The sequence below is a fragment of the Strix uralensis genome, chromosome 10 (genome assembly GCF_047716275.1).
Source record: "Strix uralensis isolate ZFMK-TIS-50842 chromosome 10, bStrUra1, whole genome shotgun sequence".
NCBI lineage: Eukaryota > Metazoa > Chordata > Aves > Strigiformes > Strigidae > Strix > Strix uralensis.
In genome coordinates this window covers 1,498,670-1,784,627 of record NC_133981.1, presented here as the reverse complement: position 1 = coordinate 1,784,627, position 285,958 = coordinate 1,498,670, and the positions used below count along the sequence as shown (strand labels likewise).

Below are 285,958 nucleotides of genomic sequence, written 5' to 3'. Positions count from 1 at the left end.
TGTGCTGTAATTAGTGACCGTGCATCTTGCACCAGGGCCAATTACTTCTCCTAAATACATTGTGAAGCCCACGTCGACATTAATTACTGCACCGGGTCAGCAGCGAGGGGAGGCTAAGGTCACCCCCCTCCTTTCTCTAATCAAGAGCGGCCTCGGCAGCCCAGCAAACGAGAAGCCAATTGCTGTGCAATTGCACGCACTAAATTATACAGAGGTGGGGAGGCCGGGCGAGGAGAGGGAGCTGGTTTGGGGAGCAGGGGAAGGATGCCAAGGATGGGTTCTGCACGGGGAAACGGAGCCAAGTAAGCAGGCGAAATCGGACAAGCTTGCTAGAAACGAGTGGCCGGTCAGGCATCAAACAAACCCAATTGCATAAAGCAAGTGCTGTAGAAAATGACAGCAGCAATGATATTAATATAAATATTGGTATTAGTGTCAGAGAGCGCAGTGACCATTTGGCAGCCGGTCTGCAGCCGCGTTGGCTGCCGCGTGGCGAGAGGCTCTTTGCCGCACCAGGCCGGGCCGGTGTCCGACCAAAGTGTCTCTCCAGCCCAATGTGTGGGGCCTGGGGACTCATGCAAGGGCACATCCCAGCGTGAAACACCACAGAGACACACAGAACCATACCTCCATCTCCTTCAGCACGGGGTGATCTTCTATCCCGGGGAAGAGAACCCGCATGGCGTAGGTGCGGTAATCCAGAAAGGGGATGCCAGCCCCGTCCAGGTCGTTGGTCAGCTCGTTAATGTCGGTCTGCAGCTCAGCGAAGGCTGCGGTGGGAATTAAAGCAGAATTAAGCAACACATCCCAAAGTCCCAGCACCCAGCATCGACACCCAGCGCCCACCGCACCCCTCAGCACCCCATGAGTGGGACCCCCAGGCGTGAATCAGCTCCCCGCAGCAGGCTGTGATCGCTGTCTCCATCTCACTGATGGAGAAGCTGAGCTGTGGAGGGTGGGGATGACTTCCCCAGAATAAATCAAGTGGCAGATTTGGGAATAAGGACCACCAGGTCCTGGGGGGTTCAAATCCTCCTTGCTCAGCACTTGCAGCCTCCCAGGGGTGGTGGGGGCAGCAGGGAACTGCAAGGCTTGAACAAAGCCAGAGCTGCTGGGGGAAAACATTAGCCTAAACCACAAGAATGTACTCATTTCTTTTTGACCTAAATACTACTCGAGAGAGAAAAGCTTGAACACACCCACCCCGGCACCTCCCGATCCGAGCAGAGGCAGCCGTGACTCCCAGGGGAGCGCGATGCAGGGGGGGTCCTGAACCTTTAATTGCACCTACAGGGAAAAGCTGACGGGAGAGGAGTCCTGGAGATGCACCAGGGAAAGGGGTTGGTGGGGGGAGAAAACCCTCAGAAAAATCAAATTAACAGCACTTTAAAGGGAGCTGAAAGCCAAGCAGAGGACTGCAGGCTCGTCAGCCTGATGAGAAAAAACAAACCGTCAGCTTGAAAGGCGTGCTATCTTATCTGTAACTAGTGGGACTAGAAAAGAGAAAAGGCAGGGAAGAGATTGTGCCTTTTAATTAAAAGCAGATCCTTTTATCTGCCAGCTGTGGAAGACAAGACACCATCCCCTCCACCAGCTCCCTCCCCTCTCCCTGTCACCAGTGCCATCCGCAGGCGTGTGCAGGGATGGGGATTTTGGGGAGCAAAGGGTTTTCTTTCTTTCTTTCTTTCTTTCTTTCTTTCTTTCTTTCTTTCTTTCTTTCTTTCTTTCTTTCTTTCTTTCTTTCTTTCCCCTTTTTATGATCTTGTTTTTGGTGCCTGCTCCATCCGCAGCGCCTGGGCTGGTTGTGGCTGTGGCTGGCAGGGTCGGGGCCTCAGGAGCCAGCTCAGGGGGATAATGGGCAATTAGGTTTTATCAGCAGGATCATACAAGGAATTCTGTCCAATTTCACAGCATCCGTCTGTCACATAATGAGAGACCGACTGCCCGCTCACAGGCAGCTCTCGCTACCCTCCTTGCTCTCTTTTCTCCTGTTCGGAGAAACGGAGGGGAATTTCTTAACTGGAAAAATCCCCAAATCCCACCCAAAATGAGTTTGCTTCCTCTGACAAAGCAGCTTCGCCCGTTCCCGTTCCCCCTCTGGAAGGCAGCAGGAAAAGGGTGGGAGCACACTGAGCCTCAGGACAGTTAATGGTTGGACTGGATGATCTTCAAGATCATTTCCAAGCTGGATGATTCTGTGATTCTGGGATGGTACAAGATCCTCCAAGACCCCCACGTTAACAGCACAGGGATCCCTCACCTTCTTTGCACTCCAAGGCCACCCGGGACTCCAGGTTGTCCATCTGCAGCTGGAGGCGTTTCAGGGTCCGGTCGGCATCCCGGGACTTGCGCTTGTAGGCGATGAGGACGATGATGATGATGAGGAGCAGCAGCCCTCCCCCGCCGCCAATGCCGATGATGGCGGGCAGGGTGAGCAGGCTGTCCGAGTAGATCTGCAGTGTTCCTGGGGAGAACTCGAACCCTCCAGCCTTGATCTGCACCGTCATGGGGGGAAAAAATGGACCTGGTGTCAGGGGGGGGAATGAGCTCAGGGCAGCCCTCCTCACCGTGCCAGGAATGGGGGGATGACTCCCAGCCCGGGGCAGGAAGGATGAAGAAAAACACAGGAATGCCAGGAGCTGAAGCACCGCGACGCGGCGTGCTGTAATGGGATGCAGGACACACGCTGCCAGCACGCGCACAGAGCGGGCAGAGAGTTTGATGTCTCATTCAGACAACATTACAGTAACAGATGGGATGTGAAGCGAGTTCCCCCATGGGTGGGGAGCCTGGGGGGGGACCGTGCTGGGTCCCTTTCAACCTGGCAGGGTCCTGGAGCGTGAGCGCTGCTGCGCTACAACCCCACAAACAAAGGAGTCTTCCTCACGGTGTGAGCCAGCAGCGGGGGGACGGGGTGGGAACCCCCCCCTTGCCTTGGCACAGGCTGCACCTTGGCATCCAGCAGGGAAGGGAGGCTGTTGGCAGGACCAGCCAGGGCACAGGAACTGAGCAGGCCGGGGAGGGGAAAAAGTATTTGGTCCTACCAAACACATAATTAGGGAGAGTGATGCCCAGGGAGCAGGAAGATGCTCCTGAGAACGCTCCTGTGCGTGCACAACTATCTGGTCATCATCATGGGACCAGCGCCAGGATGAAGACTGAACCTCTGTGGCACATGGGACATGAGAAGCAAAGGTACCGTGTCAGCACTTACCGTGACTTTGTGCTGGCCGGTGAGGTTGGGGGACTCACAGAGGAGCTGGGTCTCGGAGACGGTCAGGGTGCAGGGAGTGTCTCCGATCAGCACCGTGTAGTTCAGGCGGGAGTTACCACCAGCCGGTGGAAGCAGGTTCCTGCCCTTTGAGGGAACGAGATTGTCAGTTCTCCTGCAATAGGGAACGCTTAAAAAAATCCAACATAAAGCAAATTTGTGCTCTCACGGTGCAGGACTTTGCCACCTCCGCAGAGGGACACATCCCTACCCCTCTGCCCCTGGGCACACGCTGCCTTACCTTGAGGATGAGGGGAGAGCTGGGCTTCAGCTCCAGCATCCCCGTGGGGCTGAGCGGCTCAAAGACAGGGTCTGGGTAGTAGACGAAGTTGGTGGTGTTGATGATCAGCAGGGCCTGGACGTTATCCATGACGAAGCCGATCTCATCGGGGCGGTCACCGACTTCCGGAGGGCTCCGCACAGGGTTGTCGATGGAGGGCGCGTAGCACACCATGGTGGTGTCGTTGTAGACGGTGCAGTTCTGCGGGAGGCAAGGATGGAGGTCAGACCCAGCTCCCAAAAGGGACGTCAGGATCAGATCCCACAAGGACATGGGGTTTAGACTTGGGATCTTCTGTCCTGTGTTGTTACATCCCGCCCCGGAGCAGAGAGAGACTCCCGTCCGCAATGGATGTGGGGTGGGTGGCAGGTCGGAGCTGGCTAGGGATAGGCTCTTTCTGTCACTACCCTGCAACCATCCCACTTAGCTCCCATCAGTTCTGCACGCTCAGATCTCAGCCCTCTCCAGGCAGCACCTGGCCAGAGGCTCTGCAGGGAGATCGGTGTGGTGGCAGCCCCCAGACCTCAGCCTTTGCACACCCCAATGGGCAAGGAATGGGCTTTCTGCCCTGCGTTGCACAGCTACAGCATCCCTCCTCCTTCTGCTCTGCCCCCAGCCCCAGCCAGCACCACTTACATTCTCCCTTTCAGAGCTGCAGTACTTGGCCCGGATCCTGGGCTCTTTGATGGTGGCCAGGTTGGTGCCGGTGACGGTCAGCAGCGTCCCACCGCTAGAGACATGCAGGCAAGGGGTTAGGAAAGGCAGCGCAGCACTGGGTCCCCACTTCGGGGAGGGAAGCACCCATCCTCGCCAGCTGGACACCCATCCGCCCCAGCACGGGTGAACCACAATGCCCTGGGAATCTCTTATCCCACCCAGATGTCCCCACCGCTGGCAGGATCTGGCGTGCATCCCTGCCAAATCATCTCAGCTGATCAACTAGAGATATAAAATCTGCTAATTAACACCAACATCCCACCCTGCATCCGCGTTTGGGGCCTGAAGGCAGTTCCCAAGCTAAAGGAGACCAGCAATGGGAAAGCATCCTGAGGAGGAGGAGGAAGAGGTCCTCTGTGCCACCCCCTCCTCCACCGCACAGGCAGTGGGCCGAGGGCAGGCTGAGCCCTGCTGGGTTTTCTCCATGGTTTGGTGTTAAAAGCCCCGTGGTCCCGGGGAGCTCGGCCATGCCCCTGGGGAGCTCGCTCCTCATCAGCACCCTGGGGAAGGCTTCCCTTGGCACTAGCTCTTAATGGATTCCTTCGCCTCCTCTGCAGCCAATTCAAACCTTTTAGAAAAATATGTAAACATTTAAAAAAAAAAAATCCCCTGGCGGGAAATATTTTAATTTTATTTGTCGCCGCCAAATGTCAAGCTGAAATTAAGCAGATCCAAAAGCGCTCTCTGCTCTTGCCCCCTGCCAGGCTGAGCACTGCAGGCCAGGAGTTAGCAGGGCCCCAGTGCCAAGCCATCGCTCATACTCCTCGTGCCATGTCTCCGGAGCATGGCCTGGTGGCTATCACAGCAGCACTGGTGGCTGTCGCAGCAGCACTGGTGGCTATCGCAGCAGCACTGGTGGCTATCGCAGCAGCACTGGTGGCTGTCGCAGCAGCACGGAGCTGTACCCATCCGGAGTGGGGGGGATCTGTGCAGCAAACAGCCCCCCAGCGCATCCCACAAGCTCCCTGCGGGCATCCCACGACTCACCTGTTGATGCTCCACTCAGGATCGATCTTCTGGATGGTGGGATCCTCTGTGTAGTTGTACTTCACCTCCGGGTTGCTCAGCTCTGCCCGGTTGATGTTGATGAGGATGGGGGAGCCGCCAGGGGTGTGTCCAGGGGGGGTCCTGCACCGGATCTCACGAGCGCTTCTCCTGGGGCAGAAACACACAAACTGTCAGTACCTGGGCAGGGGCGGGGTGAGAGTGGGGGTGCTGCCCATGAGCCCCCTTCCCCTTCCAAAGCTGCCAGGGGAGGGGGTAGGGGGCCGAAGAAAGAAAGGAGGAGAAAAAGAAAAAACAACCAACAAACCAAGAAATGAAACAAAAGGCAGCCGGGAAAGGCTGAGCAGCTCCTGAGCGTTCCCATCGCGCGGCTGCTGCAAACAGCAGCGATTAGGGCTGATAACCAGTAATTACCGCAGGAAAATATTTAAAGAGCCGCTCCATTATCATCCCTAATCTAAAAATTATCCACTTCATGCCTCAGGGCTTTGTGCTTTTAGAGAAAAATCTGCTCTTCCTGAAGCCTCTGACACACAGAGGTTTCGGAGGAAGACATCTCTGGCCACCCGTGGGGTTTGGCTCCTGGGGTCCCTCCTGGCTGCTGCTCTATCTGGGGGTGCCGTTGCCTCCAGAGCAGCCCGTTGCCTGTCCTCCACCACCCTCTGTGCTCCTCACCATGAAAAAGCGCAGGGCCGTCCCCCAATGGTCACAGAGACGTTGCTGCCAGCGTTGAGGTGGCTGCCTTCGATGGCGATCCAGGTGCCGCCGGAGAGAGGACCCCGGGCTGGGACCACGCGGGAGAAAGTGGGCGTCTGTCCAAGGAAAAGAGTCATCCCTGGGGTTAGGTGGGCTGGATGGAAACCTGAGTCTCCAAGCAGCCCTGAGCAGCCGCGGAGGAAAGGGACGTGTAGGACAGTGGCAGGGCACGGTGCTAAGGGCTGGCAGTGCCGGCGGGACTGCGGAGAGGCAAAGCAGTGTCAGCCTTGGAGAAATTCAAAGGGCATGACCCAACACCTGCCATCTGGGGAAATGCTGGCTGATTTTCCAACTCACCACCCAAAACCACCCGCCATCACCTCCCTCTGGCAGTGCCAGAGCTGTCCCCCGGCACAGGGCTTACCACGAAGGTGAAGCTCTTGGGGGACACGGCCCGGTAGCTGGGCGAGCAGTTGCGGATGCACACTTCCACCCGCGCCTCATGGACCTTGCTGGGGCTGGCATCGCCGATTTCACACACGATCCTAAGGGATGCGAGGAAGGAGCCCTCAGTGTCCCAGCACTGAGATGCTCCCTGTGCCACAGCACGGACGGGTCAGCTTCAGGAAGGGATAGATCTGACACCAACCAAAGTTCCCAGGTGTCAGCAGGTTCATGAGAAACCAAAGCAGTGGCGTTGCCTGGGGTGAGCTCCCCGAAAGCCTTTAGGCTCCTCCCAGAGCAACCACAACCAGCAGGTACTTCTCTCCCAGTTCAGCCCAGTCCACTCCATGCCTTCTGCAGCCACAGGCACCCCTTGCCCCCGACCTACCGAGGTGATCTGGAGCACGGCCACCCCTCGCCGGACACTTACTGCTCGGCGCTGATGTACTCGCTCTCGATGGGGATGCAGATCACTTTGCCAACTCGAACGCCCCAGCGAACGTCTTCAAACTTCAGGCCCAGGTTCTCACCGGTGATGGTCAGACGGGTCCCTCCTTGCCTGGGGCCAGTCTCAGGGGACAGCTAGGAAAGAGCAAGGCCCATCAGCCGTGGGGACACCTCACTTGGACAGGCTGCAGCCCGGGCAGCCGCGGGATGTGTGTTACCTCCCTGCAAGCAGTGAGGAACAGATGGGTGATGATAAATGTCAGCGTGTCTGTAAGAAGCCCACAGAGCAGGAAAGACCTCTCAAATGACAGCCACATCCACAAATCCCCCCAGGAACAAGCCAGGAGATGTGTCCAAGCAGAGAGTTGGGATTTGGACACCTTGCTGCAGACGGAGCCACCTTGCAGGTGACAAGGACATGGGTAGGAAGGAGACAAGGCAGTGTCAGCCACGGCACCAGCCAAGCTGGAGAGGAAGCACATGGATCAGCCTGACTTTTGGCCAGGTCCCATGTCCCCAGGGATGAGGTCCCCATGTCCAACATGTTCTCAGAGAAGAAAATATCTCCACCAGGTCCCTGCACGAGGCAGGCAGCGGGGAAAAGGGTTTCTCTGCACTGGCAAACCCTGTGCTGAGCCCAACTAGGAAGGGAGAGGAGCTCACCCTGGTGCTACACCTCATTTACCAGGATGATGCCCAATAAAGCAGGCAGGTGTGGCCTGACAGACGGCAGCGGGATGAGGGATGAGCAGAGGTGCGGGCCCACCGCTGCCTCCAACCAGGCAATTACAGGCAGATTTACACCAGCACTCACCATCCCCAGGGCCCAGCGCCCACCTGCAGCACTAACTGGGATGAATGAGGGAACTGGGGGGGTTTAGTCTGGAGAAGAGGAGGCTGAGGGGAGACCTCATGGCCCTCTACAACTACCTGAAAGGAGGGTGCAGAGAGGGGGGATGAGTCTCTTGAGCCAAGGAACAAGCACCAGGACAAGAGGGAATGGCCTCAAGCTGTGCCAGGGCAGGGTCAGACTGGCTCTTAGGAAGGATTTCTTTGCAGAAGGGGTTGTTGGGCGTTGGAATGGGCTGCCCAGGGCAGGGGGGGAGTCCCCATCCCTGGAGGGGTTGAAGACTTGGGTTGAGCCAGCGCTGAGGGATCTGGTGGAGTTGGGAACAGTCAGTGTGAGGTTCATGGTTGGACTGGAGGATCTTCAAGGGCTTTTCCAGCCTTGATGATTCTGTGAATGGCAGAGATGTGTGTCCTGGCTGGGACAGGGGACAGCGCTGGGTCCCCGGTGATGCCGAGACAGAGCAGGGGAAAAGGCAGCTGCAGGCAGCAGGCAAGGAAGAGAGTAATGCAGGCTGGGTCAGTCGAGGAGGAAGGTGCATCCTGAGCCAGGAAAAGTGACCGTTTTTCACAGGTGATGCCCTCTGCTCGTGCTCCTGCGGTGCTGGCAGAGATCCCCTCTAGCACCGGAGGCAGCCCTGCCAGCGCTAAGCCCGGCACCTCGGCAAGCTCTCGCCACGGCCATGCCCACGCCGCGACCAAGCTCTTTGCATTCCTGGCAAATCTGGGCGGCTGCAACCCTGGGGCCTGAGCCAGTTGGAGCCTCCTCCTCCTCCTCCTTTTCCTCCTTCTCCCTGCACAGGGTTCACTCCTGGACATCACCCCCACAGCGAGGAAAGGCGGATGAGTGGAGCGGGGGGAAACACGCAGCATCAGGCGTTGTCCACATCCCCAGCCCCGATGGACCGCAGTGGGCCAGGGGCTGGTTCTGCACAGTCCCGCTGCAGCCATCGCGTCTGGGGTGAGCTGCTGTCCTGGAGATTTGCAGCAGGCTGATCACCTTCAGCAAGCTCAAACAGGGGCAGCCAGGCCGGCCCACGTCCAGGGACAGCATCAGAGCTGGGACCAGCACCCGCTGAGGAAGCCCCAACTCACAATTAACACGGCAACAAAACCCTCCAGGGCTGCAGGGAACCGCTGTTTGCCTAAACCCAGCTCAACCCCTGCCCAAGTCCAAGATCAGAGCTCATTATGGCAGCTGCAGCCAGCATCAGGTTGGGTCTTCCCCCTAAATCAAGCTCCGCTGGGGTGGCTGGCAATAGGCAGCTGTTTGTTTGGTGTTTCTAAATGAGTGTTAAAAGCTGCTCCAGCATGTTCGATTCCTCCTCCTCTGCGGCAAAGCTGACAAGGGCCACGCGTTCGGGGAGGAATGAGCCCAGGAATGAAATGACATCGCTGGCCACCCAGCACAGGGAGGTCATGGCTAAACAAGGTGTGTGGGAGGAGGGAGCTGGAGAGCGGGGGCTACTCGAGCCTCCCCCTTCCCCTCTCCACCTCCAAACCCCTGGCCCCGACAAACACTGCTGCTTTTCTGCTAATTGGTTTCACAGGATCCTTTTACATCAACAAGCAAACGGCTCCAGTGGGCACAAGCAGTGGGTTTGCTCCCAGCTCCGGCAACCACAGCAGGGCCAGGAGGTGCCGAGGCTGAGGGGTTCCCCCTTCCTGGGGGAAGGGATATCGCTCTGAGAGCCACAGCCAGCCGTGGGCAGGACCCTGCAGAGGTTTGGAGGCAGCTTGTCGCCACCACCGAGCGATGGCTAAGTGGTTCTTCACTCCACAGGTGAAGAATGGGGTTCACCTCCCAGCCCAGCCCCACCACCCTGCAGCTGCACCTCGGTGGGCTGGGCAGGAAGGAGGCTCCAGCTCCTCCTGAAATCACCGTTCGAGACCTTTCCCCCCTCACCCTGTGCTGCCCTCTCTGCACCAGGCTGCTCTCTGGACGGTTTCCAAGCCTGCCCACAGCCCGGGGTGTGGGACAGGGGCTGTGGGAAGAAGCAGTCACCAGGCAGGCTGCCAGAGGAGCATCACACCAACAGCCACGCACATCCCTGCTGACCGCCAGCTCCCAGGGCACTAACGCAGAGCGGCACCAAGGTCAAGCTCACCTGTTAACAGATCTGTTTCTGCTGCACCTGCCATTACTGCAAAATTTCCTAACGATTCAGGGTGGGAGAGCTGCTACAGACGCTGGACACCACCAGCTGCTGGGAAGCTGCTGTGAGCAGGGCGTGTGTGGATGTCTGTAGCCCCGGCCACGCGAGACAAGAGGACAAGGACCAGCCAACAGCCAGGCCACCCTGGGCATGGCCCAGCCACTGCCACCATCCCCAGGGGTCCAGCTTTGGGAAGCTCAGCCTGAGCCATCAGGGACAGGGAGCCCTGCAGTCCCGCACACAACAGCAGGCCTCCGTGTAGGGATGCAGGCTCTGGGGCTCGACCCCACTCCCCCAGGAGCAGATCCCTTCTCCTGCCAGCACTCCACCAGCCCCAGGCAACTCTCTGCAGGCAGTATTTCTCACAGGCAGGGCTTTTGCAGGCAGGGATGTGCCCAGTGGGGGAGCACCCCCCCCCCTCCCCACATGGCTGCCACCCAGCACACTGCAGCGCCTGTGCCCTGCGAGAGGCAGGTGGTGCGGGGAAAACACACAACTCTCATTTCCAGCTTCCATCAGATAAGACACTGAAACCCAAACAGATCAGATCCTGCACTAAGACTCCAGTAATTAACACCAGCGAGGCCCGGCCAGCTGTGGGTAAACAGAAGGTATCCAGCAGAAATACCCACCAGTCCCTCCCCGTGCACTTGGAGCCCAGCCTGACAGGCATGTGAACATTAATATACACAATCTTATTAAGCGAAGGTCATAAAAGCTGTCAGGGAAGGGAGGTGATGATGGTGATGAACTACTGGCCCCAGTGAGCACGGTGACACGAGGAGGAGCAACACAGAGTCATGGCTTTCCCGGGATCCTTCAGTCACGTGTAGGAGTGGTGGGAATCTCAGAGATGGGCCCGAAAGCCCAGTGCACGGGGGTGGTGGAGAGAGTATTTTAGCCTTGGAAATGAAAGTACCGACAAGAGATGCTCAGTCCTAAACACCGAGTAGATACGGCTGCTGTGAGATGCCATCGGAGGGCCCCATCCCCATCTCCCATCTCGGTCCCCCAGCATGAGGCGTCCCCGCCCGCCCCGTCCCCGCGTACCTTGGTGATCTTGGGGTCGGTGCAGCGGCTGTTGCCGCTGCTGGCGTGCATCCAGCTGCTCTCGTAGGCCAGGCAGTGCTGCCGCAGCGAGCAGCGCTTCTCCGACACGCACCAGCCGCACTCAAAGCGCGGGTCAGCCTTGAGGCACAGCCCGCAGCTCTCCCGCAGCGCCGAGCACTTGTACAGGTGGGCTGGAATGGGAGGAGGAGGGCAGGGGTCAGTGTGGCTCCCCCAGCCCACGGGCACAGGGGTTTGGGGACAAGGCCATCCGCTCTCACCCCCTGGGGGACAAACCCCCATGGGCAGGAGGCACCAGCACCCCTGGGCTCTCTGCCAAAGCTTCTTGGAGAAAAACCTCTTGCTTAGAAACCCGCCTGATGGCTGCAGCCGGAGCATCGTTCACTCCCCCAAGGCACTGGTGCAAACCGCAGTTGTGGCGGAGGAGAGGGGTGGGCTGGAGGCTGCAGGGGGCAGCCGGCTGCTTTCCCACACCCCGGGGCCCATCCCTCACTCACCCTGGATGTTCTGGGGGTTGTCAATGACAAAGTTCCCATTCCAGACCACGGACAAGTTGACTGGCAGGTCGCTGATATCGTTCCCTTCATAGAAATACTGCAGGAGGGGACAGAAGAAGGCAGAGCCCGTTAATCAGCGAGGCGAAATACCCTGGTGAGGGGCACGGAGAGGTGTACAACCCCGCTACATGGGTGACTCCCCTCTGGGTTGATGGGGCCCTGGTTCAGACTCGCTGGCTAGGAACAGACAGGTCTAACAGCCACTGCTCAAAGCATTAGACACAGCACAAGCAAACCAGTAGACTGGACCGGCAAAAAAAAAGATAAATAAGCAAAATAGAGGGTTTCTAAACAGACCCAAAACCCATTAACCCAAAGGTCTGAAGCTGCTGCTACTGGGAGAGTAAGAAACAGATGGTGTCTCTGCAGCACACAGGTACCTCTCCCTGTGAAGCACCCAAGCCCTCCCCCATGTTCTCCCCACTCCAGGGAGGCTCAGTCGGATGTTCGGGACCACATTTGGGATCACGCTCATCACTAGTGAAGCTCAGGAAGGAGTGGTTGGGCACGCAGCAGGAGCAGATTCGGCAGAGCCCCCCCCGACACCCAGTGGGAGGACGTCCCCCATGGTCCCCTCCAGCCCCACCGCCCATCACACAATGACATAAAGCTGCAGCCACAGGGCTGTGGGTGGGACAGAGCCAGGCACCAGCCTGGTACCACACCGGCCCTTCGAAAGGTCTTGGAGAGCACCCTGCCCTCCACACAGCACCCTCACAGCTGCCCCGCTCCCAGCCCCACCCTATGCTGTACCCCACTCCAGGACAGGCACCACCACCCTGATGCCACAAGCTCCCACGCAGGGAGGTGACAGCAGGGGATCCTGCCCCCCAGCTCCAGGGGACTCCAAACTCAGGCCCCAGCACCCACTGCTGTCTGGACATACCCACCTCCGTTGCTCCTTCCAGCCCAGCTAGTGCCTCCTCCCCACAAACCCCCCTCTCCCCCGCCTTGACACCCGAGCCCCAGCCCCAGCAGCCCCATCAATATTCCCTGCACAGTCCCTGCACGCAGGCAGAAAGGTTTAATCGATACGGAGGCAGGAAGGCAGTCGGAACCGTCCCTGACAGCTAATGACCTCCTTCGGCAAGAGATTCCCTGCTCCTCGCCCGAGAAAATGACAGGCGTGTCAGGAGAGATTAAATGAATGATTCATGGGTTGCTGGAGTTTGTTAGGGAGCGGCGGACGCGCTGGCAGCGGCTCACTGGACTGCGGGCTGGCCGCAGCCTTGCCATCACCTCTGGCCAGCACGAGCATCACCTTTTGGAGCTGGTGCCGTACCCAGAGGAGGTGGACTCAGCATCTACTCCAGCACTGCCCCAGCTGCTGCCCCACAGAGCACATTTGTCCCCTGCCAGTGCCAGGGGCCACCCCAATGGGTCTGCTCTGCTTGACACCCTCCACAGGAGGCAGGGATGTGGCCCACAAAGGAAGTCAACATGCCCAGGTGGCTGTGGCAAGCAAGAGACAGAATCCCAGAATCATCCATGTTGGAAAAGCCCATGAAGATCCTCCAGTCCAACCATGAACCTCACACTGACCGTTCCCAACTCCACCAGATCCCTCAGCGCTGGCTCAACCCGACTCTTCAACCCCTCCAGGGATGGGGACTCCCCCCCTGCCCTGGGCAGCCCATTCCAATGCCCAACAACCCCTTCTACAAAGAAATACTTCCTAAGAGCCAGTCTGACCCTGCCCTGGCGCAGCTTGAGGCCATTCCCTCTTGTCCTGGCGCTTGTTCCTTGGCTCAAGAGACTCATCCCCCCTCTCTGCACCCTCCTTTCAGGGAGTTGTAGAGGGCCATGAGGTCTCCCCTCAGCCTCCTCTTCTCCACACTAAACCCCCCCAGTTCCCTCAGCCACTCCCCATCAGACCTGTGCTCCAGACCCTGCACCAGCTCCGTTGCCCTTCTCTGGACACACTCGAGTCATTCAATGGCCTTTTCGGAGTGAGGGGCCCAAAACTGAACCCACTCATCGAGGTGCGGCCTCACCAGTGCCAAGTACAGGGGTAAGATCCCTTCCCTGTCCCTGCTGGCCACGCTATTGCTGATACAAGCCAGGATACCATTGGCCTTCTTGGCCACCTGGGCACACTGCTGGCTCATTATCAATCAACACCCCCAGGTCCCTCTCTGACTGGCAGCTCTCCAGCCACTCCTCCCCAAGCCTGTAGCGCTGCTGGGGGTTGTTGACACTTGAGTCCTTCTTGCCTCACCATCAAAGCTGGTCCCCTCCATGCTGACTCTCTCCCAACCAGGCAGCAGCACCAGCCACAGTCCAGCATCAGACACGGCACCAAAACAGGGCCCACACCCAATGTGTGACATGGCCACGGCAAAACACCCCTCCCTCAACGCTACAAGGTGCGAATGAGAGGCCAAGCCGGGTCCTCAGTTACACCTCCACAGCTTTTGGCTAGTGGTCCAGGGACCACCCCACACAAACGCAGGGTGGAGGACCCAAAACACAGCCCTCCCCTGGGGAGAAAGGCTGCTGCCCATCAACCGTACATGGCAGCTGTAAGGTGTAAGACATCCAACTGCAAAATCAACCCTTTCTTGAGCACCCAACGGCTCCACCACCATATCCCCTCCACAGAAAGAGCCCCATCCCGCCGCATCATGCAGAGCCTCTCAGACACGGCACCTCTTGCGGTGTTTAATTTAGAATAATAGAACAGAATCATAGAATCATCTAGGTTGGAAAAGACCTTGAAGATCATCTAGTCCAACCATTAACCTAACTCAGAGGACATTCAGCCATGTCTCCACCACATACCATCTACAACCAGAACATCTCATCAACGCTCCTGTCACTAGGCCTGGGATGATGGGGCCAGAACCGGGCTGGGAGTCCAGATCTGTTCACCCTCCCCTATACAACACGCACCCAAGGACATTTCCAACAGGGCGATGAGGAGGAGCTGACCAAACCCGCAGCAGTGAGCAGGCACCTTCCCCTGGCAGCAGGAGGGAGCGCGTGCTGGGAAGGAGGTGGCGGCTCCGGAGCAGAATTTAGCTGTGACGAGCCACGTGGCAGCGTAAGTGAAATTGGCATTTTCAATTTGTACTCTGACATGTCTCATTTGGGGCCCTGGCATCTCGGGAAGGCATCCAGCCTGCAGCTGTCCAAAACACTTATTTGCATCTCTCTGCCCCGGCTGCTTTTGGAAATTAGTTCTTCTGGGAGGTGGGCTGGAGGAAGAAGAATAGGGGAAGAGGGAGAGAAAGCATTAACTCTTCATGCACCAGCCCCGAGAGAGCAACAGGGCAATTGCACGAGAGACGGTATTCCTCTGGGAAAGGATCCTGTGCTGAGGCTGCTGAATTTGCAGCGGCACAGAGCTGGAGTGGGCAGCTGGGAGCAGCTGGGAACGCAGGACTGCACGGAGGGAAGCAGCAGGCAGGAGCAGGAGCCATCACCCTGGCTGGCACTGGTGGTTGGGGGATCACCAAGGGAACAGGGATATCAGTGAAAAACGTGTCCTTGGCGTCTGCACGTCCATCAGCAGCCTCTCACCTGCCCTGCAGAAACGGGCAGCTGCTCCGCAGCTTGGATGCCGTTACCGGTCCCTGTAGGATGCCGGAGCTGGAGTCCCGGCGCGGCAGCGTGCAGGCAGGAGCTGCAGCCACAAGGGGCTCAGGGCTCGGCCTCCTGAGACGGTGAGATCCATCAGATCCCCCTCTGATTTCCACAGTACGTCTTATTTTGAAGGACATTTTCAAAAGGCCTCCTCGCAGCTGCTTCTGCGATAGCATGGGCAGGAAGGTGCCCTCTCCACCCTGCCTCTCCACAGCCGGGCAGGCAGCAGCATCCAGGCCGCAGCAGCTGAGCAAACCAGTGGCCACTTTCCAGCTCCGGAGACCCCACAACCGGTGGGGATCAGGCTGGGGGTTGCTCACCAATCTGTCCATCCCATGGGATGCAGATGAGATCCCCTGGCCAGCCAGCAGGTCCCATCACGCTGGCTCCTCCCTGCTTCTAGCTAACACATTGCTAAGCATCCATTAAACATTTAACTGTTATTAACTTCCTGGTTAATCAATTGCTGTGGCTAGCAGCAATCTGGGATGAGCCACGGGAAGGGAGGCCAGGACAGGTGTGAGCGAGGCGATGCACCTACCCAGGCAGTCCTGCTATCAGACTACTTTTTGCTCTGCAAAGGCACCCAGGACCCCCAAGCTGTGCCAAAGGATGATGTGACACCACAGCTGTCACGAGGCTGAGTGATGGGAAAGAGATGTTTCCTCTGGGGCAAAACACACGTGGCACAGCCCCAAGAGCAAACCAACAGCACCCAGAAGAGAAGTGTTCTCACGCGGCATGGTCCACACATCAGGATGGGAAAAAAGATGTCACTGAGTGAGTCAGCAAGTGAGATGTGAGCTGCTTGGCTCCTGAGCTAACCCTCCCAGCCTTTCTGTCCCTCTCTGGAAGAGCCTAAAGGCAAGCATGGAAGGGCTGATGGAGGATGCATCAGCCCCATCAACCTGCATACAGCTACTCCCAGCAAGGTCTCCTTCTGCGAGGACGTGGTTCAGGCAAGAGGACTCCTTGCTAAGCCCTTGTCAAGACTCTTCACTCAAAACTTATCTCAGGCATCTTCCCAAGTAACAGCCGACAACCTCATGTGCTTCTCATGTCTCCGATTCGCACACCCGCTCCGTTCCCGTGCGGGGGATGCCCACCAGCCCAGCACGCTGCGAGAGATGTGAGTGCCACCTCCCCTGAAGGTCTCACTTTTGGTTCCAGCAAGCCCACTGCTTGCCCACCAGCTAGCAGCAATGGGCACCGAGAGCTGCCCAGCTCCCCTTGGGGTGAGGGATTCAGCACTCCCAACAAGGTGCCTCCGGGGACCTGCACTCCCAGCGGACAGAATCACAGAATTATCTCGGTTGGAAAAGCCCATGAAGATCCTCCAGTCCAACCATGAACCTCACACTGACCGTTCTCAACTCCACCAGATCCCTCAGCGCTGGCTCAACCCGACTCTTCAACCCCTCCAGGGATGGGGACTCCCCCCTGCCCTGGGCAGCCCATTCCAACGCCCAACAACCCCTTCTGCAAAGAAATCCTTCCTAAGAGCCAGTCTGACCCTGCCCTGGCGCAGCTTGAGGCCATTCCCTCTTGTCCTGGCGCTTGTTCCTTGGTTCAAGAGACTCATCCCCCCTCTCTGCACCCTCCTTTCAGGGAGTTGTAGAGGGCCAGGAGGTCTCCCCTCAGCCTCCTCTTCTCCAGACTAAACCCCCCCAGTTCCCTCAGAGCCACAGCCAGTGAGAGGGCACCCCAAATCTGCGGGCAGATCACACTGAGATGCGCTTCGGGATGCTCCTGCCAGCACTGTGCCAACTAGCCAAAGCACTAGCCCCTTCTAGCCCGGACAAGGCCCCGCAGCCATCACACCCCTTGCTGCGGGGCATTCACCCCACTCCAGCCACAGCCTCCACAACCACAGCCTGCACAATCCAGCCCTGAGGAAGGCAGCGAGGGGCTGCTCCTCTACGAGCAAACCCCCATATCCAAATTCCCCCTGCAACCCCCCTCCCTCCCACACGCACCATCCCCCTGGGCTGCGTTGCTGGAGGAGCGCTTGGGCTGCAGCTGTGTCCTATTTTTCTGTAGTTGATGACCTCAACTCCTTCCCCGCACTACGGGGACAGCAGTAATGTACATCGCGTCTCGCCAGGGCTCAACTGCAATTCATCATTATTTTATCTGCTGGAATTTAATTGGATCCTATCAAACTCTCCTGATACTCCCTTTTCACTTTAAACACTGCTGCAGGAAAGATAAATGTAGGCACTGCTAGGATGGAGAGCACGGCTTTGTTGGCGAACAGTGCTGGGGTTGTGGGCTCCCATCCTGCTTCCCGCTCCATGGCTGGTTAATTAGAGATACATATACTGGAGGTGTGCGGCGCTCAGAACAGGGCATGTGCGTATGATTTATGTTCCTCTATAAATACACCCTAGGCCTAGTAAAATACCGTCATCCACACAACAGCACAACTTGACGGTAACACTTGGCCCCTGATTCTGGATCTCCTTTTGCTCTTTTCACATAAATCTCTTCTCTTCCTCCCCCATCACACACAAGCTTCTTTGCCTGGATTCCTCCTGCCCGAAATTTGGCAGGGTGTACGTGAGAACCCGAGACCCTGGGAAGATGTCAGAGCAACACCCAGGCTCCACCACAATAAAAAAAAAACCCAGAAAACATGAATCTACCAGGTCTTGCCTGCCTTGCCAGCATCCACGCCTGGGGCTGGGTACCGCTCGCATGCCCACCCCACCAAGTCCAGCTTAATCTGCACCCACATCACTTCGCCATGGGAATAAACCGCTCCTGGGGGAACAACCCGACCCGAGCCTGGCCAGAGGGGAGCAACCTCCAGAGCTGCAGCTGAAACGGGTGGGCAGGGTGGGCTGCCCGTGCCCAGGGGATCGGCGAGGAAGGAGCCAAAAGGGAACCAGGGAGGTGACACAGCTGCTCCGCGCCACACGGGGCTTTGGTTAAAAGGAAAAGGAAATAATTGAGGCGTGAGGCTTATTTTAAAGTGCTGAGACGACAAACTCAAATGCTCATAGGAAGGAGATCAGGGGTTCTTCGTATTTTTACATTTAAAGGGAAAGAGAAGCTCTGGGGCTATTTCAGCCTTAAGAGGAACATTCTGGAGGGAAAAAGCCAAACTCTTGGCAGCAAGAAACACCTGTAACCATTTTGCCAAGGCCTGGACTAAACCAGATAAAGTCCAACGTTACAAACAGTAGTGCAGATTCAGGACTGTGGTACCTTGCAATAGCAAAATTGTCTATTTTTTGCAGCAATAAGAAGGATGAGCCCCCTTGAGGAATGGCAGATGGGAAAGAACAGGAAAAGGCAGGAATGCTTGGGAAATGACACTCAGTAGCATTACCTGCACACATTAAGACAGGTGGCCGTTTCTCCATCCTCCGCTGAAAGAATCAAGCCTGGAAATGTCTGCCTCCAGAAAATTACAAGTAACCAATTAACAAAAAAATAGTTTACTGGCAAAGAATTTAATTTTCTTAGTTAGGCTTGTCTTTCCTTTTTGCTTCTTTACAATGCATGTGGAAAACCTTTAGGGTTGCTTTCCTTTTGAGGAGCAGAAAGAAACCAAAGTGAGGGGGCAGAAAAGGATTTTTCCTGCTTGGTTTTTGCCCTGGGATGCTGGGGAACACCAGGCCTGGTCTCCCTTGAGTTTGCTGAAGATCCATTGGGTGTCTCAAATGATGTTTATAGTCCACACTCAAACCTTTATGAATGGACTGCTGAATATTTAACTAAGATGTCCTTTCTTCAAAGTGCTAACAAGTCATTGGAGTTTGACAAGCACTAAAACTAAGCAAAAGACAAAGGTTTTAAGTGGGCTTGACTTATTATCCCTTCCATTCACCCACCATTCAGGAAAGCATCCCTAATTCCACAGAGTAATTAACCTCTTGTTTAGATCCCATTGAACTCCTGGAAACAAAGTGTGCCTAAATGCCTTCCAGAGGAGAGGACACCCATTCCTCACTCGCTGGCTGGGAGGCTGTCATCCTCTCTCTATTTCTCCACTCCCCTGTGTCTCCCACACCAGGCAGGACCCAAAATCCTAACCCGAAGGATGAATCGCAGTGGAAGAACACGGTGGGTCATGGGTAGGGGACTGTGCAGAAGCCTGAAGTGCTATCAACCAGCCAGATGGACTGCAAAAAAAGACGGGGAGGAGGCAAGCATCACAGAAGTGTGAATCCGAATCCCCCACACCATAAAGCAGCCTGGCTACATGCCCTCAAATGTTAAAACAGACAAGCAGACCCTGAAAGCAAGACAGCTTCTTTCAAGCCAAAACTCCCATCTTCCATCTGTGAAGCCACCCTGTGCCTGAAAGCCAGGTCTCCTGCCTAAGACCATGGCCCTGCGGAGCTGCTGCTGCCCGCTCCAGTGCCCACAACACCTCCTCATGCGCTCTCCAGCTGATTTGCTTTGTTTTCAGGGCATCCCTGGCAATTTTCAGGTCAAACATCCATCACTGTCAGCCCAGGAGAAAGTGTCGGTCACCTCAGCTCTGCGTGGAGACCATAGCGTGGGCAGGCACACCTCAAGCTGTCCTGTCCCTTTGGAGGAGAGCTGCAGAGGCCGTGCAACTCATCACACTGGCAAGGGCTCACAAGGGGTCCCCACAAAACTGGGGACCAGCAACTCACAAGGGATGAAAGTCTGCCAGCCAACATCCACTTCCCCCAAGGACTTCCCGTGCAGCACGGTTTTGGCTCCCGGGTGCTGATGCAGCTCTGCACCCAGCCAGGATCCCCGCAGGGACAAAGAGGCCACATTTCTTCCACACTCTGCAACAGGGCCACGGTTCCTCCGGCCCATTTACAGCCACAGGTGCTCTGGCAGCAGGGCCAGGCACGGGCACGTTGCAGAACAGTTCTCGAATGGCCAAGCAGGTACCTGATGTTAACCAGGACAAGAGTGGCTCAGCTGAGCCTCAAGACATGTCCCATGTGGCTGCAACAGAGACAGAGCAGCCAAGCTTGGCTACCAGCAGCAACGAGACCCCAGCAAAGGGGCCCCTATGACCACGATGTCTCTTTACACACACATCCCTCACGTTCCCCTTGAAGCACTAACGCCAAGCCACTCAGGCGACAGGCAAGACTGGGTCCGTGGGCAGCTCTGTGTGACAAAACCCTGGTGAGGGTGACAATCAACACCAGGGACCAGCAGCCAAGCCAGCTGCACTGGGCAGCACTCCACCTGGCTTCTTCTCTTCCCTGAATGCAGCAGCAAGACGACAAACCCTTGTTTAATCCGCCTTGCTAATGGGTTCTTGCAGCAGAGCCCTTCAGACACCGCTCTGGTCACAGAATCACAGAGTCACCTCAGTTGGAAAAGCCCTTGAAGATCCTCCAGTACAACCATGAACCTCACACTGACCGTTCCCAACTCCACCAGATCCCTCAGCGCTGGCTCAACCCGACTCTTCAACCCCTTCAGGGATGGGGACTCCCCCCCTGCCCTGGGCAGCCCATTCCAACGCCCAACAACCCCTTCTGCAAAGAAATCCTTCCTAAGAGCCAGTCTGACCCTGCCCTGGCGCAGCTTGAGGCCATTCCCTCTTGGCCTGGCGCTTGTTCCTTGGCTCAAGAGACTCACCCCCCCTCTCTGCACCCTCCTTTCAGGGAGTTGTAGAGGGCCATGAGGTCTCCCCTCAGCCTCCTCTTCTCCACACTAAACCCCCCCAGTTCCCTCAGCCGCTCCCCATCAGACCTGTGCTCCAGACCCTGCACCAGCTCTGTTGCCCTTCCCTGGACACGCTCGAGTCATTCAATGGCCTTTTTGGAGTGAGGGGCCCAAAACTGAACCCACTCATCAATGGGCGGCCTCACCAGTGCGGAGTCCTGCTGCTCCCTGGAGCTTTGCACTTTGTGTCGCTGCCTGCGTTCGCCCCCAGGCCAAGCACAGACCCACTGACAACTCAGGACTCAGGCCCGGGAGCATTTCTGCTCCTCACAAACTGCGTTTTTCCAATAAAGAGCCCCGAGAGCGCAGCATCCCCCTGGCACTGCTGCTCAGGGCAGGAGGCAGCAACTCAGGTTGCTCCTCCAGCCCAAAGGCTCCGCAGGCGCAGGAGCCCAGGGGGAGGGAGGGAGCCAGGGCTTATCTTCAACAGCCTCTAAATGTCACTCGTGCTACCGAAGGACAAGGGAGCAGGGATCGGTGCTGCAAATGAGCTTTCACAGTGTGAGTGATGGAAAACAAATTTTCAAAGGATTAAATGGGAGGGAGACAGAAAGGGCCGGCTCCATGCGGATGAGGGCAGGTCGGGGGGCAACGCCAGCTCCCAGGGGGGTCTATTAACACCCAGGGTGGGTTTGCTCGTGGGCTTGGTGCTCCCTGCATGGGATTGCTGCACAGCAAGGGGCAAACACATAGCTCATGGAGGGGCCACAAAACACCCTCTCGCTTAGGGATAAGGCAACTGGAGAGGACAGAGCTGCCTGCAGGAGAAAGCTTAAGTGACAGAGCTGCAGGGACCAAGGACAGGGAGGCAGGAAGGATGCACCAGAAGGGCTGGGATGAAAGGCATGCAGGGGGATGGAGGGCATGCAGGGGGATGGAGCCCTGGTTGGAGCCAGGGATGGATGGGGGCTGCAGGGGGTGGAGAGGGGCTGCAGGGGGTGGAGAGGGGCTGCAGGGGACAGAGAGAGGCCACAGGGGACAGAGAGAGGCCACAGGGGACAGAGAGAGGCCCCAGGGGAGGAGGGGAAGTGCTGGCAGGGCTGGCAGGCACAGCTGCAGGCAGGAGAGCATGTACGCAGAGGGACAAGGAGATGGCGGTAGCTCCATCCCGCCTGTAAAGTAGGACGGTTTGGTGTCAGGGGGAAGCAAGAGCAGGCAGAGAGAAGGGGGAGGCAAGGCACGTTCGGGCCAGCTGGCTGCGGCCCAGGCAACTTTCTTCAGCTTTCCAAAGCCAATTTCCTTGGAAGTGCTCCTAAAGCCTGGCAGCTCCCCCGGGGCGGCTCTGGCATTGTTCCTATCCAGAACGACCCTGAGCAGCAGCCCCCCGCCCCATACACCAAGGGGAAGTGGGGACCTTGCACCCCACAAGCACCAGAAACCCCCGTTACCTGCCCGTGGGAGAGCAAATCTGGCCATGCAACGAGCCGAGAAGGTCCCGGGGCAGGGCAGGAACGAGCAGCCCGCTAACAAAGGCTGCGCCGAGGCGAGCCGCACACTCACCGAGGTGTTCTGGCACTGGATGCTGGTGCTGTTGAAGCGCAGGGCGGTGACACGGGTGGTGCTGCCGGGGATGTGGAAGATGCACTCGTAGTTGCGTTGGCCCGACTGCGGCTGGGGCAGGTTCTTGGCTGTCAGGGTGATGGGCTTCACCACGCCCACAGGGATGTAGATCTGGGTGGAGGGCAGGATCTGGGGACAGTCCTGTGAGGGGAGCAAGGGGCGGATGATGAGAGGGCAACACCGCGCAGCCTCCTCCAGCACCCCCACGGCCCTGCCTTGGCTGGCAGGCCAGGCAAAGTGCTGTGAAAATACCACCCTGAGCACACGCTGGACTGAATCCTTATGTGCAGCCAACCCCAAACCAGCATCTCAGGGCTGCTGTGAGCAAAGCCCTGAAGAGAGAAAAGGAGAGCACAGAAGAACCCGGTGGCAGGGTGGTGGGGTGTTTGCCACAGTTTGGGTCAATCCAGGCGGGAGGCGGGGAGAGGATTCAGCTATGGGACCTGCAACCTGGCACTGTGACAGCAGCACACATTTTGGCAAAATGACTGATAACGAGATGGACGTTAGCGCCACCATTTCAGTCAGTAGGTTTCAGAGTCAACGCCCACTTGGCTGTGCATGTCAAGCTACCCTCTCAGCCCTCCTGTTTCCCTTAGAGCCTCCATCCCTCTTCTTTCACGAGTGGACAGAAAAGCCTTTTCCACCTTTGACACCTCAACGTCCTTCTGCAATGTTGCAAAGAACCTGCTCTGCAGTGAATTCTGCTGCTGCTTCTATCTGCGGCCAGCTCAAAGCAGCGTCACCCTGACCAGCCCAGCTGCAGGCTGCCCGGAATACAGCACCTCTGGCGAGGGGGATGCTGGTGAGTCCAAGCCAGGGAGGAAGGCAAGGGCAAGGGAGTCAGCACCACCCTGCCAGCCCCCCACGCTCCCAGAGGAGGAGCTGTTGGGAGGGCAAAGCACTTGGCTTTTAATAGCCACTGGTTCCCAGCTGCTCCAGGGGAGCCGGTGAGCCTTGTGCACAAAGCACAGGGGAGCAGAAGGGAGCAAAAATAAATGAGCTCAGGCAGCAAAACAGCTCCACAGCCCCACTGGGTGCCACTTCGGCGACAGCAGCCTGATGCAATCCCACGACGGCTTTGCTGAGCCAGGTGGAGGTCTCGCACCTACAGGAACGACTCCTGGAAGCGTCGCCTTGAAATAACGTCAAGCAGGAATAACGTGAGCTGAAACGAGCCGCTCCGAAAACAGAAATGGCAGCAGCAGCAGTGCTGGGGGTGGACGCAGCCACCCTGCTGCTCTCGCAAGGCTGCCACAGCCGCAGGGGCAGCTCTCGCCCCAGGGCCACCAGCAGCCACGAGTGGCCAGCGCTGCCCAGCCGCCTCTTGCCACCCCGCAGCAAGCCAGCACGGACCCTGCACAGCATCGGGCTTTATCTCAGCTGGTAGGATTAATCTAACTTTCAAACAATGCAAAGAAATGAAAAAGAAATTGTTTCATTTAGTAAATATTGACAGAAAACTCCCAACTCATTTTTACTCTAAGTTTCCAGTTCTTCACAAGCCTATATTCCCCAAAAGCACAATTTTTAAGGGAAGAAACTCTTTATCTCCAAAGCATGCTAAACACAATGAAAGCAGAGAGGAACAGTGGTGCCAGCCCCAACCCAGAGGTGGTGACAGAGCTGGGACACTCTGGGGACCGTCGATGTTGCTCTGCCACCTCCCTGCTCTGTATCACGGTTGCCCCTCTGCAAAGGGGGGCTTCAGCTGCTCCCCCTTTCACAATGAGCTCGAGGCTCACAGCAGGGAGACCCTGCATGCCCGCTGCCATTTATAACGAGTGGCTCCCACTGCTGCAAGGTGGTTGCTCCCCACCACCTCTGGCTCAGAAGCACTGATGGAGGGAGAAGTTCGCGCCTGCTTGATCCCCCTCCACATTGCAGGGGGACCCCATGGGTGGCACATGTCTTCCCCACAAGGCACACACATATGCGGCACGTACTAGCTCCTGGCTTGCTCCCCAACCCCTCCACCTCACAGAATCCCAGAATCATCTCACTTGGAAAAGACCTTGAAGCTCCTCCAGTCCAACCATGAACCTCACACTGACCGTTCTCAACTCCACCAGATCCCTCAGCGCTGGCTCAACCCAACTCTTCAACCTCTCCAGGGATGGGGACTCCCCCCCTGCCCTGGGCAGCCCATTCCAACGCCCAACAACCCCTTCTGCAAAGAAATACTTCCTCATAGCCAGTCTAAACCTCCTCATTTTTCTGTAATTATTGCTGCCGATCCAGCCAGGGCGGTGGGTAAACCCATGCCACCCCAGCTAGGCTCACCAGGGATGCTCACAAGACCAATGCCTGGGGAGCATGGCGGGCACGTGTGTCCCTCTCCCCGCACAGGCAGGCAGGCAGGCAGGCTTATTTTGCTGACTCGAGGTTTGAGCCGAGTCCCCCTGCGACGTCACATGTTCCACATCTGCCGGCAGAAGTGTCTCATCCAGCAAAAATGTCAGCCTGCGCCCAAACAGGAAGCACCTGGTGCTGGTGGGCGCCCGGGGTGCCCGGAGGGGTGGGGGCACTGGGACAACACACTTCCCCTACGAGTAATTCCAACCGCTGACAAAACTCGCCCCAGCATCGTGCGGCACTGACATCCCGTGGGAATGCCCCGCACAGCCCACTGAGCTCCCCATTGTGCCCAAAACAGCCCCCCCAGCAGAGCCCCACCTCCCCGGAGCAGGGAGCTGCAAAGGGACAGGATGAGGAGAAAAGCAAGACCCGACACACGTGCATTCCAAAACATCGCACAGCACAGATTTTCTCCATTAATACTGTTTTTCTAGCTGGATGAGAACGTGACAAGGGTGTCCAGGTTTGCTTGGAGAGGTAGGAGCTGCAAATCTGGCGTTTTGGGTTCCTCTGGCAGCTCCCAGCTCCAGCTGCAAGGCTGTGCCATCAGCAGAGATGAAGCCAGTCTGGGGCTGGGCTTGACCCTGGCTTTGAGGTTCCCTCACAAAATCCTCAGCCATTCCCACTGGTGGGGGAACGAAGAACAAGCACAAGCCGAACCTGCTTAGACTGAACCAACACACTTGGTCCCCACAGGTCGGGAGCTTTTCAGCCCCCACAACAGCTCTGCGTCAGCAGGGACTGTCACGGGAGAGCAGCTTTTTGGGATGGGAGACTCCAGCATTCAACACCGATCGCCCCACAGCCACCACTGGGCACCACCAGTGGGGAAAAGCAAACAGCCTGTGTTGCTTCATCACCCCTTCCCCAGCCCCGTACCCAGAGCAAGCACAGCAGAGGGCAATCTCCAGAGACCAGGCTTCAAAGCCACCACAGCCGGTGGGCAGGGACATCCTTCCTCCTGACGCCGATCCCAGGCACATTTATGTGAGCGGTGGTTCCTACCCACACCATGTTCCTGCCCTGCCACCCCCAGCAATCCAGGCAAACACCCCCAGCACGCCCAGAACAGAGTGCTGTGGGTCACTCCTTACATTCTCCTACAAAACAGCTGCTTTCCCAGCCAGGAAACCATGGTGAACCACCGTGGGAACCAGCAGAGACGGAGTTAAGCGCTGCTGTTAACCCCTGTCCCTGCCTCTCCTGACCAGTGCCAACACTCCAGCCAACGCACACGGACCAAATCCTCCTTAAAATAACCCTCCTAGTTAGACATCCTCCCACGGAGGGGATGGGGCTGGACATCTACCATTAACTCATCTAGCGGGGCCACGGGCTGGCACCGAGTTCCCCCACCATCCCGCTGGGGACCGAGATGGCCAGGGCCGGGGACGGGATGTCTCATCCCAGCCCGGATACACAACTCACAGCAGCAGCTGGTCTGAGGGTGTCTCACCATCCCCGCCGGGAACTGCTGAGGCCACACCAACGTGCAAACAGGCTGAGCCAGGCGCTCCAAACCTCAAGTCAGGCACCGCTCCAGTGTGGCCAGAAGGTCTGCTGGGGGACAGCCGGCCCATGGTCGGAAGCGACGCGAGTCCCCAAGCAGCTGGTCCAGGGGAGAGCTGCACGTGGGTTGGGAGCAGCGGCTGAGGGAACTGGGGGGGTTTAGTCTGGAGAAGAGAAGGCTATGGGGAGACCTCATTGCCCTCTACAACTCCCTGAAAGAAGGATGCAGAGAAGGGGGATGAGTCTCTTGAGCCAAGGAACAAGCGCCAGGACAAGAGGGAATGGCCTCAAGCTGCGCCAGGGCAGGGTCAGACTGGCTCTTAGGAAGTATTTCTTTGCAGAAGGGGTTGTTGGGCGTTGGAATGGGCTGCCCAGGGCAGGGGGGGAGTCCCCATCCCTGGAGGGGTTGAAGAGTCGGGTTGAGCCAGCGCTGAGGGATCTGGTGGAGTTGGGAACGGTCAGTGTGAGGTTCATGGTTGGACTGGAGGAGCTTCAAGGGCTTTTCCAAGTGAGATGATTCTGATTCTGTGTCCCAAAGACAACACCCCTGGGGGGTACAGCCAGATGCTTTGGGGTTCGCGGGGCAGGGAAGGGGGAAGAGCCCAGTAGCCTCACCATGCCCTCAGTGAGGGGAACGGGCAGACGAGAACCACCAGGCTCCAGTGGTCTGGACACCACACGCTGTGTTTGCAGAAGCAATGCCAGGGCTGGCTGGAAGCACGACCTCAAGAGCAGGCTTCTGGGATGCCTCGGACAGGCCAATCCCTCACTGGATTTTTTCAGGGCACAAGCGAGGAGAAAACAGCTTTTTCTGATCTCCTCACATTACCAAATCCCTTCTCGCGTGGGCTGGGCTCATTCTGGCCCATGCCAGACATGCTCCAGCACACATGAGCACAGTGCAACCCCCTTGCACTTGGCTGATACCTCCAAGAAGGTGAGGGAGAGTGTCAGAGCCTGGAGTTTGGTCATTTGGTGGAAGGCATGGCAGAAAGCCATCACTGCACCATCCAAGAGGTTGGCAAAGGGCGGCACAGACCCAGCAGCTGCACGCTCACCAGGGACAAGGGGGCAGGAGGGGCTGTTTGACGAGCAGAGTGTCGTTCCCAAGGCCTGCCTGTTGCCGTGCAGAAATGACAAGCACCAACCCTGCCTGCCCATGCCTGGGAGTGATGGTTGGGCTTTTCCAGCTCTCCCAATGCGCTTGGCTAAGAGGCAGATTCACTCAGCTCCATGCTCAGAAGGATCACGAGAGCCCAGCATGGCCCCACGCAGGGACACCACCATCTTCTGTGAGGCCATCCAATCCTGAAGTCCTTGGAGGCTCCAAACTGGGGAGCACCCAAATATGAGACCCAAGCAGCTCTCTTTGCAGGTTGCAAAGTCCAAATGCTCCCCCACCAGACACAGCAGCTCCCCTGGCAGAGGCAGCAGGACCAGGCGATCTGGCTTTCCACAGGGATGTGGTGGGTTGATCCTGGCTGGGTGCTGGGTGCCCACCAAACCAGTTAGGTGGGGGCCAAGGACAACGCGCCCCAAGGAAGCAGGGGAGCCATGCAGGGCTCAGCCCCAGTACATGGGAAGATGCTCCTCCATCCATCATCCATCCATGCATCCATCCCATCCCTGGCACAAAAGCCATGGGTGCTGCTGGTGGCTGGAGAATGGTTGAGTAACAGCCCAGCTCTCCCATTCTCCCTTGTGAGAGAGCTCTTCAAGTGATGAGAGAGGCTGAGGGGTAGGAAGGGGAAAAAATTGGGGCGTATCAGCCAGAGGGATTTGTCTGACTCCACAGAATCACAGAATCATCCAGGTTAGAAAAGACCTTGAAGCTCCTCCAGTCTAACCATGAACCTCACACTGACTGTTCTCAACTCCACCAGATCCCTCAGCACTGGGTCAGCCCGACTCTTCAACCCCTCCAGCGATGGGGACTCCACCACTGCCCTGGGCAGCCCATTCCACACATGCTCCCAAGCCCAGCATGGATGCAGGGGGACACAGGGAGGACAACAGCCCTAATCTAGGACAGCCATGAGCCCACCAGGCCTCACCAAGGATGAGGGCAGACCTCACCAAGGATGAGGGCAGACCTCAGAAGACACAATTTAAAGAGGATGGAGATTCACTCGGAGACACTGCTCCTCCCGAGGGGGACATGCAGAGGCAGGCTTCCTCTCGGTGCCAGCCAGGACATCGAAGACCTTGGGGGACATGTCAGTTGCCTTCACACATGATCTGTGAAGCAAAGACAAGCCATCCTTCTTCGCCTGCTCCTGGGGATCAGTCCTGGCCTGGGAGGCTGCTGGGACACGAGCTCTGCCAGAGCTCAGAGACTGAACTTTATTTGAGATCATCTGGACAAACGCTTTCTCCAGAACAACACCTGTTTGGGCCATTCCCGTGAGGACAGCGTATGGTTTTGCTCCCAGCAGCAACCATTAGGCAGCAGGACCCTTCCCACTGGGCCCCTGCACAGGCAACTGGAAACCCAGGGAAGTTCAACCCGACCCTTTTTCAGGACAGGGACAGAGGAGAAACTCTGCTTCCCAAAACTCTCCCTTCAGGACCCAAATCAGTGTTGACTGTAGAGCCAGCAGTTGTTTGCAGACATTCAGACCCAACCCAAGCAGCCAGAAATGCCACCACAGGTTGGGGACACCAGGACCTCCTGCAAGCACCCTGCCAGTGGCAGGTTTCCCTGGTGGGTGGCACAGATGCTGCGCGGGATGAACCTCCACAAAAGAACACGTTTTTTAGAAAAGCATTTGAGACGAAGGAGGCGTGAGGTGTAGCAAAATGGTTTGTTTTACGGATTTCAACCTTCCCCTCTCTGAAAACAAGGTGTTCTGCAATGACAGTTCAAGCTTGCTCCCTTCAAAAACATCAAAGGAAAATGCTTTAGCGTCTCTGCCTTTGTTTTTCCCTTCATTCAGCCTAAAGTGTTCTGGCTGCACCCAGCTTCCCAAGCAGCCTCTCCCCACCAGCACATGGTCCAGCAGCACGTCCCACTCCTCCCTCACTGCTTCCCGGGCAGCTCCAGCACCCCGGGCAAGGTAGTGGGAAAGGTTTTCCCAAGCGGTTTACCCTCTTCTAAACCCTCTCCCCTAGGGCAGGGGTCTGGGACAGGACGGGGACAACGGCTCACATCGCCTTACCTCAGAGAGCTTGACACGTCCCTCCAGGAAGGAGCAGTCAGCGGCGTTGTGGGTGCAGATGTGGCGGTACTTGCACCAGTGGCAGGGGAAGGAGCCGTTCACACAGGACAGGCAGCTGCGGGGAGAGAGAAGCAAGGCAGCGTTAGGGCAACGGCGAGGCAGGTCCGCTGGGGCAGTTCTCGGGGTGCTGCAGCAGGACAGCATCCATAGGCCGCCCCGTATCTCCGGGTGGGAAGGACCCCCCATGCGTGGGGCGATGGCTGTGCACCAGTGGGCTGGGAGGGGACATGCCTGCACACCCTGGAGCCCCGGGTTTGCCCGTGGCAGGGCGAGGGGAAACGGCCCTTCCGGCACCGCAGGGTTTGTGCCCCAGCCGGAGCGGCCACGCTCCCTCCTCTGCTTGGCAAGCTTGACCCTGCCCGCCCCACGCCTGGGCGGGGGCCGAGCTCCAGACTTTGGGAGCTTTATTTGGGTTTGCTGAAAGGCGATTTTAGCAAGAGGCAGCAGAACAAGAGCTCTGCACCGCGGGGGGACCGGGGGAGAAAGGGCCAGATTAATGCATGCTCATTGAGAGGAAAATTATAACTGGCGAAAGGTTGGGTCAGATTAACATTTCGGGACTGTAGCGCCTTTCAGCCGCTCACAATAGGTTGTGTGTGACCCCCTCCCTCGGCCCCAGCCCTCCGCAGCAGCGCGTGCGTGCGTGTGTGCGCTTCCACCCCCTCCCTCCAACCCCGAAACGTTTCTGTCTCTCTCCCCAGCCTCCTCTCCAGGCTCTTTGTGCGGTGGGATTGCACGTGCCCCCCCCCCCTCTTCCTCATCTCTCTTGGGGGATGCACTCAGGATCCAGCGCTGCCGGGAGCCCCATGCTCTGTTCTGCACCCCTCTCCCCAAAGAAACTAGCCCCAGAGACCTGATGCCTCTCCCCCGCCAAAATCACACCCTCCCAGCACCACGAGGCACCCCCGTTTGCAAACACAAGGGGAGCCCGTGGACCCCCACAGCAGCTTTTGGGGTTCTCATCCCTGTGCGGATGGAAGGGGCTGAGCCCTCCCCACCATGCTGTCACAGGGCAGCAGCAACGTCCCAAATTAATGCAGCGAGACTTCATGGGACAGGTCTGCACCAGGCATGTCCCGTGCAGCCCAAGCTGCCCTCCCGAGGAGATGGGAGAGCTGCTGAGGCATAAGCTCCAAGGCAAGAAAAATAATGAGGCTTGCTTTAAAAAAAAAAAAAAAAGCATCAGCACCGTTTTTCTCCCTACAAGGCTCATACCTGCTGTCACTGATCCGAGCATGAACAGGATCAGGCCCGAAGCAATTATATTTAAACAAAGGCAGGATATTCCCCTGAACACAGCTCTGGCAGGAGGCAGGCAGCCCTGCCCAGCCTGATCCCACTCCTAAATCACAGCTACCTCTCTGCCTCTACCCCCCAGGAAATGACAGGGAAAACACAGCATCACCATGCGAGGTGGCAGGAAGAAAACCTTCCTGGAGAGGGTGGCAGGGCCTGGCACACTGAATGCCTCACCCTCCGGCAGACTTGTCACTTTGGAGGTGTGGAGAGGGCGCACGAGGGAGCCGCAGGGTGCAGGCAGCGCAGGGTGCAGGCAGCGCAGGGTGCCAATGCACACCTAAGCCACCGCTCCCTGCCCGCCCTGGGGTTTCACACACCATTACATATACAGCAAGAGCTTCCCAAATCCATGCGCACACACTAAGGAAATATTTAATTAAGCTGCTTGCAAAGGGGGCTGGAAGTCATTTCCATGTTTCGCTCACATTTTCACTTCCAAATGAACAGCCCTTTTAGCTTTACCCACAAATATGCTAATTGAGATGCTCCTTATGCAAATATATGCAATTTTATTTCAGCTGCAGAGATTCAACTTAAAAGCAATGCCATAGCCTCCTATCTCTGGTTGCTTTGATGGAGGGAGGTGCAGAGGGTGGGGGGAGCGGGGGACACAAACAAAGCGCAAGGATGGCTCCTGCCCTCCTGATAAGGGCTAAGCAGCGACCAGTGGGCAGGTAAATCCGAGATGTGGAGGCAGCAGGGCAGGGACAGCAGGGGTTAATCCTCACGCAAGTTGAGCAACCACAGAGAGGTCATGTAAGAGAGGAGCGTGGTCCAAGCAGCCACATGCCGGGGCATAACCACCAACCCTCCCATGAAATCAGCCCTCTGCCAAGGAGAGATTTCACAGCCACCAGGTCTTTCAGGGTCTGCAAAAAGACTCCCCAGTCACCCTCTCCACCACCTTGCCAGGCACCTCAAAGCAGTCAGGTGAAGCACCAGGCACAGCCCTGCCTCAGGGCACCCCAGCACCCAGAGCTGCAGCTCTGCTCTGCAGTTCTTCAGGGCCAATGGCCCAAATATTGGCTATTTTGGGACCCTCCTCACCTGAGGGTCTCCTCTGCCATTTAACTACTGCAGGTCCCAGCTGGTCTCCACTTGTCAAAGGACCTAAAGCATCTCAGGTTATCCTCCTCATATGCCCCAAGGTGTGTGGTTCCCCCTGCTTCTACTTCAGCCCTCCCAGCTGCTTGTAACTTAAGCGAGCCACCCCTCAAGCCCCATGCTCAGAGATGGTTTTCACACTCTCCCTTCTGCCGAGGTTCTCCATCTGCCATAAGGACATCAAACGCTGCTGTAAGAGCACTTGCCGCCACACATCTCGCTCCAACAGCATCTCACAGAATCATTGAGGTTGGAAAAGACCCTGAAGATCCTCCAGTCCAACCATGAACCTCACACTGACCATTCTCAACTCCACCAGATCCCTCAGCGCTGGCTCAACCCGACTCTTCAACCCCTCCAGGGATGGGGACTCCCCCCCTGCCCTGGGCAGCCCATTCCAACGCCCAACAACCCCTTCTGCAAAGAAATCCTTCCTAAGAGCCAGCCTGTCTCTGCTGCATTTAGAGACTGTATTGGGTCAGCACCCCCCAGCTGGCCAAAAACTCTGTAAAGTGGCAAACAAGTCAGTGCCCGGGTGCCAATAACACAGTGAAACCCCATTTCCACCCTGCCTCGGTCCTACTGGCCTTGGCACGTCCATCTGACCGCCCCAGCACCCTGCAAAGCTGCCCAACACCCTGGGCAGGAGCCGAGGCAGGGTGCTCCTGGCTGGGCAGCGTGGCCGGGGCCGTATCCCCAGCGTGTCCGTGTGTCGCTGCTGTCTGTTCCCGGCGCAGGAGCAGGTTGCTCGGCAGCATGATGCCATCTGTGCCGTCTCTCTCCTTCCCACGGTCAGGCACTCTTCCCTCATCACTTCTTGCCTAAGAGGCTTTCATCACTCCTGATAATTAGAGGGAGGCTCTCCTTCATGTGTTGAAGTCCCCCCCTCCTCCCCGAAGCGTGCCGGGAGTGCAAGAAGCCCAGCCAGGCAGAAACCTGATGCTGGGGGGGTAGCGCAGACACGGACCTACAGCTTGCTCCCCATCTGCCTCCTCCCCAGCCCTGCCAGGGGCCAGGAGGAGACGAAGCCCAGGCTGGGCAGGGGGAAGTGGGTCAGACCCACCAGCAGTGTCCCCCTTGCCTCCTAATGCTCTTGGGTAAGAAGAGTTGCACCAGCCTCAGCCACATTTCAGGATCACTCTGGGCAAAGTGCCCCATCCCAAAACAAGTCCAGGCTCACTGCTGGCCTGCAACCCCCACCCAGAAAGAGCAGGCAGCCCTGCAGGCAGCAGCTCTGCTCACCTCTGAGTGATCCAGGGGGAAAGCTGGAGCCTCCCCCCAGCCTCCACGCTTGCCCCCAACTCACTACACAGCTGGGTCAAGATCTCCTGACGCTGCGTCCCTCCACCTTCATAACCGAGCTCAAACTTGCTAAGGCCATGCTAAGGAAGCACCTGATACAGCTGTGCAGAAAAGCAGCAGCGGGAAGAGTGCAGCAGGACAGAGGAGCTTCTCAGAGCTGGGTGCATCTCCAGGGTGGGTGCTGGGCCACAAGCATTGCTGCAGGACAAGCCCAAGGGTGGCTTTGAGGACTGGCTCCTCGCTGGGGGCAGCGCTGCAGAAGGCACCTCGCTGCTGTCTCCACACCTGATCTGAAGCACGGGAAGCCCAGGAAACCAGGCTCCTCACCCACTCTCCTTCCCACGCTCCCAGCCCCAGGTGTGCCACGTGCCCAAAGAAGCCCAAAGCACTTCAGCACACGGAGCAGGGAAGGCAGAAAACAAAACCAGCATCCACAGGGGTGAGCTAAGCCTGAGCAGCAAACTGGAGAGGGACGGGGAGTGCGAGCACTGCGCACGCGCGGGGACTCACACACACAGACACCAAGGCTACTTCCGTGGAGCAGCACATTCCTGGAGAAAGGACACGGAGGAGGGATGGGGGAAGCTGAGCAGGACCAAGAGCAGGACCAAGAGCAGAGCCGGGGAGGGCCATTGAGAAGGGAAATTATAAACACGGTGCTAACGGAAACAGCACAGCCTGCCTGTGAGCCCCCCCGACTGCTCCTCAGGCCTCCTCTTGGCAGGAGGATGCACCCTTAGCAAATACACAGCTCCTGCGCAGCCTGCGTCAGGGGTGAGAGGCTGCACTGCAGCGCTTTGGGTTTTAGATCCATCTCTCTGCCCCAGAGCAAGAGGGAAACCCTGAAAAGCAGTGGGAACAGTGTCCCCCGAGCCCCCACACAGACCAGCGGGTAGCCCTGCCCTTCCCCAAAGCCAGGAGGGGTGTGAAGTGGGAGATCAGCTCTCCCCTCCCTCCATCCCTGCCTATCTTAAGCCGTTTCTGCCCTTCCTTTCATGCCAGCCCAATGCTTTTCTGCCCCTGCTGGGTTTTGCCAAGGGCCTTACTCCCAGGGTAGAGGGGGTGGGCACGTTGACCTGCTGCAGGGTGCCCGGGGCATCCACCATCACACTGGTTGGAGGATGCAGAATCAGGCTCCGGCTTTTAAGATAATCCACTTAAAACACTTCCAGCTGCCTCCCCGCACTGGAACACACCACCAGACTGTACCAGCCCCCCTCATTCACAACAAACATTACGTAAACCAGGTTATCCCGAGCGCTCTCTGGAGCCATCCTATAGGATTTTCCACCTGCCCCAGCCCAGGAATACACAGGGATCTGTTACCACCTCGCAGCTCAGCCGTGCTAACTCAGATACACTCACTCAACTGCTTGCAGCCATCTGTCCATGCCTTTGAAAAAAAAAAAAAGAACATGTAGGCATCTGGAAAGGAACAGTGCTGGGCCAGCAGAGAAGCCGCCACGCCATGTGCGGATGGTGCAGGCAGCCAGAACGGCTGCAGCGAGGAGCCCAGCGACATGAGGGCCCACGGGTGCCAACGGGTGCTTCGGACATCAGAGCGGCCCAGCCCTGCCCTCCCTCCCAGCCCCTGGGACATGCGTTAAAATCCCATTTACTTAATGGGGGCTTATAGGGAAAGCCTGACCTGTGGGACAGGGCCACAGCAGAGTCACATCTCTCCAGCCAGGAGCAGCTGGAGCCGTTTGGCACGTCTGCCCCTTGCTCCAACCTCAGAGAAATTCAACACCCTGCAGCTGATGGGACCCTGGTGACACAACCATGAGGCTGGCAGCATCACGACCACCTCCTAGCACAGGTTTCCAGGCTGCTCAGATCCCCTCTCAGCATCAGACCCACAGACATGTGATTTTCCCCCTTTCCCTGCGCCACCGCCTGGATTTTTGCTTCATGTTGCAATGGCTGGTCATGCTGGCGGGGAGCTTGGTGATGCTCTGGGCATACCACTGCTCAAAAAAACCCAGCAGTGCTACAAAACAGATGGGGATGAGTCTCTTGAACCAAGGAACAAGCGCCAGGCCAAGAGGGAATGGCCTCAAGCTGCGCCAGGGCAGGGTCAGACTGGCTCTTAGGAAGTATTTCTTTGCAGAAGGGGTTGTTGGGCGTTGGAATGGGCTGCCCAGGGCAGGGGGGGTTGAAGAGTCGGGTTGAGCCAGCGCTGAGGGATCTGGTGGAGTTGGGAACGGTCAGTGTGAGGTTTGTGGTTGGACTGGAAGATCTTCAGGGTCTTTTCCAACCGAGATGATTCTGTGAAAACCTACCCATAGCATCAAAGGAAGCACCAAACCTTCCCTGTCCCCCTCCACTCGCCAGCCCCATCCCTGCAGCCACACTCCCCAAAAAGCTGAATGGCAACAGGATTTATGGAGTGGAGTTTCCAGGGGAGAAACCCAGAGAGCAAACATGGAAACAGTGGGAAGAAACGCATCTTGATATTCGCTGCAATTGCTCACTGGCTTTCTGGAAGGATTCCCCCCTCGCCCACCTCGCCAGCAAGCGCAGGCAGCCGGAGACAGGCAGGGAGTCTGGTGTTAACATCTTTATCTTGAAAGGGGATTCATTTCCCCATGAATGCTTTGAAAAGGGAGTTTAACGCTGACAAAGACAACCTTAACATCTGCCTGCACCTTAACATCTGCCTGCGCAGGCGCTGGACATGGGCTGATTCATTAGATGATAAAAGGCACTGAGCGGTCTTTAAATTCCTGCGCTTGATTAGTGCCCCATAGGAAACCCCCAAGGGGAACCACCCTGGTCCCTGCCACGGGGTTTTCCATTCCACCCTCCACCGCAGGAACCAGAGCCCGTCCCCAGGAGCTGCGGGCGAGCTTGTGCGGGCAGCCCTGCTCCCCCACCGTGGGCTGGCAGTGACCCTCAGACACCCACGTGCCCCTTCGCAAGGGATCCACCATTTTCCTGCATTGACCTCCAGGTTTCCACTCCCCCGTTCAACGCATCTGTCACAGCTCAGCCAGAAACATCCCCTGCCTGACGCATGAGCCTCCAGGAGCCAGAAGCCCAGAAGATGCCACTGCCTGGAAATACCTGCCTGCGCCCCACGGGAGCCCCAGGGCTACCAGGGTGCAGCTGGGATGCCCAGAAGCTTGCCAGGTGACCCTGCTGTGCCCCAGAAGCTGCGAGTCCCAGACCAGAGCTCCCAGGGACCCCGCACGGAGAAGTATCCTGGGAGCCAGTGATGCTGGTCTGTGATGGGGACTGTCCCGTCGCAGCGGGTGACGCTATAAAGTCCTGCAATAACAGATGGGACAGCAACGGAGCTCTACCCCCTCGGCCTGGACCATCACAAGCCAAACAGACAGGCAATGCAACCTCCTCCACACCCCTCCTTCCCTGTAGGAGAAGGGATTAAATGTATCTTCCCTTCTGCAACCCCTCCCTGGACCAGGTAGGTTCCAGCAGTCCTTGAAAACACATGGGAAGAAGACTTTTGCAAGGTGGTGAGAAACAAGAGAGCCGGGATGCTCGCGCGGCGGCAGGATCAGCCCCGCTGCCTGCAAAAGGGCTTTAGCGGCGTGTTTTGCTGATGCCTTTCCAGATGTCTGCTGAAAATAAGAAGGATCAGACTCTCCCCGGTGTACACGGTGGAGATGCGTTGGCTTCCCTGGAGCTACCCCAGCTGACACCAGTGAAGCGCTGCCTTATAATCCTCCCATCTCTCCACAACCATCTGAAAAATCTCGCCTAAACGTTTCGTCCTCAGCTGAGAAATGATTCGACACGCAAGCCTCTGGCTTCCAACCTAAGCAAAGACGCCCAAATGTAAAGAAGAAAACGTAATGCAGAGTGATCAGAGATCTCCACAGGAAAAATATTAGCCTCATGGAAAAGCATATTGTTCCTAATACAGAATTTATCAGGCTGACGTATAGATTTTCCTCCACAAAATATGAAACCTGGATCTGAAAGGCTATTAACTCCGAAGAGATCCATTAAAGACGCCTGTCTGCAAATGGTATTTAAAAGTATTGCATCATCCTAGGTATTGTCATGCTCTTTGGCTATGACTCGACTGCAGGTCACATAGTTAAAACTGCCTCCAAACCCTAAAATTCTTGACGTAAAGAAAATAATAATAATGTTCACCAGCCTAGAACATGGACTTTTCTATCAGCTCCACCCGGAGCCCATAAATATTAATGCATCCATAATTAGCCTTTTTAAATAATGCATCCAAAATTAAACATCAACGCAGTAATAAATCAGTCAGGGTTCTTTGTTGTAGGTTTGTTGGGGGGGGGGGGGGGGGTGTTGGGTTTTTTTCTCCCTCCTGTGTCAAGCACATAAAATAAAATGCCAATTCCCTCACCACCTCTTCCCGCTGGACTAAAATGCTGGAGCCCCGATTGGATCAAATCCGATGCCATTTGTACTTAAAAGCCTTCTTTCTTTCATTTAGAAAAATAAAAGTCACATCTGCTTTTTGATTTGCGAAATAATGACATGCAGCCAGCCCGAGCCAAAGCTGAGCTAATGTTATTGAAACCACACGACGTGAAGGGAGACAAAGCTCATCTCAGGGAGTCAAGGTGAGGGATAAAGTCAAGTTTGCAAACTCTCTCCTCCCTCGCCACCACAGCGCTGCCAGGAGCTGAGACCCGCTCGCTGCGCCAAGAGCAGGCAGGGCAGAAATCCCTGCGAGGCCCAAGGTTTGTGGGGGCTCTCCTCTGACGCATCCCCCCGCAGCTCATGGACCAGCCAGGGCACCCACATCTCACCTGCTTTTCCCTGATCAAAGTGGAAAATCCCAACAGGCTTTTGGAGGAGCAACCCGCAGCAGAGCCCCCCAAGCCAGGGTAGACACTTTGCACAAAGCCATCCGAAAGAGATCACTTGGCATTTGCTTATCTATAATTACTGATCAGCCAGAGCGCCACCATCCATGGGAGGTTTCTGGCAGGGTAATGAAATTGCTTGCATTCTTGAGCTCCAAATTCTTTGCCCAAACACACCCCAGCTTCTCCTCCGACGTGCCCGCAGGAGAGCCATCTCCCCGCCGCTCAGGCACACCGGCCGCAGCTCCTCACCGGGAGCTCACTGTCAGACACACTGCTTAGACAGCACATCAATAATCCACACCTCCTCTATTTTATCACACGCATATCTCAAACTGCCTAAAAACCCCTTACGTGGAGTAGATTGCGCGGCAGCCTGACAAGAAAGCAAATTCACAATTACTTCCAGTTAGGAAATTCTCGGGTAGATGCCTCAGGACATGCAGCATGTTCTATCCCAGGCTGCTGCAACTTTCCAGCTCACTCTCCTGCAAGCCTGGGAAGCAGGTACCTTCGCTGGAAAACCCAAGCTTTTCCTTTTGCATCGCCCAGTCACTCCTATTAACTGTTTCCAGGAATAACAAGATGCTTGGCATTTTCAGTCACATGGATTGCTACAGTCTGCAATGCAGTAAACTTGCTTTTTCTCCCAAAGCTTTGCCAAACCCAAAGCCCTGTTTTTAAGTGAGTTTCTGCCCCTGATGCTACATGTTCCCACACGCCCAAACCAACTGTGGGTGCTCTGGTCATCGTCCCAGTTTACAAGGGCAAAAGGAGGAGGTTTCCCACTGCAAACACCACTATATTCAACTGCCCTTTCCTCTTGCAACATCAGCACCCACAAAGCTGAGATCTCTCTCTCCCAGCCTCACACTGCCCCAGCAATCTGCTCCCGGAGCGCTCTTAACAAAGCCCAGGCCACTTACGATTGATGGACGCTGCAGTTGTAGAAAACAAAATCCACAGAGGCAAACTTCTTCCCCGTCTCCTTAGATTTCAGGTAGAGCTTCACCACTCGCTTGTCCCCTGGGGAAGACCCAGGCAGAAAAAGACATCAGAAAGGACACAGTGTGCAGCCCAGCATTCAGCCCAAGGTTTGCAATGGGCTGGAGGGAGCTGAGCATCACCACTCAGCCCAGTTAACTAACAAAATCCCCTGAATCTGGGAATAAAAAGAGTGTTCACCCACCCCCGCTCAGCCACCAAAACAGGCCAGCAGAGCCCAAGTACAGGTCTGAGCCCCTACAGCTAACTACAACCTGCTGGCACAGAGGCAGGTGCTTTGGGCTGTAGTGGTGGTGCTGAAGGGGACCTTAACAGTTCTGGGGTCAGCAGAATGTTCTAGAGCCCACAGCCACCTACAGTACATCTGCCCAGGAATGGTCCATAGCTGGGAACGAGACCAGGGTGCCCAAGGTGCTGGTGCACAACCACTACACTGTCAGCAAGTAGCTGTGCCCGTGGCTTGGAGGAGGCCAAGGACCAGTCCCGCCATGAGCAGTAACGTCCTTCTCCTCCTACACGCCGAGAACCCAACTCAGATCCTGCTCGGGGTCACAGGCGGACTGTTCTCCACATCTGCCTGTGGGGCAACAAGTGGGACCAAGTTTGTCTCGGGCTTTCTTCCCACCCCACGGCACAAGCTCACCGCGGCCCCGGGTGATGGGGATGACATCCTTGGCAGAGGGAGAGCTGCAGTAGATCTTCCCATCTTCGATGCGGCTCTCGGATTCGGTGAAGTCTTCAAAGGAGCAGTTGACTCCTGCCGAGAGGTCTGGGACATTCCAGGCCTGCAGGACCAGCTGGGGAGGAGAGGCAAGAGCATCAACACTGAAAACTAGCAAAAAAGACTCCTCTGTGTCTGCTAGGTGTAAGTCTAGCCAACAGAAAAGACCACGGGTGCAAACCCTCCTCTGCCACCCACACGCGGTGGGGAAACATGCTCTGGGCTTTTGCAAGCGAGTCCCATCCGTGGACCTCCCTGCTCAAGCAAGGAGTGTGGATTTAAACGGGTTAAAAGATGGAATGACTCAGAGCCTCCTGCCCTCTGCCCTCGCCATACCACAAGCCATTACGCCTCACCTCTCTACAGAGACCCAACACAGCGTCAGGGCTAAAGAGTGTTTCGCGGAAAGGCGCCCGCTCCGGCAGAGCCGGGGAGGGGAGGAATCCACCTCTTCTTTCACAAAGTCATTCCCAGGGTCAGCAGTTCTCACTTTACAAAATGCTTGCCTTATTTCTAATTTGAATTTTTCACAGCTTCCAGCCATTAGTTCTTGTTATGCCTTTCCTTGATAGATTAAAAAGCCCTTTAGTCCCTGATATTTGCTCCTTGTAAAGGCACTTATACTCTGTAATCAAGTCACCTCTTAATCTTCTTTTTGATAAGCTAAGCAGATTGAGCTCTGGAAGTCTCTCACTGCAAGGCATTTTCTCCAGCCTTCAACTCATTTACATGATGTTTACGGGAGGTTTTCAGCCTCTCCCTTTAAAAGCTGGACTCCAGCCTGAGCGCAGCGTCCCCGTGTCGACGACACCAGACCTCATGCAGCACCCTGCTGTCGGGCAGGGCGATAACCACCAGAGAGGAGAAAACTGCCTCAAGAGCCCCGCAGCCAGGGCTCAGCCCCGACACCGCTTTCCAGGACACTGGGCGAATGCCTGTCTTCTGCCTCCATGTCTAACTTCAGACGTGGCAATACCAAACCCCAAATTTTTGCTAAACCAGACCTACTCAAACCCAGCTGCTCCGAAGGAACTCTCATGCCACACCACCCCTGGGTCCCAGCAGGTCCCACCCGCAGCCATCTCACATTTATCTCTGTGTTACCAGACAACGTTAGCCCCTGCAGAAGCGCTTTCCAAACCATTTCCATCCGGTGACAACTCCCCTCTGACGAGGACTTTTTGAGATCTGTCAGGGAGCCAGTTCTTAATCCACTTAACACGTGCTTTATCAATATTGTATAATGCTAATTTTTAATCAGAACATTGTGTTGTACCAAGTCAAATGCCTTGTAGAAGCCTAAAGACATCACATCCCCGCAGTCCCTCTTCTAATTCAAGTCATAATTTCATCAAAGAACAAAATGCGGTTTGTCTGACATAAAACCATGTTGACTGGCATTAATTATATTCCCATTCTTAAATCTTTATCAGTTGTATCCTGCACCAGTTTTTTTCCTTTGGTTTTTCGAAATCTGATATCAAACTAAGCAGTCTCTGACCATTTGGTCCTTTCTGCATCTGGGCAAAAAACAAACACCTTTTCTGTTTCTGGGGTTTTTCTCAACATTCACTTATTTATTATGAAGCCATATTATTACAAATATCCGCAGGCCACAGAACATCTTGGCCAACTCTTTCAGGACTCCCGAGCGCCAGATATCCAGACATGGCAGTTTTCAAAACTTTATTGCTAGTACACGCTGTTTCATATTCTCTTCACGGTGCTAATGGCCTGGAAAATACTTCGGGGAAGTCCATCATCCTTTCTGTCTGCACAGAGAGCGCAGTGAGTTGTGCATCGGAGTCTCATCCCAAAATATCTACTAAAGGCCAGGGTCAGAGACAGGCTATTGAGCTAGACAGATCGCTGGCCTACAAATGGCATCTCTGATGTTGGTGTTTGTATTATGGAGAAATATTTATTGCTTGGTTATGTCTTTTCTGAATAATCATCAACTGGTTTATTATCTCCATCAATAGGCCAGCCCTCATCAATGCCCTGCACTTCGCTATGTTTTATTTGTCTCGGACCTCTCTTCCCCTTTCTCCCTATCTGTCGTATACTCATTAGTTATTTTTAATTGCCGTGGCTCCCCGAGGGTCAGGAGGTGGCTGGGGAGGGAGGGGGTCTGCGGGCAGCAGGGGTGGCTTACCGGGACCTCCGACATGGTGACCGAGATGTTCTTGGGCTGGACAGTGAGCTGGACGCACTGCCGCAGGTCGGAGGCGAAACGCTGGGGCTCGTCCGCCCGCTCACACCGGTCCTTGCGTGAGCATCTGGAGGGGGGTGAAACCACCACGGTGAGGAGAATTCTGAGCTGACCACAGCAGACAGACCCTTTGGCACAGCGGTGATGCTCAGCGAGAGGCCTTGGGTGCCTGAGGCCCGTATGGGAGCTCTGCCTTCCGCTGGTGCCAGCCCTAGGGGTCTTTAACATTCAGCTTTTCTTATCGGCAGAAAGACACCGAACCCAGGAGCCTGTGGGCAGGATTAGAGGGGCCCTGCCGCACGCCTGGGTGCCCTGGGAAGGGACGACAGATGCCTCGGACCTCTCCATCCCCACGAGATACGTCCCCATGGAGATCAGCGGTGGGGATGGAGATGGTTTGCGGGACTTACATGTTGTGGAGGACGCACCAGCCGCAGTGGGGGTCCCGGGAGCCCAGGCACAGCTCGCAGCTCTCGTACTGCTCACAGCTCTCCACCGGCACCCGCGTCACCTGCGGGGAACAGGCAGGGAGGGAAGGGGGATGGGCTGTGTGTTTCCCTGCTGTGTCCATGCCTAGACCCTGGCAGAGATGGGGCTCACCCTGGCCCACGGCTCCCACCCCATTAATCAGAGAGGAGGCAGAGGTGAGGAGCAGGCTGAACCCCCACCACGATGGGGGCAGCACATTTGCAGGAAACGTTTCCATGCCAGGGAGGCTTTTACCCCAACCAAGCTCCTTCCACCGTTGTATCTTTGCAGGGCTGCAGGACAGGGCTGTGCTGGCTCCCAGTACCAGCTCCCAACACCAGCCAGGCACCCTGGAGCTGCCACAGCCCTGCTCTGAAAGGGTTACCAGTCCTTTATTAATTGCTCCTCCAGATTTGATTAAAATCCCCTCATTCTCTGAGCCCTTCGAGCTCTGTTACAACTGTTCATTTAATTACTTTCCACCAGCACTCTGATAACACTGAGCCGTAGTAGGGAAGCGAGTGGGTTTTATTAAGGAGAGGGGAGGAGAAGAGGGGGGGACGGGGAGGGGGCGCAGGGAGCTGCCTGCTTGCCTGCCATGAGGAGCCGGCAGCACCGAGCAGCTGCCCGCGCCTGCTGCGCTCGTGCCTCAGTTTCCCCACTGCTCCCACAGGGCAGGACTCACTCGTTAATTAAAATCTACAAACTTCTCTACTGAAGGCTAAACCCGGGGTGCTTTTCCTCGTCCCAGCCCAGGGGGGCAGGGCATGGGCTCAGCAAGATGCCTACAGGGCTGGGATAAGGCTGGCCCATCAGTACCCTCCAGTTTGCATTCCGATGAGGATACTGGTAGCGTTCCTCGTTGTTTGTCCCCTGACTTTGCTTCAGGTGGGCCGTGGCGAGGGGGTCGGCAGCGGGTCCCCACCCCAGGCAGATCCCACACAGACAACTGTGGTGGCCCATGGGGGAGATCCCCCATCCAGGTCAGCATAACCCAGCATCCACGTCTCCAACATCTCCCCCGCTGAGGGGAGGCTTAGCTAAGCCAGTCCTGGGACAGAAACACAGCCCAGGACAGCTGCAGGGAGGAAGCTAAATGCAGTTTCTGCCTCGCCTGAAAAGCCACAGGTTTCCTGCAGCAGAGCAGAAACCAGAGACAGGCACTGGGAGGAGGAGGGAAAGGGCTCTGCTGTCCCCATGGGGCTGTCTAGACAAACCCACGGCCCTACTCCAGCATCCTTCCTCCTCGCAAGCCCCGGGGCTGGCGGCCAGGAGACCCGTGAGGCCCCGAGCTCTGCGGCACTCCCGCTCACACACACCTCTGCTGGACAGAGGAGCAGAGACGCTGCGAGACACAGGCACGCCGCGTCCCAGCACAGCCACCCTGCGTCACCCCACGGGGCACAGCATGCGTCCCCGCTGACCCTGGCTCCAAAAAGTGCCACCACTCTGGCATGGACCTGCTTCACCTGCTCCAGCGCAGCCCATGGATAGATTAACTCACACCAGCAAGCTCTCCCACACATCAAGGATCATGCAAACGCCCACAAAGCCAACGAAAACTTCCTATCGTGAGCCCTGAGCTCAGTGCCAGGATGGCAGCACCAGATCTAGATCAGGTCTGTACGTCTGGTTGGCTCAGCATGAGCAGAGGCAGGGACCAAAGGGCCTGGGGACACACCAGCCCCATGTCCCCTCTGCCCTGAGTTGCAAAAGCTGCTGCCCCAGAGGAGAAAAAGACATTTGGAGCAAGGAGCTTCTGCTAACCTGCAAAAATCCTGCTCAGGAGGGGATGGTCAGAGCAGGGAGGAGGGTGATGGCCAGCCCCTTGCAGCAAGGAAGGGTCAGGATGCCCTTGGCCCCAACCACGGGGATTTCAAGCAGCCGCTGCTAACAATGAATGACTTGGGGCAGAGGAACAGCAAAGAGCTGCCACTGGTCCCCTCAGACACGCAGCCCCAGGCAGCCCCGATCCCAGGAAGCAAAAGTCGTGGAGCTGCCTGAAAGGCTTCCCAGCGCATGGGATGGGAGGCTGGGATGGCAAAGCGGGCTGCCAAGTCAGGAGAGCAGAGGGGCTGCCATCCCCTCCCCTTACCTGTTTCTCGGTCATAGCATAGATGTGCTGGCGGTCAGGGCTCAGCACCAGGTCTCGCAGGATGGAGCTGCCCTCGTGGGCCACGACGTTCTCGTACTGCAGTGCTTGGTGCTTCCTCTCAGCCTGCAAATCCACCAGGATCTGTGGGGAGAGCAAGGGGGGGTGAGCACGGGGCTACACACACCTCAGCCCCCACCCAGTGAGCAGGACGGGGGATGCCACCCCTCTGTCCCACACCAGCGTGGTCACCCCATGGCCACCACAGCACGGCAAGTAGCAGCCGCTTTACAAACAGCCCGACCCTTTGCAGAAGAGCAAACTTAACGTTTTCTTCCCGTTTTTGCATTTGTCCAGTGCATTTGCACCATGTTTACGCTGATGGAGGTCACCTCTCTCCAGGAAATGAAGCCACACCCGTGGTTTTCATGCTGCCCCCCACTCTCTGCCACCCTGCTTCCCCCACTGCTGCTCAGACCCAAACCCCTTCAGCTCGCAGCACAGCACAGACGAGCCCCCAGCTTGCAGCAGAGCAGCAAACCCCATCCTGCCGCAGCGGTCCTGAAAGCAGCTCACATGCCAGACCACAGCAAGCCCCAGCCGGGCAGGACGCTGCGGCGCATGCAGGCAGGGCTCCCGTCCCCCCATCCATCAGAGGAAACGCTTGGGCTCGTGACCGGGGAAGTCAAGAGGGTCTCAAGGAAGCTGAGGGTCAACAGAGGTTCAGAAAATGCCTTTGTTCCCTGAGCAGGAACGTGGCGAAGGCTTTAATCCCCTCACAGCTCGCAATTACATTAAAGCTCTTCCTAAGTACGCTAGTTTCTGGCTGTACCGTTGATAACCACATCAGGAGGCACCACGGGGCTGGAGGCACCCACCGAGCAGGAGCTAAACTCAGCTGCGCCACTTGCTGTGACCTGACTGCCACCTGCCTGAGCGAGGGACCTTCCTGTTAATGCCAGCGCTTGTGATATCCCCAGATTCAGGCTGTCCCCTGGCATGGGGCAGCCTCAGGGAAGACAAGGCCGGAGAAATGGCTTAGTGGGTCTGGTCTGCTGGGATGGGATGGGATGGGATGGGATGGGATGGGATGGGATGGGATGGGATGGGATGGGATGGGATGGGGGCCATGCCAGCAGCACATTCTGCATAAAACCCAGAGGCAGCAGAGAATCGGAGAATCACAGAATCATCTCGGTTGGAAAAGACCTTGAAGATCCTCCAGTCCAACCACGAACCTCACACTGACCGTTCTCAACTCCACCAGATCCCTCAGCACTGGCTCAACCCGACTCTTCAACCCCTCCAGGGATGGGGACTCCCCCCCTGCCCTGGGCAGCCCATTCCAACGCCCAACAACCCCTTCTGCAAAGAAATACTTCCTAAGAGCCAGTCTGACCCTGCCCTGGCGCAGCTTGAGGCCATTCCCTCTTGTCCTGGTGCTTGTTCCTTGGCTCAAGAGACTCATCCCCCCTCTCTGCACCCTCCTTTCAGGGAGTTGTAGAGGGCCATGAGGTCTCACTGCTGCCAGCACACCCAGGGCGCCATCCAGCACCATCATCTCCAGGACTGGGGATCCCCCCACAGGTCCAAACACACTGCTTTGAAGCACCCCTCAAAACACAGCCTGCAGCCCTGCCCTGATCATCTCACCCACTCCAACAGCCATGCCCAAGCCCTTGGGCCCCCACGACAAGCCACCCCAGCCATCTCGTCCCCCTCCCGCGATAAATCGCCGTTGGCATTTGCATAGTTCCCAATCAGGAGGATACGGGCCGGGAAAGCAGGATCCCGGTGTGCAGCTGATTAGCATGGAAATGTATGCGGCTCACAAACAAACCGGGGCCCGTTTAATTAGAGCGGCGCCTTTGATTCACTGCCAGCCTCCTGCATGCACCAGCCCCGGATTATTTTTAGGCAGTTTTACAAAACAAATGTATTTAATTAAGAAAGAGACCCCTGAGCAACCAGAGAGCGACGAGTCCTGCACAGCAGCGAGCAAAGGGGCCACCCTCTCCCCGGGGGACGTGGTGACCGGGCTTGCAGGGCCAGGCTAACGCTTGGGAGCCCACGGCACAGCCAAAACCAAAGTCCCTGCACCTCCTGCCGCGGGGCTGAGGAGCCTTCACCACAACGCAAACTGGTCCTGGTACTTACCCACCTTCTCAGCATCATTTGCCAGACCCCTGCCAAGACTCTGCTCCCCATCACCCCCACCCTGGGTACCGCTGGGGAACCCAGAGATGTCAAAAACCCATCCTAAAGCTTCTGCCTGCACTTTAGGGGCGTGTTGAGGGGGGGGGTCTTTCTGCCCAGGTCCAGGACCACATCTGCTCCTATTCCAAGCATCAGAGGTCAAACCCCAGACACGTGGGGTGTGGTGCCATGCAGCACCCCCACCCTGCAGCACCCCTCACTCAGTGGCACCCAGCACCATCCCCAGAGCCCAGCCCTGCCTCCCCACATCCCCTCGCCAGTCGCTTCCCTCCTCCTCTCAGCTTCTCCCCTAAAAAAGTCCTGTCCAACTTTCCAGAGGAGGGTAACAGGGAGCATCCCCCCTCCCCAGCAAGGCACCGTCTCCCCCTCTCGCTACGGCAACGTGACAAACGCACCTTTCCAACCCTTTTATGGGCTGCAGTTGCAGCACAGAAGAATCGATAGAGTTTTACCCTGGTTCTAAAATAGATCTATGGCTGGATGTCGCGCTGGCAGTAATTTTTAACTAGCGGGGTAATTTCCCCATTACATTATTACACTGCGCAGTGCTGGGAAAAAGAAAGAGATGTATTAAAAAAACCCAACAGACGTGAAGCACTTCCAGTTAATTTGAGGCTCCAGGAAGAACCTAAAAATACTCCTGGTAGTCAAACAGGGCTGGAGCTCAGCCTGCCACACATCAGGGTGCTCTGGTGGGTGGCATGGGGCCACCCCAGGCATGCACATGTGGGAACTCCTCTCCCTGGCACCTCTCCTCCCAGTAAGGATGCTCTATAGGCAGGTTTGGGATTCAGAAAAGTGAAATTTGGAAGACTTGGCCATCAAGTTGTTTTCTGGTTGGCCAAACGGCAGGGCACAGAGGGAGTTTTTGAGTTAGTTGGTGGTAGGCAAACCCCTCCTACCGCTCCTACCCAGCGCAAGGTGACCAGCAGATAAACCCCAATGTCATCCCACGCCAGGAGGACCCGGCTGCCCACAGCACCCGCTGCTGTGCAGGCAGAGCTGGAACCCAACATCAGGGCCCTTCCAGCAGGATTAGCCCAACAGGAACCTACCCACCCCGGCTGGCGGGAAGGGGACGGGCTGTTTGGACCAGAACACGGCAGAGCAGATGCACAAGGTGCCTTTCACCTCTTACAGATGTGGGGAGGGACCATTTCCACCCCCCCTCTCCCCACGCCCGCAGGGTAGCTGGGGGCAGGGGAAGGGGGAGAGGATGTGGTTTAATCAGAGCAGCCCCCTTCGGAAACACGCTCCTTCCTGCCCACCCTGCCTGCCTTCCCACCCGGGGGAAAAGACATTTACAATAAATAAATAAATAAATAAACCTATTAACCTTTCTCCTCATCCTGACGCTGATATAATTACCCAATACTAATAATTACTTACACTAATTTCTCGCTCAGGATTCCTGCCCTCGCTCTTGCCTGCCTTGGACCAGCTTCAGGCAGTGGCTCGGCGGCGCTGCCTCCCGCGTGGGGCTGGCAGGAGCCCCCGGGGGCAGCTGGACTCCAGGGCCATGCCCAGGCAGAGGAACAGGAGCAAGGGTCAGCTTGTTGGGCTGCTCCCTCATAAACACAGGAGATCAGACGCAAGAAATTACAAGCTCCCTGCTGGGGTGAATCATCTTAAAGCAAGCCCAGAGGCTGCTCTGCCAGAAAGCCACGTGCACACCCTCCCCAGCCAAGCGAGGAGCCCACCCCGCAGGGCCAGCACCCAGCACAACTTCTCTCTGAAGAGGGGAGGTTTAAGACCCAGTTCCCCAGAAGCCGAGCGGGCTGGTGGAGGCAGGGCAAGTCCAGGAAATCATAGAAGCACAGAATCATCTCAGTTGGAAAAGACCTTGAAGATCCTCCAGTCCAACCATGAACCTCACACTGACCGTTCCCAACTCCACCAGATCCCTCAGCGCTGGCTCAACCCAAGTCTTCAACCCCTCCAGGGATGGGGACTCCCCCCCTGCCCTGGGCAGCCCATTCCAACGTCCAACAACTCCTTCTGCAAAGAAATACTTCCTCATAGCCAGTCTAAGATGGAGAGGTGTCTCACCTTACCAAGAGGCTCCTCACCTCCCAGGCCAGCCACCGAGAACCCCGGCAAAGGAAGGATGAGGGAAAGGATATCGTGCAATGCTTCAACCCCTGGGCACCTCGGTGTCCTGAGTGACAGCGCAGAGGCCAAGTCCTCCCCCAGGAGGCTCGGAGAGTGTTCCTGGGGATGCTCTTGTCTTGGCTGTCCTCTCCCACACAGGTTTTGGAGGAGGAGAGCACACTGCCTTGCCAAGAAGCATGCCGTGGGGCAGGGTCATGGCTGGACAACAGCACTGGCCAGTCCTGCTGCTGCCTCGAGCCCGCTGCTCCCTCCTAAGCTTGGTTCTCCTTTACAAACCACGATGCTAGAGCATCCAGAAGCTTCTGCACAGCTCAGACCCCACCCCAGCTGGTGCTAGTGAAGAGCCGCTGCCCTGAGGAGCTGTACAAGACAACGCTGGGACCTGAAACCCACATGAAAGGCAAGGAGAAGGGAAAGCACTGGGAGGGCAGACAAAACGTCAGAGGAGAGACAGCTCCTTCCATGGCACTACGCTTGCTCCCCTGGGCAAGACATCCTCCGGGCTTGTCCAGGTGAGAAGGCACCTCCCCACTGCCCAACTCACCAAACCACCCCAGGGAAAACCTCCCAACATCCTCACAGCCACCAGCAACGGGCATAAGGCAGAGAGGAGCATCTCCCCAGGGCTGCCTTTTGGAAAGATGGGTGATGAGAGGAATGAAGGGCAGCAGCCGTGATCTGGCAGCCACCCAGTGCTGGCAGCAGGTCCGGAGGAGGATGGCGGCGGAGGACGGGGCTTTACAGCTCAGCCTGGGCCAGGGATGCCAGGCGGAGAGGGAGGAAGCACAGCCGGAGAGGAAAGGCAGCTGCAGACATGCCAAGGCTGCTTTTAGATTTAACACATGCTGGCAGGGGTCTGGCTGGGGTCCGGGAGGGTGCTGGGGTGGGCCACCGGCTCCCCAGGGGACTGAAAACACACGCTTGGGGGCACAGGCAGAGGGTCTCACCGCAGGGGACACCCCCCAAGCCCATCATGGGGAAGAGGGGGCTCCTCACTGCCCCCCAGCCAGTCCCCCTGAGGGGCTTTCCCACCCCAGCCCTCCATCTCCTCCCCTCCCAGCTCTCAAGCCCCCATCTCCTGGGTCCCAAGCGGTCCCCCCCCAGACCCCTCCTCCGGGCAAGAGAAGTGCTCAGCCACGCTTTGTACTCTTATCTGTACAGGGCTGTGATTAATTCGCAGCGGCTGGCAGCAGCTACAAGAGGAGGGCGCTTTTGCCCGCCTGCCACACTTCAAAGGCAGGGACTTATCTGCCTGAAACACACTCGGCAGCCTTTTCACGGGGACCCTTTCCAGTTCCACGGGGCTCGCACAGCGCTGACGGGCAACGCGAAAGAAAGGCTTATTTACGGGAGTGCATTTCAAAGCCTCCCCCCTTCCCTCTCAACACTCGCTGGGGGAAGCAGAGAGTCCCCCCCAGCCCCAGGGATGTCCACTGGGGACAGAGACTGAGCAGGGGAGGACAAGACAGGGCTGTGAGGAGAGGATGCGGGATCAAGTTCCCTGTCCCACCTTTGCCTGTGTCCTGTTCCTCTCCTGACCCATCCTCTTGCCAGTGAGCAGCTCTGTGGCACATCCCTGAGTTGGGGGAAGGAAAAAGCTTTGACATGTGTGGAGAGCAGAGCCCAGCCCTGGGATGGAAACCTCCTCCACCTGTACCACTGGTGCTTGGGCATCACCGAAGCCCCAGGCTCCCACACCCAAACCAGCGGGTGCACATCCCCGCTCCACGGGAGCAGGGCCATGCTAACACCCCCAGAGTTCTGCTTTGATTTTGGCACCATCCGCCCAAAGGGTACAGGACAGAGCAACCTGGAGAGGAGCAGGTCCCAGCCGAGCTGACCCCCCAAACCATGGGGCCACCTTCCAGAGGCAACGGAATCACAGAATCATCTCGGTTGGAAAAGACCTTGAAGATCCTCCAGTCCAACCATGAACCTCACACTGACTGTTCCCAACTCCAGCAGATCCCTCAGCGCTGGCTCAACCCGACTCTTCAACCCCTCCAGGGATGGGGACTCCCCCCCTGCCCTGGGCAGCCCATTCCAACGCCCAACAACCCCTTCTGCAAAGAAATACTTCCTAAGAGCCAGTCTGACCCTGCCCTGGCGCAGCTTGAGGCCATTCCCTCTTGGCCTGGCGCTTGTTCCTTGGCTCAAGAGACTCATCCCCCCTCTCTGCACCCTCCTTTCAGGGAGTTGTAGAGGGCCAGGAGGTCTCCCCTCAGCCTCCTCTTCTCCACACTAAACCCCCCCAGTTCCCTCAGCCGCTCCCCATCAGACCTGTGCTCCAGACCCTGCACCAGCTCCGTTGCCCTTCTCTGGACACGCTCGAGTCATTCAATGGCCTTTTTGGAGTGAGGGGCCCAAAACTGAACCCACTCATCGAGGGGCGGCCTCACCAGTGCCAAGCACAGGGGTAAGATCCCTTCCCTATCCGTGATGGTCACGCTATTGCTGATACAAGCCAGGATGCCATTGGCCTTCTTGGCCACCTGGGCACACTGCTGGCTCCTGTTCAGCCGGCTATCGATCAACACCCCCAGGTCCTTCTCTGACTGGCCACAGAAGACCCGTGCAGCCCGGCCACCCCGGGGTGGAGGTGACAGCTGCCGGGTAGTGTCACACAACACCATGCCGACAAGCCTACAGCCGGAAAGGGAGTATCCTGTGTCCATCCAGGGGGGCTGGCAGGGGAGAGGGACCCCCCTGGGGTGTCAGCCTGCACAGCCCCTCTTGGCACATGGCCCGGGCTAACCCCAAGGCAGGGTGGGGACGGGGACACCGGCTGCCCCTCCACATGCTTCCCCCGCCAGCCACTCCCTGGGGACCAGCAGCACCAGCAGCTGCCACCCACACGCCCCTCTCTGGTTTCCAGAGGAGGGCAAGGGGTTTAAAATGAGGTTCCCGGATCAGCTGCTCCGGGGAACACATGCACACACACACACTCCTCTTTTCCCCCCACCGAGGGGGGACTGCCCAGAAAAACATGAGGCCATGGAATCATTTGTTGGGGGGGCACAGCTGGTGGGGGGGCACTGACATGCTGGGGGACAAGAGCGGGGAGGAGGCCGGGGCGGGGAAGGATGTGGCTCCTGCTCCCTCCCACTGTATTGCAGGTAACCAAACTTTGGCATCCAAGGTGATGAGGATTCACCTCTGGTTTTGCTCAGGCATCAAGAAAATCGCCACCAGGACAGTTCTAGCCGTGCTTTCTTAGGGCTCCCCGTACGGCTGCTCTGTGCCACCCGCGGGGCAGAGCCCAGCACCCAGCCAGAAGGCACAGGCAGCCGGCGGCAGGGGCACAGGCAGGGCTTCGGGGATGCATCACCCAGGGGCTCACACCCAGGCCTGGCGGCAGGATGGCCCCGCAGAAACATCCCAGCTATGCAGGGCGGGCTGGCAGCCAGCACCCCAGCTACCTCCGCTCCGCTGGCGGCCACCCTCCCCGCCGGCCCCGGCAGCTGCCCGCGCAGGAATGCGCCAGCCGGGCGCGCATCAGACACATGCCTCCTCCCAGACGGGCAGGCAGCTGCCTGCTCCTTGAAGCCGGCATGCCAGGCCCCTGCCTCCCGGCCTCCTCTGCGGGGAGGAGGTTTCGCCAGCCCCTCGCGCAGGGCTGGGATGCTCCTGCCTCATCGCTAACCCACCAAAGGGAAAGCGGCGAGACAAGCTGCCTGCTTCCATTCAGTGAAACCCATCCGCTTCATAAATATGAATACAAGCAAGACTTTCATCCTGGGCCCAACATCGCCCTGAGCTGGAGAATATTGGGACTCTAATTATATCAGTATAATAAAGCAAAAACCAAGGAGATACTTAATCTAAATCAATGCTTGTAACAGCAACAAATGCCAGCAACTCGCCGACACTAACAGATACGACACCGGTTCATCCAACCGCTTTCGAAGCGCACATCATTGCTGGTGTGCTGTCCCCGGGTGGTATCCTGAGCTCGAACACACAGGCTGAGGACAGACGCACTCGCTGCACCTCTCTGGGGAGGTGGGGTGGGAAGTGCATGAAGGCGCTGGGGTTCGCCATCGGAGATAGAGAGGGGGACGACCCTGCCCAGCAGGAACCCGAAACACAGCCCCACCTTCCTCGAAACTCCTCAACTGCCTTTTTCTTTTGCTCAAACTTATTTCCATCTTTTCCTCTTGTTCAGTGACCCCTACCAGCGCCAGCCCGCACGGCACCGACCAACCCTGAGCTCACCACCTGCAAACCTTCCCAAAATTTCCCCTGCCCAGGTCTGCCCACACTGCTCCAGCAGCAGGACGGGGAAGTGCAGTCCAACACATCATTCCAGTAATTTTGACAGAACTAAAACACTGTCAGAAACATCTTTTCGATCTTTCTGTCCCAAAACTGAACTGCTGGAAAGAGGAAGCGAGTGCCAGGGCACCACATGGCAGCAGCACCTTCGCCAAAGTCAAACCCGGGTGCAAGAGGGACTGAAGGAGACAATGAGTAAGGGAAAGGAATTACAAGCACCCCCCGCACTGGCAGTGGGACGGGTAAAAGCGCTTGCCTTGCTTCCCTCCCCAGGAAAGCCCCAGGTCCCAGCCCCCCCAGCCCCACGGTTGCTCCGGCAGTCTCGAGCCATTGATTTCCCAGCTTTGCCCTTCAAAACTCTCCTGGCTCAGCGCCCGGTTTGTATCATCTAGTCACTCAGGAGCAAAATATCTCTATTATTATTGCAATTATTTCCCAATCAGCATCGCTCAGGGCTGTGGCGGTCAGAGGGGGGGCTCCCCGACAAGCAAATCAATGGGCAGCCTCTGCCCTGGGGGCTGCTGGGGACGGGGCGGGAGGCGCTGGCAGCTGCCGAGCTGCACCGGGAAGGGCGGGCAGAGGACGGGGGTCGCCCAGGACCCCTCCATGTGTGATGCCGTGGCCCGGCAGGGTGTCAGTCCTCGGTCTTTGCTGACCCTCAACCCAAGCAACGGTGATGCACAACAACCCGTGCGCAGAGCTCACGCTCTCTGGATGCTGTGCAAGGGCTTTACCTCTGAAGTCCATCCCAAAACTATCCCTCCAGCAGCACCTCACTGCAGACACGTCCCTCTCGAGGGAGGAGAACGCAGGCAGGGAAGTGGGTCCCGCTGTTCCTCAAGCCACGGGAAGAGAGGAGGGAGCTGCGGAGGTAGGGGAGCTCTGTAATGGATGGGGAAGGAATTTTACCCCTGCAAAATGGAAGGTAAAGGCAGAAAAAGCACACAGCAAAGCGGGATGTGGACCTTCTCGCTGCATCCCACTGTTCCCCTCTGTGTAGGAGAAAGCCCTGGGTGACAGCAGTGAAGGGCAGAGCACGTCACAGAGATACAGGATTATTTTTTCCCCGTTTATTAATTAATGTAGGCATCCCAAGCGTCCCAGCAGGCCCCGGGCACACTGAAGCCATGGCAATGTGTCACCCTCCCAGCTCCCACGGGACTTAGACTACCCGTGACCAGCCTGGGGCAAGTTAATACCTAAACGGCCCAGGGAAGGCCCTGGGAAGAAAGCTCTTGCCTGAAGGACTCCAAACAAAAGCCATCCCTTCACTGCCAAAGCACCAGCTCCTCCAAAGAGACCACAATCCTTCTGCCCCATGCCCATCGCCCTGGCTGATGAGCAGAACAGTCTCTCCCCAGCCTCTCCACAGCTTAGAAGTTGCTATTTCTCCAGCAAACATGAAGCACCACTTATTTTCCTAATAATGCTGCTTAGCTCAACAGGGTGGCACAAGCCCCCGTTCCCAAGCCTTGCCACACTTCTGACCACGCAACCAAACCAAGATAATCCCAAGACGAACACTGAGGGCTTGTCCCATCACCCTCGCCCTCCTGGCCGCTTGGGACGTGCCTACAGCCAGGGAATCAAAGCCCCGCTGCCCGCCAGCAGCGATGGGGATGCTCCCCTTTCCAGATCTCCATCAGGGGATCACAAAAGGCAGGGAGGAGGCAGCAGGGCTTTGCCAGAGATGCAGTGAGGAGGAAGGACAGGCTCCCAGGGCTGCAGCACAGCTGGAGATCAGCTGAATCCTTCCTCCCCCTCAGCTCCAGGAAAATAGCAGTTTCCTTCCTGGTCCCTAAAACAACACAGCAGCAAGAAAGGAGCTGCCTGAGGACAAGGCAAGAGCCGTGGGTCTTGCAAACAGATGAGCCAGAGGCAGGAAAACCCCTCGCAGAGGAGGCTGCGGAGGGACGGACCCCAAGGGGGGGGATCTGCTTCAGGGTAGCCCCACTGTCGGGTCCCCTCCCACCCCAGTGCCCACATGCAGACTCAGCACCAGCCAAGCCCCCATTTCAGCGGGGCTGTCTGTGCAGGCTTGTGTCTGGATTTATCCATCCATCAGACTCTAAAGCCTTCCACGGCCCCATCTCAGCAGTTTCCAATCCATCCAGCTCCGGCCGCGTAACTTCACCAGCCGTTATTTCCACGGCGTGCAAGCTGAAAGCCGTCTGCTGCAGCAATACGGTGCAGCAAGGGAGGTACAACAGGAACTAAATCCCCTGCCCGTTCACCTCCACCACCCAGAGAGGACAACACTGATTGCACGGGGAGGAGGGGGAGGGATTTGACTTCACCCGTTTAACACCGGCTTTGATCTCTTTCTACCGATCAGGCCTCTTGTTACCGCAGCTCCGGGCTGTGCTGGTGTTTTATCTCCATGGTCAAATCACACCAGACTGCGCAGGAAATGCTGATAAGCAATAAATGATCAGGGTCTAAATATCACAGGGCACAGCAACAACATTAAATATTAACACCCAGCACAGGCAGCAGGACCGGACATGCAGAATCCCTTACAAATTCACTGACAAAATCCTGCATCACATGATGTACTTCACAGGAATGTAACCCATGGCATCAGGAGGAGGCAGAAAGTTACAGCCACACTTTTTTTTTTTTTTTCCTTTTTAGATCAACATCTCCACTATTGACACACCACGATCAAAACTCCAGGCTCTGCCTTTCCTCCTGAAACAGTTCCTGCTCCAAACATAAGCACCTCCAAGATTAGGGAAGAAATCTTCCGCCATTCCGTGCCCGGTGTTCCAGCGATAACAGCCAGCTAAGCCTGGCTTCGGGCTGAGCGCACTGGAGAGTGCCTGCAAATATTTTTTTTCAAATACACTCAGACCCTCTCGCTCGCTCCACCTTCAGCTCTTGACATGTTTGCTAAATTCCCTGCTCTCACCTTTCGTTTGCATTTTAAGGCTTCATTCCCACACCCTGAACCTCTGGCCCTCCTACAGCATCTCCAGCCCCATGAGCCACACCCCTGGCTACACTACAGCCTCCTCCGTGTCTCTGTAGAGCCAGGGGAAAGCTATGGGGCCATGGCTCCCCACCAAGCAGAACCCGGGGCGACGAAAACCACTTCTCTGCAGTGGGCGCTCTGTTCAAAACGAGGATGAAAAGCAGGCTCTTCAGTCTGCGGATAGGAGCAATTCCGAAGGAGAGATTGAGAAGATTTAAATATAGAGATTGCTTTCCCTAAGGATGCTGCTCAAGATATTTAAGAGCTCAGATTTTACATGGCACGGATTTCCTTTGGCACCAATGCAGAACTCCCTGCCCCGCTTCCCCAGGCAGCAATCCCTTCTTCAGGCTGTCAGGAGCGCAGGGCTGACGTGGGCTCCATTGGTGACCGCAGGGCTCACAAGGGGGGCTGGAGTCCATCCTGAGCTTTCCAGGTGTGGCAGCACTTGGCCACAAATTGTTGTAACCTCAGCTCTTGTAGATCTATGCAATGGGAAATGAAGAGCCCAGCTAACTTCTTAATAAAATACTCCTGGGGATGCAGAGCTGCTCTCTGAAAGCCTGGCTCTTGCTAAGACCAGACCAGAACACACACCACATTCACAGAACCACAGAATCATCGAGGTTGGAAAAGACCTTAAAGATCCTCCAGTCCAACCATTAACCTCACACTGACCGTTCTCAACTCCACCAGATCCCTCAGCGCTGGCTCAACCCGACTCTTCAACCCCTCCAGGGATGGGGACTCCCCCCCTGCCCTGGGCAGCCCATTCCAACGCCCAACAACCCCTTCTGCAAAGAAATCCTTCCTAAGAGCCAGTCTGACCCTGCCCTGGTGCAGCTTGAGGGAAACCAAGCTCTCAAACCCAAGTTCTCAGAAGATCTTTGAGGAACACCTACCACCCTCCCCACCATTCCCACCGGAGCTGCCACCCACCATGACTTGCCAGCACCGTGGCCCAGGGGCTGCTCCCAGCCAGGGATGTGGGTTGGCACCCGACAGCCCGGCAAGAGACGGGCAAGCACCAAACACAGCCAGACCTCACCAGTCCAATGCTGGAAGGAGTGGAGACTGGGTCGGGCAGATAGCCCCCAGATAAATAGCTTTATCCTGAGATGCAACCCTGGCAGGCACCCATCGCATGCCTGAGTATCTGTAGAGGGAGACCAAGGGGTGGGAAATGATGTTAATTAAAGTTTTAATTACTGTAACCAAACGAGTAGTATAATTACTTTATTCTCACAGAGACTTCAAACTGATTAAGGACCACGTGCACAATCTTCGGGTTGATGTGGTTTTTAATTAAACCTGCCGTCAAAGGCGGCAAGAGGGGCGGGCAGGACGTTGGCTCAGCCCTGCCTGCTCCTGCCTGGACCCCCCCCAGAGACCTCGTGCGAGGAAGGAGCCCAGGCTGGCAGAGACACGAAGGTCAAGAGCAGCAGAAGGCTGAAGACAGCTGCTTTGGTAAGACTGAAGCACACAGGTGTCTTGAAGGAGAAGCTCCTCTCCTAAACATCAGCCCTCAGTTTCACATTCCCCCAAAACATCTACCTTCACAAGCATCTCCAAAACAACCCCGCATGGGCCCTGAAAATATTAATGAACTGGTGCTGCCAACTGGAGGGAATGATTAAAAAACAATTTTGCAAAGGTATCCTTTTCAAATAATAATAATACTAAAAGACAAAGCAGTAGAAATTAAATTCCCAGTCCCCTACCTCAAATAAATAGTATCAGAATTTGAAATGAGACATAATTACCCCGGCAAGGTTAAAGCCGCTAATGCACACGGAATACAGAATCACCATCCATCATAATCATATCTCATATCGCAGCCATTATTTATAATTAGGAGGCACGGTTTAAAAAACACATAAAGACGCCCATGCAATGCAGTAATTCTTCTGTTATTGCTCCTGGAGGGCTAATCCTGCTCCGATTTGTGGAGTTCAGGATCAGGCGAAAGTAATGCCCCAATACGGCCCAAAAGCCATTCCCAAAAAGCTCCTCACTGGGAAGGGAAACCCACCTCAGCCCACCCGCGAGCCCTGCCTCAGCACCAGGCTGGCAGCAGTGGGACACAGCCGGGCTGCACTGGGTCCCTCCTGGCCATTTCAAACCTAAGCAGAGCACCCAGATAGTCCTTCTCCCTTAACTATATTAATTTTTACATTTTTTTCCCCAAATGCCAGTGCAGGAAGAGTGGAGCTAAGCAGACACCAGAGCCACAACCCGGCTCAGCAGCATGCAGGCGATGGCCAGCCTGGTGGGCTTTGCCCAGGCTGTCTCCTCTGCTGGGTGTTTTTTTTACCTATTTTTAAAACCACAGAACAAGTTATAGCAAGAGCTGGGGAAACCAAAAGCTAACCCCAAAGCTGCTGAAAGCTTCCCTCCTTTGAAGCACAGGCTTTGCAGGCTGCCCCCATGTCCCAGTGAAATATTAACAAGCTCCCAGCGAAGCAGGAGGAAATTACGCTTAATATATTCTGGGGAAGTCCGCAGACGGCAGTGCCTACGCGGCAGAGCCTGGCTCTAGAGGGTCCTACCTCCAACCCCTTCTCCTCCCAGCAACGAGGAGCAGCGAGTCTGGAGCCACAGCACGTCCCCGCGGGGCTGCATCGCATGCACACAAGTGCTGAAGCCAGAGCAGAGCCCTGGCGCAGAAAAGCATAAAACCCTGGGAGGTGGTTTTGTACCTGTTGGTGGCGAGTTAGAAAGCAACAGTGGTTGGAGAAGGTGTCCTGGGGACACTGAGCCACCACAGCTGAGGTGACAGTCAAAGCCCAGGGATGCGACCACAGAAAGGACAGACACACGTATGGGTAAATCTAAGCTACGGCGTATTCGGAGATGGAAAAAGAGGCTGGGATAAGGACAGGGGAGGGCTGAGCCACGTCCAGAGAGGCACAAGTCCCAAGCAGAACAAGCTCCCTTTCTTGCTCAGCCCTGCCACTGGCTGTGAGCAGCCTAAGGGAAACAGCCGAGGCCGGCTCACCCCACCAGTCTCATGACTGTTACTCACAAGCAGAGCTGCACTTTCTCAGAAGTTTCATTAAGCTGTAAAACAAGAAAAAATAACACGCAAAAAAACCCAAAGCCCAACAAAAAGCCAGCTCACAGATGCATGTACAAACACTGCTCTCCAAAACCCAGGAAACACGTTTCTAAGGAAGGTTGTGGCCAATGTAACGCAACGCCAGCCGAAGCTTCCAGGCAGGGTCCCCCCACTGGAGGTGCCATGCTCCTGTGGCACGAGGGGACGATGGCACAAGGGCACAGGGCTAAGCCTGACATGTGCAGAGAGAGGGGCTCTGTGTGGAGCACCAGGAAAGAGAGGGGGGACGAGCCTTTTTGGGGTTTAGGCACCTGGCTATCCGCTCCCCAGGGCAGGTTGCCTTCCCCACCACTGCTCTGACCTCTGAGGTGGCAAGCAGGGTACGTGGGGCATCTCTTGGGCTTGCCCTGAGCATTTTCCTGCTCTTCCTCTGTTTCAGACAGCCAGCACTCTACCCAACATGCCAAGGATCAGGTAAGCTGGGGGAAGACCACCTCAGGATGCAGGAGAGGGGATGCTCCCCACAGGGCTAAGGTGGGGAAGCACTGCAAAGCCGAAGGAGACTGGGTCACCCCCTGGCAGACAGTGCTTGCCCAGGCCCTGAAACAGCCACGGCCACCTCACAGGGCTCTGGCTGCTGTTCTTCAGCTGCCCCAGCCCCGATGGCACACGTCAGAAGGACTTTGAACATCGGTGGCAGCGAGTTTACTGCGACCAAAAGGAGCAGAGAGAGGAGGTGGTGCTTTGCAGGATTGAGCAGAGGATCACTATTTGCCCTTCCAAGTGCTGAAAACTAATCCCCCCCTTCCCCCTTTTTATCCCATTGAAAACTTGACAGAACCTCCTAGCGCTTTGCAGTTGAAATTGGCAGGTCTTAAATTAATTGACTGCAATTTTACACAACAACATGTTTAGCTGCGAGCTGGCCCGCGGCCCGCTTGGCTCGCCACCGCTCCCCAGACACTTTTCAAGCAACCTCCAAAACTTCATAACACATCTAAGGCAAAGCGAGCAGGCTGCCAACGTGACCCACTCCCTGCCAAAAACCAGCCCTGCCTCCCCGCGCCCCCGCCCCGACCCTGCTCCAGCTCCTCCGGTGTTTTCCCCCGCTCTCATTAATGGCTTGTTAAATTATTCTCATCGTCTCCGAGGATTTTTGCTCCTCCAAACGGCGAGGAGCACAGGGCGGGCTGGGTTACGGGCCCGCTGCTTTGCCATGGAAACGGCAGCAATGGGACCGATGCACGCAACAGGGGCGAGAAAAGTCAGGGGTTTTTTTTATTTCAATCCACCCTGACGCATTCCTGCTCTCCTTCCACTTAATACCCCGAAGGACAAAGCCCAAAGCAAAGACGATGATCAGTGGCAGGTCTGCAACGTCCCCATCCGGGGCTGGGTGCTTGGGATAATGCAAACCCACACAACCCCAGCACCCTGGGACAAGACAGCTCCTGCAATCCACCCCTGACCCACCCAAAAAACAACCGTGTTCTTCCTAGGAGAGGGTCTGAGCTGGCATCGCGGCTCACACAGAGCCTGACTCCAACCCAGCCCCCAAAACATGGGGCTGGTCGCGCCTGGTCCCGGCTCAAGGTCTCTGAGCCTCCCCGCGAGCTCCCGCGAGACGCTGCCACCGCCTCGGCCAAGCGCGAGCCCCAGCAATGAGTCAGCCCCGGCTCCCAGCCCTAATCTAATCCCGTCCCCGGTGCCGGGCGACTTTCCAGGGCATGTCCGCAACATGAAAGGCGCGCTCTCGCCGCGCTGCTGGGTCGAGAGCCGGAGGAGGAGAGGGGAGGATTGCTCCAGCTCTGCCTAGGACTTGGGTCGAGCAGCTGATGCTCTGCGAAAGCCAAACTGGGGGTGGGTTGTTTGTGTGATTTCATTGCTTGAACAAACAGAAACATCCTGTATGTGATTAAGAGCCTTTATGAAAAACACACCAGCGCCGAGCCCCACAGCTGGGGCCGAAGGTACGGCTGCGGCTGGAAGGCAGCGCGCAGCAGGGCTCGGCAGCACTGGGGCGAGAGGAGCTCCCAGGCAGATTCATGCAGCCACAGCATCCCAGGGATGTTTGAGAGCCTGCACGGAGACAGACAACCCCCCTAGGAAATCATCTCCCCCATAAAATGTCATTTATTTCATGCCAACCTCCCCACGCCCTCACTTGCTCCAGGGAGCAAGAGGCACAGCGGGGTTACCAACAGCCCACCAGCCGCAGACGATGGCTGCCCAGGGAGAGGCAGCCGAGGCACTCACATCACTCTGAAGCATTAATTCTTTCCTTTATCACCTTCTGCCCCAGGATATCAAAGTACTCCGCGCATGTCTATAGCTTGCTCCTCCTTTTGGCTGTGGGCATGGCACGGAGGAGAAATGGGCAGCACAGGCAGCAGAAGCAAACTGACCACAGTCTATCCTGCCCCCCCCCCCCCAAAAAAAAGGGAGGACTCCAGCTCCTGCCAAAACCCAGGACTTGCCTGGACTCGTGCGGCCGTCACCTCCGCAGCCCTTGCCCTCCGCTCCGGCAGAGCTGCCTCTGGGGAGCTGCGCCAGGAAAACACATGTTTTTGTTTAAGGAGCACAGGCTGAGGAGGGAAAAAAAGCACTTAAACCTTACACACACACCCCCCAAAAAAAAAAAAAAAAAGGAAAATTGGAGTTTCAAAGTTGTTTCTCTCTGGCAAAGTTCAAAATAGGGCAAGGTTTTTGTTTTTGCTGGGAGGCTTTAAAAAAATGTATTTCATCCAAACCATCCTTGAAACATTCTTGACATTTATTACCATAAACTCTTCCTCCAATTAATTGCTTCTATACAACTATCATTTTCCTGATGGAAAACACCACCAGAAACTCACAAGCCATTAAAAAAACGCTCGCTCTCCCTCTCTGTCTCTCCCTGCTCACCAGCATAAACAGAATTAGGGAGGTTAGGGGGGGTCAGAAACAACAGTTTTTACTCAACAGCCTTGGCCGGCGAGAGCTGCCACCCACAGCAGGGACACCAAGGGCAAGACTCACCGCGTGCTTGCAAAGACTCACTAGAAGCTCGCTAGATGCCTGAAAAAATACCCTGGCTCCACAGGTATGCACTACCACCTCCGGCACTGACTCAGAAACGCACGGTGGGCCAAGTCTCAGCTGAAAAAACGATGTTCTCAGAGATTTGGGCTGGGTTTATAGCCAAGATTTTCGCAGCACAGCGGTGAGGATGCTCGCACGAGGGAGGCAGCACATGGTGAGGGGGAAACAAAGCTGAGCAGAGGAGAGCAGAGATGCTTCCATCCCAGTGGGGACGCACCGACAGCCACCTGGGTGGATAGGATGTCAGGGAGGACCGGAGCTGTTTGCATGCTCTTTAATTGCTTCCATTCCCAAAATGAAGCCCAGGTCTCATTTAGGCAGCCCGGGTGAGGAGGCGTGGGGCAGAAACACATCCCCGACCACGGTGACAGGGGACGGCTGCAGAGGAGAAGGTGAGCCATGATGTTGGACTCCACAAAGGGGCACAGAGGAAGCCCCTCCACCTCTCCTCAAGCCGGTGGGACTCAGTTGCTCTCTCAGTTGCTCTCCACCTCTGGGATGGATCAGTGGCTAAAGAGGGAACGAGGCGCCAGGGGACGTGCTCAAGGCATCCCAAGCAGCACAGCCCACGGGGACCACGGGCGGTAGGTGCACCCTGGGCTGTGCCAGCCCCCACACAGCCTCGGACCAGAAACACTGACCTGCCACACAACCACGTCCCCACAATTTAACGAGCCCTCCTGCAGCGGCACCACATCGTCACACGGCGTGTCCTCCATCACCAAGATGAACCACACTTGGAAGCTCGAGCAAGCACGTCTTCTCCCCCCATTCCCTCCTCCTCCATCCCCAGGTAGCAATTTTTGCCCTCTTTTAAAACAAGAAACCACCGGAGGAAGAAGCCAAAGCTCACACATCCCACATCGAAGCCGACTCATCCCCCTGGGAGGAGAGCCCAGGCATTTCATTCCCCGGTTATTTGCTCCAGCCGTGGGCTTGTACTTTCCCACCGGCAGAAATCGAGGGGGGAAGGAGAGGCAGGAAGGAAACCCCCAGCTGAGATGGGGAGTGTTTATCTCACCTGCTAGAACAGAAACACATCTTTAATTTTAAATGTTGAGCGTAAAAACAGATCCCTCGAGGCTCATAAACATACCAGAAAGAGAGGGAGAAACCCTGCAGAAATAAACGGAGAATTCAATTTGGGAAGTTCCCATCCCTCACGCGGGGTGGGAATCAGCTGGCGTGGGCCACGCCAGCGAGGTGCAGTTCTCGGATTTTTGGGTCTTTTTAAAGGACTCTGCTCATTTCTCACAAAAAATATCACATTCTTCACCCCTCCCAGGAAACCAAGCATGGTGGCAGTGAGCCCAAACCCATCCAGCATCTCCATCCAGAGGGGTGAGGCTGCTCCCCTCCCTCTGCCACAACAGCTGCCGGTACAGAGCACACCGGGGGAGCCCACTGCCTGCACCCCCCAGCCCTCCAGCCATGCCCACCACCCCCGAGGTCCCGCATCCTGATCTCCTCACCAGGGATGCTGACCCTTTCAGCACGGCTGCGTACACACCAGCCTCGTTAAAGCACCTGCTCTCATAGCTAATTACAGACACAGTCACCCTGGCCAAGACACAGGCCTATTTTTGGAAGCCTTTAAAGAAAAATACATATATATATATACACACACACACACACAGAGGCACATCAAAACTGCATATTTTTCCTCCAGATTTTTTCAGTTGCATTTCACTCAACACCTACCACTTCATTTTTGACCACCGACAATGGAAAGCAAAAAGCCAGGGGAGCCAGGGAACAGCCAGGCACTGAGACAGCCTCCAACACCAGCAAACCTGCTGCCTTCACAGCTTCCAGGACTGCAAACTGCTCTACAGACCTCAAGCTTGCCTGTGAGCACCCCTGCTGAGCCCAAAATCCACCCTCTGAACGATTTTGCTGCAGCTTTCAATGAAAATTTAGCTTTAATTCCTGGCTGGGGAGAGCACCACCAGTGACACGAGTTTGGTGGACCTCAGGTTTTGGTAGGGGTTGCTGCTGAGAGGACTGGGAGGATGCAAGAGGTCCAGGGAAGACTTCTGCAGGTGAGAAAAGCCCTGCTGGAGACACATGGATGCCATCTCCTTTGGGGAGACCCCATTTCTTGCCCCAAAGGAGACGGCATCCATGTGTCTCCAGCTCCCTCCCCGCCAGGTTTCACCAGAGAACATCCACGTGTACATTTAACATCGTCCCTTCACCCGCCACTGCCCCAGCTCCCACCCACACAGCTCCAGAGATCTGTCACACCCAGCAAGGACAACAACTTGCCCCCAGCAAGGCAAGGAAGCCCCTTACCTCAGCAGCCACTCGGCCCAGCGAGCAGCATTGCCAGCCTTCAGCCTCCAGCTACCGCAGCACCAGGTTTGTTCTGTGGATGCTGGCACATAATTAAGATCTAACGGGGCTCTGTCAATCACCGAGGGGAAAGAAATGGCAGGGAAACATCTCCTGGTGCCACGGTGCCCGAGGGATGCTGGTGGGGTGGCACAAATCCAGTCCACCCCTGGAGCAAGCAGCGGGGCTCTCCGCCCTCCAGACTGCTTCTTCTTCACCTGCTTTGCGAACTGTAACTCCCCCAAAAACAAGCCTGTGCTCTCCCTGTGCAGCACCGCTCCGAACTCTCGCTACGAAGGGAACAGCCTCCATCGACAGCCCTGTGGGTATCAACCCAGGGTGGCCCCAGAGGCAATCGCTGCTGCATGCACGGGAGATGGGGTGCTAAAGCATTTGAGACTTCAAGCTGGCACCCCAAAGCAGGGGCTGGGGGAGGAGGGTGTGTTTGATCGGGTCTCCTTAGGTTAACGGTTGGTTAAGGGTTGGTTAGATGATCTTCAAGGTCTTTCCCAACCGAGATGATTCTGTGATTCTCCTCACCCGCAAGGAGCAGCCCTCCAGGATGCAGATCCAGGACAAGGAAACAGCGCCTCTCCCCGCTCTGCCTGTCCTCGCCAGACACCATCCCCAGGACCAGCAGGGACAAGAGGTCTCCAGGAGCAGCTGGAGATCAGCAGCAGGATGGCCACGAGCCCTTTGACTTGACTCATCCATTGCCAAACCCTCAGCTGGTGCCCAGACCTGGGGGGCAATTCCTTGGCCCTGCCCTCAGTAAACGGACTCACCCCTGCTAGGGGTCTGGGGGGGTGAAGGGACATTCCCGGGGCTCCAGACAAAGGGAGGAAAGGACCAGGGAAACAATCCCCCTCCTGCCCCAAAACACTCTCATTAACCCTTCCCCTCCCAGCCAATCCACAGAGCTTGGACCCACTGGGTCTCAGCTCACAGCGCAGCATCGGGGAGTGGAAGGGGAAAGCTGCACCCCAAGAGCACACACAGCCTAGAGAGCAGCAGGACAACTCCCCTCATTTCCCCCAGAGCATCAGCCTTTCCCCAGTTCATCCCCAAAGAGGGATGGGCCCAGCGGGACAGAGCGGCATCCTCGCTACCCCGGAGCCGTGCACAGCCACGCTAACGCACAAATTGCTTCATTAAATGTCGTCACATTAAGCCAGTTTCATGAATTTAACATTGTCCCTGGACTATTGTTTGCCTGAAAATTAAATTACGGCAACATTTGTTGTTTCAATGAGTCTGTCAGTTAAGAATGGGGCCGGAGGAGAGGATGCAGGCGCGGGCGGGGGATGCCATTTTGGCGGCAGGGCTCCTGCAGGCAGCGAAGGTGGGAAACACAGCCCCGACTTCCTTCACGGGGGAGGGAGAAGGGAAGAATTAAGCTGATGTGCTGTTTTCAACCAAAGCCAACCACGCCAGATGCGGAGAACTGAGACAAGCTGCCTGGGGAGGGAAAGCATCACCACTGTGGAGCAGAGAAAGGCTCTGCCCGGTCCCAGCAGCCACCGGCCAGCAGAGCAGAGCATCACCCCGTTCCCCCGCGGGCAGCACAGACCCTGGCTACGTCCGCACGAGGAGCTCAGCGTGGCAGTCCAGGGCTTTTTGATCTTTCCAGATTACAAAGCTTTGCCGCATACAGGAACGCTCTGAAAAATTTCTCATTTATTCTTCCTTTTCCCTTGAGCAGCTCCTCTCTGCAGTATCAGAAACAAAGGTGACAACCTTTCGCTTTGTAAAGAAAACCATCAAGCGAAGCGGACTATAAATAGCACCCAAAACTGACCCGCATCCCCAGCCGAGGGGAATGAAATGAAGACGAGTGAACGAACAGCTTCAAGGTCAGAGAGACTTTTTTTTTTTTTTCCCCCCCTTTGTTCAAGGTCTGGTAATTTTTATCCACGCAGGAGAACAATCCAAAACACATCATTAGGGTTGTAGCTAATAAAAACCACACAGGCTTTTTTCAGCCCGGCGTCGTTTCCGTCACCCGTACGGGGATTACGGCACAAAGTAGATGTTTTCCCCCGGTGCTGGCTCTACCAGCACGACCCCTCCTTGCATCCCTGCACCGAGCATCCCGGCCATGCCAGATCCGTCCCAGCACAGAGCAACCAACCGATGCTGCTCTCAAGAGCATGAAGCATGGCAAAATTAAAGCACTATCACATTATCCTGCCTTTCTCTGCCAGACCGTAGGGATGCTCCCCACCACCCTGTCCTCAGTCTGCAGAGAGCCGGCTTGCCACACAGCGCTGGCTCTCTTCTTTCTCTCCAGCTGCTAAATAGCATTAAAAGAACTAAGCATCCATTAAATAAAACTTTCCCACTATTGCTTCCCATGTAGACAATTGCTCTCACTGCCACGAGGAGGTTTTGTGTCCATGGCTGGTCCATGGGCACACAAAGAGTGGGGAGGTGCCAGGATCAGTTCTGGTACAGCACGGGCCACCCATGGAAAGCGCCTGGGGGCCCCGAAATCCAGCGCCAAACCCCAAACAATGGCACTCCCCCTGCCCGGCACGTTCCCCGCTGTGTCTTGCTGCAGCCCCAATCTCCCCCTCCAATTGCAATGGCTAAGGAAAGGGAGAGCAGGGGTTGTGGGGAAACTTCCCAGCTTGGAAGCAGCTGGGGAGGGTTCAGGAAGGTTTATTCAGTGCAAAGCCCTTCATCACTCCTCTTCCCATCAGTCAGAGGTGAGATACCAGAACCTCAAGGACCCACCAAAGGGCAGGAAAGGAAGAACCTGTGGCTGCTGTGCAGCAGCCAGGGCTATTTCGAGCACTGGGCATGGTAGGAGAGATAAAAGAGAAAGGCAAAATGGAAGAAAAAAGTAGGAATGGGAAATGTTTCCATTCTGGGTAGAAAGGGGACAGAAAGTGGACATGGTACCTGCAGTCCATGCCATGAACTCAGGGCTCTGATGCTCCTCCTGCCCCTCCTGGGATGCTCTGCCCTGCTGCACCACCCCAGCTCTGCCCCCCAGCCCACTCCAAGTCACCCTCAGCCATGCAACCACATCCAACTGAGGGATGACAGCGAGAACACATTCATCAAACTCATTTCATCCCGAAGCACCATCGAGTAAAATGCCAAGCATTATCCTTACCACGGTGGCCTAAGCCAGGATTAGCATGCACGTCCCCAAGCCTGGGAGACCCCTTTCCTTAGCTGGGCAGCACATCTAAACCCTGACGCCACGGCTCCGGCTCCGCTGCCCTTCGAGGAGTGGAGCTCCCAGGTGTTTGCTCATCCACGGGGCACGGCAGGATGACCTTGGGTTTGTTTGCCCTGTATCATGCAGGCTAAGTCTGACCCAGGCAAGATACAAGCTGAGCACTACGGTCCCACCCCGGGTGCTTCTTGGGTACTCAATGGGACGGGGTTTAACTCCTGTCCCACACCCCACCACCCAGCAAGGTCAGCCCCCAGGAGAAACAGGGCACCCGCCCTGGCTCTCCCACCTCTGTATTTCTCCTCACAATGCTGATCCTGTGGGGGACCTTCCGGCTGCCTTTCTCTGTCAATACCAGGCTGCCATTAGCATCCGTTCTCCTGCTCCATAGAGCTTTCAGAAAAGCCCATAATTAACCAGGGTAGGGGATAACAGAGGCCAAGCAGCAGCTCTTCCAAGCACTCTGGGGCTAAGCCGTCCCCGCCCAGACCTGCAGTGGAGATGAATGACCCCCACGTGTATCAAAGCCTCAGAGATGGATGATGGGCTCCGGCAGCTACCAAGGGGCAGCTGGAGTCCACATCCTGCATCCCCAAGTGCCACACTGCACCTCCACCTTATGATTTATGACGGATTTTCCTCCCAGTCCAGAGGGGAGAAGCGGGGAGGTCAGCTCACGGGGACTGGGGACAGCTGACCTCTGCTGTCACTACCTGAGGCAGTGCGGGGACACACAGGGACCCAGACATCCAAACCAGCTCGGCCCCTGCTGAGCACACATCCTCCCTCCTCCAGCAAGCCACGGGCTCAGGGCAAATTCCTCAGGCACCGTTAAATCTGGGTTAATGGGGCTGCACAAAGGCCAGGCAGGACACCAGCACTGCCCCTTCCCACCCAGGCATACCCGCAGCCCCTGCCTTCCTGAAGAGTGTGGGGCTCCAGGCATCCTCCCTCTTCTCCTCTGCCTTTGGTGGGAGGCCAGGGCTATTCTCCCACCTGAAAAGCCAAAATTAGTCAGTGTTTGTGCCAGTGAATAGGCACAATAGCTCCAACAAGAGCGACCCAACAGAGCTGGTGCCTCCAGCTCATTTCCATCTCAATGGGGTGGCTTTTCACCCTGCCCTGTCCCCATGGGGCCACGGCAGAGGTCCACAGCAAGAGGCAGGTCCAAAGCAAGAGTCATGCCCCTGCTCTTCCCAGCAGAACAGGGGTGGCAGACAGGGGCCACAGCCCCCCGTTCAGCAGCAGAGAGCTGCAGACGAAAACCCTCAGCAGCTTCATGCTTCACCAACCAAACCAACTCCACCGGCCAGGAGGGAAAACCCAGCGCTCGCTGCGGGGACTGGACTGCCCGCCCTCCGCGACAGGCAAGTCCGCACATCCCTTTTCCTAATGCAGGCCCCTAACAACACTTGCCCAGAGGTTTATGGGTGCTCAGCATCCCCCCCAGTGACTCCAAAGCATCACTCTTCTGCCTTGCTGAGTCACAGCCACCACTGCCTTACACAGCCCCACAACAACAGGGGCAGGACCAGCAAAGGCACGCAGGCCCAAACCCACAAACTCTTGCTTTTTCCTTTTCCAGCCCTATTTCCACCCTATTTCCAGGCACGGGATGGTCTGTGGGGACCAGCTGCAGAGGTGATGCTGCTGTATTTGGCCAGTACAGACCTGCCAGTTCCTGAGCGTGCCCCATGGGGTGACATGAGCTGGCTCAGGGGGCTGTCAAGAGACGTTTTGCCCTCAAACCCCTTTTTCAGGGCCATTACAGAAGTCAGGTTTGCACCCAGCAGCCCTTTTGAAGACGGGGGATGCCGAAGACCTCCAGCTTCTGCAACACGCTGCTCCCCAAAAGTCACCTTGCCCCAACACCGGCAAAGCCCGGCGGCGACATTGCCTTACCCGTCGTCAGTGGTGGCTCCACGGCAGGCGGAGCGGGCTGATGGATGGGGGTTAGGCAGCGTGCTGCCTGCGGGCGCCCGGCGCCGGAGCCAGGGAGAGGCAAGACGTGCACCGTCAGCGCTTTCAGCGGAGAAGGTTGGAGCAGGGTTGGCTGCTGCTGCCTCCCCGGCTGGCTGGGTGCCAGGCTCCCAGGCCCCGCTCACCTGCCGGCTTTGTGCGGAGAGCAGAGCAGATGGGGGAAAAAAAAAAACAACAAAAAAAACCAAACCAAAAAGAGGGTTATGGCTTGTGAGTCAAAAAGCCTGGGGGCACTGGAGTGGAAGGAGCGAGGTTTGGGGGGAAGGAGCCCCCTGACACTTCCTCTCCTTCCCCAAGGCTGCATGAGCACGCTGGAGCATCCTTCGGAGAGCCAAGAGCGTGGAAACCTTCATCCCCATCCCGAACCCCGGCGGCATCCCCCTCCAAGAGTCACTCGAGGACGGAGCTGGCAGCTGCCTGCAGCCCCGGCCCCGCCGCCCTGGCCGGCCCCGGAGGCCAACGGTTCACGATGAATTTCTAATTGTTTCCTCTAACAATGAGACATCCTGTTCGGAGCCAGGCGGCTCAACAAAGCCCGACGACGATGGCGGCAAGCGGGGCCCCTTCCTGCTCAGCAGGAATGAGGCGATGCAGAGCACTCCCCGCCACGAGCAAGGGGGACGGGGAAGGCTCCACCACCCCCTCCCCACCACCCCATCCACTTAACACGCCAGTTCTCCAGCCTCCACCTTGATTAAAACAGCTTAACGACTCTGGCGAGAGCTCTCGAGGGGGCGGGAGCCACCGAGAGGTAGTTGATGGATTCACTTTGGCAACCGTCAGCTACCTTGTCATGCCAATAAAATTATTGCCATTGATTGGGGAGAGGCGCGGACGCATGCTCCGAGGAGCAGAGCTCCCTCCCGGGGCTGGGCGCAGGCGCCCACGGGGACTGTGTGCATGTGGGGAGGGGGCGAGGGGTCCCCAGGGGATGGGATGGGGACAGAGCGGGAGAGGGCACAGGGAAGAGGCAGGAGGAACAAAAGGCCCTTGTGCCGGGCAGCCAGCTGGGGAGAGGCAGCAACACGGGCAGGAGAGGATTTCCAGGGGCTGCGCCGGGGTCGATGCTTGGGGAGTCCTCAAGGGTCACTGGCTGACACCGCCGGGGCCAGGGCAGGCTTCGTCCCCCAAATCCGCTCCCCCCCAAAAAAAGCCCACTGAGGCACAGGGTAGCTGGCAGCAGGGTCATGAGGGGGAGCAAGCCCTCCCGCGCACTCTGGGAGCCGGATTTCACGCGCCGAGACACAAAGGGCCCCTTTTCAGCCAGAGCCGCTTACCCTGAGCGCTAAGCAGCGGGCGATGCGAAAGGACCCACGGGGACGGGGACCAGCAGAGCGGGCTGGGAGCCTGACGGCTTCTCCTTCCAGCTCACATGGACCACGACCAGGTCATGCCTCATACCGAGAGCTGGACACATGGGGGCTTTTGTGATGGGAGGAGAGCCAGCAGGCAACAGGGAAATTCCTGAAAAGCCTCCGCTCAGCAGCTCCCCCTCCCTACAGCACCTATTTTTGGGTCATACTGCCTAGACACACTAGGGGTTGTGAACGCAGCAAAGCATCCTTCCCCCAAGGCTTGAAGAGAAACCTACTCAAAGGGGGTGACTCCCCAGGCTGCCAAATCTGGTCCCTCAAAGCACCCCAATCTCCCAGCCCTCGGCAGGACAGGGGGCTGCCGGGGAGCCCCTCGACCCTCCTCAGAACGGGAGAGGAGCACCGCGTCCCATTGCGTTGGGATGGGGATGACCCACTTAGCATTAAGAGTTTATTTATTCCTATTATTATTATTATTATTATTGAAGTGGAGAAGCCAAAGCAGCCAGACATGGGGCCAGCTCAGCTGTGCTTTCCGTGGGAGAGAATAAACAAGCTGCGGCAAGCGTGAGCCCCAGGGGGGAGCAGATTCCCAACGGAGACACGTCCTGATGCGTTCACGCCTGAGGCCAGCCGGTTTCAGGACAGGGCAGGGAGCTGCAGGGATTATGGTGGTGACTGGGCAGCCAGATAATCCTCAAAAAAATCCTCAAAAAAAATCAAGCGCTCGGCTGACTGTGAGGGATGTGTAGTCCGCTGCTATCCTGGCTGGGGTGCACGGGGGGCCGTGGCCGTGGCTGGGTATCTCACAGCTCGCAGCCGCCTTCCTCCGCAGCAGCCGGGGACGGCAGTGGGCAGGTTGCCACCAGCTGCTTCGAGGGAGGAGCTCAGTTCACCCCCTCCAAAATAACCAGGCGACACCCAAAACTGGGTCAACCAACCCACAAGGGCCACTCCAGATCTCAGCAGAGGCCTAAAGCAGTGCCTTCTTTGCATAACGAGGAGCAGATGGCAAACTAACGAGGGCAGTGCCATCTCCAGGATGCCCCACAGCCCCAGCTTCGAACCACCAGACCAGCACAGGGCAGTTACTGGGAGGGTATCTCCAGCATCGTCCTTCCTCCCTCTCTCCACACACAGCACACCCAAAATCGAGTCCTCACCACACACGGGTGAAGAGGTGGCAACGGGTGCAGGGTCAAACGTGCCTTTCTAGCGTGGGACTGAGCCTCCCACTGCAATTACACACGCAGCTTTCTGTCCACCCGAAAAATAGGAAAGATGACCTGGGAGAATGACAACCGCCCAATAAAAAGATTATCACAGAATCATCTAGGTTGGAAAAAACCTTGAAGATCATCTAGTCCAAAAGGACAGATGGTTTCCAGGAAAAAACCCAAGAATTAGGAAGCAAGCCTCGCATCCCTTGCGCAAATAAATAGCCCCTGGATATCCCCACTACAGCATGCTCGTGGCTCATGTCCCCGTGTCACTTCCCCATCCACAGCACCCTCTGAGCACAGGGTGCAAGGCCGGTCCCCGACGCACGGCCTCGGGAGCAGGGAGGAAGCGGCTCACCGCCAGCCCCTGCACACGAGAAGTCATCCCCACACGGCTCACCCGGGCAGCTGCAGGAACTCCCCGAGCACCCCAGTCCCATGACTGCTGGCACAGAGGACAGCAAGCACGAGGGGCCGAGGGCTTTCCAAGCCTGGCCTCTTGGCGTAACGCAGGGCCAGCCAAAGATAACTGCCTGCCTGGTAACCCTGTGGGGAGGAGCTGAGAGCAGGCTGCTGCAGGCTTCGCTGCTGCGACCCGCTCAGCATCATCATACCTCGATGAGTGGGCTCAGCTTTGGGCCCCTCACTCCAAAAAGGCCATTGAATGACTCGAGTGTGTCCAGAGAAGGGCAATGGAGCTGGTGCAGGGTCTGGAGCACAGGTCTGATGGGGAGCGGCTGAGGGAACTGGGGGGGTTGAGTCTGGAGAAGAGGAGGCTGAGCGGAGACCTCCTGGCCCTCTACAACTCCCTGAAAGGAGGGTGCAGAGAGGGGGGATGAGTCTCTTGAGCCAAGGAACAAGCGCCAAGACAAGAGGGAATGGCCTCAAGCTGCGCCAGGGCAGGGTCAGACTGGCTCTTAGGAAGGATTTCTTTGCAGAAGGGGTTGTTGGGCGTTGGAATGGGCTGCCCAAGGCAGGGGGGGAGTCCCCATCCCTGGAGGGGTTGAAGAGTTGGGTTGAGCCAGCGCTGAGGGATCTGGTGGAGTTGGGAATGGTCAGGGTGAGGTTCATGGTTGGACTGGAGGATCTACAAGGGCTTTTCCAGCCTTGATGATTCTCTGACTCTGCATGCCAGGGGTCCTGTATCTCCATCCCCCCTGGTGCCCCCCCATCCCAGCCTGCAGCCCCCGTCCTGCAGCCAGTTTTGCAAACCTGACATTGTTTGCAATATCCTCCTTCCACCCCCCCAAAATCAGGGTCCCCCGCAGCTGCGGCGGCAGCAGGTGCTGCCCAGCACCCCAGCCCCGTGGCGGCAACTGTTAGCGGCAGGGCCGGGGAGAGGCTGCAGCGCAGCCAGAGGCTCGCGTGGCTTTTTTTGGGGGGGGACAAAGGGAGGCTCTGTCTGCACGCAACAGCCTGGACAAATGCTGGGCATGGGAGCTGCCATCCAAGGAAAATCCAGACGCAGCAGTGACTCTGCCCTGACCTTACCCTGGCCCAGATGGTGAGATCGGTGCCCCGCAGCAGAGCAGCAGCCATTACAGGGCTCCTGGGGATGGGGAGGGGAGCACCCAGCTGTCAGCACAGCCCCCCCCTCCCCAAAGGAGATGGCGGGGGTGCCGGCAAGAGGCAGGGGGACCAGCAGGAGAGCGCAGAAGCCACCAGGCTGCTCCAAGCCTAACACAGGTGCTTGCCAAGGGAATGGGAAACGCTGATGGCTTAAAACCAGAAGGATTGGAACTGCTGCTGAGGGATGCAACCCCCCCTCCACCCTCTGCCTGGGGAGCCTCTTCGGCCACACTGCTGCACCCCTGCCAGGCATCCCGTCCCCGGCTGGGGACACGTCGGCACCACTCGGGGACAGGTCAGCAGCCCCCCTCTCACGGTCCCCAGGCAGAGGGGAGCCCTCCCCTCCCTCCAGCCCCACCGGCAGTCAGGCAGCAGGATCAGGTAGCTGCTGAGGCAGCGCTTTGCTGGGCAGGCCAGGCAGGGGCTGCCGCAGAAAGGCTGGGCTGCCCACCCCAAGGTCACAGCAGGGGACAAGGGGGGGACCTGGCAGCGCAAGGCCTGCAAAGTGCTCTCCACGCTGAGACCCCAGGGGTTTTGGGGGCTCCAGGCAGGCTGAGCCTACAAAACCTGCCCAGCATCCCCATACTGGGGCAGGACCCAGACCCAACTCTTCGTTCCCCATGGAGCTCCTGCTCTGTGCCCTCTGCTGGGCCAGAGCAGCCCTTTAGGACATCCAGTTTAGAGATCAGCAAAAAAGAAAGCTGGGGAAAGCCCTGCAGGAGAGGAGGATGCTCAAACCACACCTGGGCTTCCACTCCTGGCCTCAGCCATGACTTTGTAGCATGCAGCCCGCACCCCGGCCAGACACCCACCCTAGATCGCCACTTGCAAGAAGCTCTGAAGGTGCAAAGACCAGAGAAAAACTGAAAAAGGAGGGAGAGGAAAAAACAAATCGGCCGTGTAAAAAGCAACTGCAAGCCCCTCTACATAAATAAGGAACTAGAGGTGTAACACTGTTCCTGTGGCTTTGTGAACCCTCCTCCCTCACGCTCCTTCCTTCCCATCCCCATTTAAAACCTCCCATCTGGAGCCCAGCGGCAGGAGAAGCCGCCAGCAACGCGACACCAGTCCCTGCGGATCCCTCATCGATCCGGAAGGGAGGACGAGCTGCCTCCGTCAGCTCCCCGCAGCCCTGCTCAGCCCTGGCGCCGCTGTGCCCCCCGCCCCGCCCAGGACCGCAGGAAGCCAAGCAGAGAATGTGGGGCTGGAGAGGACCACGAGCATCCTGCCCCCCACCCCAACACTTGTTGCCCGTGTTCCCCCTTCCCCTAAACACGCTGGTAAGAGGCAGGGCCACAGGGGAACACGGGCAGGGCAAGCAGGACCTATGGGGACCATCACCCACAATGCCATCCTGCTCCTCATTCCTGCCACCCTGGCTCCTCTAAGGCACCCTGACCAGCAGAGAGCAGGAGAAGCAGCAAAAAATGCAGGGTGCTGTGCCTAGAACAGGGTGCTGGAGCACCTTGCAAGCCACAGAGCAACAGGCCAGACTCCCCGGCCAAGCCCTGGTCCTCCTGCCCATGGCAGAGACCATATGAGGACCTTTGCGCTGCCTCTCCCCGGCAGAGGATGCCGTTAATGCAAGCTGTGTTTATACAGGGCATGTACAGCTGTAATTATAGGCACGATGTTATGATAACAGGAAATCCGTGCCCCGTGGAGATGCAGGCAGAGAAAGGCATACATGGAGCTATTTCCTAATTGCCACCAACAAGCAGCCTTTTGTGCCGTGGCAGGGTACGGGAAGAGAAGTCTCCCCCACGCCGGAGCCATCGGAACCCCCCTCTGCCCAGCCTGCCCAGGGCAGTGGCAAAGCCATATGGACCCAGACACGGCCCCGTAGCAGCGATGGCACAAACCCACTTGCCCTGAGACACAGCGGGATGGGCTCTGATCCACCAGCGGCCAGGACTCAACTTCCCTAGGTTACAACCCTTCCAGAAGTTTTGTAAATTCAGTTGGCGGAGAGGAGCAAGGGGAAATTGTCCCTCACTGGCCCCTTGCACGTTACCCCCAACATATCAAGTCAAGCTGTGACAGAGGCACAGCCCTACCTGTACCCCCAAAGGGCTGGCGACGCGAGCGGTCATTGCTCCCCGTCAGCGTCACCGAGGGCTTTCCTACCTTTTTGATCTTCCCGCTCCGTGTGCCCGCAAAGACGACGGTTTGTCCCCTGTAGTCGTAGGCAGCCACCGAGGTCATCCCATCCTCCTTATCCACAAAGAGCGGGGTCCCCTCGATCGTGACTGTCCCACCCAGCGGCTGGTTAAAATCCTGGCCACAGAAATTGTCATCGATCTGCAGTGGCTGTTGGAAGAAAACGGAGGAGAGATGAGCTTTTTGCCAACGCCCTGACATGCCGGACCTCCCAGATGGCCATCAGCTACCTCCACCCCATCACCAAGGCAGCCCCATCCCTTGCCCCTCCTGTGCCAGCCACCCCACCTCACCAGTTGAGGGAAGGGATGAGCTGATGCTTCCCTAAAATTCCCTACACGCTGACGTAAGGCGCTTGGGACACATCCAAGGCACGCAGCCCCTCTCTGCATCTGAACGAGCTTTGCAGACCAAGGCCAAGGCTCTCGGTCCTCTGCATCATACAGAGCAGCACTTACAAACCCGGCGCAGCGTCCCCGGCTCCCCCTCCATCCCCACCACTGCCATCTCAGACACATGGGGTGCTGGCATGAGCTCCCCAGAACACACACCCCTCCCTCTCCTCCTCACCCTGACGCCAGCTTCAGAAAGAAAGTAGCTTGGCAGTAAGGCAGGAGGGGCTGAATCCTGCACCTCAGCCTTCCCCCAGAGACAAAACACTTCCCAGCCAAGGCCATGCCAAGACAAACAGGTCAGGGCTCCTGAAAGAGCCTCACTTCACATAGCAGAGCCTCCAGCAAACACACTACCCACCTGCCAGCCCTGCTCCTCCTCCCGCAGGAACGTCCTGGGGAAATCCCCACATTTTTTTCATGCCGCCTTGCCCCAGACAAGGTGCCTGGCTCAGCCAGCTGCCTCCTCGGTTCAGCAGTCGCCCACGGGTCTGGGAGAAGCTTTTATAATCTCTGCCCAGGGAGAGGCAGAGGTAGGGCTGCACCGGCCCCTCTCTGCCCTCGGGACCTCCAGCAAGGATGGTCACAGCAACGGGCAAGGCAAAGCCAGAAAAATACCCCCTGTGAAAGCCGGGATGCAGGCAGGGGAGCTGGCCCAGCTGCACAGCACTTGCCCCCACCCTAGAGCATCCTCACCACATCACCCTGACCCTGCCCACACGTATCTGGCCTGGGCACATGGGCCTCTCAAAGGTCCCACACTAGGCAATGGCCTCATGTGGTCGCACAGCACCAGCAAAATCCCCCCCCCAGCAGCCCTGGCAGTGAGGGGCTCAGGCCAAACCCCCAAGGGTGGCGGTGAGCGTGGGTGCAGGAGGTTGGGGGGGCAAGGCAGACACTGCTGACAGGGAGACAGCCTGCTCCGGCCATGGGATTCTTCCGCTTCACAAGGCTCCTTATGTAACTTTAAATTTAAAGAGGAGAGAGATTTTTTTGGCAAGCAGTGGCCTCCGAATGCATGCCAGTCCCCAAGGGGGTTTAAATCCATACAGCATGTGCATGAAGCATATGGGAAAACGCCGAGCTCCCGAGCTCCACATATGCAAGGGCAGGATGTTCTGGGTTGACCCAGCGCTGAGGGATCTGGTGGAGTTGGGAACGGTCAGTGTGAGGTTCATGGTTGGACTGGAGGATCTGCAAGGGCTTTTCTAACCTGGATGATTCTGTGATGTAGCTCCACAATTCCCACACAGCGAGGGTCAGCCCAGCCCAGCAGCCACCTGCAGTCACCCACAGGGAGGATGAAAAACACGGCACTTTTCTGTGCCCCAGCACAACGCACTCACAGCCCCGATGGCTTCAGGCTCCCTCAGCCACGGCGAGGCTGCTCACCCTCCTTGCTGCGCGGCCACGCCGGCCCCAAGGCCAGTGGTCCCAGTGGTGGCTGGAGCAGGGGGACTCAGCACTGTGCCAGCCTTCCAGCTGGGGAGGAGCGGGAATGATGCCAGGTGGTCACATTCGGCCTCCCCAGGGCAGTCGGGGGATGCTGGGCTGCTTCCTCCGTTGCTGTAACTTCTGGTTTTGCCGGGTGCCTGAGTCAGTGTACAGCTGAAGATCGACTCCCTTCCCCGCCTGACCTTTGCTTGTCCTTCCCTAAACTAGGGGAACTCCTGCAGCCAGGCATGAGGGGATCCCCCAAACAGGACCACGTGCCTCTGCAACCACAGGAAAAGGGGGGAAGGGGAATTCGGACCTCTCCACCCATCCTCTGAACGCCGCAAATGTCCTCTCCTACCCATCAGCCAGCACACGCCGCTAAGCAGCCTCCTCTGCATCACCCAGCTAGACATTTTAAAACAGCAGATCTGAGAAAATTATCTCCCCAATCACAGAGTGAGACAGAAGAGATGCTCCAGTTGATACCCAGCTCCCATCCGGATACCTGGGATCCTTCAGGCATTTTGCTGGGAAAAAACACTCCCCGGCCCCGACAGCCCTTCTGCTCCGGTGAAGCACCGCAGCACCTTCCAGCCAGCCGCCAGCAGCAGAGGGGTTCAGGGCAGTGCCATGAAGGGATTTAAGCCCCTGGCAGCCCCTGGGTGCAGTTTCTGCTCTCTCCACACTCAATCTGCAGCTTCCCCAACCCCTCGGCTGCTGAATATGCAAGAGGAGAGATGTTTATGGTGTTTATTCCTCTCTGCTTTGTCTCAACAAACTCTCTGGGAAACGACAAATACAGCTGCGCTCCGGGACCATGAGGAGCGCCCGCCGCCGCCGCTGCGCTGCCGACACCACCTCGATAAATAATTACGCCGACAATTAGCTCATTAACAGCAAACTGCCTCGTTAGGGAAGCGCAGGCAGGCAGCACGGCGAGGTCGGGCCAAGGGCAGCAGTACGGGGTAACGGCACCAACCCACATCTCTGGCGGATGCGGGATGCGAGGAGAGGAGGGGCGGAGGGATGGAGGGATGGGAGGACGGAAGGACAGAGGGACAGCTGGCCCCTGGCCGGTGTCAGCAGGGACCGACACGCACCACGGCACGCGAGGGCCAGTGACCTTGCAGCGTTTCAGCTTGCAGATGCTGGGATCTGCGGGAGGTTTCAAGCCCTGCCTGCTCTCCCATTTGCATGGGTGTTTGCAGGGACCATGGCTTCAGTGCACTGCAAGCAGGGAGGCTGTTTATTTTGTGGGGTTTTTTTCTTTTTTTTTTTTTTAATTTTTTTTGGCTTTTGTTTTTATTTCAGTGCTTTCCTTTGGCACTCCTCTCAGCTCCCTCTGCCCCCCAGGCCACCACCTCCACAGAGTGGCAGTCTTCTCTCTCCCAGCACTGCCCCCCCAAAATAGGGTCAGGAAATTCGAATTTCCCAGGGGAAGCGGCCTGCAGGAGCGGGGAAAGCGGGCCCACAGCACTGAGAGAGCAGGAGTCTCCTTGACGTGTCTTGTCTCATTGCCTCCCTTCAAGCCCACTTAGGGGAGCAATGAGGGAGCAGACAGCAGAGGCGAGGCTCGCACTGCTCGGTGTTATTAATTAGCCAGTAATTCACCAGTTAACACCATTACAGGCTCACCCCTGTGCCCCCCGCAGGGGCTGCGGTGGAGGATGCGGTGTGGGGGGACACAAAGAGCCAGGGAGGGGGTTGCAGGAGGCAGGTCCCAAGTGCCAGGTTTCCCCCACGTTAATCACTGCCCAGGGATAATCCCAAGGTGGTGCAGTTCGTTAACACCTGCATTTCTCTGGCTGCCCCTGGCAAGGATCTGGCTCATCCTGGCCCGGTTTGGGTCAGTTTGTCACCAGCCATTGCCCTGTGCCACCAGGCTGGGCAGCAAGCCCCACCAAGGACTCAAACTTCATTTTCTTCCTGGAGCAGCCCAGGGAGAGCTGCTGCCCACGTCCTCTCGGCTCTGCCCAGGGGTCAAGGACTCTGGGAACCCTGAATCGCTCCCCACTGCAACATGTCTACTCCAGCTCCAACCCGCTGCCCTTCCCCAGACCTGCTCCATCAGACCCTTGTACCCCTGTTCTGGGGACGGGCGCGCGGGGCGGATGCGCTGAGCAGACCTCCAGTCCCTGCGCTGCACTGGGGAAGCAAAAAGCTGGGCTACGCCACATCAAACCCCACTTTAGTGAAACCCCATGAGCAGCAAAACTGGGCTCAGGAGCGATTCAGGCAGTGGGGCTGGAGCAGGGGAATGGACTGGATGGTCCCCCCTTTGCTGCGTGTGCGAATCCGTGCTCAGGTCCAAGTGCACCGGCACGAGGGTCTTGCTCCCGAGCTGGCTCCACTCCCCTTCCCACTGCTGGATCCCAGAAGGGGAGAGAAAAAAACAGGAGACAGGAATTCTCTCCGCTCGCCAGCGCTGGGGAGGAACCACTAACATCTCCCGAGCTGGCTGCCAAGCCTGGAGGCCTCTCCCCCTGGCTCCGGCGTCAGCTCCAGAGAATCGGAGCTGCCCTGCAGCGCTGGGGGATGAGCATCCCTCGGCCCCACGCTGCTCAAGGTCTGAGACTGGGGTGCTAAAGCCCCCTCCAGCATGGACCAGCCTCAGCCCCTTGCTGCCACAAAGGAGAGGAGCATGAGAGCTCCTGGGACATTTTCCATATGGATGGGGTGTAAATCCCAAGCAACTACCGACTTGAGCAATTACATTCTGCCTGCTTACAAATAAAAAAAAAAAAAGCCCTTTATTTTCTGGCCATCCCTCACCACTGAGAGATCCGTCACTGCCACGACCCACCCCAGAGGTGGCTGCATTTTATTAGGGGCACAGAAATTCCTGCCAGAAAGAGGTTACATGCTCCACAGGGTCTGGTTTGGCTTGCGCTCAGCACAGCAAGGGGCTGAGGGCTTGACTCATGATCCAGTCATGCCTTTCCTGGCTCTGCTTGGCAGCTGGAGCAGGACGGGGACAAAAATCACCACCTGGCTCCCCTGGGGGAGGGCGGCACCCCCCAGCCCAACCCATTGGAAAGCAGGAGCCACCCCATTGTGGCACACATCCTTCCACTCCGCAAGAGCCACGTCTGCAGGGCCCAAAGAGTACCTTGAGATCCACCTACTCGTGTGGGCTGGATAACAGGCAGCAGTCCCAGGACCCTCCGAGCATGAAACCACCCCCAAAGTGCAGGGGGGCAGACCCCCCTCCCCAAAGCCGGGGGGCACGGCGCTGGGAGAGGCGAGCTGGGACTGCGGGAAGAAGCAGCGAGCATCTTCGCCGCCAGAGCCAGCAGCTGCGCGACCCAACAGGCAGCAGTGTAACGATTTCATCATTTTCCAGCAAAATTGAATTAGTTCAAAGCCAAAATCTGATTTGCAAGCCCAGCGCTCTTGACAGCAAACCCTTTACTTTGTCAGGCAGCTGTTAGCTGTCTCCTCCGGAGCTGCGGGAGGACAGCGGGAGGAAAAGCAAGGCTGCTCCGCAGGGATCCCCTACCCACCTGCCTGCAGCACCAGACACCCAAAATCCTGCTCGGGCAGGGCTGGGGGCTTGGTGATGGGTGCTGAGCACCAGCAAAAGGGGCTGGGGGAAGGTGGCCGATAGCAGGGCTGTCGAGACCTCCACCAGACCCTCCCAAACACACACACCGGCACCCCAAATGCCCTCTCTCTCAGGTATCTGACCCTGCCCGGGGACTACCCAGCCCAGCCTGGTGATGCGCAGTGTAAGACCTCCCCATCACCCAGAGCCGTAGCCTCCCTGCGGCCGCTCGTGATTTATAACGTTGCCTGAAAAAAAAATCCAGCTATAGTAATCATTCAGCTGGAAAACAAACCCAGAGAGCCAAGGGAGGGGGAGCTCTCCCACTCCCCACCGCCTGCTGGACCCACAGAGAGAAGCTGAGCCACAAGCAGGGGCCAGATGGGCCCACGAGAGCCCCAGGCAGGAGGACACATCAGCTGGGAATCACTGCTCAGCACCCACCTCCTGCTCCTCTGGACAACAGTTCATCCCGGCCACGCTCCAAACCCACCCCACTGACAGCACTTTGTGCCCTCCACCCTCCTCTCCAGCGCCCCATGGAGAGGATGTGGTCCCTCCGTGCTGAGCTTCTCACCAACTTCTACTGGGACCAACAACCTCCCCGCCTCTCTCCACCACGTCTGTGCTCCCCGTCCCCCCCATCCTACCACCCCCAACTCTTGGACACCGCCAAGCCCCAAGTTACACGACACTCACAAACTCCTCCGTGCCATTGGCAGGGGACTCCCAGCAGAGCTGCATCAGCCCTCCCACCGGGAAAACACAGCCCAGGTCCAGACAGAGAGAACCACCAGGAGCCAGGAACAGCCTGGCTTGGGTAGAGACAAGCGGGAACTTACCGAGTTGATGCAGCCCAGCTCCTTATTCAAGAGCCAGGGCAGCGAGAGTTTCCCTTCCCCTCTGTAGCACGACTGGATACGCTCCTTGATCTTATCCTTGATCTTCTTCAACGTGAAGAGGCAGAGCACAGACTCCTTGGGAGGCTTAACCCTGTTTTTCTGGCCCTGGGAAAAGATGGTGAAGAGGATATCCTCCTGCTCCGAGATGCCCAGGTACTTGGCCAAAGCCTTGCCAGGCTTGGTCAGGTAGGCGTCCTGGATCAGGCGGTACTCGATGCCGTCCTGCACGCAGCCGATGGGGAACTCCACGTAGGAGTAGAACTTGGGGTCATCCACGCAGAGGCGGACGATTTTGGAGGTGAAAAACTGCTCCCCAGTGGAGTCGGGCGAGGTGAGCTGGGTGTCCAGCTGCAGGGTCAGGTAGTAAACAAATTGCTCGCTGCTGAAGCTGTAGATGTAGTAGATGTCAAAGGTGGGGAACTTGGAGAGCGTATCCGAGGGGATCTTGAGCTGGGAGGAGACAAACTCATCCTGGTAGACAAAGCCAAACATCTCCGCATTCTCCTCGTTGGCCATCAGCTTGCGGCTGGAGAGGGTGGGGAAGTACTCCGACTTCCCATCGATGGGCGTCCCAATGAAGAGCTTGTTCTGCCCATTCAGCACCTCAATGATGACCCCAGACATGGTGCCTGACTCGTTGACACTGGAGAGGTAGTGCTCCTTGCGGTGGTGGGGCTCACCCAACTTGAAGAGGTCGTCCAGTCGCAGGAACTGGCAAATACCCTGGGAGGCACTGCCACAGGCGATCAGCCGGTTCCCCGAGTAGTCCACCAGAAGCAGTTTGTTCACGTTGTTGGTGGTGACCAGCCCGTGCGGGCAGGACTGAACACTGGGTGGAGGGTAACACTTCTCATTGTCCTCCACGGGCCCCGTCACGTGGGTCCGCAGCAGCGTGAGGTTATTGGAGAGCTTGTAGATCCGATTGACAGCCCCCACGTAGACCTCCCCGGTTTTGTTGTGGACCACCAAGTGCGTCAAGCTCCAGTCTGTAACCGGGAAAGTCCTAAAGGGAGACTTGGGGCTGCCTTCCGCCAGCGGTAGCCAGGTGCTCCCCAAGAGCAGCAAGGTCCAAACGTTGATGGACAAGTGGTGCTTGAGCCAAAGGAGCCACATTGCAGCAGCCTCACACCCAGCCAAGGCCATGCCCAAACCCAGCCACAAAATAAATAGAAACAAACCCAAACTAAAGGGATGAGGGAGGGGAGGGAGCAGCAGCTAACGGGACACAGTCTCCTCTGCTTCTGCTGCGCTCGGCATTCAGGGCATCGTGGGCACAGCCATTCCAGTCAGCCCTAGAGGGAGAAAGACAAGAAGAGTGGGGTTAGGAGGCTTTCCTGCACGGTGCTGAGCCTGCTCCACCCCACCCCGCAGAGACTCTGCCACTTCACACTTTTCTAGCAGCTTAACAAAACATCCCCCACCGCCTCCTGCCCCAGAGGAAGACACATCGCCAGCGCAGGAGCCACAGGAGTCTACGAGACACTAAGGACAACCTCACCGGGTCGCACATTGCTGTGCACAGCCTGTCCCAGCCATGCACTTCATCTCACCACCCCAGCCTCAACCCCCAGCCCCAGCAGTCCTCTCTGAGGGGCATTCCCCTGCCCTCACCCCAACCCAAACCCCCATGCCTGAGCGTGCCTGAAGCCACTGGTTGGACCAGACCAGCACATCCCTGCATACAAACACCTTGGCAGGGCATAGCTGGCCCCAACCTGCTTTTAAGACCACCAACAGCACCGAAGCATTAGCCAGAGATGGCTGCTAACAAGCCTCAAGAGTAGCCCCCTGGCCCGTTGCCCCTGCCCCGCTCCACCACAGCACTGGGAGTTGGTGCAAAAACCCAGTTTGCAGAAACCACAGTCCGAGCCCCTGCACAGAGGGGGGAATCTCGAAAGAACCTTTTAAAGGAGCTGGGAGAGCTGAGAGCCCTGGCACGCTGCCTGCCATCCCTGTCACCTGCCTGCCTGACAAACCCCAGGAGGGCCATGGACAGGAGGGGAGCAAGCGGGCATGGCAAGGAGAAGCACGTCCTTCTGGCATTTATATGCATTAAGAAACACAAGGCCAGCCATCAGGCAGTCGGCTTGAGAGGCTCCAGAGGGACGAGGGGGCACACGCAGGGAGGATGGAGAGCTCTGCACACTGCTGTGCCACGGCTGGGACTCACCAACAAGGAGCAGCAAAGCAGCCAAAAATCCCACCCCCGGCAGTGGGGAGGAGATGGCCGCAGGTAGCTACTGATGCTCTGCTCTCTGTGTCTGCTCACCGTTACACCCCACTCCTGTCTTCTCCATCCCCCTCCACAGGCACAGGCACCCCTGGGCTAACGTGGGGTTGTGCAAACCCCCGCTACCAGCACACGCCCTGTCCCACCAACACCATCACAACCCCCCCACTCAGGGTGGGACCACCACTCCCAAGGTCGGGACATGGGCTCAGCCCTCAGTCCCCCACCCCAGCCGCTGCAAATAAGCAGCTTGGAAGAGAAGAAGGAAGAGGAGAGGAGCCTCCCTCTCCTTATCACCGCTCATCTCTGACTCAGCCCGGGATAACCTGCAGGAAGATCCCCACCAGGGAGTGGTGCAGGTAGGAAATATGGCCGGCGGTGACTGCGGGGCCCTGCCAGCACCCCGGGCCGGGCAGGGTGTCATCAGAGGGCAGCTGGCTGCACACGCCGTACGGCAGGGCTGCGTGGGGCCGAATGGCTACCCCAAGGCTTGGCAGCCTGCTCGTAGCAGGGCTGTGGGACCCGCCAGCCAGGCCCCACGCAAACCTTGGGGGGCTGCATCGTCACCCAGCCAGCGGCTGGGCCATACGGGTACCCCGACATCCCATATAGCATCCTTCAATTCTGCTGTCCCCTTCCCAAGCCACGGAGCCAGCCAGGGAGAGACTTTTCGGCCCCTTCTCCCGCTCCCAACAAACACAAAATCCCCCTCTCACTTCCCAGGGCAAGCCCAGCCCCAGCCACCCCTGGAGCACCTGGCAGTTTGGGCAAAGCTTCCACAGCATTTCCAAACCCTCTCTGCAATGGGCCACCTTCACCAGAGCACAGCCCTGCCCGCGTGCTGTCACCCTGCTCCCTTCCACCCCCAGCGCGGCCATTGCCAAGGCCAGAGCCTCAAGGGAGGTTTGAGCAACGTGTACAAGCAACGCTGAGACTGAAGCCAGGTGCCACAAAGCTCTATGGGTGTGAAGACAACCAAAACGTGAAGCCACCAGCCCTGGAAATCATCCCCATGGTCTAATCCCCCATTGCTACCAACATCGGGAGCCTCTAGCAAAGAGCACGCAGCCACACCACTGCCGGGAGACAGCCACGCCGCCCAGCATCTTCGCTTTTACGAGTTTATCGGTAAGAGCAGAACCACGAGCACCCCAGATCAGAGGTTATTAGCCCCAAAGCACACCGAGGCGCAGGACCAAGCAGCGCTGTCGGCACAAACCCATCGGTTAGCTCAAAAAGCCGCCAGCCCGGCAGCAGCAGGCAGCGCGGTTTCCTGCCGGGTTGCCGGAGGGATGTTTCCCACCCCAAGAAACAGGCACAGCTCTCACCAAACCGCCGAGAACGGCGGGGCTGAGCCCCTCCAGGAACCATACCACCGGCTGCCTCGCAAGGAGATCACCAGCAACACAAATCTCAGTGCCAGCGACACGCCACAGAGAGGAGGAGTGGGAACGGCGGCGGAGGTGAAAGGGGGAGCTGAGAGCAGCGCGGGGATGCCAGCCGGACATCGGGCGGGCGAGCGGGACGGGGAAGTCGCTTTTTCTCAGTGGGTTTCTATGATTCATCGCTTCTATTTCAGGAAGCAGGCAGGAGAGCAGGAGGGTTGGGCTGCTGCCACAAAGCAAGGCTAGAAAGCCCAACAGGAGATTCCCAAATTAACGTAGGGAACTGCGACTCAGGAGCTGGAACGAGAGCAAAGCGAGGCAGAGCTGGGGCAAGCCGAGAGCAGAGAGATGACACTCTGCAGAGCTCCTCTGAGATTTCTGCTCCTAAATATACTTCAGCAGCAAAATCGCATCCTAGTGACCTGACACCAGCGGGGGTTTTGACCAGTGCTGCTTCAAACCATCAGCAGCGATTATTAAAAAAAACGCAGCAGGAATAGTTACGTTTTTCTGCCTTCTTCAGGATTAAATAATTTGGGTTGCTGAGCCGTGGGTCGAATTAAAGCAAGGTTTGAGCCTGCTGCAGCGTGGGCAGCAGACAGCCACACACCAGAGCACGGGTGCCTGCACAGCCCCAGCTCCCTGCCCACAGGAGCAGCCGGGGAGGAGCAGCGCGGGGGCCAAAGGACGTTTCCCTCCTGTGACACTGCCTCCAACGCCCACGGAGAGTTATGGCTAACGGCAGCTCCTCTGCCAGCACACGCTTTAAACCACGCAGCACCCAAACCCCACCGGGCTGCACTCAAGTAGCATCTCGCCCCAGGGAGGACCCAGCCTTGGGAGCACCCCGCGAGTGCCACCAGGAAGCAAGACCCGTGAACGCCAACGCCGCGCTCCAAAAGCATGGAAAAAACCCCAAGCAGACACCCCGGAGCCAAGCCCAGCCCTGAAACAGGGCGCCATAAAATAATACACCCCGGCCTGGATGCACACGCACCAACTGGGAGAGTAGGACCGAAAATACAGCCCAGTACATTGCCTGGGTGGCAAGTGATGCAGCCAGAGCATCCTGCAGCGCAGGGCTGGTTCACCCCACAGAGGGGTCACGCCGTCAGCGAGACAGCACCACAGGCTCATGTTTTGTTTTCCGTGCACACACACACATATATACACACGCGTACACCCCCATATACATAGAGCAGGAAACCTGCCATCAGAAATGAAGCCAGTGAAACAATCGCACAAGCGCCGAATCCACCCCGGCTCCTTTCATCCCAAGACGGAGAGGACATTTGCTCATGGTTTCACCTCAAAAGTGGCCACGCTGAGTCGGTCACAGCTGCGGCACGACCTGGATGGGGCTGCCCGCCTTGCCATGGCCAATGCTCAAAAGAGCCTTTCATCAAAAAAAGCCATCGACATGTCCCGCAAATGCCTGCGTCCCGCTCGCTCACTGCTAAGGAGGTGGGCAAGGGGTCGCAGCATTCACCCCCCCAGGCTGAGAGCTTCCCTGTCCTGCAGCACAAAAACCTGGGGCTGGGACAGGAGATCACACTTTGGGAAAATAACCACCACTTTTGATAGCACAAAGCAGGAGTGCTGGAATGGAAAAACTAACCTTAAAAGGCAAAGACTGGACGGAGCATTAAGGACCAGCTCTCCACTTGGCCGGGCAGCGAGTCCAGAGCGCTGACGGATGCCGAGTCAGCACGGGCGGCTGGGCTACAAAGCAGCAGCCAAAGCTGGGGTTTAAAACATGCCGACAAGCACAGAGGTGCACCCACCACCCGCCTGCCATCCCCATGGCCCCGGCCGGCTCACATCGCCGCTGGTGCTGCCTGCCACCATGCAATGCCCCAGCAGGAGCCCTGCACGGTTCCTGGGGTGCCAGGCAGGTCTGCACCCCCAGCGTTAGGGAAAGCATCGTTTGTCTTGGAGACAAGCTGCTCTTGAGCAGTGGGATGAGGTTGCAAACTGCCCCAAGAGCTTTACAGCCTTGTCCTTTGCAAGGGAGGCTGGAAGAGTGAAGCAATGGGATTGAAAACCCTCATATCACCGACCCCCGAAAGGAGAAACAGCATCTAATGGGTCTTCACCTGCAATCTCCCTGAGTCACTTGCTGCTCAGCGACAGGGAACAGTCCGAGAAGGGACCGGCTCCATTTTCAAACCCACGAGCTGCTGAACTGCCAGTAATTAGCAAAGTGGAGAGAGAAAAGCCCACAGGCCACAGGAGAGTCCGCCTCGCTATACAGCTGGTGTATTTTTAGGTTCGTCTGCCTGGGAAAAGCCTTGCAACAATGAGGAAAGGCTGATGGTGGTACTGAGTTAGAGCTGCACTACATATGCAATCGTCTGCAACCGGGCTAAACTTTAACTCCTTCCCTCACTGCACACAGTCATTAAAAACTATTTGGCTGGGGTCTCTCCCTAGCAAGTTAAATCATTACAAATCTCATCCCTGGCTCGAACCACACCCTGATGAAATCACCGGCAAGCTCTGAAGCTGCCCTGCTCCAATCTCCATTACTATCACCCGCATCAGGAATATCTTTAGCATCTTCAGTTTCCTCTCAGGCTCCTGCGACCCCCCCGGGACAGAGGCTGAGGACCTCGTCATGCACCTGGGCACAGCAGCTTCCCCTCCTGTCCTGCAAGGATCTTCTAGGCAAGGAACTCAACCTCTTCTGTCCTGAGAAACATGACAAGGAGAAGCAGCCATCTAGTGCCCAAGGGCTTCAAGAAGCAGCTTGAACCTCAGCAAAAAGGGGCACAAAAGAACAAGTAGCGAGGAAATTAAACAGCGTTTCTCAAGTGCGCAATTCCCCTTCTCCAGTCGCCCACAAGAAGTCACGTCACACCCAGGAGAACAGCTCTGGAGCCACCACGTGCTCCCACCACCAAGAGACTGCACGCTGCCCGGCAGAGAGGGGTTCCCAAACGGGCTCACGAGCATTCCCGAGATGGAAACGCAGGTTTCCCCCAGCCACCACGTCCCACGGCAGAGCCCCTCATCCCTGCCATGGAAACCGGGCATGGACTGAGACCTTACACATATCCCCGACTCCATTCAGCTCCGCTGGAAGCGAAAGCTGATGGTTGCCCTTTCCTTTATTCTCACAACTCATCTGAGTATCACAGTCCCTGTATAGGGACCCTATAAGAGCTGCCGAGGGGCTTTCTATACAGAGCCCACGTGCTGGATGTGTATTTCCCAGGAAGAGAGCGCACCCCATCCTTCCCTTGAGCTCCCGCAAGCCAAGGGAGCAAAATAAAGACCTGGTTTGACTGATGCCTGGGATGGAGACCAACGCACAGCCCGCGGCCAACCACCTGCACAGAACACAGCCTGCTGCCTCCCCACACTGCTTCAGGAAGTTCGTCCATCAGCGTCCACGGAGCAGAACACCTCATCCCAAACCCCTCCACACCTCTCGTCACACTGCAGACCCTGACCCGAGGCACCAGGACCCCAGATATGGGACTGCAGCTTCCTGCTATCAACACTCAGGCCAGCTCAAGGCTTCAAATCCCGCACTGATGTGAATTTTGCCACCTCGACCGGGGCCAATTAATATTTTGTCCCCAGTTTCAGAGCAAAGAAGCTAAGACCAAGTCCTCTGAAGGCAACCTTCCACCTTGGCTTTGGCCCAAGCACTCCAGACCCTGGTTCTCACACCCCATCAGTCCACTGCCCCATGTAAATGTCCCAAAAAACAGCCTTGGCAGAGGTCACCTGTGTCCAGCTGACCCTGCAGAGACCCAGGTGGTCACCCACAAGCCAGGTCTCCCAACAGCTAGCAGAGAAGTCCAACAAGAGGTCCTTTTGGCCACCATCATCCTTCCCTTGTCCAATCTCACTCCTTGCAGCATAACACACCGCTCCTTGCTCCTGAACCCACTGCTCCACGTCCTTCACCAGGCCTGGGCAGCCACAAACCCAAGCTGATGACCTGACCCTCCCCAGAACAATCCACCTCTTCCAGCCCGGCTCTCCAGGTTGGGTTTTCCTCCCTCCAACACACACGCACACACCTCCGCACCTCCTAACCCCCTCCACAAGGCCAGCGGGAGAGCTGCTCTCCCCACAGATCTCAGAGGGAATCCAGGGAGCTCCTGCTTTGCAACGAACCACTGCCACAGGAAGGTTCCTGATCGCTGGACCTGCTCTGCTCTCAGCAAAAGGAGATTGCTCTGGGGCTGGTTTAATCCCCGCTGAGCTGAAATTCCCATGCTTTCGCCTGGTCCCATGCTGACATCAGTGCTCTCACTGTCACGTGGCGAGCTGAGCATGACTGCCGCCAGAGTTAGGTCCGATTAAAACAGACCACAAAACTTCTCCAAACAAGGTTTCCCCAGCTAAACCCCCACGCCGTGCCTGCCTTTCCTGCCCCACAACCTCCCGTCCTTCCCTCTCTGCCATGCCAGCTGTGCTGCCCTGAGCGCTGCGGCTGGAATCAGCTCAAATCCCAGCTCCTCTTCCTCTGCGGAGGTCCTGGCTCATATTTTATTTGCCCAAGGTGGAGTTGACCCAGGAGATGTGAGACAGCCAGAGAGCTAGCAGAGCCTTGCTCGGCAGCAGAGAGGGGAAGAGACAAAAAGCCTTCCTGCAGCACCACCATCACAGGGGGAACTGTTCTGAGAGACTAACAGGGGCTTCATTGGCAGCACGATGGGCGCAGGACACTCGACAGACCGGGCAGCAGTGTGGGCACCGCCGCAGGGGCTGTGCCTGAGCTCTGCCCTCCTGCTGGCACTGCCACCACCCTGACCAGCAGCTCCAGAACAGCCCCGCCACTCCAGCACACCCCCAGCCCAGCTGCCCGCAGCAAGGGGGCCTTACCCAGCCAAGCTTCAGCCACTTTGAAGCGTGGGCGCAGCACTGCACGTGGGAGCAGAGCAAGGCGGCTTCTCTCCCTGCAGATCCCGGCTGCAGCCCCAACCCACGCTGGACACAGACGTGCTGCTACAGCCTGGCACTGCGCACGAGGGGCCAAGACCCCGACAGGCATCGGTGCACTGGATCTGCTCATTCGCCGCAAAACCGAAGAGGTGGCAGCTGCCTGTCTGCGCTGGGAGGGCTGCCCAAGCTCCTCTGCCAAAAATCCACTTTCGGCTAATGAAGGTGGCTGGATGGCGGCTCCAGCGAGTGTTGTCACCCCACAGAGGGTCAGGGAGCCCTGCAAGGCACAGCCAGCGAGCTGAAAGACATCCTGCTCGGGGGTCCCAGCGCAAGCTGACATGCACCCCTGGCACGGGCACGTCCCTCCCGCCTCTCAGCCCCGCGGACACGAGGCCGTGCAGAGCGGGACCTCTCCCACGCGTGCCGGCAGGCCCGTGGGCATGGCCGCCGTGCCGATAATAAGGAATAATAGTGGGTGTTGGTGGAAGCCGGGGCTGCCGGCGGGGGCTCGGCAGTGGCTCTCCTTCGGAAGCAGCGCTGCCTTCCTGCCTTCCTCCTCCCCCATTTCTTCCCGATGACATCAGCCTGAAAAACAGGTTCTTGACTTCAGAAGGGCTCATCGGGCCGATTCTGGTACCACCAGAGAGGGGAGAGCCCCCGTGACTCCGGAAAGGATGCAGCCACCCAGGAGCCAGACCCTGAGATAAGCAGCAGCAGGCGGGCAGGCGGCAGGCAGGGACCCTGCTGGCATGCCACCACCTCTAGGAATAAAAACCACCAAGGAGGAAATGTGGGTGGAGGGAGTGCAATGGTGGGGAACAGATTTTAAATGTTTTACAGAGGCCTTGGCAGCTGTAGGCCTGAGTTTGGGCTCACGCCCCGGCTCTGCCACTGCTCAGGTACGGGGCAGCCCGACCCACCCAGCGCAAACCCAGGGCCAGGTGCTGGCCCCCTCCAGCTCCCAGAGCCTGACAGCAAGTCCTCAAGCTGACCAAAATGACAAGACAGGACCTAATACCGCCCGGCAAAGCCTTCTGAGGGCCACAGGGCTGGACTTGGACCAGCAGGGAAACATGATTCTGCGAAACATCCTGCCCACCGGCCAAGCTCTAAGATTATTTTTAAACTCTTCCTAAAATATTTTTGGGTTTTCCTCTTCCCCTGTTGAAAACTAACAGTCTGCACAGGAAGAGCAAAGCAGCCGCCCGTGCAGGCAGAGCATGGCCGCACACACAAAGCAAACAACTTATTGCCATTATAATTACCCGCGACGTTACTGGCAGCTCTGCTGGGGTCGGCATTCGCAGAAGGAAACGCGGTTTTCACATCGTGTCGTTCGAAACGTGAGCCCATCCTTCCTCCCACCCTGCCCACGGGGTCAGCCACCAGCAGCACCCACTTGCGCCAACACGACATTAACCGGGGGGAACAGCCCCTGAAGACGACAGGGCTACATCACGCAGGAAATTTCTTCCCCCAAGACAAGTACCGACGAGAATCTGCCTTTCCTCTCGCCAGGGATTTACTTCTGCAAGAGCCTGAATATTTTGACACACAAGCAGTTGCTTAACTAAGCACGTAAAGCAAAGGGACTCGCAGGGCTCCTACAACGACACCAAGATTTCCCTGGATGGAGGAAGCATTGGTTGTATCCAGGGCCCGATCCTCTGCTATTGCTCCAGAGGACCTCGAAGCATCCCAGGAGGGGGAGCATCCCAACCGGCCACCTGATAACGGTGAGCAACCAGCCCCGCTCCTAACTCCTCACACACCACACCACAGCTCTGCTCCACCAAACTCCCAAGAAAACACGAATCGCTCAACATTTATCAGTTCAAAACACCCGTGCAATTAGCAAGATTTTTTTTTTCTCCCTCCAGTATAATTATATACATTTTAATGCAATTACCACCCCTGTATTTTGTACATTAAACAGTAGGCAACTGAAGGAAGAGAGAGGCTTTATTTTTCTTGGCTTCGTCTTTCTGAAAATAATAGTATGTTGCAAAACAGCTCCAGCAGAAGAGCTTATCTTCACCAGAGAAAGAGGGGGAACAGATGGAAAATGAGAAGGGGAAAGGAGGGATCTGCCAAAGGGAGAGCAGAGATTGAAGTGACCCTCCATGCTGCCCTCACCCTCCGGTCCCTAAACGTACCTACACCCAGAAACCGTCCCTGATACCAGGGGCAGGACTCGGAAACAGCCTCAGCTTCTGTCCTCCACCACCAACAGAAAGGAAAACCAAATCAAGCAAATGGCCATCGGTTACTCAGCCCCCAAAGCCAGGGTCATTAGCTGGATTAAAGCTCCCAAGCTCCAGCCAGCAGCACCGAGAGCAAAGTGCAGCTAAACTGCCCAGATTGGATTACTACCGCTCCCGGGTCTCCATGCCAAGTTGGCCAGAGGATTGCGGGATGCTCGAGATGGGGAGGCTGGTGCTGAGCCCCAGGGCTGATTCATAGGCTGCCGGGGAGAAGGAGGAGAGATGGGGAGGAGATGGTCCCCACCGAGCAGGTCTCCCAGAGCCACGCAGACTGTCCCCGCCATCCCTGCCACGCTCTCACCCTGGGCACTTTCTCCCGTGAAATCCCTCACAAGCTCAGCTCAAGGAGCAAAGAGGATATGGCGCCGTGGCTCGCGCCCCGGATCGACCCCAGCGATAACAGATCTGCTTTGCGGAGCGGGAGGCTCACAAGGGTCTCAGCCCCTGGGGCACAGACCAGCACAGGCAGGGGTGGACTCAGCCCCTTTCACACCAAGGCACCCCACACCATAGAGACAGAGGGGTCACCCAAAATAGTCCACCTCATGCCACGCAAGGGGACTGCAGAGGAAAAAGCAGCCCGAGTGTTGGCGGAGTGCGAGCCCAACAGTCTGGACGTGCAGTTTTTCTCCAGGCTCAAACATCTCAGCACACCGGCAACAAGGAGGAGGTTTGCCAAGCCTTGGCTAAAGGGAAAACAAACTTTTAAATGTTTTTAATTCAGGGTTCTAAGTGGTGGCTTCCACCTGGAACAAGGGCTGGAGGCAGCCGCGGACGTGGGATGCTCAGGGAAGGCAAACGAGGACACCCCACCGTGCCCGGCCGCGCTCTGACAAGCCGGGGGGCAGATGTGTGTTTTGGCTACACAACACACCGAGTGCAGGGGAGAGGAGCCATGTCTGCCCCTGCCTGGCACGGAAACCATCGAGATTTATTTATTGGCTGGAGCTTTTCTCCTCCACGGTGCACAAGATGTTCGCTCAAACTTGGCTTCCAAGCATAGCTGGAGGACCACGTCGGGGTGTCTACGTGGCTTCCACGCTGCTTTCTGGCCAGGACTAAGAGGGGCAAGGCTGAGGCTGCGAGTCAGAGACGGTGTCAGAGCACACACGTTCTCACCACATCCCATCCATCCGTAGTGGGACATTCCCCGTAGCATTGCTCAGAACATGTCACGGGCTACAGCCAGAGCAGCAGCTGGTTGTCTCCAGCCTGGAGCCAAAACAGTCACCCCAGCCCGGGACGGTGGCAAGCGCTCACTCCTCCCCATTTTGTATGGAGCCACAGCGCCTTGCTGGGAAAAGGGGCCCCAAACCCAACCCAAGAGAGGTATAAGGGATCATGTGCCACATTGAACCAAGCTCCCCATCATTCATGATTCCCAGCCCTTGGGCCTTCCTCCACGCTCACGGCACACTGCCGAGCCGCTCACCGGTCAAACCCTGGCCAGGAGCCCTCTGCCCACCGGTTTCTTCCATACAGCACACAAGCATCTAACGACACAATTTGGAGAAGACGCCAATGGCTCACAGAGAGCAGCAACCCAAGGTCTCCACGCATTATATCCCACCAACCCAACACAATCTAAAACCCGAGCTTGCAGAATGCGAGGATGGCATCTGGGCAGCGGGGTGACCCGTGCCCACCTTCCCATCGCTGCACAGAGTGATGGCAGCACCTCCCCTGCCCCGATTCTTCCAAGGTCAGGGGGTGTGGTGTGCTGGGGGTGCCAGAAAACACAACCGACCCTTCCCTGTGGACACAAACGACCCTACCACGGAGAGGCGGTCACGGTAAAGCCCCGCAGGACTCAGCACAAGCCCGATGCTGCAGGCAAGGCTCCCCCCCGGTTTGCAGGCAGCCGCCGGTGCCAGCACGGCAGCACCAGGCACTCCCGCTCGGAAATTCCCAGCTCAGGGCCGAGTCCAGCTCTCGCCAGCGGTTAGCGCTACAGCCAGGAGCGAGGCAGGCAGCAACAAAGGCCCTGACCCGCGCTCGGCCTCGAGAATAAACACGTACAAGTCTCCTTCGTTAAGTCCGATCCCAGGGCCGGATCCTTCCCTTTGTTCAAGAGATGTCAAACGCGGCGAACCCACCGAAATAAATTGCCTGGCGTGACATTTACACCCAGGGAGCAGGGCAGGGGCCGGCCCCGGCTGCTGCCGGGATGGAGGAGGGGAGGAAGCCCTGCCAGCACGCAGCAGCGCCGCTTTTATTACCCTCTTCCATTTCGGCTGTGCAAAGCTCCAGCGAAACAGCGCTCACCCGGAGCCGCCGGCGTGGCCCTCGGCCCCGTCTCCACCGGAGTTCAGAGCAGTTTGTTTATCTCTCGCACAGGAAAAGGGCTTGGTGTTATGGAGAGGCACGAGGGCTCTTCTCCACGGCTCCGCGTGAGCGTGCACGAAGGCGGATGCCTCCGCTCTGCTCCAAATCTGAAGCATCTACTGAGAAAGAAATAAGCCAAGAGGGGAAAACTCTCACCGGTGCCGCTACCGCTGTGCTAACAAAAACACGACCACCAAAACTTTAATCTGCAGGATACCAGCTGCAGAAAAAGCCCAGCCACCCCCTGGAGCAGGAGCCAGGCAGCCCCCGCGCTGCCGCCCCGCAGCCCCTGGGGAAGGAGCGCATCCAGGCTCGCCGCTCTCAGAGCAGCGGCACCGGCTGCCGAAGCCGCGGGCAGATGGGGAGCACCGGATCGCCCGCACGATCGGGTTATTTTGAATCCAAACTTCCTTACCAGCCTTCCTCACAGCCCCATGCCGCCACGCCGCTGCCAGTGCCGGCATCCACCGGCACCAGCAGACCGCACCGCGGCAAGCAGGCAGAAGGAAAAAAAACCTTCCCCCCCCTCGCAGCCGCTTAAGAAATTATCCATGCAGCCTCCCAGAGGCTTCTGCCCCGCTGCTTTTCCTTGGCTTCTCCACCTTTCCACCCCGTTCGGTCACCAGTGTCTTGAGAGACAGACATGGAGTCACTCATTTTGCCCACTGAGTATATACAAAAGACCCTGAGATTGTTCAGGAAGCAATTAGCCGCTGTTCAGAGGAAAATGGTGTTTTCAAATGGATAACCTTTGATGTAGTCAATAGCCTCGGCTCCTCTTTTTTTTTCTTTTTTTTTTTCTTGCAGCCGCACACAAAAGAAATAAAAAAATTGGAAAAAAAAAAAAAGATCCAGCGAAAGGCTGGTAATTCCCCCTGACACGGCCCTCGCTCAGCAAAAAGGGATTTTCTCGCAAGCCGGAGGAAAAGCAGCTTCGGAAAGGCAGCTCATCTGCTCAACTTTTCTCCCCTCCACGTCCCAGAGCATAGGAGAAGGATCATGAATATTCATCCCTCTGTTAGCAGGTTCTGCTTTTGTTTTGTCCTCCCCAAAGCAAGGGAAGGGGGGAGCTAACAAGTGAGGTTAATGCCTGTCTTTTCTCTCCCATCCATCTCCTCTTTAACCAGTGACCTTCATGTTAAGCCCTGTTTACACACCAGCCCCCCTCTCCTGGCTCCCCCCACCCCGGCGCTCAGCCAGGGGCAGAAGGAAGAATTTCCCCGCAAGGAGGACAAGGGAGAAGCAGGGATTTCGGGATTTATTTCAGCATGCCACAGAGATTTTGCAAAAATCCCTTCCCGCTTGCATGCCGGAGCTGCCGTGTGCGATCGCAGGGCAGGAACGGGAAAGCCAGAGGGGTGAGGGACACCAAGAGGCGCAGCCAGATTTATCCACCAGCTTTATCCGCCACCTTCCACGGGAATATCAGAGGCGGCGGCGCGCAGCCCCGCACACGGGTGTCGCAGCCTCCCGCGCTGTGGTCAGAGAGGGTGGCCCAGGCGCTGCAAAACTACGACAGGATCACGATAGTAACGGTTATAAAGGAGGGCGACGGCAGCCACCCCGCAGGGAGCCCTGGCCTCGCTGGGCAAAGCCACGGCTCGCTCCGCCAGCATCCCCACGGCAGAGGGGTGGCGTGAGGAAAGGGAAGCGCAGGGTGGGGGGGAAAAAGCTGGTGGGTTGGGGGGGGAAACTGGTCGGTTGAGGGGTGAGCCCAGCCTGCGTGCAGCACACCGCACCCCGGCAGGATGCGGGGATGGCAGCGGGGACGTGGGGCTGGCAGCGAGGGTGTGAGCGGGGATGGGGGGCTGGAAGCCGGGATGGGGGGCTGGAAGCCGGGATGGGGGGCAGCGTGGATGCAGGGATGGCAGCAAGGGCGTGAGCAGGGATGGGGGGCTGGAAGCCAGGATAAGAGCGAGGATGTGGGGCTGGCAGCCGGGACGCGAGCAGGGATGAGGAGGTGGCAGCAAGGATGTGGGGCAGCGTGGACGCAGGGATGACAGCGAGGGCGTGAGCGACGATATGGGGTTGGCAGCCAGGATATAAGCAGGGATGTGGGGCTGGCAGCAAGGATAACAGCGGGAATATGGGGCTGGAAGCCGGGCTGCGGGTCAGCGTGGACGCAGGGCTGGCAGCGAGGGCGTGAGCGGGGATGCGGGGCTGGCAGCGAGGATAACAGCGGGGATGCGGGGCTGGCAGCCGGGATGCGAGCGGGGCTGCGGGTCAGCGTGGACGCAGGGAGAGCAGCGAGGCTGCGGGGCGGTGCGGCTGCGGGGAGCCGGGGCGGGGAGCCCGGGCAAGGCTGCGCCCCGCTCACGTCTCCGGCGGTGCCGGACTCGGGGCGGGGAGGGCGGGGGGGGGGGGGGTGTTCCCCGCGGTGCGGCACCGGGGAAGCAAACCCCGCCGAGAGCCGGGGCGGGCGGGCTGCAGGAGGGAGGGAGGCGGCCAGCCCCGCCGCCGCGCCGGGCAGGGAGGCACCCCCGGCACCCCCCGACCAGGGAGGTGCCCCCACCCCACCGCTCGGGTCCAGCCCGCACCTGCCCGGTCCCCGGCGCCCCGCTACGAAACCCGCGTGGGGCGGATAAAGAACAAGGCTCGGTGCCCGGCGGGGTTTTTGTCCCCCCGCGGGAGGCGGTTCCCGCGGCCGCGCTCCCGGAGCCGCGGGGCGCAATGCGGGGCTGGCCCCGGGCGGCAGCAGCGCGGCCCCGGCCCGGCCCAGCCCAGCCCGGCCCCCCCCGCCCTGCCCGGGCCAGCCCCGCGTTTCGCCGCCGCCTCCGTGTATTTTTTTTCTGTGGGGGGGACACACACAATAAAGGCAAATCCGCGTATTTTTAACAAATCGACCGATCGGGCACATAAAGGCGCGCGCCGCGCCCGCGGAGGAAAGTTGCACCCGGGTTACTCACGGCTCCGGTCCCCGCTCGCCTCCGCCGTGCCAGCCATAACCGCATTCCACACCGAGCCGCCCGCCGGGCCCCCGCCGCCGCCGTCTCCTCCTCCTCCTCCTCCTGCGCTCCCGCCTCCCCCCCCCGCCGCCGCCGCCGCCGCCCGGGGCTCCGCTCCCGCCTGGCTCGCGCCGCCGCCGCTGCCCCGCATGAATGGGACGGCGGCGCGAGGCCCCGACCGAACGCCGCCCGCCGCGCGCCCCCGCCGCCGCGCGCACGCGCAGCCCCTCAGCGGCGGCGCGAGGGGGGAAAGGGGCGGGAGGGGCGGGGGCGGCCGCCGCCTGCAGGGGGCGCCCGAGGGGAAGGGAGGGGAGAGGGGGCGGAGCCCTTAAAAGGGCGATGGCGCAGGGGAGGAGCTCTAAAAGCGGCCATGGGGAGGTGGGGACCGGGCACTCAGAGTCACAGACACACACACACACACACAGACACGCACACAGACACACACAGACACGCGCGCACGCACACAGGCACACACACAGACACACAACACAACTGGGGGGTAACGGGGGGGGGCGCCTGGACCCACCTGAGGGCGGAGCAGCACGGAGGGGACTCCTTGACACCCCCACAGCAAGACTGTTCCCCAGGGGTGTCCGCTCGGCATCTTCCCACTGGCACTGCAGCCCCTCCGCCTAAAAATAAAATTACAAAGGGGTAAGGAAAAAAAAAAAAAGCAGCCATGAAAAAAGATTAACTGGGGGCCTGAGGTGATTGGCTTTTTAAAGCGAGCTCGGTGCCAGCCACTTTCGCAGCCTTTGCCTCCCCCTCGTGCTCTCTCTTGCTTTTCCCTCCCGGAGGCAGCGATGCCGCCCTGCCCACCCCCAGCACTGCACACCCCCGTGCAAGGGGTCCTGCTTGTTTGTGTAGGCCCTACAGAAACGCTCCATCATCTCTCAGTTGGGAAGGGATCTTTGTAAAGACCAACGGCAATAAATACAGTGTTTATAATCAGGACTTCCACTGATTCCACGAGCAACCTTTGGGATGGAAAGGGCAGAGAGCGGCTCTATCCACACCCACCCACCAGGAGGTGGAGCTGCAGATGGTTCTGGGTTACTGGGACCCCCCCTGTGCTGCAGCTGCACCTCTCCATGGGCAATCAGTGCAGGGTGCCTTGTTCACCCAGGTTTTTATGGATGCACCCAGCCAGATCTTCATCCCCGCCAACCCTCAGTGCTGGGACACGCTTTGCCCTTTAGCCGAGGACACGCCATCGGAGTTTGGGGGTCGCCCCCATGGGTGATGGAAGGCACACGTGTGCAGACCTCCTCCTCCGACATCCCAGCGGGCGCCCGTATGTACGTACACACGAGGGATGGACTCCCGGAGAGACCGAGAAGCCTCCTTCAGCGAGAGCAGTGCAGAGGGCACGGCAGGTCCTGTGGGAGAGGATGAGAAAGGAGAGCCGGGGGCTCCTAGTGAATCTCAAGCACCAGAATGGAGAAGGAAAAGGGCCCTAAGAGGCTCCAGCAAGAGTAGGAAGGAGGATGGAGGAGGAAATAGGTGATTTGGCTGAGTACAACAGCAGAGGTGCTCTTTCACAGAATCATCTCGGTTGGAAAAGCCCTTGAAGATCCTCCAGTCCAACCATGAACCTCACACTGACTGTTCTCAACTCCACCAGATCCCTCAGCACTGGGTCAACCCAACTCTTCAACCCCTCCAGGGATGGGGACTCCCCCCCTGCCCTGGGCAGCCCATTCCAACGCCCAACAACCCCTTCTACAAAGAAATACTTCCTAAGAGCCAGTCTGACCCTGCCCTGGCACAGCTTGAGGCCATTCTCTCAAGTAATTTCAAGTAATTTCCTTCTGGCCCTCAGCACCTTCAGCCCCCCAGTGCTCAAACCTTGCTCACAGCCCACCTGAGAGCCAAGATGCGACTCGAAGAAGAGGTCCCTTCTGACACAAACAGGGTTTTCTGCTCGTTTATCCCAGGCTGCCCCTGCCAGCATCACTCTCCTGGAGGCTGGGCACATTCCCGCAGGACACGGCGTCGCTGCCCGCCATTCTCCCACCTCTTGCTCATGCACACACACACACACGGGGCCCAGCCTTAAAAGCTTTTGAGACAGAGAAGAAATCAGCAAGCTCTGCCGGCAGGGAAGTGACTGGGGTTTGGATTGCTTCCCCCGGTTTGAAAGAAATACTTCTCCTTTTTTTTTTTTTCCCCTCTCCTTTTTTTCCTTCCTCCAAGAGACTAAATTTAGTGAATTCCTTTCACATTAAAAACTTGTCAGGTATTCACATCCAAAGAGGCAGCTGCTCAGGTCTCTCAGGGGAGTTAGCAAGACAGCAAAACCTCTTAAACGTATAAAGAAGAAGGGAGAGATATTCAGGCAATCTCCCACCACCGCTTTTAAATCCGCTCTCTCCCAGGACCAGTGCCCGGGCCCCTTGGTCCCACGGCTGCCATCTCCTGCTGCAAAGGCAAGAGGAGAGGGATGAATTCTTCCTCCCCGGGGCAGGACCAAGAGATGCAGCAGCACCAGCCACCGCTGCCGCTCCCGTGTGCCCCTGCTCAGCACCAGGAAGGAAACCGGAGTGATTTGTTAGGAAAAATGATTTGTTAGGAAAGATGGATTGTCAACATCTATCCAGCGATGAGGGAAACCAAGGTGGTGGAGCTGAGAAAAGAGCAGCCGTCCCGGCTGCGGGCACACTGCCAGCCCCCTCCTGAACGCCGAGAGAGGGGAATAAAGCAAGACAGCAAGAAAAACTCAAGCCTCCCCCGTGCCAGGAGCACAGGGCAGGGAGCGGCCCAGGTTTGTACCGCACAGCCGGTCCGACGGCGCGTCCAGCACGGTGCCCGGCGGGCACTGGGACACGCTTGTCACTCCCGTGGCTCCCCCAGATCTGGGCACCTCACTCCCGCAGAGAGACCCTCGTTATCTGAGGAAGCTTGGCCTTTTATCCTGCCTCCCACAGGGCTTTAATTGCTCTGTTCCTTCCCCAGCCTCCCCGCGCATCCTCCCCCCCCTTCCCCGCCGAGCCCCGCGGGCTGACAGCCCGGCCGTGCCCCGAGGACTGCCGGCTTGAGTAGCACCTCAAAGGCACCGGGGAGCTGCACGCTCGGCAGGGTGCTGGGAGGAAGGGCTGGAGGCAGAAGATGGCTCCGAGGGCAGCTGGACCCAAAGCCCAGAGGTGAGGTGCTCGCCCGGCTCCTTCTCATTACGCTAAAAGCTGACTCAGCACCTCCGACCCACAACTTTGACCAACATTACATTGAGAGACGGTCTGTTCTCGGGGTGCCTGCTGCGCTTTCCCCACCTTACCGAAGAGACTGAGGGGCATTTTATTCTCAAAAAGCAGCCTGACAACTACTTTGTAAAAAAGAAACGAATTGGGAGAGGATGAGGTCACTGGAGAGACCCTGGAGAGATGGGGAGGCTCTTCTGCTCAGCTCACCGGGTTAACGCAGTCCGAGCGGTGAGAGGCTAAAAACAATCAGCGACATTCACAATTTTTCAACTGTTTGCTATTTTTGACTGCTAAAAATTTCTGCTAAAAGGCACGGTGCCCAGGTCCTCAAGCACACGCCACCTCCCTTGCTTATCACCCCTGAACCACCACAAAAGGACACACCCCCCCCCCCAGAACCTGCGAGCAGGATTTAACCCCCTGCGCTGAGCGACAACGCAGAGGGATGAGAGAAACCCAGCAGACTCAGCCCAGAGGCCTCTTGGGCTGTGAAATCTGGCTGGCCCAGAGAAGAGCCTGCAACACAAACGTGCGCCCTGGGGACCCTCACACCCCAACTGTGCAGCTCAGCTCTGCCCAGCTGGGCGAGGGCACCCTCCCAAAGGAGGGGATCAGCTCTGCCCCCATGGCAGCAATGGGGTTTTTTTCCTCCTCCCATCCTCACATCAAGATGGGGGAGCAGAAAGGCTGGGCACACCGGCTGGGGAGGCAGCGCGGGGTCCAACCAGAGGGTTTGTCAAAGTTTTCCAGGAGGCATCAGCAGCTCTTTAAGCTTCTTGACAGCCAGGATAACAAACTGTGTCTGCGGAGCTCCGGGGATCCAGGGTGAAATTAAAACAGGTAATGAACAGAGCCGCTTTTCAGGGGATCGGAGCTGCAGAGGCTGAGATATGAGGAAATATTTCTGTCCAGAAGGGGTTGTTGGACGTTGGAATGGGCTGCCCAGGGCAGGGGGGGAGTCCCCATCTCTGTAGGGGTTGAAGAGTCGGGTTGACCCAGCGCTGAGGGATCTGGTGGAGTTGGGAACGGTCAGTGTGAGGTTCATGGTTGGACTGGAGGATCTTCAAGGGCTTTTCCAACCTGGATGATTCTGGGATTCTGAGGCAAGTGGGACCAGTGGGCAAAAGATGCTGAACAGGCACATGGGGAAGGGATCTGGGGTGGCACAGGGGCTGTCACCAGGGCGGTGTGTGTTCCTCCTCTCCCAGCTCTGCCCGAGAAGGAGGCATTTTCTGCCTGCCAGCGCAGCTTTTATCCTGTGCCTGCTGCTACGGGCACCCTCCAGACCAGCGGCATGAACAAAGCATTGCTAGTGAGCCACCCCTCCCTCCACCCCACCATGCCTGTGTTCCTCAAAATGGGGAATTTTCTGTTAAGAGGCCTCGGTGGGCAGACAATGCTGCTGTTAATCACAGCAAGAAGCTGCTCCCCTGCCAGGGCCAGGAAGAAAGAGGTCTGTGGGCGAAGCGGGTTGTCCTGAAGGGGATCAGGAGAAAGAGGGGGCTGGGAGCATCCTTGTTGCCCCAGCCTGTCACACGGGCAGTGATGCGCCCTTTGATTTGGGATGAGGTTTGGTGGGACGGGTGGTGGGAGCTGTGGTTGTGGGAGATGCTCTGGGGGACCCTGCCAGGTCTGTAATATCGCTGCCAGCACGTGAGACCCAGGGGAAGACACACAGCCACGATGGGAGAGGACAGACACCCAGTGGGGACGGCTTGCTCCGCTCTGCTCAAAGCTGATCCCCAGCTCCCAAAAGTCTTGCCTGCCCCGGTGACTGCGTCTCTGCCAGCCGACAAGCCATGCATGCACCAGTCCTTCCCTGATGGGCAGGGAGGTCCTGCAGAGATCCCCCCCCGGCCATACCTGCACCGGCTGAGCTCCTTCTCAGCTCCTTCTTCCCTCGGCCCCATGACTCACAACAGCGCTTAATTAGCAGGAAGCCTGATGCAGACACCTGTCAACTCCTCCGAGACAACCAGCATTTCACGTTAGCTGCCCCGGGGCTGTTCGGCAGGAACAGCTCGCTCTCCATATTGATATTCCTTCATCTCAGCCTATTTTCCAAGCCGTCAAGCTGCCATCTCAACCCTCCCAGGCCCAGCAGTGCAGGGGAAAGCGGCCTCATGTCCGTCAGCTCCTGGACTCCCATCCCAGCTTTGCGGCTGCCCAGGAGTGCTGGAACAGCTTTGTGCTTCCCCCCAGCAGCCTGAGGGCTCCTCACCAAGGAAATCAGGCAGCCCTTGATGAGCCAAACCCCGGCGTCCCTGCACAGCGTGCAAACGCAGACTCTGAGTCAAGGCAACTTTGAAGGTAAGAAAGAAACTCACTGCCCGACTCCCCCGCTCCGCAGAGAGTCTCCGGACCTCCACCAGTGAGGATGTGGCATCACCACCCCTGGGAGCCACAGCGATAGAGGCTACACGGCTGCTTTGACTGATCGCAGCCAACAGCAGGGTGCGGTGCCATCACCAGCGTGTTTCACACCGGGAGCGTTTTGGGACGCAGCGGTGTGCTGGCTCCGGTGGCAGCTTACCTGGGCTGGGCTGAGGTGTGCGGCCAGTCTTGCAGAGACAGGAAAAAGCAGGACAGATTGACCCAGCAGTTCTAATTGTGGTATAAAGAGATTCCCTGTTAATTGCAAAAGGTGTTAACCCTGAAACCTAATGGTTGAAGGCTGAATAGCAACCTGAAGTCAGTGCTCACTGCCTTGGTTGGCCTGTCACCAGCTGGAACCAGGCAGAGCGTCCCTTCTGGGGAAATGCCGTGTCCTTCGGAGCACCCCTCCAGCCCCCCTCCGCCGTAGTCCACTGTACTGCTACTTACTTCTGCCTGCCCTGTGTCCTCCCTCACCGGGGCCAGCTGAGGACGCCTTTCATGGAGCAGATTCGCCTCCTCCCTCACCATCAGGATTGCACGTGGCATCATCTGCTTCCCAAAGGCTTTCTGGTCTTCCACCATTGCCAGGAGGAGAGATTCTGCGCTCAGCATGCATAGGGACAAGGAGGGGTTGCAGTGGTCTAAGAGCACCCCCCCTCCATTTCACACATGGGGAGAAGACAGAAAATGACACAATTAAGACCCGGTGATGCATCAGCCAGACTAATTCCCAGGCTGTAGCTGCCCCTCCTTCCAGGTGACAGGCTCCATGCCCAGGCTGGCTGTTTCCTCCATGACTCAAGTCAGCGGAAAGATCAACACCAAATCCTTCAGCGGCTCAGAAATTCATCTCTCACATGGAACAAGTGGGTGGCCATGAGACGCCAAGGAGTCCCTTCCCTTTCTCCAGTGCCCATGTAAAATTAAAATGGACAAGGAAGAAGCTGCTGTAAATAATGCATTTGTGGTGCACTACACGGCTTCGGGAGCACATATTCATTGTCTAGTCTTATTTAAAGAAACCCAGCCCTGCCTGCATCATTAAAAATGTATCCTGGTTTCAGCTTCATCCCATATACACTCACCACTGTGAAGCAGGTGGCTCAGTGGCTGTTTTCATGCCTTCCCACTCAGCTGGTCGCGGGCAGCCCCATGCTGGTACAAGCGAGGCCTCCGGGTCACATGAAAAATTCACTCGCTTGGCATCAGGCGTTTTCCATCCCTTTGCTCCCTGCTCCTCCCTCGCACCTGGGCCCGAGGACCCGGCTCTCTGCCGCTGCCTCCCAGACCCCAGCAGCATCCTCCAAGCTAATAAAGGATGCTAATGAGAACCACTAAGCCCCAGCCTGGCCACAGCATCAATCCCACCACTTTCCCAACCTGCTGCCTTTTCCCCACCTCCCTCTGGCCACTCTTAATTCTCCCTACACGTTCCCCTTGCTCCCCTCCTCCCCACCCACAGCCCGCCGTGCCCCAGGTTTCACCAGCTCGTGGCCAGTGGTAACGGCTGGCGGGAGCCGGGCCCGCAGGGAGGCAGGTTCCCTGCAGCATCCTCCTGCCTCGCCGGAGACGACAGCGAAGACTCGGGCCCCATCAGACCCGCACGCTGCGGCCTCGTGTTTGCTCTTCATTTTCATTCCAGCAACGTGGTGCTGGCATCATGCACAGCTCCTGGCAGGCACTGGAGGAAATTTAATTCTCCCTTGGTGCTCTGGAAACAGTGGCTGGGGGTAAGGAGGAGAGGCTGGGGATGAGGAGAGGAGGGTGAAGTCACCCAAAGCCTGGCTGAAATCTGCCAACAACGAGGCAGCCACAAGCCCAAATTCTCTGTTAATGGGGCAGCACTTCAATTAACAGGGCTGAAGCAACAGCAGCTCCTTAACGATGAAGATCATGAGCTGAGGCAGGTCAGTAGCAGCAGGGCTGCATGTGGTGCGACAGGGAGGGCAGCCCCCAGAGCCCTGGGCCAAGGGCATGTGCCCCTGGCCCATGTGGTGCCCAGGAACCACCCGTGGGGCACTTGGCTGCAGATGCAGGGCAGCTCCAGCAACTCCTGAAACAGCCCTGGGCCACAACTAATGCATCTGCACCCACCCCTGCAAGGACAGACAGGTGCCCTGGGGTGCTCCCAACCGTCCAACTGCACTCAGCCCATCTCTGCCTGTTGGAGGGAGCACATGGCCGACCGCAAGCGCATGTGAGAGCCCAGCAAAGCCTGGGTCAGAGACAGCACAGAATCATAGAGTCACAGAATCATCAAGGCTGGAAAAGCCCTTGTAGATCCTCCAGTCCAACCATGAACCTCACCTTGACCGTTCCCAACTCCACCAGATCCCTCAGTACTGGGTCAGCCCGACTCTTCAACCCCTCCAGGGATGGGGACTCCCCCCCTGCCCTGGGCAGCCCATTCCAACGCCCAACAACCCCTTCTGCAAAGAAATACTTCCTAAGAGCCAGTCTGACCCTGCCCTGGCGCAGCTTGAGGCCATTCCCTCTTGTCCTGGCGCTGGGTCCTTGGCTCAAGAGACTCATCCCCCCTCTCTGCACCCTCCTTTCAGGGAGTTGTAGAGGGCCAGGAGGTCTCCCCTCAGCCTCCTCTTCTCCAGACTCAACCCCCCCAGTTCCCTCAGCCGCTCCCCATCAGACCTGTGCTCCAGACCCTGCACCAGCTCCGTTGCCCTTCTCTGGACACGCTCGAGTCATTCAATGGCCTTTTTGGAGTGAGGGGCCCAAAACTGAACCCACTCATCGAGGTGTGGCCTCACCAGTGCTGAGTACAGGGGTAAGGTCTCTTCCCTGTCCCTGAAAGTCGCAGCTTATAACACTTATCCCTGCTTGCTGCTCATTGCCTCCTCCTCCCTGGGAAGAGCTGAGCCGCTGGCCAGCTGGGGGCAAACCGCGGGTGGGGTAAGCTGGCAGCGTGGCTGGGACACAGGGACACCCACCCACAGCCCCGCACACAGCCTGCGCCCACCCGGGCACCCACCTGGATCCTCCACATCTCCCCGCATCCCCCCGCAGAGGAGCTCCTCCAGAGACACCGCAAGAAAACCTGGGAGATAACACATGCCTGCGACATTAGCAATTAAGGAACATTAATTATAATAATAATAATTATCACAAAATAGCATTTTTATGGCACAATATTATGTTGAAGGATTTACAACATACTGAATCATGAAGTTCGTAATTAAAGTTATTTTAGTTTCTAATTTCACTTTAATTCTATTCCAATAAAAGATATCATAAATATACCTTAAAAAAAAATGCAGAAACCATTACTTAAGACAATTTCCCTATACAGTGATGTTATATCGCAGCACAGAGATCCCTCAAGGAGCATCACAAAACTCGGTGAGGAAGAAGTGTCCGGCCCTGTGAAATACGGAGCCCCCGCAGCCTGCGGTGCATCCACGGCCCTTGGCTTTAGCTCCCCGGCCACAAGCCCTCCCAAAAAGGTTTTTAAGTCACTGTGTTTCTTCCGCTGGTGGGATGGGAGGAACTGGAGAGCCTGGTATCCACGCGCAGCTCCACAGGAAGAGCTGAGCTGGGTTTATTCCTCACGCTGGAGGACTCCTGGCATCACCCCCGCGTGCGTAAGGCTGCCGGACGGAGCAGGGACCTTTCACTGTGGCTCTGACTTCAGTCCATGCACCTGTAACAGTGGGTAGGAGAAAGAAAGCAAAGACAAGACCCAATCCCAGTCTTCCTAGCCTTGGAAGACTTCCTTTTTTTTCCCCCCGTCCATGAGAAAACGTTGATTGACTAAACTAAAGAGGTTTTACAGAAAAAAAACCCAACAGCCTGCAATTGTTTTCATGAAAGTTCATCACCACAGTAAGAAAAGGATAAAAAAGAACAGGGAAATCTTTAGACATGGTCAAAGCTCTGTATCTTGGAAGAGATGTTACCGTTGTAAAAGGATGTTTCAGTGCCATTTTGTAAATAAACTCCATAATATAAACAAAGCCAAAATCAGAATACAAAGGTTGACGCTTACCACAGCAGCCCACTCTGACCAGCCCCTATCTTGCTGTACAAGAATTTTGAGTAACAGATTCTTCAGGTAACAAGTGGGGTTATATAACCCCACTGTGGAGCAAGAAACATTTTGAAATCTCAGGTTCTTCCCCCAAACAAACAAGTCAAGCCTCCGCTTTGCTGGACACGCACCGTGACCCAGCCGGACCCGCGCAGGCAGTGGGGCTCGTGCCAGCTCAGCCATCCCCACCCTGAAGCCTCAGAATGACAATCACAGAGTCACCTCGAGTTGGAAAAGCCCTTGAAGATCCTCCAGTCCAACCATCAACCCAACATTAACAGTTCCTAACTCCACCAGATCCCTCAGCGCTGGGTCAACCCGACTCTTCAACCCCTCCAGGGATGGGGACTCCCCCCCTGCCCTAGGCAGCCCATTCCAACGCCCAACAACCCCTTCTGCAAAGAAATACTTCCTAAGACCCAGCCTAACCCTGCCCTGGCACAGCTTGAGGCCATTCCCTCCTGTCCTGGCGCTTGTTCCTTGGCTCAAGAGACTCATCCCCCCTCTCTGCACCCTCCTCTCAGGGAGTTGTAGAGGGCCATGAGGTCTCCCCTCAGCCTCCTCTTCTCCAGACTAAACCCCCCCAGTTCCCTCAGCCGCTCCCCATAAGAGGCCTCACTGTGTTAGGAGACATGGGGCCACCTTCAGCGGGTCCAAGCCCCCCTCGTCTGGGAGCCACGCCCCGCTCTTACTGCCGACAACAAATGGCACAAGAGGAGGGAAGGGAAAAGAAGGATTTGATGGGTTTAAGAGGCCATTTGCCTCCAAAGCCCCCAACACCGTCCCTACAGCCCCAACAGCCCTGGCTGCGTCCCAGCAAAAAGCCACCGCGGGGTCGAGCAGCCGAAGGTCAGTCACATCCCCCCCTCGAGAGCCAGCACGGACCCAGCTGGCAGCGCTGCCGTCCCACGGCGGCACCCATCGAGATCTGAAATTTGAAATCTAGAGACTGTGCTGCATCCCCATGCCCCACAGCATGGTCCCGGCTTCCTGCCTTTAAGGACACCCCTCCACCTGACCCCCGCGGAGCTGTGGTCTAACGCTGGGGCAACTCATCACACCGATGGAGCAGCCACAGGGCAAGGCTGGCAGATCTTCCACCCCTCCCCTTAGCTCTGCCCCTGCCCAAACCAGTGCCCAGCCTGCAGCCCCGCTTCCCCAGGACTTAATTCTTCATAACTAATTTAAGGGCGTTGTGCTGGCCACCGGCTCCTCCCGAGCACAGATTACTCACCTTGCTGCAGACGCAGGGAACGTTACGAGGAGATGATAGGTCTTGGCTCCCTGACAGCCCGTAAGCGATGGCTGGTTTAGGAGGCAGCCAGGGCAGCACTGATTCCCAGAAAAGCAGCAGGTCTGCTGGAGGGTGATCCCAGCACCCACACTCCTGGATGGAGAGGGACCCGGCCTTGGCTGGGAGGGAGATGGGAACTGCCCAAAAGCAGAGCAGGGACGGTGGGGTGTGAGTTTGAGGTGAAGGCTTTAACTAAAAGAGGTGCCTGTATTCCCAGCAAGGTCTTTAATTGATTCTGGGAGAGTGATTTCTAAATTATATCCTGATGTGTACACCACAATCAATGAAAGTATTAAAGCAGAAGGAGCCTTCGGTTGTGCGGCTCCACGCCAGCCCCGCAGCCCGTGCCCTCTCCGTGCCCCACCAGGGCTGCAGAGGAATCCCCCCGGGTGCTGCAGCAGCTGGGAGACGTGCAGGCACCCCAAAATACTGACTTCTTCAAGGTTTGGCACCGTGGCTTCGTGGCAGAGCTAGAAATAAACCTCCCTCTGCCACTGGCGCTCCCACTGCGGCCTTGGGCTCCTCCTCTTATCCCACTCCCCATCTCCCGGCTGCTTCTTGCAAACTTGTTTGATCTGGAAAACCAATACCAAGGCAGAGCAGTCCTTTCCATAAGGACACACCAGAAATCCTGAAAAGCTCAGCTGCCCACCTCTTTAGGATGACAGATTTAGGGTTTTACCATCCTTAAGAAGGGTTTAGTAACGTGAAGAAGCCACCGGGAAGTTCCTGCTGTCCCTGAACGCTCCCCTGGCACATCCCCGCTGCCCGAAGGGAGAGCTGGGAGCTGGAAAAACAAAAGCAAACACAAACACTTCAGCCTGTTTATAAAGAAAGTTTACAAAATGATGACTGAAAGACAGCTAATGATGCATCGTATGGTTAGTGCCAGGGAAAATGTGCTAAATTAAAGTCCTCAAATATGAAAAGAATCAACATTTAATAAGACAGTTAATGTATGTTATTTAAATGTCACTTCATTATTAAAAGTGTATATTTTTTGAGGTTTAATAACCATGTAATTGAGGCATCTTTTCTATAGTTAAACCTTGGCAAATATGTTTTTCATAATTAGCTGGTATTTATTTAACATGCAATAACCATCCCATTAAATTTAATGACTTCAATTAATAGGTACAGAGGGGCCTTTTTTAATGTCAATATGTATTCTTAAAGATGGTTCCCGATGGGGTGCCACGAGGAAGCTCAGCTACCTGGGGGGTGACCGGGGCGGTCAGGTGCCCGAGGCGAGCCACAGGGCTTTGCTGTCACCCCACTGCAGGAACAGGGACCCCCGCAGAGCCCCCAGTCAGGGAGGGGCCTGTGTGAAACAGCCAGGGCTCGGGGTGCACAAGGAGGGGGATGCCAGCGGGCACCCCATGGGGACCCCCAGCCCATCCACGCCAGGCACCTCCTCACCTCGCCGGGTACGAGGAGCGAGGCCGAAGGGCAAACTTTGCTGGGACGGCGAAGCAGGAGAGGCTCAGCCCGACGCAGCTGCAGCTGAGCCTTGCAGCCCAAACTAGAGAACAGCCCAGGGTAAATTAACTCCTTTAACAAACCATCCAGCACAGAGTTATTAACTGGCTTGTAATAAAGCGCAGCACGCTGCAATCCCGCTGGGCTCCAGGCTGTAAAACCCCACACCGTCAAGAGGGAAACCTCCACCCCACAGGTCTGCACCACCTCCACCTCCCCGGCCCGGGGCAGGGGCTTTGCTGCCGCCTCCCAAGGCCCTGCACCCCCGGGGGCTCCCCCTGCTCCCCAAGCCCTGGCAGGACCCTCCAAATGCCTCTTCCCCATCCTTCGGGCTCCTGCTCTCCCCATGGACCTCAACCACATTGCAGGGGACTTGGATTTTCCTGAAGGAGCACCCAGGGAGCCGAGCGGGACGAGCACATGTTTCCCCGTGCAGCAAAATGGAAGCGCTCTCGGGAACGCGGCGCGAACCCCTCGGACCGCAGTGACCGCTCGCGGGAAGCAGCACGCTAGAAACACGTCACTTCTGTGCTTCTGTGCCGGGGTGCGGAGCCACGGGCAGGCTGCAAGGGAGGTGCTTCCCCGGAGACCCTGAAGCCACAACGGCCTGCCCCACGTGCAGCTGGGGGGACCCCAGTGCCCCCCAGTGCCCCGCGGCCACCCACCCACCCACCCATCCCTGAGGCCATCTCAACTGGGGACGTGGTGCTGGCTGTGGGCACTGGGGCAGGGCACATCCTCCTGTCTTGCAAACTGGTGAGAGGATGCTGGAAGCGCTCAGGGCAGCCAGGGACCCCTGGGGAGGCTGTTTCAAGCTCTGCTCCGTTTTTCCAGTTGTCTTGAGCCAGAACAAGGCTCAAGAGATGTGAAATCCTTGAAGGCAAAGGATTATAAATTGGGCCTCTGGCCGGGCTGGCCTGGGTTCAGGGTGATTTGGTTCAGCCTAGGGCAGAGATCCAGCTCTAGCAGAGCCCACACTGCCAGAAACACCCAGCACATGGCCCTGGGGTTTTCCTTCCACCTCCAACTTCTCCCTGCCCCTTCCAGCCTTTTCCATTGCAGTATGACAGGGGCTGGGGGGCAGCCACCACCTCACTGCCTTGGTGCCCCCAGCACCTCCTTCCCCAGCTAAAACCCTCCGAGGCCATTTCCAGGGGATGGCCAAAGTGCACCAAGGATCGAGCAGCTTGGGGAAGCACATGTCTTCACCCGTTTCCCAGGGCATGGAGCAAGGTGCCAGCAGCACTGCCAGCCTCCGCGGGGCAAGACACCGCCTGCCTGTGCTCGCCTGCCCCATGTGCAGCGAGGCAGAAAGGCTTAGCAGTGATTAGCGAATCGCATTTAATTGTGGCATTGGTATTTAAGGGACCCCACTGGTTGCTCTGAGGAGGCCGCCGTGAGCTGGCTGCAGCCAACTGCTCCCTTGGCTCAGGGACCCCATTGCCTGCGGGGCTGGGCCAAGGATTGCTGGGGCTGGGGTCTGGGTGGGTGAACCCCCACCCTCCTACCTGCAGCTGGCTGGGGTGGCCTGGCCGGGATGGGGAGTGCAGCTGACGGGGTTATTTAGTGCCTCAACCCAGGCGCAGGTGCCCGGTGGCAAAGCTGCCAACCCGCAGTTGCCTGCACCGCACCGACATGGTCATAAATTACCCGCAGAGCCATGGGGGGCTGGTGCCGGAGGGCAGGCAGCAGCGGCGCAGGAACCCAGCACAGGAACCCAGCGCAGGCAATTAATCCTCGTTAGCAGCCTGATGGGGAGATGGGCTTGCCAGGCGTGTGGCACAGGGCGGCTGCTCCTGCAGCAGGGCTCACTCCTGCACCCCTCCTGCCCCAGTGTCCTCCTCTCTACGCAACTCCCCCTTCCCCTGTCCCACCCCTGCCCCTTCTCCTTCCTCTGCCCTGTTGCCCTTGTCTCCTCCTGCCTCTTTCCATCCTTTTTTCCCACCTCTCCCACCAGCAGCCTCCAGAGATGTTCCTGCAGCACTGCTCCCAGACCCAAAGCAAGGGGGAGGCTGGGCCCCGCTGGCCACGCTCATCTCCCAGTGAGTGCACGAGAGCCCTCACAGAATCATGTCTCTTGGAAAAGCCCTTGAAGATCCTCCAGTCCAACCACGAACCTCACCCTGACCGTTCCCAACTCCACCAGATCCCTCAGCGCTGGGTCAGCCCGACTCTTCAACCCCTCCAGGGATGGGGACTCCCCCCCTGCCCTGGGCAGCCCATTCCAACGCCCAACAACCCCTTCTGCAAAGAAATCCTTCCTAAGAGCCAGTCTGACCCTGCCCTGGCGCAGCTTGAGGCCATTCCCTCTTGTCCTGGCGCTGGGTCCTTGGCTCAAGAGACTCATCCCCCCTCTCTGCACCCTCCTTTCAGGGAGTTGTAGAGGGCCAGGAGGTCTCCCCTCAGCCTCCTCTTCTCCAGACTAAACCCCCCCCAGTTCCCTCAGCCGCTCCCCATCAGACCTGTGCTTGAAATGGGGCAGCCACTGGGACTGGGGCATCCCGTGCCACAGCCTCAGCCACCCACCTCCTGGCTAGTTCTAGGGGAGAAGATAAAACCGAGACGTGCCAAACCTCAAGGCCAGCTCCAGAGCACAGACCTGCCCCGCTGCACCCCAGCCCCGGGCAGGCGCGGCTCGCCGGGCGCGGGCAGAGCACAGCCCAGCACTGCTGCGCAGCGACGTGTCATCCCCGGTGTGACATCCCTGAAGCAAGCAAATGCCGCTTCTCACACAGCAGATGGCAAATCCTCCAGCAGGGAGGGGAAGCAGGGTGCCCACCAGCACCCCCAGCTATCGCCTTAACTCCGCACCTCCCTTTTCAGGGCTGGGAGCCAGCGCTGGGCTCCCAGGCTCTCCCCTCCACCACTCTCCTCTCCCTGGCTCCAGATGTCCCCAAGGACACCCCCCAGGACTGGGGACCAACCTCTGCCTCCTGCCCCCCCCACCCGCTGCACCCAGGTCCATCACCCACTTCTCCAGGAGGGAGCGTCGAGCTGAAGCAAAAGCGGACCTTGATTTTAAAGAAAATAATAATCCTAGAATAAATAAATAAATAACGAGCGCAAGCCTGCTTTTAAATTCAAATGTGCAATATGGCCCAGAGCCTCGGAGCCAGAAGGGAACTACAGATTTGGGCAAGGAAACAGGGAATATTTCACTTCAGCTCAGTCCAAGCCGTCATGATTTACACAGCAGCGAGGGAGGTGGGGAGCGCGCTGCTCCCGGGGGGCTCTGCAGCTCCAGCAGCCACCCCCTGCCCGCCAGCCCCGGGCTGCTATGGCTGGACATAAAAAGTTTCTCGGGGCTCTCTCACATCCCCATCGTCTCCGTGTTGGGGCTGCGGTTGTGCCGAGGGCAGGGGGTTCTCCCTGGGGCTCCAGCACCCCCTGGCTCGGCGCACCCAGGAGCCAGCACCCTCCAGGCCGAGCGGGGCGCGGAGCCGCGCAGCGTGGGCACCCCAGCAGGAGCAGTTCGGGGTCCCAGGAACGTCGGCGGCCCCGTCCCGCTGGGGAGGCTCCTGGTGCTGCCGGGAGGGGGGTGGCAGCCGCCCCCCGTCCCAGGGACCTTCTCCTGAACCCCAGGGCAAGCAGCCAGCCAGCAGCGGTGGCCAGTTCTCGGGCCGCTGGGTTAAAGCGCCTGCCCAGGAGGCCGGAGCCGTCACCGGGATTCCCGGGGTCACAAGTGACACGAGTTTAGACGGGCCTCAGCCCAAGTCCCGCAGCTGGGGCCCAGCCGGGCTTTTTTCCCCCTCCCGTAGCGGGGAGGCAGCGCCCGGGACGCCCGCGGAGCCGCTCGGTGTTTGCGAAGCGCGGACCCTCCGCCGAGGGCAGCCGGGGGGCACGGCCCGGCCCCCCCCCGCAGCCCCGCGGCCTCGCCCCGCTCCGGGAGGCGGCGGCAGATCCGCGGCCCCACAGTGCCACCTTGTGCCGCCCGCCAGAAGGGAGCCCCGGCCCCGCCGACCCACGGGGGGACCCCGGCCCACGGGGCGGGGGGTGCCTCCCCCCCAGCGCCACGGTAACCCCGCACCCACAGCGGGGCGGGACGGCCGGGGGGGGAACGGGCGCAAGGAGGTGGGGGGGGATGGATGCGGCAGCCGCGGGACCCTGTGACCCCAAAACCAGACCCCCCGATGCAGACACGGGCCACGTGGCTTCCCACGGGGACACCCCAAAAGAAACCCCTCGGGCTCCGCGCAGGGAGGGTCAGAGCTGCTCCCCGCCCCCCCCCCCCCCCCCCCCGTCCTGCAGCACGGGGGCTGCGGCGGGGCCCCCTCTGAAAACAGCGGGTACCCCAAAAAACACGGCATCCCCTCAGTGCGGAAAGTAGGGGTGCAGGGGGGCTGCCGGGGGGGGTGAGGGCACAGCGTGTCACCATGCCACCCCCTCCCATGGCACTGAGGCAGCGGCCCAGGACCATGGGGCTGCAAAAGTGACATCCCTGCCGTGTCCCCGTGGCACACGCACGTCCTCCCCCACGAGCACGGAGAGCAAGGGAGGGGGGACCGGCCGCGGGGTGGGGGGGGAAATCTGCTTCACAAATTACCGTTAGTACCAAATGTCCCTTCTTATCAAGACTGGACGGGTATTCAATTTTCTCTTCAAACGGCTGCCTTCTGAAATGGTAATAGAATTTCAAATCTAGGGGAAAAGGGAGGGGAAAAACTGAATATGCAAGGATTAACAATGAGAGAGAGAGACAAAGGAAGAAATTATACCAAAAAAATATAGTCAGAGCCTTTGCAGGAATTAATTAAATACAAATATAAAGAGAAAATTAACAGTCTCATGCTTAGGAGGGGGGAGAAAAGGGATATTTTCTGAGTTTAATTAACCTTTTTTTGCCAAGAACAATGAAGAGGAAGGGGGAAGGGAGGGAGAAGAGAGCAAAGACTCCTAATTGTTTTGCCTTGCAGGAGATAATTACAGGAGCCAGCCGGGTCGGGGTCTGCCCACGCGGGTTTGGGGTGTGTGGGTCCAGCTCGCGCATGTGCCAGGACTGTGTGTGTGTAACAACTCATGTTGGTCCTAAGGGGTAGGTGGGTCAGGAGGAGGAAAGGCAGAGATGGGGAGAGCTGTGCCCCCCTCAAATGCCAGTGGGCTCGAGGCTGGTAGCGTCAGGGGGAAGGGGAGAGCATTGGGCATTGGTGGGAGGTGGCTGGTGGCCACGGTGGCCAGCAGGGCTGCAGGACAACCTCCATACCCATGCTCCCAAATGTCTTGTTTGCAGGTTTGGTATCTGCAGTGCTGAATCATCAGTCACAGGGCGACAGCTCGGGGGTAGGATGGGGTTTGGGAGCATCTGGATGCCAAATTAATGGTCTTTGTCACCACTGTCCCCTCCTGGGGAAAGCAGGGGAGCCAGGCAGCGAGAGCAGGGTGGGAAGCAACAGGACAAGGAAAGACAAGGCGATGCCAATGCCAACGTGAGCGCCCGCCTGCCGAGTCCTTGCTGCCCTCGTGCTCCTTGCCCCGGTGCTTCTACCCACGTGGGAGCTGTTTGGCCACAGCGTGAACTCCGAAAGAGGGGAGGGGACAAAGCCAGACCTGGAGAGCAGCAGCTCTGGCAACTTTCGCAGCAGGTCAACATCATGCCCAGCTGTAAGGAGCAGCACAGTGCTCCTTCCAGACTGTGGGCACTGCCGGGCACCCAGGCTTACACCTGCAAGCCCCACAATAACATTTATAGCAACTCGCATAACACCTGTGACCAGGAGCAATGGAAATGGGCCAGTCAATGCCCCACGGGCCACCAGAACAAGGGGCGATGAGCAGCACCATCCTCCTCCTCTGGGTCTCAGCGCTGGGGCCGCTGGCAGGGAGCAGCTCCCCAGAGGGAAGGGCCAAGGTGCTGCCTGCAAGGCGCCGTCAAACAGGCAGCATGGGGGGGGTTCCCTGTGCCTCTCTCAGCCTTTCGACGCCTTGGTGCCACGAGGGCAGGAGCAGGACCTGTCTCCCTCTAACCCCTGGCCGGGAGCAGCAGAGACTGCCCAAGGACACACACACGTAACTTCCTCGGGTCACCACCCATGGGGATGGTCTCTACCCCGTACTGCCAGCTCTCCCAGAGACACACAAAGCGCCCTCCTGTGCCCCCAACGCCCCTCACCATGACCACACCACAGGTGCTCGGGTGGGCGATGGAGACGCCGGGGTCCACGCTCCTGGACGAGGCCGCAGGCAACAGAGCTGGATCGGCTGCGTTGAAGCCCAGTTTCCACCCGGTGACAGAGGTAGAAATTCATCGTTCCCAGGCAGGAGGCTCCTGAAAGGCACAAGCTGAAGACCTGGACCTCTGCAGGGGTCTGTCCCTGCCAGCACCGCATCGCCCAGGCGGACGCACACACGGGCAACAGGTCACCCGGGAATCAGGACGGGGTGATTAATAAGCTAAAACCAACACCAGCAAGCGTTTATTTAACAAACACAGCTCCTTATCTGTCCAGGAATAGATTGCAAAATTATTCAAGAGTCTTCAGTGTAAATTATTCTCGGTATAAGGATTGTTTAAATTGCAAGCTGGGAATATTACTGTGAAGTGTACAAGGTATGTGGTAAATTATGTAACCAATTTATGTAATTTATAAATTGAGTTACATAAATTAGCTACACAAGGTACAGCATGAATGTCAAATTGTATACTCAATTGTCACAATAATAGCTCAGCATCAGATTATCTTGAGGATTAATCCAGACAGTACAAAGTCTGGATGTTACAAATAAATAAATATAAATATCAAACTGTATACTAACAGCTCAAACTAGGAAGTTATTGGCATTAACAAAGTGCTACCACTCAATTACTTGTCAGGGAGGAAAAAAAGAGGCAGAGGGAGCAGAATCAGTTTGCTTTTCAGTTTGCACAGAAGTCCCGTTGTCAGAGCCCTGCAGAGCACTTCAGGAAGGGCAGAAACTACCTGAGCCTTCTCCAGAAGTCTACGTCTCACTCCTGGGGTAAGGAATATCTCCGTTAACAGCAAGGGGCTACAAAATCACTGATGAATTTGCAATTAAGAAGTTTAGACTAAGGGCTTACACTACTTATTCACAGCTCACAAGGCCACGAGCATGGAAAAGTCCGTGAATTCATTGCACAGCTCTGATACTCACCTGCCATTACTCACTAATCCACATTTTCAGGACTTGGAGGACCCGTAGGAAACCAGAACCAAGGTTATTAGTTTTCCCCAAGCTAACAGTCAAAGGTACCTTTTCAACCACTCCTTTTCCATGAGCGCTGCCCCTCCGCTCCCAGAAACTCCTCAACCCGCAGGCTCAGAGCGCCAGCGCTGCGCCGGGCACGGCTTTTAGACATACAGGCACAGGGAGGTGAACGGCGCTTCCCTTGCAGCCTTCTGGAGGGCTTTGATATTACTTGAAAACCTGGAAAGGGTTTTTGGGAGGCTACGCGGGCCCGTGGAGGAACGAGAGGAAATATTACAGACTGGTTTGTAAATTACATAACCTAAAATCTAGGGCTGGATGGAGATAATTGCTCGGGCCCAGACGAGGCAAGGAGAGCCAGGAGCTCTCCCCAGGCAGCCCAGCTCACAGGGCAGCCCCGTGGGCACCCTGGGCAGTAGCAGGGCTGAGCCACAGTTTCATACTGTTTGCTCCACTGCCCACATTCTCAATGGATGTTAAGGGGTTCCGAGTTTCAGAACTTTTCACCTGTACTCCTCATCAAAAACCTAATTTTCTTTCAAGTTGAGAACACCAGAATTCAGCTCTCCTGAGAACAGCTGTGATTATATTGTCATCTACTCACCCAGGAGTGCTGCAAGGTGTGTAGCCATGTTAGAGCATCAGCTTCCAGTCCCAGCAGTGACTAAAAAGCAATCTAGAGCACAACTCTCTTGAGTACAACTTCTTAAAACCTTCCTGTGGATGGGTGAGCTTGGTTTTCCTAGAGAACAGAGCATGGACCTCCCAAGCAATCCCACAAGCTTAAGCACTGGTTGGCAGTGACCAAGTTTCAGTCAGAAGGATGATAGAGGTTGCCTTAAAATCACGGCATGCACATGGGTCTCATTTTTCTGTGCAACTCCTTGCACCGTTGAACAGAGATTTTTTACCCAGCAGAACCACCGCTCCTTGAAACATCTGCCCATCAGCCACAAAGCAGCAGCGAATGGACCTCTTTCTCCTGATGCCACACTTGTATACTGCCGCCTTGACAACCGATTCCTATAACCTATATATATGTGACCCCATCCATTGGCTGAAAATAGCCTCAAATAAAGCTACTTCAGTTTTGTATCAGCAACAAGCAATGCAGGACCACCCGCAGCCTCCGAAGAGGACATCTGCTTTGTTCTTTGAGGAGCTGAAGAACCAAACCCTGCTGTCTAAGAGTGCTTCCAAGAAGATTATCAGCTTAGACTCTAAAGCATCATTTCTCTTCTCTGTTTGGCCCCAGACTAAATTGCAACCCTTTCCTTCAGACAGCACAGTTCATTTTTCCTGGCCACGCAGAGGTCAGGCCAACCAGCGGCTGGGTGGAACGGGCAGCTGGCACTGAGGTTTGACGGCTGGGTTGCATTAGGGAAAGCAGCCATGAATATATTAAATATATTAAATATATTACTGTGGATATTCCATTTTCTAAACCGCCCTCCAGCCTGGGAATGTATACTTCAGGGTACCCGAAGGCACTGTATAAAATAATTAGAATGTAGTCTTGAACTAAATGGATGAGCATTTTCTCTTTTTGTAACCTCTTTAACTTAAAGATCCCACAGCACTGCACAAGCACCTGATTTAAGTTTGGAACAAGCCTCGCAGGCAGATAAGCCTACTGTTCCCAGCTTATACTCTGGACAACCCTGTCTGCCTTCCCAGGCGCAGCCCCGAGCTGCTGTCGCAGAGTCGTGCCCGGGAGCGGGCGCAAACCTCACGGCAAAGGTTGGCTTCGGCCTCCCGCAACGCACGGGGATGCCAGGCTCAGCCTGCGTGGCCACCACAGATGCACAGCGCCGAGCCACTGAATCCAATAAACTGCAGTCCAAGGAAGCGATCGTTAGCTGGCAACAGCGCGCTGGAAGGTAAGGAGTAGAGGGGAAAAAGTCCCAACACAAAGGCTTGCAGAAGAAGAATAAGTAAATAAGGATTAAAGGGACTATGAAGGCTGCTTCATTGAAGCAGCCCATAAACAGCAATTTCTCGGCCCTTTGTAAGCTTTTATTTTGGCCAATATGATTTAAGCTAAACCCTGAACTGGCATTTCCCCTCCGGCTCATTAAGAGCCACGAAGCTTTGCTGCAGTCACCAGCCAGACTTCTTCAGCAGTCGAAAGGCTACTGAAGGAAAAATAAAGAATTAATTTTTAAAAAGCCACGTTCGCACATGGCTTCATCAAATGGCAAAAATTCAAATCTCTCCCTTAGTTCAGACGCTCGGAGGGGGAATGCACGGCAGCACTGGCAGAGTTCCTGTTTACTTGTTTTATGATGGTTGTAACGAGGAACCCATTAAATTAATAGCCGTGCTTTATTTTTAATGTTATGTTTAGCTAATCCTGACTTACAATGGCACCCCCATTCATAGAAAAGAAAAATCAAACTCACTATGACCACGAACTCCATCACCAAGAGAATGGGTACGGAGAGATGTTCAAGCGGTCACAGGAGGGAAAAAACACCCTTCTGAGGGAGCGTCACTCACGTGCCTCAGCTGGTGCCCGCTACAGAAACTAGCTCAGGCAGTTCAAGGACTAGATATTACAAAACTGGTTTAAAAAAAAAAAAAGTAATTGCCAGATAGGCCCATTCCAGCTCCACTGAGACATGGGGAGAACCTCCCGTCCTGCCCCTGTGAGAAAGCAACCACTCGGACGGCTCAGAGCTGGTGATATTCTCCTTACCCGTGAGGTTTAAGTTACCCTTTCACACACGTCAGAGTACGTACTCAGGTTGATGACACACCTGGATCAAAATAAGCCTCCTTAGATCTGAGATGGATCCTGGGAAGAGCAGCCTTCCACTTGGCTGTTGAGCTCTGCCCCGCGCTCAGGAGGGAGCTGCCCGCCCGGAGAGTCGTGCCGAGCCCCCAGGCCCCCACGCAGAGGGCACGGCTGGAGCGTGGCCACGCGGGCACAGAGAGCTCTCAGCCGCATCGCCCCCCAGCACAGCGCAGCACTGACCGAGGACAAGCACGCACACGGCTGCAGAGGGATCTCACCAGTCGGGGACAAGCATCCTCACTGGGTCCACCTCCCGCGTCCCCACGAGCGACAGGCTGAGGGACTCCGAGCACCCAGCGTTCAGAAAACAGCAGCTGCCTCAGAGCAGGTACAACTCCAGTAAAACAAGCCCTTTTTATTACAGAAAATATGGGTAAGGACCAAACGCAGAGAACCCAGGAGGTCGCTGAGCTTCCAGCATGATGCTCAGAAAGCCACTAACCGCGGCGAGGCTGCATGAACCCTCCTGGAGCAGCTCCTTGCCCTTCTCCCACTGCAGTCTGGGTGACCCAATTATCCCTCCTGGTCTTAAACAGTGAAGATAACATTTTATTTAATTCTGTAGAGGAGGAAGTAAGAAGTGTATAGGACTGAACTGCATGCACCAGTCTGCTGTGAATGTTAGCAGTAGATGGGAACAAAGACAACTTACCCTGCCACAACCCAATATTAACTCAGTATTCAAAAAGGATTTTGAAATTAAACCTTTAAGGGATCCATAAGAAAGGGCAGCAGATCCTAACTCTTCAAAAAGAGCCACGTGAGCCAAAGGGCTTTGTTTGGGCTCATGCTAATTAGAAAACCTGCTCCAATGAGATCAGAAATTATGTTTATTTCTAAAAAAACTTTCTGAAAACCAAGGAGGATGAAAAGCAGGAATCAAAAGACGACTCCTGCACTCCCTGGGACAGCAAGTCTTCCACGCAACAGCTCCCACAAAAAGCAATACAGGGCAGCAGGAACCAGACACAAGTCCTATCGGCATCTCATAGCACATTGCACAATGAAATGCCTGGATCAAGCACAAGCTACTCCACTGAGTGCAAGCAGGAAGAGCCTCTAATTTATGCCATTCACAAGGGGAAACCAGCTCCAGGAGCAGTTTGTTACATAGCCCAGAGGGAGCAGCTGATTTCATCTTCAACTTGGAAACAAAAGTTTGCTTGCTGCTCTCCCTAGAAAGGTGACAAAGGAAAGTTCTCTGCCATGTGCTGACCTCTATAAAAAGAGTCTGAAAAGAGCACATGTGTCATTAAATCCAAGATACACTTTTGACACGGAGCCCTCCTGAGACCAGTGGCTGCTCCATTTGCTCCCTCTGGCTTTGCCCCAGGCTGTGCAACCACCACTTGCCAGCTAATTACACACCAGGGTGGGAGTTGGAGGGGGCTCATTACCTCCCCGAACAACCTCAGTACGAGGGGGACTGCTGGTCCAGGCCAATCACTTCAGTCTGCATCACCCTTCGCTCTCCCAAGGCATCAGCCTGGGAGAAACCACCACACATACCAAGAGCAGCGTGATAAGGCTGAGAGATGAGGGCAGGCGGGTAGTTCAGGAATATCCCATCCACCTTCTCCAAGGATAAAAGAGAAAGGGAGCAGGTAGGGGGGCTACAAGCCTGCAGGACTCTGATGGCACTTCAGGCTCCCAGGGGTTTCTAAAAAAAGGCTGATAAACTCTACAGTGCTGGGTGACACAGCTGCCCGGGGTGGCCAAAAGAGCTGTTGCAGTTGTAGGCTGCATTTTATCCAGGTACACCCAGTTACAGCAACTCTTAGAGGGAGTGGGAGGGAACCAGTGGAGAGTCCTTGTACCTATACTGCTTCTAACTCCAAAAGACCAAGTCACCTGGCAAAGAGAAGAACGACATGGTCCTGAGACGCGTACAAGACTGGCAATGAGGTGTTTTAGGGAATCAGACATAAACAATTTATCAACAAGCTACAGACAAACACTTTTAACCAGTTTGGAAATAAAAAAAACAACAACAACTTGAAAGACAAATTGAAAAATTCTGCTTGGAAAAGGAGCACACAGCATGAGATCACAGGATTCAGCAGACTATAAAATAGGAAATGAGACTTACTCTTCCCCTACAGCTACACAAAACCCTCCGACATAGATTACAGATGCGCTTGGCAATTGCCTTCCTCCTCCAGCCTCTCCCATTATGGACAAGGCAGAGTTGGTAGAAGCCTGAATGCAGAGAGGATATTAGATAAAGCATCTTGCAAAGCCAAGTGTGAAATATTAACAACAGGAGGCAATGGGTTGTGTTTTTATGCAAGATCACAAATTTGGCGCTTAGAGAGCCCGAGATGTTCTTGCACACTGGAATCTCAAAGTGCTTGTTGAACGTTTTATTTAAAAAGCTGTTGAAGCCTACTGGAAAATTTCTATGTTCTGTTATTTGCTGTATTTTCTCTAACTTTGTTGGGTTTGTTCTTTTTCCTTCCTGCAACACTAAAATTATTCATGAATAGAAAGGTTGTTCCTTCCATTCATCTGGCCAGTTTTAAAACAATTCATACTTGTGGAGTGGGCACTCTGCAAGCCTGTATTGTCACATGAATCGACCACAACTGCGCACATTGCACCCGAATTACCAGCTGCATTTGTACACAAAAATTACCCCGTTTGCACAGCAGAACTGCAATAACCAGGCAGCCCAAATGGACCCCCAGTACCGCACCTGACCAGCACCCGGCATGGGGCAGGTTTGGTTCTAGCAGGCGAGACAGGTCACAGATATGCCCAGATACCAAAGAGCTCCCTTTTACCAGCCAGCAGTACGGCTGCTGCCCCTACCCTACCTCAATCTGGCCTTTGAGGAAACTGCCTCCAATTCAGCTTCTACAATAGATTCAGACCTTGTTTATCCTGCTGTCCTGGTTGCCCATTAATGCCAGCTGCGATGGTAGCTGTGTGATAAGGACATCTATTGAGCACTGGACGCCAGGCTCCAGGAATAATGATCTCTGCCACTTTGGAGCGTAACTGACACCTGCTGTCACAATCTTGCATGAACAAAAATTCATGCTCTGAATAGCCAACAAGCAGTCAGGGAGAAACATAAGGAGAGGAAGCCTAAGAGAAGATGCAGGCCTTCTTCCTTCCTTTCAAGGGCCTCAGTAGTAGAGGAGCAGCAAAGATTGGCAGAGAAAACCCTCACCTGAGAAGCTACGTTACCTGTACATTTTTTACTCAGATGGCAGCCAAGGCTCTGCAAACTGAACTTCATCTTTGGCAATTTCCCATCAACGTCTCTTCTCATCTTTTTCTTTCCCCAGGCTGAGATACCTGAGCTGATGATTAGGGCAACGGCAGCAACAAACTGCTCCTGGGCACTAGGAAACACTAAAGGAAAGGGACTGCCTGAAAGGCAGATGGGACCACAACCCCCACACACACGATCACCAAGAAGTTTGTAGACATTCATCACAGAACAAGCTAAAATCAAACCCAACACGGCAGGACAGAGGAGTTTCCCACTTCAAGGCTACATGATGAACTAACGTCTGTCCTTGGAGACTACCAGAGGCTGAGTGTCAGGCGAGGCAGTACTGAAGTGCGATGACATGCAAGAGGGGCATTTTCAGCTAATAATCGAGCAGTCCCTCACCTGGAGGTACTGGATGGCCTTAGAGTGCCACTTTGTCCTTGCTGGGCTGCAAAACAGCCGCAGTGCACCTGGCCAACATTGGCTGAAGATGTTACATTTATGATTTTATGGCTGTTTTTTTCCCCCTACCCTCTATCAATTGAGTTCACTGTCTGAATGATCACATCTGTTTATGTTCCACAGACACCTGCGTATCTTGAGATGACAGCAACTCCCTGAATGCTGTAATCAGTTATTTCTCAACAGAGGAATTGCCAATTTGGTAAATAAAGCTCATTATAAAAGAACATGAAAATGTATTACAGTTGCCTAACAGAGAAAATTGTCCAGTGCCGCCAAATAATCAGCCCTGGCATCACAGTCTCCCCCCAATTTAGGGCAGCTGAGATAATGACATGCAAATTACTCATGCCAAGGCAACACTGGATAGGGGCAAGAGGAAAATGAGGAAGAGACAAAATAGGTACTTTTCTCTTCAGACCAACAATAATTTAAAAGCTAGTCAGGGATAGACCTAGGTGCACGCAGAGTCGGAAGCAGATCCAAAAGCAGCAGCAGCAAAAGCCCGCCCAGCACTGCTACACACAGATCTGAGGGCACCAAGTGTCCTACTTTGGTTTGGGAAACTTGCCCTTCCTCCCTTGGGGATGGCAAGTTTGACCTGCAGAGTGATAAAAAGCTGGAATTTTTGCCAGATCTGGGACTAAAAGACAAGCCACGGAGAAGCAAACATCGCTTCTGAGGAGGAAGAGCGCTGCAGCATCAGGTCTCCACAAGAAGGAAAGGCATTGTGTTGCTTTAATGAAGATGTAAAGCACGAAGTTGCTGCCTAAAGAAAAAAGAGATGAAGCAGAGTATAACACAGAAAACAATTCTCTGCCCTCCTCATTCATTTTCATAAACACTACATTAAACTCTGACATGACCTCCAAAAATCCATGTTCACATTCTTCAGAAACTGTCAGATGCAGTCGGAGAGGACACGAGCAGCAAATGCTGCCAGAGGAGAAGCTTTAGCCAGAGTTACCAAGTCAGACCTGCTCCCCGGGTTTGCTGGCAGGTCTTCTGCAAACCTCCGCCCCTACCTCCATGAGGACAAAATGCCAGAGACACCCAGCTCCCACTGCCCTCGGCTCCATGAGGAGAGGGCGCAGAACACAAGGCTGAAAGGGATGGTGGCTTGTGGCAGACAAAGCAGGACTGCACCCAAGAGCTGGTGCAAAGAAAGATAACCTGGGCTCTGCAAAGGTTTTTTCAGCATGATTCACCAACACCAGTTCCCCTCAGCCAGGACTCTGCACTCTTCCAAGTATTTTCAAATAAGCCAAAGTCATTCAGCCCAGGATCAAAACAAACAAGTTTTGTGATTTATAAACTGTGACTTGAAATACTTCTATTCCTCACACTTGTTTGGAGTTTTTGTTGGCATGGGTAGGAGGCGGAAAACAGCAATTTACAAACTCATGGGACTGAAAGTATCTCACAGCACACAGTGACCATTAAACACTTTATTGTTTAGGAGGGAACCTTGGAAGGGAAGAAACGCGCCCACTGGTGTAACCAATGGGAGCATGCTAGGAACAGTTAATCCTCACAAGCTAGTCAGGGTTACTTCCATATGCTTTGGACCCCTTTTCCCAGAGCAAACGGACAAAGATAACAGCTCTTGAAACTCAGATGTGGATTGGTGAAATCAAAGCTAGCACAGGGTGAACCAGGCTCGTGCTGAGCAAACCTCCAAGCTACAAGTTGTGCTGGAAGCACCTGGGGTCAATATGATTCTTTACATTGTAATACAATAAAAAAGGAAACGATAGCATCCCCCCTCTCCCAGGACCCTCCTCCTAACTCCAGGAACATCCGCTGAGACCGATACATGCAGGCAATCAGACGAGGAATCATGTCGTTGTCTTGGACCGCGAAGGGCAGAAGGCACCAGGTTTGGTCAGTGTCTATCCAGAAGGATGTTGGGGCTTCCAAGGGCGTCTGTGGTCCCTGTCCTCTGCTCTTTGGTGGCTGATGTTTATCTAGAATTAACTAACAGCTCCTGAAGGAAAAAGGAGACAAAGGAAAAGGCAGCAAGTTAGTTATGCAGCTGTTGACATGCGACTGTTTCCTTCAGAAGTGAAGGAGTCATGTCGGCAGGGTGAAAATCCCACAGAAAAGTCATCAGGTTTCACCTGCTGAAAAACACAAGACACTCAAGGGGACAGAGGACCGTAGAAACAAGACAGCAGGTCATGATATCAAAGGTGAGACCGACTCTGTGAACAAGAATATATGGTCAGTGGCAAATGATTAGGGTTTACAGATGCGACGGCCTACAGGAGAGAGGCCATGCTCTCAGGTCAGCCTCAGAGGAGCTGGGTCGCAGGAGTAAGCGCAGCTCCACGTCACATCCCAGCCTCAGCAGGACAGGGAAGCACTTTGATCAGCTGCCACCAAACGTGCACACACCACTCCCTCATCCTGGAACAGGGTCAACGCAAGAGTGAGCACTAGAGAGGGGAGAGGAAGAAAGAGAGGGACTCGGAGACTGCCCTAACTCCTGACACGTCTGACAGACTTTATCCTATTAAGACCCAAACCCTCCTAAAATTCAAAGCAACATCATGTCTGCTTTGTTCCCACAGCAACCTCCTGTTTTCTAACTGATACATCCTCAGATCCCACAGGTATCTGTGTATGAGCTGTGGACTTCCGAGGGATAGAAAAAACAGGAGACTTTTGACCTTTTTAGGATAGAGACTGCAGAGCCTGCTATGGTCTCTTCCTATTTTTATCTTATCACTCCTATAAAGTCGAAGAAACCAAACCAACAATGCCCTCGGCAGTGGAGAACACACCTGGCAGCAGCTATAACACCTCTCCCTCTGAGGGTCTGGGGTGTTGATGCTGGACCCTACTTCAACACCCAGGTAATGGGCTCTCTGTATCAATAACTGCTGGTGCAGCCACACCACCAGCAGAATTGCACAGGGTGAGCCCATCAACATGCTGCTTTCTCCTCTCACTCTGGAAAGGTGCGGTTCCATTTCACAGAGTACTTACCCATGTCTCGAGGACCCTGCGAAAGCCAGCTACAGAAAGACGACTGAATAGGTAGCTGCATGTGGTATCACCACCCTGTTTTACTATGGCTGGATTTGAGCTCGGTTCTAACTCTCTAGACACTAGTCCTTCTTAGGAGAGAAGCTGTGCTTCCTTGAATGTGAATCAGAAAGCAGAACATCACAAAACAACGACGTTAGCACCCTTGGCAATATCTGTCAGAAGGTGAGGATGTCATTTGGGCTACTTCTGCGCAGCAGGCTGATACTTGCTGCCTAATGCCTGCAAGGTCAGTGTGTTCAGTCTACACTGACCATGCATCTCCAAAGACAGCCCCATCTCTAACAACAATGAACTGGAAAAGCTTCAAAGGACTCAAGAATAAAGAGAAAATTGTTTGCCAAATTATTTAGACAAAGCTTATCCAGAAATCTGACAAATGAACCATCAATATTACTCGACTGGCTCTAATTTCCCAGGTAATTTTTCTCATCATTAGTGACTTAAAAGTTTTGCACAGAGCAATACATTTTAAAAACTCCAATAGCACTCTCACAAATTGTAATGAGCAAAGCAGCAGCAGCTCGCAATCAATTTTGCAATAAAGTAGTTTGCTGTATTCACACTGTAACACTTCAGTGAAGTGTCGAGGAACACTACATTTTGTGAAAAAGCCACTGATGTGGCCACTCTGTGGTTAACCCTTATGGAAGACAGTAAAACCTTTTTCTTTAGAGTAATTTTAAAGAACATCATGGTTACATAATTCCATGTTCAAAATCATAACTACACATTTTTACTCATGTCAGGAGAAAATGCACCTAGCCAGCACTTAACCTCAATCAATTCTTTCCAGCCTAACCTACCCACATGCCGGGGACGCAGCAAGCTGGAGGCTCACAAACATTCCTTGTGCAAAAGCATCAGGTTCTATCTCGCTCTGGACGACTAAAGTTTCCCAAAATCTTTTGCACAGTGAGCACTGGACCCAGAACTGACGGGCTGCCAGGCAGGGCCAGACAGCCCTTTCCTGCTGCGCAGCGCTCGCCGAGGGAAGCCTCTGTGAACAAAGGCCGCAGGTAACGATGCCGTCCACCAGCCCACGCTGCTCCCAGCAGTGGCCTGACACTATTGCATCTAAGACCAGCCTGTGCTGGATGAGGCACCTAATTAACATCCCTCCCTCATGAAGATAACAGGGCTGTCATTCCTGGGGAACGGAAGCACTCCTGGTACACACTGCCCGCACAGAGGGATGGCTTTCCCAGCTGTTTCAGACTTTCCTGCTCATGTGTCAATTCAGATCTTGCAGCATTTGCCACGCCAGTGTAGACCACTACCACCCTGAACCCTCGAATATCACTGAGGTTCCATTTACAAAGGAAGTGAAACCAGAGTGCAGTCTCTAGCTGGCTGTGAACCTGTGCTCCTCCATCCTCTGCAGAACATGCCGTGCGGCGCAGGAGGGATCATCAGCCACCAACGCCGGAGGCCAGAGGGCTCCTCTGCCAGCTACTGCAGAGGTCACCCAGCCCTCGCACGCTGCACAGGACAAGCTCTGCAGGCCTCGCGGTGTGTTCACCCATCATACCAGTCTATGCTTGTTTGAAGACACGTAGAACTGTTTCCACTGTTCCTAGGCCATCAGTTTATAAACCTGTGGGTAACTACTTAAAAGCACAGTTGCATCAGTTTCATGCCTCACATGCTGTGTAACAGCACGGAAGGATGCCGTATCTCTAAGACTAAACCCACTCTTTGCTAAGCTAACCATTTACACCAGCGTTTTAATTCCACCTACCATTGAAACCACGCCAATACAGATTTGACATCCCTTCATTTCCTTCCAACCTGGAATCCTCCCTGCAAGATGCTGCCAGGTTGCTACAACACTTACCTTGAGCAGAAGGAGCCAGGAAAGGGAAGGAAAAACCTTACCTCTCTTACATGCCCTTATCATTGCATACGCACCAGACAAGTTGCATATGCAATCACAAGCTGCTCCCACATGACAGGATACTCCCAATCAATCGAGTCGAGGCTCAGCCTGAAGAAGTTTGGTGCTTCATGACAAAATAAGTGCCCCACAGTTGGCATTAGCTGGTCTCTGCTGCAGTCTCTGCAGAACAACAACTCAGGAAACAAGCAGCCTTGGAGAGGGCACTGCACACTCACTCTAACGAGAAGGGATGGTACCCTTCTTGCACAGGGAGAGTAGATTATTTTTAATGCCACGGCCAAGGTGACGTCAGGTAGACACCAGGTTCCCGTCTCAGTGAGCTCCCAGCCCAGCACCTCTACACACGAATACAGTGTCCACACAAGGGTCTGTACAAAGGCAACTCCTCACAGCTGTGGCTGCAGCACAAACAGAACGTCAATCTGTTCTGTTCCTGACAGCAAGTCCAGCTGGAGGGCACGCTGCACTCTCCTCCACGCCCCGCTTGGCAAGCAGGACCTTGCGCCACTAACCTATGCTCGTCCACCACCCTGAGACCCCCCTTTGGGAACCAACAGCGGTCAAATCCACTGGCAGCTCAGCTGACACAGCCCGCCACTTCGCAGCACGGGTGGGGAAGCCAGTAGCTTTCCAGTTCTGGTTCCAGTTGAGTGAGGAGAAAGGGTTGAGCTCTGCAAGTAGATCCGTTCCACAAATCCCACCCCTGCTGAGTTCAGTCAACGCCCAACGCGGTCCTTCTCCCGCCACGGAGAGCTGAGGCCTTGGTACCAGCATCAGGGCAAGAAAGTCTCGGCAAGATTTTCTAATGCATCGCTCTCTTGTCTTCCTCCTGGTCCTTCTTTGTCAGTCTGCATCCCAGCGTAGGAGCTTGGGGCTGCCTGTGAGCCCGCAGCATCCTCTCCGCCTCCCGCCGTCACTGGCTAGCTCTGCGCCTCGGCTCTCGGCCTCGCCGGAGGCTCGCAGCCAGTGGAGGAATCTCCCTCTTTGAAAGCCCAGACTCTGAAGAACTTCCTCCCTCAGTGTTTGCCAGAGATGCTGTTTGCCAAGCCTCAGCTGTGCTAAGACATATTTATTTAACCAGCCTTTAGTCTCCCAGGGTAAGCTCTGCAAGTTCCCTCCAGCGAGTGCCTTACCTTTGTTCTAATATTCCTTTAAGCAGTTGCACCACAGCGCTCACACATATGGGCACCGTGTAGCTATGAAGAAGTCAGAAAGCAGATCCCCATGATAAATGACTCGGTGCGTTTGGAGTGTCAGTGACGAAGTAGAAATTAATCTCCACAGTTCCTAGTTCCCTGCCGTGTGCAGGCAGCTCTCAAAACCAGAATACCTGCTGGCCCACAGCAGACTTCAGTAACGTGACCGCACAACTTTTTCATCTCAGTTAGCCTGGAAAGAGGCACTGACAAAATACAAAAATCCTGACCTGTCCTAAGATGGACGTTCAAGGCCTTTCCACTGGATAAAGCATTTGTTGCGGGGCTATTAGCACCCCAAAGTGCTGCAAGGGACATTTGAGTCACTTGGGTTTGATGTATGCTGTAGGTATTTTTTGGTTATGTGCAATTTGTTCTGTTACATTCCGGGTATTGGCTATTTTGTGGAGCAGCTGTGCTGACTAATGGATCACAGCACTTCTGTGCCATATAGTCATTGCACAGAAAAGCCTCTCTGTCTCTCCCATCCTTCAGGAGTCCAACAGTTGCTGTCCTTGGGTTTGGAATAAGAAGGGGCAGGAGTATGCCTGGCAGCAACAAAAAAACATTAATTCAAAATGCTATGAAGAGAGTTTTGTTTTCCCTCTTCTCTGTACTGGTGTTAATAGCTTTGCAAAGCAGAGAAGTTCACCCAATGACTTCTTGGCTACTTCCCCAGATGGTGTCTTCAAAGCTGCCTTGACAGCAGAAAAGACGCCTTTCAAAAACTCACCAGACGCATTGTCAGAACACCCCAGAAAGTGCTTTCACGTGGAAGTCCCCTGGTCTACAGACCCCACCAACAGAGTGCAAGGAACACAAACAGTCTTTCTGGGTTCCTCTCCCCCCTCCTCACTCTCCTTTGACTCACAAGAGCTGACGCACTGTTCGCTTTGCTCTGCCTTCACACCTCCCTGTTGCTCTACATCGCCCAAATATGAAGTTATTTACTGGCGCAACTTATCTCTAGCTGTTCTGAGACTCACCTGTTTGTTCATGCATTCTAACATTGATTTTCTCCAGACAATTGTTCTGATCATTGTTCTAACTCGCAGAGAGCTCCCGTCATTAGCCTTGCTTAACAGGAAATGTTTTGCCACTGACTGAGCAGCTCTGCAGTTACTAGACTGCACAAAAAATCATCCCGGTTGGGGGCTGCGTCTCCCCGCTGAGCTGGTAGCCCCCGACATTGCAGTAGGGAACACGCTCAGTGCTTTTCATTTTGGACATGTGCTAGAAAATACCGGGGCCAGGAGGAACAAACACCGCTCTACAGAGGGTCACTGCTGAAAGGGTGGCTGTTAATTAATCGGCATACAAACTGAGGGCAGTTTTTGTTCAATCAATGTTAATTGCATTTAATCTCGTTCTCACCATTAAGAAAAGCCACCAGGCCAGGCTGATGTTGCTGGTGCCTGACACGCAGACTACACCCACGTTTGGGAGGCAAGGCGGGAGGAGAAGAGTAATGGAAAGAAAGGAGATAACCCTTCCTCACCCCTTCTGCATCACTGCACAATTTCATCGGGTCTGCTCCATTATTTAAACAATTTTTGTTTTCCAATAACATTACAGAGGAGCTCAAAGGATGAAAATCAGACATGGAGCATTTCACTACTAGTTATTCTTGCTCTCCTGGGTACTAGCTTAGAGCTTTGCTAACCTGCACAGCTCTGGCTGTTGTGCTTCTGTAAAGGGCTGAAATACAGAAAATCACTTCAGTGAAGCGGTGTCTGCTTTTCAGTCCTGGGCTGGTCCCAACAGACCTGCCAGTGCCCCTCGGTATGACCTACAACTGCTGACTGCCACCTTCCAGCAGCTCTGCCCAAGTCTTTCTCCTCACCTTGCTCCTGACCACAACTCTGCCACATGCCAAAGCATGCTGAAGTCTGTCTTCCTCTGACGCCTTGTAACACAAAACAGTATTTGCTATTAAACAACCTCTGACCAAATCTGCCTCATAAATCAGGGCACATTTGAAGCCCAAACTTCCCAGGTAAACCACTAGTGCATCCACTGGCAATTTGGCTCAATCTGGGGACTGTGCCATCACCTGCCCAGCCGCCTGCCTGGGAAACTGGAAGGATCCTCTGCCTCTCAGGAATCAAGCCTGGGGGCAGAGGGGCAGCTTTTGTAGCACAGGAAGCCCAAGGTGGTAGATTTCACGACTACTGGCTTACTGCTTTTGCAAGTGCCTTGCATTTTTCCAAATCAGTATCAAGAACAATAATATTCAAGACTGGGTTCTGCTGGCGCTTCTCCTCTGGGGCAGCACACAGCGCTTGCCCAAAGCCCACACTGCAGTTTATCATGGATTTTCTTTATCCCTCGACAAGTGTTAGTCCCACTGCCTCTCACCGCATAAAGTGGACATATCACAAGTGCTGTGAAGGACTGGCTGAGTTTTAAGTGGTCTGAAATGGCTCCACTAGACTTGGTCAAGATTGCTTTAAAATCATTTCCTATTAGGACTGTGACCCTCTCTCTTTACAGACAGCATAATGACTCTACCTCAGGGGAAGATAATTACATCTCACTATCTATACACATCAGAAAGTGTACACTGCAAACAGTACCGTGCCTTTCTGGAACAAGCGAGAGAAGGCAATCCAGGAGGCAGAGGAGATAACACTGGATGTCCCTCCATCCTGCAACCGGAGTCACCCCGAGTGTTTCGCAAGCTCGTGGATTAGCCCCAGGAGGGATAAAGGGATCCAGAAGGCACAGAGTGTTTCTAAAGCAGAACAACGACAACTTGTACAAATCCAGCTCTGGTTTTGTGAGGATTAAAATGAACTTCACCCAACTGTGAATATCCGTTTCCAGAGCCAAAAGGAATGGAAAACCACTTACTGATGCAACAGCATTTCATTATTTCAAATCCTAAGCCCAATGCTTCCAAAAATTAAGGACAGGCAACAGTAATGTTATTGCGGGGGGACATCGGCTGCAGGGATTTAACTGCTAAACTGCCAAGCCATGCTCTGAGCACAACATGATGAAAACAGTATACACAAATAAATTAAACTTCTCCATACTCTCACTCCTGCTCTTGCTACCAGCCTCCAGGATAATCAGTGGGAAAATAAAAGGAAAAAATAATCCCAGAAGCCAAGAGACTTTGGATTAAGTTGTATAAATGACCTGTTACCTCCTAACACAAGGAAGAAAGAAATGCAATAAATACCTGCAAAGCCATTCCAGTATTTTGGATTAAATGGATTACAGAAATGGAAAGTACATGATGCAAGATGTTATAAAACAAGACGCCAGGGAAGTGCAGGAATTTGAATCAGGCTGGCAAATGATCCCTGCAGACTATTGAGGAAAATTAATAGAAAGAAGGGGTAGAGAAAGGATACAGTAAGAATACTGACTGATGAACACTGTTGTTAGGACATGTAAATTCAGGATGTCAGACTTCCACTTAAATCTACTTCAGTCCTGGAACAAAAATAGCAAATCCTGCTGTTAAAATGCACTGGAAGTAGAAAAGTCAGATATGCCAAGCCTCATTTCAGGATAGGTTTCCCTTGTGCATCCCTCAAGATTGAAGTTTGTGACTTTAATTATTCCTGGAACATTGTGTATATAGGGATTCAATGCAGGGATTACTAGCAGGATCCTTGTTATAAGTGCCACTTCTCAAACAAATTACACTTCACTGGATGTCAGTAACATACACAAGAAAACAAATTAGATAAAGGCAGCAGGACTGGAAGATACAGATCTGGTGCAAGGAAATTTCACAAGGTCACCCAGAAAGATAAAGACACTTAGAATATAAACTCCTGCAACATTTCTAATTCCACAGCGCCTTAAAGCTTCACACGACCCAGACACAACACACCTTCAACACACCACACAAGTCTGAGACCAAGCCCAGGTGAGACACGCTTTCTTGGGAAGAAATACCATGAGGGCAGGAGTGGAGGAAGAGAGAGACAGGAGGTAGAAAGAGCAACCTCAGCTGCCCTCTGACCAACCAGGGATCACCCCACCCCATCCCTCGCCTCTGACTGTTCACAGCCAAACGCAGCCGCTGGGAGAAGCCAGGGAGGGAGGATGGCACTTTGTTTGGAGGCAGATAGAGCAGCTCCTTGGCTGCGGGCCTTCTTCACAAGCTGATCCCAACTTTACATACCGCATTTTGCCTCTCCAGATCTCATCCTGGAGCAGATTATTAACCTGCACTAGTTCTAACGAGCATGTCTTTAACTCCAGGAATTTTCATGAAGATGGAAGCACAGGGAAGTCCAGTCCTTGGCTAGAGTGCAAAGAGCTGCTGGAAACACTTCACAAGCCCTCAGCTACAGCACGGTGCCTTTGAGATGGGACCTCAACAGCAGTTTTAAACTCTCATCCTGGGGATTTCACCTGCCCCTTGGGAGTGTTCCTGAAGCCTGCAGCTTTCCCAGGCGGGATAGGATGGTAAGCACTGCCTGGAGGGCATGAGCCGGAGCCCTAGGCTCTTGTCAGCAGACTCCTCCCAACTTTGCCCAGCAGCTGTATATAAATCCCCATCTCTGTTTCCCTTTCTGTACATAAGAGTAATGCTACTTACCAACCACACAGAGGAACCATAATTATTCACCAGCAGAAGATGCTAAAGAAATGCAAAAGAAAAAAAAAAAAAAAAAAAAATCACACAGTTCTCAAAGGATCCATGCCTCTGTACAATTTGCATTTAGGCATCAGAGGAAATCTAGTGCTTTATCTTGTCCCCTTCTGCCTTGCTTTAGCAGGCTCCTGCACTGGATAAAGAGATACCCTCTCCAGGTTGGGGTTACATGTCCACATTTAAGGTATGGCTCACTCCTGCCTAGTCCTGCTTCTTATACCAAGCACAGAGGCAGGCAGAGACTTCTCCAGATATCCTTTTTCTATGCCTAATTCTATTTCTGCTCAGTGATACAGTGAAATTCCACGCAGAAGTATTATGAGCTTGACTGGCTTTATTTGTTTAACAGTTCACATTTTCATTAAGTTGTTGCTATTCGGCAGCCAGTAATTTTATTTGTGTGATAGCCGTATTCATCTCACCCGTACGGGTGTAGATGTCTCTCTCCTTTTCTTCTAGCTGAAGAGGCAAAAATCAGCAATGACAGAGCTAAGGGAGGACTGGGAATTCTTATGTCTGTTTGCAGATAGATGTGGGATGTAACTTCTACCTGTTTTTTGTGGAACATCTCAAAGACTAGGGTCACAGAAAAGAGCCTACAGGTACATAAAAAAAAAATAATAATAAATTGTATTGGGAGACTACCTCCACTGCCCAGGTACAAAACCAGAAATTGAAGTATCTTTCAGCAGAATCAGTCCATTTGACTCAGCACTGCAACTCTTCTGCACCAGAAGCTTATTGCTGACTGAGCGTTTACGGTATTTGAGTCTCCTATCTTAAAGAATTAATTACATATCTAACTCTTGCCAGTCTTTAAGTATCTTGAAATATCTGGTCCCAGGAGCTGCAAGATCCGATTAGATCACAAGGAAGAGAAGTCTGGTTGGTTGGCCCACACCAAGCCCCAATTAGACAAACCCTCTACCAAGTTCAGGCAACCAGACAGAAAATAACAGGCATTTTGAAATGTTAATGACCTAAACTGAGACAGTCAGATGACTCAAGCACACCTCTTAGATAGAGGTTTCCAAAGTCACCCAAGAAACCTGAAACATTTCACTCTGCCACTCCCCTTTTCCAACACCAAGGAGCCGAGGAGCGGGGAAGCCCTGCCCGCTGCCGAGCGCTGGGTGTTCCTGCCGGGCACGACACACAGACCAGAACAGAGCAGCTGTGGACAGACTGGGAGGCCGCAGAGACGTTCAGTCACGCGATTACGTGCGGCTGCCCAGCCACAGGCACACCCAGGCAGCAACCTGCGTGAAGGTGCGTGCTCAGCCCTGAACGCAGAAGCCGTCCTAGTCGGTATCTCAGCGAGATGGATTTGTTCTGAGCAACTGCCCACCGGCGCCCAGCATTACCAGTGCAATTAAGAGAATAGCAGATAAGATGCCCTACAACCTGAAACATGGATCTGAGCAAACAAAGGGAGACTGATGAACGCCGGGAGATGCATCTTTGTTTCTCAGTCAATGTCTCCTCCTGCATAAATTCCAAATCCTTCTTTCAAGATTAAAAACCTTTACCAAGTGAAAAACAAGCTCAGCATTTCTCTAGCTCCTTCCTGTCCCTTTCCCTCTTCAGAGGGCACCCTGGTAAAATAGCAGATGCTGGAATAAGCCACAAAAGCCTCCTAAATAATTATCTTCCATCTCCTCCGCTGCAAATTTATAGTCCTGCATCTGTGTCAGGACAAAGACCTGCTTCCATCTGTCTAAAACACATCCTTTACAAAGAGTACCCAAAGATGGAATGTTTAACGGGAGCATCTGAGAACACATTAAGAGACTGGAAAAGAAAGCAACAGTTTAAGTGTGCTGTTCACTTGTCTTGTGGACACTGCTCAAGTGGAGGGGGAGCTTTCTCTTTTTTAAATATGACAAATGATGCTGGTCCCATCTTGTAATTTCCTTCACCGTGCAGCATGTCTGTTCATGATAGATACCAGTGCAGCTGCTTAGGTGTCCGTTTATCTGCTAGAAAAGTATTGTCTATTTGGAACCCACTCATCCTAAAACAGTAGCCCCAGAGGAGGAGAGAGAAAAGGGAGGGGGAAAGAGAGATGAGGGAACTGTCGACTGGGAATACATCCATGCTTCTGCTGCAAAGGTTCTGGCAAAAAGCAAGCATCATATTTAGTTTTAGCTACATCCTCTTGTCCCCCGTCCTAAACCATTCTTTTCTAGTGTCACTCAACACCTCTTTACACCCTCTTCCCTCAAAGACCTTACCACTAACATACATTTAATTTCACAGTTGCAACCTGCGGAAACAAAGCAAGCCCACAGCCTTCTTCCGCAGGTCTGTGCCAGTGCAGAGCAGCTCTCAGGTCCCAACCTGAACAGTCTGAAGTTTGAGACAGGTAACATTTAAAAGAAAAACAAAATACATAAAGGAAGGAAAAAGAGAGAGAGAGAAAAGGGAAGAGAGAGAAGGACCAAAAAAAAAGCAATCAAAGGGTATTTATATTTTGTGTTTAAAGAGACTTTAAGCAGGAACTTGCCAATTTTCTGTAACCAGGATTAGAACAGAACAGACTCAAATACTTTGTCCTTCTGCAGGGCCCTCTGAGCTGAATTTCACTCTCTGCAAAATGGCCAATGTAGAAAGAAGCTCATAAATCCCTGTGACGTAAGTAACTTCACATTACTCTTGGGGAAACAGAGGCAGGGACAGATTCATTAATCCAAGTAAATGAATTTGTGAAGCAGTCTGGATTTCTGAATCCCCGTAATGTCCCACACAAGAAACAGCACCCAGGGCCCAGCAATTTCCATACCACGCTGCCTGGCACAAGCAAGACACCTGAATGGAGGAGAGTGTTTTTAGAAAGGAAAAGTCATTAAACCACACCTGCCCCAGCCATGTAGCATACGTTCTTATTAAAACATGTTTTATTACTTTAAAATACCTCCCACTATTTCACTCACTGCATCGTTAATACCAAAGACCAAGGTCACATCTGTAAGACATCGCCTCAGAAACCTGCCGAATAGCAGAGAGCTGCAAAACCTGTCTGCACAGGTGGGTAGGTACCGCAGGGCTCAGCGCTGCCAGTGTTAGCCTGCTGGTAGTGCCCAAGCTGCAAGGTTTGGGCTGGCTTAGACATGACATCATTATTCTGCAGCCTAGGCATATCCTGAGAGGATGTTGCTATGGGGTGGTACTGTCTCTGGCTGACTAAATACAACTTCTACATGTGTGTAGGGGAAACCTGGGTCTTCTAAAGCTGTTCAGATAGCTATATGTACACAAAGAACTTTGTAAGAGATTTATGTTGAAGAACTGTTAGAACCAGCACTGAATTAAAGACTTTTAAGATAAGGAACTGCCCCTTAAAAAAGTCTCTTTTTTTGTGGGGTGGGGTTTCTTTGTTTTGAAAATAATGAAATTCCACATGTAAGATGGTATCAGTCAGTTAAGCTCAAATTGTGTAAGGCAGTTGTCATTACTGGGACTTAAAACCAAGACTTGCGTTCAGAAAGCTCAATATTTATTGTCTCCCAAAATTTAAGTTCACAGGAAGACTGGCTGCTCCTGCAGGCAGAAGGCCAACCCTACCATCTCTTATCCACAATCAGCTACGTTCTCCCACACGAGTGGTCCTGAGCGGCTCTGCTGACAGCTACCAAAGCACCACCCCTGGATGATGCTGACCAAAGGCCTCCAAGCACAAGGCTCTGAATTATGTAAATTGAGTCCGGCCCCACTGACGCCAGCTTAGCTTTTAAACCAGCCTGGGAAGGAAACACAGCCGTGCAAGCACACGTACAGACCCTCCAGCCCACCCAGCTCGGGGGGGACAGGCTGGTCGCTTGATTTGCAGAGAGATTTTCCATTTGTCCCACTCTACTTACTGCAGCGTTCGAACAGACAATCCGCTCCCCTTTCATCTGCTCTGCGGTGGCCATTTCTCCAGAGCTGCCCATCATTTCCGTATCAAGCAGTAAAAACGTAGGATCACTAGAGACACAGCTCAGCCTTGCTGAGATTTCACTCTCTCAGCGGGTTGTAAATGCCCCTATAATGTTGGCTTTTTTAATCTTGTGTTATTATTACCCGCGGCTGCTATTCAGTCTGCAGAGAATAAAGCGCCAAGGCTTTCAGGACCCACACAAAGGCTCTGTGCATTTGCCAGCGGTTGGACAAACAATACCTCTGTGTTTCAGCTTTATTGGAAACCTTTCTGTTGTGGGAGTCTGACTGCATGTGTCCCTCCGCTCAGGCAACGCAGAGGTGCGAGCGTGTGCCTACGAATTCATCGGCGATTTCAGGAACACGTGCCTCTCCAGCTGCCTACAGAACCAACAGGAAAGTGTGCGGGCAGCTGCCCGCAAGCCTGGTGTGTTCCTGCGAGCCTATGGGAGGACAGAGACTGCAGAGCCAGTCAGTCTTCTCTGTAGATCAGCCACGGAGTATTACGCTGAACAGGGCCCCTCCGTGAATAATTACGTTCATCTCTGTGTAAACGGTGTTGTTGGCTCATAGGGAAGTCTGATGCTAGATGACATAACTACGAAAATGTCAAAGCTTCACTTCCCCGAATCATGTTCTTACATGAAATCTTTGCTTCCGCTTTAAACTAAAGAGCCTGAGATTGTCCTGTTTGCAAGGAAGCCTTGAAAAGTGGAACAACCAAAAAACCACAAATTAGAATGCAAATGAGATTTGAAAAATGAAGGGCTCTTCTAATTTGGGGAGACTGATTGTTTTGGTCGGTTCGTTACTGCTTGCAGGGGACATTGCAGATGTGTGAATTCTCTGAGCTGCAAATATTCCCTCACTCAAGAAAACGAGCCATGCTGCACACTCTTCACATATTCAAAACCCAAGAGAGAAGTCTGAAACTCCCTCAACACCACAAGGTTGACTTGTCAAACTGTTTAGAAGTGCACTGGGGTTATTTCATTTGCCTTCTGGTTTTAAGCACCTGATCACGTTCTCATACCACTGCTGTTTAAGCAGGAGGACTAGGTTATTTTATTTTATTTATTCCTTCCGTTTAATTTTTTTAAAATAAAAAAACAGAACTAAGATTCTCATGTACTTGCAAAACTTCAGGAACAACTCCACAAAACTAGGGCAATAGACAACATGCCAAATACTTCAAGGCTTGGCAATAGTGAGTGCCTGCCTGTCTCTCCGTGGCAGGAGGAATGGCTGTCTGTCTCAGCCAATGTTTCTGAGTAAGAATGTCTCATCCCGATAGCCCGTGCACATATAAAACACCTATACTGTCAGCTCTCCAGGAAGAGACCTTGACATTTTGCAGAAAACCACATCCCCATCTCCCCTGAATATCAGCAGAAGGCGGAAAAACCTGGTAGATCTGAAAATGTAAGAATCAGGTGCTGCCTTCAGCAAGAATTCAAGTTAAAATGGAAAAGGCAGTGGTGAAATGAGCACAGGTGAAGTCACTGGACTTGGAACACCGAGGAACCAACTTCCAGGCTTCCCAGACCCATGTCTACATCTGGCCTGTCCCACACCCTCTCTTGTGAGACAAGAGATATTTTGAAGGGGAGGAAATTCAGGCTTTGCTATCTTAAAAGGAATAAACAAAAGGTAAACGGCTTCAGCACATACTGTATTATCGTTGCAATGTTATGTGCCTCAAGCACCTGGAGAGATAAACTGTAACCCGCGCTCTGAGCTCCAGCTTTATGGTAACTGGGCTGGCATGGGAAGATGAGCTCTGCTCTCTGCGGACAGAGTAACCGGATTGCAATGTTCTCTTCCCAAAAAGAGTAATGAGGTTCCCGGAGAGCCTGCAGAGGTGTCAGAGAAACAGATAGTATTAGACCCTTTGCAGGCCAAAGACAGATTAAGAATAACACAATACCAGCGTAACAGCACCTTATCAACAGCCTTGCAAGTGCTAAGAAGTGGAAGCTGAGAGAAGGCTGTGACACCTGTCTGCATCACAGCCCTGCTATTACCGCCTCCCGACTTCCCACACAACCCGAGTGTCCAAACGGCTTTGAAGCAAGAAAGAGCAAGACAGGCAGGTGAATCTGAACTCTGATCAGCTGTCTGAAGAGATGCTGTGAATACCCTGTGTTTCAGTAACACTTTTCATCCACAACATTTGAGACATCCATTCAACCTCAACACTCCAAACCACAGAAGTAATATCTGCCTAGGTAGAGATGGGCAAAAACCCACAAGTTAAATGACTGTTCAAGGTCGTCCAAGGACTAGAGAGAGACACACACCTCTAGCAAGTAGATTACTCTTCCCTTTTGAAAGGCACACAGACGTGCACACAGGGGATTGAAACTGCTTAGCCAGGTGTGGAGCCTGCTGTGATCAACACAGCTCCGCCGAGCAGCGACTCTTCTCGCTGCTGTTTCGCTGGTGCTAAAACGCAAAAAGCAAACCTTTAGAACAAAATTCATTCAAACAGATGCAAATAGGGATGGGGGGATTTTGCATCTGGGCTAAGTTACTACAATCTACACATCCTATTTGTCTGCTAGTTATTAAATTACCCACAAGCCATCAACAATTCAAGTCTCTCTCTGAGAGGCAGAGATTAACTAGGAATTGCTATGCAGAAATGCTGCTCAGCTCCTCTCTAGCGAGATCAGCCTCATGATGAGTTGCGGATATTTAGGAACAAAGGTGAGCTTTCCTGTAAGAAACGAGAGGCACAGAAAGATGGGAAAGTGCTGCTACGGGGAGAGGAGGATTTGCAAGGCAGGAATCTGTCAGGAATGGTTTCTCACACACACTACAAACCACGGACTCTGATCAAACACACTCGTGTATCTGGAGCGCAGGAAGCTGCACTTCTGCCCGAGCACTAATGCAAATGAGATTTTCAGTGAAAGACAATGAAGCCAGTATGTAAATATTAATTTAACAATCTAGTTGACAAAGCCTCAGCTGATCTATAAATAGCTGGTTTATTAGCAGGTGATGCTGAAGGCAGCTATCCTGGCTCCTCTTCCCACAATCCCCCGTGCCATCTTGTTTTCATTGACCCCGGAGACACGACAGCGCTTAACTGTATGCAGCTTGCTTCTCCACCGCTACCTGCAGAGTAGCTACAAACACTTGACAATACAATACATATTTATCAAGGCCCTTACACGACAAGGATCCTGCAGCACTGCACACGCAATGGCTCACAGTCCTCAATTAAAGAGAGCAAATGGTTTAGAAAAATAGAAAAATCATGCAGCCTTGATTTTAAGCAGGAGGCAGCCGAGGAGCTGGTCACTCAGGTACCATCAAGCGTTTAGGGAATGACTGACACAGAGCCAGAGCAAGGCACTGTCCTTCTGCACTTACTCTGTGCACTTGGCAAACTCAGCATCTAGGATAACAACACCTTTAATAACTTTAGGCCACCAAAGAAGCCTTTTGCCATCTCAAAATAAGATGTCAAAATCCTGCTCTCTTTCTGCAATTCTATTTCATCTGGAATGATTATTTTATAATGCATAATAAATCTTACAGCTCTTTACCATATCTCTGGGCCACACACAGAGGAATCCCTTCTTTCACACAGGCATGAGATGGCTACTTAACAGCAGACAGCAACACCACACCAGAGTTTAGGGCCAGCAGTCAAGAATATTGCATCCTGGTGAAACTGCCGGGACATTTGGATCAACACAACAGAATTGGCCCGACTGCAGTATGGCCGGCATCCATGGAAACCACGTGAATTATGATGTTTGAGGCTATTCACGTGGATTTGTATATATTCTACAGAAGGCTTTTAAAGCCTCAGTCTTCCCCTTGCTGCAAAGAACAGTGACAACATACTTGACGGGTTGGGCTTGTAAATAGGCAGATGGAATTAGAGGAACAGAATGGACTTTGTTACCCCTCCCTCCTACTTGTTTCAAGTTTCTAAAGAAACCTTCTGAACACAAGAAGCTACTATGTTTCTCCTAGCCATATGATAAGCAGAAATTAAAAATTAAAAGCCACACAGTCAACACTTTTTTCCCATAAGGTCCATCGTATTCTTGCAGCTTGTACTGTAGCAGGCTCTAGACCGTGCCCCGAGAGGGAACCTGCTGTGCCGGGCACAGCACCCACCCCGGCAAGGGCAGAGCTGCACTGGTGAGGGGAACGCCTGCGCGGGAGAGTGTGCACAGAGGGGGCTCTGCTGCTGAGAGCCAGACACCCCCTGCACGCAGCCCAGCCCGCCCTGCGCCCGCGCTTCTCAGGGCCGCCCAAGCGACGAAGCGATAAGCGCTTCCAGAATAACGACCTGTGCTGCCACGGCACGGCAGAGATGCTCCAAAAGGTGCCGGTGATCTGCACCAATGGCAGTACGGTTCCCTGCACAGCAGGCTGTGGACACAGGGCTGTTCCTTCACTGGTCTGAACAACAAATCTTTGAAAGTTTTGCTTTTAAAAGTTTTAAATACAAAGGTTAAACTGATATTTATATGACTGCAACCCTGCGACGGTCTTACAGTCCGGTTTTTAAGACCATCAGGGACTGTAGAAAGGAAACTTTTGCAATAAAAGTCACTTACTAAACTGTCTTTTCCAAGTCGGTGTACTTCCGTTTTCTATTATTTATAGAAATAAGACAGAGGAGTTTGACTTAGCAAAATAGAAACTTAAAGCCATGCTCGCAAACCCTGAGGAATTTAGCAGAAGTGCTACACATTGCCAAACTGATCATAAATAAATTAGTTGTTCTCATTAATCAACTATGAAAAAACCTAGTATAGTAATAGATTTGCAATCACCTTTACTATATTATTTCCTATAATAAAACTGTCGTAAATCTAATAGCAATAGATGTAAGCAGCACCAAGGAAAAACTGAAACATTTTACATAGTCCAGTAAATGCAAGATGCTGCAACGAGGCATCAAAATAGCCTTCCCAGGAGAAATCCACACTCAGTTGCTGTCTTGTTTTCTTTGATGTAAAGCTACATATAAACCTGCAGTGCCAAATGACCTCAAAGCAGTTTGTTCTCTTCCCCAAACCTCTACATGTGCCATTTGCTGTAGCTCCTGCAAAACTGCTGCTTCCTTTGTCCGCTGTCTCCTTTCCATATCAGTACATCCATTGCCCAGATCCCTGATTTCACAGCCCAGCCAGTCATAATCCAGGACCGCTTACAAGCCAGGACCCAGAGAAAAGTTCAGCTAAGTTTGGTTCTCTCTGAAGTAAATTTCGAGCAACTAGAGCACAGATGAAATCCAGCTTATCAGGAGTAATTCGTTCTTCACACTTGTTTAAACATGGTCACTCACCGAGGACAGACTGGCAGCCTTCTCTGTGGGTTGCAGACTCCACGGCACTGCTCGGAGCTGTGCTGAGACAAGTCCACGTCACACGTCAGTGGAGATGGACTGCACCCTTCAGCTCTGGGATGGAAAGATCAAACTGCTAGATAGGTTCTCTTCCTTGCCGGGTACACTGATTTTTATCAACGGGAAAAGCCAATTAAAGTTGATAAAGACACATTCTCTGCTGATTTTTCCTTACTGCCCACTGCTCAGTGCTAGTATAATGGATAATGTTCTGCCTGTGGGTGTATTTTCTAAGATCTGTCAGTTCTGACAGCATTTTGGCACCTGGATAACTCAAGATCTATACTGAAGGTCCAGGAATGCACCATTTCTCAGGAGCTGATGGGTACATTTTTCAGCAGGGCTTCCCTAATTAAAGGGCTAGGAAGAGATGGGATCAGATTGATAGGTTTTGCAGTCAGATGTTTTACGCTTAGTTTGATGAATTATAAATCACCTTTTGCAACTTCTGGAACATGTGAGAAGAGCATGCAAGAGAAACTACAGCAATATGTCTAAAATATCACGATGTAATTACTTATTTTCAAATTCCACCTCTGTCCCTATGGCAAGACCGTTAAAGACATAGTCAAGAAAAGCAACGCTCATTGACAAAAAAAATATCAAAAAAAGAAAACTGATGCTATGGAATGAGACACTGCTGCTCTGGAGGTACTCCCACATGGAAGTGTTTTGCCCCAGACAGGACTCAAAAGGTGCAGCCCTCCTCCTCAGAGCATCACCCCCAGGCTGGGAACATGGCACTGGTATTGAGTGCCTCACCCAGCTCAATCAGCAACCTCCCCTGCAGAGCAGAAGGAAGTTTTGCCACAGCCTTGTCTTGGGGCTGGAGAAACCACTATCATATTTAATGCTTTGACTTTAGTACCTGTAAAACTGTGTGAAGACACTGTATTCTGGGCTGGCTTCGCTGTCTCTGCTCTATATATAGTGAAATATAAGTCTAGAGAGGCCAGTGGCAAGATCTTTCAGAATAACCACAGCTTGTTCTGGTCTTAATGGGATCCGAGTTCCTCTTGGGGAGAACTGAGTACTGAGCTCCTCTTGGGGAGGACAATAACAACAACAAAAAACCCCCAAAACAGGATGTGAGAGCCCAGTATCACAAAGCGAAAGTTCACAAGATCCTTGCTGCCAGACTGTTGTTCAGATCAATGTAGCCTTTAAGCTATAGAGAAGTCAGTCACAGAATAGCCATCTGGAATGGGGGAAAAAAATATTTGTTGGTAATTTAAAACATGAAACCAAAGAAATACAATGCAGAGCAACCAGGATGTGAAAAACATTTCCAGGCACTGAGAGGTTAAAACAATTATTTGAACAGCTGGGAAAATTAAAATGGTAAAATAATAGCTACCCTTCAAAATTCTACAGATGCAAAGAGACTCTTCAATGAATAACTGATAAAGGGGAAAAAACATTTTAAAAGAGAAACTGTTTCACGCATGAAGGTCATACAAGTAACAGCTCCTCTTAAGAACCTGGATTTTCAGACTTGGCAAGAGATGAAGTGAGGGGGTTAACACAGCAGCCTTTCACCTCTAGGGACTCAGGGTCAAATCCTGATTAGTCCAAGTTACACATGAAAGCGACTTTGGGCATATCCTTTCTACTGCTTTTTTGGAAACTGTTCCCCACCACAGCAAAAGCAAGGTCACATAGGACCACGCCGGAATTGTTCTAGCAGTTTGTTTGCTTTCCCAAGGAATTCTCCCAGATCTGGCACAGCCTCTGGCTGCAGCAACTGGTGCAATCAGAGCAGCCAGTTCAGGTGATTGTACCACCCTGTTATCCAGGGCTCCCCCATACACACAACCTGGCTCTAGTGAGAATGTGGTGGTATGTAATTTTTCAGAAAAAAACTCACAGTCTGTAATGAGCAGCTTGGCTATTCAGGAAAGGTCTAAGAGGAAGAATAATGCCACTCAGGATTGCAGAGTATAAGCCATGGCGTCCACAATGCTGCTCCTCAAGACAGGGAACATGGACAGACATATCCAGGGGACCCAAAGCTCCAGCAGAGCCATCCTCAGGGCAGGGGGGAGCTGAACGAACCCGGCCAGAGAAGGTTTATCTGCCACCCAGCTCCAGCTATTCTTCTCATAGGCAATGAGCCCTCTCTCTCTACTAGCTATTTTAAAACAAGAAACTAAAAATTTTCAGAAAATAGAGAAAAAATTGACAACTGAATATGCAGCACTGCAGAGAAGAAATCAGCTGCACAGTGCCAGCTCTTGCTTCTGTTCCTCACCCACTTCCAATGCACAACCTCTTCCACAAAAATACTGAGCAAAGTGTTCCAAGGACAGCAAGTGAACACACCTCATCGGAGTCCAAAAACATGGATCCTTTAACAAAAAAAGGCAGAATCAGAAGGCCAAATCCATCCACCCCAGCAGTCCATTCTTCTATCATTCACACATACCACTTCACCAGTCTTCAACTGGAAAGTCTTAACTACTACTTTTTCTTTAAGTCAAAGAAAGAAGTTAGACAGCATAAACACTGAGATCCTTGTACGAGAGGACAACTTCTCCAATCAGAAGAATTTGTTATTCCAGGATTATCAGAGCATTTCTAAAGAACTCAAGTGTAGCCTCCTCAATCTGTACATTTCTTCTCTCTCCAGAGTAGAGCCTACTTCAACCTATTCTGAACACGGTCATTGTGCTTGTCCAGTTGACAATCATCTGGTGTTGAGTCCTGATGCTGTCAGGTATCTCCTCGGATGGGTTAGGCTGCTCACTAGTCAATGATACTAAAAGAAAACACAAAGACGATGAGCCTACAGCCTCCCTCACACTTCTTGCTGCAATCACCTTGAACGTCCCCAGCTACACAGACCAGCTCTGACCACTTGAAAGATCAGAAACATCCAACGAGTTGCAGAAAGAAGTAGTTCTTACTCCATGTCCATGCCAAACCAAAATAGCCTGTGCCACAGAAAGTAACAGGGCTGACAGGTTTCCAATAGAGGTCTTGACCTTCGCCTGGTCCTGAGAGACCCTGTGACACAATTTTACAAGAATCAGGACCCTGGTATTCTGCCAAACTACATACATTTTCTCTAAACTACAATTATGACTGCAGCTTTAATTCAATAGGCTCTCTTTCACTTCCGATCCTCATCTGCTGGCAAGAGCTGTTGGACCAGTAAGCACCTGCCTTTTTTTTTTTTTTTTGCCCTTTACGTGACTACATCACTGTGCTGCCTGAACAGATGCCAGCAGCTAGAGTTGCACAACAAAAGCATTTAGGAAACTCACCAGCTGGGTACATAACCTGCCATAGCAGAGCTGCTACTCGTACTGGGAAACCTGCAAATCCATCTCCGGTACCTTGTCACGGCACTGGCTGTGATAACAACATGGAACCGGGATATCCCAGCTTGACCCCTCACCGTACCAGTGTGATGATCACTCATCAGTCTTTTACTTGCCCAAGGCAAACAACATCCTCCGAGGTTGACGTATAGCTGAGTAATGTACTTTGGGATCCTTCAGGGTTAAAAAAAAAAGTGCATAAATCTGACAGGATGAGAAAGAAGCTTAAGCAGAAAAAGAAGGTGTGAGGCTTACACCAGCACCCACACCTTTCTACCCTCCTTCCATGGAGTCTCTGAATCTAACCCATGTTTCCTGGAGTCCATCTCCCCTGTGCCAAGCAGCTTTCATGTTCAATGAGAAGCACAGGGGGATGCAGAGGATTAGTCTATGTCCTTATGAGCTTCCAGTACGCAGAACCCAAAGACTACTTTGGCTCCTCTGATCAGCCATGTTCAGATGCATATTTAAAAATAAGACAGACACTGAACTTTGTCTTGCCCCCTGAGGGAACTGCAGCCTCCTCTTTCCAAACTGGCAGTTCTGTGCTGCATGGAATAGGCAGCCTGGTGTCAGCTCCAATACAGATTTTAAAATGAAAGGAATGCAAACGAAGGGGACAGAGGAGAGGAGGGAGGGAGAGGATGCAGAGACACTGGGAGGAAGCAGGAGGAAAAAATGAAGACAGAGGGGAAAGGAAAAATCTGAGCCCAGAGTCTAGAAAGAGGTGAGTAAATAAAGAGATAGAAGGAGGAGGAGGTAGCAAAACCAGGCAATAGCATATCTCTAGCTTGCTTGTACATACTACAAGAAAAATCCTATAGGTGGCCAGAACTGCTCATGCAAGGTAGTGAGGAAGGTGTCACTCAGTTATAGCGGTGTCAGAGCTACACAGTGAAACACCCGCAGCTTGTGTACTGTCCTGACCTAATGGAGACCCACCCCAGAGCTAGCATGGCATTCCTAACGATCTTGAATTCGGCACACCACGAAACAAAACAAAAACATGATGGGAGAAAATATTTTGGCAGTGGTATACAGCACTTGATTCTGGTGCCAGTGGGTCAAAATGAGGATTCCTTAATCTTCACGTTTCTAAACCCTGCCCAATAGGGTTGGCAAATTTCTACTGTTTTTTAAGCTCAAGAGAAGGATTCCAGATAGTTAACTTCAGGGAAACAAGTTTTGAAAACCGTAAGATATTGTTGGTCCGTTTTTTAAAGAGAGAGAGAGAATCAAATGCATACCCAAAAATAAACTTGCAAATAAGAAATGCCAAGTCAAAAATCAAGAAGCCAGGTTCTTACAGCTCTACAACACACAACTCCAGAAGTTCGTCAAAACTTAAGTGGCACTTGAAAAATTTGTGCCAAGACCAAGAAGTACTTCCAACTGTTGATTCCGAGGCAATTATCAGGAAGAGCACAAGCTTGCCTGGGGTGAAACACACAGTATGGTGTGAACTTACCATCCTGCTATCAGGATGGACCAGGTACCGTGGTCAAGTACAAACCAAAAGTGCTGAAGCCAAGGAAAGTACCAACAGAGAGAGCAAAGCAAGAACAAAGCTGGAGCGAGAACCAAGGATCACGAGGAAGAGCAGGCAGGACCCAGGCGCACAGTTACAGCTTAGAGGCTTGCGGAGCAGTTCAGAGCCACTCAAGAAATTCCCTTACATACCTGGCTGGTGCGCCTGAACATCAGCCAGATCCAAACCTGCCGGGGAGATTAATTGTAGACAGCTACAGATTAACGCACAATCCTTATAACCTTTTATCCACTTGACAGTGTACTAGACTGCTGTGCTTTGGAAGACTCTTCTCAAGGGAAGATGCCTACTTCAACCTTCAAGCACCACAACACTCCTACTGTTTTATGTTGTCCCTTAAGAAAAGCTTTTCATAGCAGCAATGAAAGCTTTTTGCACTGAACAGCTGGAACCAAAGTCAAAGCACAACCTGGCAGTTTTCTTGGCTGAACAGAGATGCCATTGAATCTGAGCGTCACAGGCAAAAAGCCCATATTGACAAAGGTTTGAGACAGTGGTTCAAGATATTAAGAGAGACAGAACTGCAATTTGTAGGATTTACAGGAAGAGTATTTTCAACCTTATCCTTCTGCTACAGCTGGCATCCAGGGATTATCTCCCTTACTTCTCTCCTTTAAATAATTTTTTCCATAACACCTATCAAAGCCACCATCTTCCCAGCAGGAGCAGCCAGGACTTGCTGTCAGGTCTCCCCAGATACTGAGATTAGCTAGCTCTCTTCTCCATGTGGGAACTCTCAGATCCCACAACTTAATGAACCAAGGATTTGGATCTGGGATTCAAGTTTCCATGAGGGGATTTCTGTTATTATAGCAGATCTGGTTCCAGACACAGCCACTGTGAACTGTGTGACAGGATATGAATCCTCTTCTATATAATCTTGCTGTGTGATCTCACTCTTCATTTCTTCACAACCCCCTTTTCTCTACAGTACTGCAACACTTCACTGATTCAACACAATCGACAAGAGAGCATGAAGGCAGAGGTAAACTCTCAGATTGGAACAGCTGGTTTTCTTGATGGCATCATGTCCCAAAGAAAGGTAAGGAATCACAAGAAAAGAGACTGCTTATTCTCAACAGCAAACAACTCCACACCGGAGAAGAAAGCACAACCCTGCTGACTGTGAAAAAAAGGTAGCAGTGGGATTCTGAATATATTTCACACTTCTGGATGGATCATGCCTGAAGATTTTGTGGGAAAGCAGAGCATAGAGGAAACCACGCTTCAAAGCCTAACACTGTACTCGCAGGGCCCGTGAAGACTTTATAAATACGATTCTCTGCTGTACTGCCCAAAGCCCATGTGCAGACCTGCTGACACAACCGATTCCTCAACGGCCACAAGCCACAACTACTACGCCCCGCTCCCATTAAGCTTTGGAATAAGCTCCTGTCAGTCATGCCAAAGTGGACTTAATGACAGATGGACAAGGATGACCAGCAGGGACTGAAAAAGACAGTTGACAGTCACTGATCCTGTGACCAAGCTCTGACCAAGGGCTGCTAGACATAATAGCCACGCATGTCACAGCCAACGACCCCAGCGAGTACCCACCTGTGAGCTGATGTATCTCAGGCTATTCCCCTCACAGCTGTCTGTCGCACTAGTCCTTGGACACAGGAGCACCACACTGCAAAGTCTGCTCTTCCCTCATCTCAATCTCTGTCCTGCCTCAACACGCAGCAGCAAAAACACACTACAGAGGAACTGACAACCGCCTGCCTGCTGCTCAGTGGAGAAGGTGCTGAGGCCAGCAAGGATCAGCAGTTGCTCTGGTCCCCAGAGCTTAAATTTCCTAAGCATGAAACATTTGACTGAACAACACAAAAAGAGGTGCAGGAAGCAAGACCACAAGCTACCTCAAATCCATGAGCTCTTTTCTTCTTCCAGGTTGCTCACACCTAATACCATATCTTTTATCTCATCCTAAAAATAAGAGAACATGCATTAAAGGATCAGGCTATTAACTTTTGAAAGCTGGGCTCTTTCTGTAGCCCTCTCTTGCAACAAGGGGTTCGCTTCCATTTCTCAAAAGCAAAGAATGCAATCAATACTTGGACATAGAAGGCATTTTCCAAAGGACAATCCCTAAAAACAAGGCTGCTCTCTTTTCTGAGTTGCTGCAGTGCCGCCCTTCTTGAGTCTCTCCAGTGAAGCTGATTATAGTGGTAAGCACAAGTCAGCCCCTCAAACATTTGGGCAAGCCAGAGTCTTCAAGTAGGAACAGGCCATTTCATGAGCAGCAGAACTGAAGTCACTTGGATTCCTCCAGATTCATGCCTCGAAGTTAAGTTCCTCCATGACCAAACTGATGTCTAATAAAGGGTGAGTCAATACCATTCCCCCCTGCACAAGCACCGCTGGGGCCCCTTCCCTCCACCTAATTGCCTGCTTTCACAAGACATACAGGAGCTTATTACTTCAGAGCCTTTGTGCCTTCTGAGGAACATCACTGCAACTCACCAGCAGGTTCAGAGCAAGCAGAGAGCGGGACAGAAACCAGGCTCACGGATGCACAACATGGTTATAGGAGTCCCGTTTTCTTAATCAGGGTAAAAGTCCAGACGCGGCTGGGGGGAGCTGTACATTCAGGGGAAGTGCTGGCACATTAAACTCAAAACAGTGTTACCCGTGACACCTGAGCAGGCTCTGCCCTGCTCTCCAGGGGCTGCTCTGTATATGGCAAAGCTCCTGACCTTCCAACATCTGTTCAGTTTTCATACAAAAGCAAGTCAGGGCCCTCTAAGGCAGTACAACATCTTTGTTGACATTTCAGTCCCTGGGAGAGCAGCTCTCCTTCGGCTTTGTGTCAGCCACCTTTGGCTATGTCAGAAAATAGTGCATAGCCTGTTCTCTCAAGCAAAGCCGTTTGCCTGTGCAAAGGTTCCCAGCAAACAGACAGGAGATGGCAGCTGGAGAAAGGAGACCTGGGATCACTGCACACAATCTCACCTTTTATTATTTATCCACATTTACTGAACGCTGCCTGGCTCTAATCCATCAGTGCGAGTAACCTGCTAATACACATACACGATTGGAGAGACTTTCCTGCATTTTATGGGGCTCTAGTGCAGCAAATGTCAAGGCTCAGCAAAACAAGAAGGCACTAGGAACTGTCCCATGCAGCCTGGGATCTCTCTTGCTCATCTCCCAACCAGCATATGGAATCACGGAACACACGTCAAATCATACATTAGATACTGCACTAACCAAGGAACCTGAGAGCATTCGAGTTCAGGCCACACCGTTGTGAGCACACAACACCCCCATCAGCACAAGCCAGAACAAAGTATGACTTTCACATTTAATAGTTTCCAAAATGCTTGTTGTTCTTGAACAAAGCGGCACCCCATGTGCCTCAAGATGTTTGCTAAAGGCTGGAAAGAGGGGAATTCATCAGAACATTAGACCCTGTTTATCCTCAGCAATGAACCTGCTTCTGCTCCAGAGAGGTCAAACTGGAGTCTGTACAGATGCTTTAAGGCTGGCTTTTGCAGAACAATAAGGTGGCCACTGGTGCAGTACAAGCTCTGCACAAACATTTCTCTCGTGCACTCCAGCCCTATCACAGTGCCTTCATCACGTCAGCCCAAGGTACGCACAGCTGGGAAGAAACCTACCTGGATCACAGCATCCAATACATTTTTCAATGGCTGTCTACTTCTAGAAGACCTTAGAAGCCTTCCTGAGCCTCAGGATACTCCTGAACACACTTTGGCTTGGTACTAAAAGACAAAATATAACTTTGATGTACCACAGGAAGTTAAACACTACTGCCAACATCCTAGGGCACAGAAATATTATGGAGCTTGTTAAATGATGATAATAGTAAGTAGGCCACCTTCAGCACTACTAAAGACAAACGCATTTAACTCCTCCTGTTGATAGGGCTTGAGGGAATCTCTTGTGTTCCAACTCAGCAATTGGTGTACACCTGAATCCATGACAAGACACAGTAGTCATGTGTCAGAGAGCCCAGAGGGTCATTAGAAGTACCCATATAATTTACTGACATACTGTGTTTAGCTGCAGCCAGTGCCTCAAAAGACGTCTATGTTTTCTCCCTTCTTCTGCCCATGAAAAGGAATCAGCAGAAGTGCTCAAACATGGAATTAAGATGGCATTGAGATGGGACAAACAAACAGTAATTCTGTCTCCTTTCAAATTCCTTTGGAGAGATCAGCAAGTCTCCATGTCATATCTATAACCAGAAATTCTCTTATTCTGTCAAAGAACTTCTTTCATACAGTTATCAAGTACATAATTGAAACAGAGTATATTATTGCCCTGCTGCCTCATCCAGAAGATAAAAACCTCAATTCTTTGACGTATAGAAACTTTCTGATTTTTTTATCTTATGCAAATATACTCCTCTAAATTACACAGTTCTTCCTGAAGTTTGTACCACAAATATGTGTTTACTTATACTTTTCTTCTGAACCTCTCCCTAGTGCTGACACATGCAGATAATCACTTTGCCAACTATAGTTTCAACCCTTGATCCAAAGGCTTACAGTCCTATCAGCAAAGAGACTCTCGTAGAAGAGTGTCGTTTAAAGAGCAGCAGTGCAGGGACCCATCATGTAGCTGGGCACTGCTTATCTGATCCCCTAACAGGCAGCCACACAGAACCCACAGATCAGTTAAGTCCAGTATCATTCACCTATTTCCACGATAGTCAAGAGATGGCTACATAGAACAACCTCAAGAACGGAAAGAAGGTGCTTGTCGTTAATATAACATCTAAAGAACAACGGTGTGTCCTAGACAGAAACTTGACTGCTTAAGTAACTGGGTTGAAGAACTGCACTGTACTAAAGAAGAGAATAAACTCAGAAGAGTTGCAAGTCACAAGCAGGAAACATTCAGAATATAAGACAAATATAAAAGCTTTATAGCAGTCCAGTCTGAATGAAAGGGGAAAAAATGCTGCAGCTGCTATCATCTCACAATTTTTTAAGCTTCCTTTTTGTTGTCTGATTTCCTGAGGATATATATTGTGAATGAAACTTCAAAGAAGCAGAAAGGAGATGTGAAGATCCAGGGGTGTGTACAGGTGCAAGTAACTGTACTAGGAAGGTACCATCTCAGACCTGGCAGAGGCTTGTGTGACCTGGGTAAATGGGTGCTCCCTTCAGCTTTTAAGACAGTGTCCACAGCATATCAATCACCAGAACGCTCAAAATCACCCTCACTGGCAAAGAGGAATCAGGGAATAAGTAAATGAAGAAAAACATTCTCTATTTCCATAGGAAACACTTAGATCAGGGCAGGATTGAAGCACACACTCCACAGAGAGGAAGCTGGAATGATCACTCTGAGCACTTCGACCTGTTCAGGAGTTAAAAAAAAATAAATCCCATGATCTTCTTTCATCAATGTTAAATTCATTTTGAGAAGGGAACTAGGTACCTGCAAAGACACAAAAATGCTGCAGATGTAGTGGTACTGTTCAGAACTCCCAGTCCCGCAATAAAAGAACAGTGTAATAATGCTTTACTAATAGACGGAACCAAGTAACCCTTAGCTTTCTGTTACACAGCTCTGTGAAGTAACCCAACAGATGAGCTGCTCAGAAAAATAAACCCAGTCCTTGTGGGCAGCAAACATGGACTGATAAACTGAGTGGGAGAGAATGCCGAGGCAGATGGGTAGAGGTAATCGGAAATGACAGAAAGATAAGCAGGCAGAGGGCAAGCAGAGAGCTTGAAGGACAGAAGCAGAAGAGTTGAGATTTTACAGCATACAGATATTTGAAAAGTTAAATCAACAGCTTTCCAATAGCATTATTTTAAAACTCATTCCCCCTAATATATGCAGGGAACCAGCTGCTTGCAAAATGACCTTTAAACCCTACCTACCATACCTTATTAGACTAATTCAGAGCTGGAGCTTGGCTGGTCCTGAAATCCATTTATACAGGACAAACAGGCATTCAGCAGGGACAAAGAGCGAACACACTGTCAAAATAATTTTGTCTGCGTTTCTGGATGCACACTCAGGCTTAACACAGAGCAGCATGCTTCTCCAACTCCAGAAAAAAGAAGATACATGAGACGTTGAAGCACCATCCTAACTCAAGGCTTCACTACCTGCTTCCCTCACATTATAAAAGGTAACAAACTCTAATTGTAACAAGCGTTGGCTTTCTGGACAGCTTCTCTGAATGCAGAGGTCTTTTAAGAGCCTTCCACCAACTCTTAAAGGCCCCAACAAAGGCCTCTAACCAAAAAAAGGTGTTAGAACCAAAAGAAAGTTTCTTGCCAACAGATGAACGTAGCAGTAGCAGAGCTAACTAACACTATATTCAGATCACTGTAACACAGTCTTCAACATGTCTTGTTCCTATACTTGAAGCACTGGTGTCCAGAAAGGTTACTTAAACTGGCTTGGGAAGGTCTAGATAGGACTAACAGCTTTAAATTGCTTTGGAAAATCCCAAGTGTACTAAGAAGTATCTCCAGACAAGGAGGCCTGTTGGGCAGACAAACAGTGTCACAAGGGATGAAAACCACAAACAATTAATGCAGGCACAATGCAGAAAGAAACCTCACCACAAAGTTTAGATTTTGTAACAGACAAATGCTCCACAGCCTTGGACAGGGGGGCTCTGTGGAGAGAACAAACACTAGCAAGCAGCACCAGGACAACTTCTGCAAGCCTTCTCCTCCAACACACCACAGCCCTGACAAGAAAAGGATTGTCTTCCTACTAAAAGGAGGGCTCGTCCATTGTTCATTAGCTTCCCAAGTTCTCTTTGGCACTGCAAAGAAAGGCTAGTTAGAGCAATCTCGCTTGCTTGGTAGCACCTCCTCGGCTGGCCTGGGACCAGCGCCACCAGAATAACCCCCGTACATGCTATCTACACAGACGCATTCAGCTGAGTGGTGAGGGCTTTAAATCCTATCAGTCCTCAAGGTATTCAATCCCAAGACCTGCTAACAAAAATAGCTAATGGATGGTGTGTGGAAACTGCAAACTGCATGGAGCAGGAAACCATCCTGCACAGACTACAACCAACACGGAGCATAACAAATCTTTGGTTTCCCCAGTTTGTCATGAAGACTTTGGCACCACTGATATAATTTCCCAAGTTATAGCCAAGTTGTCAGAGAATGGATCTAACATTAGCACCGAAGTTATGGAAGTCAGGGCTATTTTGGAACTTCTTGGGAGTCTGAAGGCATTTGACCACTGACCTTGTGCTTCTAACCAGCGGTTGCTACCGACAGCAATTTTTGTGGATCTGTTTCAATCTAACTTCAGCAGCAAAACACATAGTTTAAAAATTGGAAATCAACTTCTTTCTGTCCAAGACTGCTTGGTCATCAGTCTCCCAGAATTAATCTGAGCAAGAATTTCCACTTCCAACTTGCCAACACAGTGCTACAAATCTCTTGTGAAAAAATCTGGCATTAAAACCAGCATGATGTATCACAACACACTCTCACCCCCAAGCAACTGTTTCCCATACTAGATAAGCCCGACTGATTACAGGCTACAGTTCTCAGGAAAACGCTGCCTAACACACCATACAGAGAGCACAGAAGTAGAGAAACCTGTTAGATGCAGTAGATCCATGTAGGTCCCATTAATTTAAGCCAAAAGAGAAACACTTTTTTTGAAGAGTGAGAGAAAAAACAATACATCAGAGAAACACATTCCTGTCCTTATAGTGCTTGGCCCTACTTTGCTTGAAATTTTGATATACAACTTCAAATGAGCTTTTTCAGATTCACCCACTCAAAGACATCACAGCATCAAGTCAGCTATGACTTCTCATTCCTGACTGGCCAGCTCTTACAGTGGTTTTACTATAGAAAAATTTTTAGGCTGCTTTTAAACAGGTCCAGGCAAGAACTGTAGAATAGACCACATTTTAGAAATAACATAATACCAAACAGTTCAACTTCAGAAATTGTAATGGTCTTCTGATTTCTTTCCCTTTTTTAACAAAGTTTCTTTTAAAACCATTTGTGAAACACACGTATTTTGATTAACTTTACCTGTAAGTATATCTAAGATCAGAACCATCAAAGCGAGAAATTAGACCCAAAGGCAATTCCTTCCTCACTGTAACAATGTCAAAACAAACAAACAAAAACCAGAAAACCAAAAATAAATGCACACGGACTGTGCATTGAACAACAGATTGTTTTTGAGAAGAGAAATTGGGTCAGAAGTCCTCCTTCCAGACCAAGCAACGGATACAAGAACTTGAGAGGAAAAGATGATGCAGGGTATGGACTAAGTCTCTCTGGAAGATGAGCCTTGAAGCACAGCCAAGTGAGCAGAAAAGTTCTAAGTTTATTTATGCTCTTGTTTTCTTCAAAAATTACAAACTCCAGGAGGTGCCACATTAGGGCTTTATGTGGACTGCAAAGAGCAGACAGAGAAAGGTACTTGTTCATGCGGGTTAGTAAGTGCTGACGATACGCCAGGCTGTGGGGAACATCAGGGCTTCGTGAAGTGCTGAGACACAGAGCAAATAAAGAACTTATGCCTCCAGTTTCGTAAATACTGGGTACAGGCAACAGCCATTTCCATTTTAAGTAGGCCAGCATTTTATTCTGGGACATGCCTCATATATTAGATGGCAGTTTATGTCCTTTCAGGCAGCTCTATATTTTTAGTTTATCCACTGATGAACTCTTGAGGATATGAAGCGTTGTGTATAGATGCAAGACTCACCAGAACCAAGAACTGCTGCCTTAAGAATCAAAACAGTAACTGTTTCAATCCTTTATGATTAGAAGCAAAATATGGATCCTTTTCACCTTTGCAAATAACAGGTCAGGGTATGCTTGGGTACAGTTAATCCACTGCTGCTCTCCTCTGTATTTACGACTAAACAAACAGCAGCTGCCTGCAGCTTGTGGCCTCTCCACTGACTCCCTTGTGGGGGCCATTTATTGAGTCATAAACTCCTCCAATAGTGTTATCACTACAGCATTTGCACAAATAAAGGTTGGAAGAGAGAAGGATTAAAAAAGAGAATTGATTTTACAGAGAAGGCAAGAAAAATGCTCTACAGATCTGTTTGCTTTGAGCAAGGACTGACTGACGAAAGGCAGGGCAAGCATATACCTGGCTGGGCATACCATCCTCCAGATAGGAAACACACAGATTTATCTGAAACTACAAAGCTGAATTTCAGAAAGCTCAAACAACCCTAAAGCCTTCCAAGTTAGATATATTGCATTTCAAGTAGCACACCATGTGATATATTAATATCTCCTTGATGAGACTTCAACAGCTAAGATCTACCTCTGCAGAATCCTGGAGGAGGAGAAATCCTGGGACCTTACTACACCTGTCCGAAGCTTTCTTCCCCCAGCCACACACTCTAACTGCTACTCTCTACTCCAATAAGTACACAAACAATCTATGAAGCATTTTGCAATCCATCAGAATGGAAACAATTTTTTAACAAGAGCCTAATGATCCAGGATGATCAGAGCCACCTGCAGCGCAGCCCATGGCGTCCAATGCATCCCAAAGCTGTTTCTCTTAAGCGAAGTGGCTCAGGTTGCAGAAATGACAGCTCCCAGCAGGCCACGCTTCAGCAGGATCCCAACGGCTTGAGCAAAACTGCTCCATCGGGCCGGGACACTGCACGACTACCTGTGGCACCTTCTCAGCAATCCAGGTCGCTGCCCACATGTGAGAGAAACTTCCAGCAGAGTTGCAATGCTTTGCTGTGCGCCAAATGGGAGCTGGGCTTTCACAGGGATCCCTGGGAAAAGTAGGCACAGTAAATTGAGCACATTCCTTTTTGTTACAGTCAAGGGCAAAGGAGAATGCAGTCAACTCAAGGTTATGTTAAAAGTCTACCTCCACGGGAATCCAGTCAATCAGTGTTTTGCAAGGGCTTGTTTGCATAGCAGAGTGACTCACAGTAAACGAGTGTGAATTCTCCCTGCACTTCCATTACAAACCCAGAATGTTCATAAACAGAGAAGTTGCTGTACCATAAACTCACTCACCAGTTTATTGCACTGTAATTTCCTTATGTAGACAAGCCCTAAAGCCTTCATAGATGTAGCTTTACCTTTGTCTGCTATGAATAGCAGACTCGTGAGAAGCTGGACGCAGAATAGGGAGAAAGAGCACAGAATTATGAATGGCTCCTAGCTCAATGTATACAGCTCCTACTGACAAGGGAATACACGTGTCTGAGTATGCAGCTCTTTATAGCTTGGTTTGGCCAGGAGCTAGAGCGCAAGAATTTCACCTTGGTCCTTCTGTGAAAGACAGGCACCTAGAGACTGTAAGAAAACACTTGGAAAGAAAGGGATACATGCTTTTCACTAACAGACATTTTTTTTGCACACAGTCACATGAAGGAGGTTCTGTTTGAAATCTCAAATCACGTTAATACATGGTCACCAGAGGCTGCATTTTTCAAGTGGCAGCTGGTCGGAGATTCCCTGGTATAACCACCAATTACGTAACAAATTAACCAACTAAAATTTGATGGAAATTCAGATTTGCGTACTGATGTGAACAGGATGTAAAGGAAGCAAAATGGGTCACAAATATTCTGAAAAGCTTGCATGAGTGCCTATTTGCAGGGGGAGGGAAGCAATTCACTAATAGGACTCAGACTTTTAAAAAAAATCATTTGTTTTTCCCTTCCATCTGGACTCAAAGTAAGAAATTACACAGATTTCCACTGCCCACTCTCCTTTTCCTTCCACACCCTCTTCTCATTGGCACGAGATAAAACCTTGGGGAAACAGCAGCAGCAATTTTCAATTCTCATTATCTAACAGCAGCAGTAGCTCTTGGTGAAACTTGCGGTCAATAAACTACAGGCAATTTTAAAAGACACAATGGGAACTGCCCCTCCCACAGCTGTCCCATTATCCCAGCTTTTATTAGATTTAAAGCCAGCAATTCTTATGCTGTAGCTGAAGTTCGGCAGAGCCATGAAAACAGACCACCAGAAAAGATAAAACATTCCCAAATTAAACAGGAGACATTACAGTAGTGTACTCAAAAGTCAGAGAGCTTCCACGTAAGCAAAGCACAGGATGCAACGAGCAACCCAGAGCCAAAGCGGGCTGACGCCACGGCAGTGAGCTGTTGGCCACGCTACCAAAACTTCACGTTCAGGATGGTATAAATGGCAAAGTTAGTGAGCAGGTTAGGCAGGGCAAGTTGAAAGCACGCTAGCTACAAAGGCAGACGATCAGAGCAGGATCCTGCTCCCATCACTCCATGAACATCCCACTACGGGCGTGAACTTTGGTGTTCATGGCCTGGATGGGCCTCCCAAGCAGCAGAGAGAAATACTCATTGTGGGTGGCACTTCAGCCGACCTGCTTCAGATGACTGCTTTAGGATCAGGTGCAACATGCTCTAGCAGTGCCTATTTCTCTCCCTTGCCTACAAAAGAAGCCCTGATGGCCAGAAAACATACAAAACAGGTAACGTCAGTTATATCCCTACCACGCACTACAATAAAGCAACCTGTTCCAGTAAGAGGGCCCACACAGGAAATGAGTAGAAAATAAATTTCAAAACTCATTAAATGATTGCCTGATATATTTGTCCGTGGGGCAGAAGTAACCGGGGGTGCATCTGAGCTCCTGGCTCAGAGATGTGCACAGCAATAGGCAAAGGGAAATGGGTGCCCAAAGGAACAGTCTCAAACCAACACAGTAAGGCAGAAGATGCAAAGAATTATTCTCATCCACTGTAAGCTGTAATTTTCAGTCTAGAAATCTAGAGCTTGCTTTCTCTGAGTCTAATGTATACCATGCCCTGGAGACATTTTTACCAGCCATCAAAAGGAACTTGCAGAGAACCAGATGCTTCATTAAAGAATATTCACCAAGCCTTATAAAATCTTTAGTAAAAAGCAGAACAACAAATCACCAGCATGCAAGTGAGCTGAAGTCACACATCCAGCTTTGATTACAACCTCCTGTACTGGAAAACAAATTGTGTTTAAAAAATAAAGGAAAAAACACCCAAGAAATGAAGAGATTCTGGCCTCTCTTTCCCACATTCCTCCAACCTGCATTTCCTGAATGAGGAATGCGTGAGACAAAGCCATTTGGTAGAAGATGCTAATTTAAACTTAAAGAAAAATAACAGCTTAAGAGGGGAAGGGAGGAGGAAGTTTTAATCCTTCATGAAAAAACACAACAGCTTGTGATCGCTACATATATCTCAGGAGTCAGAGGACTCAGTAAGAGCAGTGAGGCAAACTGTCAGGGCTTGAGCTGTCCTGGGACAAAGGAAACTACAGATGTACTGCCTTACACAAGTTTTATTTGCATTTGTAGTTGCAGAACCCTCTAGCACCTATGTCTAGCTGCAAGGTTTAGTTATCTATTCCTTAGTCTCTCTCGCCCCTTCTTAAAACATAGCAAGGAGATTCTCTGCCATATTGTCATCATTCACAGCAAATTCATGTCCTATGAACTGCTCCTTCCAGGAAGTTTATATAACAGCGGGGAAAAAAATTCTGAAGTTGACTGAATACTCTGGGAACCAAAACGACCCCCAGTTTCTGGTTTATAAAGAAAACCTACCAAAAAAATCCACCACCCAAATCCGAAAAAGGTCCAAGTTAATAGGATCTTTCACTGCCCTCTGCTGTTACCAGTCATTTAGCTTCCAATTTCCTCCTTAACAATGTCGGGCTGGGGCTCAGGGCTGGCAGCATCCCAGACCCTTCCTCAGGCGGGTTGGAGCCGCAGCTTGCAAATATGCTGAAGTTTAATGCAATCTGTCTTCTTTGGTAATCACATTCCGCCCGCACCGCATGCAATAAAGATGTATTGGTAAATGCATTTGCTAAAGATATACTCCACTGAAAAGGCTACAAGTCTGATTTACAGGAGGCAAGGAGGAAGCATCAGGTAACGGAGGCTGGCAATAGATGCGCCAATGTTCTGAGCGCAGCAACAGAGGGCATGGATTGTGCAGCGGCAACACAGGCACCGCTTTACTTTAAAGCTGACAAAGAAAAAGAAACCACATGTTTTGGGAGCTGGGGACTTTAAAGATATCAGAGAAAAGCCCTTTTCCTGGCAGCTTTAACCTTGCTGATTTGCAGACATACAAAGACCTTCTTTGTAAACAGGAAGGAAAAAAATTCCACTAGGACTAGCAACAACATTTGGTCTAATATATCCTGACAATTTTCCCATCTCCTTCTGTCGGGCTTCTTCTGGGAGCCGGCTGGCAGATTGTTTCATGTTATACTTAAATCAGGCATACAGCTTCCCCTCACAATGCTAATGCGACAGAGAAAGACTGCTTCTATGAAATCTCCACCTCTCCCCCACCCTTTGCATTAGTAATCCCATGAGAGGAGTCTCAGTTTTCTAAGGCTCCATCCTTTTCTCCACATCCACCTCCCTATAGTCTCAGCACCTTTTGGAGAATTTTCTACCACCAGCACCCCCAAAGAAAAAGCCTGCCCTTGAGGGACCTGGCCCACTGAATTCTCACATGGGGAACAGCATTCTTCACACTCCAGACACCCCAAGCAGCAGTTTATGTCCTACCACTCGCTTTTCTCAAAACCATATCCTAGTTGTAATTTCCAAATACTTCATTTTTCTTTTCTCCTTCCCTTGTTTCAATAGTCAGAAATTCTTCCAAGGTACTGAGCAGTCACTGTTCTGAAGCATCAACAGAAGGTACTAGGGCTCTGCACCTCTGAAAGAAGAGCCATCAGGCTTGCTGGCCCCATGCACAAGACGAACAGCTTTTAGGAGTGTGCAGTTTTCTTAAGAGGCAGCAGCTCTGCCCAATAAAGCAGCTTTCCTCATGCAGCAACAAAAGGAAAGACCACCTCCAACTGTGAAGTCCCGTAACGGGAGGATGTTTAGAGCCCACTCAAAATGATGCCGACCCTGGCAAAATGGATTTGCCTACCATTTGCAGTATACAGCGTCCAAGAGGTAAAACTTGGGAAAATCGTTGTGACTGACTTTGAAACCTGGGAGCATCGGTGCTACTGTTTTGGTGGCAGCTCAGTACAACAGGACCCACTGATGGGAGTGAAGTTGGGACACACCATAGTGTGACTGGAAAATGCGGAATGAACGGAGCAAAATGGATCCCAAGGAAAATTTGTCTCCTATGAAGATTGCAATTTGACTAACAGATACCACAGCTCTCAGAAACACTTCCCAGAAGAAAACACCATGCAAAACAAGACAGCAAAGCCAGCAAGTACAACAAGGAAGCTTTTGTTACCTTCTGAGCTGCACTAACGCAGCGCTGATACTCCTTAGCCAGCTCTGAGCATTTGAGCACTTCACGTTTGTTTTCTTGGTAGCACTTCAGAATTTCAGACTGCAGGCTTGCACAGACAGGATCAGTGTTCCTCCTCCTGCAGGGAAAACAAGCACAGAAAGATGTGTGAAGAGGAGTTTTCACCCACTTACTACCACTTTACCAGTGACACACATACTAATCTTGTGTTGGAGTCATGTAGTCCTAATAGAGAAACTGGTGGGAGCAGCAATCACCAAAGTGGGTCAAATGACCAACAGTGTCTTTCAGCTGAAAAATCCAGGGTACTTAGCAGAAAGAAGGAACACGTTCTTTCTAGGTTGGTGTGGAAGGCTGTTTTACCCTTAGATAAAACATCATCTCTCCTCTGCAGTCAGGAGAATAAAAAAAAAAAAAAAAAAAAATCAATTCCAGTAGGTTCAATGATTTCCCCAACTCACATTGGAAATCTTTGGCAGAACTCAGGAATCCTGGCTGGGCCTGCGCTAGATCTGTAACAGTCTAACAAGGAACTGAATAGACTTGTTGAATAAGCTGCCTCAATCTATTGAATTCTCATCTGTTTAAACACGTTAAAAAATCCAACATGGTTGGAAGCACTGCAATGCTCCTAGTGACTAGAAAAAATGGAATAATAGCAAGACCAGATATCTGTTTCTTTGTATTTCTGAAGCAATTAGCACTCATACCCCGTAAATGGCATTGACAGCTACCCAAGAACAATTAGGGATGATGTTCTTATACTCTAATGTGCATGTGTACATATGGCACATCATCAGCAACAGTACCAATAAAGGGGAAGGTCGTTGTAAAACAATACCAGCAACAATGGCACACACACAGTAACGACAGTGTCATCAGCTGCACAGACAGGCAGACACAAATTGCAGGAATTTGCAGCACAATTGCCATGGTATGTTTTACCAGAGAACAAGAGAACATATGCTTAGGTGTAGCAATCCTCAGATGCCGCCTCCTAAACCATAAATCCATTTAATTCCTTGAGTTTTCTGCCCCGATATGCTTAGAGAGATTTGTGCCCCAATACCAAGGCACCTCTTCCTTCCAAAGCACTTGATGCCACAGGCAGGCATTAGTGCCACGCTATGATGTGTTCATTTCCACAGTAACAACAACAGGCACTCAATCAGCAACAGGGCTTCATAGCGAGGCAGAGAGAAAACATGACCTGTTCCTGGGCATGTGTCATTCTCTCAGGTGGAACAGATGTCTAAGTGTCCGGGTTTCATAAAAACCAAGATCTTCTAAAAGCTTTTGGAGAGCTCAGATATGAGTTTCCCCATCATGCTCAGTTTTGTAAGGTGCTCAGGAAGGCAAATGGAAGGGCCAAAAGAAGAAAAAAAAAAAAATCTGTCCTTTCCATATCAGCAACCTCGATGCTCCCTCAAAATAGTTTGGCTGAGACATACTCCAAATGATACTTCTTCAGCCCTCAGTCTTACTGCCAACATGCATGGACAGACTAAGAATTTATCAGTAAGAGTATGACAGCCACACTCTATAATGCTGAGGTTTGGCTCAGAAACCACCAAACATACTATACAGACTTCTTTTTCTACCTCTTCACTAATCTTACAGCTTTTAGAAGAAACTTATTCCATGTATGGTCCCTAGAGGCTAGTGTGCATTTCTAATTTCTATGTTCTATAGCAAATCATGTTTAAAGCCCCTAAAAATCCATATTCTAAAAAGTCTTCAAATTTTGGAATAGAAAAGAACCCAGGGAGAGCTTCAGAAATTCATAACATTGGCATTTTGCTTTGTCACTAACTTTAATATCACTCTAATCAAATCAATGAGACTGTGGAAATGATACCAAACAATACCAGGTCAGGAAATACCACCAAATCCCTCAATTCATTGAAAAAGTTAAGACTTTTAAAATCAGGGGTTTTTTTAAACTCACCCATGTTAAACTGAAGGGCACTTTGTAATTTTCATGCAGAGAGCTGGAAAGGCAAAAAGGTACAGCGTGCCATGGAACAGTCGGTATTCATCTGAACTGAACAATACAGCACAAACATCTCAGAAATATTTAGAAGAATGCTTGAGATTGCCATTGTTGGCACGGGAAGCTATAGGAGTTGTGCTTTTTTGTGTGTCTGCTCCTTCACTGTCTCTCCCACAGCATCAGTCTTCATTGCCTAGAGTAAACGTAAAGCTAGGACCCATCCGTGGGCTCAGACAGTAGTGCAAAGTCTGTGGCCCTCGTCTTTAGGAGACCCCTCGGTGCTCAGCCCACGGTGCAGAGGGCTATTAAAAGCCACAGCATGTTGAGTGAGAAGCCACAGAGGGAGTGTTGGTGCCTAAAGCCAACCAGAGGCAAGGATCAATCAGCACAGAATGGTACGCATTGCCCAGCGAGTACCTAAATCAGCCACTTTCCACAACACAGAGAGGATTTACTTGGTACCAGGTACCCAGAATCACAGAGAGAATATTCTCCTTTATTTCTTCAAATTAAAATCTCAAACTGTGGTTACATATCAATTGCACCAGCTTCTCAAAACAGATTTGGAGACACTAATCAACATAACGTAAAGTTGGTTAAGGTACTTATCAATACCAACTACGCAAACCAATAGATTAGTGCATTCACAAGTGAACTGGAAATTCAACAGAACCAGTTAAATCCCACTGAGAATGACATTTCACTTTGGAGCGGGAAGCTAGTGCTGCTCAGGAGGTAACTGTCACTGTGCCCCACCACGTGGTGTCATCTATGAACCAAAGGGACAAGAAGTAAATGTGAGCTCACCATGAGGAAGCAGATCCTGCCGAGTCTGGGAGTACAAGTCACCCACATCCAGCCGACGAGTTCTGGTACCCATCTGGACTGAAAGGGTGCTTGGGTGAACAATTGCTTGAGGAGCTTTCCTCCCAGCACAGCAATCACTATTCCTCTCCTATCCGACTCAAAGGGACGCCACTCTCCTGCTCACAGTGTCTCTTGACTTCAGGTTGCATCGTTTCCGCACAAGAGGGAACTACAAACCTATACACCAGCTGCACCTTACCATCACCTGGTTTTACTGGTACTTATCTGAAAGGAAAAGGAATTAAACACAAAAAAACTTGCTAGAGACCAGCAGCATCTAACTACAAAGATCTCTGTTGAGAGCAATGGCACACTGACTTCCAAAGGAGGTGGACCTTCATCAGCTATCATCCTTCAACCTCAGCCCAACTCAAGGCTGTTGGCACTAACTAACCTTTAGAAAAATTCATCTTCTGGACACTCCACTACACAGCTCTTGGTAAACGTTTCGTTGTTTGAGGGTCTTTATAATTACTTCTTAAACAACAAGGGGGAAGGAACATGGTGGAGCAGGGATGAAGTTTGAATACATAAAGAGCAGAGGACTAGGATGCTTTGACCTTTCTTCTAAAATGGGTCGCCGTTTGAAGCATAATAAGCCACCACCAAATAAGGTAGACAATTAGCCTCTGTCTAAAATAAAACGTGTTGCAATTGCTACTGCTATTATCAAAACAGACGCAAGAGGCTCATTTAGAGCAGATAGGAAAAAGGCAAGAGAGAAAGGCTGAGCTTGGAGGGGCTAGGACAATACCTGTGGACAGGGAAGTATGGGAGATGAGCTCTGACAATACCTTGGAAATAAATGCAGGGCATACAGAATATGAAAAATTAAACCAATAACACATGCTCTCATCTGTTTAAAGGAAGAGGAAGGGAGAAAAGATGACAGGTGGGAAAAAGGGAAGGATGAATCTAGAAATAAAACTCATTAGCAGTGCCTCCCCCATCATAGTGGGGAAAGAAATCTTTGCCTCACCACTGTTCAATGGGAAGGAAGGCTATGTACACATGAAATCCATTATTTCAGATCTTCCTCCCCCCCCTCACATGGAGTGATCTAAATCAGATCTTTGTCTGGAAAAGAAGGGAAAGGTTTTCTTAAAATGAAACAAAGGGCATCCTTCTTTCTGCTATCCCTTAAGGTAAGACAGAACAAGCAAGATCTTGCTGCATTTTGACACACTGAGAGTTACCAAATCCTCTCTATCACTGCGTATTCCCTTTACTTTATTTAATAAATGAAATCTCATCAACTTATCCTTCTTCTATTATCACTGCTGACATCAATCTGATAATATTGGCTTGGTGTGGAATCGTGCTATTATATGTCCTCTTGATATTTAATTTAAGAGAAACGTCTGCAGTGGGGTGAATATGTGAAGCAAGCTTTTTATTACTGGCAGCAGTAAGGACGCTGGGAGTGAATTAGACATTCATCTTAGTCAGGGCCAATCTAGTGGCTCAGAAGAGGTTTTCTTCTTAACCCTCTCCTAACTGTTCAATAGCGGCAGGTAACGGCTGCTCCAGTCAATAGCTGCGTTCATTTGTCTTGGCAAATTCATTTCTACATGGATATAAACCCCATGAAGAAGTGCTAAGCGTCTGGGAGGTTAAAGCAAGGTTCTTCGAGAATTTCCATCATAAGCTGTGCGACAGTAGGAAGAGTGCTGGTCTAAATGTCCATCGATTAATCAAGAAGCAACACAGCTTCCAAAGACAAACACAAACTTACTGCTAGAAGCGATTAAGGCAGTATCATCGGGATACAGACCCCATAGACAGAAGGTCTCAAACACAGCACAATGGCTACTAGCGAGCTGCTGCTGACAGGTTCCCTTTTTGGAAGAAGAATTACAGATTCAGTATTGGAAAGCAAGGGAAAGCTGGAAGATGTGTATGTATTTGCTAGTCCTTTCACCCAGCTGAAAAACCAGACTAGCCGAGCGGAGATCAACTTTAATGCTTTAGAACTTGGCAGCTCTTTAGACTAGTGGAAAATCAGTAACTCCACAGCGAGGACCACACCATCACTTGGCTTCACCGGGTAGAGCAGCAATTCCAGATGGAGTTAAGAGCAAGATCCTCTTTTTACCTTTTACTCTGGGAAACCATTCAAGCTGAGAAAAAACTCAAGATAGAGACTGATGGTATCTAAACCTAGATATTTCAATACCTCTGCTCAGAACATGAAAAACAAAGACATGCAAAGTCCCTCACATAAGCCAACTTTAGAGTAGCCAGCTCCAGTACACAGCTGCAGGCAGCAACCTCAACGGGGCTGCAAAATCCAACAGCTGGATTAGCTGCTTTCTGCTGCGTTATTGGACTAAGACCAGTGTCTGAGCTAACTTGAGCAAACCGCATTAGTCACCACTGCCATTACAGGGCAGGCAGCCTCAGAGGTCAGCAACGAGGTGCACGGGCAGCACTGCGAGCAAAACCCAGAGCACACAGCAGCAGTTTCTGTGCATCAGGAAGGAGAGATGGGTCATACAGTTGGTTAGCATGTTTATGCACCCAGGGTACAATACACGCATTTCAGACTAAGCTCAGCGATGCTTTGGTCACATAAATATGGTGTGCTGCCATGCTGTACTGTACATATATAAAACCGGTAAGTGGTGAACTGACCTGTAAAACTGCACTCTCCCTTGGGTAGCAGTTGGCTCTGATGGCTTCTCTTTAACATGTCAGAAAAATAACTCCAGACAGATGCAATACACAGCACACAGAAAGGTTCCATCCTCTCTCATTATTGCATCCTTGACATTTACAGCAGAAAATTAAACACAATTGAAGCATTTCATTCACTTATAAAAAACTCATCAGCACAGAACAAACAGCCAGGAAAGCTAACTTTCAGCATAGGCTGCAGGATGCTGCACTATCACAAAGCAGACACTTTGGCCTCGCTACAACCTATGGAATTCCCTGATCCCGCACATCAGCTTGATAACGTGGCTTGAATGAAAGAAGGAAGCGTCACGTTGCAGCTGTTTGGCAAGAAAACTAAGAGATGGAAGAAGCTTAATAGATTATCCAAACGTCTACTAAAAATTCAGTAATATTTAAGCTACATAACCTAGCACAGCGTAAACAAACTGCATGCCTCATGAGGATAAACTAATGTGATCAGGAAGGAAATATTTCTGATCAGCCTCGTGTATTCAAAACACTGCTCATCAGGCTTTGCCACCGATCTGGATGCAATACAAGGCTTGTAGAAGTAGCATATTGTGTAGAGCAAGAGGAGACAGACTGAAAAAGGTGAAATCTCATGACAATTTTCACGAGAATAGGGGTGCTACCTCCAAATTTCAGCTGAAGCAGCTGTATTCCTGTCTTTCTAAACCCTTCCCATATGCCTTGTCACACTGTCTGCAGCACACCACTGCACAGCTGCAGTATTTCCCCTCTCTCTCTTCCCCCTGACAGCTGCATTTCAATAATAGGTCACCTGATTCTCTTTTTCCCTACCTTGTCCATGGAAGTGCCTAATGAATGCATATTTATAAACTACTATGAGTTCCTGGGTGACTCTGTGATCCTACAAAATTTGTCACTAGTACTTCCCAACCTCCATTCCTGTTTTGACAGCTTGTTTAAGGCTGCCATACAATTCCCCCCTGCAATTCGTGCACTCAGTGCACCCCTGTCCTTCCCAGGACAGCTACCTCCTTTCCTTCCGATCACAGATACGCAGGAGCTGTTCTGAAATCTTCTCCTGGGTAAGTAATTAGATTCTATCACTGAGAACAAAAGTTAACACAAATGTCCAAATCTCAAGCGTCAGCAACTTGTTGTGTCACTGTACTGCATTCAGTGAAAACAGCCTAACCCATTTTCTTCACCAAACAAAACCGCCCCAAATCTCAAACTCTAAAACATACAGATTGAAGCAGAAAATAACTAAAATTTAAAAGTTTTTTGTAATAATCTTTACTTTTGGAAATCCAACAACAATCTCTCCATTTCAGTGATTAAATTGATGCAAAGAGATTGTGTGACCCATCCAATGCTGGTTCCAGCTCGCTCTCTTTCTTACTCCAACATATCACAAACTCTCCTGTCCTCCTACATGGTTTATCCTCACACAGAAGAGGTCATTTCCCATTTGACCAACGGGTCATCCTAAAACACTTTGATTTATACTTCATTGCACTTTGCCAAGTGTGGTTTCAACCGAAGTTAACTGACTTCCTTAGCACTCCATAAGCTGCAGGCACTGGCGTTTTGGTGGTGGGCTGTGGGTCTTTGGGGGAGGAGGAGGGTAGCAATACGCAAAAAACTGTACAAAACCATATAAAATTAAATGATCCCTATCCTACTGAACCTGCGAATGCAATAACTAATCATCCCTATTAGCATTCTGCATGGCAGATGGCAAGTGGTTTGGAATAATGAGAGACTTCTCCCCACAAGTGGATAATTCCAATGTACATTTGGATGTAAATTCTTTACTGATTATGATGGTAGAATACTGAGTTATGAGAAACTGCCAGTTTGGAAGATGAAAGGAAAACTACTGCCTCTTCCTTCACTTGCCAAGAGATACAGAAGTTAACAGAACTGGATCTCCTGCCCACAAAGCCATGCACCATTTTTTCCAAAGATGCCAAGCTACTAAAAGTTGACTAGCAAAGACGAAGAGCCTAAAGTTAGCAGCAAAACGGTCTCTGGAAGCCAAGCAGGAATGAGTCAGAATCTTGTTGCTGGAAGGAGTTCTCTGAATCAGAAAGGAAGCTGGCTCAGCTCCCACAAGGCAGAAAAGCAATATAGCAAGCAATAACTGAATCTGAAAACAACACACAACCCAACAAGTGACCCGAATAGGGATTTTCTTTCTTCAGATAAAAAACATCAGCTAAAAACTGGTTAAGATCTCAGGTCAGGAAGGGAATGCGTGCAGCTCACGGAACGTATGCAGCACTGGCCCTAAGAATATACGGGCTGTGGTGGTGCTGTGAAGTCTGGGAGTTAGCTGGGGAACTGCCTGCTGGGAGAATCCTGGGCACATGTTCTTTCCTGGTCTATTAAACCCCTCCCCAAAAAGTACTCTAAAGAAAGTAACTGAAGGTGCAATATGCTGATTTCTTATGACCACAAGACATGAGGGACAGACAGGTTCAGTAAATTTTTCCTGTGTGAGATGATCATGTAATGATGTCAGACTGCTAACAAAATGTTCTTTTTAACAGAAAACCCTGACCACTCATTTGAACAGCAGTTACTTTTCTAAAATGCCACTAAGCACTGTACTAAGTCCCTACAGTTTACACTGGACTACACAAACCAGTGACGGACAAAAATATGAGACCATTAGTATATTCTGCACTGACAGAGTGACATGTTCTGCTAAAGATGTGGAAACAAATTTTGAGATGAGAATGAAGCTGCCAGCATTAAAGTTCAGGTGGGATCTGAAGCTAAAGATTCACCTTATTAAAAAAATCCCCTTGCTTCTGCCTACATGCTCTAATCTTCAAAACCACAGTGCCCTCTTTTACCATGCTGTGCAATTTGCTGAGTACTGACTCTGCAAGATCCCTATTAAGTAGCTACTCATCCCCCAGAGAACATCAATAATGGTGCTTTCAAAGAACACACACAAAGCCTTGAAGTCTGTTTTTGGGGGGAGGTTGGGATTTCTTTTCTTTTTTTGTTTTTAAATACATATTATAATTTCAAGAAGTCCTCAGGGAATTGAAAAAATCCTTATAGAAAATAATATAGATGGTTTTAAGTTTGGAGCAGAGCAGATGGGATGTCTCAGGTGAGTTAATGAGACCCATGCCTACCAGAGGCTGCTCCGTCCTGCTGTTAGTGGCACTCACAGACAACACAACACTGAGAAGTTCTCTCCAAGGAAACAATATTCATCCCTGAATAAGCAAGTGCTCCTGTCTTCAAAATGCCACTTTTTTGGGCCAAATTAGTTACGACTGTGGTTGGTGTGTATGTGTACATCCCAGACAGGCAGGCAAGAGACACTTCCAGGATTGACAAGGAAAATAAAAGGATAGGAACGAAGAACCAACTCCAGCAAGATTCTCTCACAGGTGGCTGAGTACCACCTGATCTTGAGACTCCAAAAGCTGATGGGACTCCACAGCCTAGAAACCTTTTTTATCAGAGTAACTTCATGAACTATCAAAATCACACTGAATAAACGAATAATAAAATAAATGAAGTCATCGAAGCCTGGTCTGATGGCAGATATGCTTTTTCTCTCCCTTTATAAGGGAGGAAATGACCTCAATCTCTCATTCCTCTGTGTAGATGCATCACCACGATGGAAGGTGTCCACAGCCGTCCTGGCACAGTCCTTATTTCCTCAGAAGGTGGAGATACAGAAGCTCTGACCTACAGAACAAACTATTTCTCTCCTCAAATTTCCCCCACGGTACTTGCCTTTGGTCTCTCCTGTCATCACTCCAGGAGGAGACTCTAACTCAACAGTAAGTAAAGACACTTCGCACAGCACATATAATCCAGAATCAGGAATACAATTAATGTTCAAAATAGCAACGCTGCCCTTGAAATCAGTTGCTACTGAATTAATGACCAGATTGTTAGGTGTGTTACCTCAACTTTGCCTTAGGCTGCTAATTGGCAAACAAGTCATTAATTCACTGGTAACAAGTGGTTTCTCAGGCATTATTGCTTCTGACATCTTTAATTCACCACTCTTTTTGGAAAGCTTTCCCAGACAGCTTTAACCTCAATACTCTACAAATCAACCCTGTGCCACTACCACCCGCTCACTGTACAACACACACGCTGGAAAACAGAGGCAGAAAAACACAGCAGGAATAAACTGAGATGGGTCACTAATTAATATTCATGACACTTTCCCAACTCAAGCCAAGGGGAGGCGGGGACCAAAGGCACAAGAAGTTCTGGACTTCGGTGTGGACCTGTCATTATGTCTAAATACTCAATAAAATACTCTGAAACCTGGAGAAACCTTGCTTCCACCATGCTACACGGTGGAATATATAACTCCCAATCTGAGGGCAGAGATCTGTTTCTATTTTCACTGCATTCTCCATGATAAAGAGCTTTGAACTGAAATATTTCACGTACTCTGATGCACAAACAATGTCTGAGGTTTGTTTTAACAGCTGCACAAATATCCATGCTTTTGAAAACAGTCTGGATTTGGCCTGCCAACAAACCCTGATCTAAGGGTTTTATAATGCCAACATTACATGGAATACAAGTGCTTTCCATGTAAAAATCAATAGCAATAGAAACATCCCTAATAAGCTACACGGAGTCTTTGGCACCTCTTCCTTTGCTGTTCTAGCCTTTGCTATTCAGGTCTTATTTTATAAATTCCCAAGTTCTACCAATGTACCTTTGAAGAAATGCTCCTGCAATTTTGAAAAGATATATTAATATTTTACATCAGTTTTTCAGCACTAACAGAGCCGCAATCTCAGTTCATTGGACTGATTTATTAGTCATCCTTCATCATGCATGAGAGAAAAGACGATAGTGTGAACACTAGATTAGAACATCATTTTACCAACTGGGCAAAAGGAAAGTCTTATTTAGAACCAGCATCTTCGTAATCCCCAGGAATTGAACTTCAGAAAGAAAATCCGACAGCTTGGATAAAGTACAGTATCTAATAAATTTTTAACATTTAAGTTTGCTTAATTATATTATTATTATATAATTAATACTCTTCGAAAAGAATAATCTGGCCCAGCTGGAACATTTACACAACCCCGTTACACCTATTTGACTTCCATTACCACATACCATATTCCCAAAATAGTAGGGGAACATACCCTGCTTGGAAATCACTACACTGGTACAAACAGTTCCTTAACAATGGGCCTTCCAGAATTTGTAAAGAAAATGTTTACATGATAATGTAAAGGAGTGAAAATCTTTGTGAAACAGAACTGAAAGTGATCAGAAGGTTTTTCTTTCAGTAAAAGTCACACCATGTAAAATGACACAAAGCTAAAATTGACCCATCTACTCTTCTGCCCTCTTGAAATAACCTGGGGGAAACTCATGCCTTATAGTCTTACAGCAATATTTCAATTTCCTACTAAAAGCAACTTTATAAATGAGAAACAACAAAGCTTTGACTAATAACTCATCTCTTTATTTAAAGATTACATGAAACAGACTCGGTGCAGACAGAAGTAGGAACAAACAACACAAACCCAGCAGTGAGGGAAGAACAGGACTGGGATGGAGCCAAATCATTTTTTGTGACTGTATCATCATTGCAGGGCAGAATAGCACTATATTGAGATAAGGCTGGGGACGAGCTCCGAGCAGTAATCAGTCTTTTATTCCTGGAAACTCTTAAATCCCTATTGCAGAGGCTCTTAATTTCAAAACTGAATTAATCATTTATCTAATCTAATGACAGGAGAAATTGCAGAGCAATTTTGTTTGAAAACTGTGATGTCTTTACCCTTCTTTTCCTTGGGCTTCATGACTGACCACAAAACTATTTCAGAGCTTGACTCCTGGGCATAGCCCTCTGTTGAAATACCTGAGTCCTCGTAGTAGATTTCAAGACTAATAAACTCAAGTATCACCACATAACTATCTTATAAACTTTCCAGATCTACACAAACAAGAAAAAAAGAAAAGAACAAGTAGTTCCCCTCAGTTCCAGTTGGCATTGCCATTTTAACTGAGGGGCCATCAGCCTCATAAAATCTTGTGCAATTCAATAAAACCTTTATTTCCATGAGTAGTGAAAGCAAGCCATAAATTCCCTGTTCCCAGCAGACAGTCCATCTATGAACTTTCTGCCCCTATTCCCGTTGAGTCAGTGTGGTTCTCTACTCCACGTTCAGCCCAGGAGGATTCTTACTAGTTGCCAGTTTCTCTAACGTAATCACCTTAAATACTCATGTCCATTAAGTTTAAATATCTTAGGACCATTAAATGGAACTCCTAGATACTAAGTCCCATATGGAGTAAATCTCTTTGGCAGTTTCTCCCCTGGAAAGCTGCCTTGGATTCAAGGCTGATCTCTATCAGGATAAGATACCGACATTCTTTATGCACTCCTTGATAACCACGCAAAGCATATGCAGTCCTCTCAGCACAACATGCAAAGCAACACAGCCATCGGTGAGCAGCTTCAGAAACAGTTCTGCAAACTAGAAGGAGATCTCAGAGGGAAACTCAGCTTCAAAACAATTTTATCTTTTAACAGCTTCCTAATCCCCTCACCCCACTCCCGCAGCTTTACCTTTTAGAGAGAGTCACACCCCCACCCATGCCAATTCTTGCATCCAAATTTAACAACTACAAAAATAAAATAAAATCGTGATAAGACAACCTTCACAAAAGAAAATAAATCAAATTTTTAAAAAACAGCATTTTGAGGATAAATCTAGAGTGCCTGCACTAAGCCATAACCTCTTTACTGATGTTTTTTCCTTCCCCTTAACAGATTCAGGGACTGTAATAACATTTAATCCTCAGAAGCTAATCTAAATGTAACACTCAAAAGAAGACAAAGACAACGCAACAGAAAAAAAATTTGGCCACTGCCTTTTGGGAGTGCTGCTTTATCCCCGGAGCGAGCGCATTAATAGAGCTTGGAATGAAATGCCATTTTATTCTCTGTAGCAGGGAGGGGATTAGCAAGTTGTCTTCTCTAAACCCAGTCTGAGTCATGGCTCTATGAACACTGAGAAAAGGATGTGGAACGAAGTGAAGGGCGGGGAGCACTGGCTTTTTATTTACACGCTGCTTCCTTTGTGGGTGGTTACTGATGTGCACAGTTTGCTAAACAGGGAAGGAAGGGGGAAAGAAGTTCTAGGTCCCCAGACTTTAATTCTGTTAGTTAACAAAAAAGAAAAACAGTAATGCACTGGTTATAATAACATCATTGAGACAATATGTCCGTGGCAACTGTCCAATTCACCACAGCATGTAAGCAACGAGGGCAAGTTGCTTAAGGTGCTGAAAGCTGTGTTCAGTGGTTTCTTGTTGCTAGGATCCTCTTCCTGGGAGAAAGAAACAGGTTGGACAGAGCCCAGAACAAAGAAGGAGACACTGTGGCAGAAGGAATGAATGCAGAGACAGGAGCAGTCTGGGTTCAGGTGGAGAGATGAGAAACAAAGTCCATTGCACGAGTCAGGCCATGCAGGCATCAAGCCCAGCATCCTACCTTGAAGTAGAAACCAAGAGCTAATGACCATGTCAGTGATTTAGTATGAAGGTCAGCACTAAGCACTTCACTTCTGTTTCTATACAAAGGGAGATAGGAAGGTTTACCTGCCTACCTCGCAGGCATGCTGTGAAGGGTCACTGGTGGAGAGCTTGTACAATATTCCTAAATCCCGCAACGCTTGATAATCACTAAGGAGAGGAAATAGTCCGTGGAACACTTGACCACTTGTGCAGAGCTGTAGGTGTTGATAATGGAATTACAAAAGTCAATAAATGCCAAGAAAACCTTTTTCTGTTTCAGATATTTCTTATCTTTGCTTCAACACGGATTCCAAAAAACAGGGTACTTGCTGTAGAAACAGCCCGAGCTCTATTGCCCTCTTCCTCCATCAGCTATGCCAATATACAATGGCAGAATACAACACACACAGGGCAGGTTGGTCTCACAGGGCATAAGTGTCAGGGGCAGGTCAAAGACCTCACAGTGAAACAGGTGTAATACAAGCCAGGGAAGAGACACTGTGGGAAGGAGATCTCCTGTGCAGATGGAGGCAGTGCCACTCCTGGTTTCCTTTTGTTCCAGGAGCTGTCGTAGTCCAGCACTGGAAACAGGTAGACCTTCATTCATACTTTGGCTGTGTTCCAGTTCATGTAATTTTGCTGGAGCGTCAGTTTATTCCTGCCAACCAAGCTACTAATGTGCATAAATCAGTCTTGCCTATCTTAGCACTTACTGTGCTTGTATGTCTAATATGAAAGTGCAAATCAGGATGAGCAAACTATTCTTTCCACTTAAGTCACAGGGTCTTGTAATTTATTACCATAAACAGGCTGTAGAAAAACTGAAATGTACAACGCCTAACAAGAGGACCTTACAACGTGCAAACTTCAAGCCCTACCAATCCAGCATGAACGCCGATGTACAAAGGCTGTTTCCCTGACCCTGTCCCAGCCTTAGCATGACCCACACGTGAGGCATGTGCACTCTTTAAGAGTGTTTGTACAGCCTGTTGTACACTGAGGCAACAATCCCAAACAGGATCACTGCATATTGCTGTTAAGAAACATGTACATTGCAGACTGATGGGATAAAGCAGTGATTCCTCCTGCATGTACAATTATCAAAGGGCATTATCAATCCCAGACCATGCATTCCAACGTGCAGCTCAGTGCAATCTTGGATATTGCTGGCAATTTCAACTGTAAAAAAAATATAAAGTATGGTGTTCACCTTCTCCCTCAGTTTCACTAGCAGCACACAGCTTGTCCCTTCTCAAGGCATCCCCCAGCCACGTTATCCTTTCACACAAAATTCACACTAGGGCAGGTGTCTCTTTCGGCTCCAAGGAAGACAGTCTAAGGAATCTGTCCCTTTATGACAGCTCAAGTTCCATCAAATGGAAAGGCACTGCACAATAAGACCAGAAGCCAGGGACTGGCAGATGAAGGAGGCTCAATGAAAAGGGGAAGGAACCCCTAAGAGACCATAAACACTTTTTCTGAATCTTGAAAGGAGTCATTAGCATTTGTGCCGGTCTCAGCCACTAACCTTTATGAGAAATGGTTGTGTTCCTGAGTTTCCTACATTACCAGTCTTCATCTCCACAAGAAACAGAAGAGACTAAATGAAACTCAAACTTCAGGAACCAAACTTAAGACTACTATAAAACATAGGTTAGTTACAGTCTGTAATAGCAAGAACATAATCAAAGGTCACAATTTCTTCCTTTACAAAGTCACAAGGATAAATCATTGCTACACGTGTTCCCAAAAACTGACCGCACATCTGCAGAAGAAAATCCAAGAAAAGACTGATCAAAGACTGTCAGAACTTTATGTCCTATGAATTTTAAAAATTTTATTTAAAAACAGAATTTAGAATTCTACTTATGGAAAACTGCATGAAAATGCATGCAATGTGTTAGCTGCCCTGTTTTGGCTTCTTTAGCAACTTATTGCTTGACTGTCCAAACAAAAATGTGAAATTACAACAGGTTATGTGATGCTTTGGCAGCCAAACATAATTTTAAATAAAGACAGTACAATATACTACACACCCCACTAACATATTCATCACTACTATATTATCTATTTCTGCAATTAAGTATCATACAGTCTGGACTGGACCCAACTGGACTACATATGTCGCTACTCCAGTTTACTGCATGTTGGCCAACTGTTTACCCAACTGAGATCCGAGTGCTGCTCTTGACAGTGTAATTGCTTTGGACTCATTAATATTAAAGAATTATAGAAAATATTTTTTCTTGGACAGCTGTTAGTGCATGTGGAACAATAAGCTATGTAACACTACTGGCAAATACAAATGGAATTTAGACACTAAATATGCTCACGGTAAAAAGACAACATTAAAGGTCTGCTAATTGTGCCAAGGCCAACAAAAAAGGCCAGTAAAATCATTGCACTCGTTCTAAGAAAACATTCATGATAATTACAACTCTATTTTGATTTAAATTTACAGGGCTAAGATTTAGACTGTTTACCTTTTTCTTCCCTGGACAATGAAAACTTTAGAAGTGATACCATTCTTCTTGCTCCCATGTACTAGCCCAATGCTGCAACGTGTAGGTTAAATACACTGGGTCAAAGTTTGAACAGATTAAACATGTTCCATTGCCAGTTTGAACACCCAAGTAAATATTCGTATTTAATGTGAATTTTCTAAGTCCGTGTCTTCTCCCTCATTCTCCCCTGCAAGATCTAACAACTTTATACAAAATTCTGTCAAGCTTGGCACAGAAAGAGGGGATGCTAGCTTACAACTTCTCAGCCCCCTAAATACCTGACAGGAGATAACTTCACACTCTTTACGGGAATGTCCAGAGGATACACACAGACCGTTTTGAAATGCAACTGGAACCGCTGAAAAGAACAAAAATGGCTCCTCACTTTATCCACTCCTCTGCCTTGGCGGCTGCCTCCTGGTACTGCTCAGATGTCAGCTTGTAGATCTCTGCATTCTGAAACAAAAAATATAATGCTCAGCTCTAAAAATTAAAGGCATCTCAGATCTTATCCCATCACAAACTTATCTTCTATAACTAATAACTACTTCCAACAATGAACAGCATATTCAGTTCAAAGACGACAAAAAATGCTTAAAAGTTGATTTTATTTTCAGCAAATGCATCAAGACCACAACATGTGTCCTCCATTCCGCGCTTCACCTTTGCGAAGGGAAAGAGGGGGAAAAGGTCGCTAACACCAACCATCAGCTTTGATTATTCCACGTAACCACAGCGCCAAGTTATTTTGAGTTAGGTTGTGTATTGTTCTCTTTTTTCATTAATTGCTGTGAAGGATCTTGTAAGTTACTGACATGCAAGTATCAAAATTGGCTGCTAGCACTGGAAAATCCATTTTACATTTCAGTGCGTCTACTTCTGTTACTTATTCTTTAAAAGAAAATTATGCAGCCTGTTTCCCTTTTAACAACATTGGGAGGCGTATCAGGTATCAGTTAAGGCACTGCCAAACAGAGTCTGGAGTGTCTTGCTGCAGGGCTTAAGAGGTTTGCATTAAATTCTCCTGAGCTTGCACAGAAAGAGTTTTAGTTCACGAGTGCTCAGCCACTGAACATGGAGGATGAATTCCTGCTCTCGGCTGCGCTTACAAGCCTCCCAAGCACAAACAGCAGAAGGGAATGGCTGCGCACCCCCAGCGACTTCGCCGCAAGGTCTTGTGTCACTAAACTGCTGATAAAGCTGCTTTAGGCAAAGCCTCTGGACTTCATACAGAAATAGCTGCAATTGCCTCACTCAAAGCTCATCTGCAAGGCCCTCAGTCTGAAAAGGCACGTGTAGAAAATATGCAATAATCAATCAAAAATGTGACAAAATGGTTTTGAAAGCGAGGACAGCTATTCATTTAGGGCCGGTTCTAGCTGCTATCTCGTCTCTCCCCAAATTTGGTCATTTTATATAGAATACTATTCTTGCCCTTCTTCATTTATTTTCCCATAAATGCAGCTGTGGTCCTGCGCATGATGAGACGACATATTGTTCAGTGGTTAGAAAAAGGAAAGGACAGATATAACTCAAGTTCTATTAGCGGTTCTGCCACTTGTGCAATCTTGGGCAACTCACCATTTTCCATCTGCAAGCGAGGGATAACAGCTGCCTGGATCACTGAAGTTGTGTGAAGCTTAGCTAATTGGAAGGTTTATACAGGTTTTCAGAGCCTAGGCTTCAAGGTGCTATATTTAAGCGTTTTATCTCTGGTGCCTGAATTTATGTCACATACCAAAAAACCCACAGAACAGACTTTGCTTTTCCAAACTTTGACCTAGGAGACAGACTTAAACTGAAAAATCATGGATGAGTAACCACTTCAAAATGCATTTTGCCAGCAAATTGTCATTAAAGTTTTCATTTACTTACTTGTTACATAATGGTCAAACTTCTATGCTATTAAACCCATTTTACTCCTTCCTATAATGAAATGTTCAGCTTTTAATGGAGCCTTTTTCTCTGTCCTGTAAACAGACCTCATGACTTTCAGCTCCCTGCTGTTACTTATTCACACATGAAACCACAAGACTTGTGCTTCATTAATTAAATTTGCCATTAAAAATTAAATACTGTGAATAAGTAGATGTAAGCGTTATCTCCATAGGTTTCATAAGTCTCACCGTTTCTCCAGTTACTACCCAAGCAATTTCTGTATTTCATACTGTCTGATTTCTCAAAGGGACTGGATTTGAGAGATCAAAATGAGAGAAAGTGGGAAAGAGAGAAAGCAAGGTAGTAAAATTAAACATTTTTCAGGCAATAGGAAGTAGCCCCGTCAGATACTATTAGCCTGCAGCACTCTGCAGTGAAACAGCAGCAGGAGAGGAAAACAGGAACAAATATGTTGTACGTGAGACCCAGCATGAGGTTGGCATTTAACCCACCTAAAAAAAGAAAAAGTAGCCAACAGATTCATTTACTGGTTGCACTGTCGATTAAAGTGGTTGGGGCACAACCTTGCCTGGTTTATTAGAGAGAGAGTTCAACTGCCCAGTACTATGGTCAGCCCCATCTGTAACATCATCAACTACAAACATGGACAAAAATAGCTGGGAAAGAAACTGGTATGAAATAGCTCTGGATCCTAAAGTTGATAAAAGCAGACAAGCGAGAACCTGAATGGAGAAGCAAGAATCTCAGCGAGGGAAAGGAGGAGAGACATGGCCTCAAAGAAACCACAAGACACATGGCACAATATGAAGATCAAGGAGGGGCACAGAAGACCTTCAACCTGAAGAGGAAAACTGCTGAGTTTTAAAAATGAAAAGGAAGCATCTTTGCATGTGATCCAAGTGGGCCTCTTGCCTTTAGATCAGACCTCTCTGCGCCTTCTTCCCCCCTCCCCGTCAAAAACCCTAAAAACCAATGAGTTTTCAATGGTATGAATCAGTACCTGTAAATGCTTCGCCAAGGAAGAGAAACAGAGTTTTACTATTTAAACCTGAGTTTGTTCAACAAGCAGACCTGTTAAACAGGTTTTCCTTGGCCTCTAGGCCCTTTCCTACCTTGGGAAAGTCACATTCACTTTTGTCCTAAAGACTAAATGCAACAAATAGCAACAAATGGGCAACAGACGGGACTTTCAGCACGGGCAGAGTCACAGCACGTTCTGAGATTTGGGGCTTCTACTCACAGAGAATAATTCTCCAAGTATACTCATCTATATGACTTCAGACCCAAGATCTGCTTCACTGTCAGTATTTTACCTACCACACTACAGCAGGGGATAATGTTCCAATGGCCTACAAAAATCTAGGACTTCATAATAAGGTTGCAAACGAGGAACCAAGCCAGGAACCACCTATGCACTTCCCACGACTTCAGTAGAGCCGTCCACACACAAGGGCTATTCAGCAGGATCAAGGTGTGGTATTTGCACTTGAAACAAAGCCTGAGCTGCCTGTAGTCTTAGTGAAGTCCTTTAGCGTCATAAAACAATATTCAGTTGCACGGTAAAAGAGAGAACATTCAACACAAAATTACAAGACATCAATGCTGCTTTTAATTTACTCTCACAATATTTGATGCTTGAGATAAAATGGCAGCTCACAAAGAAAAAGTTGAACATGAGACCTCAACTATTATTAAATAAAGCTCCTGGCAGCGTTAGTTGCAGAAATAAGTTTAAAAACATGACCAAAGGACACCATAAGGGCTCAAATAACAAGAGACACAGAAAGAATGAATGAACCACCTAAAATGTTTCACTTCTCTCAATAAAGCTGAGCCTTAGGGGAGCCAACTTCAGAACATCAGAGCTTTGTCATACGGGGAGAGCGCTCTCCAGAGAGGACAAACAAACTAAACAAAGAAATGTTAGTTTGAAAGATTTTCCCCTGCTATTAAATGATGGTTCGTAGCAAATAATAAAAACACCAAGAAGTTATAAAAATACATAACTAGAGCCTAAAGACCAACAGAACCGCTTTCCTTTACCCTACTGCTTTCCTACAACAGATTTGCTGCTATACCCTTGCTCCTCACTCTTCCCAAAACACCCTTGCACTAAAAATTCCCCCTCTAAAGGGAACCAATGTTAAAATTCAGAGCTAAATTTGGAGTAATTTTAATTCAGCATTCCTCCTTGGCTGCAAACATGCAGAGAAACTCCAACACTCACTACTACATCTTGCTACACTGTCCAGGTCCTTTCCACAACATATAGCAAAGAGTAAGAAAACAATATAGCAGAAGACGGAGTTCTCAGGGTTATTTCAGGAGGGGAAGTAATTGAAGCATAAAGAGAAAACCCTGCCAGCTCATTCTCACATTGACATTAAAGCACATTCCTTACAACTTCAGTGAAACATGCGCTACTTGCAGTAACATGTAAAACTGAAAACCAAGCAACACAAGCACGAGGAACTAGAAATTAATGAGATTTTAGATGAAATTCTTTGTGAATGTCAAGCAGCAGCAGCAAAAACCTGACACTGGGACACAGATTTCTCCATCAGGTTCAGTCTGGGTCAATAGATCAGAAGGTCTTTGGTTTTTTTTAAAAAAAAAAAGCAAAAAAAACAAAACAACCACCATCACCACAGCTATCTTGAGATATTTTGACACCTCAGAGTATAGAAGCTTGTCAGTGGTCACAGTGCTTAAAGATACAAAGAGGATTAACAGCTGCTGAAATGCTGCCAGCCTAGATGAATGCTAGTGATACCTCTGATGAAACGGAGCAGGCCAGCAGAGGCCTTGACAAATGCTGCAGACGACAGCCGGGGGATTAGATGGTACAATCTGCCTTGCACCTGACAGACGCGTTGCTTCGATCCCCTCTCCTGACATCCGCACTCACCAGCTTCCAGCAAACAAGCCCCAAGCTTCCTGCCACAAGCCCCCCTCGAGCCGAAAGGAGCACGAGAGGCGGTGCCACGTGGCGGGGGGAATACGCGGTGTGCCCCACGAGTAGGGAACACCGCGAATTTGGGAGAGAAAGCGGAAGGGAAAGCAGAGGTTACTTCTCATGTATCAAGTGTCAACGTTCAGATTCCTGCTTCCAGCTGCTTCCAAAACCAGAAATAAGACCTCACACCATCCTGATAAAGCAGCACGACTGTCGCCTGCCCACACACGCTTGAGGCCGGGGAACACACACGTGCCTGGACACAGCTGCTGCCACGAGGAACAGCGAGAAGCTACAGAAAAACTTTGGTTAGTGCAGGCTTTGGGAACCGCCTTTGCTCACAGCACTGCCTAGGGGAAGCAAAGGTCCACTCGGGCACCGCACACCTCCCCGGGTCGCTGGTTCACACGCACTATAAATCAGGTTGCTCAGTCTCATTGCTCAGAAGTCACATGCAAATGGCTCCTAACAGATATGAAAAATTACCCCATCTACCCGCACCCCTCCCACAGGTACAGAGGCAGATGAGCTGAAGCGATCTATTCACTGGACGGCCCTTTGGATCTGTTAAAATCAACCTACACAATCAATCACTGCTATCAACTTTGGCCCAAAACGGGGAGTTTGGGAATTTCTGGATACACTGCAAGAAACAATCTCTTTACCTCCTGAGCTCGCTCCTCTTGAGCTCCTGCTCAGCCTGTTTGTTGGTGTCAACTAGCATTTAGCTAAAAGAGATCATTCACATTTTCTCCTTCCTATCAAGCACAAGTGCACATACACATAGAAGCTGATTAACAAGGAAGAAAAATATGCATATAAAGCATATCACGAGAGCACGGAAGCCAGGGGTTAAACTGCTTTTATGCGAATTCAAATGGTTTTTTCTCAAAAGGTAATAGAGGAAAGATACAAGCAACTACAAACAGCTTGCTGATAGAGAAAAAAGATTTTTTTCAGCCAAAGCCAACTTCTAAACACAGCTCTGTTGTTTGCTGTTCGTGTGTGGGTTCATCCACTCCTCCCGCTGAGACCAATAATGAAATGAGAGCATTGAATTTGTGTCATTCTATTCTTTCCTTTGGCAATAAGTTGTGAGATCATAAATTTTGGATTAAGATTCAGAGAAGACAGAAAAAGAGCAATGTCCACAGTAACAACACAGGAAAGTTAAACTAGTCATGGGCAGAAGTGTATTCCTGTTTGAACAGACCTTCTTGCTGCAATATTACCTTGAGTTGAAAGCAAAATATTAATTTTGTAGCATATCTAGACAGCTTCTCAAAGATAAAATCCCATAAAATGCTGATCTGCACAAAACTTGAGGGAGGCAGAGCTGGCAAGAAGGACCACAACCAGGTTTATCTTGTGGATAACAAGCTAGACACAAAAGGTTAAGCTACAGCCCCTAAAGCACACAATGAATCAAAGCTACACACCCCAGGACCTCCCAGAACCAGGTTCCGCACTGAGATGTGGTGAAAACAGGTTTACAAACCCAGACTGAGATCGCACGCCAGAGTCAGACTGTCTCTACAAAGGTACACTGGGAAGAGTCCAATTAAAACAGGTACCCCACAGAAAGATGGTATAACAAACTTCTTCAAGAGCTGCAAGTGCCTCACTGGGAACATGCAGAAAAGCCTCATGTTATCTTCAAGTCAGAAAGACAGCCAGCAACAAAGACATTATTACTACAGAGGCGATTAAAAGGGGAAGAAGGAGCAAAAACACCTCAAAGATTTAAAGACTGTGTTTATATGAGGTTGTTTTAAAAACACACCGTTCTGAAAGACTGCAAATAAAACATTAGTAATTCTTCAAGCACAAACTCTGGAAAGTAAAAGCACCTTCAAAGAGAAAGGCCATAAAATGCCAGCAGGCAACCGAGGCTTTCTGACAAGGACAGCAATAGCAACGTGAAAGGCCCAGATTAACACCAAAACTGTTGTAGGAGAATATCGCTCTTCCTCCTCCTAGCTGGAAGTTTAATATAGGAGCGAGAAGTCTTAGGTGAGGAATTCACAGTAAATGCCCGAATCAATTATACCTGACAAGTGCAGGTAAACAGGCTTCCTGGGCATTGATTAAACATCAAGGGTTTTCAGCGTCTGCTTCAGAGACGTCCTACACCTGGCTGACCTGCAGAGACAACACAGCGCCCCTGACTAAGGGCACAGCACTGCCTGCTATACCCCTGCGCCCGGGCTGGGCCGTAGCCATACCCAGATCCTATCAGCCAATCTGTCACACGACCAGGATGAACTCCCTGGACAACACTGCCTTTAGCAACTGGGCATTGTCCAAGAAAGAGTGACAGGCATGCAGAGAATCAGTGCTAAGGGAAGGGGAGAAGAGAGAAAGAAGGGAACTGCCAGAATATCAAGAGTGCCAAGGTATGCAGCTGAAAGTTTCACTAGGAGGCTGACCAGCACTCCAGAGGGAAAAAAAGAGAAAAAAAAAAAAAGAAAAACCAAAAACCAAAACAGAAAATTGGCAGTCATCAGGTACTTGTCATACATTTAAAAAGATACTAAGTACATTCCCCTGTCAGGCCCATCACAGGAGCTTATTTCAGGAAGGGAGGAACATTATAGCTAAGGTTTGATGCCATCATGCCAAAGCTCGTATTTGACAGAGCCTCCAACAGAACTCCCACCACCTCAGACGGGCATGCTGCAGCTAAAACTCCAGGCTTTCTCTGCTGAGAATAGCCCTAAACCCCAGTTATAAACTGCAGCAGCTGGCCCAGTTAACAGTTTGTGTCCCAGTTTTAAATATCTAAATTATATTCATGACCCCATCGTCTTCCACAACAGGTAGCTAAGGAATGCAATTCACTGGATTCCCAGAGAAAGCCAGAATGGGAGGGACCCAAGGCAGCAGGATGTGCAAGAGGACTGGAGAACACTGAAGAAAATGCATCACATCCCTGCACTTGCATGGGTAAAGGGAACTGCAAGGGAGAGAGTCACTATAAGAAACAAACAAACAAAAAAAACCCACCAAAAACCAGAAGTATACCAAAGCCTGCACATTCCACCCCCTCCCAGGGTTTTTCCTCTACCCCCAACTGCAAATTATTCTCCATGTGCAGCTTCCAGTAAATCAAGCTTTGCTAAATAACCCCGACATGTGCAGGGCTGAGAACCAGCCAACAAGCAATGATGAGATGTCCCTGGAATGATTAAGGAAAATGCAGACATCTCTCAGGTTACAAGGAAGCCTGTTGTACTCTCCCCTTAGTGCATATGCAATGCTGCAAGCACTGTTCCGAAAACCTCTGATATTCAAAGGCTCATTTGGTTGACAAGGAGCCTGTGGATTCGTGGACAGATTGTCACACAAACTGTCAGGTTTTTAGAGAGACTATCAGACCTCTCTTTGCCTACGTTATGGAGCACATCAAAGACACAGAAGATGAACCAGACGCAGACTGCACAGATCTGACAGAATGGTGGGTGTACATATTCAGAATACTGTACTGCTGGGGGGGGGGAAGCTTAATGTGAATAATCAGGGGCTGAAAGTTCCAGAAATGTGACAGTTTTTGGCAGTGATTCTCATCTTTGCATTTATTTATCGAAGGGAGAAAAACTGCCATACTACAGGCAAACTTGGGAGAGGAAGAAAAATTATATCAGCAGCAATTTATTTTGCCACCATACTTTTTCTTTATTATTATTACTCCCAGAGCATTTTCTGAAGATATTTGTATTTTCAGTCAGGGTTCTCTCACTATGCTTGCAGCTTCTCTTCCCATTTTATCCTGCAGGAGAGACTGGTTTAATGATTACAGCCAAAAAGACTGCTAGGACTTTACAGGTCACTGTACACGGTTAATGACACAGACAAATCCATACTTTCAGAAGTGCCCGCTGGCTCGCAGCTCTGTCTGGAGATGCTCAGGAGCTCATTATTCAAAACTTCAAGCTCAAGATATGGGTAATCAGCACATCTGAAGAAATATACCATACCCGGACAGCCAAAAAGTGAAGTAACAAAAGCTATTATAGAAAATACTAACCTTAAGCATTAGGGTCTCGCTTTTTAAACGAGGACAATGTTCACTTATCTTCCAGTGAGCTAGAAACCTCAGTTAATGAATACCTGGAAAAAGTTCCCAGCTCCACAGCTCAAAAGTAGTTTTACAAGGATAACTTGATGTCATTCTCCTTTATTAGTAATACTTGGACAAACATTATAAAGCTACAGTATATTTATTTTACATCTAGCAAAAAAGTTATTAGGCTATTTCTACCAAGAAGTATTGATTATTACTTAAAAAAGAAGGTAAAATATAAAATGAAACACTGATAACAAGAAAAAGAAAATAGATTAACACAGATTCCTTTGGCCTGCCTTTACAATACAGCTGTCACATAACCTCCAGTTCTCCCTGCAAGGCATCAGTTATGCCAGAGGAAAGAACACTAGTATCTTTTTATATTTATTCTGCTATTCAAAATAGATTGAAATTCTCCACACAATAAACAGAAAATAAATATGATGTTTATCCTAAGATAAAAAAGCCAAGGAGGACAAAGGAGAAAGGATGGTAAAAGGGATAAGAAAGAAATCAGAAAATATTTGTAAAGCAATTTCCTTTCCATCATTTGACAGTCTCATTCTCTCTGCTTTGAGTGATCTTCTCTTTCACAGGGTTTTTAACGGAGCGGTTTTGCCTCCTCTGAAGAGGACGAGGCATTGAAGAGACATCTCTGTAGCTGGCAAGAGCTTGTGAAGTCTCCAAAGACAAGCCCAGAAGGACCGCAGACCGCCAATCAGGTGGAGAAAGGCATTTTCACAGCAAGGCTATTGAGACGTAAGTATTAACATGAAAATCAAACACCCACAGAGAGCAGAGGCAGCCACACAAACGCTTCATTCCCATGCTCCAGCAGAGACCACTCCCTCAGCCGATGACTGTCACAACCCTGGTGCATGATGTCACCCGCAGCCTTCAATAGCTTTTGGTCACCACCAGCTTAGTATCGTACTTTCATTACAGATTCCAGGCGGAGGAAAGGCAACAAGGCATTTCTGACTTTTCGCCCATTACAGAATAATAGGAATAACTACTTATTAACATTAAACCAGGAAGATCTCATCAAGCCTTGCTGCCAAGGCATCTCAGGAACATAAGTGGAAGAGGGTCACACGTATGGTGTACCATCCACCCGTAGATGCAAACTAAATCTATTGTCAGAATCTCTCAATGCAATCTCTAACAGTAAGGAGTACTACATGGAAACAACAACAGATCTTGACATTGGGACTAAATGAGAAAGAAATAACATTAGGCTTAAAGCTCAAAAGAAACATTTTGGTATCAGCATCATAATTATCAGGGGTTTGTTGCTGTAGCTGATAAACTGTAACAAGGAAAGGCTTGGGAAACAGTGTTATAAGTGTTTTTCTAGGCTCATGAAAACAGTATCAGTTTTTCACCTATATCTACAAGACCAAACAAAATATCCTAGCCCTTCAACTGGGGACAGCTTGGGCTCAGAAATCAGACGAGAGGAACACAAAGAAGGGACAGAACTATACTTTTGCTGGGGAACAACAGGAGGGGAAAAAACCCCAAACACGACAAACACTGCAGACCTGGAGCCAAATCCTCTCTCCACAGAACAAGTGAACACACACCAGACTTACAACCCAGCACTGTCCTATTTTCAGCTGGCAAGGACAAACTCTGTCTTCCTCACCAGGACGCTAGCATTGACAGCTAGGACATTTTTTTTTGTTCTTCCTGCAACAAGCCCTTGCCTCTAACTGGAGGAAGAGTTATCTCGGTGCCACACGAATGAGTGATTTGCCATCAGGACGTAATGGCTTTTTGCTGCTGCTAACGGAAGCTGTATCTCAACAAATGACCTAAAGGTGAAAGGTCTCATATACTACACTTAATTCCCTAAACAGTCAAAGGAAATTTTGTGGTATGCATAACTATTATGAAAAATGAAGTTAAAAAAATCCATATACATGCCCAGGCAGGCACATAATACAGCATTTTTACATGCCCCTATATGAGTCTTCTCCGTTTCAAGAACCACAGTCCAGCCAGTTCAAGGCTTGCTGCATGTCAAGGCAAATTAGACAATTTCTGTGTACCATCCAATACATCATAAGACATCTTGGAGCAGGGGGGAAATCCAGGCACTCCTCAATTAACCCAGGCATGTAAACTCACAGCAACCTTGCAGCTTGAAATTATGTAAGCAAAAATTTGGCTTCTGTTCAGAAGAATGGGGAGGGAGAAGGAAGGAGAAGGAATTAAGCCTTTTTTCTTATGAAAATAATTGAAATGCAGTAACTGGGAAGGGAAAGCTAGTTCTTCTCATAAAATAACCTAGATATTACAAGTCTTCTCAAATCAGAGGCTTAGAGTTTTATCTCAGCTCCCACATTTCCTTCTCCCACCTCTGGCTCCTCTGTGGCCCCTTGGAGACTGGCACAGATGACGAGGCCTCCCAGCGCTCTCTGGCTCTGTGGCCACTCCTTGCTGTTACTGCCCTCTGCGCAGGGCAGCATCTTTTATCTGATGGCTACTCCACTGGTGAATACCCACCAGGGCAAAACTCTCCTCTTCACACTTGCCAGGAGAGTTCCAGTGTATACAAGATGTATGTTCACTATTTTACTTAAAAACAAAACAAAAATTTAGCCATTACTTCATATTTCCTTACAATGGGGCTGGACTGTGAATGGGTGACCCAGGTAATCCTCATTAGAGTCAAGGTGTTTAATGGTAAACTGCAATTGGCATGGTTCTTGGAGCAGCAGAATATATAGCCAAACCATCAGCTAACCCCAAAAACGAGCAAACAAAAAACCCACCACTCATCATCCTGGGATCAGGAGATTCTGCGCCAGACGAAGCAAATACCATTTGCAGTGGCTCAAGAGCTCATGGCGAGCCTGATGGTGCACAATCTATTTAAGAACATTAAAACATGTTATTTACAAGCTACTTCTGAGTCACGCTGGTCTCTTGGGAACATGCATATATGTTCAAGAAATTGGAGTAGCTCTTTTATTTATGTTTCTTTAAAATGACTGGCAGATGGGGAAAAACCTTCAGAGAAGTGGCCCTAGGCTGTCATGAAACATATATTTAACACACCCACAGTAAACTACTAAACACACTCACTTCAGAAGGTACAGCCGCTGTAAATACGGAGTAGTCCCTTTTTAAAGTCTGATCTCTGGACTACTTAATTCAGCACAAATTTGAGATGTTCTGTGGAGTCTGCCCAATTTACAGAGTAATTATTAGCCATATTTTACATTAACACAATGACAGCATATTCTGTCAGGGCAAAGCCATAATTTTAAAGACCTTTGCAAAATGAGCCCAGGCCTCGGCTTTATTTTTAAATCACAATAGTGATGCCTTTTTTCCTGCCACATGTGGAAGGACTGCTGCAGGCTGAAACAGAAATCTCAGATTCCCCAAAGTCAGACTCTTATGCAAGTGGATTCCATATACACAGGGAAGTTTTGTCTACCTGAAACAATTTCCAAGACTAAGTCTAAATCTGGAATATCCCAAGAGAAGCACAAGCTTCAATCATCCAAATCCCAGCAGACACACAGACTCCAGCCTAAGGTCTGGAACATATTTAATCAATTCACTGTGCTAACTCTCTACAGTTTCATAAAATAGCCAATACTACAATAACAGGGCCAAAAATTAATTGTACACTGGTTGGCGAAATACACAGAAATAACAGGCAGCACTGGTATTTATTGCAGCAGGATAATGTAGTTGGTGCTAAGGTACAACTACAGCACAGTAAAAACAGGCGAGAGACAGCGTGTGTGTGTACACACGTATGTGCATGCAAGTGCTGTTTCCATTCGAAACATAGCACCGGTTTTACTGGTAACAGTGCTATTTGTATATACACATATTTATAAATACCATTCTGCTTATAAACAAGCATGTAAACAGCACAAAGAGAGAAAACAGAAATTTAAACTATTAGTCAGTAAGAAAATGAATGAAATTAAGGGAAAATTGGACTGAATAAAAAATGGCGAGAGAGGGTGTCAGAAATGCTAGGTTATGGGGAAAGCTCTCAAAGGTAAGACAAAAGCACCCCTTGATTTGCTCCTTTTGGACTAGACTTGACAAATACTCCGGTGTTAAGTTCTAACAAAGAGACAAGATCACATTCTAGGTCTTTTTGTTCTGTCTTTAACAAGACTTCATAGTGATACACTGATGAGACCAGATACCAGATTGTTATCTAAATTCAGCTGCTAAATTCAGTGTTAAGACACTAAGTTCAAACCACACATTGCCACATTTATTTCACAAGTTGAGCCTGAGGATGGATTCCTCCAAGATGAAGCAGCCCATAAGCATCATTCTCTCCCTCTGCAAAGGTACTCTAAATGCCAGGGAAACAAAATCACTGTAAGGCTCTGACAGTTCACCCTTCAGCACACAGACTGCAAATGCATCTCCACACTAATCGTCCAGACTGAAGAGGAAGCAAACACTTAGTTGCTGTTTGCATAGAGGCTGCTTGTAATTTGATGTAATGTACTGTACATCAGTCAACACATATTGAAGAGAACATACACACTGCAGAGAAGGCAGAGAGGCAGTGCTGACATCTAACACATTTTATTTACCCTATTATAGATGTTCTCCGAGTTCATCAAATTACCAATCAATTTATCTGATCTCTAAAAGCTGGTGTACTGAGGTATATTAATGACTAAACTTTACAAGCTTTCAGCAAAACAGCCATTAAATGGGTGAACTGAGCACAGGGTGCTGGAAGTCAGTTTGCCAGTTGGCCAACGGCAACAACGAAGCAACCTCTCCCTGCAGGCAGGGAGCCGCCGGAGACGCGCTCGGAAGGCTGCCTCCTCTACATGCTGTTCAGCCTAACGGATACGGCAGAAAGAAGAAATTAGGGATGCTGTACTCCCTCCTCCTCCCCCAGCGTGACATTTTCTGTCTGCGAATAACTGAAAAGAGGACGAGGATGAGAGGTCGGAACGAGTTCAGATGACAATTTCAGGTTCCTTCTTTTTTCGTTTTGTTCCCATTCAGAAATTTAACGCGCACACAGAACAAAATCTTCAGTTCTCTAAATATCAAAGGCTGTGCCCTGAGAGACTGCTAGAGCCACTGTCACCTGAAAGACAACGTCCACACAGTCGTGGACAGACAACCCGAGAGACCGGGAAGTGATCTGGATGATTAGGACGGATCTTATCAGCCTATTTCAGAAAACTATACCGGGGATTATTATTCTTGTGTTCAGAAGATTAAATCAACAGTTCGATGAACTGGGTGCTTCGTTATATTGCTCCACTGGCCTGAAAGGCAAACTGCTTTTTTGGATCACAGCTGTTGTAGGTTCACATAAAGCACTGCTGGGTTTGTGGGAGGAAGGGTTTGCAGCAGAGGCAGGGGATGAGAAGAGAACTGAACAAATTAGGTAAGAAAAAAAAAAATTGAAATTGTAAAGAATATTGTAAGGCTCAATTATGAAGGCAGGGACAAGGAATACTTCTGAAAGGGAAACACATTTTTTGAGACCAGACCTTGGTTTCCCACTAGCTGTTCTTCCCCACAGTACCCCACAGCACTGGCCGGAGCAGTAAGCTAGTGGCTGGCACCACAGTGACCAGAGGCAAACAAAGCCCTTACACACACAGCAATAGCTCACACGCAGCCCTAAGACATTACAGGCCATTTTATTGAGAAAGTAAATGGTGTCGGTGACACCTGCCAAGACATATCAACTCATTTAGAAAAGGGCACTGAATCTTTAACTCCCACTGAGAGGGCAGAGGGCTCGGTTGAAGACAACACCTCTACACGGCTTGCTTTTTCAAAGGTAGGCGAGTGCTCTCTAGATGCAGCCTGGGGTCCCAACTCAGGGAACTGATTCCTCACCCCCTTCAACAGAAACCCCCTGCCACCTTTGCCAGGTGACATCAGTTTGTTCAGCCCTGCAGAATCTGCTTAGAATTGATCATGAAGACCCAACACAGACATATTCTGGAAGGCTTTTTTTTTTCCTCCATGCTGCTGTCATTTTCTCCGCAAAGATTTTTACTGAGATCAGTTACTGGCAAAAAAAGCATAGAAATGACACTGGACTCACATATAGGGGTGACCTTGGTGTGCCAGAAGTGGGAGACTGCTCCAAGAAGAAGGATCAAGGCCAGTAAGAATAACAAACAAAAATAAGTTCGCTTCCCATTCTTTACACATACCAAATGCTTTACAAACATGAATTAAATGGTAAATGCAAGGGCAAAAGGAGATTAATTTAAACAAACCAAACAAGGTGAATGCCACACACAAAATTACAAGATTTGTGAAGCTAAGCAGAGAAAAAGGTTCAGTCTACCTTATTAATAAAAAAAAAGGTATTGGTTTAATGCATTCCTTTCCCACTTGCATAAATACTCTACAGCTTATGAATACCTCTTGTGCTAATACTTACTGTTCTGAAAAACTACAAGCAGAAAAACATTGCATATTAATGTACCCATGCTCACAGTAGTCCACAGCCACCTAATAAAAGATAACGCGGGAGTCAGAGCTTAGGAAAATCCGAACAAAGAAGAGACATCATCTATAGCAAGGAGTTTCACTTCATCTGCCGAGATTACCTTCAGCCTTTCTCTGCCGTTAGACGGCTCCGAAGAGCTGCCCGTGTTTTGCTGTACCGTAGCACTGCCCTTGGCCTTTGTCAGGTTAAACCCTGCAAGAGGCCAAATAGCAAAAGGAGTCAAACATTATTTGGGGAAAGTATACAATTAATATGCTAAGTGAAATCTCCTGGCATCTGAAGGGTTCCAGGAAAGACTGCCTTTCTTTCTTATCATACTTTTTAAAGGATGCTTCTACCATATGGAGAAAGCAGGACAATGCATACATGGACTCCTTAATAAAAATCCCAGTTCTGAGCAGTATATATAACTATTTATACTAAGCTCCCTCCATCTCCCTCCCGCCCTGCTTCTCAGTAACATATAAATGCATGAAAGAACATCATCTTAAGCTTCTCAAATTGAGTGTTTCTAAGGTTTTCCTTACAGAATATTAGGTCAAAATAATAACAAAACCTGTAAAAAATAGGTCAACAACAAAACCTACCACCCCTTCACACACACACAACCCCTGACAAACTGATAATGAAGGATGCAGTGGGAAGAATACCTCCCAACAACAGATCACAGCACCGGTTTAATCCCAGTACAGCTACTTCATGCATTCGAATCTGCACTCAAAATAGCTGAGCGCTGCTCGTAGCAGTAGTGCGTGGCGTTTGCTCAACGCAAGGCAGAAGTGCAAATCAAGCGTTAGGCACTACAAAGAAACAGAGAACCAAACAGTGACTCTGATACAGCTAGCATATAAATTTATGGTCCACCCGTACCTTGAGCACTGTGTGCACAGGGCTGCTTCACACCTCTCAGAGGATTAACTAGATGTGGAAAAGGTTCGGAGACAACCAGCCAGGATGATCAAAGCCTTTGGGGCAAGTATCCCATATACCTGCCTGATCTTATGCTCATCCCTGGACATCCACTGTGGGTCGCAATCAGGACCAGCATATCAAACCAGATGGATCTTTGGTGTGACACAGCACTGCTGCACTCACCATCTTACTCCTTCCAGTGCTTCAGCAGATGATGTAGGGGAAACCCCAAAAGCTGAAATTATTTTTTCATAGATGCCTTTTCCTGTGAAAATTTTAATAAGACTGTCTAGAGAAACTGAGTTTCTCAAGATCTGTTTGAAATAAGGTACACCCATAGTTCATCTCATGCAAAACTAAAGGCAAAGCCTTTTTAGCATTTTTATAGCTTTGCTGTTTCACAACATTTTGCCCTCCCATTATAAGCTATTCCATCATATAGATGGAATAACTGAGATAGATGGACTAAGTAATTGTTTCAAACTCCCAAAAGAGAAACAGCTATTAGAAAATGAGCAGTTTTTTGCTTCCAATTCTGTGCTCTGTCCAGTAGATTACAGTACTCTTTCAGAGATTACAAAATAAAAGGATAACGTTATTCACACAATCTGCTGCATTCAAGGGAACTACTGAGTTCAATTCTGGTCAATACATCTCAAAGACAGAGCTGCAAGGGGGAAAGGGCCCAAAGACAAACAAGTAGAATAAGAAACCTGGAAAAAGTCACTCCCTCAAGCAGAGACTGAAAAGGTGAGGACTGCTCAGCTTAATGGGAAGGTAAAAGAGGGAACAGAAGTCTACAGATAATGAATAACGAAGAAAACTCCTTTTATCTCTTTCACATAAAGGATATTAAATGAAAAGAAGTATTTGAAACTTGTAACAGAATTTATAGAGTATAGAAGTTAACCTGTGGCACACACTGCCACGTGATATTGGAGGCAAAGAGCTAAACGAGGCTTCAGGAAAAATGCCTGAGACACGTAGAAGAACGATGGCAGTAGTCCAAGTTCCATTACAGTGAATAAAAATACTGAATGAAAATAAACTCTTTTGCAGCAGGGCATGTGTCAGCCTCCAACTGACAACACTCAGGAAGACTCTTCTCAAAGTTGTTCTCCAAAAGAGTGTGGGGGGCTGGGGGGGTGGTTGGTTTGTTTTGGTGAGGTTTTTTTGCATCTTCCTTCAAAGTCTTTGAAAACTGACCAATGTCAGAAGAAACAGGACAGTCTCTGTGTTTGATTCAGTGCAGCAGCTACTATGTTGTAAGGAGTATACAACACAATTATTTTCAGCATCCTACCAGGAAGGTACTTAGTTCTCAACACCAACAGTTCAGAACATCCCTCAAAACCAAATCTCTTAAGTCTCCTAGTGCTGACTTCTGTTATCATGCAGAAGTGGGGAGAAAGCCAACGGGAGGTTACAGATAGGCACAGCAGGGGAGGAGAAGGGGGAATTCCTGACAGCCTGCTCCTTAGAAGGAGAAATCTGAGCTAACTCCATGCTGAGCCGTCGCACTGATTCACTCCCAGCACAGCACCTTCGATCTACCATGACCACACTCCAAGTGACCATCCCCTCTGAAAATGGCAGAGAAAGCAAACTTCTATTTCAGAGCTCCTCCCCACCTCATCCCCTTACTGATAGCTTTTTTCTGACATAGACACACACATACATACACAGATATATAAAAATATATCTAAGCCTGAGTTGGAAGGTTTTAGCACAGTGGAAGGAAAAATAAATAAATAAATGTCAAGGTCTGCGTGCATTCAACAAATAAACGCAGAATTATATAAAAGCAACAGCTAATAAAAAAGATTGTTCTGTGCTGTGTTTTCCATCTTTCCAACCATTATAGGAATAAAATTATCCACAGAGAAGATCAAAAACCTTTTTCAAAACTAATACAATTAAGCTTTATTACACTGTTTCAAGTACATTTCTCCCCTCTCCCTTCTAGCCCCCACCACCTCCCACTCCAATCCAGACTAACAGTTGGAGGCATTCCTCTATTTTATTACCAGCAAAATGCTAGTGTTTAAGGGTCAGAAACTATCTAGTGTTTCAAGAGAGGAAAGAAAACCTATCCTTTTTATCCACTTGCTTTTGTATACGTAAGAACTAGAAGATAGTTGCTCTGCAGTTTGAATAGGACTATGGGCAAGTCACCTTACTCCCCCGTGAAGATCCTGCACTAAAATATCTATCACCTTGTTTAAAAAGTTACCCGGTAGCAAGGGACATGGACCTGAAAAGGGAAACACAAAAATACAACAAAAGACTTCAAAAAGAGGACAATGCAGCCTGGACACAAACTTCTCCCCACTCCACTGTCCATAAAGGACAGACACACATACAAATTTTCCCTGCAGTTTCCGCTTCATGAAACGAGATCCGGAGAGAAGAATATAATAGAAGCACACAGCATGAGACCAAGAAATTGCAAAAATTCCCTTTGCGTATGAACATATGGACAACTGTGATAATTAGAACGATAGCTGCTAGATTGTTTGCAATTTCACTGAACAATCCCCATTATCTAGAAATAGAATTTAAAAATCTGAATGCAACACTGAGTGGTAGTTTTAATAGTTTATTTTTTAATGAACTGTATGGATTAAAGTGTTGCAAAATTGTATCATGTGAAATTGCTCATGGGCATGTTTTACCATCAATGGCTTAAAAAAATGCTGTATGGACAATCATGCAGTAGCAGGGAATGAGAAGGGGAATAGATGTGCCGACAGTTTTCTACCATTTCTATAATCTGCAGTTTTTCCATGTTCCATATTCACCATCATGCTGCATGTTGGTAGTAAAGCTGATTCCTCTGTCTCTTTACAACCCACCTTTTCCATTGTTTGCACTTCTTTTTAGTCACATAACAACTACAAGTCAGATGTATGCAACTTCTTGTCAGGAGGTCTAATTGCTTCAAATTGGAGAAGATTATTCTCCACATTTATTAAAAAATAAAGACTACTTATAACATTATTTCATTTTGCCAGGAAGTGAAAAACGCATTAGTTCATAAGGAACAGCATGGCTGCTCCTATTTTTATGGCATCAATTTTTAAAAACTCATCATGGTAAACAATTAAACACAGAACCAAATCCCACATTTAGGGGAGAGATTCAAATCCCTAAATGGATTTTCAAAGGTCATTTCAGGCTTAAAAGATGCTTGACAGTGTCTCTTTAAATCATGTTCATTTCAAAGGCTTATCCAGCAAGAAGCAGGCAATGCACTGCAGCACCACCCTTTGAACTGTTGGGCTCCCCAGAGAAAAATTAATAATACAACTTTAATTCATATTTATAGCAAGATTTGTGGGTTGTTTTTTTTTTTTAATTTAGGAAAGGATTTTTAACAAAAGGAATAAAAAAAGGGCACTTATTTTTTTGAACTTAGCTTTCACCTAAACCCCATGGTGAAAAAGAAAATAAAGTTTGAATTGCTTTATTAAAAAATCATCCAGTTAAAAAACCCTTATCTTTCAAATTGAAGTTGTTAAAAAGATTTAGTTTGTAGAGCTTTTTCATCACTTAACTATGTAAGGGGTGGGGAGCAGACAGATACTGGAAGCTGCCTGTTCCAGATTTCAGCACAATGCTTCCTGTTTCTCTGCTCTTTGGATCCACACAGATCTGCACCCGATCCCATCAGTATTCAGAGGCCACAAATAAAAGACAACTCAGCCATACCTTCCTCTCAATGCGGGCCAACTGCTCTTTATAGAAGGCCTCTTGCCGCTTCAGCTCTGCCTCCCTGCCTTGCAGCTCCACGGCCTGGGAAGAAGAACAAAAGAACATCAGTAGAAGAAATTAAAAATAAAAAGTGTGAGTGCAAGGAAAGCACACAGGATGCAGACTGGAAGTAAAAAAAAAATTAAAAAAATCACTGCTCAGGACTGGTGTATGGGATCCCTCTCAGTGGAACTACAAACCTTCAGCACTGCAGTTCATTTTGCATTATCCCCACAAGTTTGATATGCTCTTATTAGTACCATACTCAAACTCATAACCTTGATTATATTTCTCCTTATTAAATGAAAACATATGATCATAGAAAGGTGGCGCCTTTCCATTGCCTTTTCCAGAACTCCACCTTACCCAAGTCTTTGTTTTTCATGCATCATGATGTTTATTACCCCAATGTTTTTCACCATACCTTAAAAATAAACCTCAAATCCTCCACTTCACAAACAGTTGCCCCTTGGAGTGTCAGAAAACTTCTATACATTTAACAGATCCCTACAATCATGAGGAAGATCCAAAATACAAGTCTATGTTGTAACATTTTTATGGCAACACACGTTCTCACTGCCATGCATTTGCTTTTACACACATACACAGGACTACCCTGATAATTAAGGACTCTCTCCACACACTCCCTGGGCATACACCACCAGCATCCCCAGAGTTCCTCAGGCTGAGTGCTGCAGATTTGGAGGGGAGATGGGTGTCAGAGAATTTCTCTTCCATCTCCAAAGTATAAGCATGACACTTCCAAAACAGCAAACGCAGTATACAAGCATGTGCTTAAGCATAACCTGGTCATCAACTAAACAATGATCAGTTGTGTGGTTACACCAACAGCTTTTGCCTTCTGGCTCTTCACAGCCAGCAGCACTTCACTGCAGTCCCACCCCTAAACTAAACTAGCATTAAGAAAACATGGCATTGATGGACCCAAACCAAACTTTTTAAGCTTAAAAGTAACAGGCAACAATAGCAAGAAGAATGGCATTTGTTTTTCTTTCCCCATCCCACCTCAAAAATCTCTGGGGCCACATAAGTTATCACCAGGCAAGACAACCTTTCAAAACTATAATTATTAGTCCGTCTAACGTGAACAGAAACCCTGCTAATCTACAGCATCCCAGCAGCATTGCTCTTAACTTTTAATGATGATGGTACAATCACAGAAAATGCTGGTCCAGTATGATTAAGCAGCTGGGACAGAAACATCCTCGTGGGCTCAGACCTGTCATTTTACGGCCAACAGCCATTGTTAATGAGAAAAATTACATCTGAAAGCCAGTTGCTGTGCATTTCCTTTTTTCTCCTCCCCTGCTGATGGAAATACAGTGGTATAATAGGGCTTAGAAGAGATTTTAAGCTAGGCAGTGAGGGACAGTTGATAAGCAAACAAAAAAAGAAGTAGAAGTACATGAAATAGGGAGTTTGCAGAGGTGTGGTGATGGTGTCTGTTTGTTTGTAAAGGAAAAAGAAGCATTTTGATTCCCATGTTTGTCAGCCAGCCAACAGGGCCAGGGTAAGGCACAAGCACTATAGACTCACATCTAAATCCCCCTGCTCTCAAAGACACTTGATTAAAGGCAAAATCTCTGGCTTTGGTTTAACCAGAACTGCTATATATCTTACAGCCCACAAACCAGCTGAAACAGGATGGGGAGGGGGATAAGAATCAGCTGCCCCGTACATGCAGCCTGACCAAAGAGATACCACAGCAACAATACTGATAGGCACTTTGTAAGTGCCAAAATTATCACCATTTCTGTGATAAGAGAATCAAAACTACCCTTCTGAACCGATATCCATCTTCTATACAGAAAAGGAATAAGCAATTTCAACTGAAATGAAACAGATGTAAAAAGGCAGGATGGTCTGGTGGATGACCAAAGGAACCTGATTCTCCTGCTGATTTTCTGCATAACACCCATAAAATCAGATTACTAAACAAGTGATTTGTATTTCCTTAAGGAGAAAATAAATAAGGAAAAGAAAGAAGAGTAACATAGTACTGACCCCTCTGCACAATTCAGATGGAAGGTGCTTTTGACATGAAGTGTATGTCACGAAAAAATAAAAGATCAACTCTTAAAAATGCAAGAAAGTTTCTGCTTAATCTAAACAAATTATGCAGCAGTGCTACTCTCCTGGGGTAGCAGACTATTCTGGGAGCACAAAATCAATACATGTAACAATACTGGTGGGCAAGAGGCTTTATTCTATTTCTGGCAAGACATGGATATGACATCTCTGGAAGGGAACACAAACCAAATACCTAATCTCTCAAGCGGGGTGCTGCGACACAGCCACAACAGAGGTGTGCTGACGTGCATGACGGTGACCCATGGACTCCCCCAAGCAGACCTGACCGGAGCTGCAGTGTTCACAGTGAATAATGCCTCCGCACCAATGCACCCTGCAGCAGACATTCCCTTAGTGACTTCCCTAGGGTCTTGCAAAATTGATGTCAAAGAATCAAAATCGGATCTCCCAACTGCAGACTACAGCCTCAGTATACACTCATCCTTCCCCCTAAGTAATTTCTGCCATACTATCTCCCATGATCTCCCACTTATCACCCATAAGTTGTAGGATGAACCAGAGGTTGCACACAAAACTTCTACTCACAACGCAAACATATTTTCAATGCCTTGCTTGTTTGCAAGAGCTGCTGATGTTTCAGTGCATTGAAATACACTGAGAAACATTCTATTTGTGACAGATCTGCTTGAAAGTTACTTTCTGTTTCCCTCTATCCCCAGCTGTTATTACTAGAAACTTTAGAACACTTTATGATGATGTTTGAAGTATGAATGGTACAGTCAGAGCATGTGTCATTTGAAACATTTGCTGTTCCAAACTGGGTTAGGCAACAAGGGACATTTTGTATGAATACAGGATATTTATTAAGAGTTCCTCTACTCCTGCTGCTTATTCCCTACCTGAAGTCAGAAGTCTGTGATGTCCCAGACAGAACTGGCTGCTATGGAGATGATTATAATTTCTCAAGGGATTGAGATTGCAGGTGCCAAACAAAGCCTCAGATACACTTTTCACATAAAGGCCTTTAGAACTAAAGAAGGAAGGAGAAGGGAAGACATGCATGATAACACAATGGTTTGAAAATCATGTATCAGAAAGTTGCATTTCAGATCCTCGCTGCAGAAGCTACATCTGAGCTTGAACATATCATGCAAGAGATGACCAAAGCTCAGAGATGACATCTAAGAAACTGTAATGGAGAACACAGTGAAGAGTGATGTCCAAAAAGTATGAAAACAGAAACAAAACAGAGGGAGGGGAGGAAGAGCATCGTTAGTTGTAGAACACACGAATATACCCAAAACTTAGAAAAGTAGCATGGGACAGCATGTATTTGCAGAAGAGAATGTATGCAACAGGCAATTGCCCTCTGTACAAAAACTAGGTGTAAGATATATTCAGGCAATGCTCAAGAATTCCCTGTGATGTGTCAGAAGTTACCAGCACTGCATTCTTACAAAGGGACAGTAAGGTACACTACTAGCATGCTGCTATAGCTTCCACGGGCATGGATCCATGGGCTGGGTTGGGGGCTTTTTCAAGTTCTTCCTACGTTTTATCTTTACACTTTTTCCACAGCCCGAAGTTTTTCAGGTTATCTCAGTGCTGCTTTGAACAGTGACAAAGAGCTAGGGCAGAGTCATGTGAAATTCCCTGCCTCCTCCCCTCCCTTTATCAAGTAACTCATTTAGAAACAAACTGTGAAAGCACATTTCTAAAGCTATGCATTACATACTGGCTCAACTAAAGAATTCAAGCACTGGCCTGCTAGCTGACAGGCAGGCCAAAAGAAATATTTTACAAGCCTCTTAATTGAGGTAATGAAATATTATTGGTTCATTCTCTATGAACAAAGCCAGATACTCAGCCTCGTCCTGAACTGACACCAACCTGCAACACATCAGACTGTGCAACTGTTCTTCCAGAGCCAGGCTTCACTCGAGCTACAGCCATTCACAGATTAGCTTTGGCTTTGCCCCCCATGAAATACCACCAGATTTTTATTATTTTTAATCACAGTCCCTTCTCATCACCTTGTTAAACATGAAAACTAGGAAGGAAATCTGCTTGAAAAAAAGGGCTTCTTGGCAGAGTCAGATTACAGTAGGGAATGTGGCACCCAGGAATAAAGTGCAGTGATAGCACAGCCCACTGCTGACGGCTACCATCAGGCTTGTCTCTCCCTGTTGCTGGGATTCTGGGATTTGGGGAGAGGGCATGGAGAATACTCTACTGGAGAGAAGAAAAAAAAACCCACCCCTCTCTGCAAAGGGCAAGTCAAGCTAGAAGGAAAGGTCCATACCTCAATCTATAAAGAACTTCCTCACAGGCAAGTCACAGCACTTGGCAAGATTATTGCAAAAATATTTATCTTCTTGGCAAAACACATTCACCAGTCACAGACGAACTAGTGAGATGACGCCTAGAGAATCAGTCGGAGGCAATCCAGAGAAAGAAGCTACAAGGATAAAGGAAAGGTCCTTAAGTCTCTACCAAATGGCTTGTTTCTACATCATCCTGTCTTTGCCGAGAGGAGTTATCAGCTTCCCCCACAGGTATCCAGTAACATCTCTGCAGCAGCACAGCAGAGATGTTTTGGCTGGGTACCTCAGCTTGCCACACTTCACAACTGCAAATTCTTATACCTCATGCTTTCCCATGTCTCTTCCAGTCCTGGTAGCAGTCCAGGTGGCAGAGGAGAAAAACAAATGCTATTAAAGGCTCCAAGACTAGAAGAAGGAATTGACAGCAATGCACTGAAGAACAGAACTAGTTCCAAAATTAGCTAGCTGGCATGTTCCTCACCAAGCCTGAAGGGAACAGCAGAGCTGAAAGGGCAACACTGAAACAGCAAGAGGCAGCTTGCACACATCATGCCTGAGACTGAACAGCAGAACTTTACAGGGAGGCTTGTACCGGACAAGCAACCATGGGGGAGCCTTGACTCAACCTCCACTTGTATCAGCAGAAATATCACCACTACTGTGGAGCTGCCTGCAGTCACTATTCCACACACACAAGGCCTACAAAATCACTTGCTGTTTGTCCTTTATCTCATTCTGCTAAAGGCAGGTGACTGGGTTGTTTTGTTTTAGAACCCAGATGCAGACTCATGGCCTTAAAAAGCAGTACTGGTGTAACCTTCATTTCCTCCTGTTTCTGCTACTCTCTTAGCCAACAACACACATCACCAGATCAAGTTTGGTTTCAGCAGCTGTAAGCTACACAAAAGGAACCAGTGAAAATCTTTATGGAGGAAATAATATGCAATTTTCTAGCTGAACACCTTTTAAAATGTAATGACAGAAAATAAAATCCTGCATCTGTGCTCAGCAATAACAATCTGTACGTGCGCAGTAACAACATGACACTTGGAATAAGCAAGATCCAGACAAAAAAGAGAGCTTACCCAGGCGTCCAAATCCGCAGGCTTGGAATAAAGAGAGTGCAAGAGAAAAAGGAAGGGAAAGAGAAGAAAAAGAGAAATCAGTGATTTATGGAGGCCGCCTGCTGCTGCACAATATAGCTTTTAGGATGACAAGTTTAGAAAAGTTCCTTAAAAATGACAAGCATCTTAAGCAGTGCAGTGCTGTCCCCTGTTGGGAACTGTGCTATTAAAGCAAAACAAAAGCACATGCACCCCCAAAAATAAAAACAAAACGAAGCCCCCAAAGATTGCTGCAGTATCCCCCTGTAAGGTGGAAGCTAAGCAAAGACAGCTGTGAAACAGCCAGTTTCAGGGAGTCGTGGAAGGTGCTGCACAATGTTAGAGATGCCGATGCCCACAACATGCACCCATGAACACGGCAATGCCAGGCATACTCAAAGGGAGGTGGCCAACAACTGCACTGTTTCCAAATTACCTGCAATTTGCATCCTTTTGCAAGGGCATTTTGAACACACAAGCTGGCCTTACACATCTTCTTTACTGGACAATTTCAAAGAGTGCTTCCTAATAGAAAGCCAGTTGAGTGATGAGATTTCCAACCAGATCTCCCTTCATAGGCAACTGAGCACATCCCTAGTGCACAGTCCAAACCTCTGCCAAACCCCAGCTGCCTTCACCTGCTCCTTTTGTTGGCAAGCCTATTCAAGTATGAAGTCAAGCAGATGAAGCAGGCTGCAGTATCACCTCTTATTTACTTATTACCACTTTTTACTTACACAGTAACCCAGCAGCAGCAAAGCAAGTACAAGATGATAAACATTTCATGCCCATAACCACCTCCTTCTGAAGCCAAGGCATTTATGAGGCAGCCACAGCTCTCATTTGTTGTCAAGGGCTACGAGCCTTCCCTGCCTCTCAGGGCTACATTCTATCAGCAGCACATTCGCTAAGCAGGAACTTCAGAAAGGCTGGTCTTTTTTATTATGATTATTTATTTGAGGGGAGTTGACAGGGCAGGAGGAACTTTCCTCTTGGTCATAGTTCAGTGCCAGAGGGAGCAGACGGTGGAGTGCAATATGTTTATGGGATCTGCCATCGTTTTAATGGCACAGAGCGACTACTTCAGGTAACTGAGGGATGATATGTCGTCAGCTATGTGTGCCATCCATCCTCATCCTTTGCAACAGCTGAGAGGGCTGGAACCGGACATCTACAGTTCAGCTGGGGGAAGCCAATTGCCCCCTTTCTGCAGGCGGGTTTGATACAGCGGCACCAAGTCCTTGGCGGAACAAACCAATACACAACAGGTGCTCACTGGTAATCACCGACTGATCTTGACAAAAGCCTGATTTGAATAACATTTTTCTTCCTACTGATTTTTACAGTCAGGACAGATGTGCTTAGTTTTGTTTTTACATTTTAGCAATTTCAAGGCTGTCTATCCTCAGCAGATGGACAGGAGGAACACAGGGCTCTTTATGGTGCATGTTATTATTTCAGCAGGTAGGTCATGCACACCAGTAACTCTTTACTGGATTTCCATCTGTCACCCCTGGGGTGCCTAAACCATTAACTGTCACATTCCTGGTAGACAAACACTTGCATGACAAAATGAACACGAGGTACTAACTTAGTGGCACTAGACAGTTGCTGAGAAGAGAGAAAGGAGAAGGACCCAGCCCCATCACCGAGAGGTGGTCCCTCTTATACCCCTACAAGATACAATGCACAATAGCAGAATTACAGTTTTAGGAAAGATAACACTGTCACCAACCACAGGGCATCTCTTCTGCTGGTACTGACAAAGGCTTTAATTTTGTCACCTTTCAAGAGGGGGGAAAATTATTACTCCAAGAAGAGATACACTCCACTGAATGGAAACAGGAAAATTGAAACAGGTGTAGATGCAGTAGGACATATTGCTGTGTTGGGAAAAAATAACTACATTTGGAGTGAAGCATAGACTAAATAAAATATAATAATAAAATAATACAAAAAAGAAAACTCAAGAGGCCTACTGGTTTAAGTTTTGCTACCTCCTAAGCACATGCCAAGATCTCTTTGCAGACCTGCATTTACTGACTTTGCCTGATAATAAAAGACACAGCATGTCCACTAATATTTTCAAAGTTTAAGTAAACTGTTTAAGAAATGAGCAACATCTGGGTTCCTTGCTTCCTAACCGAGTGAGTTTCACTTCCAGCTCCCAGCTGGGGGCTTGTGAGTTATATAATCCCAGCCCTGGGACACAAGCCATCTTTTAGCACCCTCGGCCAACACTGCTGAACTCTTCTGCTAAAAGGAGGGTTCATTTCTCTTCCAGGTAGCCCACTGGATAGCAATCACAGGAAGCTGAATACATACTGGACTTAATCATTTAGGATCAAATCCAAATCAAGATATTCCTCTTGACTGTATCAGAAGCAAAAGGTTATTGAAACAGGATCTCATGCCAAACTGGCAACCCCTGCCCTAAGTATTTATACAGGGGGAAAAGATGACACAGTCAGCTTGGAGAAAACTCTGTCTAGATATGGGAACTACATCTGTAATGCATCCATGCTTCTGAAAATTTCATATTTGAGCACTGATTATTCACGCAGGAGATGCTTTCCCACATATGTACCAATAGTCCAACTTCCAGTGCAATCAAGTTAGTATTTCCTACATACGGACAATTTCCAGCATCTTTTCCATACTCGTACTTTCTAAACTCATATGCCACATCACCCATACATAACTGCCATAACAGGCACATCACTCGTGTCTGTCATGGCCTGGGCAAATGTAAAAATGGCAGTGAGCAATCAAACCACAGTTCAGCAATTGGCAGTGAAGAACGAAGGGATCAGCACGAGAGAACAGTGGCCTTAGGAAGGACAATGCCTTTCTCTAACCTGCTTGGAACCAGCTTCACCTAGCTCACTTTATCATAGAATCATAGAATGGTCTGGTTTGGAAAGGACCTTAAAGATCATCCCCCCCAGCCACGGGCAGGGACACCTTCCACTAGCCCAGGTTGCCCAAAGCCCCGTCCAACCCGGCCTTGAACCCTTCCAGGGAAGGGGCAGCCCAGCCACAGCTTCTCTGGGCAACCTGTGTCAGGGCCTCCCCACCCTCACAGTAAGTGTCCATTACCTTGCCAGAGTCAACAACTCTGCCATATAACTAATTTCACTACAGTGTGACCAATGACTTGGGAATCCAGACTACCAGCTTGGTAGAGATCTCCTACTGAAGAACTCAATACAGAGTATTTTTAGGGGCACTGCCAACTTTGGAAGTGGAATATAGAGTGGGAGATGCGAGAAATGAGAGGCAGCAGGTGCCCAAAACCCAAAACAGCTGCTGGCAACAACTTTTGCACTCATGTCAGTATCTGAAGAGCTCTGCAGCACATATTCTAACATCTTGATGACCAGACTTCATCACTGAATGAGCAAAGAGTCATTTCTTCTTAAGGCAATAATCCAGCGCTAAACTTTTCCACGATGATAGGAATTAAAGCATTTAAAGAACGTATCTAGACATTCAGTATCCACTCCAGACCCTTAAACACTTCCAGTTTAGTGGAAAATTGAAGCAGTATCAATATTAAATGTAATGAGAGTCAGAGATGTAACCAACTGACAAGGGAGAAGCAGGAAGAGACACTGAACAGCAATCAATTTTGAGGAAAGGCTGTGATGAAATTGCTCAACTCTAATGTATACAGAGCATACACAATTTCATAAACACGAAGATGGGAAGCAGCAGAAAAACCCTCTGTCCTTTTATGATTCAGGGACAACTGCACTTCTAATACTTATGGCATTGCTGCAAATAGGTTTGCAATGCTCACAGCTGATAGTTTTCATTTAAAACAAAATAAAGAGAAACCTATTTTATGAAATCCAAAGTAAACCATCTGCTTTCATTGCTTGCTTTAATACTTCAGCCCATTCCCACATTCTCCTTTTCCCATCACCACTTCTATACATGCATACATACATAGTTTTCATTTTGTAGGCTGCCAACAGACAAGGCATTCAACATCTATAGAAATCTTGCAGAGCGTAGGCTCTCTAGAGATGTATGCTGAAGATGCTTATTTCTGATAGCAGGTGAGTCAACAACTCCCTCTAAATTTTTACCTCCTTGCTTAAATTCCTACTCTGCCTGTTCGACACAAGAATCAGCAAGCCCCTGACCAATCTAGCCAAAAAAATCCCAACAGCTCAAGAGAGGGCATCAATCTGTATTAATTATGACTTTCTATCCCAGAACATATTTCAGACACTACTGAGTCAATGAGGTATTTTCTCATAAAGCTAGAAGAATCAAAGGCCACTCAACTCTTCTTGGATTATTTCTAGCTCATAATCATTAATACAGTCTCCCATTATGCTAGCCTAAGGGTGGCATATGGCTTTCTAGGGATAGGACAGACGGGGGAAAATAACAGTTACGCATGCCTACATCCCAGTCTCATTTCTATGCATGCATATGGGGACAGAGCTTTCTCTTGCCAGATTCTTAAATACCAAATATATTAGCTTCCGAGTCAAACATAGTACTTCAAACACAACCACTGTTTTGCAAAAAATCAAGATGACATGCATAATCAACCCATGTGCCTCAAAGCAGTAAAAACCATGTGAGTTCAGAAGGAATTCCCTTCCCACATTCGCTTCCAGACACTACAGGCAATTTTTACCTGTCTCTGAACAAAACAGGTATTTATAGGCACCAGCCAATGGATACAGGTTTAGTGTGGTACAGTGAATACAAAGTTCCTGCCACAAGATTAAAAATGTTATTTCTTTTTATTTAAAAAAAGACTATCTCAAATACTATACAGTTTAAAAGGAATACAGTTGACTTTGGGGTTGCTTTTTAATACAGGCAAAGACTGTCTTAATCACATACTTTTTTGAGTAAAAAAATTCTTGAAAGCCTTCAGTCACGGTCATGCATCCCCTGTCTGTCTCTGAATCCTTCTGCAGGAGAGTCAGGTGCACTTTCAACCATCACAGTTTATATTTTCAGCCACTTCGACAGTCTTGCAAATTTTCCTGTTCTCCCTGCTCTTTCATCCCAGAAGTATGCAAAGCACGCTTTACACAGTGTTACAGGGTTGCTATCTTTCTGGGGGCAGAATCCAACCTACCAGTTTGCCAAGATGTATGTGGGAAGGACAGAGTAATCAACATTTAGTATAAACCAAGCGGACCACAAAAAGTATAGGGGACTTAAGTTAAAATAAATGGCCTGGACCAGCACACATACACAATCATGCTCGTGGTGAGGTGTTACCTATGGAGGAAAATGGAGTCAAAATGTGTAGAAAGATTAATCACAGACTGCCCAGGAAAATAAAAAAAACATAGAAGTGAGGAACTTCACCGCAATCTCCCTCATTTCTATGATCACTAAAGAGACAGGCAGTCAGCACTAAATTTTCCTACAACCAGTTCTGAAAATGTACCTCGGTCTTTGCCTGCAGCATTCCCTACATCCTAGGCCACAGTGTTATGAAAAGGCTGCCAATTAAGTTGTGGTTTTGAGCTATAGACAAAATGTCCACTAGAGACTCTTGATTCTTGCTTCCAAAGCACTTGCAACCCACTGTGTGTTTTAGGAAGAGAACATACTGGTTCTCAAAAAACATGCACTCCCGGCTCCTCAGAAGGCTGTGATCAGAGGAAATGCTGCAAGGTTGCATCTTTTAATGAAGTCCGAGTATATCATAACGAAATCATCTGCAAAAAGAAGAGTGTAGATTCAGCAACAAGGATTTCAGGCTACTGTAAACTGGTGTTCTTTATTTTTACATTGCAATCTCCAGGGCATGATTGTATCAAGAGCAACTTGCAAATCTGTGTCACTGCCAGCAAAATTTTGATTTCCATTTGATAGAACAATTTGCAAACAGCAGTTTTCCACATTGTGCGAGTGCTCAACATTTGCAAGAACTACAAGAATTCAATGCTGATTCAATGCCCAGTTAATGGGCAATGCAACACACTCTTGCTCAAGGCAGATGGCTTAGAAAAATCAGGGGCAGGGGGAGAGCATTCTCTCTTTCTACGAAGGAGCAGTACCTGGTAGTGTCTCAGCAAGGATCACAAATGAGGTGTTGCTGCTGTCAAGAAGAAGAGGGTATAGACTGGGTGCCACAGGAACAGTTAAGCAGTTTGAGGAATTTTCCTTAGGAAAAGAAACCAACATTTTGCTCTCGGTGGAGCTTCTGAAGCTCAAAAATAATGTCACACGCTAAGGAACCAGAGAAGTATTTACTCCTGGACCTTTTGATCAAAAGCAAGAAGCTTGAAATTTAGCTTTAAAATACTGTATGCTCTAAATATAGCAGTCAGATGACCTGACAGAGCTAAGATTCATGCTTCATGAGTTTGCAAATTGAGAGTCAATCCAGCTCAGAGTATCACAGAACCCTAAAGACAGATTGCTGTACTTACTGTAGTAGATACTATTTACAAACATATCTCCACGCTGTTTGCTCTCTAATTATAGTTGGGGCACATACAATCATTTACTTTCTGTGAGCTCCTTTTGTACGCTACACCTCCAAGGTCAATGAAAGTAATTTTAAGAACCTGTTGATTGATTTATTGACCAAGTAAGTTGACCAGTGCAGTAGATGAGAAATAACCAGACAGGCAACTGATTTGATAAATATTCCTGGAGACTAGTCACTATAGGCACTGGAAGTCAGGCAACAAGAAACCCTCAAAGGCAGGTTCAGACTTTTTTTAGAACCTATGTTAACAGTTGGCCCTAAAACTTCATTCCTTATGTAGGCCTGCTTGGTCAAGTGCACTCCCCAACCAAATGCTTGGGATAACTTGTACCACCCAGTATTAGCTATCAAATTCTGCAGAAGCAATTGGCAGAAGTTCAGCTCCTATTACCAGAAACAATGTGAGAAGGAAGAGGAAGGGGAGAGGGCATATACAAGAATTTGAGGCAGAAAAGGGATACTTCTATCTGACCAAGGCCATGGGACAGAAGCAGCCCAGGTGGAGATCATCGTCCACAGGCAGCTTCCAGTGCTTGGGAGAGGTTTCTGGTGATTCTGTGGTGGGACTTCACCACAGCTATCACTGAGCTCCAACAGCACGGAGCACATTATGTCCCCGGCCTGCACTGAAAACCATAAACCTCATCTATCAAGTATTCACTGAGATGGCCTATTTTTTTTCCTGTGGATTTAATTGTGCTTTAATAAGGTTTTCAATGAAACATATCGGCAGCTTATCATAAAACTAAGTTGAACGTAACTTGTACTCCTTTTACACTGTCCGCTTGGTTGTGTGAAGAACTGTCATCCAACTCAAACAAGAGGCAAATTAGGATTCAGCTCTGTTGCACAGGATTGGTTTCCTAAGAGGCAGAGGAAAGGTACACTAACAAAGCAGGAGGCAAAGGAAAAAGCTTGAGTGACTACTATTATTTGTACAATATTTTAGATAATCTTTTGGCGCTGTGGTTTTTGGGGAGTTTACATTTATCCCCAGGACAACAAAGGAATTAAATGTCCAAGGATGTCAATAGCTTTTTCCACAAGCATAAAATTAAAACAGGAAAAAAATTCAGGTGCAGACAAAATAAATTAGCAAGATCAAATTCACAATCTCTCATAACCTCTCAGCATTTTTGAAAATAAATGCCACACTTATCAAAACAACCTTTAAAAAAACCACCTTTAAAAGCTTATTTATCTCATAATATTCTCCTTCCTGCCTGTCATATAATATATGTATTACATACACATAAAATCAAAAGAAAAATCCACTCAAAGAAACCAACACTCCAATGCTCCCTTTTCCATTTAGTGTTGGTTATACCCACACCCACAGAGACCTTAAAACATTTTAAAGGATCAAGCTTTCCTTCTCATTAGTACCGCCATCACGTTGTTCTGAACTGTGGTCATATAACCTTTTGCACCTTTTCACTCTATTGAATCAATCTCCCCTGGCAACTTCTGGTGTGGCACTCTGCTCCCCCTGCCTCCGGCTCTTCTTCCCTCACTAATTCTGTGTTCAGAACTGTGAAGCACAAAATTAGACGTTTCAAATTAAGCAAGGAAAGAGAATGAGAGAACCTTATTAAATCAACATTAGCATCAGAGTGTCTTTAAAAGAGAAACTCAATTGCAAAATATTACTTGTTTCTGTAAAGCTCTTTACATTGACAGAAATGAGACAGGCAGCAGCTGAAGTCATCTTCCTCTGCCCCCACCTTCCCCTTCATGCTGGTTACAGTGCTTGAGCAGTAAGAGCAGGATCCTTCCCAGAGCACAGCCCCAGAGGGAGCAGAGCCTACCTTGAACTCGCAAGCACTGAAATTGCCAAGTAAAAAAGGACAAGGTCTATTACCATGATGTTGGGGGAAAAACACACACAAACACAAAAAAGCATATTAACACACAAAAGCAGACTCCTTTCTCCTCCCAAGCCTTCCACAATACTGGTCGCTCTCTCAAGTCATGTTACAAGTTACAGTCAATTCTTCACTTCTAACAAGGTGAAGAGCCATTTCAGATTTTAGTTTCCTTTCTCAGCCCCCAGGAATCAAAATTACTGACATGGTGATGATCAGCATATTCTGTTCCAAAACACCTTAGCTTTCTGAATGGGAACCTCCAGTTCCTGGCCAGGTATCCTTAAACTCCTTTTCAACATAAATCACTGGAGTATCATACCATTCCCCCTCGCTGAATAATTAGACATGTTGTGAAATCCAAAAATCACCTCTGAGCCTGCATGGTCTTTAAACATGACTTACCCTCGGCAATTCTTGACTAATAGTTGGTATTTGCACCTTGTGTCAACAGAATGAGCGTACACATCTTACAGCAGTGTGCAGCAGGCTACGTACTTGTCTGCTGGGCTGCCACCTAAACCAAGGAGTGTCTCGGCAGTACCTTACAGGGAGAGTTTGTAATGTGTGCTGCTAAGGAGTCCTATAGGAACAAATCCTACTAAAACAATTTAAGTACAAAATATATATATTTCAAAACATTAAAATCAATTTTTGAGTACCCATTTAGCTAGAGAATATTATCCTAAGGGCAAGTGATACGAAACCGAAGCTCAACTCCTGATGACAAAACAAAGCTTTCAAAGCATTTTTTGGCAAAACAGACAGTACTCCAACAGAAACAGGCTGAAGCTTTTGATCGCTCCAGTCCTACCACGCAATGGAAACTTCTATATCAGCCAGACGTTATTGGAAACTCTGCAAGCTGCAGACAGGTTTCTAAGTTCAGGCTCTGTACCAATACAAGAGCACTCTGAGGAGCCAGCGGTGCTGGCAGTTCTGATACCTCTTCAGGGCTGTAATAAAAGCGACCACTTCCTCATCTGACAGCCATGCTTAGATGCCATTAACTACGCACTGGACAAAGTAGTTCCTACACCAGAGTTAAGAGAAAGTGCACCAGGGAAACAGGAAGAAGGAGGAGAAAAATAACACCCACAAGAACTAGTGACCAAAAGCTAACTTGGTTGTTAGAGGACTGTCTATCCTTGTTTCGTAAAATGAAATGCTTCATTCTCACCTCAAAGGGCAACAGCAGCCACACAAGACTGCTTGGAGCCTTCCAAAATGAAAGGGTCTGATGAAAACGAGCAATTTACCATTCAATTATAAAACTGAAAAATGGGGAAAACTGAAAAGCCAGAATGAAGCACTGAACCTGCCGTCCTAGGGCTGCCCTTGATGCCTTTTCAGGCCGGTAAGAAGTCTTTACCAAAATATACTTAACTGTCTGCTACATGCCTTTCCTCCAAGAAAGGACAACACTAAGCAAAAATTGAAAACATATTTTTTCCTATTCTCTGCTGCACTGAATTATCTTCTAGCCTTTCCCTAGCAGTCTGACACAGAACTCAAAGTGGTCTCCCATTGCCTGCAAGCCCCATCCCTTGTTTTTGTAGGAGTTACCACATAGCACCTTTAATTCAGTGGGACGGTAACTATAATGATGGATGTCTAAACAGAATTATAATAATAGGGGCTTACAAAGTTAAGCTCTAAACATAATGATCCAAATTAATAAACTGACAGCCCTAAATATGAATGCAGTTCATAGAATCATAGAATACCAGGTTGGAAGGGACCTCAAGGATCACCAGGTCCAACCTTTCTTGGCAAAAGCACGGTCTAGACCCTGTCAGCAGACCTGGTCAGCACCCTGTCCAGCTGAATCTTAAAATCCACCACTTCCCTGGGGAGATTATTCCAGTGGCTGATCGTTCTCATTGTGAAAAATTTTCCTCGTGTCCAATCAGAATCTCCCCAGGAGTAACCTGTACCCATTACCCCTTGTCTTTTCCATGTGACTCTTTGTAAAAAGGGAATCTCCACCTTCTTTGCAGCCACTCTTCAAATACTGGAACGTGGTGTTAAGGTCTCCCCTAAGCCTTCTCTTCTCAAGGCTGAAGAGACCCAATTCTCTTAGACTTTCCTCACATGACAGGCTTCCTAGTCCTTTGATCATCCTTGTGGCCCTCCTCTGGACCCTCCAGTCCGTCCACATCTGTTTAGTATAGTTCATGGGATGGGATATAATTCTCCTGCAAGGCCCTCTTCCCTTGTAAGCAAAACACCAAGAATATCAAAATGGAGTATTAATTCAGCTTTAAAAAAAGGCACTCTAATTTCAGAGTGTTCACCAGGTAATAGAGTGTCTTTTTCTGCAAATATCAAGTAATTCGTTCACATTCACATGCCCAACACTTTCAGCTCTTTACTGCCTCCATTCTGAAAATTTTTCAGGAAACAGTCAACTTTTACCAGCCACAGAAAATGTACAACTAGAAGAAGAACAAACAGCGGAGACAACTTTTGTGCAACTTCCACCATTAAAAATCATAAGTCAGTTTGACAACTTGGCATATACCAACCCCACAAGCAAACAATGAAATACATAGGTAAAGTCACTTAAAACTGAAAGCTTGGAAAAGCTTTAAAAGAAACACCAAGTTTTAAAAATCCAAAAAGCATCTAAACAACCAGAGGGCTCTGAGGGGTTTTATTTTTGTTTTCTAAAAACGCACCATACAATTCACCTTCAAAGATCTCAGTGAATGTCAACACATGACAACACTTCTTGAGATAACTACTATTCCAAGAAAACTAAAGCACAAGCAAGATGCAATAATTTGTCCTGATTCACGCAGAAAATACTAGACAGGATCATGACTGATAACAGAGACCCAAACCGCAGAAGAAACCAAGATTTTCATCATCCATGTATTTGCGCAGATTACTGAAAGGAAAAGTCACAGTGTACTGATGCTTGCCTGTTAATATCCTTCCAAGATGGCACAATCAGAAAATTATCTCAAAAGATCTAAGTATAATGGAATGAAAGGTTACACACTTTTGAGATGAAGGGAAAGAGCTGGAGCAGCAAAAAAAGCAATCCCTATTTCATTCTTAAGTCTCTAAGGGACTCAGGAAGCAGCAATGAATGGTGGAAAGCCATCCACCAAATCCAGGTAACTAATATTGCTTGCAGTGATTAACTCACTCAAGGTGTCAGCCTGCCACCTACTACTGTCACTGTGGAAAATTCACTGTAAGCACCGAGAGGATTCTGAAGGGAACAAAAACACTGAGAAAGAAGAGGCAAGACAGACACAAAACAATGCAAAGAGTCACAGCAGCCTTTCCTTTCAGTAGTAACCATCGGCTGCAGCACTTAGCCCTCTTCCGAGACATCAGTAAAATGGACCCGTCTCATCATCAGCAAATAGGGAATTAATATTCACGGGTTCTATAACTGACATAATTGCAATTTAAAAAGGGCAATTAATCATCAGCCACATTGGCGGCTGACTTGCCAGGCTGGGATCCTCTCTCTCCACATCTGCCAACAAACTCACAGGGGGCAAAAGCATCATGTGCCCACGGAGCCAGGAAGTGCCATTCCCCTTCTTACCCCCAACCCCAGGCTTCACAGCATATACTATAGGTTCTGTTACTGGTTTTTTTCCTCTCACATAAGCCCCATGGGGGACCATCCACCCACCCTTTCCCCCAGTAGCTCCCCCACGATGCCCAAGCAATCTCCCTTGCCATGTGGCTAAGAAATGATCTCTCCATGTTGTATGTCACTCACAGCAGCCAAGAGAACTGAGGCAATGAGCTCCATCACCTCCATTACAGAGTTCTCCTTGTCTCCCCATTTTCCTTTGTATCTTTGCATGAACTAATGTTTTTAAGAGTGACATCTCATCCCATTCCTACTTGAAAAGTGTACTACAAAGGCGAGAGCACAGCAACTACCATGGGCTCATAGAAACTTCAAACCTGGCAAGTGGTTTTTAAAAGATGAGCCAAAAAAGCCACTAAGGAAGTATTTACTTCCATGCTTTTATGGGAATCTTTTCAAGCATGCTTTAAACAAAACCAAAACCCCAAGCAATTGTTCTGGATATTAGTTCTCCCACTTTAAAATCTTTCTATGTGAGCTTCTATTGCCACTATTTCAACCAATAGTATTTAGAGAAGAGACATTTGGAAATTTGTCAATGGTGTTCAGGTTCCCAGAAAGTTCTGAGACTAAATTACTGTAGGGTGAGTATATAACCTCCTGTAGGAAGTACAATTCTCAATATAACATCCTTTCCTGAGAGGAAGAAAGCCGTCAAACTGACCACCATACTATGCCACTCTACTTATCTGAAAAGTACATAAAACACTATGGTGATAAATACCATAGAAAATAAGTATGAGATTGATGGAAAGATTTAGAGCTCAGCAAGCTGGGAGGTCTTCAAGTGCCATACTTAAGACTATGTGCTTGGACCAAGGAAAATATACAACGTACTTCTTGGCCAAAGAAATCTCACTCAAACAGGTGCCACTGCTGCCAGCCAAGTGCAGCAGATACACAGGGACTTGTGTTGTACCACAAGCTGTATAGTCCTCCCCTCCTTATTCCTGCCAGTCAGCAACCAGAAATTGCCTTCATCATAACAATACAGGAAAAGAATTCAATGCTTTTGTATGTGAAAGAGAGTAATTTCAATCCTACGAATTAAGTCAGGATGGAAGCTGGAACACAATTACGTATTGCACGTCTTGGTCAGAGTTCCAAACAAAGGTACTTGGCAAAATGTCTCCGCCAGTGGATAACACCAATAAATGGCCTCATTTCCATCTATTATAAGATAATAAACAGGCTTTGCTTCCTCACACTGTCCTCATTTCTATCAGGTCCCTCTCAAGATTCACTATCTTTTTGACACATGCTCCAGGTGTTCATCATCCACAAACCTCTGTGCATCACTGCAAGTTAAACAAGGTGTCTACAACCCACTTCTCAGCTTTGTGAAACTAGACAAGTGCAGGTATGAGCCCGCTCCAGCTTTTTCCTCATTCAGATTTTGCAAGGTTTTAGAAATCTCTTAAAGGACATTTTATTTCCAAACAGACCTTAACCCTCCAACGACACAAGTATCACGTTGCCCACGTGCTCTCTGTTTGAATAGGACTGACCTTGTCCTCCGTTAACAAAAATCACTCCTTAACGAACAAGAGAGTGTGGTGTTAAGAAACAGCAGATATTTCACTCAAGTATGTATCTTCTCCATGCTTAGGAGTAAATACCCTGTAACTCAGCTGTATTTCCTCATAATGACTGGCTGGATGAAAGACACTTACTGGGCTCTTTTGCACGCGGAAAGTTGGTAATAAAGCTGGGGGGGGGGGGCGATACAATCAGGGCTCCCGGATCACAGATGCTTCATTTCTTACATTTCTTTAGAAGAAAAACAAATACTTGTGCTTCCAAATTTTCCTAACACCCGTAAGCTTAATGCCTCCAATCAGCACTTGCTCACATCTTTATCTTCAAGCCATATTACAAAGTTTTGATAAGCTTTTTACTTCCCAGTGTCTCTCACTCCACATGGATAAGAGCTACTAATAGAGGACGGAGACCAAAATCCTTGCCTCGTCTATTGCCGACATTTAGCAATCAGCAACTGCCTGAGTATTGTGTGAGACCCAAAGCACTGCCGTGTATTACACACTTATCTCTGCAAAACCACCCCGCACAAGTGACAACTTCTAGGCGGGGGGGAGGGGGAATTGTGCAGCTTTGCGATAATTAAAGCATAGACGAGTGTCACTGCTGTAGATAATTATGCATTAGCAGTGAAATTACTTAATGGAATGAAATAAACTAAGCCAAATGTTTTGTTTTAAAGGGAATTTAGGGTCTGCAAAAGGTGCCCAACTGACAGCCCAAGAGAGCAAGAACGACAGTCCTCTGTCATTCACAAAAACGATACGGTACCGCAACAGCCTGGCAGGCTTCCACCTCCCACCTAGGCACTGGGGGAGCAGAGGAGAAGCTAAAGAAAATTTCAGCCCCCCTGGTCATTCAGGCTCTGATCCACCCAAGGAGCGCCCACACAGGGACCAGTCAGTCACTAAGTAGAGAGGAACAACTGACTGGGATCATTTCCTAAATAAAGATACCAGCTCTGACAAAATGGATTATTTCAACCCACAGATCTTCCATAGACCACCCCCACAAGCACGCATCAGAAAAGAAACCCCAACATTTTTAATCCGTGTCGGTACAGACAAGACTCCAACCAACAGAAACAACAGGGGAAGTAGGTACATGGCCCATGACGAAACCGCCTCCTCCCACCAAACCCACGAGGTCTTTCACCGCCCTCTCCTCTTGCCTCAACAACTGCACACCTATACACACTCCCACCACTGCTCTCGTCTGGATGGCTCTCAACAGCGTCCTCCTGCTTGTTAAAACAAGGACTCTCAAGGTCAATCAGAATTTATAAGGCAGCCATTTCATCTTTTGTACTTCTCTGGCTACACTCCTTCCTAAAAGCTGCTGAATGTTGGAGATTCTGCTGGGTCTGAAAGCCCTGCCAACACCAGGGCCAATTAGGAGTTTCAGGATGATGCATATTAAAGTTATTATGGGAGGCAGTTATGCAGCCAGAATAAATCTTAACTGAACCTTTAAGTGGTTTTTATAACTCTTGTTTCTCCTTCTTGAAAACAGATGAAAAGATACAAATCTCCTCCCTAAAAATCTGCAGGGATGCCAGCCAACCACCAACTTCTCCCTCAAGACAAGATTCTGCCCTCAAAGCAATAATTCATTTCGCCCAAGGCCAGCTAGATCACCTTAATGTTTTAAACTCCAAATCACTCAAATACTTACAGTATCGGTGAACACTGACCTGAGACACTGCCATTACAAAAGTACTGCATAAACATCCCAAACTTCTGCTGAAAGAAACTCCAGTGGGTTTTCAGCACAGGCCTTGTTAGACAGTCTACATAGTCTGATTGCAGATAATCAAAGGCAAAGGAGCACAGATATAATAGTCAATTTTTACAGACCAGGTTTTGTAGGTAGTATCTAATTAGAAGGCTAGGATGTGGGTCAAAATGGTGAATCTTAAAGAGGATCTGAGGATCGGAGGCAGCGACATCAGTTTTGATAACGAGCAGGAGCTGTCATTAGGACAGCATCTGCCACTCTCCTCCCACCACTCCAAAACCAAACTTGCTCTCAGCAGCCGTTCTCTACCCCTCCAAGAAGCACTACAAGAAACCAACTAGAGACCGGAGGACCAAAGAGGAACCTGAAGATGTGGTATGTTCTCAGCCACATTTGTGTGGAAACCTGCACTGTCTTCACGACAACCTTGTCCTCCCCTCTGCAGCCTAAATACACAGCAACTTCACAAGCTGCTAGATCCACGCAGTTAAGCATGAAAGTGAGCTCCAGGAAGCATGGTGAGAAAATGAAAGACAGAGCAGGCTGATCCAACATACATCTCCAGTTTGTAAATTATGTCACTACATAGTGGCCTCAACTCCAAATGATGTATTTCTATAGAAACTGAAGAACTTCAAAAACTTAAGAGTAAACTCATTCTGAAAAATATTATGGTAACTCCTGGAGAAGCTAGAGTCAGAACGAAAAAATAAGCAAAAACTTTAAGACATTTCATTGGTATGCAAGCAATCTGAGGGCTCAGCAGTTCCCGGTCCACCCCTGGAAAGGTGTCTTCATGGGTGTCCCTTCACTGCCACCTTCAGGAAATACTCGCTGCTGCTCTTAAAGTGCTCTCGACACCGCAGGAAAAAAGTATGAACTCGGCGAAGGCATCGTCACTGGCATACAACCGAGATACACATCAAAAATCTTTAGTTCCAAACTAAGAGTACTACGGCTAAAATCACATCCCAAAGAATGGAGGAACAGAGCACAGATCGATACACTGAGCAGCCGCCAGGCTTAGCCGTGGTTTTGACCCCCAATAAGATACATAATTCATCTCCCAGATTCTGCAAATGAGGCAAGCAATAGGTTTTCCCAGATCTTAAATTCAAAGGGGTATTAGTGAGGATATGCTGTTTATGGATTGTTTATTAGACTCCATTTGCACCATCACATTTTAAAGGTGCACTTGAAAAGCCAACAAACTCCCTCCCTCAAAAATAAATTAGAAAATAAGCAAATCAAAACGGCTTTGCTAATGAAAGTGGAAAGAATTCAGAGCTAGTAGTGAAGTAAAAAAATGTACAGGTCAAAAAAGACATTCTAATATCATTTATTTACACACACAAGTGCACAAGATGTACCTTAAGTCTCTGAACAGTATATTGACTTACCAGAAGATGACATGAATTATCAAGGAGGAAACTTAGTTCCAAATCAATCTGCATCATAGCTCTTAAAATAGGCAAATGACTTGCTGAACTGTACAATGAAGCCTAACCAAGCTCAACAGCAACATCTGCTGGCCAGTGAGCAACAATATGAAATTAGTCTAATTATATGGAAGTTTATTATTCATTCTTATACACTTGTGAATTTTTACTGCAGTGTAAGAATGCCCAGTAAGACACATTTCTTGTGCAGAAAACAGATGTAACTTCTAAACCTGTGTGCAAACAAGGCAAAACTTCACCTGCGCTTGCACACACATGTAGTCAGAAAAATACCATCTACCATTACCTGCCCACCAAGATCCTGGACAGCAGAACGCTGAAATTAAGAAGGGTTTAAATTCATGTTAGAGTAGACTGGAGGAAATCTCTCCTGTCTAGCCATTTCAATCCCATCTGAAGAACACCCATGGAACCCCTCAAACTACTCTCTTTCCTAAGGGACCAGCCCGCATTTGCAAGGCCTGAGGCAGCAAAGTATTTATCAACCACACTAGTCCCATGGACACAGAGGAGAATGGCAGCCAAGACCATTAGGGCTCCTTTCCCTCCAGGTGCCTTAACACAGTCCTTATTAACCTCAGAAAATAAGCCTGCTATGGTAGAATAACATTATTAGAGCAGGAGCACCACAAACCGTCCCCACTTAATTTGGGCACAAACTAATACTCTATCTAGACTAATTATTTTTACTCTTATTTTTACCCCAGATACATAAAATTTGATGAACTACTTCTAAACTGCTCTAAAGAAAAAAAAAAAAAGCAAGTGGCTGGCAACAGCTTCAAGACTGCATTTAGCCCTTCATCACAATCTGGAACAAGGGCAGAGTGACCCGAGAGCTGGCTTCTGAACACAGGCTTCTGAAGAGGCATCAGATGGGAAAAGGTGTTGATGCATCCCACTTCTGATACCAGTAAAGGAACAGTGTCAAATTCTTACTTGACCAGAAAACCACCTCTTTTTGCAGGTCACTGTATAACAGGAAATCACAGGCAAAGGGTTTTTAACAGAACTCTATGATAACCTTCAGTAGCACAAAGCTTAAGAAAAATTACACCGTAAAATGCCAAGCCTTGAACAAGAAAAGACACACTGGCTGGAGGGGCAACTCTTTAAATGACAGAAAACAATAGACTGGACTGACATTCATTATCTTTAAAATTGTGGCTGGCTTTGCACTTTAAAGCTCTCATGCTTTTTCAAGTTTTGTACTTCAAACAAAATTCTTTTACCCTGAAAAATTAGGGAAGAGGATTTAAGAAACATGGAAGTTTATTTGCAGCTGACATAAGTTTTTGTTGTTAGAATCACAGACTGGATTGGGTTGGAAGGGACCTTAAAGATCACCTAGTCCTATCCCCCTGCCCTGGGCAGGGACACCTTCCACTAGCCCAGGTTGCCAAAAGCCCCGTCCAACCTGGCCTTGAACCCTTCCAGGGAGGGGGCAGCCACAGCTTCTCTGGGCAACCTGTGCCTATCTAACCTAAATCTCCCCTCTTTCAGTTTAAAACCACTCCCCCTCGTCCTACCCCCACACCCCTGATCAAAAGTCCTTCCCCACCTTTCCTGTAGCCCCTTTCAGTCCTGGGATGGTGCTCTAAGGTCTCCCCAGAGCCTTCTCTTCTCCAGCTGAACCCCCCAACTCTCTCAGCCTGTCCTCACAGGGAAGGTGCTCCAGCCCCCCGAGCATCTTTGTGGCCTCCTCTGACCCCGCTCAAGCAGGTCCATGTCCTTCTGATGTTGGTGCCCCCAGAGCTGGACCCAGCACTGCAGGTGGGTCTCCCGAGAGCAGAGCAGAGGGGGAGAATCCCCTCCCTCGACCTGCTGCCCACACTGCTCTGGATACAGCCCAGCACACAGTTGGCTTTCTGGGCTGCGAGCACATGTTGCTGGCTCACAGTCAGTTTTCCACCCACCAACACCCCCAGGTCCTCCTCCATAGGGCTTCTCTCAATCCACTCCTCGCCCAGCCTGTGTTTGTGCTTGGGATTGCCCTGACCCATGGGCAGGACCTTGCCCTTGGCCTTGTTGAACTCTATGAGGTTTGCATCTCCCAGCCCTCCAGCCTGTCCAGGTCCCTCTGGATGGCACAGCCCTTCCCTCCAGTGTGTTGGCTGTGCCACACAGCGCGGTGCCATGGAAGCTTGCTGAGGGTGCCTCGATCCCACTGTCGGTGTCTCCAACAAAGATGTTAAACAGCACCGGTCCCAACCCCAACCCCTGAGGACACCACTCATCACTGCTCTCTCCACTTGGACATCGAGCCCTTGACCACAACTCTGAGTGCGACCATCCAGCCAATTCCTTATCCACCGAGTGGTCCATCTGTCAAATCCATGTCTGTCCAATTTAGAGACAAGGATGTCATGGGGGACAGCGTCAGATGCTTTGCACAAGTTCAGGTAGATGACATCAGTTGCTCTTCCCTGATCCACCAATGCTGTAACCCCATCATAGAAGGCCACCAAATTTGTTAGGCACAATTTGTCCTCTGTAAAGCCACGCTGGCTGTCACCAATCACCTTGTTATTGTCGTTGTTTTTTGGGAGGGTTTTTTGTTTGATTTTTTTGGGGTGCTGCTTTGTTTTGTTGTGGTTTGTTGTTTTGGTTTGGGCTTTGTTTTTTTTAAATATACCCTTACTCCCAATCCCCCTTTTTCCACATTTAGCTGTTAAACTGGGAGAGCATATCATATGAAAATACAAAAATGACTGATTGCTCAGGTCCTCAGCTGGGAAGAGAACAGCTTTTGTAAGGAACCATTTGTGTATTGGAAGTTCGGAAGCTACAGAGGGGAGTCACAGTCTCAGCCTGACAGTGCCAATTACAGCTATAGCAAGATGAACACAGGAACAAATCCATTCTGCTCAGAGGCTGGAGAGAATGGAAAGGGAGAAAGAAGAGATACGAGCCTATGTGTTTAGAAAAAGAAAGGGGCTTGAAGTCATCTGCTAGACAGTGAAACACTTTTTCCATGGCAAAAGCATTAGGCTGAAGATCCAGGGAATGTACGTGGCAAGCTCTCAGTCCTAATTGGAAAAGCACTGGTTATTTAACAAATGCATCCTTCGCCTAATGTACTATTCAAGTAGGTATTAAACTATGGAGCTTTTGTCTTTTGGACAGTAATTATACATAGCCCTGCTCTATCTGTCTGTTTGATCAATTTTTACTCTCGACTCCTACTGCATCATCCTGCAAGTTTGCCCATTATCACAAAGTCTTCAAGGCTAAAAAGGCTCTAAACCCCCAATGTAACACGCAGACAGGAAAAAGAAAGCCAGCTAACTAATTCCTTCCCTCCCTCATAAGCTTGCAGGTGTTCTATTTTCATTGTCTAAAAAATCAAAGAGAAAGTGATCAGCTCATTTCCTCTCTCTTAGTACAGTCCCTTTTAAGAAGCTACTTTCCATCATATTTTACTCAGTAGTCATAAATAATATACATAATTGCAGATGGTCATAAACAAGCAGAGAAAGTATACATATATAGTACAAAGGAAACAATAAATTGTGATGTGCTCCAAAAGCAGAAGGAATTCCTGGCAAATAGCAACAGTTGCATCCAGATCATTTTTTTAGTTGATGTAAGGCAATCGCAGAGCCAAAAACAATATGGGGACAGACTTTAGACAAAGCTAAACAAGGGTGCTGGCAGCTCACTTCCCTTTGCAGCACGTATTTCCTACCTCCTCCCCACGTGCAATACACACAGCTATTTCTTCCTTAAAAATCTGCATTAGGAAGGAGGCATGTTGCTCATGGAAAGACAGGTTTAAAACTGCTGAAACTCCAAAATACATAAGCAGCATGCAATTAGGAAGCTATTATGATGACTGTAATAAGAAACTCTAAGGGAGTCCACCCAGCTGCCCAAGAGTTAACATGATGTGTTTCTCATCAAAACCTCTTCCAAGAGGTTAAGCACACAATAGACTATCTAAAGCACAGCTAGAAAGGCTGCTTGAAATTCCACACATGTGCCTCAGCAATGTATTTCTATTAATGTCCAGTGTGTGTCAGCATGAAGATAAGGTACCAACATCATGTCCAACCAGCCAGCTAGAGAATGGGACGCCGTGTAAAACATTGTCTGATGCTTAGAATCCTGGAGAACAGTGGTGTTTGCAATCTCACCCGCTGCCTACGTGTCTGATAACGCCACCAACAAGGAGACAGCAGGAGCAAACTGTCCTACAGTTTTGGGAAAATAAAAAGACAGAGAGAAAGAGGGAGGGAAAGGGAAGAAAACAAGAATGAAAATAAACTTCATCAGCAAATAGAAGCAGGTATGAGGATGCCCAGCTGAAGCAAAGGGTGTAAACAAACTGGAGAAAACCTCAGTGAAATTTACACTTTGTATCAGCTTGCTTTAACTTTTTTTTTTTAAGGTGAAAAATAAAGAAGTAACATCAGTGTTTATTTTGATTTCTCCCATCACACCATGTAGACTCAGCTTCATTTTCTAGCATGATGCAGCAAAACTGTTTCTACTGGGAAATTTGTGGAAGACATTGTATTTAAGGAAACGTGATCTCAAACAGGACACATCTGCTCTGTTGGGCCTGCCACTGGGGGCTTGAGAAGCCCCTATGTCACCACGAGCATGAGCTGTATGGGAACCTGCTGGAACACCCCATGCCAGCCTGTGCTGTGCACTGATGGTGTCACCACACAGATAACACCCCAGCCCACCAGGAAACTTCCTATTAGCTGAACAGCTTGCTAATATATAATCCATAACCCACCTACCTTTGAGAAAGGTAAACTCTATGTGGATGAAGGGTGGAATGCAGTGAGCCTGACCGGATGAGCAGTGTGCATTGAGGAGGCAGTGATCCACAGAAGAGTTAACATGAGCAGGCGCAGGCCTGCGCGGTGCTGCACACACAGGTACTGCACACACAGGTACTGCACGGCCTTCGGGCCTGTCTTGTGCTGCACAGATTCCTCAGCATCCTAACAGAGGAGCATGCAGGCAGCTGCTCCTCGGTACTGGCCCCTGCAGGCCATTGCCTTTATCTAAAAGAACAGGAAGATGTTCTATGTGAACATCCTTTATGAACAGAGTTGTTTTCTTGCAAGAATTTAATTGCTCAAATGACAAAAAAGGAGGAACCTCTCCATCTGTACAGCACGCCATGGGAAAATCCAGCCAGGGTCTCTTCAATGCTGCATGAAAGCAGGGCTGCCTGCATCTGAAGGGACATAAGATGTGGAGAGCAGTGACGAGTGGCATCCTCAGGGGTGGCTGTTGGGACTGGTGCTGTTTAACACCTTTGTTGGAGACACCGACAGTGGGATCGAGGCACCCTCAGCAAGTTCAGTGATGACACTGAACTGTGTGGTGCAGCCAACACACTGGAGGGAAGAGATGTGCCATCCAGAGGGACCTGGACAGGCTGGAGGGCTGGGAGATGCAAGCCTCAGAGTTCAACAAGGCCAAGGGCAAGGTCCTGCCCATGGGTCAGGGCAATCCCAAGCACAAACACAGGCTGGGCGAGGAGTGGATTGAGAGAAGCCCTATGGAGGAGGACCTGGGGGTGTTGGTGGGTGGAAAACTGACTGTGAGCCAGCAACATGTGCTCGCAGCCCAGAAAGCCAACTGTGTGCTGGGCTGTATCCAGAGCAGTGTGGGCAGCAGGTCGAGGGAGGGGATTCTCCCCCTCTGCTCTGCTCTCGGGAGACCCCCCTGCAGTGCTGGGTCCAGCTCTGGGGGCACCAACATCAGAAGGACACGGACCTGCTTGGGAGGGGCCAGGGGAGGCCACAAAGATGCTCAGGGGGCTGGAGCACCCTCCTGTGAGGACAGGCTGAGAGAGTTGGGGAGGTTCAGCTGGGGAAGAAAAGGCTCCGGGGAGACCTTAGAGCACCATCCCAGGACTGAAAGGGGCTACAGGAAAGGTGGGGAAGGACTCTTGATTGGGGGGGTAGGGATAGGATGGGTTGGACGGGGCTTTGAGCAACCTGGGCTAGCAAAAGGTGTCCCTGCCCATGGCAGGGGGGTTGGAACTATATGGTCGTCAAGGTCCCTTCCAATCCAAACCATTCTATGATTCTAGGATTTACTTGCTATCTATAGTTCTCTTTCTATTCTATCTTATTAAAACTACTATTTTATTATGACACTTTACAGCCTTTCTTATTGAGACCCAGAAAGAGCCCTGCACCATTTCTCTCACCACCACCTGGTGCAGAACACTCTGCCCATCTCAGGTATCTTCTTTACCTCCCCTCCGTTGTCAATGAGGACCACATCAAGACATACACATTAAGGTTCTAAGAAAAGGTGGCCAAAGCATCCAAGTTAGTTTTCGTGGCATATGGGGAATATGTCAGAAATGACATCCAGTGGCAGGTCACCTACCTCACATCCCCATCACCTGAGAGTACAAGAGCAATCGAAGTGTTCCATTCAGTGCAACCTTACTTCCTAGCTATTATATTAGCCCTTCAAATGAATAATCTTGTTTTCTTTTTAAGTAACACTTTCCAGTCAGAAACATCAAGAAAATTTTCAGTGACCAAGGATCATTGATTCAAGATTCAAACACTGTCTTTTTTAGATAGAATTCAATGAATACTGGAAAGCTATCACCAAATACTGTTAGATATATGTAATATTCCAAATACTCAAAACACAGACAAGCCATGTCATAATCCAAAAATAAAGTTTAACCAAGCTAGTGGGAACTACATTCTTATGTACATTCTCTCAGCCTTTATACCTATGACAATCTCATACCACAAACTATACCACATTTGACTAACACTGGCTTGTAGGAAAGCCTACTGAAACACCCTGATGCATTACCTAACCTCTGTTGCTTATACCCCCAAAATTAGCTGCAAAATTAGAGCAGAGTTCTCCTACTCCACAGCAGTCTGGCAGTAAAAAAACCATGCCATACTAGCTTTGCTGGACTGGAAAAATATCAAGATATTTTTCTCTTATTTCTTCATTATTTCAATATTTTTTAGTTACAGAGAGGGGAAAAGGAAGGCTAATCTTGTATTTTGCTTCTTAAACAATGGAATGGCTTTACAGTAACTCTAAGTCAGAACAAATGAATCTGGAGCAAGTTTCTGTGGAGTATACAAACTTGGTAAACAAAAAAGAATAGTGAAATACAGGCACAGGAGAACTGAAGGCAAGACAGGGGAAGTAGGCAGCACCACAGACAACTTCAATTTGTTGCAGCTGTAAGATTTAAAAAGAGGCCAACCTTGTGATAAGGTCCCTTAGCCCAAGAGACTACAAAAATGAGAAGCTCAAACAACCATCAGCTGTTGAAATCTGCAAAAACTCTCCAAACACAAATTAACCTTCAGTCAGGAGATGAAAGACTAGCTGCAGAAATTGGAAGTGGTTAAAAAAAAATGCTATAAATGTCTGAGAAATCATAGCAGCAGTAGCAGGGAAAAGAGGGAGTACATACACAGCATCTTACCCTTCACCAGATAACAGCTTTACCTTCCCTCAAAAGAAGATGGAGAAAGAGCTTTTCTTTTGGTTTGGCTTTGTTTTTACTTCCTGGGTTCACTGTAGTACACATTCTCCAAAATTGCTTTACTTAAATTTAGACCTCACTGATGCTCCAGAGACAGGAAGTTATTAGCTTGCTGGAGGTAGAAGACATGTAGATCCTCACCATGCCAAGCTTAAATTTAACACAAGTCTTTCTGAAGTCCATCATTTAATACTACACAATTACTTTCTATAGGAACCCCTTAAAAGTTTAATGGTTTCATAAAAAGTAGTAATTCCTTCACTGCAGAAATGCACCCACTTCTATAGTAGAAGGTAGCAGTCAAAGAGGAACCCAACAGTGGGGAAAAAGGAGGGATGTTCTGGCCAGAGACTAGAATAACAGAGCACTAACCTTAAAGACTCCACACATTAATACATTTTCTTTCATTCAAGAGAAATCTAGAAAAGTATCTCTTAGCTCAGACAGCAAGAATGAGAGCGATAGAAGGAACAAGGTCTGAAACTACTCAGCCGAGCTATTTAAATCTCCCTACCAATAGCTTGCAACATTTTGTAATAAATCATTGAGGCTTAAACCAAAAAACACATCTTTTCATTTGTATCAACACATTTAAAAAGCAGTTTTATTCAATTAGTGAAAGCAAATCGAGAACAACTGCATTGCAACTCCTAGCTGAAGACAATGCCACTCCTGCTAACCTAGCCAGAATTCCCTCGCTGGTTCTGCAGGCACTAAGGGTCAGTGTGGGGGTGTTTGACACACAGCGTGTGAATGCTCTGCAAATAGCCCAGCTGCAGGGAACAAGCTCATCAGGAGGTACTGCCCCCACAGCTGGCACAGGATTAATGTCCTAGTAACCAAATGCACCAGCCATTTGCCAAAGAAAACACTGAAAATTAATCTCAAAAAAAGAGGTGTCATTCCTTTAGTAAATACATGTAGATACTTGTTGCTAATCACTAGTAACATCAAGCGAAGTCAAACTTGGAGAAAAATAACTGAATGACCTTTTTCCTCATTTTGCACTATTTAAAACAAGCATCCATACTTTCCAATTTAAATCAGTGTTTTCCACTTCACCAACAAGAAGCTTCAATCAAGAAATATTTACAGAAATTAAAGAGCCACTAAACCCTAAAACCCAACATTTGTGTTAGCAATGTGTCCTCCCAAAACCAATCGATTTCCTACATACAAGCTTGTCCTTTAGAAAGCGAAGGGGTTTAGCTCAGTGTGCTACATTTATCTGAGAGGACCAACAAAACTGGCCCTGATGCAGTATCCAAACCATACTGCAAAGCTCACAGAGACATTACCTTTTATTATATCAAGTCAAATAAATAGGGAGGAAAAAATTAAAAGTTTTGACAATAGAGGCCTGACCCGAAAAACCGCAATTTCACTTCACTGCTGGCCCCATGCTGTCAGAGTTTCAACAAACCCCACGCTACCACTGGAGCTCAGCTAGTCAACTCCAGCTTGTCACAATGATTGGAGATTACACACAACAAAAACCCAGTCTAATCTAGATATGCTTACCTATGGTTAATCAGCCAGGATGAATCTGATCCCCAGCTTATCACAAAGTAAATGAAAGCCTAAACTAAACTCAGTCATGTTCAGCACCATTTCTAAAACCACCTTCAGTATCAGCTCAGCTGCATCCACAGCTGATAACACTCCACAACAGTGGGCAATTCACAGCAAAAAAAATGTAGGCAAGATTGACTTGAAGCTTCATCAGTTACCAGAAATCTAAAGAAAACTTTCCATGAATGGGTCAATTGGGTCATTCCTCCAACCCTATGGGGCCAAAAGGAAAACACTACTCCACCTGATCACTCCCCTGCTGCCAACAAAAATTCTCCTCCATTGTATCAATCTATGAGTGGGTTGTTTATGCCGCTTTCAGAAATTTTAAGCAGTTTTACCTCCACGTTCTTTGAAACAGAGGAGAAAACATACCAGTTAAAATGTGAGCAGACCAATATACACTAAACCAGGGGTACAAGTGTCCAAAGATGCCACAGGCAAAGGCCAAGAGTTCGGAATCCCACACTCACAAGAGAACATCAATATCAAAGCCCACTGCCCTGATGAAAGGCATTCCCAGTCCTGCATTCTTCCTTCAGCCCTTCTCTCCTGAATCAGCAAGAGGAGATAAGCTCTGAAGAGTAAAGAGATTCTCTCTGGGCAAGAAATCATTTGAAAGAATCCAACAGCCTATGACCAATTATAATCAGCTGGTGGAGCAACCAGAGACAAACCCTAAATCCTTGTGAATATTTCCTCCCATGCTTATATTCTGGGCCACACTAATCACAACAGGGTGATGCTGGAGCCACCAGAAAGCAAAGGTTGCCATCAGCAAGGCTGGGAGCAGGGCATGACCAGAAACGCTGGGAATAGTGAGCAGCCCGTCATCAACAGCTGGACAAACACTTTCCCAGCAATTTAGGAATTCTGTGTCTAGTCTGTTTTCATGCAACCAGTGCCCATCAGTCTTGTCTGAAAAAGCTAAGCATGGTGCAAAGTTTGTCCTACCATCACCTCATTTCTGAATTCATTCTTTCAAAGTGGGAAGGAAGACGATGACTTTTGGTCAATAACTCTGACAAAGCCATTATCCTCAGGGTATTAAATGGGGAGATAAGAACTTCAGGGCTTTCCACAAATCATATTAGTTCAATTCTTAAATCCGGGTAATGCTTCTTTTCAAAGTATTAATTTCATTTATTCTATTTGCTCTCCCTCTGTCCTGATAACACAGGCACACATGGCCCCTAAATGAGATCCTCCTACTTTATAAGTTATAATCCTCCCTTTCTAGAGTAGTAATGAGATGTCTTCGCTTAATCGCGTTTATTCCCCCCCCCAGCTTCTGCTTTTATCCATCCCCATTCCACATTGATTTGTCTCAAAGGTTTCAGTGAAAATCATCAGGCAGGGAGTCACTGGCTCCAAGAGGCTCATGATGCATATGCTGCACATGCTGCACAGCCTTAGGAGATTACAAAAGCAGAAAGGATAAAAAAGAGCAGCTCTGCTTGCAGAGTTTCTTTTGTTGGCAAGAAGGACTAAAAAAGAAAGCCAAAAGAACTGAGAAGTTGAGAGAAGAGGTTTCGATTAATTGGAAGTGAAAAAGGAAAGATTCCTGGTCCAGGGGAAAGGTGAGACCATTCACAACACAGTGCAGCAATTAAATAACTTGACTATGACAACTTTGGAAGTACCTCATGCTAGAAATAAAAAAAGGATTTAAAGATAGCTGTATTAGTTCTTGGATATTTCACATGAGACTTAAGGCATGCTACAAGCATTAGTTAACACCGTAGGCCCTGCTGTGAAGTACTGTACATATAATCCTTGCTGTATTCTAAGTGCCCACAGCATTAAATTATTCAGAGTCCAGTCAGCACCGTGATCCTGCAGTGCTGTACAAACAAAATATTTTAGCTCTAATACAAATTGGTAAGAGTTCCTCTGCAGCACCTTAGCAGACTACTTCCATTGGAGCCCGTCCCCCATGGTTAATCAAAAGCCATATTCACACAAAGAGGGAAGTGAATGCTGCAGTGTTTCTACTTAGAGCTGTTTTGCTTCTTAAACTAAAACTTTACAGAGTTTTACTCAAAACCTAATGTGTCTAAAAGCTAAGTACCTTGTTCAAAGTCATTAAAAAAAGTGATCAAGACAAAAACGTAGAACAGGACCCAGGCACTTAACTCGAAATCCCTCTTGTAACCAGTGCAGCACTTCAAGGAAAAAAAACCAAAACACTCACCACACAAACCACAACAAAACAACAGTAAGTTTTAATCTGCACCCTACCCCAGAAATGACAACATAACTGGCCCCAGAAGTGGACAACAAGCTCCCTATCAAAGGTTAGCTCTAGGCCACACTCTCTTCAGAGACGTGTACCATGTAACAAGACTGAAGTGCTTCATAGCAACACTGCCAATAATAACAGTCAGTGAATGAAAATCATAAAGAATAGATTAAATTACAAGTGACATTCAGCACAACAAAAATTAAATAATTTCAAACTACAGCTATCATATTTGGATTTACGGTCTACAAGCAGCAAGGTTAAAGGAGAGTATTGCATCACTACTGGAGACAACTGTACAAAAGAAGGCTACTAATCACCAAACTATTGATATGTTAAGGGCACAGGACAGCTGAAGATCTTACTGCAAATATTAAATAAATAAAAACCTTTCTAATTATATGTGGCACGAAAGAGCAGCTCACACCCATTCAAGCTGTATTCCAAATAAAGGAAAACAACAACACTGGAAGACAAAGGACAGATATGACTGGAGTAGGATTGAGTCAATACAATAAGGTAACCATGCCCAAAAGGAAACCGTAGCTGAGATAAACAAGTCTGATAGGGATCCCAATAATCTAAATGGCTGGCAAAACCACTTCCTGCTTAGGAAGATATCTAGAAGGTGATAGACAACAGATTTGACCTCATCTTTGCAAGGACAGGCTAGACTATTCCATTTTTAAGGATCTTAAATTTATGACTGATCAAGAGATAGTTAAAGAGCAATGAAATTTAACAGCTTCTCATTCTTGCACCACATTCCAGGCTAACAGTCCATGGTCACTATTTATCTTTTATGGGCTACACAAGGAGAGCCTGATCAGATTTTTGCAGAGTATCAAGTATGCAATATCTGGGTATGCGACACTGCAGGATTAAAAGCTAATTCAGATAATAGAACAGCTTTTCTATGCCAGCCGTCCGGTCCCAACTCATTTTAGAGATGACCTCTTCACACTTTGCAAATATTGCCTGACTCTGCTAGTCGCATTTCTCCAGGATTACTCTACACCTCACTGCAGGAGGGCAGGGCTCTGCTTCTGAGCCAGGCCACATCTCTAGGTTGGACAATAAATTCACTAGCTCCTTCCCTCCCTCTTTACAGAAGTCTGTTAATTGCATACATGAAGAGAATATTCTCTTTCCAGTGGAAAGAGAGTTAATGCTGCATCTGCTGGCCCAAATGTCCTATGCAGAGGAACGGCAGCCACCTGCCTCAGCCACCACTACTCTAAAGCTCAGCACTCACACAACTCCCTGCGGTTAGGGTACAAGCTGCCAAGACGACTGTCATTTCCTGCGACACAGCAGCCATTCACAAGCTATCTCCAGGAGAGCAGTCTCAAGAGACCTCCCAATCCAACCCCATACAAACGTTATCACGGAGTCAAAAAGCACAAACGGGTCCAAAAACACAAATGGACAAATGCATGGATGACAATTTTATAAAGGACCATTAACCGCCAAGGTGAAAATGCAACCTCTTGCTGAAGAAGCCTCTAAGCCCCAGAGCAACAGAAGTTGCAAGGGGATACTGGTGGGAAATACTGCTATACAGCTGCCCTGCTCCGGCTCTCCGTAAGCAGCTGCTGTGGATCACTATCAGAGATGGGCGATAGCTAGAAGGAACTGTCTGAACCACTAGAGCCATTCTTATATAAATTTTATTTAGTCAGCCCCCCAAAATTTCTTCATATAACAACCTCAAAACTCTTCACAGCCAAGTCACATGCCTGGGTAAGCCACGCCTCTTAGCATTCAACATAGAGAAAAAACATGCTCATAGGATTCTTCATTTAAATCAAGTGCATGCAACAGAGCAACAGGATGGAAGAAACACAATAAAGACCATCATTACTCATCTGTCCTCTCCCTAAACCATCCCTGCAGTATGCACCAAGCGAGAATTACTCTTAGTCCAGTTCTCTCAAAGTTTCAACTTCACAGTCTAAAAGAACAGGCAGTTTGATGTCACTATGGCAAGCACAGTCCCCCCTCACTATCATACCCCAACTACTCATATCACTGCAGGTCAGGAAAAAAGTGGCAGTTCCACTAAGACTTCGCATTGTTTACAGGCAGTACACCATGGCCAAAACAATATAAAATAGTACTGTGTGAATATTAAGCACCAAGGACAACCACAATCTACTGTAGTGACATAAGCCTTTTGCTCTACGCAGTCTCATCTCACTGTACTTCTGCCTCCACCACTGCTCTTCTCTGCACTGCTATGACAGTAACCCAACAGGGTATTTCAGCAACCTTGAGGTGCCTGACTAATAGTAAAGGCTTCAGCAAGGTGTCCCCAAAAATAAGTCTGTGTATTGGGCAAGAACAGATTGGTTTGGGAGTCAGTGGTGTGTACAAAAGGGGTTCATGCTTCCTGGTCCCTAAAAATCAATCTTAAGCCTTCTTTAAAATGTTACAACACTTGACAGTTTTATAACAGATCTTCTGTTACTAGCATCATAAAAGACTCAAACCAGCAGAACTCATTATTACCTTTCATTAATTTGGGTATTTGAACAATTATACTCTAGAAAAACAGAGCAAAGTTTCAGGACAGATCAGGTCAGTAGCATCTGATCCTGTATAGATCGAAACATCCATTTCATTCACTGAACAGTTTAGAAGAGTTCTCTCTAATCCAGACAACGACCCCATACACACACCCCACCCTGCCCCTGTCCTCACACAGCCATTGCTTACGCCTTTCCCTGCAGGCCCAGCCTTAGCATCTCTGCACGACACGCTGCAAGAGCAGCCTGCCAGCTACACTGTAAGCCAGAAGTGATGAATTGGGAGGTGATGAGTGTTTCAGCCTAAATCAAAGTTTCTAAGCTGATCACACAAGTGACATTTAATGCAGCCTCTCAAGCAGAGATATTGCAGCCTGTCCTGCGTGGAAACATAGTGGGGATTTTTGTTACTCACCAGCTGGGCTGCTCTCTGCCTCTCTTCGTTAGTGTTGTTTCTCTCCCGCTGAAGGGCAGTATTCAAGGCCTCACTGGCTGCTTCCCTTTCTCTTTTGGCCAGCCGGAGCAACTCCTCCTGGACCAGCGCCTGTTCTTGCTCGTACCTGTATGAGCGCCAAAGGCAAAGAGAGAGAAGGTGATCAGCAGACTCCTGGCAACAGGGTCACAGCTTAGCATGGACTATCCCTGCCTAGAGCCGAAACACAGCTCCGTAATCTATTTGACACAAAGTCTGCTCACAGCCGCTCCGTATCAGCAGGAATTCAAAAGTCCAATAAACTTCAAACATGACCTGCAACTTCAGTGAGGTACAGCTCTGGCAACAATAGCAGACTTTGCACCATATAAGCTTATACTTCAGTTATATTTAGCTGTATTAAGTACTAACTATCACCTGAAAACAGTGAGAATACAAAGCGGTTAGGTAGACAAATAGATATCGCTTTGGAAGAGATCAAGGGACATACAACAATAAAGGGAGTTAGCCTATCTGACAATGCTGCTCTTCTGCTCTGCAAGGGAAAGAAAATCACATAAAATACATGCAGCAACAGCACTGAGAGAACTGGCCTTCTCACGTCCGTAGCCTGGATACCTGAATCTCAAACTGCCATGAAGGACATTTCATCCAATTCACAGCTTGGAAATTCCACATGCAAGCAAAGAGAGATTAACTTGAAGTGAATCACAGAATAAATTAGATTAGACAGGACCTTTGAAGGTTATCTGTTCCAGCCTCCTGCTCAAAACAGAGCTAACTTCAGGTTAGACCAGGTCACTCAGGGCCTTCTTTGGTCAAACTCTGACAATCTCAAAGGGTGGATATTCTATATCCTTTTGGTGCAACCTGTTCCAGTGCTTCACTGCACTCACAGACTGTTTGGGGTTTCCCCCCACCCCAATACCCAGACAGAATTTCCTTGCTGTGGTCCGTTTGCCTCTTGTCCTTTCAGTGTGCACCTCTGAGAACAGTCTGGCACTGCCTCTATTTTACTATTTTAGGAAGCTGAAAACAACAGTTGGATCCCCGTTCTTCACAGGCTAAGCCAGCGCAGTTCCCTCAGGCTCCCTCCTCCCATGGCTCTAGCTTGCCGAGGTCCCCAGAGGCAAGGCTGCTCTCCAGCAGTGACCACTCCTTCAATGTGGTGTCATCCACAAACTTTCTCAGGCTGCATTTCAGCCCATTCAGGCCTGGTTCTGGTTCCACAGTTGAGCCACACACATACAAGCTGCTCCTCCCTTTCTTGTCTTCCCTGCCTGCCTTTCACTGCATTTCTGCCCCTACCTCTCCTTTCCCAGACCAGGCATTTAGGATGCCGTTCAGTAGCTCAGCACAGGAAACTGCCAGCAATTTCAATTCCACAGTCCCCAGGAAAGTGAACCAGCTCTCCAGAGACTTTTCTGGGTTGCATCTCTGACTTTCGTAAGGACAGAGTGATTGATGCAACGGGGTTTTAACAGGTTTGGTCAGTCACTTGCAACACTCAAAAAACACCATACACACAGAGACTGATAGACTATAAGCACGGTAAAGACACCATCAGAGCAGCAGAAGAAAGAACAGGAAAAGACCAATCTTTACCACACCTTTAAGAATGCACAGACAGATCAGGCCAGCAATTTTATAACAAAGCTACTGAGTTACACAGAACTGAAGTTCTCACTGCCCTGCAAGGCCTAGAACTAGGAGACTGCTGTGGTTCTGTCAGAGGACAGTTTTCTTTCGCAGCTTTTTTTTTTCCCTCACCTTTACACAGGTATTTCTATCTTAATAAATTAAAATACCCTTGGATGAAAAATTCATAGCACTCTAGTACTAGCTGACAGGCATTATGTCTAGTCTAGGAAAGGGAGGAAGAATAGAATCAGATACATAAGACAGACCTGATTATTTTAGGTACAAACTGAATTAAACCCATTACCATGTTTGAGATTCCAAAATCCCTGACGGAAGTATCAAACACTTAGACTCCTTCAATTGTCCCTGAAAAGGCAACTGCACTTAAGTTTATGTTCTACTGGTCTTGCAATGCACATCACACCCAAGTTTTCTGCAGTTACCAACTCATTACATTGGTCTCCCGTTTCTCCAAACACCACTCCTATCGCCCACAGCTCCCCAACTGCTCCGTTTAGCTAAGGGACAGCCTTCCCTAAAAAATGAGTTACATTGACCTTAACTGAAAAAGGCTTCAATCGGAATTCTCAGGCATTAAAACATACAGTCATTGCACTTGGACTGAAGCAGAACTTTTTATATATATATGTATATATAGTCCAAAAGGAGCTAAACTATTGTCTTTTTCAAGAAATTCACCTCACCTCCTGTACAGTTCCTGCTCTGCAGCAGAAGACTTCTGACCAGAGTCACTTGCCATTGGTGGCTGGATTCCTAGAAAGAAGAATAGAAATCTGTGATAATATAGTACAAAACATAGTCCTTCATCACATCATAAATTATTTGAGAAGAGGAAAATTTAGTATGTGAGTGTTATCCCATCAACAGAAAAAAATACACTTTGAAAAGTCTCAAGAAAATTTAAGTTTGATGGATGGAGTTTGAATTCATGAAACAAAGAGACACTGACAACATCATCTTCAACAAGGCACGCTCAAACCTCTAAGGATGTTAGCTCCTCAGACCCTGGTTTACACAGAAACATAAGTGCAGTTTTAGACCTACTTTCCATTTCCTTCCTCTAGTTCCATTAAGTCTTCCCCTTGACCTCTTACTTTCATTGTAATTACAAGGGATCACACAAGTTGAGATGAAATTATTTCCATAAGGCCATCCATAGGGCTGAATCCACTTTCAGGAAAGATGTAAGCTAACAGCAAACAAATCTCTAAAAGCAAAGGCCCGGTTCCCTAACTTCATGTGAGTCTGGATGCCTTAAACAAATCCACACTGATAACATCTATCAACAAAGTGTATTTGAGAACCAAGAGAAATCAAATAGTTTTCTGACCTGTAAAGAAAGACAAGTTCAGAAACCAAGTTCTCATCATCTGTTTGGCAAGCTGTGCTTAGTCAGTCTCTCCTTCTCTATGAGCCTATATCAAAAGAACAAAAAGCAGTATTTCCCCCACCCATCCACAACATACTCCCTGTGCATGCAGACGGGACAACAAGGCAGCTTGCCAGGAATGAAAGGTAAAATAAGAAATTTCTGCCTTGCTTATTGCATGTTCATCTGAAATCCTAGAAAGGTTCACAGAGAAATACAAGTTAATTAAAGTATCTGAAAAGGGTGGTAATCCAAAGATGAAGAAGGAAAGGACCTAGAAGAACAAGCTGTCTTTCTTAAGTTCACGCAGCGACAGAACCAGACCTGTAGCATTTCAACTGCTCTAACTGCCAGCTGACACAGATACCTTTCAGAAACATAAAGAGGACATCACAGGACTGTAACATCCAATAACTACATCCATTAAAATGTTACAGGTTAATCAAAGAGCTCCTCTCACAACAAGGTAGTCTTGAAAAGTACAGGCACACTATATAACATCCAGTGGCAGCACTGCTGAGAAGTGTGTCAAAACAGCAGAGCTGAAAGGGACTGACAGTACCTGTAGGAGATTTGGGTTTCCCTTCTGGAGCTGGTGAAGAGGAAGCTGTGCCATTGGATGAATGGGGAGATCTCTGGTTGTCCCTTTTACTTTGAGGAGATTCTTTCATTCGGTTCACTACATCTTCAGAGAGCTGAAACATATGTACACAGAAAAGAATTAACCAAGTTAACTCTTAATGTATATATATTTCATTATAAAAGCTCCCCATTTGTTAGTTTCCACGCTACTGCAAAAGAATTGCCAGTTACCTCACTTCAGTGCCATGGTCCTTTGAATCCAGGTGGTCAACAACTGTACATTGACTTTACTTTTTTAAAAAACATACTCTATCAGCAAGTGATAAAACTGCCCATCAACTGACCCTACAGGCTTCACTGGACAATGACAATTAGTCTTCCACAAATACTAAGGAAGGTGGAGAGCACCAAACAAGCCAACCCCTTGAGCAGGGACATATTTACCAGAAGTGGAAGAAAAGGAACTAAGAGGGTTGTAAGTCCACCCCCATCCATCCTCCTCCTCCTCCTTCCCCCCCGCTTGCTTCCCCAGCTCCGCATGGCAGAAGTACTGCAAACCGTATGGCAGAGAAGAGCTGCACAGCCCTCCCGCTCACATAAGGCTGCAAACATTTTTAGCAATCTCAACATCATTCTCGCTCCCTTACTTGGGTCCAAACCCATGGAAAAAAAAGAAAAGGTAGCTTGAAGTTTTCTAGCAATCCAGTCCAAGGGGCTTCTCACAGCACTGTTAAGATTGACCCGTTCCTCCTCCCGAGGCCAGAGGTTCTGTGCTGACTGTTCTGGCTCCAGAACAAAACGAAATGAGGCTGTTTCCCCACCTAGGCTGGTCACAGTAAAGATATATTTTCAGCTATGCCACTGCTACCCAATTTAACAGCATTTTTAACATCTTCATTATACGCTGTTATCACGCCAAATTCCTGTTTATGGGAACTGGTTCTTAAAAACACAAATCTGTAAAATGCCAGAATTAGTTAAGGGCCAGGCTCAGTGGAACTACTTTTTTTTTTTTTTTATACACAGCTGCAAAACCACCAACATCCTTGGTACTAAGGAACAATTACTTTGTTTCACAAAACAAGCAAACAAAAAAAAAAGGAAAAGAAAAACTTTTACTTCAAGAAGTCAAACAAAGTTCTACAAAGACCACAGCTCATTTAACCTAATTAGCTCTCATGAGATACACAGAGCATCTTCACCTTGAGCTCCTGGAGGTCATGAACAGACCAGTAACAATGAACCCACGTCAGCATCTAGCTGATGGAGCAGCTAACTAAATTAAAGCACCAGAACAAATTACATCTATGGGAGGTGAGGGTGAGTCCTCAAGGGGTCCCTGCTGATACCCTGTAAAGAGAAATCAGGCAAGAACAACTTTACCTCCATCAAACACTTTAAAAAGGAGATTGGCACAATCTTAGTTAACTTGTGTCAAATGATTAGTCAAAATGGGATGAAAAATAAGTAACCACAGCAAAACACACTTTGTAAACTCATTTCAGACAAATCTTAGGGGAAAGCCAGATAAAAGTATGAAGAGACAACAGCAATGAATACTATGGTAGTAATAAAAAAAAAAATTAACCAACGAAAAATAGGGAAAGAAATCTTGATGGGGAAAAAAACATTCCTTAATGACACCACCACCACTCTCCAGGGCTTGTTTTCACAACATGTACATGTAGATGTCTGCTCAAAGTTCAAGAAGCAGCTTCCCACTGCCCCTCCTAGAAACACCCCTAATCCTCACTAATCCCCACAACCTCTTATCTCCCTGAACGTTCAGACAGTGGTGCTGTGCCACGGCTCTTGGTATCATGGACAAGGGCAGAGGTGTCTCCTCTTGGATGCCCTCAGAGCCAGGCAGCGCCTTCAGCACCAAACTGCTCGCAAAGCACAAGGCAGGGGCAAGCTGGGGTCATTAATCAGCGAGGAGGGAAAGAGGGCTGAGGACAGAATTTGGAAGGGGAGGTAAAGGGCTGGTGTGTCACCCCTCAGGAGCAGCCATGCTCAGGCCCTCAGCCCTCTTTCCCGTCACCCCATCGCCTCTCCAACCCCCCTACTCCTTCAGCCTTCCAGTTTTTCAACCCTCCTCCTTGCTGGTTTTCCTCACTCAGACCTTCCAGCCCCGAACCACGTTCCCCTGACCTCCCTGCCCTACCCCTGCCGCTCCAGCAGGGCCTCCCTCAGCCCGGGTCCCCTCCCCGCCCTCCACCCGCGGCCGCCACCGCCTCCTCCATCCGCCGGCCCCGGCGCACCCCAGGGCCACCTCACCCTGATGCCCTGCAGCACCCGGACTTGCTCCCGCTCATCCAGCCCGAAGGAGACCTTCCTGCCGCCGTGGCTGCTCTCGCTGCCCCCCATACCGGCGGGGCGGGCGCTGGGGACGCCTCTCCCCGCCGCGCCCCCCCCCACTGCTCGCACCGGGCCGCCGCTGCCCTTCCGCCACCTGCCAACATACCCGCGCCCCATTGGCGGGGCGGCTACGGGACAGCCAATAGCGGGGCGCGGTGCTGGCGCGAGCCGCAGGGCAGGCTGGGGGCTGGAGGCGGCGGCGGCGCTACCGGGGCCGCGGGGGCCTGACCCGGCCCCAGGGAACGCTGCGCTCCCGGGGAGGTTTCCTCTTTATCCGCCCTACCACGGACCCATGGCGGCACCGCAGCGTCTCCGGGAACGCTGGGCTGCTTCCTCCTCCTCCCGCCGCGGTAGGGGCCGTACCCGCCCTCCACACCCTTGTTTTGAAGCCGCTAAACTCCCGCTGCGATCCACCGAACTCATGGGGCTTCTTTACTGGGTCAAAAATCACGGAAGGAAGAAAAGCCAACCACAGGTAACAGGCAGAAAATCAGCCAGGAAGGCACGAAGCTTATCGCCTCGCTCCAAGATTCAGGAACCAACCCAAGCGGTGTCCATCAGGGAGGACTCACGGGCTGACGAGCCCCGTGGGTGTCCTGGGCAATTCCCCCTCGGGGACAGTTGCCTCCCCCGAGGCAGCCGAGCGAGGCCGCCCCCCTCACCCGCCGGGAACCCCTTGTCCACCCTCACACACACCATTTCTCTCCATAGTCCTCGAGGGAGCTCACCACCCCAACATGTCAGCTCACATTGGTGATTAAAAACAAAATTACTGTCCACAACTCTAGTCAATTTTACAGCAGCTGCTGCAAAGGCAGAAGTCACCTCCCTGCTCCCTTCAGCCACCCTGTTCCAGCAAGACCCACTGCCCGTGCTGTTACCTGCCACGACAGACGCACGCGCAGGTCCCGCGTGGGTCAGGCCATCGCAGAGCCGGTCCCTGTCACCAGGCACAGCCGACCCTCAGCCTAAACCAAAGGAATGAGAAAGAAGATCATGTAACACACAAGGAGCTGCGCCAAGAAACAGCAGCTTTGACAGATCCCTTCCCAGCTCTCTGCATTCCCAGAAATACAGGCCACGTGATGACCTATACAATTTGGGACTAGGTAGTTAACAAAGCCTTGGTATCCTCACACTACTTATCTACTACTTTGTAGCACATCAGAGCAGCTTTAACTGCTTAATGCTTATTCTTCACTGCAGTTAATGTGGGAACCACAGCTTTGAGTCATCAGTGGGACTCTGGCCAGCTGTAAGGGAATATTTGGGATTCTCTGCCCCCAAGATATCCAGGCCTCTTCTACAGCATATTCCTGAAAGCAAGGAATATTTTTGTTGTTTGTATAATACCTTGGATGCTGGAGACTTGGCCCATTGCTTGAGTTCTCAAGGCAAGGGCACTACCTTGTGCTACCATCAGCTGTTTGCTCTGCAGCACCAAAACACTGCACACGTGCAGTGGAAGAGCGAAGGTCTGGCTAAAGTCAAACTGTGACCCCTCCCCGAATGCTCTCACCAGCCTCTTGTTTATTTCTGATCTGCCTCCTGCTCCCTTCCTTTGATGCACCCAGTTTTTGTACTAAAAAAAGCCTGTGAACAGTCATTTCTTATTCGCCTCCTCTGCCCTCTCAGGGTTTCACAGACCTGCACCGTTGCTCTTCCAGGCTGGTGAGTTCTTAACCACGTAATTACTCCTCCAGAAGTCTTCCCATAACTTCAATTAGTCCTGTCATCCTTCCTTTTTCAGGTGTAACTCCAGGCAGCAGGCATCATCGGCAAAGATCCACGAGGGAGTGAGCACAGACCAACAAAGCCACACGTCCCACCTACAGCCGTGCCTTCCTGTGATCTCCGGGAGCCTAAGGACACCCAGCAGTGCCACCACCTCCACGATGTGGAAGCAGCCATAATGGTGGAGGAGCTGTAGAGCATCTCCAACACCTCTGCACCCACGCAGGAGCAGAGGATGCCATCCAAATTAACTCCAGCAGTAGCATCTCCTAGGGCAATCCTGTTTTCTGCAGGGAGCCTGGAAGGAGCTGCAGAAGGTTTTATTGCACAAGGACGTGACCCAATCCCAAGGTAGAGCAGAGCTCACCCCACTTCCCCAGCCTGTACACTCCCACCACAGAGAACCTGACGGGTGCTGATTACTGCCAGCACTCAGCTGTTGCTCAGCAGCTATCACATCCTCCCCACAGCCGCAACATTAGTCCTGACACACAGGGTTCATTATAAAGCCCAGAACAAGAAATAAGCAAGAGTCAGTTCCAACTTCCACATAAGCCTTTTCCCAAGCCTATCCCATTGCACAGACCCCTGGTGTTAGACAGGCCCGGGAACAGCAAGACCTCGTTACCGAGAGAAGAGTCAACGGCTTCACCGACAACCATTTAGACCAGGAGACCAATCTCTGCACAGCCATCTGCTGTCCTAGTAATAGTCTTCCAAGAAGGAAAAAAATCCATCTCTGACAAAAGGACATCATATTATTCCATTATTATCTGCCATGTTTGTTCAAGGATTTAAAAAAAACAATCTGAAGGCTTTTTTTAGCCCATAATATGAATCATTTGAGAAAGTATGACCATTTATGCCAAACAATTTTATTTTTTTATTTTACAAACAAAAATATACATTTATTCTATATTTTCTCTCTTTTTACCCCCTCCCCCCCCCACATAACACACTTATGCTCAAGGACCATTTTGAATATGGCCCAAAGCATTATATACATACATAAAAATACAACAGGAGGAAGGTCAGTCCACGACTTAGCGCAGAAGCTCCTCAGCAGCAGAACATGGGATACTCCAGAAATCCTGGAGTCCTGCCAGCAAAGGACAGGATGGACATGTCGACCACCAGCACAGGCGATCCTTCAGCACTGAATTCAGCTGAGAAAAAGGCAAATTCATAACCTGCTCTTCACATCACCAAGGAGGGCAGGTAAGTCCTCTCAGTCAGGGTGTTCAGTCAGCACATACTCCTTGGGACGGAAAAGCAGTTGCTCCTTTATTTCTCAACTGCTTGAAGACCTTCCTATCTCTTGGCTCTGTCCAAGGCCCACCAGCTCCAGGGAAGCTTCACAGGGTTCCCCACACTTTCCAACAGCAGCTCAGGATCGGTGTTGTGAGCAGCATCAGGAGCAGCAGCGGGGCAATTCAGGCACTGCGTCATCCGTCCCTTTTAGAGTAAGCAAGCGTGGCTCAGGGCAACTCACAGCAGGTGACGGGAGCAGCACGAACCCTCTAACAGGGCAAGGGCTGACTCAGCCAGTTGTTTCTCCAGCCCTCATGTAGTCATTGCATGGAGGGGAAATGTGAAAGGCTGTTGACCTACGTGAGACAATTCAGCTCTTGCACACAGACAAACAGAGACTTTTTTCCTCAAAAGTAAATTTAAAAAAAGAAGGGGGGGGCCTTATTTGTTTTCAAGGTGCCAGTGCTACTTAGAGGCCTGCAGGGCAAAGTCCACAGGCAGACCAGAGGCTGCATTGCTCATTAACAAAAAAAAAAAAAAAAAAAAAAAAGAGATAAGCAAAGGACCTGCATAGTTTTAGCAACCAATGTTGTTCTTCATGTTCTTACCCAACCTTTCTTTCTCTGTGGTGGGAACACCTGGTAGCAAATGCCTTCTCCTACCTGCACATGATCCAAACACCTCCACACTGCACCTGCACAATGATTTCCCAGAAACTCTCACCTCAATATCCGTCAGGAACAGCAGTGAGTTGGGGCAAGAGATTTACACAGTCCCCAAATGTTTCAAATGCCCTCTTTCTACCATCCCTAATGGAAAGTTGCTATTATTTATAGCAGATCCCCACCTACCTGGAGAACTCAGGTAGGAAAGCACCCCCAAAGCTAGAGGAATACCCCTTCAACCCTTGGAGAGCACAGTACATCCCAGAAACCAGCCTAACGCAGCTTTCAGCTGAACAGTCCCTGGATCGGAACACAATGTCTTGAAACTGCACACCAGACAGTTCAGACAACAGTAGTCCCTTTTCCAGCATGGAAGAGGTTAGTAAGAAGTTCCAGACAGTCTTTAAATGAACCACACTCTGCATGCACGTAAGTATTTTCAACATATCAAGCCATAAAACCTATTCAGACCAGCAGAAGTCTGCAGATCTGAACTGCAATGTAAGAGAAGAACACTGCCAGAGAAACACATCCACCTCCCACTGGCCTCCCAACTTAGAACACCAGCCAGCTTGATCCTCACACACCTGTGGTGTTTGAGAGTTTCCAGTCACCAAATACTGACAGCTCAGACTCATCACAGGCTTCTGCTCTGCCTCAAGCACCTGAACATCTCCAGAGCCTTCATCTGCAGAGTTAGCTTCCTCCTTCACAGCACTCTCCAAGACCCTGCCAGAGCCATGAAGCAGCGTGCAGACGGAAAACACACCTACCTCACAGGTTTTACTTTTCAAACTCAGCCCTGATTCAGTGCTGTCACTTCGATTTTCCCATGTGCTCAGACTCACAGCAGTACAGCCTCCACAGACTGTTTGACAGCTACTTCAGCTCAGCTGGACAGCAGTACTGTCTGTCCTTCTGTCTCCCTATCCTTCAGTCAGCTCACATCCATGCTGCCAGTTACTAGTCCCCCAAATGCTCCCAGGACACAAAGAACAGTCCATTCCTCTTCATACCTCTCTTCCCACAGAACACTCCTTTTAACCCCTGGTAACTGCAATTCATGGTTTTCAGCAGTATTAGCTAAAACCAGAGATGAGCCCAGCTGACCAGCTTCCCTCTTCCTGCACTGTTATCACCACCTACGCTTGTTGCATTATGACAAGACCCAGGCAACCACGCTGCTTGAAAGAGCCCAGGAAGACCATCTTTGGTTTCAACCACCTAACTGTTTCTATGTATGTACAATACAGCAGTCAAATCAACACCCTCATCCCTAAACGCCATTCCTCTGATTGGCAGACAAGTGATTTCAGTCATTGAGAAGGAAGAGGTGCCAGTCAAGCCTGTCTTCTGGGTCATATTCACATCCAGAACACAGAGGATCAGGAAGGTTCAGTGTTTATAGGTTTATGAACAAAACTGTTCTACATTGTTCTCAGGTAGCGACAGAAAACGTTCTTTCCAATAGAATTTGGGCTGCCGACTTAGTTCCACGATATGTTTTGGAAATCCTAAGGAAGGGAGGAGAGCCATGGCAGATAGCCAAGGGCAGATTTCCAACAGACATCCTAACAGCTGTGGTACCGGGTAGTTTGGAAGGAAAGGAACGAGGCATCGTGTGAAGCAGGTAGCTCTGCCCTAGGCATTGATGGCTTTCCAGCGGTCACTGTCTATGCTGTTGATGCTGCCCACGTGATACGGCATAGAGGCCACGTCGTCCAGGTAGGCTGTGGTGTCAATCTGAGTGCTGGAGTAGAACCCAGAATCCATTCCTTCCTTCTTGGCAACAGCATAAGGGTGGGGCAGATGCACATCCACATCCTCAGGCTCATCCACCTGACATTTGTAGGAGAAAAGGATCTTCGGTTCAGACCTGGAGTGATTAAAGATTTAAAATACGTGCTTAAGCAATGTAGTCTCACACCCACTTATCCTTAACTGAAACTCAGCAGCACTACAAAATCATGTATTCGGACCCTAAGAACTCTCCACATTAGCTTTCAGTCTTGAAATACACCTAGCAGAGGAATTGCCATGAAGTAATGCTAAATGTAGCTCTGGACTAAGCCACCTAAGAGAAATTAAACCAGCAGAATCCTGACTAGTGTGGGAAAAGAGTTCTCATCTTTGGGAGTTCTGAATTACCGAGGGCAACAGCATCCCTGCCACTGGACTCCACAGCAGCCTGGCTACTGACACCAGCAGAACGGGAACCCGCCTCAAGTTCCATCTGTGCGCATCAGGGAAACGAAAATAGAAACTCCTGATCCACAAGTGTTTGTATCTCCAACTTCAGACGCTGTTCCCTCTGATTTCAGAAGGCAGCAGAGGCACGTTTTGATATTTTAGGAGTACTTTATGTTCTTAGTTATTTTAAAGCCTGCTGTTTCTTGCTTATGGATGATAAAACACTCGGTTTTTCCTACCAAGATGCATCTCCTCCGAGTGGCCACACGGTGGCAAGCCTGACCCAGGAATCACGCTCCCGAGTGCTTTTAAGCGGTGACTCCTGGGCCCACCGTAGATGAGTCCTCAGCCAAAGAGTGACCTAACCCTAGATCCTTTCTACAAACCTATCCCAGAACTCACCCAGAAGACCATTTAATCTTCCGGGACTCAATTTCTCATTAAGCATTTAGTTAACAACTTCAGCAGAAAAACTTTGGACTAAACAGGATGCAGACACTGAAGAAGTGATCCTCATAAATGTTTGAGAGGAATATAGCTATCAGCTCTACCTTGCATACAAAAATAGTCTTGGATAGAAGCGAGCAGCCCTAGGTCACATAAGAAAAACCTCAAGGCCAGAAATTAAAAACTAGTTCCCTAACTGGCATTCTAGTCACTGCCTTTATTCTGCAGATGGGGAGAACTTGTGTGCAAAACAATTAAATGACAATGTATACCCTTCTCAACTGCTGTTTATGGCTACTCACCCAAAGAAGCCTTTCAGGAACGCCACATAGATGAGAGGTGCAAAGAAGCTGAAGTAAAGGAAGGTGGTGGCATCAACACAGCTGTCAACAGCAAAAGGGAACATGAAGGCGTTTGGCACAATACAGCTGTGTAACACCACTCACATCCCCCCAGAATGATCCAATTTTCCTCCAGAGTGTCCAAGCAGAGGACAAGAAAAGTGCTAAACAAATTAAAACTGAGGCAAAGTAACAGACATTGCCATCAGCATGTGTCACTGCTCCTAGACAGGGGGAACCATGCCAAGACCTCAGGTCTGACCAAGAGCAGTCTCAGTGCTCCCAATTTTGATTCACAGAAGTGACACTGATCCCTGCAGAACTCCACAGATGAGTAAGGGTATCTCCATGCTATTTCTAGCAAACACTATTTCCTCCCTTATTACCTATGAAACCCAAGCCAATGGCCAGGCATCAGTGGATTCAAACTACTACTATCACTGACCACCCGGAGACCGCTGCAGAGCACGCAGCTCCACACCCCTCTCCCCTGTGACCTTCCTGACTGCTCAGAGGGCTTTCGGCACAAAACAGAACCAACAGCTTTATTCCTTCTTAGGAACACAGCACAGGTTTGTTTTCTTGGGAGAGGCCATGTTGAAGGACACTCAAATACAACACGAGAAACGGGGCTGCAGACCTCCCCCTGCACACATACCACAGTCCTTCTATGATATCCACACAGAGCAGGGCACTGCCCAGGCCCTGCACCAGGTTCAGCAGTGCCAGGATCCCAGCATAAACATAAAAACTCTTCCTGGCTGTGGGAAAGACACGACACAGATGAAGCTCAACCTCATAAGCCCCATCCCAGTGCAAATCTGTTTGATGGAGATGGTGAACCCAACACAAGCATCTCGCCATCCTGCCTGTTTAAGAATTCCTGAAGAATTAAGACTGACTGCATTTTCCTGTCCCATGCTGGCAGGACTGATGGAGGTACAGGGAACTAAACCCCACTCTCCTGCACGTGCACACACACGCACAAGATGGGTTTTGAAAACACATGGTCATAACAACACATGCAAAGATTTTATAGGCAAGCATCTGGAGCCAGTGTGAAATCACAGAACTGAATGTAAGAAACAAAAACCCCACAGCTGAACCAGAAGCTGTGCCCTTCCAATGTACAGCACTAACAAAACTGCTCAGGAAACCTGGACAGGAGCAGCAGGGTGTGAAGGACACCAGGCAGATAGAGCCCAGGACCACCTGCCTGCGGCATGCACCACACAGATCCACTCCCTCAGGGTACCCACACATGGACACCAACACCACTGAGCGAGAGAACAGCCCAATGCAAACATCTTAGTAACAGCTTCTCTCCCTGTTCAAAAACTGCAGATATTCTGCAACAAAAAGAAAAACAAGAGAAGCATCTTAATAAAGTAAATGCCTAGATAAAAATGATTAAGCAGCTCCCAATTAGCCTTTCCTTCCCAGGGGATGACCAGCATGTACTCTTTAACATCATACATGCATTTCAAAGGAAGCTATTATTAAGAAACCATTTCTTAAGGCGCTCTGAAGATTATATATTTACATTACATCTGTATCATGAACTGAGCAGACGATCTTGTTTTCTTAATGTAATTGTTTAGCTACTGAAGTAGCAGAGTAATTGCTCTTACTCCCCTCTCCAAAAGGCACAGCACACTTTTTCCAGGGATAACTTATCAGTCCTTTGCCATGGATCTGTACCCCGAGAGAGTGGGATGTGCAGCACTGCCACATACAAGAACCTCTTACCCCCACCTATGTTTTATCCTGGTGCTGTCTCCATCTACACTATGGCACACACTACAGTCACTTACAGGGCAGAGAAATCCGGTCTTTCAGAGGAGTTTTTGGAAGAATCACCACCAAGGAATAGACCTGTTGAGACAAAGAACTAACTGTTCCATGGCTGCTTGGCAACTGAACTCCACAATCTTTGCAGGGACGGCGTGTGGTGTCACACATGTCCTAGATGTCTTGGGACAGAGGCACAGACCCCTGCTATCAAACCCAGCACAGATGGTGCAGACCTGGAGGCCCCACACCTCACCCCCATCAGCACAAAAAGGCTGATCACGGAGAAACAAGGGAGTGAAGAACATCAGAGTTCAGCCGCCACAGCTCACACCACGCCTTTCTTGCTTCAGCTTCCCTGCCACTTGAGAAGCATCAGTGCTGCACTGTATCAGGCAGGAGGGAGACTAGGGCCTTATTACACACCAATCCTCCTCCTTGCCCCATTTAGAAAATACAAAGGAGCTATCAGAGTGCATAACACATGCCCAGTACTTACCAGAAAGAAGAAACAGGAGCTGGCAAGCCAAAAGTGTCTCCCTCCATGGCCGTAGATGTTGAAGTCTTCCGCTGAGAGGTGGGCATCAGGGTACAGGATTTCCAGGGTGCCCTAGGAGAGAAGCACCAACACGATTCTGTCACCAGCAGCATCCTCCTAGAGCGGGTGTCTGGACAATGGAGACTGTATTTAAAGAAGTCCACACAACAGCTGTCACTGCCACCTAAGAGCCAACCAGTGCCCTGCTTAGACCAAGTTAAGCTCACACAGAAAAAGAGGAAGAAACTGAAGACATAAGTGAGGGGAAGAAAAAAATGGCAGGAATCTGCATCTGAAGGAAACCAGCATCGATGACATTTCCAGGAGACTGAATGAAGGGACAGGGGATGCAAGCAGTTGTCTGAAATAGACTGAGAGTTCTGTTTCCATCTCTAAATTAGACCTTTCCTGCTGAAACATTCAGGGTATAAAAGCCCACACTTGTGCAAGAGTTGGGAAAGGACACTGTCTCATTCACTTGAATTCCTGAAAAAACAGAAGCTACCATACAGACAGGGGAGAGAGAAAAGTGCTTGTAAGCACTCCTGAACCCAGATATAGCTCAAACACTTGATATTTAATGAGGCTCCTCCAGCTTTATCATGTGGTAATGATCAGCTCACTGCCTACACAAGCAAGAGCCTGGTCACAGAACAAAGATCTCTGTGTTATTCTGGAGCTGCCCCAAGTATAGAGACACAGGGCTGACCACTCACATCCCGAGAACAATAAACCCAGACACATACTGCATTGTCCAGAGAGATGGAGACACAGCTAATAAACTGAGCCAGCAAGCCAGCTGCTAGTCTGAGGGAAGCAAGAGCTCCCAGCTCTCCAAGAGTCAGGAGACAAGAGCCCCACTGCACTGCCCTTATCTGCCAAGCACACCTCAGGTCTCTTCATCTAGTTTTTCTGGCACTTGAGGCCAGAACTTGTGGCTCTGGTGTGAAAGACCTCTCACTCCTGTTCCAAGATTTGCTAAACAAGGCAATCCATCTAAAGCTCATCTCATTTCTTCACCTCGCCTGACCCAATCATGCCATAAAGAGGACGAGTCTGGTATGCACTCTGGGGATCCTCATACGTTGCCACAAGCACCCAGTCTTCCCCCAAAACCTCACCCAAGGAGCAAAGCTGCCACTTTTCAGAGGGGAGTCCCACCTCTAACTGCGTAACTCCAAGCTAAGTCCCCTCTTTCGCAAAGACTAATTCTTCTGCTCCAACATACTCACCTGAGTGACAGAATACGCCAGAGACAGCACTGTAGTGATTGCCAGAACACGTTTCACACTCGACTTGCTCTCCAGGTGACCTGGAATTCAGGAATGCAGAAGTGACTGAGGATGTGATCCCAGCCCTGGTAAAAATCATTTCTCTCCAAAACTAATAGAGGAAAACATCTGTATTTCCAAGGGCATTCAAGGAAAGGTTAAAGCTCACTTAACCGCTAGAAACTGCTTCCCTTTTGGAGAGTTGAGCCTTTCACAGACAAAATAATACTTACAAAATAGGTTTTAACTTACTTTCCTCCTGCTCACACTAATATAGAGAAAGTAACTAAGTCCTACTGGGGTTACTAAAAAAAAAAAAGGTCAGGAATGACTCCAGTATCATATACACCAAGATATTATAAAGTTTCTTCCCAGGGAACAGGAGACTGGGTTAGAGCAGGGGAAATGGGCTTACATAATTTACAGAAATCTGCACTGGAAAATGCTGGAGCAATCTCCAGAAGCTCCTTCCAACCCAAATTATTCTATGAGCCCTCAAAAGATGAAAGAGCCAGCGCTCAGCTGTCCCCCTGGCAGATGCAGTGACACCTACCAAGCCCTCTCCTCTACCTTTGACCCACAGGAAGAGGTGCTCCAAACAGCATTTTCACTTGTACAACTGAAAAAAGTAGAGTTAGATTGCAGCTACAGTTGAAGCATTTGAATGAAGCCAGGATCCATCAAACCAACCAAGGAGGGGATAGAAGCACCCCCAAAGGAACCATCTTAAATAAAATGGAGTTGAAGCAAAGATCAGACTGTTGATCTTTGCATAAGTCTTCTTCACCTAAGCTGTCTACTCCTTCACCGCATGCACGCAGGACAAAGCACATATAAACCCTGCAACTGCACAAGTCATAGATCTGTAATATAACCAGGCTTTCAGCCATTTCTAGCTAAAGCTCCCAAATTTGTTCTTTGTCTTTATTCTAGAGCTCCTTCACTTAACAGAATCAGCATCTCCACAAACTTACAGATGCAGTCCCAGTGGAAAGAAAGGGAATAGGAAACATTCAAAGCACTCAAAAAACCTCCTGACACATACCAAAGGCAAGGCCTAGAATCACCACACTCAGTTCAATCGCCAGAAGGAAGAACCTCGTGATCTCCCACAGGATCTGAGGGATAACAGAAACCAGACAAACATGATTAGACAGAGCCAGGAACCAGTCGGAAGTTAATACAGCAAAACCCCACTCTCTGCTGCAGGGGATGGCAGCCTCTGAATGGAGCAGGTCATTTCCACAGACCTGCCTCATGCTTTGCGGGGATACTAATTATATGCTTGTTCCGTGTCCTGTCCATGCCTGTGAAACAGAACAGTTGTGTGGGAACGAGCAAATAGCAGGCCTATGGAGAGAGGAAGTGGCCATTGTTTGCCACACTTGAGGATCTGTCGCTTGTCTGGATGTGTTCTCTCTGCTGTACTCCCAAAGAGCACAAACCCAAGACCTCAAAAGTAAAACGTTAAACAGGGCCAGTTCTTAAAGCAGTAGATTCTGCAGTACAGTTATGACTGAAACTCTGCACTTCTCCACAGCTACTGGTCCCTAAACCTAAAGCACATTCAACTCTAAAGACCTCCCACTTCCAGCTTGTTATTTTCATTCCCATGTTTTATTTGGTGAAACAAGACCAAAAAAACAGCAGGTGAGGCAACTTTCCAGGTAGTCATGCAATAAATCAGTGCCAAACCTAGAACAAGAACCCAGATTCTGGCTTATTAATCCTTTTCCTCTGAACACAGAATGGCACTCTCTCGAAGATACACAATATTTTAAGAGGTGTTTGATAAGACACTTCTAATCTCAGAAAACACAGTGTGTGTACATATATATATATGAGAGAAAATAGAACATGTGTACAGGAAAAATTGACAGAGTATCTGTCCTACTTGCACGACTTCCCAGCAAGGTGCACTTAGCAGCAACACCAACAGAATTGAAGAAAAGCACCTTCTCTCCTCTTCTCCATTATTCAAGTCCTGGACCTACATCTATTCAACAGAGGTGAATGAAAATGCTACAAACATCCAGCCACTCACAACAAGCAGTGCATTACAATGCTCTGGCAGGTAAGACTGAAGGGAAAAGTGAAAGAACCACACTGATCCCAGAGAATAAAGGCAGAAGACCTGTACTCTGAGAGTGGCTCATCTTCCTCTAGCAGTTCAAGAACTACAGAGCTTTTTGTTTCAGGTAATATTCTGCTAAAAGTCAAATGACTACAAAGGAACAGCACGTACAAAGCTATTTCCTGTTTGCTAAGGGATTGTCCTGTGCTCAGAGTGGCTGCAAGGACATTCAGCTATCAGTCTCCAAAGGGAATTCTGTTTTATTTGCTTCCAATACAAAAGAATTCAGTATTTTTCAAAGAGCCACTCAAATATTGCAAGAGTAACAAAGGCCAGGTCTTGCCTATCCACTAAATGTATCTGAATGTTCAGCTCTTGCAAAGCAGAGTCATTCCATCCTTGCAACAGGAAAGTTTTGCTGCCGCTATTTGTGTGTCTGTTTTAGGAAGTCCATTGTTTTACAGCCCTGGATGTTGTGATCATTTAGATACAGCTATCAGAACAGGATACCATAGTACACATAGCTATGAGTACTGAAAAAACCCAACATTCTTCTTGTATGCACATAAAAGGAAAGCCATGGCAGACTGCTGCTGGGATCAAAACTGCACAAAGCAGAGCCTCTAAAATCAGTGTTGTACCTACCTTATCAGCAACTGTGGCAGCATCAGAGGCACTCACAGTCATGGAGACAACAGCACGGGCAATACCAACTAAAGCCACCACAAATACCTACACAAAAAGATACCAAAGTGAGCTCATGTCAAAAGGCACATATGCAGTAGTGACCAGAAACCCTTTTGGAATACATTTCTAGGTCATCTTTCAATCCTGACAATGTGTGCTAAGGATTTCCTGTAGCAGATTAGAGTTAATTTGCTGAAGAAGATTCCTCAGGCCTGCTAGATGTAGGATTACTGGCTTAGAATTTAGGAAGGAACAAATTTCCTCAACTGTCAGATTAAAGAGCTCTGAAGAGGTCTCACCCTCTCCTTACAACAGTATCTTTACAGGCAAACAATCTTCACACCTTTCAATCGACTGGGGCAGGGGAGGAGAAAAAACAGACAAAAACTATATCCCTCCAAATTACAAGAGCAAGTGCTTGGTATGACAGAATAAACCAATCCCATCAGATAACAGAAGCCACTTGATACCAGCTACCACACTTCAGATCTGTGACAAAACTAAAATCTGTAGTTCTCTCACTCAACACTGACAATGCTCAGGAATGCAAAGAAAAAGAAGTCAGCTGCAGGCAACAGCTTTAAAACATCTTAGTGCAACACAGAGATACCCAAGTCAGGTCATATACCATTTAAGCATGACAGCATGGAGCTCAGCATGGCTGATTTACCAAGTCCAGTGCTGTCACAGCCATACTATGGAATTAAGAGCTCGGTCAGATATATCTACCCTCTGCTGTGCAGACTTACACTCTAAGAAAGCAGATTTTTCCAGATAAAATTCTCCAAGTCATGGGCTAATTCTAATAGTGCAGGTATGAGACAGCTAAATCTGTCAGAGAACGAAGACAGTCCAAGCTGATTCTAAGGTGGTTGGAGAATGGAAATGACCAATAAGCCACCTACAGCTGAATAATTCCTCCTTAGACTAAGGGACACAAATGGCATAAAATAATAATACAATACTCCCTCCTGGGGTGGAAAACTCTGGGACAAAACACTCACAAATAAAGAAGGGTCTCTGAATGTGTTCTAGAGCAGCAACAACTCACTGGAGAGGAAAACACACCCTTTTTGCTTCACCTCCAAGTAGGTAGAGACTCTTTCCAATCTATTAACTTTGTTTTAATCACTGATTCCACAAGAAAGCATTCCCTCAAGACATGACAAACAGCCACTTGAAAGGAAATCCTCATAGAACACACTTCCATCCTCATTTCCCAATAACATACTCCAGAAGATCAAACTGAATGAAAGCATTTTCCTCTCAGGCTGCTTCACTTTCTGCTTCTCTCTCTGTTTTGAAAAAGTCAACAGCATAGTCAGTTCACTTTTTTCTTCCCTTTGGTTTATCAGCTTTGCTTCTCAAAGCCTCTGGCATGAACTTCCTACTGAGCCATGTGCACTATTGGAAGCATAAAGGAAGATTTAAATCCAGACCAGAAATGGCTGGTAATATATTAAAAAATTAGGAGAGTGTATGTGTGTATACCTGGTTATCCAAAACTGTGCACAAGCCCAGTGCCCACACTCCAGGCCTGAAAGAGCTAACAAGACTTCCCACCAAAGATTCAGTTGAGGCTACAAGCTCAGGTTTGGTTTTGATGCTTCTTGGGTTTTGCCATGCCATAGCTGTGCGCAGCCCAAGGAAGGATATCTCTCACCTAACCCAAGTCAAACACACCTTTACTTCTACAACCTGTCCTGATCTCACCGAGGAAGAGCAAGCGGATTATGCTACACACTGAGGAAAGCCAGGACCTCAAAAAGCATCTATGATAAAGCTTCTGAATGATATTTTTTAAAAAATTCAGGTAGGTTCTTGGCTGCATTTACCACGCCCTGTGACCAGTATCACAGTTAATAGGTATGATGTTCAGAGCTTACTAAAGAGACTACCTTAATGTGATCAAAAGTTGCCCATGCCTTTTTAAACTGGGGAGAGAACAGACAAGATCTTAGATGTTTGAGAACTGTAACTGTACTGCCTATAGATTCTGTTTCCACCTTAAAAAGTACCAAGAACATCATCAAGTCAGCAACCACTTTGATATGATGGGAAAGAAACTAGCAGGGCTGGGTTTCTACATTCCCAGACTAACCAGAACCCTCTCACAACATCTTCTACAGCAGATGACCAAGCTTTTCAACAGCTTCACACAAATTATTCTCCAGCGTTTCACTTCCCACAGGCTCAGGGCGAAGCTGTTTTTGTGTCACATGCTACTTACTGCAAGGAGCAAGGAAAGTGTAAGATACTAGATTCCAAGACAACAAAGCAACAAAGAAAAAAAAATCACCACAGGAGAACAAAATCCACTCAAATCCAGCAGTTATGGTCCCAGAATCTGTGAAAACCAGAATTCAGACAGTGAAAAAAAAATCTGTTTACTTCTTGTAGTACACCTTCAACTAAAAATAGTTTTTTTCCCTGCAAGATCTGGTCTAGGGTCTCTCTCCACTAGTTCAGTGATATTGTTCATGAGTGGTAATCAAAAAAAACACTCACTCATCAGTTCAAAAGCACAGAGTAGTCAGTACTCACTAGTATGTAGAATGTAGTGAAGATTGGGCTGGAAGTGACCCGGATTTTGGCCCTGGCAGAGGGCAGCTTCCAGAGAAGAAACATAAAGAAAAGCACATTGGGAACCAGGAGCAGAAGATCCCAGTAGCGGACTCTGCAAAAAGTAAATAAAATAGGTTTTTTCCTGTTCTTCAGCACCCAGAAGGGAAGGCACCAGCCCCAGTCCCTTCTCAACCAAACTCTGAGAAAAAAAAGCTCTTTCCCCTCGCCCAGGGTCAGGCCATGGTCCCACTTCCTCCATCTCACCTGGACTTCCCAATGTCCTCATAGAGCAGCAACAGGCACTTGTGCGGCACAGTGATGTTGGTGTCATTGACTGCCTGCGTTGTTGTCGGGGACAAAGTTGTCACATTATCCAGTGCTGTCACCAGGGCAGTCGAATGTGTGATGTTGTCAGACATGGAGAATCCCATCACAGACTGGAACATCCTGCCTTTCCTCTGGTCCAGGTCAAACGCAGCACAAGACAACCACAGCAGAGACAAAAAGCAACATTAAATCAGTTGTGAGTCAGAGCTAAAAAGTACATCCCTGCCATTAGGGCCCTGCACAACTGCTTCCTGCTTGTTACCGCAAATTATCATCATCTGAAAGACTGTATTACACAATGAAACGTCACCTGCCCTTACTCTGCACACAGCCATTACGGTGGACAGCACAAACCCACTATCTGATATCAGGGTAACAAACACACTCAAAACAGTGTAATAGTATGTTGGATTAAATTTTGTGATTTTTTTGAGCTTTGGCAGATTCACAGAAGAAATCAAGACTCAGCAGCAACACATGACATCAGACGGAGACAGAAACCCTGCTGTACCAGAACGTTAATTACCATTCTAGCTGCCAAGACCAAGAAGTTACAGTCAATGATTTGATTTCAACTATTGCAAAGTAAAAATGAAGGCCCCTACCTAAAACCTGTTGCTGTTACCAATGCTGCAGTCTGGGAGCAGGGAGAGCCTCACATACTTTTACCTAAAGGGACTGTACAGACTCTTTTATCTTCCAAAACCAACACTGGCAAAAGCCAAGATTCAGCATTTTTCTTCTAACCCTCTGCAAGACATCAGAACAATTCTGATTTTAAGCATGACAGTAAGGCTGTGAAAAGCCAGCGCCTAAAACCCTGCTAGCATAAAGTTCTCCAGCTTCTTTCCATCCACCAGTCTCAATCGCATCGCCCTTCTCAGACACAGATCAGCATCATCACTGGTAGTTTACAAACCCAGAACCAGACACAGTCCTATCTAATGGGTTTCCTAAGGTCAAACCCACAGGCAGCAGAGAGCTACGGTCGGAGCTCAGGTCTTTTGCCTGCCCTACCTTACACCTCCCCTGCCCCTCAGAAAGATGACAAGGCAGAACTTCCCATTCCCCTGATGAAACTTTTTTGTACTGCCTTCCCTGAGAGAACATTCACATCTTTTCCACCATCTGTCCATCCCCCAGGCCCTACTTTGCTGCGATATTAACTGCGCCTCCAGAAGCTCAAGGGAAACTCTGCTCTGCCATCCGTAAAGCTCCACATGCTTCACACCTGTGCCGGTGGCAGTTTATCCCTCTGTTGGTTCTACCATCACCTTGGAAGCTTAAGTGAACCCTGGCACACAGCACTTTAGATCAGAGTTAGTATATACTGGAGTTTTGACCTGATTTACCTTACTAAGCCTGATTCAACATATCACCTTGTGCAAATCCACTCTTCTTCCCACCCTAAAGCAGCAACCCTCACCAGTAAGGCACTTGACTAGCTACAAGGCAAATACAAACACAAGGTTCTGTCATCTCTCCTGGCACTCAAAGTGGTCACAGACCACACGCAGATTCAAAAAAAACCCATCTCCATCAGCCAGCATCTTAAAGATGCACATTGCCAGAGACAGCACTCCAGCAGTCTGTGTGCTGCAGTTAACCCAGGGTTTATCTCAAAACAATTCTCCCTGTTTGACTTTAGCCCTGGCTGGCAAACTGACAGCCTCCATGACAGGACTCAGAAGGTATTTTCCCGGCGAGGTTCTAAGTGACTCACAAGTCGGAAAGAATCAGCACAGCCCAGTGTCATCTGTTGAGCTTTTAGAGTTCAGTAGCACCTTCACCACAAACTGCTCAAGACTGTCAGCCACAGACTCTTCTTTCTCTTCAGAGGCTGAGGCTCTTCCCAGGGGTAAGGGGACCATCCCACCCTCAGCTAACAAACCCTCCCTTTGATTCATCCATGCTCACAGATACTTGCTGAGCTGGGATTTTTCTTTTGCGACTGCTCTATGCTGTACTGCACAAGAGACATCACATTAAATAAACACACGCAGACCTGGAAGGATCAACTTTGTGCTGTGATGGCAAAATCTGTGCCAAAAAATCCTAGTTCTAGTAGAGGTTCCAGGAAACAACCTTCACATTCCAGACTTATCAGAAGTGTCCTCTCTTCCCTCCAGCTTCTCACTTCCCGGAACTGACACTGTTAAGAATGATTTTCTGTTAATAATTTTGCTCCATTCTCTTTCTCTGAAACACCACTGCATCTCAGTAGCAGCAAGGACAAGTGTGTTCACATTTGCCAACACTGAAAAAATTCTACCTAATTTTTTAAAAAGCTGGGAAAGCATACCCGAAAAACATCAGAGAGCACGGGCAGAACAAGATCAACTGCAAACCATCACAACCTCCTAACACCTCTTCCAGGACAAAGAATTCGATCTGCCTGTCACACTGACAAGAGCTTGAGTATAAAGCTGCGAGAGAATTACACAGGAAAGAAATCTTCCTTATGAAAAGAACAAACAGGCTCCATTCTTTTTCCCTAGAAGCTGTCACTATCATGCAACAGCAGCAAGCTGCTGATAAGGAGAGGAGTTGGCCGCATGTAACAGGGCTCCAGTCACAAGGTTTCAAAGGGCAAAGCAGAATCAAGCTTACCTCCCAGACTGCTCGCTACCGCCTGGTATTAGTATCCTATTCTTCCTCCCAAGATGGAGTACACACAGAGCAGAGCAACAGAACATCCAACGTGATAAGAAAGGGCAGCCAAAGCCATCAGCCAGACAGCATGATCGTCAGTGCTCTTCTAATAGCTAAGGCCTACAGCAAGGATGTGGAGAACTGGCCTGTTCCTGTCCAAGTCACCAGCAAAAATTCCATGGCAACAGGACCAGGAACTGATGGCAGGGATCCGGCTAGGCTTCGTCACCCTCAGTAACACTGCTCCTTACAGCACCCTGTCCAAACCCCTGCCCCGTCTAGTCCAAAATAAATCCAGTCAGCTGAGCATATCCAAGAGATCACTCACCACACCCTGCCTCCATGGGGCCGTTCAGCCAGCCCAACCAACGTAATAGGGGTAAAATTACCCCATAGCCACGTTAGAGGAAACCAATGCCGCAGTCCTGGTCTCCCTTTTTCCTCTAGCAGGCAGCTCTATTCACCATACACCAGAAAACAAAATAAAATGGTTTTCTACACTACCGCTGAAGTCAGCCTCACCTGGTAGAGGCCTATTCCTCTGTCCAGGCGCTGGACTCACAAGTCTGCCCGCGTGACTCCTGGGTTGCCGTGACAGCGCTGGGGAAGGCTCAGCAAAAATGATCACCCCTCACCAAGGGGATGTTGTTTGATTCATGGCACTGGAACCGTACCAGAGCTCAGCGAAATTCAGGGCTCAAATCCCTGGCAATTCTCTGTGCTCTCAAAGCCCCACTGCATAAAGGTGAATTACACACTAGCAGAGTTCCAGCTAATAAAAAAATGAAAGTTTTCTTCCTTTCTGAAAACAGTATCAGAAAATCTTGCAAGTACAGATCATACTAGGGTTAAGATTGCTCCTTAAAACACTGTATTTGTGCAAGAAAAAACTGCACTGTCCAGATCCCTGCTTACATACACCTGTTACTTCGTTAACTTAAAAAGAAAACAAAAATAAAAAGAAAAATGCCTTTTTTCTTCTCTTTAAGATGGCTCTTCAAACCTCACTGTTGGTCACAATGGTTGCATTTTGCATTTCACCCTTAGAACTCACAAAACAGGGATTTTCCACCACTGATCTAGGACATGTCTTTCCTCTGAGTTGCCTTCTCACATCTCGTTCCGAACTAAACTTAAAAAGAAAGGAACTGCAATGCTAAAAACAACCAAAGAAAAATGCCAAAAGCAAACGTATCAACAATAATCCAAAACCATCGGACAGAGAACCCCAGTTCAGGGATGTCTTTCAGAAATAAGTATCCCAAGTTTTTTGTTGTTTTGGGTTTGGTTTTCTTCCCTGTAGAAGGCAAGTGCACAAACAAGCAAGGCAGCAGCAAGGGAGGCAAAGTAACAGTACAGAGTCGCTTCACCCGAGGCTGGCAGGGAAGCAGTGTCTACTTTAAAGGCTGCTGAATGAACCAGAGAGCTGGGAAAAAATCTTCAATTACTTTCTGCCCTTTAGGCGAGGCAAAGGTACCTCCGGACGCTCCTGCCATAGGAGGGCTCCCGGGCTGCAAAAGGAGGCGTCAAGCCGCCTTCCAGGGACCTGAGGAAGTGTCTGCAAAGGGCACGACAACAACCCAGGGAGCAGCGAGGTCCCCTCAGGCCACCGGGAACCTGGGAGCCGACACCGCCCGGAACCGAAGAACCGCAGCGCCCCAGGCAAGGCACGAAGGTTTTTTTTTTTCCTGCCACAATCCCTATATGCAAAAAAAAAAAAAAAAAAAAAGGCAGCTGGGTAGCGAGGCGCGGGCTGCTGAAGCCTGACAGGCACCTTCCGGCCCCCCTCTCCCCCGGGGCCGACTGCCGCAGCCCGGCCACCCCGCGGGGCCTCGCACTACCCCGCCGCTTGCCTCCGCGGGCCGCGGCCCCCACCGCAGCAGCCAGGCCGTGCCGCCGGGGCAGGCCCCGCCGCCCCGGGTCGAGGTGCCCCGGCGCCCCTCCCCACAAGCCCCGCTCCCGGCGCCGGCCCCGCTCCTACCCGCCGCGGGCCCGGCCCGCCCGGCCCTGCCTCCCCGCTGACGGCGCTCAGTCGTGGGGGCCCAGCCCCGCCATCCCAGGCCCCGGCCCCACCGCTCCCCTCAGCCAGAGAGCGTCGCTGAAGAGCGGCTCAAGCAGAGCGCCGCGCGGCCAGAGGGGGCGAGCCGAGGCCTTTTCGTCCGGGTCCAGCGGCGCTATTGAGAGAGGGTCCCCAAGGGGGCTGTCACTTGGGCCAATCAGAGACCAAAAGGGGGGGGTCTGCCAAAGAAGTAGAGGCGAGAGCCAATGGGAAGGGACGGGAGGCGGGACTTGGGGGGGGTGGGCCTGCCGCGTTTTAAAGGCGCTCTGTCCCCATCCCTCCACCTGCGGGACGGGGAGCAGATGGCGGCCTTGGCCTTGGCCGTCGGGGCGCTGAGCCCCCTCCCCGAGCCTGTCCTGAAACGGGTGGGAGGAACAAAACCAAAGCTCTCCATATGAGCCCCCGATGCTGAATTGCACTGCCTGGAGGCCAGGTCTACCCAGGCCCCTCTCGCTCTCCCCCAGGCCGAGCTGGGGTCTCCATCCACCCCCGGGCCAGGCTGGGGCTCACCCACCTCCCTGTGGGACCCCCGTGGCTCTCGGCTGCCTGCAGCCTGTGCCCGGCCTGCCCTCGCACCTCCTCACCGCGCAGGAGCCGTGGCATCAGCGGCTCACCCGGGGCCTGCCAGGCCCTGCCGCCAGCTTGGCGTGGAGTGGGGGACAGGTAGGGCAGTGACCCCCGGGCCTGTCCTCGCCGCAGGCTGTTCCAGCTGCCTGTTAGCGCCCAGGCCAGCCCACACAACCCAACGCCACACGCGGCAGCAATCGCTCGTGTCGGCCAGCACCCGTACCGCTGCACACCTCCAAGGCCGCGAGAAACAGGCTACTTCTTAGAAGAATTATTGATTTCAAGGCTGGAGAGTTAATAATTTTCTTCCACGGACCAGATCCTATAATCAAATCCCTACAGGGGAGAATAATTAACAACCTGGAGAGTTTGGCTTGTAAGGAAGGTTTAAAGCTGACTGAACTAACTCGGCATAGCTTGGAGAATCGCAGCTAAAGGGAAACACGATAAATAATTAGCAGGATTTGGAGGTGCAAACACCAGGCAAAGGAAAGAGGAGTTTATTAAACAAGGAGACAACTGGGATAAATGAGCCAAGATTTAAAAAGGAAATTAAAGGAAATAACTGCCTAAATATCAGTAGTAAGAGCTGTCTGACTGTGAACAGAGTTTCAGGGGGGATGCTTGTTATTGGAGTCATTTCAAGGACTGGAGGATAAATTCTGGCATGGTTTTCTAACCGTGGTTCACCTGGGGCTCTAGGGATTGCTTCTATAGCAAGGCTTTTGCTAAGCTGAAATTTGCTGTACACAGCCTACACCTCTTTCAAAGATCCCTATATTAATCAAGTTTGCGTGCCCTGCTCCAGCAAACAGCACGCACAGAGGGTTTCAGACCCACCCCACACATAAATCTGTCTCAACTTCAGCCTGCTTGATCCTCTTCTCGGGTTTAATCTTCCAGCTTCACTGCAGCAAGCCTCGTGGAGGAGGATGTACCCTGAGACTGTGTTTCCTGCCTCAGCCCTATTCCTCTGATTTTCCACTGGGTTGAAACAGGTTTTTGTGCTGGTGTCATGCCTTTGGAATGACATCTGGAGAAGCCGGTCCTTAGCTTGTCTCTTCTCACACTGTCGTTCAGGTTAATGATATGTTGCAATATTTTTGCATGTTCTATTTAGGGATCCAAGCTCGAAGGCTTGACAGGCACCAACATCTCTGAGTTATAGAAGGGACGCTTCTGTTTAAAGAGAGGTGGAGTGCTTCTGTCTGAAAAGTGCCTTGGTAACAGAGCCAGGAGTAAAATCCATGTCTTCTCACTTGTAGCCTCAGGCGCTAACTAATTGAACATGTTACCTCCCACATAACTGTGTCAGAAGGAGAGATTTTGCTTTCCAATCCACCTGCTCTTTCCATCTGATTCAGTTTGAGGCTAGAGCCCAGCGCTTGGGACATCAGATCCAAAAGCTGTCTCTCAGGCAGAAGACTGCTGGGTGCCACTGCAAGGGCTGTGACACTTTAGATCCTGCCTTCCTCACTGCTTATGTGAAACAGAGGATGTGGGAAATCCACACTTATGGTTCCTTTGTATTAACAAGCCATGCCTTTCAGCCCAAACATGGTGTCTGCAAACATTTCCCACCTCCAAGGACTGCCCCATCTCCTTAACCGCACACGTGCTCCCGCTTCAGCTGAGGACCACATCTCCTCCGTGCAGTGCCTAAAGATGGCGGGCTCGCTCCCTTGGCCTTGCTGTGTCACCTGCTGTCGCCAGCTGAAGCAAGACAAGAGGTGATATTTAGCAGCCTTGGTATAACCTCGAGGGCCCCAAGGAAAGCTGGCACTTGGCGCTGTACCTGCTGCTGTCTGCTGTCCTTTGGCTTGCAGGTGTCAGAGGCGGAAGCTGCAGTCATCTTTTCCAGGACAACATTACACCCTCGTATCACCACCAAATTCCACTCTTCTAGGACGTTTTAGCTCTCTAAAATACTCTTTCAGCTTTTATTAGATCGGTCTACTGGACAGGATATTCTCACCTGAAACTGCTTTGCTGTTCAGGTGCTGAGCAACTCCAAGGACAGATGTGCCTGTCTTGTTTCAGAGGTTCTCTACCAACCTACTGATTTCTAGTATTAGGCACAAATTTGCACCGTAGGATACCAGCTGGGCTGTATTCCTGTGTCTCTGACCTTCTTTCCACAGGGAATTCAGTCTCCAGGTCTCCTGCTGTGCTGTCAGCCACTAATCTGCAAAATTCTAGGGTCGTGTTTTGATATTCAGGAGTTTGGTGCTCAGCTGAGTTCACCCCAGCGAGCAGTCCGGGCCCTGTCTGCATCTCAGCCCTCTCGGATGCCCCAGCGTGTCGTCTCTAGCACAGCAGAAGGAGCCCTGTCCCGTGCACAACAGCCACCTGATTTTAGGGATGGTTTTAGCTGCCCAACCTCAACTCTTCCCAAAGAGACTGAGCACCCCAGCTCACCACTTGTACCTGGCACCCAAAGAGAGCAGTGAAAACATGGACACGGTCCCTGCTCTGCGGAGAAGGACAGACAGGAAAGCTGTGAGTGAGACCGGTTCATCACAGCGTGTCACCTAGGCCTTGTTAAACCTTACACAGGTCCCGGGCTGCCTTCCTTTAAGCCATGGCGGCCTCTAGTAGCTGAGAGGTGGGGGCATCTCTGGGGGGGATCCCTGTGCCTGTTTCACTCCGAGCACCAGCCAGCTCCCCATCATGTGTCACAGAGAAGAGGCTGAGCCACGCTCCTATTTATATCGCGTTGCTCCGGCTTTGCTATATCAGTACCAGGCTGATTCATTCAGCTGGTCTCCTGGAAGAGCCATTTCAGGTCTGTCAGCTGCCTCTTTAGTCACTTTTGCTTCTGGTGTCTCCTGTTTGAGGGTTACTGTCCCACGCTGGAGTGCAGCAAGAGCACAAATAGCCTGATATTAAATCGTGGTCAGAAACCCTTCAGAGAAGACAAAATCCAAGCCACCGACCGTTATGAAAGAGCCTGTGGCCTGGAGTGGAAGTGTTTCACCACCTTGCCAAACATCAGCCCATTGCTTGTTTTGTCTCTCTAAATTCCTCTTCCAGTTTCTGTGGGACAGTTCTTCAGTTCCTCTCCTAAATGGCATTGCTCGCTGCACCAAGCAGCTGCAGAGACAGATGTGTCTGTTTGTCAGAACTGCTCCAATTATTGTTATTACCTACAGACTCACACCAAAAAAAACCCCCAAACACCAGAACCCTCTTCCTACCTCTTGTAGTTTTACTGTGAACCTGAACAAAGGTGATTCAAGCGGGTGTCCCACGGGTCAGTGGCAAACCTGGTCAAGCCAGACTTGATTTTAGCTGCAGAAGAGGCAGACATGGGAACACGGACACCAGAATTCCCAGGGGGATCTCTCCCGCGGCTCAGGTTCCCGGCAGGAGGGAAATGCCCAAGCGTTTGCCAAAATTTGACACAGTTTGCCAGTTTGCTGACCACCAGGCGACCGAGCCCCCTTGGCCGTGCCCGGGCTGACAGTGGCCCTGGTCCTGGTCCTGGTCCTGGTCGTGGCCCCGCCCGCTCCAGGCTCCCACCCATCGCCTCATCCATATTCATGCAGCGGGGCGGGGCCCGCCCCCGAGGCTCTCCATTATTCATGCGCTTTCGCGCGCTTTTGCTGACCACGTGGGTCAGTTTTCGCGCGGGATCCGGCGGGGCAGGAGGACGCGGCGGTGATGGCGGTGAGCGGGTTGGGGGGTCACCCGCGGTTCCTCCCCGCCGCGGGGGCCCTGGCACTGCGGTCACGGTCGCGCGGGGTCCGGAGGGGATCGGGGGCGGGTGTGGGGGTGCGCTCGCCGGGGAGATTTCCCGCTGGAGAAGAGACCCGGGGCGGGGGGGGCGGTCGGAGCCTTTCGCCCCCGCCCGGCAGCCCCGGGCGCAGAGGGTGGGTTTCCCCCCGCTCTCCCATGCGTTTCCGCTGGCATTTGCGAGGAGAGCGAATTATTTTAATCCTCCCCGCGACAGAAGATGATCCGCGGCCCCTTCTGACTGCTGCCCCCGTTGCAGAGGCTCCTGGGGGCGCGGAGTGCCGCTGCTGGGGAGGGGGGTGCCCCTGTTACTGGTTTGTTATTAATTTGAGCTGATTTTAATGATTTTCGGTGATTTGGATTTAAATAAGGAATGATTTAGAATACCCATACAACCAGTTATGCTGCTACAAAGTCCTTTGTAAAGTCCCAGGCTCAGGCCCTGTAGGCCAGTAATAATCATTAACCAGATTTCTATTCAAAGAATAAGACTCATGAGGAGGTACTATTGTTAGGCTGCTCAGGTAAGGAGGATTTATTACCCTCTAGACCAGATGTTCTAAAAACTACATTGTGAAGCGGTCTCAAAGCATGTTAAAATTGCAATGTGAGCCAAAGTCCTTGAGCCAAGGCATTGGAGGGTCTTTCTTTTGAGTCAGTGGTCTGTGGTGGTCACAAAAGCAGCCCCCAACTCATGTCAGGTCTCAAGTGCGCATGGCTGGAAAGAGGTGGGAATAAGAAAATGAGTTATAGGAATGATCGTGTTTATGTATGAGAACTTGTTTATTATGTATTACTGTGCCCTATAGAATCAGCATGCTACATGGGTTAGGTGTGCATTGGTGGTGAGATGACTCCCCTACGCACCTGGCGGTTAATAAAGGATGTCTGCTTCTCTACATCACGTTGGTGTCGATAAGTCCTTTTATCCCGTTTGGTGACACCCGGGGCCCCTCACCCTCTCTCCCCTGTCCTTGCAGGACTCCTCTGAGGCGCAGGCGGCGGCCACCAGCCCCATCCGCAGCTCACGCCGTGGCGATGCCTTCACATCCAGCCCCGGCCGGGACCTGCCCCCCTTCGAGGATGAGTCTGAAGGGCTCCTGGGGACCGAGGGGCTCCCCGAAGAGGAGGAGGAGGAAGGAGAAGAGCTCATCGGGGAAGGGATGGAAAGGTAAGGAGACCGGTGGGAGCCAGCTTCTGGGACGTTGGGTCTGGGGATGGGGTTTTGCTACCGGGGTGTTGATGCAGCCTGTGACGTGGGGGGGCTCTCGGCCATGGGGGGATCCCTCTGCTGTGCCGGTGGCTGGGATGAGGGGGCCGAAGAGCTGCTGGACAGTGGAGAAAGGTCAGTGTGTTCCCCTAAAAGCTTGCCTTGCAAGCATGTGGTGTCATCGGAGTCCTGGAGGAACTGAGCAAATTGCAAGCTGGAAGCACAGTGCCATCATGATCCAGCGTGGGTAAACCAGGATCTCCCTGGACGTGTGACGGGCATCCAGCCCAGCACCTTCCTCCTGCAGGCATAAATGTTAACGTTTTTCTGCTCAGCCAGGCCTGCTGGTGAGGGGGTGAACTTTACAGTACAAAGGCTTGAATGCTGACATTCATAACCACGGTGTTGGAGCCTTCAGCACCACAGGGCATCTTCTGCCGTGAAGCGCCTTCCTGCTCAACATGTTCAGTCTTGCTGCAGAGCAACTGCCCTGACACCGACCCAACAGTAGCCAAGGAAAGGCTGGAGAAACGTTTTGTGGAGCCTGGGCTGATTCAGTGCTCTGTGTGTGTGTGTGCTAGGGACTACCGCCCCATCCCCGAGCTGGATGTGTATGAAGCTGAGGGCCTGGCCCTGGACGATGAAGATGTGGAGGAGCTGACGGCCAGCCAGCGGGAAGCCGCAGAGCGAGAAATGAGGCAGCGAGACCGCGAGCTGCAGCAGGGCATGGGCCGCATGAGGAGGGGGCTGCTTTATGGTAAGTACAGGTGAGGCTGCTGGGCCAGGCCGTCAGCCGGCCCTTGGGAGGTTCCCAGACCTCCAGAGTGTTTGATCTCTCAGTGAAATCTCTGGGCTGGGCTCCCCAGTGCATGATCCCTTTGATTTGGGCTCCCTAGGAGCTCACGTGGTGTGTTCTTCTGGTTACATGTTCACTGAGACAAAGTCAGGATCCTGGGGCTGTATCAAGGGCTTGGGATTCTCCTGAGTGTACGTTGTGGAGTTTATTGGTGTTGATGTTCCTGTAGAGACTACTGTGGGCTGGGTGGGAGGGCCTTTGATGTACTTGGAAGCCCATTCCTTGGCCTTCCTCCCTCGGTGCATTAATGGACATGACTGTGTGTTGTTGAATACAAATTTACCCCCATAAAGTCTTTAGCTACGTTGTGGAGGATGTAGCAGCCAGGCTACAACTGGGTTTAGGCTGGGCCTGGGATAGCTCTTGGTGTGTACCCCAGGTTCTGAACCTCTTTGCTTCCACAGCCCGTGCAGTCCAACCGTGACTAATCAAAGAGTGGCAATGGGAATCCCAGCTCTTTAACAATTTTTCCTTCTAACACTTAGACAGTGACGATGAAGACGAAGAGCGTCCTTCGCGGAAGAGGAGGCTGGCAGAACGGGCTGCTGATGGCATGGAAGAGGAAGATGAAGACATGATTGAGAGCATTGAGAATCTGGAAGACATGAAGGGGCATTCGGTGAGGGAGTGGGTTTCCATGGCAGCTCCCCGGCTTGAGATCTACAACCGCTTCAAGAACTTCTTGAAGACCCATGTGGATGACCATGGGCACAATGTCTTCAAGGAGAGGATCAGCGACATGTGCAAAGGTAGGGCTGGGTGATTAGAGGCTCTCTCCTCTTTATGTGGGCCACGGTACTTTGCAGTGATCCAGTCCATAGGTGGATTTTTTCTGCCTGCCCTGTTTGTCCCAGACATTGAGTCAGCACTTTAAGAAACCCGGATGCTGATGGGGATAAATGAATAATGGAAACATGTCTGCTATCTTCTTTGATTCTGGCTGACTAATTAGAAGGCCCCCTGGCATCTGCTACTCATTAATATTCATATCGTAGAAATGCTATCAAAAGAATGTGTGGGGCAGCAGACAGTGGTCTGCAAGTTTGTGATCTGAAAGAGAGAACAATGGCTTGCTGTCTGTGCCAGTTACTTTCTCACACTGGAAACTGGATTATCCAGCGAGGGGACACAAATAGACCTTGTGACTTTGAAAACCATGTCAGTGTTGTAGCCCTGAATTCTGACTAGGCACTGCCAGAAGAAGCAGTCATTAAGGCTGTCACAGATAAATTTTAAAAGCAGAAATTGTCGTATCTAGGAACAGCTCATGTAACTGCAGTTGTTTGTATTTCTTCTTTATACTGAGGCAGAACCTCCAGAAGCTTGAGTGGTGGATCAGGGTCAGTGTTATACAGCTGGGAGATGAAAGGCATTTGTCTTCTCCCTTTCTAGGAACGAGAGACACTGGAGTTTTTTTGCCAGCCATTCAGCACAGTTGTCTCTCCTATTAACTTGTGTTTCCTGGAGGCTTGTGGGAGAGTTGTGTGTTGGGCTGAGGCTTTTGAGTCTCAGGAACACTGAGCCTGGGAAGTATCTGTGCTGAACTGGAGAAGAACAATCACAGGCTTGGTACTGATGAAGAAATTGTCAGAGAAATAAATTAAAAAGAGTTTTCCAGCCATTTTCAAGTTGTTGACCCCTAAACATTTTTCAGGGAAGCTGCAGACATCTGCAAACTGCAACTCGCAGTCCTGACGCTCTTTTGCACTCCTTGAGGAGTTGAAAATACAATTCACCTCATCTTTTTCTTAAGAGAACAGAGAGAGTCTGGTGGTGAACTATGAGGATCTGGCAGCCCAGGAACACGTCCTTGCCTACTTTCTGCCTGAGGCCCCAGCAGAAATGCTGAAGATCTTTGATGAGGCAGCCAAGGAAGTGGTGTTGGCCATGTACCCCAAATATGATCGCATTGCTCAGGAGATCCATGTCCGTATCTCCTACCTCCCTCTGGTGGAAGAGCTGCGGTCGCTCAGGTAAGGAGCAGAATTACCAGCAGTAGCTTCTGTGAATTCTGTAATTCAGTGGCCAGAAGCAGGCTTTGGGGTGCTCGGGATGACTCATCTGCTAGCTAAACCTCTGGATAAGTCCAGCAGGATGCCTGAGCTTATTACAGGAAAAAAAAAAGTCATATTAAGGATGAACTTTCAGTGTCCCCAAGGTAAAACACAAACCTGGGTAGAAGACTACTGATAACTGTTTCTCACTAGGCCTTTGGGGGTTGTACCTTGTAGCGAGAGTATTTCTGCAGGGTGTTCTACTTTCTGTGCCCTGCAGGCATCCAGCATCTCTGTGTCTCTCCTCAGGCAACTGCACTTGAATCAGTTGATCCGGACCAGCGGAGTGGTGACGAGTTGCACAGGGGTCCTACCTCAGCTCAGCATGGTCAAATATAACTGCAGCAAGTGCAGCTTCATCCTGGGACCCTTCTTCCAGTCCCAGAACCAGGAGGTGAAACCCGGTTCTTGTCCAGAGTGTCAGTCTCTGGGCCCCTTTGAAATCAACATGGAAGAGGTAAGAGATGTGCTTGCCTGGCTCGTCCTGCCCTCACTCTCACGCTGCCTGTTCCTCCCAGCCCGGCCTTGGCTCCCACCCTCTGAACAGGCTTGGTTCCGGGAGGGGGGTCTACTGCCATAACCAGGGGTCTGTGAAGGTAGATCTTGGGTATTTGAGCTCTTGACCTAGAATCTGCCCAATTTAGCAGCCAAAAGTCATTTATTGCCTCATTGTAAGTGTTTGGGCGGAATCTTTTGCCACACTCTGTGGTATGCAGTTACCTTTCCATATTGTAGAAATGCAGACACAGACTGTCCAGCCCTCCTCCTTCCCAGGTTAGGTCAGTATTTCCTGATCTGCCAGCTAAGGAAACTAGAGGACAGTAGCAAAATCATCGATATGGAGCTTCCTGACTTTCATTCTTTGGTTTGATATCTCGAAGTGTCACAAGTGGAGCACTCTTCTCCCAGGAACCGGTCTAGTATTTGGGTGGACAAACACTGTGGAGGCTGAAACACAGTGGTGAGATGTGGCAAAGTGCTTTCCTCTCCCCATTGTTGCCCATCATGCCCTGGAATTGCTCCTCACAACCTCCATCCTCTCATGCCCATAGTTTTCTAACCATAGTAAATCTCTGAATGGGGCTTCTCTGGTGAGGTGCCTTTGAGAAGCATCGGCTGTGCTGATGCCCACCAGACTTGCTGGGTAACTTTTATTTTGTTGCTTCAGACAGTCTACCAGAACTATCAGCGCATCAAAATCCAGGAGAGCCCTGGGAAGGTGGCTGCTGGCAGGCTGCCCCGCTCCAAGGATGCCATTCTTCTTGCTGATCTGGTCGACAGCTGCAAGCCAGGGGATGAGATTGTGAGTATGTTGTGAGAATGTTATCGATGGTCTAGACGAGGGGATCGAGTGCCCCCTCGGTAAGTTTGCAGACGACACCCACTTGGGTGGGAGTGTTGATCGGCTCGAGGGTAGGGAGGCTCTGCAGAGGGATCTGGACAGGCTGGAGCGATGGGCTGAGGCCAACTGGGGGAGTTTCACTAAGGCCAAATGCCGGGTTCTGCCCTTGGGCCACAACAACCCCCAGCAGCGCTACAGGCTTGGGGAGGAGTGGCTGGAGAGCTGCCAGTCAGAGAGGGACCTGGGGGGATTGATAATGAGCCAGCGGTGTGCCCAGGTAGCCAAGAAGGCCAATGGTATCCTGGCTTGTATCAGCACTAGCGTGGCCAGCAGGGACAGGGAAGGGACCTTACCCCTGTACTCAGCACTGGTGAGGCTGCCCCTCGATGAGTGGGTTCAATTTTGGGCCCCTCACTCCAAAAAGGCCATTGAATGACTCGAGTGTGTCCAGAGAAGGGCAACGGAGCAGGTGCAGGGTCTGGAGCACAGGTCTGATGGGGAGCGGCTGAGGGAACTGGGGGGGTTTAGTCTGGAGAAGAGGAGGCTGAGGGGAGACCTCCTGGCCCTCTACAACTCCCTGAAAGGAGGGTGCAGAGAGGGGGGATGAGTCTCTTGAGCCAAGGAACAAGCGCCAGGACAAGAGGGAATGGCCTCAAGCTGCGCCAGGGCAGGGTCAGACTGGCTCTTAGGAAGGATTTCTTTGCAGAAGGGGTTGTTGGGTGTTGGAATGGGCTGCCCAGGGCAGGGGGGGAGTCCCCATCCCTGGAGGGGTTGAAGAGTTGGGTTGACCCAGCGCTGAGGGATCTGGTGGAGTTGAGAACGGTCAGTGTGAGGTTCATGGTTGGACTGGAGGATCTACAAGGGCTTTTCCAACCTGGATGATTCTGTGAACTGAAGCGTGAGGTGAGCACAGAGTGTTTTTGAGCTCTGACAATGACATCACAGGCATATCTGTGGGGATGTGGTGAGGGATTGTCCTCAGATGCATTTGAGAGGGGGTCTGTGTGGTCCTCTTCAGGCACTGACACACCATCTTCTGGTTCCCAGGAGCTAACGGGGATCTACCACAACAACTATGACGGCTCCTTGAACACTGCCAATGGGTTCCCGGTGTTCGCAACCGTGATCCTGGCCAACCACATCACCAAGAAGGACAACAAGCTGGCGATTGGCGAACTGACTGATGAAGACGTGAAAGTGATTGTGGGTCTGTCCAAGGATGAGCAAATTGGGGAGAAGGTGGGTTGGCCTCAGACGTCCCTTCTTTTCCTGTTGATCGCTTGCCATCACCTGGCAGCTGGATCAGAAAGTGATGAAAGGTGTGGGCTGGCTGAACAGTGGTTAAAGAAACTTCTGGAAATCTCAGTTCCCTCTGAATGGTCTTCTGTAGCTCTCGGACAGCTGTTGATGAGAGTGAGCTGTAGGAGGGAAGTAAATAAGAAACTTTCATTGTACTTTTGAGGGTCACGTTTTCTGTTTCTCCCCTTCATTCTCTGAGCCTTCCACTTGACAACAGGACTGGAAGACGAGTGGGAGGCACTCAGACTCTGCTTACATCTGATCCTAGTTTTCTCTCCCCATACCTTGAAAGCAAAGTGAGAGAAGTGTTCTCAGGGGCCAGTGCTTGCTTCTCCAGTCCCCTTAAAGGGATGTTATTAACTAGCTTAAGCCATGCTAGAGATCTTAGCTTTGCTTCTCTCTGCATGCTAAGACCTGACTCCAGCACTTGAAAGAACAAAGCTCCTGGATTGGTGCATGTTCAACCTCTCTTGGGTCAGGTTTAAGCTCTAATACAGGGACCTCCCTCTGTTGCCTTGGTTGTGCTGGTTTTATATTGACTCCCAGTGGGTGGAGCAGCTTCAATTGAGCCAGGACTGGTTTTTAACGTCAGTACTCTCCAGCGTCAGTCTGTTATCAGAACACCCTTGAGAAAATAACCCAGTTGTTCATAATACTTAACCATGATGACAATTCATGTGCAGCATAGCCCATTCAGCTACTATCATGTGTAGTGAGTAAGTCTCAGATCAAGGTCTCCAGCTTTGCAACAGCTGATAACAGTCACTGTGATGTACTTTGTGTACAGCAGGAGTGTGGAGGCAGTGACAGCAGCTTCCAGCACCAGACTACACAGTCTGCGATGTCCCAACAGCCCCATTTTTGTGAAGCACCTTTAGGGGACTGTGGGTGGGTAGTTACCTTTGAAAAAGCCCCTCACTTTGGATAATAAAAGACACTTTGGCTACAACAGTGTCAGAAGGGTAACCGTAGTTACACCACCTTGCTGATATTCCTGCCAAATTCTCTCCAGAATGGGAAATGATATTCCCTGGACAACTCCTCTGGTTTTCCTTTCAGATTTTTGCCAGCATTGCCCCATCTATTTACGGGCATGAAGATATCAAGAGGGGCTTGGCTTTAGCTCTCTTTGGTGGAGAGCCCAAAAACCCAGGTGAGTGTCACTTGTGTCCCTTGGGGCCGCTTCGCTCAGCGGGAGGCAAATGGATCTGGGTTTGTCTGCAGTGTGGCAGTGAGAATGGTTCGAGTTGTGTGTGTGTCTGGTGACAGATGAGGTAACAGACTGAAGGATAGCTGATGGAAGCGGCTGCTTTTATCACATTGAAAACTCTGGTGTGACAGTAGAAACACTAAGACTGAAAACAGCTCCTGCTGCAAACCTGGGCAAGTTTTTATCCCTCCTCCTCCTCTAGGAGGTTGTGTTTGATGCCCTGTCAGAGGTTTGACCTGTCGGTGCCATGATTTGTTATTGTCTCCTTAGAAGGATGTGTTCAGCAAGGTCAGAACTGCTGTTCTACACATGTGACCGCCTCCAAAGCTGACTTTCTTTTTCTCTCAACTTCCCTGTGAGGTGTTTCCCTGCCTACTCTTTGCCTTCCCTTCAGCTCCGTGGTGTTCAGGGCAGGGTTGCTGTCAGGCCACGCGCTCAGCTGCTGATGTGTCTCTCCCATTCCTGTTGTAGGCGGCAAACACAAAGTCCGTGGTGACATCAATGTGCTTCTGTGTGGAGACCCCGGTACTGCAAAATCACAGTTTCTGAAGTACATAGAGAAGGCGTCTAGCAGAGCCATCTTCACCACCGGCCAGGGTGCTTCTGCTGTGGGCCTCACAGCCTATGTCCAGAGGCACCCAGTCAGCAAGGAGTGGACGTTGGAGGCGGGAGCCCTCGTGCTGGCTGACAGAGGTGTCTGCCTGATCGATGAATTCGACAAGGTGAGTCCCGCTTTCTTTTCTGCGGGAAGGCTTAGCTCTGGAGGGACCAGCTGCAGCCTCTGAGAATGAGGAGACTATAACTTGGGGTGCCGTCTCCCAGCTGACTGAGATTCCTGCAGTTTGCTTAGGCCCTTATTAGTCTATAGAGCAGTTTGTTACCTGTTCAGAGCATCAGGAGCTGACTCCCCTTGGTGTGCTGGGCAATGGGTATAGACATAGATTCAGTTTAAGTCATTCTTGCTTTCTCATAGATGAATGATCAAGATAGGACCAGCATCCACGAGGCCATGGAGCAGCAAAGCATTTCCATCTCAAAAGCAGGCATCGTTACATCCTTGCAAGCTCGCTGCACTGTTATTGCTGCTGCCAATCCCATAGGTAAGTGCTGAGAGGCCACAGGACCGTCGCAGGGCTCCAGCGTGAGTGCTGCTGTCCTGAGAACTGTGGCACAGCCTCCCCTCCCTCTGCCTGCTTTCTCCAGATCTCTCTGTGCAGGAGAGTCTGCTTGCTTCAAAGCTTCAGCCCTAGAGCCTGTGTTTGACTTTAATACTTGTCTCTGTGTTCCAGGCGGGCGATACGACCCGTCATTGACTTTCTCGGAGAATGTAGACCTGACTGAGCCCATCATCTCTCGGTTCGATATCCTGTGCGTGGTGAGAGACACGGTAGACCCTGTGCAGGTATGAGCTGTGCTGTGACTCTGAGCTTGTGCAGGGCTTGTCACGCTGCTGTTGGGCGACTGCGGCTGAGCATCCCGCCGAGTTTGGCTAGCCAGCGAGGGTTTACAGGGTCTGTTGTTCCACTGCTCTCTTGTAGGATGAAATGCTTGCCCGGTTCGTTGTTGGCAGCCATGTCAAGCACCACCCAGGTAGCAAGGAGGCAGTGAATGGGGACGCCAGTGAGGTCACTCTGCCCAACACATACGGGGTTGAACCCATTCCCCAGGAGATCCTGAGGAAATACATCATCTATGCCAAAGAAAAGGTCCACCCTAAACTCAACCAGATGGACCAGGACAAAGTGGCCCGGATGTACAGTGACCTGAGGAAAGAGTCTATGGTGAGAATACTGAGGAAAGGGGGGAGGAAGTTTGTATGTAGACTGCAAATCAGCCTGAGACTGCTCCAGCATTTGTTGACACGTTCTTGCCATTCCCGTCACAAAAGTCTGTGCCACTGTTTTGTGAGAGACGGGTGGATCCTGCAGTGTCTGCTGAACAGATGATTCTTCATCTAAATGCAGAGTCTTGCCTGTGGTTATCTGTGGACTGGACACATGTACTAGTGACTGTCACGGCAAAATCCTCTTATTGTCACCCAGTCTGGCAGCCCCACGGGAGGGGATGTTTGTGTTCAGTCAGACCCATATGCTCCTGGTACAGTACAGGGAGCTCTTCTGTGCAGAAATGCCCTTCTCTTGTCCGTGGGATCTTTCAGGCTCGTTTCATTGTCTCCCTGTGGAAGTGGAATTTGTTGACATCAGAAGGAGATTTTTGGAGCTTGGGAAAACTCTCTTACCTTTTTTAACTGGCTTTTTGTTTCTTTACCCCCTCCTAAAAGTTGCTGGAGGAAACAAGGCACTGAATAATGGCAAAGAGGGACCCCACATAGCATCCCCTCGCGCCCCGCTGAGTTAAAATGTTGAGCAGGGAGCTTGTCCCAGCCTGTGCAGCGCCTCCTTAGGCTCAGCATCCTCAGAGGTCCAGGAGCAGCTCCCTGCAGCTTTGTGAAGTGGGTCCTGGGCCAGAATCCACCTGTCTTGCCCCGTGTCTGTTATCCTTCGGTAAGGAATTGCCTCCTCCTGTCCCCCCTCAGGCAACCGGCAGCATCCCCATCACTGTGCGTCACATCGAGTCCATGATCCGGATGGCCGAGGCTCACGCCCGCATGCACCTGCGGGACTACGTGGTGGAAGACGACGTCAACATGGCCATCCGGGTGATGCTGGAGAGCTTCATCGACACGCAGAAGTTCAGCGTCATGCGGAGCATGCGCAAGGTGAGCGCCGGCTGAGCCGAGGGAGGCAGCTGCACCCCGGATGCTGTGGGTTCCGCTGCAGCCTCCTTGCCCAGCCCTGGCTGTGGGAAGAGACTTTTCCAGGCTCTGCAGGGCTCTGTCCTGCAGAGTCGGGCGCTGAGCCCCTGCAAATGGAGTGCTGTGAGCCTGAAGGTGCTGCTACGTCACTGTCCTTCGTTAGCCTGTGGTGGGGCAGTGTTTTTGTTGGGGATGAGAAGGAAGTGTGCCCCAAGCCTCTGCATCGAAAGCACTGCCACCTCTCTCTCTTCTTTTTTTTGACACCTTCCCTGCTATTTTGGCACAGGGCTCCCACTGCTGCTGACAGGTGATCAAGCCCGAGCAGGCAGTTTCTTCACGTTTTTTCTGGGGCTCCTCAGGGGACAGTTAACCCGAGGGCAGCACTCACGGTGGTTTAGTGCCCAGTCTGCCCTTTTCTCTGAGTGGCAGGGGCTGGCTCCAAACAGCTCTTGGCTGGCCACAGCCTGGCATTTATCCGCTCCAAGTGTTTGCCCTCAGTCTGGACGACTTGTGGCCTCTTTCTTTGGCTGCAGACATCCAGCCAAGTGCGAGCGTCTGCTGCGGAGGCACAGGACAGTCTGGATTAAGGGAAGCTGCTCCCCACCTTCCCCAGGGCCGGCCCTCCTGTGGCTGCTTCCCCCCCAGGCAACACACCCCAGCAGTGCACTGCCAGCACCCCAGAGCTCCAGGGCTGGTGAGGAGGCCCCTTCAGAAGTGTTTAATGGGTCTAAGAGCAGCTGGTAGAGTGTCGTGGCTGCCACAGGGCTGTGTTTTAACCACATGTGCAGGCAGCAGCTTGGCAAGGCAGAAGTCCCTCAAGAGATGTTAAAAGCGCAGGTGACAGCACTGTCACTTGGTTCCCCTTGTGCTCAGTGGGAGGAGGGGGGTGGGTTGGTGTTGGGCACAGGAGACCACAGGACATCACTGGGTTCCTGACCACCCTCTTGGCTCATCTCATCCTCCCTCCCAGACGTTCTCCCGCTACCTCGCATTCAAGCGAGACAACAATGAGCTGCTGCTGTTCATCCTGAAGCAGCTGGTGGCAGAGCAGGTGATGTACCAGCGGAACCGCTACGGGGCCCAGCAAGACACCATAGAAGTCCCAGAGAAGGACCTGGTGGATAAGGTACGGGCTTATCGTAACAAGCCTTCTCTGGGTTTGGTTCCTGCTCTCTGCAGCCTCTGAACCAGAGGTGTTCTCAGACTTGTAACTTCCCTTCCTGAGGTATGGTACCAGAAAAAAATGGTGTTACTCAATGTAACCCAGAATCGGGGCTGTCTCATCTGTCTCTGCTCCTCTTGTGCCTTATTCTTCCTCCCCAATTTTCAGGCACCCCCATAAAGCTTTGGGTTTGGAGGGGTAAATCCTGCAGTGCGGCTGGTGCTTTGCAGGTGAATGAGGACACAAGTTCCCTGGCACCTCTGTTTGAAGAAGCAACGAGCAGGAAAATCTCTGCTTGTATGAACTTTCCCAATCCCCCCTGAGGCTCACCCTCCTCCTCCTTAATGCATCCTTATCCTGGTCCAGAGGCTGCGCTCCTGGCTCTGCCTTTCTGTGCTATGTCTTGACCTTGCTTGGCACTAAAGCAGTATTTGATTCCTGGGTTGCTGCTTTTCTGCTCCTTGCATCAAATGTGCAGAGTAGCTACTTCCAGCTTGGTGCTGCCGGTGTGACCCCCCTCAGTCAGAGGTCTCCTGCAAAGCTGTTTCCCACTGGGTGAGGTATTAGGGGCTTTTGGATAGTAGTTATGTTCTATCTCTAGTGGAGGTAAAAGGACAAGCTGGGAGCAGGCAGATGCTGAGCCAGCATCCTCCCTTTGCTCAGCTCAGCTCTGCCAGCGCTCCTTCCCTCCTGACCTGCAGCCTCCCCTGCTACTGCAGTTCTGGTTCCTGCTGAGCAGAGCAGAGATTGCTGACTGACACATTTATGCAGCCTCTGCTATGGAAAACCACATGGTTCTGATTTTTTTTTTTTTTTTTTTTTTAAATATTCCTCCTCGTCCCAGGCCCGGCAGATCAACATCCACAACCTCTCTGCCTTCTACGACAGTGAAGTGTTCAAGATGAACAGGTTCAGCCGGGACGTGAAGCGGAAGCTGATTGTCCAGCAGTTCTGAGGCTGGCCGCGGCGTTCGGCTCCTGTGAGACGAGACCTTCCTCCTGCAGCCCTCCCAGGGGCACCGCAGAGATTGTGATCCAGAGGGACTAAGCTGCACATTCTCTTGCTCGCTTTGTGCCTTATGGATTAAGGGAATGCTGAGCTGCTGAAGACCTTGTAAATAGAACAGAATTAATTAGCTAAATGCTCAGCCAAGTCCGTTTAGCAGCTTCGTTCACTGTTTTGCCTTGTGGCTAAGCACAACAGGGAGGGAACTGCTGGCCACATAGATGTTTGCTGTTTGTTTGTCGCTAGTTGTTAGGGGCTCATCTGCAGGAGGGACCAAGTGGTTGCATTCGAAAAGCATTTGCCTTATCCACGCCCCTTGGACTATTAGCACCCTCAGGGATTCTCTTTTCCCATCTCTGGCGACTGTGCAGCCTCCTGGGTGATAACTGAGACTGCTTTCAACTCACCGTGACCCAGCCAGCCTCAGCTCCGGGCCTTTGTGCCTGACACTTGACATTTCCCCAGGTGCCCACGTGGGTTGACCTTGTGCTTGGTTTCTGCAAGGGAGGGAGGGTTGCAGAGGAAGAGGAGAACTGAAATAAAACATAACTATTTCTAATATTAGTGATGATCTGTATGGGCAGTGAAAGCTCCTTCAGTACATGCTGGCAGTCTCTAGAAGCCTTGGGAAGGGGCTTCCCCTGCCTTACTGGGTGTAAGGGGGCAGCAGATGTGAATTTGTGGCTGGACCGAAGTGCTCTCATCCCATTTGTTGAGGGTGGAGTACCCATGGTGCTGGTTTGGGGAGCAGCAGTGGAGGAGCCCTGAGCTGGAGGTGCTTGGGGAAGACAGGATGGGCTCAGTGTTCACATGCAATTTTCTTACTGTGTGCATTTTAAATACATGTTTTTTTCAATACTTCTGCCTTTCTTCCTGTTTTGGGAACTCCTGCAGTGACGGGGGAAGGAAGAGTGTGAGCAACCTGGGTGCTGGACCAGCTGCTCAGCAGTTTGTGGGGTTGGGTTTGGGTGCAAACACATCCTGTGTTTGCTCTTCAAGATAGTAGGAAGGGCCCGTGCTGGGGTCTCAGTTACTGCACATCTTCACTGTGGATAGGTACCAGGACACGCTTGTCTACAGGACAGTGTCACAAATGCTGCCTTTCTCACCAAGAGCCTGTCTGCTGTGGCTCCTTCCCTGTCTTGCCTGCTTTTTGGAGCACTGATGCCATCCTGTAAATGTTTTAGTCACCTTGAGACTGTCCCATCACGGATCTCCCACATCCCTTCCTTTCCCACTGGGGTTAGACAATCTTGATCTCATGTCTTGGCTGCCACGTGAATTCCAGTCTGGGAGAAGCAGTAAACCCTCTCCCAGACACAGCTGAAGTCTGTAGTGGATGTGCTTTGCCTGGCTAGAGTTATGGGACAGTGAGGCATCTCCTGCCTGTGCTCCAGAGAATTTGTAAGCTGGCTGCTGTGGTTCTGTGCTGGCCAAGCAGACGCGTCCCTGGCTGCCGACACGGTGGGGTTTGTCATGGTGATGTGCGTGCGTGTGTGTCCTCTCGGCCGGGTTGCTACTCCGGACCTAGCAGTGCTTGAACCCTGCTGCGGGCTTAGCACATGACTCTCAGCCTGAAACTGGCTCCGCGTGTTGCCTTCTCTGTCTGCCAGCTCCCTCCTGTGTATTTGTTTAACTGTTTTGGCTGGGTTTTTTCCCTTCTCGCTGGGGTCTCTGTCTAACAGGGCTTTCCGCAGGGCAGCCTGTAGAGACACTTTCCTGGCACGCCTTCCTTGCCTGAGCTACTCCTTTGCCCCCTGAATGTGTGTGCCCAGGTCGGTTGTGCTGGGGATGGCAGAGCTGCGGTGCCTGGAGCCGCAGGGTGAGGCCCAGTGTGGTTCCTCGGGGCTGGGCACAGAGCTGTTAGCCCCTCACCTCCTCGTGCCAGAGGCCACAGGCAGAGGCCATCCCTCTGGAGAGTGCTTGCAAGCTGTGCCTGGCGCTGCAGGAACTCACAGACCTCGCTGGGGAAAGTGCTGGCCCTGAGATAGCAAAACCAGGGATGAAACAAGCTGGTCGAGCAAACTGAACTTGTGTGTGGTGGGGGTGAACGGTGGGTGCGAGAGGAGAAAGAGGCTTTGTGCTGCACTGGAGAAATACAAAATGCTTCCTAAACACTTGCAACCTTGTGAAGCCTCTGCTATGCCTGCAGCGGCCCACACAGAGTTAAATATGTGGCCAAGTGTGTCACCTCAAACCATGAGAGAAGACACAGGAATGAAGTGACATAGGGTTGAGCCAGCGCTGAGGGATCTGGTGGAGTTGAGAACGGTCAGTGTGAGGTTCATGGTTGGACTGGAGGATCTTCAAGGGGTTTTCCAGCCTGGATGATTCTGTGATTCTGTGAGGTGGGACTCCTGATTTCCCCAGCTCCTTGCCCTGCTGCTGGACAGGGCTGTTGACAGTCACCCTTCAGTTTTGTCCTACACCTTCTGCCTCCTGTGCTCTGGTCCCACTCTACTTGGCACACAGTGTGAGCAGTGGCAGCAGAGAGATGCCATTGTTGGAGTTGCTTGTTTGTCACTTTGCTCACTCTGCCTCCTCCTGAATCCTCACTACAAAGGCAGTTACGCCCTCCCACCTTGTTGTGTTGCCAGCATCCAGCAGAGCGATGAATTCTTGCAGCTGCGCCCTTGCTAATGTTGGCATCAGCCACTCAGTGGAGTGTTAATGCCAGTCTGAAGGCATTTTCCTCCTCCCACAGCCACTGAGCTTTTCAGGTTCCCTGGAGCAAGTTTTGGCTGTTGACAGCATCAGGTGTCTGGTCTGGACAGGGGTGCAAACAGGGGTGAAAGCAAATGCTGCTTTAACCAGGGACGGCCTTGCCAGGGGGCATGTTCCAGCTGAACCTAGCAAGGATTTTACTGCAGGGCTCTAGCGATCGGCAAGCCAAGCTGCGCTCCAGTGAAACGAGGAGTTGCTCCCCTGACAACCTAGAGTTTAGCCAAGCTCGAGCACTGGGCTTCTTGCTGCTGGGATCTGAAAATTGCACAGTGCCTCTGACAACCTGGGCCAAAAGCAAGAATCCCGGGGAGGTGAGGTTTGTCCACAACAGGCTGCGCCTGGGCTCAGATGCAGGATGATGAGGGTGCTCCTTGCAAAGCCTTGCGAAGCCAGGTAGTGTCCCTTCTAGTGGTCGTTCCCCCCTTGGGACTGTGGGTGCTGGCAAATGCTGGGGGGTCCTGGCTTGGAAGAGCATCTTGATTTGAAAAGGGCATGATGGGCCAGATCGTGATCCAGTTTAATTTGAACACGCTGTGTGCACACTCCTGAGAGAGCAGCTCCTCTCTGCATCTCATCAGAAGCTGTTTGACCTTAGCCCAGCACAGAGCACACACACACACACACACACACACACAAACAGTGCATACGTGCTGCTCGGGGTGCATGAGCAGGTGTCTGCAGATAACCAGCTAATACATGAGGGTATGTGATGGGGAAAAAGGGGGAGACAATCCCCCTCCCCTTCCTGCAAGCTCTTTCTTACCTGCTGACAGGGTTTAAAGTTTTGATAGCTTCTGCCTTTATTGTGGTCATAAAGCAACACCCTGTATCTGCAAGTCCTGGGTCATATCCAGTGTGTTAGTGGCTGTTCCTGAGTCTGCTTGTCAAACGGCAGATGCCCCTTGAGTAGGGGAAGTTCTACCTCCAGTAATACATTTATTTTTCCTCAAATTAATGTCAAAGCCACTTGGAAAAATTAGCATATGCAGCGTTTCTGGACCGGCAGTGTTTTACTTTCTGCCATGCCAGACCTTGGCTGGAACCCGCTCGTTCATCTTCTGTGTGTTTACTAAAGAGCCATCTGGAAACTGGTTGACAAGAACTTTCCCAGCGTAACTGTGCTCAAGGTGTAAGAGTTGTGTTGGATTGTGTCATCTCCCTGTCCGAGAGGAGTCCAACCAGCTGCAGTTCACCCAGGAAGGCCATTTCAGGTGCTTATGGCTCTGTCCTTGTTGACCTTGACTGACCTGAATACCTGAGTTCCAGCATGTGATTGCTGAGCTGTGAGGACAGTATGGGAATCTGTTTACAGAAGATGTTTATCTACAGATACAGGTGAGTCACTGCAGACAGTTACCCCTCATGCCATGCTGCAGGGAGGGTGCACTCTGAACTTCCGAGTATTTTTCCATCTACTAAAATACTTTTCCATTTAACAAGGCAGAGCCAAAATTGGATCAGGCTTCTGCTGTATTTTGCATTTATTGCAGTTCTTGCTGCCATGACTGATTTAATGCCTCCATTATCATGGAGCACTGGTCTGCCAACGGCTCCAGCCATCCGGCATGCTCCTCAGCCACAACTAAACGTATGTGAGGAGCCTCGAGGGGCTGCCGAGCGCTGCATCTTTAGAGCAAAAGCTCCTTGGAAGGGGGTTGTGCTCCTTTCTACTCATGTTGCAAGTCACTTCCCTCTAAAGGCAAGGTGAAGCTGTGGGCGGAACCCAGGGGAGCTGCCAAGCTTCTCCTCTGAGTTACCTAGTGCTCAGGGAGATCCGAAAGTCACTGTCCAGTGTAAAAGATGCTGAGGAGCTTCAGTCCCGTCAAACCACATGGAAAAACATATGTAGGAATGCCAGTAGTCCCCACAAGCCAGCGCGTGGCTCCTTAGAGTCAACAGACACCAGCCCTCTTCAGGTACAGGCTGCTCCTCTGCTCTGAAGATACCCACATCCCAGCTATTAAAGAACCAGGAGTTTCTCTGAAGATAACATTAGGCTTTTCAGTTTAGCAAGGAAAGGTATAAACCGCCTCCGGGTTCTTCCCAATGAAGATATGTTACTCCTTAAGGGGTAGAAACTCCTGCCTAGCAAGGGCTTGGCAGTCACTTGTTTGGGCTCAGGTCATACCTCTAAAACAAGCAGAGCTAAGATCCAAACTCCTGCACCTTGTCACCAACCTCCTGGCTCTACCGGGCTTTAGCTGGCTTATCCTTCTGTCCCAGTAAAAAGCTTCAGAAGGTCTGAGGTTTGCCTGTCCTCATGACATCTATGTTTCTGTGGATTTTCTATCCCTTTCAGAAGGGCATTTGGTCTCTGCTCAGGATCTGACTTGCTGAGCTCAGCACAGAGATAAGGGGGGATTCTCCAAGTTGTGCTGTAGAGAAGCTCAGTTTAAATGATGTGAATAATCCATGAGAGGTGTAGTCCTTTCTCCTTCTCGCTGGGAGCTCGGCAGACACCCCTCATGCAAACGGAAGGCTGTGACGATCGCTCTGCACGCTGACTCCGACAGAGCGATGTGCCTGGGCTGCTGTTCCTCTGGAGTGGGGAGCCCTGTCCCCTGGGCTAGGAGGAAAACTGCACAGGTTTTCAGCTGAGGAGCTGTCTGCTTCCTTGCCCCAGGTGGCTCAGTTAAAGGTTATTCTGGCCCCTTAATCAAATTCAATATAGCTTTGTTTTCCTCTGCCCTCTAGGAGTCCGCTGAGGTTTGCTGTCAGAGCCTGCTGCAGGAGAGCGCCGCAGCTATTAATGCAGCGATCAGCACCGCTCTGCTGAGGAGAGAAATGGACGGCTTCGGGGGCGCGAGGCAGCAGGGGCAGGTGAAAACTGGAAAAGGAAAGCACTACTTGTACTTGATCTTCCACTGCACCTTACAGCAGGAGATGGGAAACGAGCAGGGCTGGTGAAAGCACTGTGTCCCGGGCGGGCAGCGTGCCCTCCCCTAAGGGGAGCAAGCTGGTGCGGAGAGATGAAGAAAGGCTCAAAGTGATAGAGAAAATCTTGCTGCTGGGCTCTAAATAGAGCAGATTCTGTTCCCTTCTAATTACAGCATATCCTGGAAGGCATTAATTGCTCCAGGTCACTCCTTTCGCAGTATGTATTATACATCTTCCCCAGCAGGATGAGAGCAGAAACTGCATTTTGCCCAGAGAAGGGCTGTGTGCCTGGGCTACGCAAGAATAGAGCAGGTACCCGCCCCTGCTTGGTACAGTAAAAATGTTTCACGGTGTCCCAGCATTAAAAAGGCTAATTCAGCAAATAAGCTTATATAAAGCTTGTCCGAGGCTCTGAAGTAAATTCACATATGCTGGAACACGGGAGAAGTTAAACCTTTCCTTGTGCCTAAGGAAGGAGGGGCTGGGTAGGGCAGGGGAATTCACAAGCTTTCCTCTTATGGGGGGATGAGATGCCAAAAGGCTGCACAGCTCCATGGAAGATGGAGTTAAACCTCCCGGTGTGCTGCAAGCCTGCTGTGTCACCAGTCCCTGTCCCAGAGAGCCAGCAATCGGTGTAGCGGGACAGACTCTGAGAGCAGTTTTTTCCTTCCGATCTAAGGATGGGCACAGACCACCTTCTGCTGTCTGGACAGTTGTCAGCGTGCGAAGGAAGAGGGGTTAAACCCTTTTCCTGGTACTAGTGACACCTTGCATTTTCTAACACTGCAAGAATTTAACATCTGACTGCTTATTTGTTTTGCTTATTGTTTACTTTCTTGCTGTGCTGAGCAAGGGCAGTAGATCACTTCCACCTTTGCGGGTGAATTCAGTTTTGCTGTATTTAGAATAAAATATCTTACCAGCCTATTTCAAGTTAACATGTTGCTTTTTTTTAACCGGAGTTTCAAAACAAGTTACATTTCTGTTGAGATTAGACTTTGTGGTTAATTTCTTTTTAATTAAAAAGTCCTAGGCACCAAATTCTTTCCCTTAGCTATCACCTCATTCCTCTGC

At 50.4% G+C, this 285,958-nt stretch overlaps 4 protein-coding genes and 1 long non-coding RNA gene across 16 annotated transcripts in view; 2 read left to right on the top strand and 3 right to left on the bottom strand.

Annotated features, from left to right (window-relative positions):
• The window catches only part of PLXNA1 (plexin A1), a 129,917-nt gene extending 31,621 nt beyond the window's left edge, over positions 1-98,296 (bottom strand). Inside the window, exons 1-21 of one of the 2 annotated variants that reach the window (XM_074878813.1) lie at positions 98,175-98,296; positions 82,103-83,454; positions 75,855-76,037; positions 44,411-44,551; positions 42,258-42,358; positions 41,791-41,914; positions 39,558-39,711; positions 38,836-38,935; positions 29,331-29,445; positions 22,246-22,446; positions 11,428-11,524; positions 10,913-11,103; positions 6,844-6,995; positions 6,394-6,514; positions 5,949-6,085; positions 5,256-5,423; positions 4,188-4,281; positions 3,513-3,752; positions 3,215-3,358; positions 2,261-2,495; positions 628-770 (exon numbers count right to left, since the gene is read on the bottom strand). In XM_074878813.1, coding sequence (XP_074734914.1) covers positions 628-770; positions 2,261-2,495; positions 3,215-3,358; positions 3,513-3,752; positions 4,188-4,281; positions 5,256-5,423; positions 5,949-6,085; positions 6,394-6,514; positions 6,844-6,995; positions 10,913-11,103; positions 11,428-11,524; positions 22,246-22,446; positions 29,331-29,445; positions 38,836-38,935; positions 39,558-39,711; positions 41,791-41,914; positions 42,258-42,358; positions 44,411-44,551; positions 75,855-76,037; positions 82,103-83,305 — 4,044 coding nt within the window. In that variant the 5' untranslated portion in view covers positions 83,306-83,454; positions 98,175-98,296. Of the gene's footprint in view, positions 1-627; positions 771-2,260; positions 2,496-3,214; positions 3,359-3,512; positions 3,753-4,187; positions 4,282-5,255; positions 5,424-5,948; positions 6,086-6,393; positions 6,515-6,843; positions 6,996-10,912; positions 11,104-11,427; positions 11,525-22,245; positions 22,447-29,330; positions 29,446-38,835; positions 38,936-39,557; positions 39,712-41,790; positions 41,915-42,257; positions 42,359-44,410; positions 44,552-75,854; positions 76,038-82,102; positions 83,455-96,017; positions 96,056-98,174 lie in introns of those variants that run through there. The other variant, XM_074878814.1, reaches the window with a different exon arrangement.
• A 27,384-nt stretch (positions 98,297-125,680) lies between these two features.
• CHCHD6 (coiled-coil-helix-coiled-coil-helix domain containing 6) lies at positions 125,681-243,139 on the bottom strand. 7 transcript variants are annotated; one of them, XR_012630207.1, is made up of 10 exons: positions 241,416-241,584; positions 239,119-239,251; positions 237,871-237,940; positions 235,508-235,652; positions 204,519-204,539; positions 199,016-199,099; positions 179,367-179,437; positions 163,412-163,547; positions 158,653-158,924; positions 125,681-126,234 (listed from the first exon to the last, which is right to left on the bottom strand). XR_012630207.1 is itself a non-coding variant. In XM_074878812.1 (10 exons), the coding sequence occupies exons 2-10, from the start codon at positions 239,225-239,227 to the stop codon at positions 126,211-126,213; spliced, it is 702 nt and encodes a 233-aa protein (XP_074734913.1). In that variant the 5' UTR covers positions 239,228-239,251; positions 242,378-243,139; the 3' UTR covers positions 125,681-126,210. The 7 variants fall into 7 exon arrangements, 5 of the variants coding, with proteins under 5 accessions (XP_074734913.1, XP_074734908.1, XP_074734912.1 ...); XR_012630208.1 differs by lacking the exon at positions 158,653-158,924 and adding an exon at positions 144,254-144,367; XM_074878812.1 differs by lacking the exons at positions 158,653-158,924; positions 241,416-241,584 and adding exons at positions 134,959-135,000; positions 242,378-243,139.
• On the top strand, positions 241,683-244,071 carry LOC141947590 (uncharacterized). Its single transcript, XR_012630209.1, has 2 exons — positions 241,683-241,971; positions 243,247-244,071. It is a non-coding gene; the product is annotated as an uncharacterized LOC141947590 (long non-coding RNA).
• Positions 244,072-246,531: 2,460 nt separating this feature from the next.
• On the bottom strand, positions 246,532-262,224 carry TPRA1 (transmembrane protein adipocyte associated 1). 5 transcript variants are annotated; one of them, XM_074878803.1, is made up of 11 exons: positions 262,011-262,224; positions 257,315-257,508; positions 257,030-257,162; positions 254,444-254,530; positions 252,770-252,842; positions 251,686-251,765; positions 250,415-250,525; positions 249,939-249,999; positions 248,783-248,885; positions 248,086-248,166; positions 246,532-247,022 (listed from the first exon to the last, which is right to left on the bottom strand). In XM_074878803.1, the coding sequence occupies exons 2-11, from the start codon at positions 257,494-257,496 to the stop codon at positions 246,788-246,790; spliced, it is 1,146 nt and encodes a 381-aa protein (XP_074734904.1). In that variant the 5' UTR covers positions 257,497-257,508; positions 262,011-262,224; the 3' UTR covers positions 246,532-246,787. The 5 variants fall into 5 exon arrangements, with proteins under 5 accessions (XP_074734904.1, XP_074734903.1, XP_074734906.1 ...); XM_074878802.1 differs by lacking the exon at positions 262,011-262,224 and adding an exon at positions 261,478-261,954; XM_074878805.1 differs by lacking the exon at positions 262,011-262,224 and adding an exon at positions 261,507-261,952.
• Positions 262,225-266,261: 4,037 nt separating this feature from the next.
• Positions 266,262-280,141, top strand: MCM2 (minichromosome maintenance complex component 2). Its single transcript, XM_074878801.1, has 16 exons — positions 266,262-266,324; positions 267,371-267,561; positions 268,182-268,357; positions 268,942-269,205; positions 270,210-270,429; positions 270,760-270,967; positions 271,679-271,813; positions 272,900-273,091; positions 274,211-274,304; positions 274,833-275,083; positions 275,335-275,461; positions 275,651-275,763; positions 275,900-276,142; positions 276,898-277,080; positions 278,087-278,242; positions 279,123-280,141. The coding sequence occupies exons 1-16, from the start codon at positions 266,319-266,321 to the stop codon at positions 279,231-279,233; spliced, it is 2,670 nt and encodes an 889-aa protein (XP_074734902.1). The 5' UTR covers positions 266,262-266,318; the 3' UTR covers positions 279,234-280,141.
• Positions 280,142-285,958: the final 5,817 nt, after the last annotated feature.

Bases quoted from the DNA above. Each gene is read 5' to 3' on its own strand.
- CHCHD6 (XM_074878807.1), bottom strand. From the start codon at position 241,505: ATGGGGGGCAGCGAGAGCAGCCACGGCGGCAGGAAGGTCTCCTTCGGG. The intron at 204,540-235,507 runs GTGAGTAACAAA...CTTTATTCCAAG, and splicing joins GGCAGAGAGCAGCCCAGCTG to CCTGCGGATTTGGACGCCTG. The intron at 163,548-179,366 runs GTGAGGAGCCAT...TTTTCCCTGCAG, and splicing joins AAGGCAGAGGAGTGGATAAA to GAGGAGGAACACTGATCCTG.
- TPRA1 (XM_074878802.1), bottom strand. From the start codon at position 261,525: ATGGCAGGAGCGTCCGGAGGTACCTTTGCCTCGCCTAAAGGGCAGAAA. The intron at 248,167-248,782 runs GTATGTGTGCAG...TGCTGTTGACAG, and splicing joins GATATCATAGAAGGACTGTG to CTGTGTTGATGCCACCACCT. The intron at 247,023-248,085 runs GTGAGTAGCCAT...TAATCACTCCAG, and splicing joins TTCCTGAAAGGCTTCTTTGG to GTCTGAACCGAAGATCCTTT.
- MCM2 (XM_074878801.1), top strand. The intron at 271,814-272,899 runs GTGAGTATGTTG...TCTGGTTCCCAG, and splicing joins GCAAGCCAGGGGATGAGATT to GAGCTAACGGGGATCTACCA. The intron at 274,305-274,832 runs GTGAGTGTCACT...TTCCTGTTGTAG, and splicing joins TGGAGAGCCCAAAAACCCAG to GCGGCAAACACAAAGTCCGT.